General features: G+C 51.2%; 8 protein-coding genes, 2 long non-coding RNA genes and 1 other non-coding gene across 25 annotated transcripts; 5 read left to right on the top strand and 6 right to left on the bottom strand.

The window, feature by feature from the left end:
• Positions 1-8,103: 8,103 nt before the first annotated feature.
• Positions 8,104-8,184, bottom strand: LOC115804195 (small nucleolar RNA SNORA40). Its single transcript, XR_004025056.1, has one exon. It is a non-coding gene; the product is annotated as a small nucleolar RNA SNORA40 (small nucleolar RNA).
• A 19,410-nt stretch (positions 8,185-27,594) lies between these two features.
• On the top strand, positions 27,595-32,995 carry ANGPTL4 (angiopoietin like 4). Its single transcript, XM_022557574.3, has 7 exons — positions 27,595-27,930; positions 28,106-28,216; positions 28,344-28,461; positions 30,703-30,816; positions 31,144-31,239; positions 31,328-31,609; positions 32,331-32,995. Exons 1-7 carry the CDS (start codon positions 27,595-27,597, stop codon positions 32,510-32,512), a joined length of 1,239 nt encoding a protein of 412 aa, XP_022413282.1. The 3' UTR covers positions 32,513-32,995.
• Positions 32,977-42,090, bottom strand: LOC111166088 (uncharacterized). The gene is made up of 4 exons (XR_002642544.2): positions 41,131-42,090; positions 40,572-40,717; positions 35,692-35,844; positions 32,977-33,653 (listed from the first exon to the last, which is right to left on the bottom strand). It is a non-coding gene; the product is annotated as an uncharacterized LOC111166088 (long non-coding RNA).
• RAB11B (RAB11B, member RAS oncogene family) lies at positions 41,953-52,600 on the top strand. Its single transcript, XM_022557371.2, has 5 exons — positions 41,953-42,204; positions 49,255-49,450; positions 50,294-50,487; positions 50,839-50,919; positions 51,578-52,600. The coding sequence occupies exons 1-5, from the start codon at positions 42,165-42,167 to the stop codon at positions 51,721-51,723; spliced, it is 657 nt and encodes a 218-aa protein (XP_022413079.1). The 5' UTR covers positions 41,953-42,164; the 3' UTR covers positions 51,724-52,600.
• A 6,751-nt stretch (positions 52,601-59,351) lies between these two features.
• MARCHF2 (membrane associated ring-CH-type finger 2) lies at positions 59,352-74,021 on the top strand. Of its 2 annotated transcripts, XM_022557465.3 has the most exons (5): positions 59,352-59,466; positions 63,273-63,500; positions 69,143-69,338; positions 70,799-71,008; positions 73,284-74,020. In XM_022557465.3, the coding sequence occupies exons 2-5, from the start codon at positions 63,325-63,327 to the stop codon at positions 73,440-73,442; spliced, it is 741 nt and encodes a 246-aa protein (XP_022413173.1). In that variant the 5' UTR covers positions 59,352-59,466; positions 63,273-63,324; the 3' UTR covers positions 73,443-74,020. The 2 variants fall into 2 exon arrangements, with proteins under 2 accessions (XP_022413173.1, XP_089761641.1); XM_089905515.1 differs by lacking the exon at positions 59,352-59,466 and having other exon boundaries at positions 63,276-63,500; positions 73,284-74,021.
• Positions 74,022-76,371: 2,350 nt separating this feature from the next.
• On the top strand, positions 76,372-115,449 carry HNRNPM (heterogeneous nuclear ribonucleoprotein M). 11 transcript variants are annotated; one of them, XM_022557650.3, is made up of 17 exons: positions 76,372-76,533; positions 85,083-85,252; positions 92,668-92,720; positions 93,620-93,627; positions 93,713-93,806; positions 94,921-94,959; positions 95,077-95,112; positions 95,778-95,931; positions 96,799-96,848; positions 97,731-97,791; positions 100,364-100,465; positions 101,744-101,788; positions 102,248-102,325; positions 109,815-109,868; positions 111,923-112,725; positions 113,382-113,433; positions 115,027-115,449. In XM_022557650.3, exons 1-17 carry the CDS (start codon positions 76,421-76,423, stop codon positions 115,188-115,190), a joined length of 2,076 nt encoding a protein of 691 aa, XP_022413358.1. In that variant the 5' UTR covers positions 76,372-76,420; the 3' UTR covers positions 115,191-115,449. The 11 variants fall into 11 exon arrangements, with proteins under 11 accessions (XP_022413358.1, XP_022413353.1, XP_089761634.1 ...); XM_022557645.3 differs by having other exon boundaries at positions 76,378-76,533; positions 94,921-95,112; XM_089905509.1 differs by lacking the exons at positions 76,372-76,533; positions 85,083-85,252; positions 92,668-92,720 and adding an exon at positions 106,320-106,418 and having other exon boundaries at positions 92,733-93,806.
• Positions 115,450-115,956: 507 nt separating this feature from the next.
• PRAM1 (PML-RARA regulated adaptor molecule 1) lies at positions 115,957-124,443 on the bottom strand. Its single transcript, XM_022557655.3, has 11 exons — positions 124,420-124,443; positions 124,112-124,276; positions 120,658-121,708; positions 120,511-120,568; positions 120,359-120,435; positions 117,789-117,846; positions 117,565-117,673; positions 117,253-117,415; positions 117,131-117,164; positions 117,012-117,046; positions 115,957-116,871 (listed from the first exon to the last, which is right to left on the bottom strand). The coding sequence occupies exons 1-11, from the start codon at positions 124,441-124,443 to the stop codon at positions 116,834-116,836; spliced, it is 1,812 nt and encodes a 603-aa protein (XP_022413363.2). The 3' UTR covers positions 115,957-116,833.
• Positions 124,444-128,374: 3,931 nt separating this feature from the next.
• On the bottom strand, positions 128,375-133,776 carry ZNF414 (zinc finger protein 414). Its single transcript, XM_089905896.1, has 10 exons — positions 133,761-133,776; positions 132,415-132,448; positions 131,633-131,966; positions 130,882-131,191; positions 130,463-130,570; positions 130,253-130,358; positions 129,372-129,715; positions 129,241-129,291; positions 128,635-128,808; positions 128,375-128,541 (listed from the first exon to the last, which is right to left on the bottom strand). The coding sequence occupies exons 1-10, from the start codon at positions 133,774-133,776 to the stop codon at positions 128,468-128,470; spliced, it is 1,551 nt and encodes a 516-aa protein (XP_089762022.1). The 3' UTR covers positions 128,375-128,467.
• Positions 132,828-159,426, bottom strand: MYO1F (myosin IF). 2 transcript variants are annotated; one of them, XM_089905504.1, is made up of 28 exons: positions 159,185-159,426; positions 158,962-159,099; positions 158,472-158,561; positions 158,294-158,388; positions 157,819-157,906; positions 157,603-157,692; positions 155,618-155,749; positions 155,318-155,452; positions 154,946-155,078; positions 154,544-154,740; positions 153,688-153,768; positions 153,493-153,579; positions 152,593-152,679; positions 151,920-152,087; positions 150,667-150,752; positions 147,247-147,328; positions 145,657-145,763; positions 145,097-145,234; positions 144,869-145,013; positions 140,596-140,710; positions 140,333-140,502; positions 139,534-139,679; positions 139,027-139,173; positions 138,721-138,869; positions 138,114-138,197; positions 137,325-137,520; positions 137,078-137,247; positions 132,828-136,349 (listed from the first exon to the last, which is right to left on the bottom strand). In XM_089905504.1, the coding sequence occupies exons 1-28, from the start codon at positions 159,242-159,244 to the stop codon at positions 136,273-136,275; spliced, it is 3,393 nt and encodes a 1,130-aa protein (XP_089761630.1). In that variant the 5' UTR covers positions 159,245-159,426; the 3' UTR covers positions 132,828-136,272. The 2 variants fall into 2 exon arrangements, with proteins under 2 accessions (XP_089761630.1, XP_022413153.2); XM_022557445.2 differs by having other exon boundaries at positions 145,102-145,200; positions 159,185-159,205.
• Positions 159,427-168,063: 8,637 nt separating this feature from the next.
• LOC111166118 (uncharacterized) lies at positions 168,064-210,549 on the top strand. Of its 3 annotated transcripts, none has more exons than XR_016391512.1 (4): positions 168,064-168,900; positions 208,491-208,637; positions 209,546-209,636; positions 210,023-210,549. It is a non-coding gene; the product is annotated as an uncharacterized LOC111166118 (long non-coding RNA). The 3 variants fall into 3 exon arrangements; XR_002642556.3 differs by lacking the exon at positions 208,491-208,637 and having other exon boundaries at positions 168,069-168,330; positions 168,477-168,900; XR_002642555.3 differs by lacking the exon at positions 208,491-208,637 and having other exon boundaries at positions 168,071-168,900.
• On the bottom strand, positions 168,080-184,916 carry ADAMTS10 (ADAM metallopeptidase with thrombospondin type 1 motif 10). Its single transcript, XM_022557442.3, has 24 exons — positions 184,730-184,916; positions 184,145-184,491; positions 183,638-183,794; positions 182,423-182,640; positions 180,875-180,958; positions 180,630-180,775; positions 180,169-180,212; positions 179,915-180,020; positions 179,683-179,829; positions 179,344-179,485; positions 176,375-176,482; positions 175,819-175,964; positions 175,658-175,721; positions 174,825-174,927; positions 174,460-174,593; positions 174,238-174,361; positions 173,149-173,229; positions 172,897-173,060; positions 172,675-172,801; positions 172,450-172,579; positions 171,900-172,104; positions 171,484-171,660; positions 171,231-171,390; positions 168,080-170,065 (listed from the first exon to the last, which is right to left on the bottom strand). The coding sequence occupies exons 1-24, from the start codon at positions 184,815-184,817 to the stop codon at positions 169,956-169,958; spliced, it is 3,312 nt and encodes a 1,103-aa protein (XP_022413150.1). The 5' UTR covers positions 184,818-184,916; the 3' UTR covers positions 168,080-169,955.
• Positions 210,550-212,475: the final 1,926 nt, after the last annotated feature.

Below are 212,475 nucleotides of genomic sequence, written 5' to 3'. Positions count from 1 at the left end.
ATTTGTCCCAGTGCCACTCTGTTTTAAATACAGTAGCTTTAGAATATATTTTAATATCTGATACTCCACTTTTTGCAAAATTCCTGGGCTATTTTCACTGTCTTTTTTTTTTTTTCCCAATAAGCTGTAGAATCCTGTCAAGTTTCCCCCATAAAAACTATAGTGGAATTTAAAAAATTTTTTTAATAAAATAAAATGCATTACAATACAGAAACAGGGACTTCCCTGTTGGTCCAGCAGTCAAGACTCCACGCTCCCAATGCAGGGGGCCTGGGTTTGATCCCTGGTCAGGGAACTAGATCCCACACGTCACAACTAAAAGTTCCCACATGCCGCAATTAAAAAAAAGAAAAAAATCCCACAGTCCTCAATGAAGATCCTGCAGGCGGCAATGAAGATTCTGTGTGCCACAACTAAAGACCAGGCTCAGCCAAATAAATATTAAAACAACAACAACAAAAACAGAAACAGACTCACAGTCTTCAAAAACAAACTTATGGTTACCAAATGGGAAAGGTGGGGGGGAAGGGATAAATTAGGAGTTTGGGATTAACATATACACACTACTTTGTATAAAATAGATAATCAACAAGGACCTACCCTGTATAGCACAGGGAATGCTACTCAATATTCTGTAATAAACTATATGGGAAAAGAATCTGAAAAAGAATGGATACGTGTATATGTATAACTGAATCACTTTGCTGTATACCTGAAACTAACACAACATTGTAAATCGACTATACTCTAATATGAAATAAAAATTAAATTAAAAAAATTTAAAAATGCACACACACACAGAGCTAGATCCAAGAAACCACATAAAAATAAATGTATAACTTAAGGAGTTCCTAAGGGGCAGTTCTCAACCAGGGGCGATTTTGTCCCTTGGGAGATATTCAGCAATAACTGGAGACATGTTGATTGTCAGGATGGAGTGGGGGGAAGGGCTGTCCTTGGTCTCTAGTGGGTGGAGGCCAGGGATGTTGCTAAACATCCCGCAATGTACGGGGTATTCTCCCACAACCAAGAATCATCTGGCCTGAATGTTGATAGCGCTGAGTGTGAGAAACTCAGCTGGAAGGCAAACATCATTTTAACCCCCACCCAGGTCAACAAAGAGCATGTCACCAGCGACCCCAGAAGCCCCTCCAACAGGCTGCATCCCAATCACAGTGCCTCCTCGGTCCGCAAAGGAACCACTGTTGTGACTTGTGTGATAGTCACTGCCTGGCATTTCTGAATAGTTTATCATGGAAGTTTGAATCTCTAGACACTGTGGTTTAGTCTTGCACATGCAAAAAATATATATATATTTATCTTTTAAGTCTCTTAATTCATGGGTTCCCCTCTATCCCTTCCCTGCCTTGCAATAAATCGATTGCACAACTCAGGCTGTTTCCCACGGTCTGGGTGGTTCTGATCCCATCCTCGTGGTGCACTCTGGCATGGTTCTCTGTCCTTCATCTTCCAGGCAAATTTGCAGTTGTTTCCAGAACTGGGATGAGACTAGGGTTTGATGCCTTTGGCCCGATTGTGGGTGCTGTTCGTCCCATCAACATCAGGCTCACACTCTTTGTCTCTCCTTGCATGAGGCCAGCAGCCATTGAGAACTAACTTGGTGGTGAATGCAAAATAGCGATGTCCTCCTCGAATTTCGTCCTTGTTTATTAGCTAAAATTCTTCCCTTGCAGATGTTTCCCTTAGGTTCCATTTGGTTACCTAGTGGCACGTTCATGTAGGAGTGCTTGATTCTTTCCATTTAGAGACCACTTACCTAAATAGTGAATTAATTCCCCATAATCCTCTGAAAGTGATAAATTAGGCTGGTTTTTTTTTCTTTTTTTGATTGAAGCATAGTTGATTTACAATATTGTGTTAGCTTCTGGTGGACAGCAAACCCACACGCACCACAATGAAGAGTATATATATATTCTTTCTCAGTCGTTTTTGTTTTTTTTTTTGTGGGACCTTAGTTCCCGGACCAGGGATTGAACCCACACCTTCGGCAATGAAAGTGCGGAGTCCTAACAACTGGACCAGCAGAGAATTCCCCAGATTCTTTTTCATTACAGGTTTTTACAAGACATTGAATATAGTTCCCTGTGCTATACAGTATGTCCTTGTTGTTTATCTATCTTATGTATAGCAGTGTGTATCTGTTAACCTCAAACTCCTAATTCACTCCTCCCTTTCCATAGAAAAGTTTGTTTTCTATGTCTGTGAGTCTGTTTCTGTTTTGTAAATAAGTTCATTTGTATTATTTTTTAGATCCCACATATGTGATATCATATAATATTTGTATTTGTCTAATTTATTTCAATTAGTATGATAATCACTAGGTCCATCCGTGTTGCTGCAAATGGCAACATATCATTCTTTTTTATGTACCACATCTTTATCCATTCATCTGTTGATGGACACTTAGTATGCTTCCATGTCTTGGCTACTGTAAATAGTACTGCTATGAACATTGAGGTGCATGTATCTTTTGGGTTTTTTTCCTTTTAATATTTATTTATTTTTTATTTTTTGGCTTCATTGGGTCTTAGTTGTGGCATGTGGGATCTTTCCTTGTGGTGCGCAGGCTCAGTAGTTGCGGTGTGCAGGCTCTGTTGTTGTGGCGTGCAGGCTTAGTTGCCTCATGGCAGGTGGGATCTTAGTTCCACACCAGGGATCGAATGGGTGTCCCCTGCATTGCAAGACGGATTCTTAACAACTGGACCACCAGGGAAGTCCCCCATGTATCTTTTTTGAATTAGAGTTTTCGTCTTTTCCAGATATATTCCCAGGACTGCTGGATCACATGATAAACCTATTTTTAGTTTTTTTAGGAACCTCCATACTGTTCTCCATAGTGGCTGCACCAATTTACATTCCCACCGGCAGTGTAGGAGGGTTCCCTTTTCTCCACGCCCTCTCCAGAGTTTATTATTTGTAGACTTTTTTTTTTTTGTCTGCCTTTTGTCTTCATTGCTGCACACAGGCTTTCTCTAGTTGCGGTGAGCGGGGGACTACTCTTCGTTGCGGTGGGCGGTGGCCTCTCTTATTGCCGAGCACGGGCTCTAGGCGCACGGGCTTCAGTAGTTGTGACTCTCAGGCTCTAGAGCCCAGGCTCAGTAACTGTGGCGCAGGGTTGCTCCGCAGCATGTGGGATCTTCCTGGACCAGGGCTCAAAGTCGTGTCCCCTGCATTGGCAGACGGATTCTTAACCACTGAGCCACCAGGGAAACCCTATTTGTAGACTTTTTGATGATGGTCATTCTGACCAGTGTGAGGTGACACCTCATTGTAGTTTTGATTTACATTTCTCTAATAATTATAGGCTGGCTCTTTCGTTAAGTAGCTATGAGCTTATGGATTTAAATATGTTGTGCTCCAATCCTTTATCCTCACTGGTGGGCCCACCTGGCCAGTGGGAGCCTCTACTGGTTGGAACTTTTTGGAGCAACTCTGATAGTTTTCTTGCTGTCTTCTATGACCAGATGTTCCAGGCACATCTTGGACATTTCCTGTCCCAGACCTGGCATCAGCCAGAAACTCTGGGGGCTTTTTTTGGTGGGAAATTATATTCGTTTGGGTGTTAGAAATGCTCATTTGCTATTGGGTTGGCCATGTGTCTAGACTTTCATGGTCAAAAGAGCTAAAAGGGGGCTTCCCTGGTGGTGCAGTTGTTGGGAGTCCGCCTGCCGATGCAGGGGACACGGGTTCGTGACCTGGTCCAGGAGGATCCCGCGTGCCACGGAGCGGCTGGGCCCGTGAGCTATGGCTGCTGGGCCTGGGCGTCCGGAGCCTGTGCTCCGCAACGGGAGAGACCACAGCGGTGAGAGGCCCGCGTAACGCAAAAAAAAAAAAAAAAAAAAAAGAGCTAAAAGGAGGGGAATATATATATTATATAATATCTATATATATAATATAGAGAGAACATATAATATATTGTCCTATAATATAACACATAATTATATATCATGATATAATCTCTATATAATATATTATAATATGTATGTAATATATTATCGTGTACATTTATGCATATACATATGATATATATGTCCATATTCTATTAGGTACAATACTTTATGAATTCATTCTCATATTTCCAGTTCAATTTCAGGACTGCATGATTTTTACTCAACCTCTTTCTGGTTGGTAGAATAATGTCCCCCCAAAGATGTCCATATACTAACCTCTACCACCTGTGAACATGGTACCTTACATGGCAAAAGGGACTTGCAGATGTGATTATGTTAAGAATCTTGAGATGGGGAGATCGTCCTGGATTCTCCAGTGGGCCCAATGTCATCGTAAAAGTCCTTATAATTGTTGGCAGGAGGGTCAGAGTCAGAGAAAGAGATGTGAAGACAGAAGCAGAGGTGGGAGTGATTGTGATTGCTGGAAGGGGGGCCACCCGCTAAGGATTGCAGGTGGCCTCTAGAAGCTAGAAAAGTCAGGGATATGGACTCTCCCCAAGAGACTCCAGAAGGAATGCAACCCTGAGGACACCTGGATTTTTAGCCTGGTGAGACCCATGTTGGACTTTTGAACTCCAGGACTGTAAGATAATCAATTAACGTTTTGAGCCACTAAATTTGTGGTAATTTGTTACAGCAGCAATAGGATACTAATACTACCTGTTTCTTCTTTCTTTCATAAAAATCCTGGTTCTTAAGAACACTGATGAAAACAGAATTAGAATGTCTCAGAATCATTCATTTGCTTTAATAAACACTGCTCACACAGTGGTCTCAAAAAACAATGCGAATACTACCATCAATATGTTACTAAAAGTGTTTTAAAGTATCTCTTGCATATACTCTCCCCTTTTGCCATCATATAGATATATTTGTACTGCATCTACACTGAGAGAACATTTATCCATTACATACATCACCCTTCTTTGTTTAGTACCCTTCGGTCTTAGGTTTACAAGTAATGTTATGTTTCACACTCTTTGCAGTCATAAACACATGTCTTTCTAGACATTTGTTTATCTGAAATGGAATCCTCAAGACCTCATGGAAACCATCTTCCCTTAGCTCTCACATGTTGATAACAGTCTATATCCTTTATATGTGAAAGTCAATTTTGCTGGATATAAAATCCTTGGCTCCCATTTTCTTTGCTAGAATATCTTTAAACATGTCACTCCATTTTCTTCTTGCATTAAAGCATTGCTCTCAAAATTCTGATGAGAGGGACTTCCCTGGTGGTCCAGTGGTTAAGAATCCGCCTTCCAATACAGGGGATGCGGGTTCGATCCCTTGTTGGGGAACTAAGATCCCACAGCAGAGGGGCAAGCCCGCGTGCCTCATCTACTGAGCTCCTGCACCTCAATGAGAGAGCCCGCCTGCCGCAAAATACAGAGCCCACGTGCTCTGGAGCCTGCGCACCACAACTAGAGAGACAAAGCTCGCACGCCACAACTAGAGAGAAGCCCACATGCCTCAACACGTGCTGCAACTAAAACCCAATGCAACCAAAAAACAAAACAAAACCTGTATATTAATTTAGATATAACTGACATAATAAAATTCAGTCATTTCATCCATAAACATGACATATCAATTAATTAATCCAAGTCTTATTTTAACCTTCTAGTAAAGTTTTAGAGTTTTCTTGAAACAGACCACACCCTCCTCCTTAAGGTTATTCTCTTTGGGGGAGAAAGATGGCTGCTTTTTTTCTTTTTAATATTTATTTATTTAGGCTGCGCTGAGTCTTAGTCACTGCACATGGAATCTTTAGTTGCGGCATGCGGAATCTGAGTTGCGGCATGCATGTGGGACCTAGTTCCCCAACCAGGGATCGAACCCAGGCCCCCTGCATTGGGAGTGTGGAGTCTTACCCACTGGACCACCAGGGAAGTCCCAAAGATGGCTGCTTTTGTAGATAGAAGCTCTGTTTTTTATCTTTTCCTAATTGGCTGCTTTCACCATATTGGAATGCTATTGGTATTGTGTATTTGTGTTCATTTGTTGTGTCCTACCTTTCCTAGAAACACTGAACGAGATAAAAATGGGGATGTGAGAGAGAGATGGAGCTGGAGGTGGAAGGGGAGCCAGATGGAGGTGAGACTTGGGAGGTGAGAAAGACAGGGCTTCAGCCTGGGTGGAACTATAACCAGGTCGAAAGATGGAGGGACCAGTTTGGGGGCAAAGGCATTATCCCTCCTCTGTACAAACCCTCTCATGGCTCCCATCTCACAGAATGTAAGAACTAAAATCCTTAGAGTGGCCCACAATGCCCTGCATGACCCGTTTCTGTCACCTCTTGACTTCCTCTCTCCTCCCACTCACTCTCCTGCTCACTCCTTCTGCTCCACTAGGCACAGTTCTGCCTCAGGGCCTTTGCACCTGCTGCTCCATCTTCCTGGAATGCTCTTCCCATAGATGTCCACACAGCTTCTGCCTCACCTCTTTTGATCTCTGTTCAAATGTCACAATGAGGCTCCCCTGGCCGCCTTCCCATGCTTTCTCCACTCAAGACACCTCTTTGGCCTGCACTAATTTTTTTCCCTAGCACTTATCACCTTCTTATACATGTCTATCTGTTCCTCACTGGAATGTCAGTCCCATATGAGCAAGAACTTTTCTGTCTGTCTTCTACACTGCCTGGTCCCCAGAGCCTCAAACAATGCTTGGCACACAGAAGGTGCTCTATAAATACTTGTTTGCTGAATGAAAGGAACAAAAGGTGAATTTGGACTCCATGTGGACCAAGGATATCCGAGCAGGATTGGAAGAATGTCCCAGCCTCTCCAGCTAGTGTGGAAGTATGTAACAGGGAGAAGGCACTTTGATTGGGTGGATGAAGGGGAAAGATGCAATTATCTTTGATCTCTTTCTCTCTCTCTTTTTTTTTTTTTTGCACAAAGTGTAAAGGTTTTTTTTTTAATGTGTAACATAGGCAAAATTATTTGTCAATAATTTTTTAAGGAATTTCACATGTTCTGATTCTTTCCCCTGCCAATCACCTTAGTGCCTCCAAAGTCATAATCTTCAAGATAAGACAGCCCTTTCAAAAAGAAGTTTTGCTCAGTCCACAGTTGTCATGTCAGTTGGTCCACAATTCTTTTAGTTGGGCTTCTTTGATCTCCAATGGAATATGGACACACTTCAAAATTCCCCACCTGTAATCTTTGGGATCCAATTTCCTCAAGTAAGTTACTTTAGGACCACAGTTAGGGTCAGGAGATGGATCTGCCTGGTTCTGAATTTGACACTCTAAAAAGGCATTATGTTCAAATTATACTCATTTCTAAGCTATCACACCCTAGAACAGTACAGATCTTTGGGATGTGCCAATAACTTTTTAAAGTCCAGACACTGTGTTCTGAAGGTAAAAGCCTTAATGAAAAAGCCATTTCAGGGACTTCCCTGGTGGTCCAGTGGTAAAGAATCCACCTTACAATGCAGGGACTCCAGCTTCGATCCCTGGTCAGGGAACTAAGATCCCACATGCCGCAGGGCAACTAAGCCTCCAGGCCACAACTACCGAGCTCGCGCACCTCAACGAGAGAGCCCGTGTGCAGCAAATTACAGAGCCCTGGGGCCGGCTCACCACAACTAGAGAAGAAGCCCGTGCACCACAACCAGAGAGAAGCCCACGTGCCACAACAAAAAGAGCCCTTTGCTGCAAAGAAAGTTCCCACACACCTCAATGAAGACCCCGCGAGCCACAACTAAGACATGACGCAGCCAAAAAAATAAACAAAATAAATAAAATTTTTAAAAAGCCATCTTTGTTTCATGTCAACATCAAAAATAGAGCACTAGGTGCTTCCCTGGTGGCACAATGGTTGGGAGTCCGCCTGCCAATGCAGGGGACGCGGGTTCGTGCCCCGGTCCGGGAGGATCCCACATGCCGCGGAGCGGCTGGGCCCGTGAGCCATGGCCGCTGAGCCTGCGCGTCCGGAGCCTGGGCTCCGCAACGGGAGAGGCCACAGCAGTGAGAGGCCCGCATACCGCAAAAAATAAAAAATAAAGCATTAAATTATCTGATAATTTCCCTCATATCTTAAGCTTTCAAATTATCAAGTCTATAGTGCCAGAAGCAATCTTTGTTTACCAATATACCCCCATCACTTGAATCTGTTTTAAGTATCATGTTCCTTCTTATCTGTATCAAAACTCATACTGAACAATGTGTTCTGGGTCTCAAAAGAGGATTAGATCTCTTAAATAACGTTTTGTTTTCCTCCAGATTCCTAAGACCATTGATGGTAGAACACATGACCCTTCTCTGTTCCACCCTATCCCAGGCTGAGGCTTGAGCCAGAGGAGAGGAGAGCTAGTCTCCTGGCCACTCCATGACGCACGTGAGCCTCTTGGGAGCCACCTTCAGCTCCTTTGCCAGTTCAAGGGCCTATTGGAAACTCCGGAGCAGCCCTGCCCTGGTCTGGAATGTCCAGCTGTCCCAGAGAGTCTGTGTCTGCCCCTCAACACTCACATCCCCAGCCCTGAGGGCTCATCAACCCCAGTTGAGGGTCTCAAAGGGCAGCATCTCCTTCTGCCCAGTCCCCCGCTTCGCCCTCCACCCTCCTCCCCAGGCTCAAAATCTAACTGGTCCGTCCACATCCTATTAGTTTCACCACCTGAGTAGTTCTGGAATTTATCCGTCTCCCCATCTAGTTACTCAAAGACCCCACCATCCCGGGCCTCCCTGCTGCCCTCCTGCCCCCCACGCCCGTCCCCAGCTTTAAACAATCCATGTTTACCCCCAGGCAGGAACGTGCTGGGGTTTCACATATGCCGATGTATCTCTTTCTGAGCCTGGTTGAAATTTACATGGACGTGCATTTCATTGTTACTCTTCCCACTTCACATGTATGTTAGAAGCAACCTTTTCAGCCTGTTCAGTATTTATTTAAAGCAGTTATTAAGGGACTTCCCCGGTGGCACAGAGGTTAAGACTCCGTGCTCCCAATGCAGGGGACCTGGGTTCGATCCCTGGTCAGGGAACTACATGCCATGTGCATGCTACAACAGAGTTCGCATGCCACAACTAAGACCCGGCACAACCAAATAAATTAATTAATTAAACAGATATGAAAAAAAATTATTAAAATCAGGACAGTTGATTCAGGTCAGAATCCTCAATGGATGAGATAGTCAGTGAAAGTTTCATGAGAAAACAGGATATTTGTGTAGTTTCAGTGTAACCACCCATAAAATACACATTCATGACAGAGGAAAAAGTTGTCACTTCACAGAGGAGAAACAGAGAGATAATGCTTCATCAAGTGATCATAGTTAAAATGACCAGGAATGGGGCAAATGGACAAATCAAATCCTAATATACTGCATAGAGAAGGACACACCATCACTTCTGTGGTATTTCTTCCAAAGATGCTTAACCTGAATCTATTCATGAGGAAAATCAGACAAATACAATGTCCCCAATGTCCCAGACAGGGACGTTCTACAAAACGACTGGCCTATGACCTTCAAAAATGTCAATGTCAAAAAGTCTACAAATAACAAATGCTGGAGAGGGTGTGGAGAAAAGGGAACCCTCCTACACTGTTGGTGGGAATGTAAATTGATGCAGCCACTACGGAGAACGGTACAGAGGTTCCTCAGAAAACTAAAAATAGAGCTACCATATGATCCAGCAATCCCACTCCTGGGCATATATCCAGACAAAACTCTAATTCAAAAAAATACATTCACCCCAATGTTCATAGCAGCACTATTTACAATAGCCAAGACATGGAAACAACGTAAGTGCCCATCAACAGATGAATGGATAAAGGAGATGTGGTATATATAAATACAATGGAATATTACTCAGCCATAAAAAATAATTAAATAATGCCATTTGCAACAACATGGATGGACCTAGAGTTTATCATACTAAGTGAAGTAAGTCACAAAGCGAAAGACAAGTACCATATGGTATCACTTGTATGTGGAATCTAAAATACCACACAAATGAACCTATCTACGAAACAGAAACAGCCTCACAGACATAGAGAACAAACTTGTGGTTGCCAAGGGGGAGGGAGGTGGGGGAAGGAAGGATTGGGAGTTTGGGATTAGCAGATGCAAACTATTTTATACAGGATGGATAACAACAAGATCCTACTGTATAGCACAGGGAACTATATTCAATATTCTGTGATAAACCACAATGGAAAAGAATATGAAAGAGAATATATATATATATATATAAAACACTGAGTCACTTTGCCGTGCAGCAGAAATTAACACAACATTGTAAATCAACTATGCTTCAATAAAATTTTTTTTAAAAAGTCAATGTCATGAAAGATAAGGAAAGGAGAAAGGACATTCCAGGCATGACATCTGTCTGCAATGTGTGATCCTGGATTGGACCAGAGACCAGAAAATAAAAATTACTAAGATAGACATTATTGAACCTTTGATAACATTTGATTATCTGTAGTTCAGGTAGCAAGATTAGATCAGTATTAAATTTCCTGATTGTGATCATTATACTATAGTTATATAAGCAATGGTTCTCCACTGGTTGGGGGAGGGGCACTGTCTGTCATCCAGGGGACATTTATGTAATGTCTGAAGACATTTTTGGCCGGCACAGCCAGGGTGTGTGTGCTACTGACACCTAGTGGGTGGAGGCCAGGGAGGCTAAAAATCCTACAGTGTAGGACAGCCCTCTACAGCAGAGAATTATCCAGCCTCGGTGTCAATAAGGTAGAGAAACCCTCCGTAGGAGAAGGCCCTTTTTCTCAGGAAATATAAATTGAAGTATTTAGGAATAAGAAAGAGTCATGTCTGTAACCGGCTCAAAAAAGGTTCAGAAAGAAAATGTGTATCTATATCTATACCTCTCTCTCTATATATACACACCTAGATGTGTGTGTGTCTTCCTTACAGCAAATGCTAACCTGTTGCCACATTTGTGTATTTTTTTCTCTGTCTGATTCTGCCCCCAGCCCCCCGCCGCCAACCCAAACTTCTTAGTGTTCCTCGAACTCATCAGGAACATTCCTGCCTCAGGAACCTCAGGGCCTTTGCACTGGCTATTCCCTCCTCTAGAATGCCCTTCCCCCTGACATCTGCCTGACTGACCTCTTCACATCCTTCACTTCACTACTCACACACCCAGTGAGACGGTTCCTGACCACTCTAGTTTAAATTGCCAACATCCCCCCATTCTGTATCTCCCTTCTTCGATTTATTTTTCTTTTTAGTACTTATCACCACGTAACATGCTATATATTTTCTTTATTTGTTTACTGTGTCTCTCTCACACAGCCATTGTGCCAGCTCCATTAGGGCAAGGCCTTTGTCCCCGGTGCTTAAAAAGGGGCCTGGGGCTTCCCTGGTGGCGCAGTGGTTGAGGGTCCACCTGCCGATGCAGGGGACACGGGTTCGTGCCCCAGTCCAGGAAGATCCCACATGCCGTGGAGCAGCTGGGCCCATGAGCCATGGCCGCTGAGCCTGCGCGTCCGGAACCTGTGCTCCGCAACGGGAGAGGCCACAACAGTGAGGGGCCCGCGTACCGCAAAAAAAAAAAAAATAAATAAAGGGCCTGGCACACAGTAGGCGCTCAGTTCATTGATGAACGGATGAATTGCTGGTAAGTAAAAGAGATGGCCTGAAAGGAGGAGGAAGTTGGGGGCGGGGAGGAGGGGGTAAGAGGAAAGTTGCTACTCATCACCTCCACATCTCCCTTTGCCTCCTCCTTTGAATCCTTCATCTTCTAGGACAAGACCTCGAGGCCACTTCTGGCGGGCCCCTCGGCCCTCAGGAATCGCGCACAGGGGGCGCTCAGCAGCCACGGGCACTTTCCTTCCCTCCCGGGAGCCCGTGACAGCGGAAAGGAACGCGCGTGAGCTGCTCCCTGATTCGCCACCAGGAGGCCACTTCGGGTAAGAATTATTCTTCAGAAAATTTTTAAAAGAAAGAAAGGAAGGAAGGAAGGAAGGAAGGAAGGAAGGAAGGAAGGAAGGAAGGAAGGAAGGAAGGAAGGAAGGAAGAAAACAGAGAGAGAAGGAGAAAAGAGAGAAAGAGAGAGAAAGAAAGAAAGTAAAGAGAGAAAGAAAGGAGGGAGGGAGGGAGGAAAGAAGGAAGGAAAGAGGCAATCTCTAGCTTTTTCTTATTGTTACAAAAATACTTTCTTAAAATTAGCACATTCATGAGATTTCCCTGGTGGTCCAGTGGGTGAGACTCTACGCTCCCAATGCGGAGGGCCGGGGTTGGATCCCTTGGTCAGGGAAGTTGATCCCACATGCATGCCGCAACGAAAGATCCCTCATGCCACAACTAAGACTTGGCACAGCCTAAATAAATAAATATTTTTTTAAATTAGCATATTCATCATAGAAAATTAAGAAACTAAAGAGAGAAATAAAAATTGCTGCACTAGCCCATCAAAATTGGATCTACCAGGGACTTCCCTGGTGGTCCAGTGGTTAAGACCCTGCGCTCCCAGTGCAGGGGGCCCGGGTTGGATCCCTGGTCAGGGAACTAGATCCCTGATGCCACAACTAAAACCCGGCACAGCCAAATAAATAAATAGTGGGAAAAAAAATTGGGGGACTTCCATAGTGGTCCAGTGGTAAAGAGTCCGCCTTACAATGCAGGGGATGAGGGTTTGATCCCTGGTCAGGGAACTAAGATCCCACTAAGATCCCAATTGAGCCCCCGGGCTACAACTACTGATTTTGGAGACTTTTAAACCAAAAATAGTAGCAAAATGTACTTCATGCCACTAAACTGTACACTTCAGAATACTTCAAATGGTAAATTTTATATGAGGTATATTTTTCCACAATGAAAAAAAAAAGTAGATTGTATAACATAAACACCAGTTATCAACTCAGTCTTGTTTCATCTCCTCCCAGGTTCCCACTTCCTCCCATCTGGATTACTTTGTTTTTGTTTTTTTTTTAAGTGTTATTTTGGTGAAATCACATACAACTTAAAAAAAATAAACTTATTAATTTATTTTTGGTTGCATTGGGCCTTCATTGCTGCACGCAGACAGGGCTTAGTTGCTCCACAGCATGTGGCATCTTCCCGGACCAGGGCTCAAACCTGTGTCCCCTGCATTGGCAGATGGATTCTTAACCACTGTGCCACCAGGGAAGTCCCTGGATTATTTTGAAGCAAATCCCAGATGGTCCCTCACCTGTAAATATTTGAGTGTGCATTCTAGGAGATATGGACTTTTTTGTTTTTGGAATCATTTCTTTTTAAAATACCCATAATAGCATTATTATACTTTAAAAACTTATTATCGTCAAATGTCCAGTAAGTGTTCAAATTTCTAGTTGTCTCATAAATGTTATAATTTGTTTTGTTATCTTTTGTTTTATTATTTTAGAAATGTTTTGAATAAAGATACTTAAATATCCATACATTGCATTTGGTCAAAATGTTTTAAAATCTCTTTTGATCTAAAAATTTTCTCACCATCTTTTTATTTTTTATTTCTTATTTATTTATTTGCAATTTACTTGTTAAAAAGAAAAAGATTTATCCTCTCACAGTTTGGATTTAGCTGACTGCACACCTGTGGTGTCATTTAAGATGTTCCCCTGTCTTCCATATTTTGTAAAATTTGTTATCTAGATCTAGACCAATGCTGTCTAATAAAAATATAATGTGGGGCTTCCCTGGTGGTGCAGTGGTTGAGAGTCCGCCTGCCGATGCAGGGGACGCGGGTTCGAGCCCCGGTCCGGGAAGATCCCACACGCCGCGGAGCGGCTGGGCCCGTGAGCCATGGCCGCTGAGCCTGCGCGTCCGGAGCGTGTGCTCCGCAACGGGAGAGGCCACAACAGTGAGAGGCCCGCGTATCGCAAAAACAAAAAAACAAACAAAAAACCAAAAATATAATGTGAGCCACAAATATGAATGACGTGCAATTTAAATTTTTCTAGTAGCCACTTTAAACACAAAAACAAAGAAGATGAAATTTATTTTAATCATTTTTTATAATTACTTGTATTGAAGTATAGTTGATTTATTTATTTGTTTCTTTATCTATTTTTAAATTTTTTTAGCTGCACCACTTGCCCCCAAGGGATGGAACTCTTGCCCCCTGCAGTGGAAGCACAGAGTCCTAACCACTGGACCGCCAGGGAATTCCCAAATATAGTTGATTTATAATGTTGTGTTAATTACTGCTGTACAGCAAAGTGATTCCTTATACATATATATACATTCTTTTTCATATTCTTTTCCATTATGGTTTATCACAGGATATTGAATATAGTTCCCCGTACTATACAGTAGGACCTTGTTGTTTAGCCATCCTGTATATAATAGTTTGCATCTGCTAATCCCAAACTCCCAATCCTTCCCTCCCCCAGCCCCTCTCCCTTGGTAACCACAAGTCTGTTCTCTCTGTCCGTGCGTCTGTTTCTGTTTCGTAGATAGGTTCATTTGTGTCATATTTTAGATTCCACATACAAGTGATGTCATATGGTATTTGTCTTTCTCTTTATTTTGACCAGTTAATTTTAACCTAACATATCCAAAATTTGATGATTTCAACATGCAATGAATATTTAAAACTTAGATATTTTAACACTTTTTTTTTTTTAACCAACTCTTCCAAATCTGGTGTGTTGTTTACATTTAGAGCACATCACATGTCAACTTGGAATGGCCACGTTTCAAGTGCTTGAGGGCCACAGGTACCTCATTGCTGCAATTTTGGATTTTGGACATTCTAGAAATTTTTTTAGGTTCAAGTTCGATTTTTCAGCACAGTGACTTCATTGGTGGTGATGGGCACTGCCAGTAAGAGATGCAGAGCTGCCTCCCTTTTGTGATCTGGGCATCAACAATTATCTTAATGAATAAATGAATGTTCTCACAGAAACCCTGCCTGAGACTATTAGTCCATTTCTCTGTTCCTCGCCAGCCTCTTTTCTCATAAACACGTTTAAAAAGAAACATTGGAACTGAAACACTTTGCTGTACACTTGAAACTAACACAACATTGTAGATTAACTGCACTTCAACTAAAAAACAGGAACGGAAGAAATATTGGAATGCTACTGGATACACAGTTTGGATTTCTTGTTTAACACACCCTATATTTTTCCTAGGTCACTAAGTACTTCCTTGAAATAGTTTGCAATTTGAAATCTTGTTGCACTTGATGGCTGTTCCTTAACGTTGGAACACTTAGGTTGTTTCCAGACTGTCAGCCAATCACTGTTACAATAAGTCATTGGTTAGGGAAGTGGTGTAACTGACTCATTAAGATGTTGTAATTTCAATCAAATAACTAAGCATGAAAATAAAACCATAAATGTTCTGCAAGGGAAAAAAAGGGAGAATTTTATCTTGCAATAAGGATTTTCTGTGACAAAACCTAGAAGACCTTTTTTTTTTGGTCTTTATTTTTTATTTTATTATTATTTTTTATTTTTCTGGCGGTATGCGGGCCCCTCACTGTTGTGGCCTCTCCCGTTGCGGAGCACAGGCTCCGGACGCGCAGGCTCAGCGGCCAAGGCTCACGGGCCCAGCCGCTCCGCGGCATGTGGGATCTTCCCGGACCGGGGCACGAACCCGCATTCCCTGCATCGGCAGGCGGACTCTCAACCACTGCGCCACCGGGGAAGCCCTGGTCTTTATTTTTTTAATTGAATTATAGTTGATTTACAATGTAGTGTTAGTTTCAGGTTACAGAAAAGTAACTCAGTGATACATATATATGTATACATATACATTTGTATATATAAATGTATACATATACATTTATATATATATTATTTTTCAGATTCTTTTCCACTATAAATTATTACAAGATATTGTATATAGTTCCCTGTGCTATACAGCAGGTCCTTGTTGGTTATCTATTTTATATATAGCAGTGTGTATCTGTTAATCCCAAACTCGTATTCTATCCCTTCTCCTGCAATCTAGAAGACATTTTAAAAAATTGATTAGTTTGCTCTCTCTCATACACACATAAAATTTCTGTATGGCAAAAAATATTTAAAGCAAAGTCAGAGACAAATGAAAAGCTGAGAAAAAAAGTTTGCAATTCATATCACAAAGACTTAATCTGCCTAGTAGAAATCAATAACAGAAAGAACAACACAAGAATTTTTTAATAGGGCAAAGGAAATACAAATGGCTATTAAGCATCTGAAAAGTCATCTCATACTAAGACAGATGAAAATTTAAACTATGTGAGGTGCTGTTTTCCACGTATCAGAGTGGCAAAACTCCAAAGTTTAATAAGGTAATTTATTGACAATGCTGAGAGAAAATAAGTGCTCTCATAAGTGGTCTCTCATTGTTGGTGCCAGTGTATACTGGCCCAACTCCATGGAGGGCAATTTGGTAAAATTCATCAAAATTACGAATATATATCCCTTTTGACCTAGTAATTCCACTTTGGGAAACTCTTTCTCCAGGTATAATTGCACAGGTACAAAATGACAGTCTGCAAGGTTATTCATTAGTGTATGGTTTGTAATAGCAAAGCATTAGGGACAACGCAGGTCCTTAATAGGGACCTGGTTAAATATAGTACAAGCATAAATGGAATACTATTCAGCTACTATATAAAAAATGAGGAACCTTCTATGGGCTGATAAGAGCTCTGAGATTTATGTCAAGTGAAAAAAGATACAAAACAGTGCATGTGACATGCTATCTTCTGTGTAAAGATAGTGGGGAAAATTGCTTATATCTGTATAAATAAATGCAAGAATGACAGAGGAGAAACTATTGACAGTGATTTTGGGTATGAGTGAGGGGAACTGGACAGATAGGGGACAAGAGTGTTAGGGAGATTGAAATTAAAATTTTTAATTAAAAAAGTTTTCCAGACTTCCCTGGTGGAGCAGTGGTTAAGAATCCGCCTGCTAATGTAGGGGACATGGGTTTGAGCCCTGGTCGGGGACAATCCCACGTACCACGGAGCATCTAATCCTGTGTGCCACAACTACTGAGCCTGCATGCCACAACTACTGAAGCCTGCGCACCTAGAACCCATGCTCTGCAACAAGAGAAGCCACCGCAATGAGAAGCCTGCGCACTGCAATGAAGAGTAACCCCTGCTCACCGCAACTAGAGAAAGTTGCGCACAACAACGAAGGCCCAACGCAGGCAAAAATAAATAAATAAATTTATTTAAAAAAATTTTCTCCAAGAGAAATGAAAGCACTCTCCTATCAAAAACTTGTATGTGACATTGGATGCAACTAGAGATTATCATACAAAGTGAAGTAAGTCAGAAAGAGAAAGACAAATACCATATGATATCACTTACATGTGAAATCTAAAATATGGCACAAATAAACTTATCTATGAAACAGAAACAGACTCAGACACAGAGAACAGACTTGTGGTTGCCAAGAGGGAGGGGGGATGGGGGAGAGAGGGATTGGGAGTTTGGGATGAACAGATGCAAACTATTATATATAGGATGGATAAGCAACAAGGTCCTATTGCATAGCACAGGGAACTATATTCAATATTCTATGATAAACCACAATGGAAAAGAACATAAAAAAGAATGTATATATATGTATAGCAGAATCACTTTGCGGCACAGCAGAAATTAACACAACATTGTGAATCAACTATACTTCAATTTTAAAAAATTGAAAAAAAAAGTGTATGTGAATGTCCATAACAGCTTTATTTTTATTTTTATTTTTTAACAGCTTTATTTTTAATAAACAAAGACTGGAACAACCCCAATGTCCTTCAACAGATGAATGTATACAGAAACTGTGGTTTATCCATATCAACGTTAAAAATAAATATACTATTGATACACATTCCAACAGAGATGAATCTCAAAATAATTGTCTTAAGTAAAAAAAAAAGCAGGCAAGAAAGGAGTACATTCTATGTACTCTATGTGATTCCATTTATATAAAATTCTAGGAAATGCAAACTTACCTGTAGTGACGGAAAGCAGGTCATGGTTACCTGGGGAAGGTGGGAGGAGCCAGTGGGAGAGGTTCTTAAGAGGCACAAGGAAGCTTCTGGGTGTGATAGAGATTTCCATTACCTTGATTATGGTGACAGATTCACAGGTGTTTACATAGGTCAGAGTTGATTAGATTGTGCACCTGAAATAGGTGCAGATTATGGTATGTCAATTACACTACAATATACTGCCAAGATGCTTTCCCCACCATTTTTGTCTTAGTCCTCTTGGGCTGCTATAACAAAATGCCACAGGCTGGGTGGCTTAAACACAGAAATTTATTTCTCACAGTTCCGGAGGCTGGGAAGTCCAAAATCAAGGTGCTGGTATATTCGGTTCCTGGGGAGAACTCTCTTCCTGGCTTGCAGATGGCCACCTTCTCTCTGTATTCTCATATGGTGGAGAGAGAGAGAAAGCTCTCTTCTGTCTCTTTTTCTAAGGGCACCAATCCCATCATGGGAGTCCCATCCTCATGACCTAATCATCTCCCAAAGGCTCCACCTCCAAAGACCATCACACCCGGGGATTAGGGTTTCCACATAATGAATTTTAGGGGAACACAGACATTCAGTCCATAACAATTTTGAAAAGGAAAATGTTTAGACATACAAAAAAACTTCAAAAGTGATTATGAATAAACCTGGATAAACATTCTCAAACAAAGTTTTAGGTGGACACACAATTAGGAAAAGGGAGACTTCTCCAGCTATGGTTTTTATTTTTTTATTTTATTTATTTTTAAAATTAATATTCTCTTTTTTAAAAAAATATTTATTTGTTTGTTTGGCTGAGCCAGGTCTTCGTTGCCGCATGCGGGATCTTTAGTTACAGCATACGAACTCTTAGTTGCGGCATGTGGGATCTAGTTCCCTGACCAGGGAGTGAGCCCAGGCCCCTGCATTGGGAGTCTTAGCCACTGGACCACCAGGGAAGTCCTCCAGCTATGATTTTTAGAGTTTTGGGGTTTGGCACAATGCAAATGCCTTCCCCATTCAAAATTGTAACTTACAAAAGCAGACAGGATTAAAAAAAAAAAAAAAAGATTCATTAGTTTGGAACTAGAGAGAACTAGGTTGAAATCTTGGCCTTTCTAAGCTGTCTGTCTTTGGCCAAGTATGTGAACATCTCAGAACATCACAGTTTTCCCGTCAGTCCAAAAGGGAAAGGAATGCTTTCGTTTTCAGGGCTGATTAAAGGGTGACAAAACATAGATTATGCACGTGCCTAATGGGATAAAGGTGAGTGCTAAATTAATGTGCACTGTTATAATTATTATTCTTACCTTAGTGAGTTCAGGGCTGTTTGCCCTGGTGTCCAAAGGTGGCAGGTTCACACACACGCAAGCTCCCAGGCTGGGAGGACTCTGGGAGACGGGTGGCGATGGGGAGAGTGTCTTGGGCAGAGGCCACTCCATTCCTTTCTGGAGCCCCAGCCCAGAATCTGAGTCATTCTTTCTGCTCTGAGATTCTGAGGCTCCTGCCCTAAAACTGACCTCTCCTGATGACCTGGTGTGACTAAAGGCTGACAGGAAAGGGCATGGGCAGTTGCCAGGGGTGGCGGGGGCCACTCCTGGGGGGCCAGCAGCCTTGTTTTGGGATGTCCACATACAATGTCCCTCTGGGCTCGTCTGGGAAGAATCAGTCACATATCCCACGCTACAATGCATTATTCATGCTCTTCCCCAATCTGGGTCACCCATTCCATATCCTTTTCATCTGGATAATCTTACTGTTCCTCAGCCCCAGGGCCCCTGCCCAAAAAGCCTTACCTGCTGGGATAGGTCCCTTCTCTGACCTCTTCTAGGCCCCTGTGCTTCCCCATTACAGCACTGATCATCCAATATTAAAGTTAAGTGGTTAAACAGACATAGAGAACGGACTTGTGGTTGCCAAGGGGGAGGAGGGGTGGGACAGGGAAGGACTGGGAGTTTGGGATTAGCAGATGCAAACTATTATATATAGGAAGGATAAAAAACAAGGTCCTGGGCTTCTCTGGTAGCGCAGTGGTTGAGAGTCCGCCTGCCGATGCAGGGGACACGGGTTCGTGCCCCGGTCCGGGAGGATCCCACCTGCCGCGGAGCGGCTGTGCCCGTGAGCCATGGCTGCTGAGCCTGCGCGTCCAGAGCCTGTGCTCCCCAACGGGAGAGGCCACAACAGTGAGAGGCCCGCGTACCGCAAAACAAACAAACAAACAGAAAAAACCACAAGGTCCTACTGTATAGCACAAGGAACTATGTTCAATATCCTGTGATAAACCATAATGGAAAAGAATATGAAAAAGAATGTATATATACATATAACTGAATCACTTTGCTGTACAGCAGAAATTAACATTGTAAGTTAACTATACTTCAACAAAATAAATGTAAAAAATAAAAATGCTTAAAATAATCAAAATTAGGTCAAAAGATACAAACTTCCAGTTATAAAATAAGGAAGTCCTGCGGTTGTAACATACAGCATGGCAACTATAATTAATAACACTATTATATATTCAAAAGTGGCGAAAGGTAAATCTTAAAAGCTCTCATCACAAGAAAATAATTTTTATTTTTTGGCCGCTCCGTGTAGCTTGCAGGGTCTTAATTCTGTGACCAGGGATTAAGCCCAGGCCCTCAGCAGTGAAACCACAGAATCCTAACCACTGGACCACCAGGGAATTCCCAAGGAAAGAAATTTTGTAACTCTGTATGATGATGGATGTTAACTAGACTTATTGTGGTGATCATTTGGCAATGTATATAATATCGAATCATTATGTTGTACATCTGAAACTAATATAATATTATATGTCAATGATGTCTCAATGAAAGAATTTTTTTTTTTCCTGCGTTGGGTGTTCGTTGCTGAGTGCGGGCTTCCTCTAGTTGTGGCAAGTGGGGGCTACTCTTCATTGTGGTGCGAGGGCTTCTCACTGCAGTGGCTTCTCTTGTTGCAGAACACGGGCTCTAGGCCCGCGGGCTTCAGTAGTTGCAGCACGTGGGCTCAGTTGTTGTGGCACTCGGGCTTAGTTGCTCTGTGGCATGTGGGATCTTCTCGGACCAGGGATCGAACCCGTGTCCCCTGCATTCGCAGGAGGATTCTTAACCACTGAACCACCAGGGAAGTCCCAAGAATAAATTTTTAAAAATCACAATTAACGGTGCTAATATGGGCAAACAGATTTGCCCCCTGGTACTATGCCCGGAGGTCACAATATCACTGCCGAAAAATGCATAGTAATCAGGAGGAAGCATCAGACAAATGCAAAGTGAGGAACATTCCACCAATAACTAGTGTGTGCATTTCAAAAAAGTCAAGGTCAAAAAAAATGGTACAGGGCTTTCCTAGTGGTTCTGTGTTAAGACCCCACATTCCACTGCAAGGGCCATGGGTTCGATCCCTGGTCGGGGAAGTAACGCATGTCGCAAGGTGTGGCCAAAAAAAAGAAAAAAAGGTACAAATGAACTTATTTACAAAACAGAAATAGAGTCACAGATGTGGAAAACAAACTTATGGTTACCAAGGGGGAATGGAAGAGGGATAAATTGGGAGATTGGGATTGACATATACACACTACTATATATAAAATAGATAACTAGTAAGAACCTACTGTATAGCACAGGGAACTCTACTCAATACTCTGTAATGACCTATATGGGAAAAGAATCTAAAAATGAGTGGATATACGTATATGTATAACTGATTCACTTTGCTGTACACCTGAAACTAACACAACATTGTAAATCAACAATTTTTAAAAAGTCAATGTCGTGAAGGACAAAGAAGGATTGAGGAACTGGTCCAGATTATGGAGGACTAAGGAGACACAACAAGTAAATGCACCACGTGATCCTGGATGGGACCCCAGAGGGGGGGAAAAACAGCTGTAAAGGACATGATGAAACTGGAATCTGGACTGAAGATTAGATAACAGCAATATGTCAGGCTCAAACTTCCTCAAGTTGCTATCTGTGCTGCAGTTACGTAAGTGAAAGGCCTTGTTCTTAGCAAAAGCACTAATCATGTCTGCAGCACACCCTCAAATCATTCACACACACAAAAGTGTGTGTGATTATCTTTTTACCTATGTGTATTTTATATATACATGTATATGTGTGCATTATATATGTGCATGTGTATAATAGGTGTGTGTGTGCATATTATATGTATATACATGTGTCTCTCTGTATATAAATGTTTCTCTCTCTCTCTCTCCTCCTCTCTTTTTTTTTTTTCAGTACGCGGGCCTCTCACTGTTGTGGGCTCTCCCGTTGCGGAGCACAGGCTCCGGACGCGCAGGCCCAGCGGCCATGGCTCACGGCCCCAGCCGCTCCGCGGCAGGTGGGATCCTCCCGGACCGGGGCACGACCCCGTGTCCCCTGCATCGGCAGGCGGACTCTCAACCACTGCGCCACCAGGGAAGCCCTAGTCCTCTCTCTTTTGTACAAGAATCATCTCTGTTTTATTTATTTCACAGAGTAATGATTTTAATTGAATACATTTGGGCACAGTAAATATTTGACATGAAAAGTAGTTGTATCAGAATAGGCATCAGAAAAATAGCAACTCATCTTTACACATAATAAGTAGAAAATATTTTTTCTGTCTGTTCGTGTAAGTGTTACAAATCCTGAGAATGTTATACACTGAACTAGGTACTACCTTATAATTAAATCTTGCATACATATATATATAGAGAGAGAGACAGAGAGACAGAGAGAGACAGAGAAGAGAAATATATATGGAATATATATATATAAATATATATATATATAGTTGTGTGTAATATATATGCCTCTCTTCCTTTATGTGAGGGAGGATCACCAGGGAAAAGAACTGCTCAGCTGAGTCCACTGGATGTGGTTTTGAGCCACTAAGTTTGGGGAATGTTTGTTACACAGCAAAAGAAAACTGATTGGGCTTCCCTGGTGGTGCAGTGGTTGAGAATCTGCCTGCTAATGCAGGGGACACAGGTTCGAGCCCTGGTCTAGGAGGATCCCACATGCCGCGGAGCAACTAGGCCCGTGAGCCACAACTACTGAGCCTGCACGTCTGGAGCCTGTGCTCCGCAACAAGAGAGGCCGCGATAGTGAGAGGCCCGCGCACCGCGATGAAGAGTGGCCCCCTCTTGCCGCAACTAGAGAAAGCTTTCGCACAGAAACGAAAACCCAACACAGCAAAAATAAATTAATTAATTAATAAACTCCTACCCCCAACATCTTCAAAAAAAAAAAAAAAGAAAAACCACAGCTTTAAAAAAAAAATGCTCCTGATTTCTAAAAAAAAAAGAAAACTGATACACTAATGCTGTTAAATAATAAAATATGTTCTATCCTCCCAGTTTTTAAAACATACCTTCAAAACAATATGAAAGGCCAGATTCAAATTTATTATTTCTTTTAATAAGATTTGTTTTTTTTTTTAGATTAGAGTTTTTAAATTGTGGTAAAACATACATAATAGAAAAAGTTTAACCATTTTAATGTATACAATTCAGTGGCATTAAGTACACATACAATGTTGTACAACTTCTACCTAGTTCTAGAACTTTTCCACCAGCCCAAATGGAAACTCAATGGTCTAAAAGGAAGTCTATGGGCTCCAGTAAATATACCCATTGCTCCCACAACTCCTTGCCTGGTGGAGGCATTCACCCTCCAAAGTGCAGTGCCATAATAGAGGTCCCTCTTGCCCTGGTCTGAGGCTGGCACTGGCAACAGAAAAACACCAGCCCAAAGGCAATGATCAGAGGCTTAAAGAATCTGCAAAAAAACAGAACATGGAATGGCCTGTGTCGCACAGCAGTGATGGGGCGGGAGGGCTTCCCTTGGCCAAAGACGGCAGCTCTCCTTCAGCTTTGGACCGTTGCAAAAAAGCAGGACTGCAGACCACTCCTGTTGGACCTTCCAATTTTGCAAGAGAAGCAGAAATTCTGGATTTTCATTAGAACTCTCCTGATACTCAAAATTCTGGGCAGAACAAACCAAGCATATCTTCAGGTGGAGTTTGGCCTGTGGGGTCCAGCATAGGATCATGCAGGATCTGTGCCTAAAACATGGGTGAGGGGGACTTCCCTGGTGGTCCAGTGGGTAAGACTCCATGCTCCCAATGCAGAGGGCCTGGGTTCAATCCCTGGTCGGGGAACTAGAGCCTGCACGCATGCCGCAACTAAGAAGTCTGCATGCTGCAACTAAAAAGATCCCATGTGCAGCAACGAAGACCCGGCTGAGCCAAAAAAAAAAGGGTGAGGGATGGGGTGGGTGGGAGAGCAGAGCTGGCAGAGGGGGCTTGGCTTCTGTGCAAATTTGAGCAGGAGACAGGATTGCAACCCATGGGAGCAGCGTTAGTTGCACTCCATGTCCGCTACTGGCAGAACTCAAAATAAACACGGTTGGAGCAGGTTTAAGCTCAATAATAATCCTAGTCTTCCTGGGAAACTTTATTCCCCCCACACCTCCTCTCTCAGACTATGTGATCTCTCTGATCCCCTTCTTTAAAATAGAGACCTTACAGGATATATTAAGTGAATGAATATATGTAAAATACATAAAATAATGCCAAGTGCAGGGTGGGCACTACTTAAATGTTGGCTACTGTATTAGCTGCATAATGAGTGGCTTAAAACAACAAGACACATTTATTATTTCATAGTTTTCTGTGGGTCAGGAGTTTGGGAGCAGCTTAGCTGGGTGGTTCTGGCTTGGAGTCTCATGAGGTTGCTAACAGATGCCAAGTGAGGCTACATCATCTGAAAGCTTGACTGGGGCTGGAGGATCTGCTTCCAAGATAGCTCCCTTGCGTGGCAGACAAGCTGATGCTGGTTGTTGGGTGGAGGCCTCAGTTCCTCACCTTGCAGATCTCTCCAAAGGGCTGCTTGAGTGTCCTCACAGTATGGTGGCTGGCTTCTCCCAGAGCAAGTGAGCTAATCAAGAACAAGAAGGAAGTCACATGTTTTTTATGACCGAACCTCAGAAGTCACACACATTGTCATTTCAACAATATCCTCCTGGTTATATGATGGAGAGGAACTACACAAGCGTGTAAATATCAAGAAGCAAGGATCACTGCGCTATTATGAATAAAGGTAGCATGGCTGCTAAGAGCAGAGCTGTGAGTCAGGCAGCCTGGTTTCAAATCCTAGCTCTTTCTAGATAACTGTGAGAACTTGGACAAGTACTTAACCTGTCTTTCACTGCATCCTCATTTATAAGATAGAATAACAGTATCTGCTCCATTTGCAGTTGTTATTGGGATTAAGGGAATATACAATCACTTTAGAACAATTCCTGGCATATAACAAGTGCACGATAGCGCACAACTTTTTTTTTTTACTTGAGTTGTACACTTCATTATTTATTTATTTATTTATTTGGTTGTGTCAGATCTTAGTTGTGGCACGTGGCTCCTTAGTTATGGCACGCAAACTCCTAGTTGCGGCATGCATGTGGGATCTAGTTCCCGGACCAGGGATCAAACCCGGGCCCCCTGCATTGGGAGCATGGAGTCTTAACCACTGCACCACCAGGGAAGTCTCTGCTGCTACTTTTTTATACACAGCCCCTCCAATGACAGATCAGCTCCCCCCATACAACCCACCAGAAGCCCCAATGATTGAAGACTAGTAGAGAGGGACTGAGGGGTCCCCCGTAATCTAGGTCCTAGAGATACAGATGGAAAGACACTGTTCATGAGACTGTGTCCTGCTCCAGACTGAAATTTCCCAAAGGCAGGGATTTCCTTTCAGCTGCCCACAGACAGGCAAAAAAAAAAAGTCAATTTTACTGCTTCTCTTTCTGATGAGAGACTCCAGCCCGCATGTCACCTTTCTAATGCCATTTACTTCACCCAGAGTAGCCTACATTGGGTGGAGGGGGCATCTTGCCCACCATTATGGACCCAGCATAGTAACCAGCACACAGCAGGTACCAAAGAAACAATTGATCACGGTGATATGTTATTGCTGGGTCAGAAGTATATTCCACAGAGAAGTTTTTAAAGATATAATTCAGGGCCAGCTCTGGGTCCCTGGACAAATTCTTTTGTAGCCTGCTCACTGCAGGTGCCTCTAAGAGGCTTGGGTGTACTTTGTGCCCTCTGAAACACAGCACAGAGGTAGAAGCCCCTTCAAAGTGGATCAGAAAGAGGCCTTCAGGTTGGGAAGGTAATTGATCATTTTTCTCAGTGCAAGAAGCCAGGGAGGAGGAGAGCTCACTCTTGGATAGCTATGTCCCCCTCTCAGAAGGAGGCCAGGGGCTGGGGGCTGGACAGGCCGGCTGCCAGGGCAGATGGTGGCTATCTGGATCTATTCCTTGCCAAGGTTTTCCTCTGTGCCCTTCCCACCTGCCTGTCACTGCTGCCGGGATCTGCTATCCTGGCATCTGGCCCAGCCAAGTGTATGGGGCGCACAGTTTTGGATTCCAGAGGCTGAGCTGGCTCGGAGCCCTGCTGAGTCAACTCTGTTTTTCTTGCCTGTTCTCTGAGCCATCGTGCCCTGGGTTTTTCCTGGCAGGCAGGTTTTCTATGCCAGCCTCAATTTTCAGGCAAGGTATAGGGAAGTTGGTGGGAATGGAGGGGGAGAACTTTGGTAAAAGTTTGTTGAATAAATGCTTAGCCTTGTGAAATGAAAGTGGTCCACCTCACAGCCTCACTCAGTTCTTCCTCTGTCCCAACTCTGTCCCTACCCAAGGCTCAGAGTGTTGGGGTCTCTCCACAAGCCTGGGAACTCCATGTAGGAGAGCAGAGGACTGTTTATTGAACGAATGAATGAATGAGGGAGAATGGGGAGACCTTCCTTCCATGTATCCCCTCTTTCTGTTCCAAGGTTCCTGCTTTGATTCAGGCAAACACTCTGAAGACCCTGAGGGTAGAGTGTGGGCAGTGGGGAGAGAGGCACCCGCTGGAGACTGAACAAGACAAATCTGGTCCCTGCCACCTGGGCACTAAGTTGTGCGGAGTGGGATGAGGGACGTTAAAGAATCCCACAAACACATCTGCAACGACCAAGCCTTGAGTGGGAAGGAGCGCGAAAGCCCGAGATTGTCTCCCCGGGAGACCAGTCTGGTCTTGGGATGCTCTCCGGGAGGCGTTCCGGAGGCGGGGATGTTTGAGGGGTCCCGGGTTTCCGCCTAGCCCTGCTGGACTCAGCGTACCAGGACCCTCTTCCCCAGCTTTTGACTTGGGGAGGGGGTCAGGAATGCAGCCCGCACGCCCCGTCCCCGCTGACACCAGCACCTTTTCCCCACTGGGCGCGGCGGGGGCTGGGGAGGGGCTCGAAATTCCAGCGCTTGGAAAGGGACCGCGGGGAGAGGAAGTCACGTCTCCCACGGTCAGCAGAGAAGGCACGGCTGACCACGCACGTCCGGGCCTGTTGGGAGGAGCCAGAGTTTTGCACCTCCCAGGGCACCCGTCACCCCCAAAACTACCCGGCCTCCAGCACACTGAACCCCACCCACGGCCCCACGCCCCGTCCCCGGAACTCCACGCGCCCCGCCTCCCAGGCTCCGCCTTCTACTCCCGCACTGTGCTTATAATAGAGGGCGTAGCGGGCACAAGCCAAGCTGTGATTCGAGTCTTTGCTCTCTGGCTTCTGCACCCAAGCGAGTCTCCACCAGGGCCCCCGCGTCTCCACCCCTCTCATCTCGACCTCCGAGTCCCCCTTGCGCCCCCTCACCCCTGCCTCTCCGATCCCCGCGTCCCGGCGTCCACACCACCCGGAAGGATGCGCTGTGCGCCAACAGCCGGAGCAGCCCTGGTGCTGTGCGCTGCCACCGCCGGGCTGCTGAGCGCGCAGGGCCGCCCGGAGCCTCCCGAGAAGCCGCGCTTCGCCTCCTGGGACGAGGTGAATGTGCTGGCGCACGGGCTCCTGCAGCTCGGCAACGGGCTACGCGAGCACGTGGAGCGCACCCGTGGGCAGCTGGGCGAGCTGGAGCGGCGCCTGGGCTCGTGCGGGGCCGCCTGCAAGGATCCTGAGGGGTCAGCCGCACCTCCGTTCGCCCCGGAGAATCTGGTCCCTCCCGGCGGCGATGCAGTCCCGGAGACCCTCCGCAGCTTTCAGGTACGTACGCTCCTACTGCCCTGGAAGGGTGTGGACGGGAGGGGGCGCATCCCGGACTCCCTGGGCTCTCCTGCCCGGGCCTCAAAGGATGGAGAGTTGGGAGTAGGACCGGGGATGAATGGAGAAGTTGGCGGCGGAAGGCCAGATCCTCACCAGGGTTTTATACTCTCCCCAGACTCAGCTCAAGGCTCAGAACAGCAGGATCCAGCAACTCTTCCAGAAGGTGGCCCAGCAGCAGCGGCACCTGGAGAAGCAGCACCTGAGAATCCAGAATCTGCAAAGCCAGGTGCCCGATGCTTGCCCCAGGTGGGGAGGGAGGTTGAAGTTTGGACCTATGGGTCTGGACGTGGAGCTAAGCAGGTCGAGCAGCCTGAGCCAGCCAGACCTGACCCCCTCCTCCTGTCCTGTCCCAGATGGGCCACTTGGCCCCCATGCACCTGGGCCACGGGGTGGCCAAGCGTGCCAGGAGGAAGAGGCTACCCAAGATGGCCCAGCTTGCTGGCCCAGCTCAAAATATCAACCGCCTGCACAGTGAGTGTCCAGACCTTGGCTGTTCTCTGGAAACCACCCCCCCACTATTCTCGCCCCCCACCCTTGTCAGGTCCACCTTACTGAGAAGGAGAGAGGCCCCGGCCCTGCGTCCCTGTGGGCTGACGGGCCTCTGGTGAAGGGGTGACTGGGACACCCCCTCCTCAGCCCTCTCCCTGCCCCACGGGGCCACCCCACCCTTCTTCCCAGCAAGCCACTGGGATTTCCCACGGGCCACTAACTGGAGCAGCAGGCGGCTGGGAAACAGGGTCCGAGGGGGACTTGAGCTGCAGGGATGTGGGAAAAGGGGTGGTACAGCTCAGGGACACCTTCCTGGAGGTTGGAACCTTCTAGGAGGGACAGGATGGGGGACGAAAGGGTGCCAGCTAGGGAGGCTGGAGGCTGCAGCCCTCGTTGGGTGAAGAGAGAATGGCGGCCTGGGAGGGGAGGTTCTGATGTTTGGCCACCACCCACCCACCATGGGCTTTTAGAGTGTGGATCTAGGAGGGGAGGCTAGGGCAGGGAACCCCCATCTCCTTGGCCAGATGCACCACTCTTGCATCTCTTACAAATCCAGGGCTCCTGACTCACACACCTCTTCCGTCCCACAACCTTCTATTGGCCCGGAAGTCCCTGATCAGCCCTTCCCACGCCCCCCCCCAAGTTCTGGTTCCTTTATTGTGTATGCCCCATAGCACCCCAGATCTCCTAACATGTCTGTAGGTATCTGACACAGATTCCCAGCTCCCGGTGTCTCTGTCCTACTGCTCCAGAGCTGGCTGGCTTCCTTGTGGTCCTCCTACCCCATCTCCTACCTTGGCATCTGCAGCAGTCTGCAGCCAACTGGGTGAAAGTTCAGATCTCCCTCTTCACACCCTCGGGCTGGTTGCTGGCTTCCCGCCCTTTAGTCTTGAGGGCTCCGGCACCTCCCCGTCCCACCACTTTCCCTCCCCTCCCCAACCAGGAAGGGTCCATTACACCCTCCCAAACCGTAGCCCTGGTATGAGTGGCTTCTGGGTGGGGCCCGCAGGCATAGATCCAGGCTGGGGAATGTGATGGGGAAGGGGGGTTCATGTGTAGGTTTGGGGACTCCAGGCTCGCCCCTGCCAAGTATGGGAAAGTTCAGAGCTGAGGAGACAAACAGCTGGTGTTAATGGAAGCCACATTGGTGGTTTGGCGGGCTGCCTGTTGTGATTGGAAGAGAGGAAAGTAGGGGAAAGGGGAGCTGCTTCAGGGACCAGAAAATGCCTCCAGTCATCCGGGCCCGCCCCCACTCCCACAGTGTAGACACATTCACCCCGCGACCTGAGCCTTCCCCTCCCCCTGCGACCTTTCCCCTACTTTCCGGGCTGGGCTGGGGCTGGGCTGGGGCTGGGCTGGGCTGGGCATGGGACGGGCTGGGGGCGGGGACTTCCCCGGTCTGCCGATGTGCCCTGGCCATCCTTCCGATTTTTCCTCCCTCCTCCCTCCTTCCCTCCTCAATCCTTCCCCCTTCCTCTCTGATACCTGGGACCCCAGGCAGGGCCTCTGTGGTGTCCCCAAGCCCCATCCAGGCCTGATTCCCCTCCCGCCACTGGACAAAGCAGAGACCCCTCCTGTTTATCGCAGTTCTTGCCCCATCCCCACTCTGGTCCAGCTCCTTCAGTCATTCCTTCATGGCATCTTTAGTAAACACCTGCTGTGGGCTGGGATCAGCCTGGGCACCGGTGCCAGATGGTGGGCAAAGAGCCATTCATTGTCTCTAGCCTCATGGACCTCCTTCAGTGTGGGGAGTTGGAGAGAGACCATCAGATGACCCCAGTGTTGGGGAGTAGGAAGTCCTCAGTGCCCCTAACCTGGTCTGGGTGGGATAGTCAGGGACATGATCCCTTTCAGAAGCTGGGACCTTTAATATGAGGCAAGGAAAGGCATGAGGGAAGTGGGTCTCAGAACAGTAGCACGTGCAAAGTCCCTGTGGCAGGAGGGGGGTGTGGTACCAGGAAGGCTATGTGGCCAGAGGGTGGGTGTGCAGTGCAGGAGGAGGGAGGATGGGTATAGCAGCCAGTCCTGGGGTGCCTTGTAGACTGTGTCGAGGAAAGGCATGGGGTGCTATGGAAGAGTTTAGGCAAGTGGGGGGGGTGTCGTGAGCTCTAGATTGCCCCCTCCCATCCCTGTCGCCTGCTGCCCAGCCCCCAGACATGCCTGTTTCCTGGAACCCCCAAGGCTGCTCTCTGCTTCAATGCCCCACCCTTGTCTGCCCTGCAGGACTGCCCAGGGACTGCCAAGAGCTGTTTGAAGAGGGAGAGAGGCAAAGTGGATTGTTCCAGATCCAGCCCCAGGGGTCCTCCTCATTCCTGGTTAACTGCAAGATGACCTCAGGTAGGGACGCTCTGGCCCCCCAGGTACCCCAAATATCATGGGCCCGGTTGTCTTTCTGTCAAATGCAGCTCACCCCCCCTCCCTCCCTTGCTCCCTGCTTTCTCCTTCCCTGCTGGATCCTTGGGACAAAGATCCAGGCAGAGCCCTCCGCCTGCTGACCAGCCCATCTTCCTCCTTTAACCATCTTCCTCCAGTCCTGCTGGGATGGATTAGAGGAACATTGCTCTCCCTTGGTTTAGAGGTGGTTTGGGGTTTGGGAGCCAGATGGGGGAGTCAGGGTCTCTTGTAAAAAGAATCCTTCTGGTGACTTTGCACCTTTCTGGGCAGATGGAGGCTGGACTGTAATTCAGAGGCGCCAGGATGGCTCAGTCGACTTTAACCAGCCCTGGGACGCCTACAAGGATGGCTTCGGAGACCCCCAAGGTGGGTGTTTCCTGCAGGCCAGAGGCACAGGGGGAGGAGGGGGCCACGGAGGTGGGTCGTTCTCACAGATGGGCCTTTCCCACTGTAGGTGAGTTCTGGCTGGGCCTGGAGAAGGTGCACCGCATCATGGGGGAGCGTGGCAGCCACCTGGCTGTGCAGCTGCGGGATTGGGAGGGCAATGCCGAGTCATTGCAGTTCCCTGTCCACCTGGGTGGCGAAGACACAGCCTACAGCCTGCAGCTCACGGCGCCCGTGGCCAGCAAACTGGGTGCCACCACCTTCTCACCCAGCGGCCTCTCCCTGCCTTTCTCCACTTGGGACCAAGACCACGACCTCCGCGGAGACAAGAACTGTGCGAAGAGCCTCTCTGGTGAGCAAGCAAGCTCTGTCCCTCCTTGTCTTGCCCTTTGCCACACAGCTGGGACCTCCCCTCCCTATCTTTCTGCATCCGTCCCCTGCCTTCAACTCCATCTATTCCCTCCCCACTTTTCTCCTTACGTGCAGCATACCCTTGGGCAACTGACTTAACACTCACTTACTCCATCTTCAAAATGGGTATAACCATACCGTCCACACCATAGGATTATTATGAACATATGATGAGATGACGTTTGTGGGATGGTGGCTGGTGTGTGGCAAAGCCATCGAGACAGACCCCATCTTGTTCTAATGAAATCGGAGGCAGAGCCCGGGCCCTGTGAAGCGAAATATATGAAACTGCCTTTTGGTGGGTCAAAGAAGGATGGAATAGTGGTTAATTTCATATGGTTCAATCTAATATAAACTAGTGAGATGCATGACAGTCATAGAGAGGCTTTAATAAATGTTTGCCATGTGCCAGGTGCGGAGAAGTCACTCGCCAGGGTCACAGACATAAAAGCTGCAGTTACCGGGAAGTGGGGTACCCAGAGCTCCTGAGGTGCCTTTGTCACAACCTGGGGTTTCTCAGAACACAGTTTGACAACCACTGCCAAAGACATCTCATCTAAAGTGTGTGACATCCAACACGCAGCCTCATCCCCATCCCGGGCCCAGTGGAGGCCCAAGGACCCATGGGCCTAACCAAGTCCCGTTTTTTCTGACCCCGGCAGGTGGCTGGTGGTTCGGTACCTGCGGCCACTCCAATCTTAATGGCCAGTATTTCCATTCCATCCCGCGGCAGCGGCAGCAGCTTAAGAAGGGCATCTTCTGGAAGACCTGGCGGGGCCGCTACTACCCGCTGCAGGCCACCACCATGCTGATCCAGCCCACAGCGGCCGAAGCAGCTTCCTAGCCTCCTCGCTGGGGCCTGGTCCCAGGCTCCTGGAGGACAGGGACTCTGATTCTGGCCCAGCATGTGGCCACTCCCTGCCTGGGCAGGGGCTCCGAGCAGGGGCCACCTGAAACCTCATGGACAGAGAAGATGTCCACGACTGGAGATGCCCCCACGATGAGTGGGGGGCTGCAGGAAATGCCCTCTGAGAAGAACAGAGCTGCAGGGCTGCAGGGCACAGACCCCGAAAGCGTGGGACACGGGGGCATTGAAGCCCACTCCTCGCCCGCCCGAGGAGTATGGGATGCAGAGGGACCACTCGGGGGCAGCCAGGCCGGCCCTTGATGGCGGATTCAGTCACGTTGACTGGCTGGGGGACCAGGACTCCCATAGGCCCCGGGCGCCCTTGTGGTGCTGTAGCGTGTGGGTGCTATAGGCGAGCCTGCGCCGACGGCATCTGGGCTGAGCCCACGGAATTCTTGGAATAAAAACAACCTCAGAACATTTCGTTCCTTTTCGTCCTTTGTTTTTGTTTTAAAAAGTGGACAGTTTTCAAAGTCCACATAAACATGTTCCCAGGGTGGAGGGTGAATGCTTCCGGGGCTCTTGAGGGCAACGCTGGTTATCCCTACCACCTCTGACAGCTGATTTCAATTTCCTTCACTTATGATTTCATGATGTGTATCTCATTTTTTACTTTCAAAGTTACAAAATAAAACCCTCATTCAGTCCTTCTGGAAGCAGGTAATAGAGAAAATAAGAAGCTCTTCCTGACCATACTTAGGCATATGAATCACTATTAACTTTTTAGTGTCCTGCCATCTGATAGAAATATGATGTGAGTTGTGTGTTTAATTTTTTTTGTAGCCACATTTTTAAAAATATTTATTTATTTATTTTTGGCTGTGTTGGGTCTTCATTTCTGTGTGAGGGCTTTCTCTAGTTGCGGCGAGCCGGGGCCGCTCTTCATCGCAGTGCGTGGGCCTCTTACTGTTGCAGCCTCCCTTGTTGCGGAGCACAGGCTCCAGACGTGCAGGCTCAGTAGTTGTGGCTCATGGGCCTAGTTACTCCGTGGCATGTGGGATCTTCCCAGACCAGGGCTCGAACCCATGTCCCCTGCATTGGCAGGCAGACCCTCCACCACTGCGTCACCAGGGAAGCCCTGTAGCCACATTTTTAAAAAAGAAAAGAAAAAACAAAAGTTTTACAAGAAAGTAAAAAAAAAATTTAGGAATATACTTCATTGAATCCAATATTTCCAAAATATTACTGTTTCAACATGTGGTCAATATAAGTTATTGATAAAAAAAAAGTTACTGATGAGATATTTGACATGGCTTTTTGTACTGAGTCTTCCAAATTCAGTATGGATTTCACACTTATGGCGCATCTCAGTTTGGACTGGCCGTATTTAAGGGCTTAGTAGCCACAGTGGCCAATGGCCACCATCTTGGACAACCCAGCTCTACTGTGTGACATTAATGCAGTGTTTTGGGTAAATTCTTCCCATTTTTGGCCATGTCTGCAGAAGTTTTCCTTTAAATTGGCTTTAAAATATATATATATATATATATATATATATATATATATGTATCTTGGGACTTCCCTGGTGGTCCAGTGGTTAAGAATCCACCTTCCAATGCAGGGAACGCAGGTTCCATCCCTGGTCAGGGAGCTAAGATTGCACATGCCACAGGGCAACTAAGCCCAAGCGCCACAACTAGAGAGCCTGTGTGCTGCAACTACTGAGCCCGCGCGCTCTGGAGCCTGCGTGATACAACTACAGAGAAGCCTGCTGGCTGCAACGAAAGGTCCCACATGACTCAACTAAGACCTGATGCAGCCAAAAATAAATAGATATTAAAATATATATATATGTATCTAAAATTCAGCTAATATTTCTTGAGCACCTACTACAGGTCAGGCCCTGTCCCAAGTGCTTGGGATACTCTAGTGAACAGAATAGATCCCTGCCTGCACCAAGCTTGCCTTCAAAGCCTCTCCCATTACAGAGAAGGTGACCTATAATTGATGGTCTAAACTGGAGACACTGTTGAGAGTGAAAGGGGGGGTGTTGTTAATATTTAAGCCAGATGACAGATGTAAAGCAGCTCACCCTCAGGCATATAGGGACTTACTGACCCAGTTTCTAAAAATGTAGTCATATATCTTACAGTGTGTGGAAAACCCTGCCACAAATAGGTTAGTAAAACTAAACTCGGTGAAAACAAAACAATGCAAATGCTTTCAAATTCCAGCTAGAGGGAATTCCCTGGCCGTCCAGTGGTTAGGACTCCATGGCTTTCACTGCTGTCAGTGTGGGTTCAATCTCTGGTGGGGCAACTAAGATCCCACAAGCCCCGCCGCCAGGCCAAAAAAAAAAAAAAAAATCCAGCTAGAAAACTGACCTATGGTGAAAAATCCCCCCACAATAAACGAATAGTGGTTGCCTCTGGAAGGGTGGGAGGTGGGATAGGGATTGACTCGGAAGGGATATAAGGGAACTTTCCCAGGTGACGGTGATGTTCTGAACCTCAGTAGAGGTGGGTTACTCCCATATTCACCTTTGCCTTGGTGAGTATACACTTAAGATTTGTGCATTTCATTGTATGTAAATTTCACCTTAAAAAAAAAGCTACAACAGTCATAAAAAGACATGGAACTCTAGTTAATGGTATGCATGCTGAAGTGTTTTAGAGGTGCAGTGAACTGATGTCTTCAATTTTGTTTTTTTAAATTTTTTCCAGCTTTATTGAGATGTAATTAACACACAATAGGACTTCTCTGATGGCGCAGTGGTTAAGAATCCACCTGCCAATGCAGAGGACACGGGTTGGATCATTGGTCCGGGAAGATCCCACATGCCGCGGAGCAACTAAGCCCGTACTGAGCCTGTGTTCTAGAGCCCACGAGCCACAGCTACTGAAGCCCACGCACCTAGAGCCCGTGCTCCACAACTAGAGAAGCCACTGCAGTGAGAAGCCTGCACACTGCAACGAAGAGTAGCCCCTGCTCACCGCAACTAGAGAACGCCCGCATGCAGCAACAAAGACCCAATGCAGCCAAAAATAAATTAATTTTAAAAAACATAAAACATTGTGTAAGTTTAAGGTGTATGACATGTTGACTTGATACACATATACTGTGAAATGATAAGCACCCTAGCATTAGCCAACGCCTCCATCACATCACACAATCACCTTTTCTGTTTTGGTGGTGAGAACATTGAAGATCTGCTCTCTTAGCAGCTTTCAGGTACAATACAGTGTTACTTGTAATCACCATGCTGTCCATTAGATCCCCTAAATCTTCAACTTCCTTTGAAATGCATCAAAAAATTAGATGACGGGTGGCTAGAGAAATGGATATGCAATAAAGCAAAATGTTAATAGTGCGATCTGGGTCTGGGTATTCTCTGTACAATTCTTTCCATTTTTCTAAATGTTTAAAAAATTTCACAATGAAATGTATGTAGGGAAGAAAATCCTGACAAGATCCTGTTGCCTTCTAAAGGCTCTCATCCTTCATCTGAGCTCAAAAAGGGAGATGAGGATTAGATAATTGTTGAAGAGATATGAGCAAGAGAGAGTGAGCCTCTCTCCTTAATGGGTAATAAAGGTCTTCAAGAATTGAAAAAAAAGGGAGAGGGATAAATTAGGAGTTTGGGATTAGCATATACACACAACTATATATAAAATAGATAAACTACAAGGACCTACTGTGTAGCACAGGGAACTCTACTCAATATTTTGTAATAACCTATAAAGGAAAAGAATCTGAAAAAGAATATATATGTGTGTGTGTGTGTGCGTGTATACTGAATTACTTTGCTGTACTCCTGGAACTAACACAAAATTGTAAATCAACTATACTTCAATAAAAAATTTAATTCATTAAAAAAAAGGAATTGAGGGCTTCCCTGGTGGCACAGTGGTTAAGAATCCGCCTGGTAATGCAGGAGACACAGGTTCGAGCCCTGGTCGGGGAAGATCCCACATGCCACACAGCAACTAAGTCCCTGCGCCACATCTACTGAACCTGCACTCTAGAGCCCGCGAGCCACAACTACTGAGCCCGTGTGCCACAGCTACTGAAGCCCGCGTGCCTAGAGCCTGTGCTCCACAACAAGAGAAGCCACCGCAATGAGAAGCCTGCACACTGCAACGAAGAGTAGCCCCCTCTCGCCACAACTAGAGAAAGCCCATGCACAGCAACAAAGACCCAATGCAGCCAAAAATAAATAAATAATTAAAAAAAAATTTTAAAAAGGAATTGAAAAAAGGTAGGACTTTCACAGTATGTGGTTCAATGGTATTTAATGCACTGCTTACGATTATCACCCGTATCATATGGCACATTATCATAGGGCACGTTTGGGAGAAACAGCATTTGCCTGTGCCCTGAGCCCCAGCTGCTGTTTTAATAGAGAACCTATTTTTCCAATATTCCTAGGGGTTCCTTGGGAAGGTAGTGGGGGCCTCTTTCACTAGAGGAGAGCCTCTGTGTTGAGGACACACTAGCTTCCCTGGAGCCCTGGCTGAGCATGGGTGACGATCTCCTCAACACTTGGAGGCCAGACCCTCTTCAGGATCCTTGTTCGGGGGTGCTCTGTATCGGGCAGGCTTGGAGGGTCTCCCTTGAGACCACTGTGGCTGAACTGGTGGGGAGTCCAGTCTGTTGAGGTGGGGGCAGAGCCCTCCCAGTTATGCACTCTTTATTCTCAGGTCCTGCCAAACAGGGCTGATTGCTCCAATGCTGCTGCTGCTTCTGCTATCACCTCCTCCTCCAACACAGCATTTCCTGCCCCTCCATCACTGGGAATGACAGAAAGAGTAACCACCATGGCTGGGAACCAAACAAGAGCCAGGAAGTGAATCCTGACCCAGCCAACTTCAGAGCTGGCGCTCTTAACCATATCACTCCCCTGGGGAGGGGCCAGGACAGGACACTCAAGCTCTGTGGCCTCAGCTCCTGCATCCGGAAAATAGGGATGGTCTGGTACCCCACCCTCCCATCCACACCACCCCTTCCTGTTCTCCAGGTGCTGTGAGGATTTCATGTAGCATTACATGAAAAGCAGTCTGAGTAGCGTTTGACTCAAGGTGAGCACACAACATAAACGGGAGCCATCATTACTAACACTATCGTTACTAGGAGCCATGCTGGATGGGCGCGGGAACAACATGACCCAGACAGGAGAAATGCCTTCATGGTGGAGGTCACTTTTGAGTCAGTTTTTTTTTTTTCTTCTTATTTAAAATCATGTTTATTAAGAAGGTTTACTTTTTTAAAAAGCATTTATTTTATTGAAGTATAGTTGATTTACAACGTTGTGGGGTTTTTTGTTTTGTTTTTTTTGGCCATATGGCTTGTGGGATCCTAGTTACCCGACCAGCGATTGGACCCAGGCCCTCGGCAATGAAAACACGAAGTTCTAACCACTAGACCGCCAGGGAATTCCCTACAATGTTGTGTTAATTTCTACTGTACAGCACAGAGATTCAGTTATACATATACATATGTGCTATATAGTAGGACCTTCTTGTTTTTTTGTTGTTTTTTTTTAAGGCCTTTATTGAATTTGTTACAATATTACTTGTTTTATGTCTTGTTTTTTTGGCCCCAAGGCATGTGGGATCTTAGCTCCCTGACCAGGGATGGAACCCGCACCCACTGCATTGGAAGGCGAAGTCTTAACCACTGGACCACCAGGGAAGCCCCGACCTTCTTGTTTATCCATTCTATGTATGATAGTTTGCATCTACTAATCCCAAACTCCCGATCCATCCCTCCCCCATGAGTCAGTTTTCAAAGGATAAAAATTCTACAAAGATGGGGGAGGGGTGTGGCACCGCAGGAGGAGAGCACTGTTTGAGAGCAAAAGCCTGGCTGCCTTGGAAGGAAGCACAGCTCCTGTCTGGAGAACCAGTGCATTGCCCCACCTGGCTGCAGCGAGAGGCAAGAAGCTTGGGTGGTGAATGCCGGTGGGGTGGGGAGGGGGTTTGGGTGGGAATGTGCTGGGCTTCAAGCCAACAGCCCAGGAGTATGCAAAGGCCACTAGGGTCCTCCCTGGACTGGCTTCCAGCCTGCCTCACCTTTTCCCCTAATCTCATCTCTGGGCCCTTGGACTCAACTCTCCAGCCACTGTGGCCTCCTGGCTGTTCAGAGCCATTGGGCTGTCTCTCACTTCTTTGTTTTGTCTGTCTAAAATGCTGTTCCCACCACCTCCTCCCCCTCCCTCGGACTCAGTGTAAATGCCACCTCCTCCGGGATGCCTTCCCTGCCTCCCTAACTAAGTAGATCCGCTGTCACATAGCCCAGTTTATTCCTGGGCTCACTGCACTCTGAAATTTCTTGTGCGTGCTGTTGTTTACTTGCTTCTTGTCTGCCTGTTCCACTAGACTGTCAGCTCCCCAAGGGCTGGGACTTGGTCTCCTTCAACTCTGCATCTCCAGCCCATAGAGCATTGCCTGGCCTGACTTATGTTTTAAAAGACCCTCGGGGGTGGGGGGGATAAATTAGGAGTTTGGTATTAACATATACACACTACTATATATAAAATAGATAACCAGGGACTTCCCTGGTGGTCCAGTCGTTAAGACTCTGCGCTCCCAATGCAGGGGGCCCAGGTTCGAGCCCTGGTCAGGAAACTAGATCCCGCACGCCGCAACTAAAAGCCCACATGCCTCAAAGAAGATCCTGCCTGCCGCAACTAAGACCCGGTGTAGTCAAATAAATAAATAAATAATTTTAAAAGTATATAAATAAATAAAATAGATAGCCAACAAGGGCCCACTGTATAGCACAGGGAACTATATTTAATATCTTGTAACAACCTATAATGGAAAAGAATCTGAAAAAGAATATATATGCCACTGAATCACTTTGCTGTACACCTGAAACTAACACATTGTATATCAACTATACTTCAATTTAAAAAAAATAAATTTATTTATTTATTTTTGGCTGTGTTGGGTCTTCGTTGCTGCGCACGGGCTTTCTTTAGTTGCAGTGAGAGGGGGCTACTCTTCGTTGTGCTGCACGGGCTTCTCATTGTGTGGCTTCTCTTGTTGCACAGCACAGGATCTAGGTGCGTGGGCTTCAGTAGCTGTGGCACGCAGGCTCAGTAGTTGTGGCGCACGGGCTTAGTTGCTCCGCAGCATGTGGGATCTTCCCAGACCAGGGCTTGAACCTGCGTCCCCTGCATTGGCAGATGGATTCTTAACCACTGTGCCACCAGGGAAGCACCCCCAATTTAAAAATATATTTATTTATTTATTTATTTGGTTATGCCGGGTCTTAGTTGCAGCAGGCAGGCAGGCTCCTTAGTCGTGGCATGTGGGCTCCTTAGTTGCAGCATGCAGGCTCCTCAGTTGTGGCACACAAACTCTTGGTTGTGACATGCATGTGGGATCTAGCTCCCTGACCAGGGATCAAACTTGGGCCCCCTGCATTGGGAGAGCAGAGTCTTAACCACTGCGCCACCAGGGAAGTTCCTATACTTCAATTTAAAAATACATAAATAGGAATTGCCTGGGGTCCAGTGGTTAGGATGCAGCTTTCATTGCTGAGGGCCCAGGTTCAGTCCCTCGCTGGGGAGCTAAAATCCCACAAGCCATGCGGCGTGGCCAAAAAAATTTTAATTTAATTTAAAAAATAAATAAATAAAAGACTCCATGTGGCTGCTATGGGAAGAACAGACTGTGTGAGGTGAGCTCAGATCAGGGAGCTTTGGGAGCAGGAAACTACACAGGTCCGTGAAGTGATGACAGGGCCAGTATAGGGGTGGTGGCAGTGGTGAGGGTGAGAAGTGGTCAGAAATATAAGAGGGAGGAGGGACAGAGTAAGGCAACTGAGGGAGGGGTTGGGAGAGAGGGGCAGGGGAGTAAAGGATGAGGAGAGGGGAGTCCACCACCTCTGGCTTTGATGATGTGGGTGAATGGATGGAGTCACAGGAGGAGGAGAGGATATGGGAAAAAGAGGCCAAATTTGTGTTTGGGATGCCTGATGGACATCCCAAGGATGAGGTCCAGGAGGCAATAATAATTATTATTATTATTAGCACATGAGCTATACTTACATGATCACTAATCAAACATTTCTGTGACTTTCCTGGTGGTCCAGTGGTCAAGACTCCGCACTCCCAATGCAGGGGGCCTGGGTCTGATCCCTGTTCAGGAAACTAGATCCCTCATGCCGCAACGAAGATCCCACGTGCCATAAGACCTGCGCAGCCAAATAAATAAATAACTATTTTAAAACAAAACACAACGTTTATTGCCCACTGGGGACACAGCAGTGACTGCCACAGACACAGCCCCTGCCCTCACACGGCTGATGTTCTGTTGGTGGGGGACAGAAACTAAATAGGATTGTGAAAATTTAAAAGAGGAAACCTTAACTAAAACTGGAGTCAGGAAGTCTTGCAGAGGGAGCTCTTATGCTCTGCCACTCCTCAGTTACCCCAAACAGGAAGACATCAATTACAGACCCCAATCAGAAGAGATGTACGTACCTTGCACTCCCAAACAGTAACTGCAATTACTTTACTAAAACTGGAGAAGAGATTTTCTTCCCTCCCAGCAACAAGCCCAGCCAATGGAAACACCACAACTTAGCCAATGAGAAGCTGCCCTCACCTGAACGCTTACTTTCCTCCGAATTAACTTTCATTTCACTATTGTCCATGACTTCTTGTCTCACCGTCTTTTCTATAAAAGGCTTCCATTTTGTACAACCTCTGGGAGTATCTCTGCTTGACAGATGAGATGCTGCTTGATTCATGAATCTTTTAATAAAGGCAATTAGACCTTCACACTTAGTAGAAGTTTGTTTTTTAACAGGATCGAGAAAGAAATGCATACTTTAATGTCAAGTAGGGATAAATCCTTGGGGTGGGGGATGGAATAAAACAGGATAAGGGGACAGAGAAGGGCAGACAGTCTGACACCGAGTAAGGATTTACAAATATTTGTTAAAGACTTAATGACAGACAGTGGGTGGTTGATTTAGTATGTGTTTAGGTCAACGATCTAGTCATACTCCAAAGATTCCATAAGGTGAGTTTCTCCCGTTTTACAGAGGGAGAAAACTGCAACCCAGAGAGGAGAGGAAACCTCTAAGCTAAAAAAGTCCCCACTCCGATGTCCCCCCAGAAACTGCCATTTCTGGGGGCAGCGGGCGTGGGGGGTGGGGGTGGGCGGCCCGCAGAGCAGCGCGCATTGACCTATGACGTCATCGGGACGGTAAATAGCGTAACACTACCTGGACGTAGCCCCATTTCCCCTCCCGGACAGGTCCTCTGCTGGTCCGGTACTGTCTGAATCAAACCCCTCATTGGCTACTCTCTCCGTCAATCCGTTTCATTCTTCCAGTTTTCCTCCCCGCCTTCCAGATCTCGCCTGTGATAGGCTGGCGGGGCCGTCACTTCATAAAGGTCCGCATTCCTTCCGCCTTTCTCCAGGAGACCGAGGGAGAAGAAGGTGGATCTCCGGCGGCGCCCACCCCGGGGGCTCTGCTTCCGCCTCTTATTGGCTTCTCTGGGTGCCGGTCGCTACGCCATCCATCGCTGATTGGCCATCCGGCCGCCACTCTGCGCGGCGCCGGCTCCGCCCCCGTCGGGTGTTTGTGGTGGGGCTGCGAAGTCGCCAATCCCGCCGGAAGCGCCAGGACAATGGGGACTCGGGACGACGAGTACGACTACCTATTCAAAGGTGCGGTTGGTGGGGCACAGACGGGCGAGCGGGCGGCGGCGAGGCGCCGGGCAAGCACCCAGGCTGCGCTCCAAGCCTCTGGGCCCAGGCCGGAGCCCGAGGCTTGGGGCCTGGCAGGCCAGGCAGCCGGGATGGCCAGTGCAGGCCGGGCTTGGTCAAGTTCGGGCCGGGATGCGCAGCCATGCGGGTCAGGCTGTCCAGAGAGGTTTGGGGGCCCGGGATGCTCCGAGGCGGGGCCAGGGCCCAGGGGGGTGGGGCCCGGGGCAGTGGGAGAAGCCGTTAGGGGCGGGGCATTCAGAGGGGGCGGGGTCGCCCCAGCATTTGGCGGGCCGGGCTGGGTGGAAAGCTCCCTTCGTGATGGGGGCGTGTCCGTTAGAGGCGGGGCTATGATGTGGTGGGCGTGTCCAATAAGTGGGCTAGGGTGGGCGGGTGGGGGTGGTGCTCTCATGGAGTAGGAGGGGCCAGTCTTGATTGGTGGCAGTGCATCTGGGGGCGGAGCCCGGGAAGGGAGGGGCGGACAATGGGGGTTGAGGTGCGTGTGTGGCAGGGGTGGGGGTGTTTACCCTGGATTGGGGAGCAGAGTCGGAATTGCGTGTAGGGGCACCTGGGGTGGTGGCGGGGGACTGTGTGTGCTGAACCCAGGCCTGGTGGTTAACAGCAATAATTATGTCTTAACTCTTAGAGCTCTTGAGAGCGCTGTCCAAGCACCTGCACTTCTCTAAGCACTTTACACACATGAATTCATTGAAATCCTCACCACAACCCTGTGAGATCCATATTATCCAGCATCGCTCTTTATGGACCTGGAAACTGGAGGGACAGTTTAAGTATTAAAGCAAGATTTGAACCCAGACCACTTAAGGAGTGTATCTGGGGGGACTTGTGGCCAAGATCTGGGACTGGGGTTGTCAGACGGTCTCCTCCAACCTGCTGGAGGATCTTCCCTGCCAAGGCAACAGAGGACTCTAGGAGCCTCAAGTAAGGCCTAGGAAGGTCAGGCAGCTTAGGGGTCACTGACTTTCCAGTACCTTCTCTGCGAACCTAGGCTTTGGCCAGGTCCTGTGCTGCTGTGCTGGGCTCCCTGGCTGGCATTGGTCACCCTTGAGAGCTAACCCCTGGATGCACACAGGACACCTTTGCCATGCTGCCTGCTGCGTGAGGGTGTGCTTCCCATGCCAGCCATTGACATCTTTCCCTCGTTGGGGGAGCTTGGCCATCCCTGGGAGTGTGGCCTGTGTGACACTGTGTGTCTATGGTATTATCCCTGGTTGGGTCTGGGGTTCTGGGGACCTTGGGAATGTAGAAAATGGGATGGAGCACTTCCTACCTGGGATATCCACGTGGTAAAAGGTTTCTGGGCAGAGCGAGTCCCCATGCAAAGGTCCGGAGTTGTCACACAGCACCATGGGCTCGAGGAGCTGCCTGCAGGCTGATACGTTGCTGCGAAGTGAGGCTGTGTGGTCGGCAGGCATTGGGCCCAGGCCCTTGTGCCGACTGAACCTTGGGGTCTCACTTTAGAGGCAGAGGAAGCTCTGTCAGGGCCTTGGGGACGGGTGATAGGTGGACTGGACGCCAGTCCTGCTGCAGCTGGTGCTTGTCTCTACCCAGCCCACCCTGAGGCAGCTGCTCCCCAGGTCCTGGCTGGCACCCACCTGGATGTGTTACTACAAGGGCAGGGGGCGTTCCTCCCAGTGTTTCCGTGGTCATTCCCCACTTGTTATTTTCAGCCGTTTGCTGTTGTAAATAACCCAGCTCCAAGTGTTTGCAAGAGTCATCCTTTGCCCTTTGGGTTATTTCCTTGAAGTATGTTCCCAGAAGTCCAGTTATTGGGTCAGGGGCAAGGGAGCAGGCTGTGCGCTTCTCAGGATTCATCTCCGGAGTCCTCTTCCTGGAAACACTAGTGCCACAGCGGTGTGGGGAGGGCGGGGGCGGTGCCTGCCTGCCCCGTTGCCCTCTCCCACTGGGCTCCTTTTCTGAGTAGAGCAGGTGCCCTGCTGACTGTCTCAAGCCAGGTCAGAAGCGAAAGTGTAACTCACAAGGTCAGCGTTTACCAAACTGGTCCTCTGAGACCTCACCTTCACACGTAACGCCTTGTTGGAGGACCCTCTATTATCTTTTAATATTTGTTTGTTTGTTTTTATAAATTTATTTTTAATTTTTGTCTGTGTTGTGTCTGTTGCTGTGCACATGCAGGCTTTCTTTAGTTGCGGCGAGCGGGGGCTACTCTTCGATACAGTGCGCGTGCTTCTCATTGCAGTGGCTTCTCTTGTTGTGGAGCACAGGCTCTAGGCGCATGGGCTTCAGTAGTTGTGGCACACAGGCTCAGGAGTTGTGGTGCATGGGCTTAGTTGCTCTGTGGCATGTAGGATCTTCCCAGACCAGGGCTTGAACCTGTGTCCCCTGCATTGGCAGGTGGATTCTTAACCACTGCGCCACCAGGGAAGTCCCCTAATATTTGTTTTTAAATCCACTCAGTTTTTGTCTCACTTAAATAGGAAAAGGAAATTCTTTCTGACTCATAGAAGGAAGGAAGGAAGCCAGCAGGTAGGCAGGCCGCCATCATGGCATCACTGGCCATAAATATGGCAGGTAGACTGAAACGTGAATACACTGCACCCCACAGACCCTCCTGAGACCCCGTGGCCTGCAGAGGGTCAGGCCTAGGCAGTACAGAAGTGTCCAGGACACAGCTGTGCCAGAAGGGTTGACAAGGACCAGAAGGGTTGACAAGGACCGGTACTCTCACCGTACATCTCCCCAGCCCTGCTGCCTGGTGCGGGGAGTCCTTCAGGAGTGGAGGGGGGATGTGATCCTCTCATCCCCCATCCCGTGCCCAGCCTCCCCCAGGCTTCAGTCACCTTCCCCTGGCCCTGCCCTGGGCACAGAGGGGCCACACCTCTCACGTGGGACACTGGCTGCCCCCCCCTCCAGCCTTCCCACCACTGACTTGCTTTTTTTGGCAGCCACGTCACAGGTTGGCTCCCCTGACCCCCCAGCAGAGGCCAGCAGATCCCTCTGGGTGTTCCACCCCACCCCCCACAGTCCCCGTGTGGCTTGTTTTCCTCCCTGCTCATCCCCCCACCCCCCGCCAGGAGTGAGGTTGTTTATTTGTACCTAATTATAGATCCTCACATTTATCCTGCTAACATTTTATCCTTTTCAGCGAAGGGCCATTTTCCCAGCCTGCCGATCAATCCCCGGGGGCGCCCAAACTCTCCTCTGATGGACTGGGCGGCAGGGGCCACGGTGCGAGCAGCTAGGTCCCGAAGGGCCACCAAGGCCTTCCCAGAGCTCCCACCACTCACTCATTCCCAGGGAACAGGCCGGCCCCAGTGCTCACCAGGTGCTCCCGAGGCAGCCTCCTGGCTCTCCAGCCTGAGCAGACCTCACACCTGGCCAGCTGGTCTGGGACCCGAGCACACCAGCTCCCCCCATTATGAATGGTGGCCCTGCCTGTGCCCTGGTTTGGGGCACCTGTCCTCTGCTCTCTGATTCCCCCGGGGAATAGCTCTGGCTCTTCCTCCCCTGCCAGTCCCTGGGGCCTGGGATCTGCAGCGCCTGCTTCCTGGGGGAGGGGTGGAGCCCTGCTCTGCCTGGAGTCGGGGAGCCGAGCGCCCCCAATGGCCACTCGGTGACCTGAGTGTCAGAATGGGGGCCCCAGATGTGCCACGCTGTCGTGGGGCGGGCCAGAGGACCAAGGGCTTCCAGGAGGTGCCAGCTCTTTGTTTTTGCCAACTGGGCTTGCCTGCTCTGCCAGCCAACTGGTGTGCCCAGGGGGACCGTGTCCCGGCCAGTGATGCCACCAACTCCTGTGGAAATGCTGGGGGCTGCGTCCTCAAGGGCCCTTTCTTTCCTGGAGACAACAGATGACTTGTATCTTCGACAATGCCATTTTCATTCCCAGCCTGCACACGGGACCAGCCCGGCCGCTGCCCTGCTGGCCACTTCTGCATTGGGCACCGCGTGCCAGGGACTGCGGGGCAGCCCCGCCTCCCCGCCATTTGTCCGGGCAGCGGCTGGTGGCCGTTGTTCTGCTCTGGCCGGCCTTGGGCCAGGGAACTTGGTCACTCTGTATTGAGCGTCTCCAACTGCACACGATAACATGAACATCTGTCGCTGGGGTGGCCCTGAGAGCTCCGTAACAAAGCCTTTAGGGCTGGGCCCGGCCTGAGGGGCTGAGGAGATGGTTGGCTGGGCCGGGGCAGAACCCCGATGTGGCAAAGGGGACCCCGAGGCTGGACAGCTGGACAGGGCTGGGAAGGGAGTGAGAGGGTGGGGAGGATACAGGCAAGGGCCCAAAAGGACCCTCCTCCTCATTTCCTGTTCTGTTCCTGAGGATATGAGAAGTATGTACAGACCTCCCTGGCTTTGGCCAGCTTCCTGCAGCTGCCGTGGGCACGAGGTGACGGGGTGAGAGTGTGGACGGTCAGTCCAGTCATGGCCCCACTGGCACGGCTGGGCGCCCTTGACCCTCAGCCCCAGGCCCATGTCCATTCACCTCCTTCCACCTTTCTCTGAAGTCAACTTGGCATTCTTATGCTGGGTGCCCCCAGTGTCAGGGGAGGACGCTGACACTGTCATCACAGGTGTTGTGGGCTAGGCCACGTGGTGGTTTGGGAGAAGAGAAGAAGCCTGCACCCAGGGATTTTGAAGGACAAATAGGAGTTTGCTAGCTACTCTAGGGGTTCAGGATACCCCAGATGGTAGGAGAGGAGGAAGCTGAACCCAGACCCCTGAGCTCAGCCCTGGATCCAGAAAACCTGCATTCACATCCTGCTGGACCACTCTCCAGCTGGGTGGCCCTGGGCAAGTTGCTGCGCTTGGTTGGGGGGTGGGAGTGAGCCTGCAGTCATGCACGGACTCAGACCCCAGCTCTGCCTTTGGTGACCACGTGCCTTAAGCTGGTCATTCCCTCGTCTGCACCTCAGTTTCTCATCTGTAAAATGGGTCATGTAATGCATATGTGAGATGATGGCACATCCAGAGCTTTCTCAGCACGGGACGTTCTTCCTGTTCTTGTTGTTCTTGGCTCTAAAGCAGCCTGTCCAGAGAGGGTGCTGGGTCCTGGGGGCTGCCTGGCCCGCCCCCTCCTTACTTGTGGCCCAAGGATGGTGACCTGGCCATCTTCCAGTGTCGGGGGAGGTGGGCCTGGGAAGCTCCGCCAGCCACTTTGGCGTTTGTTCATTCGACAGGCATTGCTCAGGTGCGTCCCGTGCGCCGGGCAGTGCACCAGGTCCTGGGGATACAGCAGGGAGCCAGACTGTCTGAGATGGCTGCCCTCGAGGCAGAATGACAAGAAAAAATCTATAAGGGAAACCTGGTGAGTGTGAGAGGGTAGGGAGAGCTATGGGGGAAAGGTAGGGGAGGGGAATGGGGAGTGTTGGGGGGAGTGGGTTTTGGGGTTTTTAAAAATATATATATTTATTTATTTATTTGGCTGTGCCGGGTTTTAGTTGCGGCGTGCGGGATTTTTAGTTGCGGCATGCCGGCTCGTAGTTGCAGCGCGAGGGATCTAGTTCCCCGACCAGGGATCGAACCTGGGCCCCCTGCGGTGGAAGTGTGGAGTCTTAACCACTGGACCGTCAGCGAAGTCCTGGGAGGGAGGTTTTAAGAGGATGGCTTCAGGGAGCCTCCTCGATCAAGTGCCATCCGAGGGGCCACACAGAGGAGATGAGGGCAGGAACCTGGTGGGTACCCAGGGAAGAACACTCCAGGCAAAGGGTAGCGTTGCAGGGAGGCCTGTGTGTCTGGAGCAGAGTGAGCGAGGGAGAGAGAGGCAGGAGGTGAGGGCAGGGGGGGACGGGGCAGGTCATGCACGGCCCTGAGGGCTGCCAGGAGGACTTTGGAGGTGGGAGCCCTGGAAGGCTGTAGGCAGAGGAGGGATGGGACCCACGCAGGGTGCTCACAGGCACCCTCTGGCGGCCAAGAGGAAAACAGCCTGTTGGCTGAAGCTGAGAGTAAATTTAAGGGCGGGCACCAGGGAGGAGGCTGTCACAGCAACAGGGAGTGACGGGAGTGATGATGGCCTGGGGTCGGGGAGCAGTGAAAGTGGTAAGAAGCAGCAGGAATCTGAACATATACACGTAGAAGTTCTCATCAAGGAAAAACTTTTCATCGGGGCCTTGGGTGACCAAGTCTGCAGCCCCCGTGGCTCCCCACAAGCCAGAGCCACCCTGGGGTACCAGAGCCTAAGGCCCACACTTGGGGGTCCCTGTGGTTTCCAGCTGGGACGTCCGGAAAGAAAGGCTGTTTCTTCTGCGCCGCACACACACCTATGCACACACTGACACGAGTCCCCATTTTGTCCTGGGTCTGAGCACAGCCCTCCAGGCCCGAGCCCCTCCAGGACCCTCCAGCCTAGAGCTTGGAGTGGCTGGGCCCCTAGAGGCAGGGCTTCTACAGGTGGGGGCAGGAAGCTCAATAAAGGGAGGGATGGAGGGAAAGACCCGCCTATGCCTGCCCTGCTCTGTCCTGTGCTGCTCAGGAGGGCCCTTGTTCCCACCTCCCTGCAGGACGATCTGACCCCCCCACCCCCGCCCCGTCTTAGCGTACGAGATGCTGGCTGAGTTCTGATCCCAGGCATTCCCGTGTCCCCCTCCCGTGGCTCTCGTTACTGTCTCCCTTTTCACACCTGTGGAAAAGGCAGCCCAGAGACGTTAAGTGATTTGCCCAAGGTCACCCAGCCCTGGGGCTTTCTCAGGCATGCCTGGCTGCCCAGGTCACCAGGGCACTGTGGAGGTTTGGGAGTTGATGGATCCCCAAGCTGCCTTCTGCCGGGATGACTGGATCCCTGTGTCCCATCAGAGCAGGGGCAACCCTGCTCTGAAGGACCCTATTTGCTTCTGTACCAGGAAGCGTGGTGCCTCGGGCCAGTGGCCCCAAGACAGCTCCAACTCTGCCCCGTCACTGGCTGTCGCGTGTCTGCAGCACCCGGGGCGCCACTGTGAAGGTTCTGTGGGTGGACGTGGGCAGCGTGTGGGGTCTTGGCTCGGGGGCGCTGCCCCCCTCTGACCCAGGGAGGCTCACTCGTATCCCTCCCCGCCCCCACAGTGGTGCTCATCGGGGACTCGGGCGTGGGGAAGAGCAACCTGCTGTCGCGCTTCACCCGCAACGAGTTCAACCTGGAGAGCAAGAGCACGATCGGCGTGGAGTTCGCCACCCGCAGCATCCAGGTGGACGGCAAGACCATCAAGGCACAGATCTGGGACACCGCCGGCCAGGAGCGCTACCGCGCCATCACCTCGGCGTGAGTGGAGGGGCCGGGGAGGCCGAGGGCCCCAAGAGATGGGTAGGAGTTGGGCTGGGGGGGGCGGGGGAAGGGGAGAGCACAGACCCGAGAGCAGGGGCACACGGTGGAGGGACAAGACCCCCTGAAAGGCCAGTGCCCAGGCTTGGTCAGGCTGTGACCCCAGGTGGGCATGTCCCACAGCCCCTCTGACCCCTGGCGTCCCACTGAGGCACTGCAGTGTCGCTGGGTGCTGGCTACACGGTGAGGGCTGTTATCAGGCTCTGCCCGCTCCCCAGCCTGCCTGCTCGACCCGCCCTGCCCAGCCGTGTTCCCAGCCTTCCTTTTCCAGGTGCAGCCCTGGCACCCCTGGCCCTCCTGTGGCCACACCACCATCAGGACCCCCTCGACTGCCTCTTCCCTGACCCTCCCAACTCCTGGCCATTCCCTGTCAGTCACTTGCTGTCTTCTGGAATCCCTCCACCGAGGCCTGGTCACCTTCTCGGCTCCTTGATCCCTTGGAGTGGATGTGCGTCCATCCATTTCCTTGGTGCTCTGGGCGGGCAGGGCCACGGCAGGCGTTAGAGCTTCTGCCCTTTCCCTGCATAGTTACTGTTTTCCTCCTCCCCTTTTGATGGCTGACCCCGTGGGTGTCTTCTGATCCCAGATCCCAAACCTCCCTTCTTAGGCCTCCCCATTCCTGAGCTGAATCTGGGGAGTGGAGCCGGGGCCTCAGGACACGCACCCCTCCCTCAAGGCCCTGATGGCCACCCCTCGGGCCAAGGAGCCACTGCCCACAGAGCCTGGGGGGCCCCCAGGGACGCGGGCTCGGCTCACGCCTGGGCCCTGCCCCCATCCCTGCAGGTACTACCGTGGTGCCGTGGGTGCGCTGCTGGTGTACGACATCGCCAAGCACCTGACTTACGAGAACGTGGAGCGCTGGCTGAAGGAGCTGCGGGACCACGCCGACAGCAACATCGTCATCATGCTGGTGGGCAACAAGAGCGACCTGCGCCACCTGCGGGCCGTGCCCACGGATGAGGCCCGCGCCTTCGCAGGTGAGCGCACGCCGGGCCAGAGGGCATGGCCAGAGGGCTGCTAGGTGTCAGTCCGGGCCATCTGCTCTGGCCAGGGCCTCTAGGTGCCACACTCCTGAGAGCAAGACTCTGACTGAAGCATCCGAGAAGCATCTGGAATGCAGGCAGCTCCCCTGCACCAGGTGCATCTTCCCTGGCCGTGTCCATGGCTGCAGGGGTGGGCATCTCCATCCTACCCCTTCGGCCCCAGCCCTTCATTTCCTGGGCCAGGTGAGCAGACAGGCAGCCACGGTCCCCAAGAGGAGGGTATAGGGGACTACCCTCCCCCCCCTCCACCAGCTGACTCACCTGGGCAAATATTCTCTCTTTCAGAAAAGAACAACTTGTCCTTCATTGAGACCTCAGCCTTGGATTCCACCAACGTAGAGGAAGCTTTCAAGAACATTCTCACAGGTGGTCACAGGGCCCAGCTGGGATCACAGAGGGTGGGCGTGGGAAGGGCACCAGCCACACGGGTCACGTGCTCCAGAACGCAGCCCCTGAACCTTCCTTCCTTAAAACTGCTGTTCAGTCTGGACACGAGGACAGACAGGGCACCTTCCACAGCGTGAGGCCAGATCCCACCCCTGCTGGCACTCAGGGCACAGAGACCCTCTCAGCCCAGCTCCCGTAGATGGGCCCTGCCATGGCTTCACTAGAGAGCAGCCCACAGGGTCAGCTGGGGAGGCAGGTGGCCTCAGGGTCCCAGAGCCGCTGGGCTTCTGGGAGTTTCTCCTGAGGGAGGAGGGCCTCTGATCTTAAAGAATGAGATACCTGTGCTGGGAGTTACATCTGCAAACAGATACGGGTCCTTCCCTTGCTGAGTACACAGCCAGCATTGGGGATGGGCAGGGAGCCTCCAGGAGCCCAGCCCATGGCACGGCTCCCCCTGACGTGATGGGGGCGCACAGGGCACAGTGGGAGCCTTTGGAAAGGGTTCCAACTCAGCATCCAGGGCGCTACCGTGAGGAGGTGACATCCAGATGAGTCCTGTGGGAGGGGGAGGTAACCGAGATTGGGGGCACACAGTGCATTCACCCTGTGTCGTTCTCCCCGCCCCCGCCCACCGCAGAGATCTACCGCATCGTGTCACAGAAGCAGATCGCGGACCGCGCAGCGCACGACGAGTCCCCAGGAAACAACGTGGTGGACATCAGCGTGCCACCCACCACCGACGGACAGAAACCCAACAAGCTGCAGTGCTGCCAGAACCTGTGACCGCCCCGCGCCTGGTCTCAGCGTGCGTGCACGTCCTCGTCCTCCGCCCACCCCTCACTGCCCTGTCCTCCCTGCCCACCCCCTCCGCCCCTCTGTGACTGGCTCCTGCCCTCCCATCGAGCTCCACACGAAGAACAGGAGTTGAGCGGCATCTCCTGTCCCGCCCAAGGAAAGCTAGAAGCCCCGGCTGCTGCACCTGCTGTCCTTGGGTCCCAGTGGGCATCTCAGCGGGGCAGGGAGGGGAGGGTGGCAGGATGGACCGGGCCGGCCAGAGGCCAAGAGGATGGGCACACCGAGCAGGCTTCTCCAGTTTTCCACGGTAGCCTCCGGGGAGCAATCGCCGCCCTCCCTCTCTGGCCCAGCTGGCCCCCGGTCCCCACCCAGAGCCCCATTCCAGGCTGAAGCCCGAAGAGCAAGGCGCCAGGGGCCAGGCAGACGGACACTCTTGGCTCTCGGCATCCCGCTCCCCCGCGCACAGCCAGCAGCGCACATGCCTTCGACCTCTCCCGTGCGTGCGCAACTCCAGTTCCTGCCTGTAGATTTATGCTGGGAGAAGACCCTCTCCCCACCTTACCCTCCTTTTTGCACGCGGCGCGCTCTCCACCCACCACCCCCTCCCTGTGCCCTTCTCTCTGTCTTGTCTCCCTGTCTGGTCAGGAACCTGTTTGCAAGTGAAGCAATATCTCCGTGTTTTGTATATACAACCGCTCTTGTAGCCTTTGGTTTTTTTGTTATTGTAGAGAAACACAGATTCTTTATACACTTTGTAAGATTTATGCCAAACCCTAGCTCTCGATCTCTTATTCTTCCTGTGGCCCCTGCACTGTTGCCCCGATGCCTCGTTTCTCTCGCCCGGTTACTAAAATGTATAATCCGACTTCCTGTACAGAAACCTGCCGCTGCGCCTTTGTCTTCTTTCTCTCCACCAGGCGGCGCTCCCGAGCCAGGGTCCCTCGCTGCAAGCTCCAGCAGCCCTGGCTCAGCCCCAACCCCCGCCCCCCGGACAACGCGGAGCACCCTGAGCTGACCACGGGGTTCCTGGGGTGGGTGAGGGTGTGGTTGGGTGGACCTCCTTCTTGCTGCCCGTGTGGCAGGGAGGAAGGGAAGGCGAGGGCTTGGGCAGGTAAACTCCCTGGCCCTAGACAGCCAGCCCTAAGACTAGAGGGTGCCCCTTGGGAAGGGGTGGGCTGTGCCCGCTGCTCCCTGTTCTCAGCCCCCCCGGTTGGGGTTCACTGCTTTCATCCACTGCCCACCCACCTAGCCACCACCTCACCTGTCACCTTGCCCAGGGAGGTTGGCGATGCCAGTCCCACCCCAGCTCCCTCCATCCCAGACTGACCTATGAGGAGGGCCCACGGTGGGGGGTGAGGGGGACACACTGGTGATAGAGGAGAAGTGCACAGGCCGGGGGGCAACTGTTGCTCTGCCTCTCCTCAGGACCCAGCTTCTCCCGCTGGTCCGGGTGGCAGGGCTGGCTTGAGGGCCACTTGCCACTGCAGAGGAGGCTTATAGCCATCCCCCCAGGCCTATATGGGCCCTCCACCCTACCCTGCACTGATCACATGACCCAATGTGTGTTTCCTCTCACCTGAGTGCCGGCAGCTGTTCTCGAAGCTCCAGCCTCTGGCTAAAGCCACTTGTGACCTTGACCCCTAGGAGAGCCACCAGAGAGGGGGATGCACGCCCTCCAGGCACTGGCTGCCCTGCCTGGAGGGATGGGTGAGCCCAGACACATCTCTCCCGAGGAGCTCAGAGCCACAGGGAATGTTCCGAAAGGGGTGGTGAACTAAGGGTGTGCGGTCCAGGCCAAAGGGGTATCCTGGGCCAAGGCCGTTGGTGGGAGAGCTGCGGGTCTGGTGGGGGCCGTTCATAACAGCCCTTGGGGGCGCTGACTCCCCTGGGTTTGGACGGGGCAGGGCGTGGAGAGGGCGGATGGTGGAAGGAGAGGTCGGGAGGGCCAGGAAAAGTGGTGAGGCACCCTGAAGGGTTTCAAGCAGTCAGAAGATGAAATCTGGGACTTTCCCCGGTAGTCCGGTGGTTAGGACTCTGCGCTTCCACTGCAGGAGGCACCGGTTCATCCCTGATTACAGGAACTAAGATCCCGGATGTCCCGCAGCGTAGCCAAAAAAAAAAAAAATCAAACCTTTCTGGAGGCTCTGTGATTGGCCAGCCCTGGGGCACATACCTGAGAACAAGAATGATGTGACCCTGTGCCCTTGGGGGTCACAGTACAGCGATGTTGTTTCAATTACTCTACATTCAGTGATTTACTAAGCACAGCGTGTTCTCTCTGTGCCAGACACTGTTTTTTTTTTTATATAAATTTATTTATTTTATTTATTTTTGGCTGCGTTGGGTCTTCATTGCTGCACGCGGGCTTTCTCTTGTTGCGGTGAGTGGGGGCTTCTCATCGCAGTGGCTTCTCTTGTTGCGGAGCACAGGCTCTAGGCGCGCGGGCTTCAGTAGAATTAGAGATATTGGTGTGCACTCATGGGTTTAAAGACATAAGATAATATAGGGACATATTGTAACATATTACAATGAGAGAAGCAAGAAATAATGACACTGGCCTTCCCTGGTGGCGCAGAGATTAGGAATCCGCCTGCCAATGCAGGGGACACGGGTTCGAGCCCTGGTCCGGGAAGATCCCACATGACACGGAGCAACTAAGCCCATACGCCACAACTACTGAGCCTGCGCTCTAGAGCCCCGTGAGGCACAACTACTGAAGCCCGCGTACCTAGAGCCTGTGCTCCGCAACAAGAGAAGCCACCGCAATGAGAAGCCCGCGCACGACAAAGAAGAGTAGTCCCCGCTAGCCGCAACTAGAGAAAGCCTGCGCGCAGCAGCGAAGACCCAGCAGCCAAAAATAAATAAATAAATTTGTTTTTTTAAAAAAAAAAAACTTAAAAAAAATAATGATACTGTGGTAGCAATGAGCCCACCTGGCACCCAGATCTTGGTTTCTAAATATCATTCCCCACTTAACAGAAGGAAAGCTCCTTGGAGAAAGGGTGGAGTCCAGAGCTGGGGCCGGTAAAATTTCAAGAAAAAAACCACTCTGGAACATCTTGTTGAGCCGATAAGGAAGGAAGTGCCAAAGATGGAATTAGAAAACAATCATCATTTAGCAACCATTATCTGATAGAAGAGACATGGTGGACACCTCTGTGCCACTCCCTTTTTCCTGCCTTCATTGAGGATGTGCTGCCTGGAGCCACAGCAGCCATCTAGCTACATGAGAAAAAGGCCAAGAGAATCTAGGTCATTAACCCTAATATCACTTGACCAAATCAATGCCAGCAGCCATCCTCCTCCAGAATTCTTGTAACTAAAAATAAAACCCTCTTTGCTAACAACAGCAACAAAATTTAATTCAGGCAAGAATCATCAATGAATATTAAATCTGGTGGGTGAATGTCTGTTGAGGAGCAGATGTTAAATCAGTTTCACGGTATTTTCCAATAAGGCACTTACTGATAAGTGCAACGTTAACTCATGGTGGAGAAACCTGGAAGACCCCATTTAATTAATTAATTAATTAATTTTTAAAAAAATATATATTTTTGATGTGGACCATTTTTATTTTTATTTTATTTATTCATTTTTGGCTGCGCTGGGTCTTCCTTGTTGCGTGCGCACTTTCTCTAGCTGCGGCAAGCGGGGTCTACTCTTCGTTGCAGTGCGTGGGCTTCTCAGTGCGTTGGCTGAACACGGGCTCTAGGCACGCGGGCTTCAGTAGTTGTGGCTCGTGGGCTCTAGAGCGCAGACTCAGTAGCTGTGGCGCACGGGCTTTGTTGCTCCGCGGCATGTGAGAACTTCCCGGACCAGGGCTTGAACCCTTGTCCCCTGCCTTGGCAGGCGGATTCTTAACCACTGAGTATGTGGACCATTTTTAAAACCTTTATTGAATTTGTTACAATATTGCTTCGTTTTATGTTTTGGTTTTTTGGCCGCCAGGCATGTGAGATCTTAGCTCCCTGACCAGGGATGGAACCCACACCCCCTGCATTGGAAGGGAAAGTCTTAACAACTGGACCTCAGGGGAAGTCCCTGGAAGACACCGTTTTAACATAATCAGGTTAATATAATTAGGGTAGGTTATAAGTAGTGGAAGAAATCAACATTCTTTGCCTCCTGATACATGCAATGAGAATACAACATCACTTCTGTGGTTTCTGTCCTAAATGCATGTCATGAGGAAATATTAAAGAAAAGCAAATTGAGAGGCTTTCTACAAAATAACTAGCCAGTAATCTCCAAAAATATCAAGGTCATAAAAGACAAGGAAAGAATGAGGAATTGTTCCAGACTGCAGGAGACTGAATTAGACAGCAAAATACAACATGTGATCCTGGGACGGATGCTGGAGATTTAAAGAACTTTACTGAAACTCTGAATGGGATTTGGGAATTACCTGGTGATATTGGATCCATATTAATTTCCTGATTTTGAAGATCATACTGTGATTATGTGGAAGAATGTGCTTTACTTAAGAAATAAACTGGGGGGCTTCCCTGGTGGCGCAGTTGTTGACAGTCCGCCTGCCGATGCAGGGGACATGGGTTCGTGCCCCGGTCCGGGAAGATCCCACATGCCGCGGAGCAGCTGGGCCCGTGAGCCATGGCCGTTGAGCCTGCGCGTCCGGAGCCTGTGCTCTGCAACGGGAGAGGCCACAACAGTGAGAGGCCCGAGTACCGCAAAAAAAAGAAAGAAACAGGGACTTCTCCGGTGGTGCAGTGGTTAAGAATACGCCTGCCAATGCAGGGGAAACAAGTTCAAGCCCTGGTCCGGGAAGATTCCCCCATGCTGTGGAGCAACTAAGCCTGTGCGCCACAGCTACTGAGCCTGCGTTCTAGAGCCTGCGAGCTACAACTACTGAGCCCACGTGCCACAACTACTGAAGCCTGCGTGCCTAGCGCCCGTGCTCTGCAACAAGAGAAGCCACTGCAATGAGAAGCCCGTGCACCGCAACGAAGAGTAGCCCCTGCTCGCCACAACTAGAGAAAGCCCAAGGGGAGCAATGAAGACACAACGCAGCCAAAAATAAAAATTAATTAATTAATAAATTTTAAAAAGTTAAGAAAACCAATCGGTTAAAAAAAAAGAAAGAAAGAAAGAAACACTAGGGACTTCACTGGTGGTCCAGTGATTAAAAATCTGTCTTCCAATGCAGGGGATGCGGGTTTGATCACTGGTCAGGGAACTAAGATCCCACATGCGTCGGGGCAACTAAGCCCGTGCACCTCAACTACTGAGCCCACTTGCCACAACTAGAGAGAAGCCCGCCTGCCTCAAAGAAAGAAAGAAACACTGAAGAATTAAGGGTTAATGAGACACCATGTGTGTATCTTATACTCAAAGGATTCAAAAATGTTAACAATTGGGGAATCTGGGCAAAGTGTTTATGGGAGCTCTTGCATTCTTTCTGCAACTTTTATGTAAATTTGACATTATTTTAAGATAAAAAATTAAAAACCCAAATGCACAAAGTTGAACATTTGATGCATTTTGATCTGCAATCACTATCCTTATTGAGGATCAAATTGTCCAGTTTGTGGCCAATGGAAGCTTCTTATTGGCTCCCATTGACATTATCTTACCAGGTAATGTCTTTGATAACTCCCTTTCTGGTATATCAAGATGTACCATTTTTGTCTGTACATTTCCTGCCCCTGACTCAGAATCAGATTTTTCCTCAGTGTTCCTGGCTTCTTTCAATTGGAAATGGTATTTAGAGACCACGATCTGGGCTTATGGGGTGCTTATTAAGAAGGTTGGTCTTTGTTTCAGACTTTTTTTTCAGTGGACAGAGATAGGAAATGTTTGCTTTTTATAAAGATAAAATATATCATGATACTCCCAATTCAAATTCAAGACCACAGGGTTTTTCTTTAATGTGATCAATCTTACATCTGTACCTCCTTCACTCCCTCTGAAAAGCTCAGTTCTTGACACCAACATAATCACTCCTTTTCTTTATCCCAGACTAAATGTGCAACAAGCTCAGAATAACAATTTTAACACCACCACCACCAATATAGTGGTATGTACAATCAAACTGTGGAGTTTTAAAGTCACTAGTTCATCTCTGCGTTGTTTTGTCACCAACTGGATACACAGGTTAATTCGTTTTATCTTATTTTTGTTTTTAGGGATATCTTATATTTAAAATTTTGTTTTAAAGTTATATAAAATATTTACATGGTTGTAAAGTCAGATATCCAAAACAAGGTACAGTTTTAAAAGTCTAGCTTCTATCTTTGTCCCTTCTATTTTACCCCTTCCCTCTATAGGTAACCTTTTAAAAACTGTTATGATTTATTGTTCCTTTTTTTTTTTTTTTTGCGGTACACGGGCCTCTCACCGTTGTGGCCTCTCCCGTTGCTGAGCATAGGCTCCGGACGCGCAGGCGCAGCGGCCATGGCTCACGGGCCCAGCCGCTCTGCGGCATGTGGGATCTTCCCGGACCGGGGCACGAACCCGTGTCCCCTGCATCGGCAGGCGGACTCTCAACCACTGTGCCACCAGGGAAGCCCTTATTGTTCCATTTTTGAAAAATGTAAGCTAGTACAGCACAGAAGAATTTGATTAAGGTAATTGAGCTGATCTACATATTCAATAAAGGCAGGGGAAGGGGAAGAAAGGAGTATTGAGGCCATTCTCCATCCCACCTCAAGCTCTTTGCATCCCACCTCAAGCTCTTCACCATTGTCAGTTCCATTGCTTCTTTAGGAAAATACTTTTGGACTTTCCAAATATTCCATGATATGCCTCCCTCACTCGCTATAATTTATCACCTTTGTAATTAAGAATTACATAATTGACTGCTTAATGTCTATGTCATTCCCTAGACTGAGGTTCATGAGGGCAGCAATATTTACTCAACATTGTGTCCACAGCGCCTAGCACAGTGCCTGACTCATAATAGGCCCTCTTATTGATGCTTATTACATCTAATGAATGAATTTGTTGTATGTATGAATGAATGTGAATGATAAATAAATGATGTTGGCTTTAGGCTCTTGCACGGCCCCTTAACCTCTCTAGACTTCTGTAGTTCCTCTCTGTAAAATGTAATCGGACGGTTCATCCCTCCCCCAGGATTGGCGAGAAGCCTAAGAGAGGTGAGGAACACTTACAAATCCCTTCGCTAGTGTCGCGTTGAATTCTTTTTGTTTTTTTTAACATCTTTATTGGGGTATAATTGCTTTACAATGGTGTGTTAGTTTCTGCTTTATAACAAAGTGAATCAGTTATACATATACATACGTTCCCATATCTCTTCCCTCTTGCGTCTCACTCCCTCCCGCCCTCCCTCGCGTTGAATTCTGTAATGGTTTTATTTATTAACTGGTCTTCTGCAGGTGGCGCCACGTGCCCCGCTCGTGCCCAGAGTCGGCATGGGGCGGGGCCAGGGATGGGGGCGGGGCATAGACTGGGGTGGAGCCAGGACGCAGCAGGGGCGGGGCCAGCAGCTGCGGCGCCGCCGGGCCTGTGCGGCCGAGGACGTCCCCGTCGCCTCTGGCCCCGCCTCCCAGGGCGGGACTTCTACGGCGATTGGCCAGTGTAGGCGAGAGGCGGTCGCCATTGGTTCGTGGCGCCGTCTGCTTGGCGGGCGGTGTCCCGACGCAGGTGCCGGCCGGAGCGGAGCTAGCGGCGCTGAGGAGACCGGCCGGGCCGGGACCAGGGCCCGGGCAAGCGGAGGGGCCTGCGCGGCCGCCCGGCCCGGCCGCGGATCAGGTAGGCACGGGCGGGAGGATGGGGCCGGAGGGTGCCGATCCGCGGGCTGGCCCCGAGTTTGAGGCCCGAGCCCGGCCCCCAGGCGGGACGGCCGGGCTCGGACAGTCGGCCTCAGCCTTCCCAGGGACTAGGTGATCGCAATTTACGTCTTTGCAGAAGGCAGGAGGTCCTCTGGGGGCCGGCACACAGTAGGTGCCTCTCTGAGCCTCGGTCTCCTCATCTGTGAAACCGGGTCATCCTAGTACCAACCTAATTGGGCTGTTGGGAGGAATCAGGAGGTGGCAAATGAGGAAAGCGCTCTGCACACAGTAGGCGGTCAGTAAATGACCAGTCACCTTCCCCAACCTCCTCCTCAGAGGGGCTCTGCCAGGAAAATAGTAAATATAATGACCCAGGCACTTGGTTAGCAGAGTGCCTTGCTGTTCATGGGTGCTCAAAACGGGGTAGCCAGAATTTATAGGATTAGGTCATTTAGTCCTCTAGCGACAATATTAAGTGGAAGTACTAGAAACGTTCCCTGCTATACAGATGAGGAATCAAGGCTCAGAGAGGTCAAGCCTTTTGCTCAGGGCTACACAGCGAGTAATGATCAGAGCTGCGATTAGAGCCTGGCCTTCAGTGCAGGGCCATTCAAGTACTGAAGGGCATACAGGAGCCTCTCTGTGGTAAGTGAGGAGGAATGAATGCATTTCACAGGCTCCATGTTTATCCTAAAAAATAATAGCAGTGAGCATTTGTTGAGCGCTTACTGTGTGCCAGGCACTGGCTGTGCCTTGTTTCATCAAACCCTACCAACAGCTCTGTAAGCTGATGATGGTAATTATCATAAGAGCTAATATTTATCGACTTTCTCATATTTATGCATGTATGAGCTGGGTTTCACTGGGACCCCCATTATACAGAAGAGAAAACTGAGGCCCAGAGAGCAAGGCAGCTGGACTGAGATGACACTGTGGGGAGCTAGGGCCCTCTGACTCTTCTTCCCTTGGTTTCCTACCCTCAGAAAAAAGGAGTCTGGGTAGGTGTGGAAAGGTTGTGGTTCCCCAGCGCCACCCCAGACAAGCCTAGCCAAGGGCGAGCTTCGCTGGAGGAATTGAGCCTGGCTGCTCCTTCCCAGGAAGCCCTCAGCAGACACAGTCCACTAGCTTCATCAACTTATTTGACAAAGGAGAAAAATGAGGCCCAGAGAAGCCAAGTGTCTTGTTCCAGGACAGACAGCATTAGTAACAGAGTCAGGACTTAAAAGAACCCAGATTTCTTGAGTCCCAGACCCACTCACTGGACTAAGTTCAAATCCTGGCACTGTCCTGACTTAGCTGTGTGATCTTGGGCAAGAAGCTGCCCCTCTCTGAGCCTCAGTCTCCTCACCTGTCAGGTGGGGGTAATTATTGGACTTACGTCATAGTTTTGTTGTGAAGGCTCAGTGAAATCCATCTCTCAAGCACTGGGCCAAGTTTGCTTGAGGCATTGGCTCGCTCTGCCATCCCAGCAGCCCCAGAGCTGCAGCCACCCTATCCTTGCATCCAGCCTCGAGTTTGGCCTCTTGCAAGCCCAAGCCTCTGTGCTTTGCACAGATCTCTAGCCTCTAAATATTTCTGCTTCCCATCATGGGTGCTGGCCGACCAGGGTCTGGGGGGCGGGGTCAAGAGACCTGGCTCTCCCAACCCTGCACTTACACAGAGGAGGAGCTGAAAAATTAATGCAGGAACTCTGTACTAGACATAGGGCCAGGTGCTGGAGACACTGATGAGTGGAAGACAGACGTGGTTAAACCAGTAGATGAAGAAATAAGAGCATTTCATGGGAATCCCCTGGCGGTCCAGTGGTTAGGACTCTGCTCTTTCACTGCTGAGGGTCCAGGTTCAATCCCTAGTCGGTGAGCTAAGATCCCACAAGCCGTGCGGCGCGACCAAAAAAGAAAAAAAGGGAAAGAAATAAGAGCATTTCAGGCCCGTAGGCAGAGAGTCTTCTGCGCTGTTCCTAAGGCCGCTGAGTCACTGGACCCCCTGGGTCTGGCCGTTGCCCGGTTCTTGAATGGATCGAGAGGGAGCCCACTGTGGCCGTATGCCTGAGCACTCTCTCCAGTAGCTGCTGACTCAGGAATAAAGGCGGCATTGGCCTCTCAAAAAAAAAAAGGAAAGAGCATTTCAGAGAGGGGTACATTCTGTAAGGGCAATAATGTGGACACCAATGGCACTTTGACCAGAGTGGTCAGGGAAGGCCTCTCTGGGGAGGTGACCTTTGAAGGGGACACTTATAACAACTGTTTGAGTTCAGTAAGCTTAGCACAGTACCCGGCTTGCAGTAGGTACTTAATAAACAGTAGCTGCTATTATTATTTTGGTGATTTGCAGGCCTTGCATTAGCAGATTTTACCAGTGTTTTTGTTTTTCCCCTGACAGTAAAAGAAATGATAGAATTTAATATACAGTAGCTGTGATGTTTCTTGTGATGCCCAATCACTTGCAGAAATGTGAAGGCCAATCCTTGGAGGGGCAAGAGGAGTGGATTCCCCTCTGCCTGCATTCCCTTGGGTAACCCAGCGACTTCCCTGCTGGCCTCTGAGCTGGAAATTCTGGTTGCAGGCACTCGGAAGGGACAGCAGTGTACACAACATGGCAGGCCTGGCCACTGCCCTGAGGATGTTATCTCAGTCATGCGGCCTTCCTCCCAGCCTCCTCCTGCCTCTGGGCTGACACTTGCTTGTGTGGCCAACAGCAGCCCAACTATAGAGGCTCAGAAGGGCCTGCTGAGCCTGGAGGTCTTCTGGCTGAGCTGTTCAGAGACTGTTGATCTGGCAGCAGACTGTCCTGGTGCAAAAAGTTAGCCGGTGACTTACACTGCTTCCCTCCCACCCCTCTTTGGGTCTCAGAGTTTGGCTGGCAAGGGTTGGTAAAAAACAATTGTGGGGGGACTTCAGCGAGTGTTTCAGGGGGTCTCTGGATCATAGTTCCTAGGGACAAACGGTGGAGTATAAGACAAGTTTGGGACAGAGATCCTTAGCTCCAGAGCACCTGTATTGGCTTCAAGAGGCCTCTGTTACTTTCATGAAATTCTCGAAACACACAAGACTCGCTGGCTGGTTCTGTGACGGAAGAAGAGCTTGCCAAGGGTTCCTTTTGTCAGGTCAGACCCTGGGGTGGGGGACAGAATCCTGCTGAAGTCTCCCACCCAGAGCAGACTCCAGATTGCTCCGGTGGCCTCTCCTTGGGGACAGAGGCATGGGTTAGAGCAGCTGCTCTGGTGGGTGGGGACAGAGACTGCCTGGGCCACTTCCTTGATAGCCTGAGTTATCAAGGAGTTCAGAGCCCCACAAGAGGCCGTCAACCAGGAGGGTCAAAGTGACTCACCATCCTGGTCTGCTGGGCCAAGTTTCTAGCTCAGTTCTGGCCCACTCGAAGGTGGGCATGAGCCCAGGCCCAGCAATCCAATCCATGGAGAACAGTCTCTACATGGTTGGCGGGCATGGTTCTGTTCCTGGAAAGCGCCAAACACAGGGCCTGCTACACAGAAGGTGTTCAATCACTGTTAGGTGCTGTTATTATGTCTGGAAAGGTGATATTGGGGGTGACCTGCATGCTTTGCAGGCTGGGCCGGGCTGGCCTTTCTTAGGAGGGTCAGAGGTAATATAATCAAGCCCCTGAGATGTGCCAGGCCTGGGCTGAGCTGCATGTGTGACCTTATTGAATCCTCACAGCCCCCTCCAAAGCCCCATTGTACAGATTGGGCAACCGAGGCTCAGAGAGCTGGATTCAGTGTGTGGCTTGTTAACCTTGCCCTTAATCTTCCTGCCGGCCTCTCCCCAGGCTCCTGGGACCATGGGCCTCGGGCCCTGAGGACGAGGGGCTCCCTGTGGCCATGACGACGGGTGACTGCTGTCACCTCCCTGGCTCCCTGTGCGACTGCTCCGACAGCCCCGCCTTCTCCAAGGTCGTGGAGGCCACGGGCCTCGGGCCACCCCAGTATGTGGCACAGGTGACTTCAAGGGACGGCCGGCTCCTCTCAACTGTCATCCGGGCCTTGGACACACCGAGGTTAGTGGTGGCCAAGCAGGGATCTTTGCCTTCACTCACTTCGCTCTCGGGCCCAAGGGGTTTCCTCCCAGCCCTGCCTGGGGTCAGAAATCCAACTGCGGGAATTCCCTGGTGGTCCAGTGGTTAGGGCTTGGTGCTTTCACTGCCGGGACCTGGGTTCGATCTCTGGTCGGGGAACTAAGATCCCACTAGCCGCGGGCCAGAAAAAAAACAAAAAAGAAATCCAGCCACCTAGAGGGGCCAGGTGGGCAAATAAACCAGTAACCACCACGTGGAAACTGGCTAGCCAGGTCTGATTCTTCACGAAAAGCAGAAACTCCAGATTACTGGGTAAAATCTGAAGGTCCGATGTTGGTGAGTAGCTCACGTCTTGGGGAGGCTGCTTGAGGAAATGGCTGGCTGTGGACTCAGGGTGCCTGGGCTCAGGTCCTGAGTAGAAGCCTCTCTCCCTGTACAACCTGGGAAAAGTTGCTTCACCCCCGTATCTTTAAACTGGGGACACCTTCCTCACTGGGTTGTTTTGAGAGTACGTGGCCGTGGTCCACATAAAGTGCCCGCAAGGGGCTTTGCCACCTCATAAGCATTTGATAAATGTATTTAAACCTCAGTGCCAGCCTTCCAGACCCACGTGTGAGCTGAGTCTGCCTGGTTCATCAACTTGTCACCAGTTCCAAGGAAAAGAGATTTAAGGAAACCCCACACAAATTTAAATCCACTTTAACTCATTAAGATGTAATCTGGCCACCAGTTTTTCAAGTTTAATGTATTTTCATGATGTTTACTTGAGACAATTTAATTCATAAGCTTTTCTTTCCAATTTTTTTTTATTGTTACGATATAACACAATTTAGCTTCTTGGCCATTTTATTTTTATTTTTTTTTAATTTATTTATTTTATTTATTTATCTTTGGCTGTGTTGGGTCTTCGTTGCTGCACGCGGGCTTTCTCTAGTTGTGGCGAGCAGGGGCTACTCTTCGTTGCGGTGTGTGGGCTTCTCATTGTGGTGGCTTCTCTTGTTGCAGAGCATGGACTCTAGGTGCGCAGCTTCAGTGGCTGTGGCATGCAGACTCAGTAGTCGTGGCTCATGGGCTCTAGAGCGCAGGCTCAGTAGTTGTGGCGCACGGGCTTAGTTGCTCCGTGGCATGTGGGATCTTCCCGGACCAGGGCTCGAACCCGTGTGCCCTGCGTTGGCAGGCGGATTCTTAACCACTGCGCCACCAGGGAAGCCCTCTTGGCCACTTTAAAGTGTACAGTTCAGTGGCTTTAAGTACATTCACAGTGTTGTGCAACCATCACCACCATTCAACCCCATAAATGTTTTGATCTTGCAAAACTGAAACTCTGTCCTCATTAGACACTCATTTCCCAGCCCCTGGCCCCCACCGTCTACTTTCTGTCTCTGTGGATTTGACTCCTGTAGGGACCCCCTGTGAGTGGAATCAGACAGCATTTGTCCTTTTGTGATGGCTTCTTTCACTGAGCATCATGTCTTCAGGGTTCATCTGTGTTGTAGCAGGTGTCAGAGTCAATTCATAAGCTTTTCATTCAAAACATAAAAAGAAGCAGATGGAAGCCTTGCAGTGCTTTGGAGGGAGCCCACTGCCAGTCACCCTGTAAGTCTTTGCCTGGCATCACTTCTTTCTGGAAGCCTTGCCTAAGCCCAGATGAGATTGGAGTTCTCCTTCTGGGCTTCCTCCAGGGTCTTGGTTTTTATGTCTGCATCTCCATCAGACCCCCTGAAGTCAGGACAGGGTCTGTGCTTCTTGAGCCAGGCTGGGAGCAAGGGGACCCTTGGTGGGCCCAGGGGCCTCCTAGCCAGAGCTGCCGGGGTGGGGGGCAGGGAGGAAGTCTCCCTCCATGGGGTTCCTGGGGGCCAGTGAGTGAGTTGACGTCACCTTGCCCCACCCTCCCTTTTTACACCTGGGGAAACCGAGTCCCAGAGGGAGCTGGACCCCTGCCAGTGTCACTGAGCAGAGCTGAGGCTTGAACCTAGGGCTCCCCCTTGGGTGTGGGGGGAAGGAGGAGAAGCCTGTTCGGTCCCATCAGCCTCCCCTGCAGCCCTCAGAGACCCAGGCAAGCAGCGGTACCAGAGTGGCCCCTCCGCGGGCAGCTGGTGGTCAGGACAGCTCTGCCCACTGAGACCAACCGCAGGGCCCTCCCGATCTACCCCTCTGCCATTTTTTATTTTTTTGGCTGGATTGTATGGTAGTGCTATTTTTTTTTTAATTTTTAAATTTTTTATATAATTTTTAAAGGCTACAGTCCATTTACAGTTATTACAAAATATTGGCTCTATTCCCGGTGCTGTACAAGACATCCCTGTAACCTATCTTACACCCAATAGTTCGTACCTCCCGCTTCCCGACCCTCACGTTGCCCTTCTCCTCCCTCTCCCCTCTGGTAACCACTAGTTTGTTCTCTATATCTCTGAGTCTGCTTTGTGTGTTGTTATACTCACTAGTTTCTTGTATTTTTTAGATTCCACACATAAGCATATAGTAATTGTCTTTCTCTGTCTGACTCATTTCACTCAGCATAACACCCTCCAAGTCCATCCATGTTGCTGCAAATGGCAAAATTTCGTTCTTTTTGACGGCTGTCTCTTCTGCCTTTTTGTTTTGTTTTGTTTTGGGGTTGCACCGTGAGGCATGTGGGATCTTAGTTCCCCGGCCAGGGATCGAACCCGTACTCCCTGCAGTGGAAGCACGGAGTCTTAACCACTGGACCGCCAGGGAAGTCCCCCTCTGCCTTTTTTTTTTTTTTCTTGCGATACGGGAGCCTCTCACTGTTGTGGCTTCTCCCGTTGCAGAGCACAGGCTCCGGATGCGCAGGCTCAGTGGCCATGGCTCACGGGCCCAGCTGCTCCGCGGCATGTGGGATCTTCCCAGACCGGGACACGAGCCCGTGTCCCCTGCATCGGCAGGCGGACTCTCAACCACTGTGCCACCAGGGAAGCCCCCCAACTCAATCCCAACTTGCCCAGACTGAAGGCCAGGGCAGAACAACCCTTCCCAGAGAGAGGGCTGCTGTTTTCCCAAAGGGTTGTCATCATCCAGGGATGGGGCCCTCTTTACAGCCTCCTGGCCGATCTCCCCAGGAGGAAATGAGGATCCTCCACTGCCACTGCTGGGAGGTGCTGGGATCGGCAGAGGCCACACAAGCAGGTCACTGTCCCCCTCCTTCTCTTCACTCACCCTGTAACTTCTCCTCCCAGCCATGTGCCATCTGGGAGCAGCAAGGGTGGAGCTGAAAGATACTGTCCCCAGCACCTGGCTGGTTCCATGACCATAAAATCAAGCCTTCCATTTAACTTCAGAGGAGACCCTGATTCCTGGGGGCGCATGGCACCCCAAGTGGGGCAGAAAGTTCTGGACCCTGAAACCTTCAGAGGACAAAGAGGAAGGCCCAGGAGGTATCTCCAGGGCCCAGGACATCCACAAAGGCTCAGGCTTGAGGGCCAGCATCTGGGGCCCCTCTGGCCTCTGTGAGGCCTCCGTTCTCTCCGCCCCCTGGTCTGTGAGCCAGGCTGTCCTGGAAGCTGCCCTGAGCATTTCCACACCCCCCAGCCCTTCCACCTGGCCTCCTCCCGCTGCCCGATTCCCCATGGCTTCCGTTTCCATCTCCCTTCTGCCCACGGAGCACGCTCTGGGCAGCCCCACTGGGATCTGTGGATGTCTCACCCGCTCCCCCGTCCCATTTCCTCCTCAGCTGTATCATTTGCATGATTTTCCTGCCAGAATTTCGGGAGTAAAGCCCATTTCTCTTGCCCTACTATCGGTGGCAGACAGCCTAGTGGCTCAGAGTATACAGGCCCTGGAGTGACTTCCTGGGTTCCAATCCCAGCTGTGCCCAACGACTGGCTGTGTTACTTCTGCACAAACAGGTTAACCCCAGGGCTTCCCTGGTGGCGCAGTGGTTGAGAGTCCGCCTGCCGATGCAGGGGACACGGGTTCGTGCCCTGGTCTGGGAAGATCCCACATGCCATGGAGCGGCTGGGCCTGTGAGCCATGGCCGCTGAGCCTGCATGTCCGGAGCCTGTGCTCCGCAATGGGAGAGGCCACGACAGTGAGAGGCCCACATACCGGAAAAAAAAAAAAACACCAAAAAAACCCAAAAAAAACAAAAACAAAAAACAGGTTAACCCCTCGATGCCTCAGTTTCCCTGTCTGTAAAAAGGGGCAAAAAGAGCACCTTCCTCCCAGGCTCCCTGTGAGAATGAGAAAAATTAACCCAGATGTTGCCCTCCAAATTGTGCATGGGACCTCATCAGTGCTCAATCATAAATCAGTGTGTGCTTTGTTTTCTTGTGTTTTGTTTTCTCTGAACTTGCACCTCTGAAGTAGGGTTCTTCAGGGACAAACCCCAAAACCGACGTGGCTCTCCCTCAAGGTCCTCGTCACTTCCACTTCCCGGCTTGGTTTCCGGAGCAAGGATCCCTCTCCTGTTCACTTGATGTGTGTGGGGAGTGTGGGAGCAGAGGGGAACCGGGCATGCCCTTTTGACCTTGGAGGAAAAAGTAGCAGCCCAGGCACAGGATTGAGGACCAGAAAGCAGACCTGAGGGGTCAGCTCAGCTCTTGGGTTTCAAAGCAGCCAGGCCCCGTCCCACAGCAGGAGACACTGAGAAAAGGATAGAAAGTTTCTGAGGGGAAACTGGCGTTATCTGGAAAACAGCTCTCCTGCTCCGCCTCCTCCGCGTGTTCCCGCAGTCCTCTCTCTGGGCAGAAATGTCTGGAAAACAATGACTCATGTGCTGGACAGCCGCTGGGGCCACCAAGGCCACGCCCCTGGCCTCCTGAGCTGCCCCAGGAAGGACCCAGCATCCCCAGAGACCCAGCTGGGGCCGAGACTTCCCTGAAGCAGCTTCCTGCAGACGCTTTTTATGTCTATTTTCCGAGCCTCACTAGAGCAGAAGAGCCAGGGAGCTCTTCTCCCTGGACGCACAGGTTTCTTAGGTAGCATGGCCTTCAGGTGCGGCTGGATCCAGAGCTTCTGATGGTGTCCTTGAGACTCTGCTTCTCCTTATCTCTTGGCTCCACCTTCCTCTGTTTCCCTCTGTTTTGGCATCATTTACAGACTCCATGTGGGGACCAGGCTGCTGCCAGCAGCTCCAGACTTACATCAGCCATGCTGCCTGTAGTTCTGGAGTTTAGGGAAAAAAAAAAAAAAAAAAAGAATTTCAGGAATCAGTTCCCAGTGGCTCTGATTGCATCACACATGCTGTTCCCTGAATCGGCCCCTGTGACCAGGGACGTGTGGTGTTTTGATTGGTCAGGCCTGAGGTCATTAGGGGTGTCGTCTTGAGGACCAAGAGTTGAGAGTGGATTGGTTGCCCAGCACAATCAGGGTGGCATTGTAGGAGAAGGAGGAGTGGACGCTGGGCAGGCAGGTACAAGTGATGCTCACCCTGGGCCGAAAAAGGTGCCATGGGAATCTTGGGGAGGGAGCACATCACTCCATCTGTGGGAGTCTGTGAAGGCTTCCCAAGGGAAAGGATATTTGGAGCCGGGCATTGAAGGATGAGTAGGAGTTTGCCAAGTAGCAGCATATAGGGGCGATGCTGAGCTTGTGATCCAGTGCATGTGAAGTAGGCATAGGCAGGAAACTTGATCGTTACTCATGTGTCCCATCTCTGTGTCTAGCGATGGTCCATTCTGCAGGATCTGCCATGAGGGAGCGAATGGGGAGAGCTTGCTGTCTCCATGTGGTTGCACCGGCACGCTGGGCGCCGTGCACAAGAGCTGTCTGGAGAGATGGCTTTCCTCATCCAATACCAGCTACTGTGAGCTGTGCCACACGGAGTTTGCAGTGGAGAAGAGGCCCCGGCCCCTCACAGAGGTATGCTTGGGAGCCTGAGATTGGAGTGGGCAGAGGGGAAGAAGGTAGGCGTGGGGGAGGAGGGAATTGCCCTGGAGGATCCTGGGGGGCTGGGGAAGCAGCTTCTCTATAGGGAGGAACCTCTCTCCTGTCCCCAGGGTCAGTTCTGCTGATGGGGAACCGGGGCTGAGGTTCCAGACCTGACGGACCCTGTGCCTCCTCCCTGTTTTGGTCACTTCAGGTGACCCTAAGGCTTAGACCTGAGGAATGAGAAGGGAGTGCCTAACCTGAGGAAGGGCCGTCCTGGCGGAGGGCACAGCAAGTGCAAAGGCTCTGAGGCCAGGAGAAGCTTGGTGTTTTTGACAATGCCCACGTGGCTGGAGTGGAGCTAGTTAAAGGAGGAGGAGAGTGGCCCAGAAGGAGGGGTAGTGGCCTCGCCGGGGGGCTTTGTGGGCCAAGCCTGGGAGCTTAGACTGTAGCCTGAGTGTGATGGGTGGGGGTTGAGATGGGATATTCCCAGGCATGACGGGAGCCACATGGCTTTCCAGAGCATTGCTGGTTGCCCGGGTGCCCTCCAGGCTCCTCTCTGCCCAGCTTGGCTTGGTGTGGGGCAGCTGAGAGCTGCAGGGGGATGTCACTGTGCCGAGGTGTGGGCTCCTGGAAATGCCCCTGGCCCACCCGGGACATTGGGCTCTTAGGAGAACAGTTGGAGGGAGAGCCAGCCTGCCTGCACTGCTCCCCCCCCCACGCTCCCACCCCAGTGCCTTTGCACATGCTCTTTCTGCAGCCTCGAGCGCTGTCCCCCCCATTCTTCACCAGGCCCCTTCTGCTCATTTGGTCCTCTGTGGTGTCACCTCCTCGGCATAGCCTTCCCCATCTGGATCATTCACCCTGTTTCATGCCTCCCCCGACTAGCATGGGAGCTATGGGCAGGGACTTTTTCCTGCCATCAACTGTGGCAGGCAGTGTAGCATAGAGGCCAAGATGCACAGGTCCTGGGACAAGACTTCCTGGGCTCCAGTCCTGGCTTTGTGGATGACTAGCCATATGAGTTTGCACAAATGGGTCAGCCTCTCTGTGCCCTCGGTTTCCCCCATCTATAAAACAAGGTCATGGGACTTCCCTGGCGGTCCAGTGGTTAAGACTCTGTGCTTCCACTGCAGGGGGCATGCGTCTGATCCCCTGCACGGCCAAAAAAACCAAAGAACCAAAAAACAAAAAACAGGGGCAGAAGTGCCCCGCACCTATCCGGGCCTGGCCTGTCATCGTCATCATCGTCTCCATAAATATTTGAAAGAAGGAACGAACACAGGGAGGTGCCAGGCAGGAGGCTGGTCCTGCAGGGCCCAGTGATGAAGATGGACGTCAGCAGAGGGGGCGGAGGGCCTGGCGGTCCCGCACCCCATCCCCCCGCAGAGGCTCTAGGGAGGGCGGTGCATGACGGTCTCTCTCAGCGGCTCCCCCTCCCTTCTTCCCCGCAGTGGCTGAAGGACCCAGGGCCTCGGACAGAGAAGAGGACACTGTGCTGCGACATGGTGTGCTTCCTGTTCATCACGCCTCTGGCCGCGATCTCAGGCTGGCTGTGCCTGCGTGGGGCCCAGGACCACCTCAGGCTCCATAGCCGGCTGGAGGCGGTGGGGCTCATCGCCCTCACCATCGCCCTCTTTACCATCTACGTCCTCTGGACGCTGGTGAGTGGCTGCCCGCCAGAGAGCAGGCATCTGCGAGCAGTCAGGCCCGGGGTTTGGTCAGTGGCTTGGAGGGGGTGGGGGGCGCCCTGCCTGCCTCGGTTTGCGGCTGGCCCTCGGGTGGAAGCAATTCCCAGCATCTCATGGAGCTCCAGATTCCAAGTTGGTCCAAGGTCCAGGGAGCCAGGCGTGAACCTTCTGCCCCAAGGATACAAGGGCACGTGATCACCTCTGCTGAGTGCAGGCCCCGCCAGCCACGAGCTCCACCAAGACTGTACTGGCAGTGGAGGGGGGGTGAGGGGGTGGTGGGGGGAGAGGCAGAGGGACACCAAAAGGCTGCGGAAGAAAGAGCAGGAGAAAGAGAGACAGAGAGAGAGGACCATCAAGAGACAGAGAAGGGACTTCCCTGGCGGTCCAGTGGTTAAGACTCCACGCTTGCACTGCAGGGGGCGTGGGTTGATCCATAGTCCGGGAACTAAGATCGATCGCCCCACACGGGGGTGGGGTGGGTGCTGAGAGAGAAAATGACTGGGGTTGAGAGAGAGGGAGTGTAGTGGGGTGTTGTCCCCGGCTTCTGGCAGGCATGAGAACCCTCACTCAGAGAGGAAAGGTCCCCAGAGTCTGGCCCCTCAGACAGAACCACTGGCCTCCAGCTGTGGGGCACTCCCTCCTCAAGAATTGTTTCCCAGCACATCCACCAAGCAGGTTTTTTTTTTTTTTTTTTTTTTTTGTGGTAGCAGGCCTCTCACTGTTGTGGCCTCTCCCGTTGCGGAGCACAGGCTCCGGACGTGCAGGCTCAGCAGCCATGGCTCATGGGCCCAGCCGCTCCGCGGCATGCGGGATCCTCCCGGACCGGGGCACGAACCCGTGTCCCCTGCATCGGCAGGCGGACTCTCAACCACTGCGCCACCAGGGAAGCCCCAAGCAGGTTTTTTAATACAAGTAGGATGAAATCATAGGTCCTGCTTTGCAGTCTGCTTGTTTTCACTTTGCTAATGTCCTTTAAAAAAAAAAAAGGCAGCCACCCAACAATCCTTGATTGTATGGGCATGCTGTATTTTTTTAACTAATCCCTTTTGATGGATGCTGGGATCATTTCCAATGTTTTTTTTTTTGTTGGTTTGTTTTTTTGTTTCCCTTTTTTTTTGCCGTTATAAACTGTGCTATGGGTGCCACCTGTGCAAATGTTTCTTGGAACTGGATTGGTTAAAGAGTATGAACCATTGACATTTATTGGAAAAAAATGTTTTTTTTTTTAATAGATTTGACTCATTAGAGCAGTTTGAGGTTAAACAGCAAAATGGAGCAGAAAGTAGAGTTCTCCAAAATCCTCCCCCACACCTACAGAGCCTCCTCCACGATCAGCAGGGCACCAGAGCAGTGCATTTATCGCAGTCGATGAACCAACACTGACACATCATCACCCCCAGCCCATAGTTTACATTAGGGGTTCACTCTTGGTGTTGAACAATTTGTGGGTTTAGACAAATGTATAATAACATGTATCCACCATTAGAGTGTCATACAGAGTATTTTCACTGCCCTAAAACCCCTCTGTGATCCTCCGGTTCATCTCTGCCTCCCCCAAGCCCTGCTAACCACTGCTTCTCTTACTGTCTCCATAGTTTTGCCTTTTCCAGAATGTCCTATAGTTGGAATCATGCATTCTATAGCCTTTTCAGTGAAAGCACCGAGTCCTAACCACTGGACCGCCAGGGAATTCCCTGTAGCCTTTTCAGATCTGCTTCTTTCCCTTAGTCATATGCATTTAAGGTTCCTCCATGTCTTTTCATGACTTGATAGCTCATTTCTTTTTGGTGCCAAATAACATTCCATCGTCTGGATGTCCCACAGTTTATTTATCCACTTACCCACTGAAGGACATCTTAGTTGCTTCCACATTTTGGCAGTTATGATCCATTGACGTTTGGCCCCTTCCAAGAGGCTTTATCATTTCACTGCCACCCTCTGAGAGACAGAAGGGGATGCCCCCCTTCCACACACACACACACACACACACACACACACACACACACACAGACCCTCTCACCTTTGCAGGGCCCTCAGTGCTGGTGGGGAGGTTCCCCAGGTGAGGGAATGGGTGTGTGTGCACTGTCTGTGTGAGAAATGCCCAGATGCTGCCCCTGCTTCTGCAAGCAGGAGCCTGGTCCTGGTTAGGTCGCGGCAGATGCCTCAGGGGCCCGCTTTTCCTCTCTCGGGGGTAGAGACTGTATGGCCAGAGGCTGGCCCTCCCAGTGATCTCCACCCTGCCCTGCAGGTCTCATTCCGCTACCATTGCCAGCTGTACTCCGAGTGGAGAAGGACCAACCAGAAAGTACGCCTGAAGATCCGGGCCACCGATGGCCCCGAAGGCACTCAGCACTCCCCTCTGGCAGCTGGGCTCCTGAAGAAGGTGGCAGAGGAGACGCCTGTGTGAAGGCCGGGCTGGCAGGGCCAGAGGCAGCTGGCGATGCCCTGGTGTTTGGAAGGACAGAAATTGCCCGACGCTTCCGCACGGCTGGAATGCTTCTTAGGCCAAGAGATGCCAAAGTGGAGCTGATTCCGTGATTCCTGTGTGAAGCTATTCTCAGATCGTTTTGCACACTCTTACACACGAGGAGAACAGACGGACGTGGTCCCGAGCTTCGGATGGAGCAGGCACCCTGATCTCATTCTGAGGTCTACCTGGCCCCTCCTGGGCCAGCAGCCATGGCCAGAGGCGAGTCGCGGGCACCCATCGAGCTGGGAGGTTCCGCAAGCTTCTTGCACTTTTCTGCACCTGGCAGGCTCACATTCCCGGCACCCTCAACTTTATAAAGTTGCACCGTGTTTCAAAACCCACCCCCCTACCCCACCCCACCCCCAATGAATAAAAGGAGCCCTTGCTGGTCAAAACGGACCTGTCAGTCACGTTTCTGAGGCCTCAAAGTGAGGGCATGGGGACCAAGGGGAGTCAGGACCACACAGAGCTAACAGCAGCAACAACCAATGCTCTCGGCTGGTTTGAGGGATCACAGGGCTAGAAGCAAAGTGCGAGTTTTCAAGTGAAGAGCAGGTAGCAGGGCTATGTATTAAATGATTTAAAATAAATATACATAAGAATAGTGTCTACTTCCTGTGTGTCTCCCGTGGGTCAGATACCCCGCTGGGCCCTTACTCACTAACAAGTAATGTCCACACTTACCGAGGGTCACCCTGAACAGGGCCCAGTACTTTTTTTTTTTTTTGGCCACATCATGCAGCATGTGAGGTCTTAACTCCTCAACCAGGGATCGAACTCTCGCCCTCTGCATTGGAAGCACAGAGTCTTAACCACTGGACCGCCAGGGAAGTCCTGAGTTGTAGTTTGGTGCTAGGCTGACTTTCATGACCCTTAACCCTAGCAGAGAGAGAGCAAGTCTTAGACTCAGATCCTTTGGCAGAGCGTATGACTGAATTTACACTTTAATAGCATCATTCTCTTATTTATTTTTTACAATAAGCTATTTATAGTAGGGTTTCAATGTGGGCTGTGAGGTAAAGCAACATTTTAACATCCTTTTTTTCTTTGACTGCACTGGGGGGCTTGCAGGATCTTAGTTCCCCAACTAGGGATCGAACCCAGGCCTTGGCAGTGAGAGGGCAGAGTCCTAACCACCAGACCGTCAGCGAATTCCCAAAACATCCTTCTTTTAAAGAAAATAAAGTGTCAGTTACAGGAAAGAGTGAAGGAATTAATAGTGCAGGCAATGGCTAAACCCAGGAATCTGGGCAGTGTTGGATTAAATCAACCAGCCTATAGAGGAGCACAGCCTAGTAGAAAGTTTGTCTCCTCAGCCTGGGCTTGGCTTGTGGCTCATCTCCAGTCACACCCACTGCCGGAGAAGGGATCAGAGAAAAGGTGGCTTCTTGTTCCCGCTGCTTTGTATTCGGCCTCCTCTCCATGATTCTGACAGACTGCTGTGGCCTCTTCTGCTATTTCTGAGCCCTGTTGGGCGAGGGAATTCAGAGATTCATGAGGCTTCTTCTGGTCCAGGGGCCCCTCTGGTCTAGAGAGATCTAAGGGGGAGGGGGGAACTTCCCTGGCTGTCCAGGCCAAAAAAAAAAAAAAAGAGAGAGAGAGAGAGAGAGAGAGGTCTAACAGGGAGGAAAGGAAACAGATTCCAGTGGGACCATGTGAAGAGGGTTGGTGTGCACAGGGGATTTTAGTAGATCAGAGATTTCCGGGGGGAGGGGGCGGGGTGGGGGGGTGGAGATGAGAGGAGGGGCTTGCAGATGGGCAAGAGAAAGGAGTTCTGAGACAGGTGAGTCCGGGAAGTTCTTGGGAATGGGAGCTGGAAAGAGAGGGTGGGGCCTATCCTCTGCCTTAGCCTGGGCTATTGGACTTATTCTCTGGGCCTGGAGTTCTCAACCTGGCTGGATTAAGTATTTAATTTGGAGGAAGGTGTGGCAGGTGAGATAGTTCCTCAGAGCTAGATGAAATGTAGTTATTTTGTGAGATAGGGGGAAAAAACCCCATTTTTCCCATTGTGAGCTTAGAGTTTGGTGGTTAGATGGGAACTTCTTCAAGATCCAGTGAAGCATTTATTTCAAAGTACCAGAGACAACAGAGACCAGGGGTGGCTGCTGGGTAAGGGAGCCTGAGACCTCTGAATGCTGGGGGCTCTGGCCTCTTCCCAGGCCACTGTGGCTGTCCCAGGACATGGTCCTGTAACAGCCCTGAAAACCCATTTGGGGACAGGGCCAAGCTCTCAGGGCAGAGGGAACCCACGGTCAGGCAGGAAGGAGCCTCCACCATGTTTGGCTTCTTGCTTGTTCATTCACTCAAGAAACATTCATAAGCACATTCAAAGTCTCCAGCTAGGCGGCTGGTTGTGGACGGCTGTTAGTGAGAGAGACCTAGGCCATGGGCTCTGCACCCAGGACTTCTCAGAGTGGTGGGGAGACAGGTCGGATAGAGCCCAGATATTCTTGGTGCAGGACGATACTTGCTTAGAGAGAGAGCATTTTACACATTTGTCCTACGGCCTGGTCCTTCAGTGTCCTACCCTTGCCTGCCTAACTCCTTTCTAGCCTAGTAAACAGAACTTTCGCTGCCCTTCTGCCCTAGCTCTGATTACAGAAAGCTGGGAGTGACGAGGTCCACGTGTGGGGGGTGGAGAGATGGTGCCTCTACCAGACCTGGAAAGCGGATGGAGTATCCAGTAGGCGCCAAACGCAAGTTAGTTGCGAGAATGAATTAGTAACAGCTGACGGTGCGCGCCTGCGCGCGGCGGGGGCGTGGCCCGGAACAGGGGCGTGGCCCGGGGCTGGAGGGAAGGAGGCGGGAGGCCGCCGCGGCGCGGGCAGACGTTACTGGTCGCGCTGGATCACGTGAGCACGCAGGCGCAGCGCCGCGCATCCCGCTCGCTCACACAAAGCCCAGACGCGGAGAAAATGGCGGCAGGGGTCGAAGCGGCAGCCGAGGTGGCGGCGACGGAGCCCAAAATGGAGGAGGAGAGCGGCGCGCCCGGCGTGCCGAGTGGCAACGGAGCTCCGGGCCCGAAAGGGTGAGTACTCCACGGCTCCTTGTCCCTGGCCGGGCACTTTTGCGGCGGCCGGCGGCGGCTCTGGTAGGTCTTGGCGGCTTCCCACCGGCGCGGCCTCGGCCGGGCTTTCCCCTCAGGGTCTGCCGAGGGTGGGGGCCGCCCAGGTCGTGAGGGATGAAGCCGGGCGGCCCCGGGAGCGCCTCTAGGACAGCTCCTTCTTCCCAGGCCTCGGGCCTCAACTCCCCCGGTCCCTCCAGGCCCGGTCCGACCCCGACCCCGACGCAAAGGCCTCAGGCCGGGCCTCTGCGCGCGGGGATGATGGCGCGCGGGCCGCGGAGCCGATGAGCCCCGGAGTCCGCGACCAGCTCGCCTGCCGAGTGACCTTGGTTGGGCGCGTGGTTTCACGTCTCTCCGCAATGGCCCGGGGCCTCAGTTTCCCGATCGGTAAAGTGGGGGGAGGGGAGGGATTGCGCACGCAGGATCTCGCCCGTTGTCGGTCCGGGTAAACGGTAGCAGAGGCGGGTGGGTATCGGGAAGGACCGCGAGGCCGGCTCCGGGAGCCTCCTCCCCCCCCTCCCGCCCCCCGGCGCGCGCCGTTCCCCTCCTCTCCAGCCCCCCCTCCCCCGTCCCCGCGATAAGTGCCTCTGTCGGAACCGCCCCTCGTTCCACACTCTGCCCACGGCTCAAGTCCCTTACCTCCTCCCCAGGTGCGCAGTAGGTATTTGTGGAGAGATCGGACCTGCTGCTCAATGTTTAGCCGTAGAAACAAACTATAGGGAGAAAAGAAAAAAAGGAAACATTCTCTTCCGTGTTCCAGGGGAGGATTTTTCCATCATCAGGCGGGTTCACCCATTTCCAAGCTCCGTCACCCTTTCAGTCCTGTTTAGAGGTCTGTCTCGGGTCCTCGGTTTTTAAAGTTTCCATAAAGCTTTAAAGCATCACCTTATGTCCCCTTGAACCCCATTCATTCTGATTACAGGCGCCTGAAAGATGGAGAGACGTTTTGCCTCCTCCTGGCAGCTGTTGGGGGGAGGACAGGGGGAGGCTGGGCACACATTTGATTTACCACGTACGTTTTTTAAAAATTGTGGTAACATACGTAAGGTGAAATTTACAGTTTTAGTCATTTTTAAGTGTACGATTCTGTGGCATCAACTGCATTTGCGGTGTTGTGCAGCCATCACCAGTATCCACATCCAGAACTTTTTCATCATGCCAATTAAACAGTAACTTCCTCTTCTCCCCCTCTCCTGGTTACCTGTGTTATATGTTCTGTCTCCTATGAATTTGCCTTCCCACACATTTTTAATTGGAGTTCGTGGGGATTAAAAATGAATGTAGTTAAAACGCTTTGTTAATGAACACTCACTAAATACTAGCTATGTTGTTGAACTTTCTCTCCTTAGGTGGGGAGGAACAAAATACCGTGGTTACTGGTCCTTGGAAATCAAGAGAAAGGCATCTTAGAAGTATTCCCAACCCTTTATTATTGAAAACTCTGGAAAGGGATGTGTTCATTTAAACTTTTTTCATTACCTATTTCCTTTATTTCTTTATCACAGGATGGAGTGCTGCTAGAATCGTGCTAGGTGAGAAGTTATTAGTTATAGATTATAGCATCTGGGGTACATTTTTCAACTTTCCCATTTTCCACTGTCCATTTCCAAATAGTCATTTTGTGACGAACGTTAACACATGGGCTATTAGAAAGAATCTGAAGGTTTCAGAGCTAAAAGAGCCCTTGTTGGAAAGAACCTCAAAGCCTAGGACTGCTTAGTAGAGACTGTTTTAGAAAGTTACGAACACTTAGATCTGTTTGGGAGGGCCATTGGAAAAGTTTGTGTTCGTGGTGTTTTTTTTGCATCACAGAGTTTTTAAAGCAGAGTTCTTTAGAAAACAAAGCCCCTCCCCCCACACAGGGAAGGCCAAGGAATATTTTTGTAGTAAAGTAATTGTTCTGTGGTATTAGTAAAAGGAGTTACTAGGTAGGGAGCATGGAGGGGCTCCCCTCCCCCCAACCTAACCTGCTGGGGACAGTTAAGAGGTGTTCCTCTAGGGGGAGGAGGATGAAAGATGATGGAGAGAGGCACAGGAGAGAGTCCAAAGACTAGGGATTTTTATGTATTTATATATTTGATAACGTATTTATAAAGAACCCAAACTGCTGGAGCACTGGGGGCCAGCTGGTGGGCAATGAATTCCAGACTAAGGAATTTAGATTTTTATCTTGAAAGCCTTTGAGGAATGGGAAATGAGTGAGACTGGATTCTTCTTACCTTTGTCTCCACCAGGAGTGGAGTGTGCTGTAAACCAAAAAGGCAGTGAGATAGCAAGCTTGATGAGGACCCCAGATAGGACAGCTTGTTTTGCAGTTCCTTTTCTTCTGGGTATAAGAGGAGGATTTGTTTTATTTTGATGAGAAATCTGTTCCATCTAAAGACAGTCAAGGGACTTCCCTGGTGGTGCAGTGGTTAAGAAGCCGCCTGCCAGTGCAGAGGACACGGGTTCAATCCCTGGTCTGGGAAGATCCCACATGCCGCGGAGCAACTAAGCCTGTGCGCCACAACTACTGAGCCTGCGCTCTAGAGCCTGCAAGCTGCCACTGCTACTGAAGCCCGCGTGCCTAGAACCCGTGCTCTGCAACAAGAGAAGCCTCCACAGTGAGAAGCGCACTCACCACAACTAGAAAAGCTTGCATGCAGCAGCAAGACCTAATGCAGCCAAAAATAAATGAATAAAAAAAAAATTAAAAAAAATAAATTCTGAAGTTAAAAAAAATAGTCAAGATTCAGAGTTAGAGTATATTAGTCAGGAGGTAAAAGCGTTTATTTTAGAGGACTATGTAGGCTTAGGTTTGATTTTTTTTTTTTTTTTAATTTAAAATTTTATTTTTTAAAAATAAAGCTTGCACTGTCCATTTATAATCAGTGACTTAACCTCCACTTTCAGAGTAACCTTGTGGCTGAATCAGAAAACTGAGAGAGAGGCTATTTTAAAAATGAAACTTTGTATTTAGTATAAATTCCTGGGGATGTAATGTTAGTGTTGACACTTTTACAGTGAAGAAAAACTTTTTTTTTTTTTTTTTTAAACAATTGAGAAGACCCAGGTTAAGGAAATTGACCCAAAGAATCTGGGGGAGGCCATCTTGACTCCAGGTCCTTTGCTGCTTCCACACACCACCCTGGTAACCTCTCACTGAACACAGTTATTTAAAATGTTTTTTTTTTAACCAGATTGCTTTGCAATGACTTGAGTGTTTGCTGTACTTTAAAAAGTGATGGTATACTTGATAATAATTTTGAGGCACATTTGATTGTGAGCTCAAGATTAGAATAGGGGCTGTAGGTTGTTTGAATGCATGCTGCCAGCTCTTTGCTTTCACTTTGCTCTTTGATTTTATTCTTGGCTAGGCAGGGAGTTGCTAGTCTGCAAAGATTAGGTTGCTTGTTTCGTTTAGGAGTTCGCAGATGGTCTCTCCCATTACCATGTTTTGCAGTCATAGAGGTGAAAGCTGAATTGCTCCTTTGGTAGTCTGTAATGAGTACAGTGCCTAGGTTTCCTCAGCCACGGCCCCAGTGGGCTTATTTTAAAGCCTAATCAGTATGTGCAATGGTAGAAGGCAAGGAGTGAATCATTCTCCAGAAAATTTTTGGTACAAAAATATATCATTGCCACAGTTAGTGTGCCAAGTCTCTCCTTTAAACTTGTTGGTGTGGATAAGTAACCTCCTTGCACAGATGAAGGAACTGAGGCCTGACAAAGAGTTGGTGACATTGGGGTTCAGACCTAGATAACCCTACCTCTTAGTCACCCGTAGTACTGCTCCCTTAGGTATTGTGCTTAACATTTACCAACCTGCTTTTTGTTAGGCTGATTGTTGATTCTCACGACATCCCTGTGAGCTACATGGATACAGGTTATGCTGGTTTTGCTGGTAAAGAACCAGAGATGGAAAGAGCTTAAGTCACGTGGGTAGTGAAGAGGTGGACCTGGAGCTAGAATAGTGCTGTGAATAGTGCTCTCCACATCTTAAATGCATTAGGGGAAACTCAGGATTGAAAGGATTTCTGTGAAGAGTCATTTTACATAAGGGATGGTTCTCAAGGGAATATGGGGGGTGGGGGAGTCTTTTCCCTCAGGAGATGTGGTCAGGATTTCAAGGTATCGGGGTTGCCGTTTCAAACTACACTTGATTGAAAAACTGTGAGAATAATGAGAGTATTTTACGTGAGAGGGAATGCCATGGAGGCGTAAGGGAGGGTAGGGATTCACTGTTTTACATGGTGAATGTGGCAGCCCTTGGTGAAGTAGGCAGGCACTCAGTCTTTTTACTTGTGATCTTTATGTACAGTATAATTCTAGTATGGTGGAGCAGTGACATGTTAAATTATCAATTTTCAAAGAATGCAGTCAGTGAAACAATTCCAAAGCCATATTAAACATACTTAATCTTATTTTAATGACTTGAGAGGTTCTTGCAGATACTTTGGCCTTATCTTTATTGATGTATCATGAATTAGGTTGATAGAATGTCAGAAAAAGTTTTTTAACATATTGGGTCTATTTAGAACTTCAGGTAGATGATTGGGTGCTAGAATCAGATGGGGTGTTCATTGGGAATCGGGAGCCACTTAGCAAGGAGAATATTGGTAAGGCATTTAGCTTGCTTAGGTAGCTTCAGTTTCTTTGAAAGATGACAAATTTGTTAGTTTATATGGGAGTTACAAGTCAAGTTATATTGGGGTTAGTTACAAGTCAAGTTATATTGGGGTTAGGTTTGAAATTTAAGAAACTAGTGGAAACTTAAAAAGTGTATAATTGGGGCTTCCCTGGTGGCGCAAAGGTTGAGAGTACGCCTGCCGATGCAGGGGACACGGGTTCGTGCCCCGGTATGGGAAGATTCCACGTGCCGCGGAGCGGCTGGGCCCGTGAGCCATGGCCGCTGAGCCTGCGCGTCCGGAGCCTGTGCTCCGCAACGGGAGAGGCCCGCGTACTGCAAAAAAAAAAAAAAAGTATAATTGGCACAATAAACTGCATAAGTTGGAAGTGTACGATTTGATACCTTCACTTAATCAAGATAATAAATACAACCTTAACCCCCTTTGCTCGCCCTTTGTAATCCTCTGAGTCCTTTTCTTCCCCACCCCCAGGCCATCAGTATGCATCAGTGGTTCTCAGTGGGGTGATTTCTTCTTTGCCTTCAGGGGACGTTTGGAAGTGTCTTGGAGATATTTTTGGTCTTCATTTTCAAGTCTGAGGAATGGGGCTGCTACTGGCCTCTCTTGGGTAGAGGTCAGGGATGCTGCTGAACATCCTACAGTGCACAGGGCAGCCTCCCACAACAAAAGGATTATCTGGCCCCCAAATATCAGTAGTGTTTGAGGTTGAGAAAACCCACTATAGATTAGTTTGCCAGATTAGATTTTCTCAAATATAGTTGTATATGATGAAATATTACCATATGTACTCCTCTTTTGTCTGATTTTGAGTGTAAGTATTTTGAGATTCATCCACTTTGTGTGTAGTTCATTACTTTTTGCTGAGTAGTATTTCAGTGTATGGATATACTATAGTTTATTCATTTACCTGTTAGTAGACATTTAGATTTCCAGTTTTGGGATATTACAAATAATGTTGCTATGAGCATTCGGGTCTAAATTTTTGTATGGATATATTTTCTTCTGGGTAAGTATCTAGTTGTGGATAATGTATGGTAGGTGTGTTTTAACATTTAAGATTCTGCAATCTAAATTTGGGGTATTTAGGATAAAGCAGTTTATTTCATCAGTGTAGCTAAATTATAATCTACCTATAAAAATGTGCTTCTAAAAGATTTTCACAGTTAAGTGTTATATGTATTTTAGGGCTAGAAGCATATTCCCCTAATTTTATCCCGAAGGTAAGTGAGAAAACTGAAATAAACATTTAATAAATGGGCTTTTCTTAAACTGTCACATCATCTATACTTGAACATGTGTCACGTGAGGTTTCTTTGAGGGTGGTTTTCTACAATTCTGTCAAGAATAGAGTTGATGGTGATTATTAGAGTTACAAAAAGGTCAATTTTTTAAGAAACTGGAAATGATGAGATAGGAGGAAACTTCTCAGAGAGAGGAAATGATTAACCAGAGAAAGACTTGGGTGCAGTAGTGCTTTGCTCACACCTTGGCCATAACCCATTTGAGCTGCTTTCTTGATGATGAGCCGTGTGATGTGGATTAACTCCAAACCAAATCCCCAGCTTCTGGGGTTAGATTGGGTAGTTTATTCTTAGCAGTAATGATGCATGGCAGAATATGGCCTAGACACTTTGTTACCGACTATGTCTTGTAATTCGTTATTTACACATTTTGTAACTAATAAGGTGAGCTGGGCAGTCTTTGAAAACCCAGGCTGGAAGCATTACTGTGTCATGAACCCTGTGTCAGAATAATGTTTTTTAAGGTAGATTGTAGAATATTTGGGTTTCAAAAGAAACCAGTTCTAAAATATATTCCTACCCACAGACCCTCTATGAAATGTAGGTTGATCTACATTTTATGAATTGTTGTAACACACTTCCTCCTTATGTAGGGAGGGTGAGATGCATGTTCTGTCTGGCAGACGGGTGCAGGGCTTTCATATGGAGTGGATGGGTGGACTGTGCTTGCGGTGTGCAGTCAGCCTGAGGAGGGTCTGTTGTGAGCCTGGGTAGACAGAGTGAAGAATTCTAGGAATCTGGGGATTGGTGTGGCCCTACTCCCCCTCCCCCATCTGCCAGCCCATGTGAAGGAGGTCTGTTTATTGCATGTTGGTATAGTTCAGATCATAGAGGAAGTTGCTTTCCTTAGTTTTACCTAGGGTGATAACTTCACTGGGTTACCACTTGGCACGGCTGTGTTTGGATATGAGGGACCAGTAGAAAAAAATACTTTGGGGACTACAAAAGGTTGCTGACTTAAATTTTTCCAAGTACACTGAAAATCCTCCAGCTACCATTGATGTTTGAACAGTACCCCTCCCCCACACAGGGAAGACATATCCTAGAATAAAGATCAACCCTTTACGTTAAAGAAGGTGGTCTTATAAATCATCAATACTGTAATCTTGACTTTTTGTTTTCTTTCCGTTTTTGTTGTGGATCACAAAGTCTCTGCTAGAATCTGTAGTTTGGGAGTCCCTTGATTCTCACTGGTGGAAAGCATAGGGCTTGGGAAGCAGAAAGTGCTGGACTTAGTGCCCTGAGAGGACTTCTGTGGCTGCTGCCTCCCCAGTTGTTCCTGGTCAGCTCTCACAGGTGTCTGCCTATGGTCAAAGGGGGCTCGGAACAGCCACACGCAGCCAGCACAGGGCCTTGCCCTGCTGTGCACACCCTGTCTGGTTCCTGGGCTATGGATTGGGCTTCCAGCCTGTCTGGTTCTGTGCTTTGGGAGCCTGCATTTCTTGTGAAACTTTTCCTGCCCACTCTTAAGCCAGATTCGTACCTGTAGAGCTTAGAAATGTTACTCCATGGAAGCACCTAACACACAAAGGTAAAGAGTATTACAGGAAAGGCCATGTCAGAAAAACAAATCCACCCTTCTTTGCCAAAGGTGGAATTGTTTGCGTGCTGTCTTTTACCTACCAGCGTTGTTCAGACTTCAGTTTCCCTAGCCTCAAAGTAATAGGGTTGAGTAGAGAATGGTTTCTTTCCCTTAAAAATTTTGTTTTTAAAAATTGTGGTAAAATATATGTAAATTTTGCCATTCTAAAATGATTACGTGTACAGTTTAGTGGCATTAGGTACAGTGTTGTACACTATGCCAATAGCCACTCGCCATTTCCAGAACTTTTTTCTTTTATCATCCCGAACAGAAACTCTGTAGCCATTAAACAGTAACTCGCCATTCCTACCTCTCCCCAGTCCTTGGTAACCTCTATTCCTTTTGTCTCTATGTCTGGCTTATTTCACTTAGCATAATGTTTTCAAAGTTCATCTGTGTTGAAGCATGTATCAGCACTTCATTCTTTTTTTATGGCTGAATAAGTAATATTCCATTGTATGGATCTACCACATTTAGTTTATTTCATTCATCTGTTGGTGGACACTTGGGTTGTTTTCACCTTTTGCTATTGTGAATAATGCTGCTAATGGTGTACAAGTACCTGAGTCCAATTTTTTTCCGCCCACAATGAAAGACACTTTTATTTGTAAAGCTAAGATTGGTTGGACCTATGTGTACCACCTCATTTCTGTTCCATGAAATCTTATAAATCTTCCTCCTCTTTTCCTGTTTCTGTCTTGGCGTTAAAGCACCTTGGGCGGGGAGTTGGCCTGTCTCCCCCACCTCTGTTAGAGCCCCACAGGAGTGTGTGAAGGCCTAGGAAAGCACACTTGTCTTGGGAATGATTTTTTTTGATAGGTGGGTTTTAAGGAGCGTACTACTGCAATATTCTGCTGTATGGACCACTTTAGTTTGTCTCAAATCAGAATCAATATTAGTCTTGTGTTACATGTAACTTTGGGATTGTAAACCTGGAAAATCAAATATTGTCTTTAGTATTGTGCTAACATATGGACTTTTTTTCCCCCTCTCTTTTGAATTCAGTGAAGGAGAACGACCAGCTCAGAATGAGAAGAGGAAGGAGAAAAACATAAAAAGAGGAGGCAATCGCTTTGAGCCGTATGCCAATCCAACTAAAAGATACAGAGCCTTCATTACAAACATACCTTTTGATGTGAAATGGCAGTCACTTAAAGACCTGGTTAAAGAAAAAGGTAATGGTACTGGTGGTTGAGTAGGGTCAGAAGGTTGGTGTGTCATCTTCTCTGTGGATAATTCCTTGGTTATTTTTTTGTCAGTGAAGCTGTTCTGGGTAGAGCATGTGTTCTCTCCAGGCTTGAGAGTGAAGCCCCCCCATCCTACTTTTTTATTTTTACTTTTTGTGGTCATGCACTTGTGTGTCAAACAGGTTGTTTGTTTGATCCCTTGGCCTACGAATGATTTTACTGGCTTAATATGGTTAATAGGGCTTTGATTAAGCTTGAGGGGAGCCTCTTTGTGTTAAGGAAATTTTTTGAATTCTTCATATGAGGTGGGAGAAATTTTTTCTTTTTCCTTTTTGTTTTAAAGTTCTGGCGGGAAGGTAGTTTGTTTAAATTTTGTGGCTGTCTTCCTGGGATCAAAAGTTGGTAGCTGGAACTTGTGCTGCTCGGATCCTAAATTATAAAACCGTAGCTTGTATTTAAACTGTTAGGCTTCCCCACCCTGGGGAGGAAAACACAGAGTAGATTGGCAATTGGATAGCTCAAAATAAAGCATCTGCTGTGTAATTTGGTGCCTTTAGGCACACATCGGTCACAGCCCTGGTGTTAAAGTCTGGCCTAGGGCAGAGGAAGCAACTGAATGAAGCTCTGCTGCCACCAGGAGGTCCTAGGGGGTTGGTTGCCCCCATGGTCCTCTGCTTTACCCACCCCCCAACCCCCATTCCCACCCCCACCCCTGTGCACACCACGTGTGTCTTTCTTTTCATACTCTTGTTCTGCTTCTTTTGTCGTCTTTTCCTGATTCTGGGCCCTGCTGGTGGCACACAGGGCTAAAGAGATTGCTCAGCCCAGGTTTAAACAAAATTATTGATAGAGAACCATTTGTGTAATGCGTTGAGGTCTCCCCTCACCCCTACCCCAAGGGAAACCTAGAATCAAATTATTCTTAAATGGAGTCTTTTTGAAGGACTGAAAGGTACTGGTTTTTCTGGAGCATTCATAATGAAAAGAGATTTGAGCTTGATTTGTCAAATGATTAACATTTCAGTGACAGATGCCACTTGGATAGGCCATTTTGGTATGTGTACTGGTGCTCCCAGCATTGGGTTTTGAAATTATGAATGGCCCACTGCCATCATTGTCCCATCACTTAATTCAACCATGACATGCCAGAAGCACTAGGCACCATGAACCTCTGTACAGTCATGTAGGCTGCTCCCCTGTAGTATTTCTCCAGGTAACATGGATGGAAAAACGTTTTGGTGTGAGATTTGTTTTCCTGCCTTGATCAGCCAAATCATTCCTGCCAATGCTCCTAGGGCAAGAGTGAAGTTTCTTCTTTTTGTCTGAAGGGCGTGTCATGTGGCATCCCAGATGCAGTGTTCTTGGTTTTTGGGACTGCTGCTTCAATAAAGCTTAGAATTTCTGTACAGTACAGTTGGGTCTCATTCGAATTAGTTTCTGGAATAACCCCAAATTTGTGTTCTCGTGATTTGGTTGAACCGCTGAATTGATACTTCCATTGATAATAAGGTATAGTAGTTCCAAGAACCAGGAATGTGGCTTTGAAAATGCAATTGTTAGAATTTTGTAAGAGATTGCAGGCCAAATTATTTTTCCATTTTTAGGAGTGTGTGAACCAGTTTTGGGACATGATGGATAAAGTAGGTGACATTTTTACTGCTTTACCATTCAGTAATTCAGTTTTGGAAGCCTTAAAGCTGGTAGCAGCAGCAGCCATGACGTTTCTGGATGTAGAAGCAGTTCACCTCAATTTCCTATTTTGCACTGTATTAAGTGTGGAGCCAGCCTGGTGGTTTATTCGGATACTTCCAAACTGGTTCTCATATTCCCTTGGCATACTGCTATTAATGCCCTGGCTCAGCCCTTTCAGTGTATTTTTGGTGGTGTAATTTAGAATTACAGGTGTGCAGTAAATCAGTTATTCTTAACAAACCTTAAAATGTTCTTGTTTAGAGCTCCCCTGTACAGGTTAATTACTTTCCTGTTTAATTAAATTATTAGAAGTATTGGATTGTGGTTAAAGGGATGCATAAGAGAAAGGTAATCTTTTTGTGGTAAATCTTATACTCAGTATGTGAAGTCTAAAGAAATTTACTGTTTACATACGTACGGTTTCTTAAAAATGTCCTTATTTTCATTATGTGGTTTTAAAAAATATTTTAATTCATGTCTTGGTATACCAAAAATATGTTTCAATTATTATTTGAAATCTGAAATATTTACTTGAAATGGCGTTGCACATGTTTTAAGGTTTTTGAAGACTGTTGTTGCATAGGAAAAAAAAGTTGCGGATAGAGGCACTCACACTCTAAAAGTATAAGTCTCAAGATAGTCTCTGAAGTGGGCAAACCACAGAGATTTGGGCTGTTATAATCCAACCACTCTTTATCAGTCTGCATTTCAAGAGTCTATTCCGGATGAAATCATAGTCCTGTTGTTTCAGGAAACTAGTGGAATAGCTAGAATTAGTTGTCCTCGGCTTAAAGATCTGAAAAATGCTCTGTCATTGCAGCACTGCCTGTAATTGCTGCCTGTCAGAACTCAAGTAGTAGCTTTGAGATGGCAAGACGAGTTTTTTTCCTAAGGATAATCATGCCTGAGAGTGCCTCATGTACCCCTCCCTAGTTCCCGATCTTTTCCCCCTCCTTGGACACCAAGTGTATATTCTCCATGTTTGTTAGCATTTAACAGCCTTCTAGGAGATCCTATTAATAACGCATGTATTCTGTGAACAGGCCACTTATGCCTTTTCCCCTGGATGGGATCACAAAGCTTGTTTGGTGGCACTATCATGAAATCAGCATTGCTGACTTTAAAGAGAAAAGGTACTGAGAGCTTTGTTTAGTTCTGTGCCAGGGTGCTTCCCCCGCCCCCTCCCCCATCATATCATTCAGGGACAAGGATTAAACAGCCTGCAGAATTGAGCTTGAGCTTTCCCTGAGCTTTCCCCTTCCTGCTCTAAGTGTCTGATGGAGCAAAGGAAAGGTTTCTATTGTCCGTCCTTTTGATCATGCTTATTTTTAACGGAGATACTACATGGAACGATGACTGCTGTGAACACTGAAGAGTGGATTTGAAACAAAAATTGAGAGCCAGTGTAATAGGAAATTTGAATTGGAGATTGCCAAACCAGGTTTGAAAGTAAACAGTCTCAACAGCTACCTCATTTTCATCACTGGATCGATATTGGGATACACATCTCAAAAATGTTTGACCATAAGGTCTGGGCGAAAAATTAAGACTTCCGTGAACAAAAGGTGATTGATCTTGGGAATTCTAAACTTAAATAGTGTTGTGCTGCATTACTGAGAAGTCCTGTGTGGATGAAGAAAGCTCGTCGTCGGGCTGTTGTTCTCCTGGCCTAACCAGGGAGCCAGCAGCATTGAGGTGGGGCAGCTGCAACCTAGGCAGGACTGAGCTGCACGAGCAGTGAGTAAACATGGAGAACAGTTTGAGGAGGAAAGAAAGGAGGGTCAGTGATACAGCTTACTCTCAATCAGTCTCAAGTTCAGCAGCAGTCAGTTTAACTTGTGTAAGCAAAGATTTCTTAAGAACTTAATCCTTCTGTTTTTATTGAGTACATCACTTTAAGTTAGTTTCAAATTCCAGCTGACAGAAAACTGAGGCCCAGAGGGCAAGTATAGTCCAATAGTAAGTCTCTGTTGGCTCTCGAAGATCATCTACATTGTGGGTCTGTGGAGCAGAACTTTATTTTCAATTTAAGTAAAAATCCCTACCCAGTCTGTTTGGCTCCTTCATATTTTCCTTTGTTGGAAATTCAGCCTGCGTTTTGGAAAGGCCTGTTGATGCTAAAGCATTCACATCTGTGGGTACTTGGGTTGAACCTTAATAGTGCAGCCTGCCTGGCTTATTTGTTGGTTTTTGGTCGAGTTAGAGAGGCAGAATTCTGTTCTCGTCCATGGAATTAGGAGCAAGAAGGTGCTTAATCATTTTCTAATTTTTCCATAAGTTGAGTAATCATTGTATAGTATAATTATTTTGCCGTGTTTCAAGTTGTCTGTATATTAAAGAAACAGGCTTTCCAAGTTAAAATATGCATTTATTCCATGCACCCCTCCATTAGAGCATGCCCTGCTTTGGAGCTACTCCCCCACCCCCCTTTGAATTCTTTTCAGTGAAGCTCTAGCCCCTGTACTAGTGTGTGTGTGTGTGTGTGTGTGTGTGTGCGTGCGCGCGTGCGCACGCGTGTGTGCATGAGCGTGTTTGTTTCAGCCTTGAGCAGTAAATGAAATGAGAATACAGAAACAAATACTCTTTGTGATATAGGTATGTGCAGGAGTGTTAAAGTAGCTCCAAGGGACTATGTGAATTCTTTTGGGGTTGCTCATTATCTTACCCTCATGATATGTTTTATTCTTGGGGTAGTATTTTTAATAATCCACCTAAATGTCGGTTAATTTTCTTTGAGCATTTTAAAGTAAAGGTAGGGACTTCTTGGTGGTCCAGTGGTTAAGACTCTGTGCTCCCAATTCAGGGCGCCCGGGTTCGATCCCTGGTCAGGGAACTAGATCTAGATCCTACATGCCGCAGCTAAGACCCGGAACAGTCAAATAAATAAATAAATAAATATTAAAATATCTTACCTTAAAAAAAAATAAAATAAAGGTAGGTGATGACATTTGGCATTAGATTTTTCAGAGTCTTAGTTTTTTCATTTAGATATTTTGATGTTTAAAGCTGCAATAGAATTTGTCTTAGTAGCCTGCTCTTGGGATTCCATCCATGTTCAGGAATGAGAGGAGCAGCAGTATTATTCATTAATACCTGTGAATTCCATGTCTATGAGACTTGCTCCTGCCAATTTGTTAACTCTGCCTCAGTCCTAACTGATCTGCTCTGGTTGATTTGCTCTTTTAAACTTCATTTCATTGAATGTGACCAGACTATGAATAGTTGGTAAATTTTGCCTTCAAAGTTTTGTTGATAGTTGTACTGACTATACTAAACAGGTCTTTGCTTTAATAATGTAGAACTAAAAGAGAGGTGGTGTTTTAAAGGTTTTATTATTCTCTTCCTGTACGGAAGTATGAATTGGCAACTGTTGCAGATCCTGTAACAGTGATTTGCTTACATCTCTGTGATTGATGTGGTCTCTCAGGGTAGAGATCAGAAAATTATGAATTCATGAGGAGCATGGTCATTATTGATGATACTCGGGAGCAACACTACTCGTGGTAGAGCCGCAGGGCTTGCCTAACCTATGGCTAAACTGATAGGTTGGAGGCTTTTTTAAATGTAATTTTTTGTTTTTAATAAACTATACCATTTGGGGAAAAAGAGGGAACATTTTAAGCAGAGTATTGGTGCAGAGGATTGAAGTTGGATTTGTGCTGTCTCTAGAATGTTAAGTAGAAAAAGTCCTAATTTCTAAACCTGGCTTTTTGTAAAAATGGTTATGACCATGGAAAAAAGTTTGGTTTGGACTTGCTTGGTTTCTGGGTTGCAATGACAGCTTTTTGATATAAATCAGTGTCTTTACGGGCACAAACTAGAAACTTTGAAAATGCAACAATATTTGAATTCTGCCAACATAGTTACAGCTGTCAGTTAGATACTGTGATTGTTTTAGTTATTTTTAAGGTTATTAGGCGGTAGTCATAGCTCTAGGAAGTAAACTTGGGGTTGGGTCTCTTTACTGTCTTGACACTACTTGGCATTTTCATCAACGTGGAGACAGGGGCTGTTGGTCCTCAAATGGCTGCTGCTGTTGAAACAAATGGCTTTTAACATGGCCTCAGGAATGACCACAACATTTTGGGAATTGCTTTATTTTTGTAAGGATAACAGAAAGCCAATTTGTATGACTGTCCCTTGGTTGTGATCATTTTTCAGTTGTACATAGTCCAAAAGTTAAACTATACCAGTCCCTCCTAATTCGTTTCTTTGCACTGATTCTCCTTCCTGTTTTGTGCAAAGTGCTGGTTTGGTTTGTAATATTTTAGGAAAGGACAAGGGAGGTGAGGCTGTACAGTTAAACTTTGAACACTTGGCCTTCTTGCTGTCAACTGCCATGCAAATATACTACTAATAAATATGCCCTTCAAGTTTTTAAAAATACTTTTATTTTACATTTCAGTCTTTCCTTGGTGTATTAATTTTAAAATCTTCATAATAATTTTAATATCCTTTGAACAAAGGAATTAGACTAGGAAGGACTTGGGCCCATTAAGAGGGTTATTTTTACCCTTGGCTGCTAAACCAAATTGAAAACTGAATGAGAGAAGGCTTTACCATCATAAAAATAATCGTTAAAAAAGAAAAAGTATTTCTTAGAACAAAAGCCCTTTCTTGACTTTGGAGAGCCTGCTTAGATATTGTTTCCACAAAGTTAACACTTAAATTTCTGGGGGTTTTTTGGTGCCTGTGTGCCATCTTCAAGTTCAGCAGCCATTTTGGTGGTTGTCTAGGTGGGTTCTAACATCTGGTTGTGGTGGTCATGAATTGGCAATCCAAACCTTGAGGAAAATCTGCAGAATCTTTTGAAATGCTTTGTTTTTCCCCTTTTGTATAGATTAGCATCCTAAGTGAGTCTGTGTAGCTGTTTAGATGCAAACTGAGCTCTAAGTTTGCATTTATCTGTGTCCTTAAATGAGAAGGTTGAGAGAGCAGCAAGAATACAGCCTGGCTTAATTTTAATTCACTGAAGAGAATCCAGATGCTGCTCTGGTTTTGTGATAGAGTATTTACACATCCTTCTTGTGACGGTTGTGGAGCCTAGTGCTGTGTGCAGGACCAGCCACAGAATCTGTGGGGCCCAGTGCAGAATGAAAACACAGGTCGTCCCCTTATTTAAAAATTACTGAGAATTTCAAGACAGCAACAGAGCATTAAACCCAAGTGCATGGCCCTCAGTGCAAAGTCCCATGCGATTGGACAGGTTGCACACCCATGTAGCCGGCCATGCCGTGTGTGCGCCTTTGAGGATATATATTATACATATACGCATCTTTGTAGTTAGCATTTGAGCTCAGTTCAGTGGCATTGCAATTTGTGTGCTGTTCACCTTCTTGCGATATTAAGAGTGTATTTGTAAAATTGTTTTCCTCTTTCCCCAAAAAAGTGAATCACGCAGACTTCTTTCCTGTAGATTTGGATTGCCTCTAGTCATGAATGAGTATTTCAGACAGGGAAATTGATATGGAAATCTGTGGAAATAGCTTGTTTGAGGTGGGAGGAAAATCAAGGACATTGTTAACAAGTTTCACCTACTTTTACTGCACACCTGTAATGCCTAGTGTGGTGGTTTAGAGAATATGGAGTGTTTCTGGGCTTTCTTATAAGGCAGAGGCTCCATACAAGGTTGCTGATGATTGTTCTAAATTCCCATTGTTTTCTTGGCTTTTCTCCCTTGGTTTATGTGTCGTCTGGAAACTGATTTGTAGTTGGTGAGGTAACATACGTGGAGCTCTTAATGGACGCTGAAGGAAAGTCAAGGGTAAGTGTCTGAGAGAATTTCTTCTGTGGATTTACTACATGAAAAATGTAACTGTATGGTGGCGTGGAATCGAATGAAATCAGGAAGGCAGTGAGTGCTCATGTTATAGTAGCTATGTTTGATTTTGCCAAACATTCGAGTGGGGTGGGAGGGGATTTGCAAACGGGAGTCCCGCTTTTCCAAATGGCTGGGCAAAGAGCTTTTTGGTATTCTGTTTGGATGCCCAATTTGGATAACTGGGGACCAATAGCAGCATTGTCTCTTTGTTAACAGAGGAATTGGCTGTGTGTGAATTATGCATGGAATTTTAGCGGTGGTATATTAATGTAAAACGTGTGTTCTTGTCTAGAAAATGTTACTTTTGGTTGTTTGCTGTATTTGAAAGTTGTGTGAACCAAAGATTCTGAAAAGTTGCCTTTGTGCCAGTAAATTGTAAAACAAATACTAAAACTTGAACGTTTAAAATTGGCCTAGTTTAAAGAGAAAATTAACTATTTTCTGTCGTGCAATAGAATGGCTTAGAATAATCAAAAGGATGAGCTTAATTTATGGAAGGGATGGATTTAGGAGGAGTATGATAAGGAATTGATTGAGTACAGAGAGAAGCAGATCTAAAGTTTGTGTGATTTCTCGGAGAACCTGAATTTAGGTCTGCTCATCATAACTTCAGCAGCTATAGTGCAATGGAAATGTGAAGGAAGAGGAGATACCAAGGAGCTGAGCTCTTAATAAGGAAGGCTAGGCAAGACACTTCTGTCAGCTTCCCCTTAGAAGGGTTAATTTAAAAACTGTTACATAAATCATATTTTAAATTTATAACTGTCATTGAAATTTACTATTTTTTTTTCTTTTCTTTTTTTTCCCTTTGCTCTTCTGACTGTCTGTGGCTTCTTCCAAAGGGATGTGCGTAAGTATTGTCTAGTTACTTATTGGCACTTGAGCCTTCTAAGTTGTAGGACTGGTTTCACTTATTTCCTTTTGACTCTTCATAGCGTTGTTGAATTCAAGATGGAAGAGAGCATGAAAAAAGCTGCTGAAGTTCTAAACAAGCATAGTCTGAGTGGAAGACCACTGAAAGTCAAAGAAGTAAGCTCATGAAACACCGTGGATACCATTTGTAGTTGTCGAGTGTCCCTGTTTCGAGTTAGGAAAAGACAGAATAGTCCTTGATGACATTTTACGGAGCAGAACAACCTGTTGTCGTTAACGAGGAGGGTCAGTCACAGGCTTCAGCAGTCATTCCTGTAAGCACTTTGGGATAGTGGCTGAGCACATCTTGAGCCACTGCTGACTGCCTTCCTAACATCTCTGATTTGTATTAGGCCAGCCTGCCTTGGTTTTCTCAGGGGCAGTCAAACTGAGTCCATGGTTTTTTTTTTTACTGTGTGTGTGTTTGTTTTTTTGTTTGTTTGTTTTAAGGTATTCTACATCTACAGTTTTACTCAGTCTGAACCCTGTTCTTGGCCCATCTTTTTTCTTTTTTAAAATGAGTTTAAATCCTTTTTCATAGCTAATCCAAATCAGGTATCTTCTCTCCCTGGAGGGAAGTGGGAGACTTTCTGTTAATTCAATCCTTCCTTGACTTATTTTTACCTCTTATTCTTGGAGGAAGATCAGTATATGCGAGCTCAGAGAGGAAAGCATGGTAGCGCTTAAGTTCTCTTGTGTCAAGGTAGCACGCAGAAGGGCAAAGAGTTTAAGAATATTGTCAACACCAGAGATGCAGAAACCTTTCCAGACTTTACACATGAGTCAAATGCCTGAATACTTGAAGGATGGAGTACCTTGGTGGTCTAGAGCTGTGTTTTCAAACTTTTGGGAAAATCACCAGTTGGGTTTGCAGAAATTATAAAACCCTCTTGAGTTAGTGAGATTCAACTGTACCAAGCCCTTGAAGATCTTATTTCAACCTGGAAGTTTTAATCATGTCATCCCCCTGCCCTCCCTTTTTTTGTTTTTTTACTTAGTTAATTGAGAGCTAAATTCTACACCCTTCCTTTCTTCCTCATTCTTTTGGCTAGAATTGTTTGTGGCCTGGTGGTTTAGTTTTACTTCATTTGAATTTTTTGTTACAGATTTTGAGAAATGGTTTCCAAACAGCCTCTCAATCTCTGAAGTTTTGGGGGTATCACTTACTGTGGGAGCATGGTTTTAATTGTCACTGGGTCAGTTAAATGTAACCCTTTTGTGCTTGTTTTAGGATCCTGATGGTGAACATGCCAGGAGAGCAATGCAAAAGGTGATGGCTACGACTGGTGGGATGGGTATGGGACCAGGTGGCCCAGGAATGATTAATATCCCACCCAGTATCCTAAATAATCCTAACATCCCAAATGAGATTATCCATGCATTACAGGCTGGAAGACTTGGAAGCACAGTATTTGTAGCAAATGTAAGTAAATGGAAACATTGTTTCATAAAGTTTGATTTTCTACTTTAGACAATCTTGTCAATGTGTTATAAAAGTAGTTCTGACATTTGAGAAGAAAAACTTAAAAGAGGGTTATGTTATCTTCTTGATTTATTTAAAAAATCATCCTTGGGCTTGGCTTTGTCCCCTAATGACCACTGCAGTCATAAGTCACACAGGCTTGACCATGGTCCTCTTGGGGCCATGTTTATGGAGTTTTGCTGGTGTGTATAAAAGTAGGTGCAGGGTAAAGTGTATGAGCAGAGATTGTGTATTGACATTTCCCTCTTCCTGTTAATGTCTGGGTGAATGGTAATACTTTGCCATTTGCACAAGGAAGTATTTTTAAAAGAAGTGGATTGGGGAGGATGATGGTAAACCTTATCTGGGGAACAGCATTTTTTAGTATTCACAAAATAAGCATTAACTTGAAAGGTATGAGGTGACTTAAATTGTTATTTCAGAGAAAAGAGACAGTAAGTAGTAGAAGGCAAACCTTCGTAATCCTATTTGAAAACTTATACTGACATATTTTTGTGACATTATTTTTGTGACATTTTCTAATGCTTGTTTTCCAACCAGAGCATGTCACATTCATGTAGTAAAAATGTTTACAATGAGATTTTCCTCTCCTTTCTCTTGATTAGCTGGATTATAAAGTTGGCTGGAAGAAACTGAAGGAAGTTTTTAGTATGGCTGGTGTGGTGGTCCGAGCAGACATTCTTGAGGATAAAGATGGAAAAAGTCGTGGAATAGGCACTGTTACTTTTGAACAGTCCATTGAAGCTGTGCAAGCTATATGTATCCTTTGATCGGAATTCAACTCCTGGTGAATTTAGTTTAGCCTAAATGTTGTATTAGTAAGACAGGTTTGTGTGGGGAAGTGGTAATTTTGTGTATTAGTATTTCCTATGTGACTAGAGAGAATACATTACTATGGATATTACTAAGGGAATACAAAGTATCTACATAGTATTGTACTTATGTAGATAGAAGAGATGGTTAGAAAACAGGCACATATCCATGAGTGGTCTTTTCCATTGTCTCTTTTTAGAGGAGATTGGTTTGAAGGGAGAAGTCCAAAGAATGTGCCACTGGAGAGAAATTCAGTGTTATTTCATATGTAAGCCCTTATTGGGCCCTATCTCTTCAGTGGATTGACATTCTGGAAGAAACACTTCTCTCTGACCCTAGGCTGCTCACCCTACTCACCCCAGAGTTACATCTTTGTAGTCACAGGGAGAATACCACACATGAACACTGTCACTAAACTCAGGCAAGATTGTCACTGAGTGTATTACCCGGAAAACATGGTACTCCAAAAAATGGTAGAACACCTGGCTTATTGGACACATACAGAAAACTGATGTCAGTGCTTAATTTAAGAGGCGGATGGTTTGGTGAGAAGTGTAAGGTTTTATGAATGGCGCGCCACACCTAAGGAGTAAGCTGAGGTTTCCTTTTTTTCCCCTTGAGTGTTATTTATTGTCCCTTTAATGCTTACTGTAGGAATAAATACTTGAAAGTATAAACAGGAATCAAAATTGCTCATAAATTCACCACTTAGAGGGACTGGTAGCAGCAGTTGGAGTATTTTTCTCTTAGGTATTTCTGTTCTGCTGTGCATGTTTCTAGAATTGCAGGAAATAGCCTTAATTGTAATATCAGCTATGTTTAATGGCCAACTGCTATTTGACAGACCAATGCACGTGAAAATGGTAAGTTAATAGGATCTTTCCTTTAATATACTCAGATAAGTTTAGCAAAAACATGGGTTTATTAAGAGTATACATACACATAGCCACTGTACTTTCTTTATGGATCAGTCCAAGTTAAAGGGTACAGCACATTGAGCAAATTTATGACAGAAATAACTTTTTGCTCATGCACCTCTTCAGATAGTTTTTCCTTTGCACAGTTACTGGCATGGTCAGGAGGTCACTTGCATATCCTGCTTGAGCAAGTGATCAGTTTCACAGAATGGTTTTATATATATAGGTTGCCAGTTTTCAGAGTATTGCAGTACGTTTAATTAGCATCATATCTATTGTGAACATAATTAAGTCTGATTCAGAAAGCCTTTAAAGTTCTGTTGAAGCGTTTCAGTATAAACATTAGCCCAGCTGTGGCTGTGCCCAAGATGCCAAAGATAACAGTATTAATACAAGCATGACCGGAACGTGCTGAGGGCAGTCTAGTTAGTTAGGGTTCCAAATCAGGAAGGACATAAAAGGAGCTCTAAAGGAATTTTTTAGTTCCTTTAAACTTTCAGTTTAGTTTTTTGAATAGATAATTGCTTCACATGATTCAAAAGTCAAAAAGCATGAAAAATTCAGTGTGGGAGTCTTGCTCTTACTTTATGCCCAGGTTCCATCCATCCCCCACAGTGATATGAATGTATATCTTTTAAATCTTTCCCCCTGTACATAAAAGGTAGCAACTAACTCTCACATATTCTTTTTATACTTGCATGTTATTCTATGGCATGGGTGTATCGTAATGCATCTAACCCGTCCTCTGTTGATAGAAATGGTTTCCATCTTTTGCTCTTGCTAACAGTACTGCAGGGAATACTGAGATTTATTCATTTTCTCTTTCAGGATGAGAGGGCCTTACCAAAGGGAGATTTTTTCCCTCCTGAGCGTCCACAACAACTTCCCCGTAAGTGTCTCAATTATCATGGCTAAAATTTTGAATTTGATTTATTCTAACCAGAAAACTGCAATTACCTTTGAACTTGTGCCATGTCATTCTTGTGCAGTGTCAGTTACCTTGACCATTCTTGAGTAAAACATTCAAAAAGGTTGTTTGTTTGTTTGCCCTGTAGATTTTTCTGGGTGAAAAAATGAGTAGAGAGATTCACAATTTAGGAAGGATTGTTAGGATTACACTGTGGTGTGAGGCAGGCTACTCAGGATGTAGAGGCTGTAGTTGGGAAGAAACAAACTGCAAAGGGAATTAAAGCCAGGTTGCACTTTGGTTCAAAAGAGATTGGTTATTACCATGTGGCCTAGCAATTCCACTCCTAGGTATACTACAAGAGAGCTAAAAACTTAACATCCACACAGGAATTTGTGCACAGATGTTCATGGCAGCATGATTCCAGCTGATGAATGGGTAAATAAAATGTGATAAATCCACACAGTGGAATAGTACTCAGCCGTAAAAAGGAGTGAAGTACTGATACATGCTACAGAATGGATGAACCTTGATTCCATCTCTGAGAAATGTCTAGAATAGGCGAGTCCACAACAGGTGGATTGTGGTTGCCAGGGGCTGGGGAAAGGGGTGAGTGGAGAGTGACTGCTTATGGGGATGGGATTTCTTTTGGGGGTGATGAAAATGTTCTGGAATTGGATAGTGGTAATGGTTGTATAACTCTGAATATACTAAAAATCACTGAACTGCACACTTTAAATGGGCGAATTTTATGGTGTGTGAAGTACAGCAATCAGAAGTTTCACATAGTGTTATTTGCAACATGCAGGTGAAAATCTATCCTGGGACAGGGAAGGCTTGTTGGTTGGTTGGTCACCGCGTGGGTGGAAACAGCGCACAGTAGTGAAGTCCTAGGCACTCCCTCTGGCAGGCCCACAGAGAGGAGCAGAGCCTGAGCACAGACGGCCCAGGGAGTGGGGGTGAGGGCCTGCTGTAGCATGAGGGTTGGGGAATCTGCAGTGCGGGCAGGGCTAATCTGTAGAAGGAAGACTGGGTGGTGGGTAAGGGCAAGATCTGCTTGTGCTGTGCTAGGGAGGACTTCCCCCACTGAGGCTGCTGGGGTGGAGCTGTTTGGAGGGCTGGCCAGTCCCTCCTGTCTGGAGCCGTGGCTCAGCTGTGGGAGATTGAACTGAACGGGAGCCTAGACTAGAACACTAACTCTTCTTCACACTTTAGGATTGTAGAAGCATCATAGAGGCAGATTTTGAGCGGAGGTCTGTGGTTTCAAGAATAGGAGATGGCTTATCTGTTGAAAGTTAAGGACCCCATTTCCTTGTCATAGTCAGTGTGATCACTTGCAGTAATTACCCAGGAACAGGGCGATGGCTCTTGTTGACTTTGGGCCTGGAGGAGGGGGGTGAGGGCTGCTTGGCAGCCTCGGCTGGCACACTGGGCTCCAGGGAGCCCATTATCTGTGGCTTTTGGTCTCCCCAGCACATTTCAGAGGGTTGACTTCAAAGTCTTCAGTGCTTTGGGGGGGAGTAAGTAACCTTGGTGAGCTCTTGCTGCTGTTTCTATGCAATTTAAGAACAGGGATTTTAATCAGATTAAATATTTGGGAACCGGTGTCAGGTTGTTTTAGTGAACTTTGTTCCCGTTTCAAAAATCTCACCTGGTCTTGGTTTAAGCCTCCGACCCATGGTGACCCAGAGCACTGTAAGTGTCTTAGGCTGTCAGGCCTTGTTGGCTGCTCCCTGTTTGTGGAACAGGGAGTTGAAGGTGGCTTGGGTACAATGCATGCCTTAGGAAGCTTTCTGGGTAGAAGATATGTTCTTTGAATACACTAGCTTCATTGTTGTTAAAACCGCCTGCAGCGGAGTCAGAATAGTGTAAGCCCAGTGTGTTAATTGGCTGGTTTATGACATTGTTTATCGTGAGAAAAGTCCTTTGGGTCTGCAGGTTGAGAGGTGTGGGTTGGGCATATGTGTACCGCTTGCCACCTGATGTCTCCAGTTGCCTGTTTTGATTTTAAACATTTCTCAGTTCACGATTTAGGGAAACAAATCGGTGCTCACAATTCTCGTTGAGTGGGCTGTTCATGGTTCTTCTCTGTAGTTTTCACGTGAACTGATTTTTAGTTGCCCTTGTTTTATTTTTTAAATTTAATTTAATTTTTTAAAATTTATTTTTCCTTTATTTTTGGCTACGTTGGGTCATTGTTGCTGTGCATGGGCTTTCTCTAGTTGCGGTGAGTGGGTTTCTCATGCGGTGGCTTCTCGTTGCAGAGCACAGGCTTTCGGCGCATGGGTTTCAGTAGTTGTGGCACGTGGTGCCCTTGTTTTATACATACCTCACACTCTAATCCGTAAAGTTGTATAAGAGCTTATGCCTTAAAAGGGAGAGCTCCTAAATGTGCCCTTTTTGACTCATGGATTAGACCCTGGATTTGCTGGTGGAGGTGGGCGGTGGGATAAGCGTGACAGCTACACAGTAAACCAAGGCTCTTTTTGGCTTTGAGAGTCATGGTTTCCTGAGTAAGTGGAATCAATACTCTGACTTTCTCTTCTCCTTTCAGATGGACTTGGTGGTATTGGCATGGGGTTAGGACCAGGAGGGCAGCCTATTGACGCCAATCATTTGAATAAAGGCATTGGAATGGGCAACATAGGACCCGCAGGTGAGAAATACGGTGTACCTCGACTGGGGATTTCTGGGGAAGTTAAAGTTATTAAAGTTAACTATTGGGATAATTGCACATTGAGTAGTTCAAATGGAATGAGGCTTTAATTGGGACAGAATTAATTCCCTCCTTATTTATCTTCGATGCATTTTGATAAAAACAGTATTTTGTATTTTTACCAAGTTGAGTGTTCTTTTCTAAAGCTATTATGCTTTGCATTTTATCCTCACGAGACCTTCTGAGCTGAGGTACTCAGTTAAGCATTTTGGTAAAAGGAGGCAAGCCAGAGGGTTGGTCTTGCTCAAGGTCACACTATCAGTTAGTGACAGAAACTGTAGGTCTCCTGATCCTGGGACCACAGCACTGCCACAGTCTATTACCCAGACCCCCTTGGGTTCTCACATGGTGTTGACATGGCTTCTAGAGGTAGGGGCGTTGGTGAATGCAGAAAGGTATGGAGGGCCTCGTTGCATGACCGCGTAGCTGTCATAGGCCACAAGGACGAATGATGCACAGTGTTGTCTTTGTTTAAGAAGAAAAGAAATAGCTAATGAATAAAAGCTTTGGCGTGTAGAATAAACTTTGAACTTCACTTTTTAGCATTTTCGTTTTCATGCAACGAAGCATTCGTATATCATTTTAAAATATTTCATTTTTATAACCTCAGGCCTATGTCTTTCTTGAAATTCTTTGAATTGCAAGATGGATGCCCTGTACCGTACTACTGTCAGTTCTGCATATCCTTTGACTCCCTCCCAGATTAAACTCTGGGGCTGACCAAAACGTCTTGGCCCATCACCTTGGGTGGCTATACCAGTCTGAACACCACATCCCCTGACTGATACCTCAGAGGAAAGGCTGCGGGTGGCGGGGAGGGAAGCCTCAGCGTTTTGAGGAACTGCTTTTTATTTAGAGCGTTTTACCTTTAAAAGGGAGTTTTAAATCTACTTCTGTTCCCTAGTCTGTACCTGGTATTTATATTTCATGTTTAAAACTGTCTACCTTGGGCATTTAATGAAACTATGTGGACACTATAAAATTTTGAGTCACATGGTGATTATTTTGTTAAAGGCTTAAATAGTTTTCCTGGAATGTACTAGTTTGACAGTTGAAATGAAAGAGCCCCCACCCCATTTTTTGCACTTGACAATTAAAATATATTTGTAGTCAGGGATATTTTTGCTCATTTGCTGGTGTGGAATTTCTTGTGCTTTTTAAGTTCAAACTTTACTGCTTTGACATAATTTTAGTTTGCATTGACTTTTTCTTTTTAAGGAATGGGAATGGAAGGCATAGGATTTGGAATAAATAAAATGGGAGGTAAGAAATTTAAAATGAAGTACAAATGTAATTACTTTTAGGTATGGTTTTCCCTCTTTTTTTCCCCCCCTTCCTTTTCTCTTAAGCCCTGCATGAAATTCTCACTTAGGTTTCCAAAAAGTTTGAGTCTAGAAATAACTTTTACCTGTTGATCCTTCTAGTGGGTGTCTTGGCCTTTGGTTCTGGCTTTCTCACTAACTAGCTCTGTGACCTTGGGCAAATCACTCCATCTCTCTGGGCCTTCTTTGCTTGTCTCTTCATTGAGGGGGTTGGATCAGATCAGCCTTTTGAAGATAGTGATTTTTAAGTAAAGGCACTAGCCTTTTTTCTCCCAAAGCCCTTAAACTTGGTGAGTTTCTGGCAGACAGTGCCGTAGGTGAAACTTGTAAAAACATTTTTCTTTGCTTGTTCAGTCTGAGTCTTGTTAGGCTGGTGCTAAAATGCGAATGTCTCTTTCAGGCATGGAGGGACCCTTTGGTGGTGGTATGGAAAACATGGGTCGATTTGGATCTGGGATGAACATGGGCAGAATAAACGGTAAGATTTGTGTTTCCTTCCTGCTTATACCTACCTTTGTTGGCTGTTGGCTCTCAGGTGACCTTTAGGCAGCAGACCCATTTTTAATAAGTGATTTCTCGCTTCCACTTCTGTACTGAATCTGATATCTTTGAATTGCCTTAAATAGTTTGTATTCCAGAAGCTAGACTTAGTGGCAGGGAAGTGTTAATTCTCTTAGTTACTTAATTCTTGAGGTTTTCTGTGTTTCAGATCTTCCCAATAATTGTCCAATAAAACTTTAAAGCTTTCCTGTTGCCTCCAGCACTTGTCTCCCCTGGAGTGCTGGACTGGGTGAGTTCTTGACCATCTGCTCTGATGTCTCCAAATTGTGAGCAGGGGCATTTGTTTAATTTAGCATTTATATAATGCAAAATTTGGCATACTATTATTTAAATCTTCCAGCCCTCCCAACTTAATAACCGAAATATAATTATATCACTTGTAGTAGTAACACTGTGTTATTTCATTTAGTCCTCGCAAGAACCGCATGACGTGTAGGTACTGTTATCCCCATTTCATTGGAAACTGAGGCCCACAGTGACTTGCCTAAGGTCCGATGGCTAGTAATGGTGGGATATGGACCCCGGCTGTCTGGCTCCAGAGCTTGGCTCTTAATCACACTGAGATCCTGCCTTTTAGAATTGCCTTCAGGCGTCACCCCCCGCCCCCGCCCACCAGCAGGGCTGTAAAATGCCAGGAGAAACTTGCTGTTATGAAAGCCTGTCTTTCTAAATCCTCTGGGTGTGGGTGGACTCTGACCCACACCTGTGGGAATGCTGCTGCTTTTATACACAGACTTTTCTGGAATGGGAAGTTACTAAGGACTTGGGGTTTCTTTTGTTTTTTGTTTCTACCTTTTTAAATTGAAGTATAGTTGATTTACAATGCTGCATTAATTTCTCCTGTACAGCAAAGTGACTCAGTTATACACATAAGGACTTGGGTTTAAATGTTTCTTTGCTGGTCTGTAGTAACATATCATGTGAAGATGGTACAGAGCAAGCAAGAACCTTACTAGGATAGATATTAACTGCCAAACTGCAAAGAGTGACATTCCTGATGAATAAGCTGCCCTTCTTCATGGAGTGCCTTGTTCTAGATGATGATGAAAAGATTCAGGAAGGTTCTTACCATTAATGAGGAATGAAGGGACAAAGGTCTGTGTTTCCAGTGTGCTTTCAGGCTTGCCTTTAGCTCATGTGTGCATGGAGTTTTTAATAAAAAGTGAGAGTTGGAGAGGTCTGGCTTAATAAAGTGTTTGCTCAGAACAGATGAGCCATTAGAAAGGAGATTTGGGTTGCTGCTCTGAGGAATTTAGTGATGCGACTTAGAAGTAGATGGAAACGAGGGTGGGAGCTGTGCTGAGCCACGGGGACAAAGTCTTTGGTAATCTGGCAGATGGAATGCAGCAGTCACGCTTCTGAGCCTGGTGATTCAAGGTTCAGAGTGCTGATTGTCCTGAAGAGCCACAGTGGAAGATGTGTTCTTACGCTGTGTGCTTATTAGTTGCTCTCTGATACAGATAGATACTCAGAGTCCTCCTTCTCCATCCTCTACAGCAGAGAACAGGGCCTTCCTTGCCCTGGAGCTGTTTTGAGATTTGGGTGGAATTGGCTCTAGAGCCCTTGGGTGCTGCGTCCAAGGAAGGTTTTGATCACTGGGAAAAAGTTGATAGGGATGTTTCAGATTTAACTTAATGTTTAGTTGATTATCATGATGCATCGCATTATAGTCACAGGTGCTGACAACATTAGACTGATTAGAAATCAGATTCTCAGGGCTAGTCACCCAACCAGTAGAGGTCAAATCTTTATAGAACGGGTACAAAAATTTTAAATTGAAAGATCATCAAATATTAAATGATGACTGGTTTGATGCAATATTTGACAATGAAAATTCTTTCTCTGTCTCTCTTGCTTTCTTTTTTTGTGTCGGTGGGGAGTACATTGGAGTTCGTACAGGGTTGGTTCCCTGTACTCTACACTCTGTTGACAGTTGGGAAGATAAATTCTGAGGCCTTTGCCAACACATTACTGCCTGCATGTGACTTCCTAATGTGTGGGGGGGGTGTCTTCTTCACGGGCTTACGGTAAGGATTAAAGGAGTGCAGCAGAGCCCCCATCCATTATGGTGCCACAATGGGATTTCTGTTCTGCATATACAGGCTCGCACAAGTTAGATATATTTCCAGCAGATAGCATGCCACCAACCTATGGGATTCAGTTGGGTGGATTCAAGCTATGAATGTAAAGTCCACCATTGTCATCTGCTGCATCTTCTTATTAATTCATAATGCTAGTCCGCTTCCACGTTTGTAATAGACTCATTTACTTCTTTCGAAGTATAGGGGCTCCAGCTGCATATTTTGTAGTTGTGCAGTAAAAGATGTCCATTATGTAGCACATGTATACCTGGTATTTCTAAGGAGCAAGATTAATTAACTGGGTTTTCCAGGGACCTCTCGGTATGGAAAGGAGACAAAGTGTGATGCACATTTTAAGTCTTGCTTTAGATGAATATACAAGGAAAGAAGTAGCCAGTGACAGGAGTCATGAAAGGGTTTCTCAAACAGGTGACAGCTGTGGCGGGGCTTTTCCCTCACAGAAGCTAAGACCTTGTTGTTGTTGTTTTTAAATAAATTTATTTATTTAATTTTGGCTGTGTTGGATCTTCGTTGCTGCGCACGGGCTTTCTCTAGTTGCGGCGGGCGGGGGCTGCTCTTCGTTGCGGTGTGCAGGCTTCTCATTGCAGAGCATGGGCTCTAGGTGCGCAGGCTTCAGTAGTTGTGGCTCGCGGGCTCAGTAGTGGTGGTTTGCGGGCTCTAGAGCGCAGGCTCAGTAGTTGTGGCGCACGGGCTTAGTTGCTCCGCGGCATGTGAGATCTTCCCGGACCAGGGCTCGAACCCGTGTCCCCTGCACTGGCAGGCGGATTCTTAACTGCTGCGCCACCAGGGAAGTCCAAAGACCTTTGTTTTTAAAAGACATTGTGGGACTTCCCTGGTGGCGCAGCAGTTAAGAATCCGCCTGCCAGTGCAGGGGACACGGGTTCGAGCCCTGGTCCGGGAAGATCTCACATGCCGCGGAGCAACTAAGCCCGTGCGCCACAACTACTGAGCCCGCGCACCGCAACAGAGTAGCCCCCGCTCGCCGCAACTAGAGAAAGCCCATGCGCAGCAACGAAGACCCAACACAGCCAAAAATAAATAAGTAAATTAATAAATTTGTTTTAAAAAAAGACACTGAAAAACAACAAATACTGCTGCAATCAGCATAGAAAAAAATAATGAAGTTACCAAACCCCATTATGTAGATGAAACCACTCCAGTTGTCAGTAGAGAAGTCATGTTGTTTGCACACAGGTGTCTTTCTCTGTTCTCATGGTTGTGCTTGTGATTGGAACATGGGTTTTTGCATTGGAGTTAGGTTCCAGCCTTTGCCTCACTCCTTACCAGGCATGTGACCTTGGTCAAGATGCTGTCATTTGAGCCTCAGTTTCTTTGTAAAGGGGCAGTGGTGATGGAGGGTAATGTAGGTGTGCAGTCTGGTTGTGAGGATTCCATGAAATAATAGCACATATAAAGCCCTGGGCAGGGCAGGGCATGTGGGAAGTGCCCCAGAGGTGGTACCTGCTGCTGCTGTAACATAGGCAGGCTCTCCTGCAGCCTACCTTTGACGCCTCATGCACTGCAGCCTCCCCACACCAGTTACTGCAGTACTGGGTGCTTGGTGTATCCATTGTGTGACTGTGTGTAAGCTGGAAATTAGTCCTAATGGACTAAAGGTGGGTTGTTTTCAGGGATTCATTTGAGGTGACTTCCTTTTTTAAGGAATAAAGGATGAACGATGGTTTCCTATAGAAAAACTAAAACATGCTGACTTGCTGGTAGCTGTTGTGTGTTTATAGTTTTTTGTTTTTAATGTCTAAAACATAATGGTATTCTTGGAAAGGCCTAGGGTAATATTTTTTTCCACAGAGATGGAGCGTGGCATGGGTGGAGGATTTGAGAGAGACTTTGCCAGAAATGAAATGGGAATGTCTCGAAGCTTTGGAGAGCCCCTTGGCAGAGGAATGGGTAAGAAGGCCCCATGGGCCCCTATGTGGGCGGGGTCAACCCCCCGGGGGTGCAGGCTCACCCTGATGTCGGGAGGTTCTTAGGCAAAGTCAGCTATTTTTCCTTAGGCTTTAAAAAAAATTGTATGTTTTCTAGGTCTAGATACGAACTTTTGGTCCTTGAATTTTTTTATTGGTATCAACAGCACCATTTTTCTTTAGTCTTTTCAGATGGCTTCTTTTTTCACACTGGTATAAGGTGTTTTCTTGCTGTGGAGTTAAAAACTGCTGTGTTTACATGACGTTGTGGCTCTGTAGTCACCGTAGAGATCTTCAAGGCCCTGCTCAGTGGGGGTGTGAGTCTCCTTAGTCCAGGGGCCTCTGGTGTTCCAGTTAACAAAGGATGACGGTGTGCTTGCTGATGCAATTGAAAGAGATCTTGAAGTTTCCTAATGTTGGAAGGCCTGGAGTATTGGGTCTGTCTAAATGTAGTTTTGGTTAGTTTGCAAAGCAGTTTCTTCTTTACTTTTCCATGGATGTCTTCCCCTGTTTGGAGTTTAGACGTTTCTGAGAATCTGTCAGCCTGATTCTTAATTAGTTTGGAACAAGGAGATTGTCTATTCCTGGGCTCTGAAGTTTGTTTCTCTCAAAGGAGATTTAGAGCATGGATAACTCTCTCCCCAGCACCCCCTCCCCCGTCTTCATCAGCTTCTCACCCTGTGCAGATAGGCGGCTACTAGGTGATAACCTCAAAGAGTGTTCAGCCTGTCTTTATGGGACACCTTGGGCTAGCTGTGAGGATTTTAAGCTTTTTTACGTCTAGTTTGTATGAGCTGAGCTGTATTTATCTCCAGGAATCCTATCTTCTTTGTTTCCTTCATGGAAACCAGGAATTATTAGGAACTGTTTCTCTCAGAGTAGACTTGGCTTTTGTGTCATTTGTCCCCCTGACCATGGTTAGGATAATTAAGTGATTTTTGTTGCATCAAAACTAGCTTTGCTTTCTTCTTTAAAAAAAAAGGACAAAAAAAGAGGGAAAAAAAAAGTAGCTGGTACTGAAGATTTACTTTTTCTGTACTTACTTGATATGACTGTAGCTTTATTCTAGATTGTTCCAGAGCTTTAGAATTTGGGGGTGAGTTCATAATCTGTATGTGACTAGGTCAGTTAAAAGTTTCTTGTTGCCATGACTGGCTTTGTTTTTTGTGTCTTGAAATGGTAGGGTATTAAAAATTTATTGTCATTTGGCTGCAAATACTAATTTGTGGATGGGTACCTGTGGTGAGAAGAACAAAATGGCACGTGACTTTCCTCCCACAGGCACTTTGTGCTGCTCTTGAGCCTTCAGTCCTTTGCTGCTCTGGGTCCTCTCACCTCACCTCTGTGATGAGGCTTGTCAGCCTTGTCCCAGATCCTGTGGAGGCACAAGAGGTGGACTGGTGAGGTTATTTCATGTGGCAACAGGAAACACGTCCTGTCCTGACCTGAATATAGGAAGGTCATCTGCAGGCCTATCTCCTGCTACTTTGGCACCTTCTTTCTGATTGAGACCATGGTCTGTTTGTCCTGAGGCTTCCCAGAGTGACCATGGGCAAGAGCAAGGAGCTTTTGTTCTCCTGCTACTTATGATCAGACTCAAGTTAGTGAAATGGTCTTTGTACCAAGTAAAATCTTTAAGTCAGGTTTTCAGAGTAGTTGCCTGGATTGTTTTTTTTTCAGATTCAGTTCTTGATCTTTTTTTTCTGTATTATTTACTTGACAGTTGGATCATTTTGGTGTGCTACTTTTGTAGTGCTCTCCCTATTCAGTATCCCTTCTTTCCTATCAAGGCAATAGTTCTTTGTGCAAACAACTGTACTTGGTGCTCCAGGGCTATAGATAGATATGTGATCCTTAACTTTGAAGGATGTGGTGTAGCTGAGGAGATGGTGCTCAGAGTGGCTTGGGGCAGCACCAGAGATCAGCACGTAGAAGTGGCCTAGTTGAGGGAGCCAGTGGAGATGTTGATTCCCGGGCTCTCGGCAGCTATGTGAGCACCACACAAAGGCGATCATTTTCTGTGTTAAGATTTGAAAAAGCACTGCTCTAGATGCTTGATAGAAGTGTTTTGCTCAGAGAACACAGGATCCAGGCAGGGGTGTAAGAAGACCATGCAGGAGATGCAGTTCACGCTGGAGGGGCTGGACTTCAGCATAGGTAGAAGTGGGGTACTGGCCCACAGAGAGGGCGGACAGCATCAGGTGCAGAGGCTTGGAGATGTCAGTCTATTTGGGGTGGGAAGAACAGAACAGATTATAAAGTTTTAAGTCAGAGCAGGGGGCCCTGTGAACACCCATGAAAATAATTTGGCCTTTCTCTTCAAATCGGTGGTTGGCTGATTGTGAAGTCTTTTGCCAGGGAATGGTTTGATCCAAGTGCTGTTTTAGGAACTAGAACCTAGGCCTGGGCATGCTGAGTGGGCTCCCAGGCATCATGGAAGAATAAGCCCCGGTCTTGCTTCCTGGCTGGAGGTCTGTTTTCTTGGTGTACTTTCCCACCCCCTTCCTTTAGCGGGTAGTTGTAATACTTGAAACAGCTGCAGGGCTAGGGTTTAATCTCTCACGGTCATGGTCAAAATATGATATGTGCTCTGTGGCTGTTGTCCATGTTGCTCAGCACACTTCAGGACCAGAGAGGGGGTGGGTACAAGTTTTATATAATGAAAGACCCAGAAGAAACTTAAAAGCTAACACTAATGATAGCATTAGACAAACTTAATAGAGGTTTGAATGAACGGCCAGCAAGCAAGCAGCAGTATTGCTGTTTTGGAAAGCTGAGTGTGTTGGGGTTTTGTTTACCTGAGGCTTTGTCTGTCACTTGGTTACCATCACATTTAGCTCCTTCCAGGCAGGGCTTGTAGGCTCAGTTTGCTGCAGTCTTCCCTTGCCTGGCTCGTTGATTAGGTCATATTTCCAGCACTGCATGCGGTTGCTGCTGGTTTTCTGGGGTTGGGCTCTAAGTGTAGCTACAGCGGTAGTTTGTTGAAGGGTAACTGTGAGGTGCTGATTGGATCTGGGTGGGTGAGTGCACGCTTCAGTCTGTGAGTACTGAGTGTCTGGACCAGCTTTAGAAAACTGTGCTACTGGCCCCATTCTTGCTCTAACCTTCCAAGTTCAGCTCGTGGGTGCAGTACCAGAGGCCCTGCCAACTGGGCCTCAGACTCTGGAGCTACATGGGACTCTAGCATCATGACCCATCATCAAGGACCCTTACAGTTTTCCAGTAAAATGACCTTGTCTGTGTGTATATTTCTCAACCCCTTCCTTCCCCTTTCCTTTTTTATTTTTTAATTAGTAGTAGTCCTGCTCTGGAATCTGTAATAAATTTCTATTACCATAGAGGAATTTGGCTAATTTTTTTTTCTTCCTGATTTCCTTAGAAATCCTAAGTAATGCACTGAAGAGAGGAGAGATCATTGCAAAGCAGGGAGGAGGTAGGAAACGCTTAGTTTTGATGTTTTGATTTTTAGAATAGGCCTGTGTTACCGGGGATAGTAGTGTAGTGGTGAAAGCATGGGCTCTAAAATAGACTGCCTGGGGTGGGGAACCAGCTCTGGCTCCTCCTAGCTGTGTGACATTTGGCAAGTTACTGAACTTCTCTGTTTTTCGTACTGTAAAATGGGGATATAATGGTACCTACCTCATAGGGTTGTTCTGTAGAGTAAATGAGTTAATGCATAAAAGAGGACCTGCGTATGTGCTACGTACACGTTAGCCATTGTCAAAATGTCCGTGTAATCTGGGGGCTTTCTTGTTTCTAGTACTGTAAAATTGTAAATTGCCAAAAGTAAATATTTCACCTGATTATAAAAGTGTACACCACCTAATCATAGCATATGTTTCCTATGTACACGTGTACTCACAAAAATTCAGAACATTATGAAGAAAGTAAATACCTGAAATCTCACTGCCCTGCGATGAATGCTGTAAATATTTTGGAATATATTCTCCCATTAATACACTTTTTTTTAAGGGGTACCTAAAACTAAATGTACTTTAATTCAGTCTGATTTTTTTTTTTTTTTTTTTTTTCTCATGGCTCTGAGCATCTTGGCATTTCCTTGGTAACTCCACTTGCTGGATTTATTTCTGTGGTGGGCTGATTCTAGAACTCCATGTGGGTACCGTTTCTTCCTAGTTCTCTGCTGCTATTGGCATCTGGAGTGTCACCCTCATTTTTGGTACTTTTGGGTATGCTACCCACCCTCTCTAGGTCTCTTAACATTTTTTATAGTTGCTGAGATATTTCTGCTGTGAAAGCTTAATATTCTTAAAATTGTGTTTATGTTTTGCCACTTGGTGCACTGTTATTCAGCCAAGGAAACAGTCACCGAGAAGTGGCATGACTCGTGCAAGGTCACAGCTTTGGTCAGTTAGAGAATCAAAGAAACGGCTGAATTTCCTCTTCTGGAATTTGCATCTTGGCCTGGGCTGCTTGATTCAGGAATGGGCTGGCTGAGGGCTCAGCTGCCCATTTTTCAGAGGCAGGTGGTGATGGTTGTGAAGCTTGAGTGAGGGGGACTCTCGGGCTCTGCTTGTGGAAAAACTTGGTGGCCAGTGGCCTTGGTGGTGGAGCCAGACCCTCCTTCTCCAGAATTGTAAGCATCACAGGGTCGGCTGTGCACTGCTGACCTGCCAGCATGTGTCCAGCTGAACCATGACAGTGAGGGACTGATCCCAGGCCTGTTACTAAATCTACTCTGCAGTGCCATCAGATTTTTTTCCTCCAAAGCTAGCAAAGTTATACACGGCAAAGTCGGTTGGCGGTTTCCGTGACAGAGTAAGGTTCCCTAGAAGTGGCTGGCTGTGTTCATTTGTACATGAGGATCTGTATTGGTGTTGGTGTTTGTTTTCTTTATCTCTGCCTGATTACATGGCTGTGTAATAACTTACTTATGCCGTGGAGGTGCTAAGGAAATGCAGCCAGACTGGTTACCAGCAGGGCATTGTAGAGGGACAAGTTGGGAGAGGATAGAGGTTGTGAGCAATTTTAATTGTCCCCATTATAATCCATGTAATCCATTATGTCGGGTGACCATCTGAGTGTGGGGTTTCTGTCCCTCCCGGCCCCCCGCCGCCCCCCAGAGCCTTTATCAATGTCTGGTGGTGGGGAAACTGCAGAGTTCTCAAGGAGTTGATGCCCGTTGCTCACAAAGCTTGTCACAAGTATTAGCACTTTCAAAGTAATGTGGAGAACATTGTTGATCAAAGTTCTCAGGGTGGGTTTTTTCCCTCTTTAAATTTTATTATGGAAATTAACTGTGGCACAGAAGTAGGAAGAATGATGTACTCACTACCCAGCTTTAACAGTTGTCAACATTTGCAGGATATCTAATGATAACTTATTGTGGGACTTAAAATTTCTGAACCGTGGTTGAGCTTGTGAAGTGCCCAGGCCTCTGCACCCAGGGAACCCTCCTGGCATGGTGTGCACACAGATCCTCAAGTACCTGACATATGCCTGACACATTTCATGTCTCTGTTTTAGGTGGAGGTGGAGGCAGTGTCCCTGGAATTGAGAGGATGGGCCCCGGCATTGACCGCATTGGGGGTGCCGGCATGGAGCGCATGGGTGCAGGCCTGGGCCACGGCATGGATCGTGTGGGCTCTGAGATTGAGCGCATGGGCCTGGTCATGGACCGCATGGGCTCAGTCGAGCGCATGGGCTCTGGCATCGAGCGCATGGGCCCACTGGGCCTCGACCACATGGCCTCCAGCATCGAGCGCATGGGCCAGACCATGGAGCGCATCGGCTCTGGTGTGGAGCGCATGGGTGCCGGCATGGGCTTTGGCCTGGAGCGTATGGCCGCACCCATTGACCGTGTGGGCCAGACCATCGAGCGCATGGGCTCTGGCGTGGAGCGAATGGGCCCTGCCATCGAGCGCATGGGCCTGAGCATGGAGCGCATGGTGCCCGCAGGCATGGGGGCAGGCCTGGAGCGCATGGGCCCTGTGATGGATCGCATGGCCACCGGCCTGGAGCGCATGGGCGCCAACAACCTGGAGCGCATGGGCCTGGAGCGTATGGGCGCCAACAGTCTCGAGCGCATGGGCCTGGAGCGCATGGGCGCCAACAGCCTGGAGCGCATGGGTCCCGCCATGGGCCCGGCCCTGGGCGCTGGCATTGAGCGCATGGGCCTGGCCATGGGTGGTGGTGGCGGTGCCAGCTTTGACCGTGCCATCGAGATGGAGCGTGGCAACTTTGGAGGAAGCTTCGCAGGTTCCTTTGGTGGAGCCGGAGGCCATGCTCCTGGGGTGGCCAGGAAGGCCTGCCAGATATTTGTGAGAAATGTAAGTGGCTCTTCAGGAACTTCTCAGGGGTTGTATGCACAAGGGAGGAGGGGGCAGGAAGCCAGCAGGACTGAGTGGTAACAGGTCGAAGTCAGAGGGAGAGCTGAGTAGCGTGCAAGGGCCCTTTGCCACTTTCCCCGAAGTTTGGTGTTGGGAGAATGAGGAGGGAATGTGAGAGCTCGTGAATACTCGTGCAGCAGAAATAGTGGGTTTTGTGAAATCCTAAGCTTCTCTACTGGATGGAAAAGCCAGTGATCTGAAGAACTTGAGTTTCTTGAACTCTCAGCTTGATGAGCTGCTAAATGACATGGCACGACAGTTCGGGGGTGGGGGGGAAAGGCTGTATCTGAATTATCTTTACCAGATTGACCACCTTTAGCTACTATTCAGTGGTTCTGTGGGCTGCTCACCACAGGCAGCTGTGTGTTCTGCTCTGTGCATGGTGCTCCCACAGACAGATGCAGACAGGAGGGAATGAACTTGCTGTGCTAGTTTAGAACCTCACGCAGACAGACTCTTTGTTCTCTGCTGATCATCTCAGTGTGAAGGTCAGCCAGTTTCTCTGTGTGATAAGTTTTAAAGGCACTCTGAGACAATTGATGTTTGTGCATTAGGATTTGGTTGAATCACTCACCAGTCTCCTTTTTCTCCCTCAGCTCCCATTTGATTTTACATGGAAGATGCTAAAAGACAAGTTCAACGAATGTGGTAAGTATTTGAGAGGCTTTCTAGGTGCTTCCTTGTGTTGTGGCTTGTTGGTGCTGCATTGGAGTCATGCAGCGAGGCTTCCATCCTCGTCTTCACAGACACCTTCCGTGACTCTGGAGGATGGATGGGACTTGCCATTTTTCTGCCTGTGCAAATATTCAAGCAGGTTGTTGAGTTTCCTTTTATGTGTCAGATACTTTTTCACCTGTGTTCTCATTTCATCTTTGTTTTTCTCTTTTTTTCCCCCTTCCGGTTTTTGAAAGGAGGTAGTGTTGACCCCATTTTACAGAGTCAGGCCAAATCATGTTCCCAAGGTCACATGGCTTCTAAGTGACAAAGCTAAATAAAATAAATACATCTGAGACAAGGTTGTTTTCCACAATAGCACTATTGGTTTGCGCCTCAGAGAGCACTCGCCCAGCAGGTCCCTTGGGTGAGGTTTCACAGGCTCTGGGCACACAGTAGCTTGTGTGCGATGAAGCTAAGGGTCTCTGATAGAGGTTTCCTGGCACACCAGGCAGCCATTCTGGAAGGGTCACTTTGTGGCCAAAAAGAAGTTGTCTCCGGTTGAGGCCCTGCCCCTCACGCCTACCACCTCTTTTCTTTTAACTATGTCAAGTTGGGAGCCCCAGCCCTAAGCCAGAGGTCTGGGTAGCTCCCTGGATCAAGGCTTCCTCAGTGTTTTCTCATTTCCTTTTGCTGCAGTGATTCAGATTTCACCACTATTGCTGCTTCTCCTGGTTCTTCTCTCGGGTCAACTGTTGAGCCATAGCCTGCCTTCTTGCCCTGTTCTTGTCCTCTTTCCACTCCTTAGTTCCCAAGTTGTAGTGGATATTCTGAAAAGTCAAATTGGATCACTTCCCCCTGCCACAGATGCCCAGAGGTGTCCCTCTGCTGTAAAGAGAAAGCCCAAACTACGATCCCCTGTACGACTTAATGTCACCCTAAGCTGTTTTAGACCTTTCCCGTGAGAAGCCCTCCAGGATGTTGACCTCTTAAGCAGAGTTGATGGCCCTAGAATCGTGAGTGCCAGCACCGGTTACACTGTGTGTTCTTGGCCCTGTGTTTCTGTGGCTCTTCCCTTGTAGATTGTTTCCATGGTGCTTGACACATACCTGGATGCTTAACCGGAGCTTGAATGAATATTTGTAACCTGTTTGCCAGTTATTACAAAGCTTGTATTTGGACAATACAGAAGTGTCCATGGTATTGGCATTGGCCTTGTAAATGCGGTGGAGCAGTGTATTAAATAAGTGAAGCCTCTGTAAAATTTGCCTATAAAGCTGGCTTCACACAGCGTCTTTTTATAACTCTTGAGAGTAAAAGTGTGCATTTGAAGCCGCCAGGAATGCTCATGGTGGGTCAGATTGTTGTCCCGTTGGCAGAAGAATGGCAATGTGGCTGAGGGCCATAGTAGCTGGGTTCCAGCCGCTGGGTTCTGAGCATTCATGCGCCAGGCGCGAGGGCCACCCTCCCTTTTGACTCTGTCAACCGAAATCCAACAGGTGATCTGGACTGAGTGGAGCCCAGACTGAGGCTGAGCTCTGGGTTTGCCTGATGAGTTGTGGTCTCTTCTTCCCTCCCTGTGCCCAGGCCACGTGCTGTATGCTGACATCAAGATGGAGAATGGGAAGTCCAAGGGGTGCGGTGTGGTTAAGTTTGAGTCGCCAGAGGTGGCTGAGAGAGCCTGCCGGATGATGAATGGGATGAAGCTGAGTGGCCGAGAGATTGATGTTCGAATCGATAGAAATGCTTAAGCAGTTGCCTTTTTTAAACATCGATACCAGACCTCTGAATTTGTATTTTTTCTTGTTAACCATTTTAATTTGTTGGCTGGATGTATAAAGATGTTTAAAAAATTCAGTTGCTTTTTGGGGTAATTTGAATTACTTTTTTAATGACTGGGATTCCATTTGACTGTTTGCATTGAGATTGCAATGTGCGCAATTTTTTTTGTAGTTGTGGCATCTTGTTGACATCGAATATGACTTTGATAATAAATACCAGTTCCTGAAAGCTGCTTGCTTTTGTGTGTGTGTTGTGGGGTAACTGCCCGAGTTTGGGGGAGCTGGAGCTGCTCAGTCTCCTTTCTACCCTTGGAGCTGTGGACCCTTGAGGTGGGAGGCCACTGGCCCCAGCCACTTCAGAAAAATTTCGTGGAAACGGAATCCTGAGTGGACCTCAATCCCCCAGGGCTGGTTAATGGTGCATTTGGCTGTCGGAGCCATCCTGTCTCCCCTGGTGCAGTTCTGTAGGGCACAGATGCTGCATCAGGCTCGTTTCCAGTTAGACTTTTGTCTCAGTCTGCTCTGGCTGCTGTAACAAACATTTGTTTCTCACAGTTCTGGAGGCTGGGAAGTCCAAGATCAAAGCGCTGGGAGATTCAGTGCCTGGTGAGGGCCCGGTCCTAGTTCGTGGATGACACCTTCTAGCTGTAACCTCACATGGCAGAAGGGGCCAGGGAACTTTCTCAGACCTCTTTTATTATTTTTTTTTAAAAAGTAATTTTTTAGCTTTAGTTTGGCTGCGCCGCACGGCTTGTGGGACCTTAGTTCTTCCCCCACCAGGGATTGAACCTGGGCCCTCAGCAGTGAAAGTGCGTGCAGAGTCCTAACCACTGGCCTGCCAGGGAACACTCTCAGACCTCTTTTGTAGGGGCACAAATCCCATTCATGAGGGCTCTGCTGCCATGACCTAATCCCCTCCCCAAAGGCCCCACCTCCTAGTACCATCACGTTGAGGGTTAGGTTTTCAACGCAGGAATTGTTTTTGGCAGCAAGGACACAAATGTTCAGTCCATAGCAGCTTTTCTTTGCTAAAACAGACCAAGTAGGGTGAGAGTTTCTGAGCATATTTTGTCCTGTCAGAGGTTTAGGCTGAACTTGATACCTGGACTCTTATCAGAACTGGGTCACATTCCCCCCAAGATGTGATCTCATACGTAAGTCCACTTGGGCTGTGTAGCCTGTGAGAAGCTGCCGCTGCTGCTTGTCACGTTGGATGTGGAGGGTCTTCACTCTGGCTGGTGGCTGACACGGGGTACCATCACGGGGACTCCCACCTCTAAGTCTAGCAAGGTGCCAGCTCCCTTGCTACCTTCTCCTGCCCTACTTTTCTCCTTTCTGGCCTATATCCTTGAGGGGTGCGACCTTGGAGAAGGGGGGTGACCCCACAGATTCTCCCAGGTGTCTGATCATGGCTCCACTGTGTGGTGCCCATCAGGAGGGAAAGACAAGACAAGAAGCAGGAATTGCTTTAAAAGAGGGGCTTTATGTGGTCTGTGTCCGTGGTCAGACAGGAGCCTGGGCAGCTCTGTGACGGCCAAACTGGGATCCAGGGCTCCTTCGGTTAAGAGGTGGCTGGATTGGTGGGTTGTCCTGGGTCCCCACCCCTGTAGGCCTTATCGTCCCCCGGGGAATGGTTGGTTATCCAGAGGATCTGCCGAGGAGGGGTGACTTCCAGTGACCCTTGCCCCATAAGCAGGTAGCCAGCAGCCCCTGGTGGAGTGGGATGGGACCTTACCCCCTCCCAAGACACTGTAGTCCCTTCCAGTCCACCCGGAGCATCCACATACATACCCCAGGAACCGACGTCGTCATACACCTCTGTTTCCCTGGTTGAGAGCACAGTTAAGGTCAGTAAGGGTCACCCCACCCCTCCCCCCTAAATCCCCCACCCCATCAGGGCCAGCACTCACAGGGGCAGTAGAGCTGTTCTGGGTACGTAGCCATCTGCGAGGAGAGAGCGGGGGTGGGTGAGTTCTCCACCCTCCCTGGTGGTTGGCGTCTTCCCAGGGCTGCCCCTGCTGGGCTCACTCACACTTGCCCTTGGTGTCCCGGCACAGCATCTCCTCCTTGCTGGTGAACTCGATCACCTCCAGGATCTCCCCACGCCGAACCGCCAGGTGCTTGCCACCCCCGCGACGGGTCTTGGCGTTGGGGTCAATCATCATCCTTGTCTGAATCACAATCTCCCCCTCAAACTGGGGAGGAAGACATCAGAGCTTTTGGTCATGCTGCCACCCGGAGGACCCCTGCCTGGCTTCTTTCTGAGGATGGAATTTGTGGGGCTTTGGTCAACTGGGGCTGAGCGCAGCCCTCCCAGGACTCTTGCTTTGCTTGGGGTTCACACCTTGAACTTCTTCCGGAACTCCCGCTCAGCTTTCTCTGCCTTCCGGATCTGCTTCAGAGACTTCAGGTCCGTGGGCGGCAACTGCTGTGGCTGGGGGCCCTTCTCCTTCCTGAGCCCCCGGGGAGTTGGGTGCTCATGAGCAAGACGTGCTTCTCAGGGACCCCCTTTTACCGTCCTCCCAGAGCTCAGCCCCACCCTGTCCCACTCCCTTTGCCCTCTGGTACCTGGGCTCTTGGTCTTGTGGTGGCCTCCTGGGGGGTTGCTGGGTAGACAGCACTTCATCTGGGACAGTCAGAATGCTGAGTTAGGGCAGGGACCATTGGTTCGGCCTCTGAATCTGGCGGCCTGCTCTTTCCCTTGTCAGTTCTCAGGACCTTGGTCCCCTCCGCACCCCGCTGCCCAGGCCTTTCTCATGAGTTGTGAGTTCTAGTGGATTGCCTTTCATTTTCTTAACTCCTGTCGCAGGACAGGCGTGGCAGAAACCGTTACCACTCATTTCAGCTGTCTTGACTGTCATCCCAAGTTGCTTGCCGAGGAGGACCTAAGGGTTCAGAGAGGTAACGCAGCCTGCCCCAGGTCACCCAGCTGTTAAATGGTAGAGGCAGGATTTCTCTGTAGGCTTTTGAGGCCATTTCACGCCTGCCTTGTAGAGCAGGTGGGGTTCTGGGAATTGTGATGAGGTTTGGGTCAAAAAGTAAGGCGAAGAAAAATATTTCCTGGAAGCAAAGAAGTCTGCCTCTGAGAAGGGGCTGTTGGGCTGGGGCTCTTGCCTGGTTGATGATGAGACTGGACTGTGAGGGGTCTCCCAGGTGAGGACTGACTACCCCGCAAATAACCAGCTTTCCAGGTATGAGCCCTGCTGGCCTAGGGTGTGGCTTACAGTGAGAGCCTTGTGAACACAAGGGGAGTGAAGGATTCAGAACCTGAAGCCCCTAGCTTTTTGCAGTCCTCTCTGAATGACTTGAAGTGCTGCTCTGGACATTTCTAGGCCAGCAGACCCTTCCATCAAGCTGCCCGAGGGGCATCTGCATGGTGCCCTTCCACCCCTTCAGACACTGAGTTTGCCTCCAGCCTCAGCTGGGTCGTGCTCGGGTAACGGTGCCACCCAGAGGCTGCCCAGGCCGGAGATGGTCACCCGGCTGGGAGCAGTCTTGACTTCACCCCAGGGCCCCTACAGACCTGCCGCAGCCAGAGAGTGCAGCCCTGGGCACGGCAGTGCGGGGCAGACCCTGGTGCCCTGTGTCCCCAGCTTTCTGGCAGTGTGATCCTGAGTACGCTACCCTCAGCTCCTGAGAAAGAGCTGGGCCCGGCCCCTCCAGAGGAGCCCCCAGCTGTGCAGGGAGCCTCTAGTGGAGCCGCCACTGCTCTGAGTGAGGCAGAGAGTGGGAGGGGGGAGCCCAGAGTCCTTCCAACTGGGGACAGACTTGAGAAGGGCAGAGCTGCCTTTGGGACAATCACTGAGCCCCACTCAGTGTCTCGAGAACGGGGGAGATCTGGGGAAGCATGTGGTATATCGGCTCAGAACCTTGAAGAATGACTGGCGGTTGTCCAGTGCCTGGGACGGTGAGCAGAGGGAGGGAAGTGCCTGGTCTACTTGGGGTTGGGGAAGGGGAAGCGGTGGGCCACGCCTGCGGAGCTGCTGGAAGTGGATGGCCAGAGGTGCTCCCTCCCCACGTCCACATCCCCAAGAGAGGCCCCCCCAGACCCAAGCCACAGAGCTTAACTGGAGCGGAAGCAGGAGGGGCCCTGTCAGGAAGCTCTGTGCTAACAGGGGTGTTGCAAGCAGCCCCTGGGGAAAGCCCAGGAGAAGCAGAAGGGGCTGGGGAAGGAGTAACAGCTGTATAGGCAGCAGACTTTGGAGGGTGGGCTGGTGAGGAGGGAGCGGTAGCTGGGGATCCCAAAGGCACCTCTGATGAAACGTTCCCCTGCAGGAGACCCTTCCAAAGACAGGACAGGGAAGCAGCCTGGGAGCCTAGGGTCTGGGCTCCTGTGTATCGGCTGTGCGGCCTGGGGCAGGTCACTTCTTGCTGCAAGCTTGTCCTCAAGCTTGCACTCCTGTAAGATGGGCAGGACACTGCCTCGGGGGTGGTGGGCTGCGCACATTCGGTGAAGTGCTGGCGCGGGAGCCTTGGTGTTTTCACGTGGGGTTGGTGAATGCATCATCCCCGAGCTGGGCCTGCTTGGCCCTCATCCTGCTCTCCAGGAGCAGAGGTGTGGAAGGGAGAGAAGCGTCCTTGGAAACCCAGAGCACAGAGAGAGAGTTGCCTGGGACTGCAGACCTGGAGGGTCGGCCACACCCTGTCTCCAGCCCCTGCCTCTGAGTTCAGGCCCAAGTCCTGCCTGGACATCCCTCAGGCACCTCCAACACCATGGGTCCCTTACTCAGGTGCAGGCTCAACATTTGGGCCTCAACCCTGTCATGAGCTCGCTCTCGTCCCTGGTGATGCACCACCAAGTCCTCTTGCTGCTTTGTACCTGATCCTTCCACTGCTCTCCATGTCTTCTGCCACCACCCTGGCCCACACCCCTGCCCTGGCCACACCCTGGTCAGGCTGCTGGCCTCTGGGCCGCCCTTACTCACATTGTTCCACCCACCAGGAGCTGGCGTGACCTTTCTGAAAGGCCCCTCCTCCTCTCTGCTTCCTCCCCTGGCGCTGCTTTCAATCCATCAGGGATATGGATTGCCACTTGGCGTCACGCTAGCAACATGGCAGAACACACCCTTGTGACAAATGTTCCCCAGGTGCCTTGGCAGACTGGTCTGGCTGAGGGCCTGGCCCCGTCACCAACAAACCTCTGCCCTTGGGGCTGGGTCTGGAGTCGTCTGTGGGCTCCATGTCCTCGTACAGCTCGTAGGCCTCATCTGGGTCCCTGTGGGGATACCTGAGATGAGGGCCTCTTTCGGTCCCGTGACTCAGCCTGTACCCCCTGACTCCCTACACTCACTGTGGGGTGTCTTCAGGCTGTCGAGCCAGGAAGCCGGCAGAAGAGCTCCTCGGCAGAGCTGTGGAGAGATGAGAACAGGAGGGAGGGAGGCGGGCACTGCCAGGGAGCCTCCACACCCTCCTTTCTGCCTGGGCCGCCCTCACCCACCTGTGCTTGCTGCCAAGGTCCTTCGAAATCTCTGGACGTCCCTGGGGCCTGGGGGCAGTGGGGGCTTGGCTGGAGGGGCACCCAGGCTGCTGACTGGGGGGAGAGGCCTCCGCCGGGGTGGGCGGCCAGGTTTGAGGCCCAACCTCGAGCCTCCACCGCGAGCGAGGGCTCCAGATCTCTGCTGCCTGGCTCCAAACCCTGGGCTGAGTGGGAACCTAGGGCTGGAGGCTGCAACGGCAGTGGGCAGTGAGCTCTCTGAACGGGAGCCAGGGAGTGGAGGCTTTCTAGGGAGGTCACCGAGGAACTCAGCCTGCGGGCGCTTCCTGGGCAGAGATCTGGGCTCGGGCTGCGAGGACTTGCAGGGCGGCCCCCGCCACTCGGGCTGCAGAAACTCCTTGGGGAGCAGGCTGCACTCGGGCCCCGAGGACGTCCTGGGGAGGTCACCACACTCGGGCCGTGGGGGCTTCTCGGGGAGGTCACTCAGCGGAGGCTGTGGCATCTTTCCGGGGACTGTACTGAAGTTGGGCTGTGAGGAGTGAGGCTGGGGCTCACTGGACTCGGGCTTTGAAGGGGGCATTGGGGGGACCTCAGTGGACTCGGGCTGCGGCAGGGACTTCTCAGGGAGACCACTGACCCCAAGCTGCAGGGGCTTCTCGGGAACGGTACTGAACTTGGGCTGGGGGGGCTTCAGGGTGGCCTCATTGGACTCAGGCTGCTGGGACTTCCTGGGGAATGCACCGAACTTGGGCCCTGTGGGGGGCCTTGGGGCGTGGCTGAGCTCGGGCTGCAGGGGCTTCCTGGGGAATGGGGTGGCCTTGAGCTGTGGGACCTTCTTGGAGAGTTCACTGAACTCAAGTTTGCAGGGCTTCTTGGGCAGATCAGTGAACTCGGGCTGGGGGTGCTTCTTGGGATGCTCGCCTAGCTCAGGCTGTGGAAACTTTTTGAGGAGTTTGTTGAACTCGGGCTTTGGGGATATTTGGGGGAGTTTGCCGGTCTCGGGCTGAGAGGCCTGGAACTTTGCTTGAAGGCTCCGAAAGTCCTGATGACTCCCCTAGGGGACACGGAGTCAGGCAGGGACTCAGACACATGCGGGTGGTGGAGAGACGGACGTGGGACAAGCGGACATGGTCACGGACACGCACCCCCTTCCCCTGGCTCCTGTTCAGTTAGCTCCTCTCCCCCACCTTCTGCCCTTGGCTGCCATCTCTGTTGGCCATAGGCTCCCACGTTTTTCTGTCTCCAGCCTCCCGGCGGGTTGCAGGCTCTCCTAAACTACCACACCCTCTGACCTCGCCACTCAGGACCAGGAATGCACACCCAGCCTCACCCCACTCTGGACCCGAGCTCCTGGGGCCCCTGGGGCCTGCTGCTCCCATAGCCCGCCCCGCCCCCTCAGTCAGGGGAGCATCCTCGAGCTCCTCCCCCCCCCACGCCCCCAGGCCCTTCTTTTCTCATTTCAAAATACATCCGGAATCCAGCCACTTCTCACCGCGTGCACCACTGTCCTGGCCCGGAGGAGCCTAACCGGGGAAGGCAGTATCCCCTGTTGCCTGGATCATTTAATAGGCTCCTCCTTGGTCTCCTGCCCGCCCCCGACCCCCGACCCCGCGTCCCCATCCCTGGTCAGTCCCCTCACAACAGCCGGAGGAGGCCAGTTAACCCAGAGTCGGTTTGTGCACCTCTGCTCAAAATCTGGCCGTGTTCCTTCATTTCCCCACAGTAGAAGCTAAAGATCTCACGAGGGACTTCCCTGGCGGTCCAGTGGCCAAGACTCCGCACTCCCAACGCAGGGGGCCCGGGTTCGATCCCTGGTCAGGGAACTAGATCCCGCGTGCCACAACTAACGATTCCGCATGCTGCAACCAAGACCCAGTGCAGCCAAATAAATTAAAAAAAAAAAAAAATCTCACAAAGGCCCTGAACGGTAGATTCGACCTCTCCTACCCAGTCACCTCCTTGGCCTCCCCTTCTCCCATCTCCTGCCCTCTGCCTGGGACACTCTCCCCACTGCATGGCTCTCCTTCTCCTCTTCCAGGTCTCTGCTCCCATATTCCTTATTAGAGAGGACTTCCTCCCAGACCACCCTAATTAAAAAAAGAAGATTGGATTCCCCCTTCCCAGGATTCTCTATCCTCCCCAACCTGCCTGATGTTTCTCTTAGTTAGTACCTGACACCTTGTATCATTCTATTTATTTTACTTAATACTTTTTTTGTGGGGGGGCGGCGGTGGCCATGCCTCGCGGCATGTGGGATATTAGTTCTCCAACCAGGGATTGAACCCACGCCCCCTGCATTGGAAGTGCAGAGTCTTAACCACTGGACCGCAGGGGAGGTTCCAATACTTGTTTTTTAAATGTGTTTTGACTATTTGTGGGATTTTTTTGTTTTGTTTTGGTCTCTCTCCTCCTCCTTTCCCCAGCCCCTGTGGACTGTCAGCGCCCCAAGGTCAGCAGCTTGTCTTGTGCATTGCTGTCCTCCCAGTGCCTGGCCTGTGCTAAGATGCTCAGTAATTCTTCGTTGAAATAAAGAACGTACAGGACACAGAGACAGGCATATGGGCGGCCTGACCATCACATTCTCACACAGACTCACGTGGAGAGACACTAAGAGACCTAGAGGCAAACCTGAGGGCAGGGCCCCACAGTCCCAGACACCCCGACTGATGGTCAGGGATGCCCACCAGGCCCGGCAGGCAGGCTCCCGAGCGTGGGCACGCGCACCAGCCCTGGCACAGGAAGTCCGTCCCAGGTATGGTCTTGACCAGCCCCACATCCTTGGTCACGGACACAGGAGATGCACAAGTAGGCCAGGCCTGCTCTGACCGACAAGTCACCCCAGAGGTGGCCCTGCCACACCTCCCAGACCTGGCTTCACCTGGGGTCGAGGAGACCGGGGAGGGGAAGGGTACGACCTCGGGGACTTTGCCCCTGCCTGTGCCTCACTCTGCCCTGATCCAGAGAACAAGGAAAGGTGCCGGGGCCTGAGACGCCTCTGTGGAAGCCCCCCTAACTGGTGGGTTGGGGCAAGGCTCCCACGTGACCCAGGGGGCCAGAGAAGCCGGGGTCAACAGGTCAGGCCTTGGGGCGCTGCTGGGGTGGGGGGTGGGCAGCGTGTGCATGACCCGCTTTGTCGCCCCCAGGAAGGCCCTGCCCCTCACCCTGGCTGCCTGTTACCGGGTTGCTATTCATGGCGGGGGGGTCGTCTGGGCAGTGCCACCCGTCCCCCTTCTAGTCGCAGCCTCAGCCTCTGCTACAGGCCCCTCGGGAGCCTGAGCTGTCCCAGAGGTGGGTCCTGGCTGCCTCCTACCTCTGGGCGTTTGTGTCGGTCACAACCCTGAAAACCTGCCTGCCCCTCTGCCGCCCCGCTCTTGGAATGTGCCTTCCAGTTTCCACCCGTGGCATCCCTTGCCTCCGGCCAGTGGGGGGCTCTCCCAGGGCTTGGGGGCTCACTCACCATGGCTGCAGGCGGGTGACGGGCCACAGGGCAAGTGGGACCTGAGCCAGGGCTGCTGCCTTCAGGAAGTGACTGTAGCTTCTGCTCCACGGGCCCCACGGGGTGGGGTCTACTGGCCAGGCGGGAGGGCAGAGGAGGAAGGGGAGGAGGGGGGACAGCCCCAGCCTGTCTTCAGGTCCTGCTGGGAGCTTCTTGAATTCCTGTCCTGCGCTGCGCTTTGTGCATTTCTCAGCAGACACCCAACGGTCACTCGTTTCTCGACTCTGCTGGCCTCCTCTCTCCCACCCCATGCCCTGCTGTGTGCTAACCTCCGGACTCCAGGAAGGACTCATGCCAGGCCCTGAGGACCTCCTGCCGACAGAGGCAGGCCAAGGCCAACTCCTCCCAGGGCCTCTGCGGGAGGGGAGTGGTAGTTCTCAGCGGGAAAGGGGCACGGCCAGTTCCAGGCCGTGAGACCCCAGGAGTCGAGCGAGCCTGAAGGGTGAGGCCCTCCTGCTGGCTCTTGTTGCCTCAGTCCGCCTTCCTCATTTCAACACTTCCCTGTAGCCTGATTTCCAGCTCTGAGCAGGACTTAGGACTTCCCTGTTACAGGGGCAACTGTAACAAGGGCCGAGGGCCCAGGTGGGATGGCACGTTTGGTGGTGGTGGGTGGGTGGGGAATGTCCAAGGCTCCCAGAGGACAAGAGAAGGAGGAAAACGGGGACAGCTGGGAGGCCAGCAGAGAGGGGGTGAAGGTGGTAGGCAAGATTAGAGCTGTGAGGGTGCAGGGTGCGAGGCCAGACAAGGGAGACCCTGATGGCAGGGCTCGGTCCCCAGGAAGTCAGTGACCTCGGGCTCATAGAGAAAGAGAGAAAACACCCAGTGGGAAAGTGCAGAGCCCTGATTCTCAGTTCAGCTATGCCACCGGCATCCTTTGAGTTCACAGAAAGACAGAAGCTCCTGGAGATTTTGACTTAATTGGTCTGGGGTGTGGCCTGAGCCTGGGGATTTCTTACACACCCTCAGGGGGATTCTAGTGTGCAGCTGAGGAGTACTGGTGCCCACAAGTCACCCTGAGACCCCGAGAAAGTGTGGGTTGTGCCTCGGGTCTGAGGTGGGGCCTCAGATTCTGAAACATCCCAGGTGATGCCCATACTGCTGGTCCAAGGATCACAGCAAGAGTAACAGAGATGTACTGAAGTCTCCAGAAAGATCCACATGAGACAGGGACGGAGGCTGGGCATTGCATTCCCAGCAGGAGCCCTTCACTTGCCTCTGCCATGAAGGCCACAGACTGCAGTCGGCAATGACTCCGCCTGTGTCTGCTCTTAAGAGCACAGCTTGGGGATTCTGGAGCCTGTGCCCGTGCATCCCTGTCCTTGAACGGACAGACATGCACGCTGGGTCACATTTCCGGATGTTGGTCCGCCTCCGAGTAGGAGGCTGGGGATGATGAAGAGGTCTGGGTCCTGGAGCGGCTCAGCCTGTTCAACGTGAGCCTGCAGTCTCAGGCCAACCTGCCCCCTCTGGGGCGGCTGTGTAAGGTGGGTGCCTGCTTGGACGCGCCGGCCCCTCATTCATTCTCCCTTCAGACCGACACTCTGGGGCGCCCTCTGCTGGGCGGAGCCAGGGCCCTAAGAGGACTCAGCTTTCAGGCATCCTGGAGTTGGGGTGCGGTGGAGGGACCCTCTGTGGGGCTCCCAGCTTGGTTGGCCAGAGGGAGGTCAGGGGCTGCAGGAGCCCAGAAGGGACAGTGGGAACAGTAAGACTTCCCAGGCGAGCAGACAAAGGTTGGATGGGAGTTGGGAGGGGGTGAAGGTAGGGGTCAGTTTTCAGAGTGACCCAACTCCCTAGGCCTCAGGGCAATTTCAGCTTGCTCCAGAGGGCAGCGAGGGGCCCAGGGGGGACTCTGGACCCACTGTACCCATGGGAGGGGCTGTTGCATCTTTGTGGGTGACGCGGTTGGGGGGGGGCGGCACCTACCTGGACCAAGATACCTGGGTCTCTCTGGGAAGGTCCTGACAGACTGCGAAGTGGCACTGCCTAGATTCGGGGGTGCCTGAATGAGGAGCTTGATGGGGAAAACTCCAGGGGCTGGGGGACCCTGGTACGCTGGAGATGGGACACCAAGCCCTGAAGATGCAGGAAGGGATGGGCCTAGAGCCATATTCCCAAGGGTGTCTAGGGGCCTTGTGAGTGCAGGAAAAGGAGTGTGCCCTTTGGGCCTTGCTGCCTGGGTTTTCTCATCAGTGGTAACTGCCCCGCTTCTGGGGTGGTGCAGAATCGGTGACTTGGAACCGGGCCCGGCTAGAGTCAGGGCTCAGTCAGCTTACCCTCCTAGCCTCACCTCTATCTGTAAAGTGGGCCCCTGGACCCACCTCCTCCCCAGGTTCCTGAGAGGGTCCCAGGCAGCCGGCCACAGGCTTGGTGGTTGGAGTGATGTCAACCACCTGCGAACATTTCCCAAGCCCCCTCCCTCGCTCCCCATCCCTCTTTTGAATCCTCACAAGAACTCCAAAGGATGAGCATTCATGACACTCATTTAAGGAGTAAAAAACTGAGATGCAGAGAGATTGTCTTTCCCAGGATCACCCAGCTGTGGTTCCAAGGCTTCTGGCTGAGAAGGGGGAGGGGAGCTCACAGGGGGCCTGAGCCCCAGGGTTCCCTGACGGCCCATCTGGCCCTACAGCAGGTGCTCAGTGACAGCCACTTCTGTGGGGGCCTGGAGGTGCTAGCAGAGTGGGCGCCTGGCCTGAGCCACCTGCGACTCAGCTGCAACCCCATCAAGGACACTGGAGCCCTAAAGCCCCTTGTGAGGCTGAGGGCAATGGGGCAGGCAGGCGGGCAGGCCGGCTCCTGGGTCCAGGTGGAACAGGTCCAAAGGGTGCCCAGATCTCCCTGTTGCCCTTCCCAGGAGAAGCTGAAGGGCCTTCAGAACTTGGAGCTGTTCAGCTTCGAGGAGTCACAGCAGCTGCGCTAACGGAGCAGGATTTTGAGTCGTTACCCGAGCTTGGCTACCTGGATGGCTTCGATGCTGGGGACCCTGCTCAACTCTGAGGCTGAGGCCAACATGCTGGGGGACGAAGATTCTGAGGAGGACTAGGGGAAGGATGGTAAGGCGGGCGAGGGGAAGATGGGAGGCTGGTGAGTGAGGGGTGTGAGGCCTGGGGACTCCACCCAGGGGGTGACTAATGTCTTGCTGGCCGCAGATAAAGGACAACTCTGATGACTTGGAAGATGGAGGAGATATGGAATGAAACAGGGTGGGGTGGGGCTGGGGACCTGGTCCTTGGGTTCTTGCTCACAGGATGTCTATGTTCCCCAGGAGGAAGAGGAGAGAGATGCTGAGTGTGGTCCTGAGAAGAGGAGGTGGAGAGGTTCAAGATGGGGCCTTGTGGGCTACTAGGAGAACAGGATCTTCATCCAGAGAGCTGAAGGGAGCTGTGGGGAGCGGTGGGGGTACTAGGCAGGGGAGGAGCACGATCGGAAGAGTTCCCTGTTTCCAGAGGTGTTCAGACTGGGGGGAGGGGCGGGGGGGTGGTTGCCTCCGGTGCTCCAGACGGGGTGGGGGGGTGGCGGGCAGGTGGGATTGAAGCTTGGGCTGGAAGGGAGCAAGATGCAGGAAGTAAAGCCAGCCCGAGGGGTGGCTGCCAGCAATGCGTGGGACTTCCATACCCTGGAGGCTTGACCCTCAGGGTTCTGGTGACAGCAGTGTGGGACCAGATTTTGAACTCTGCCCCCAGCCTGACTTCCCAGGAAAGAAAGGAAGAAGAGGACCTATATGGGGGAGAGGTGAGAAGGGAGGAAGCCCAGGCTCTCCAGGGCTGGCCTTGACCCACCCTCCTCCTCAGAGCTGGGGCAGGGGGAGGAGGGGAAGTGGGCAGCCGAAGACAGTGAGGAGGATGAGCATGAGGCCTGAGCTCCCGCCTGCCAGAGTGCCCAGCCCTGGGGGCCCTGGCACCTCCCTTCTACTGCTGGGACTGCCCCACCACCCTGTCACCTCCCTGAGAGTCAGTGCTGGCCTCAGGACCTGGGGGGCTCCAGCTGGGCGGGCGCTCCTGACTCCCGGAAGTTTTTAAATAAAACTGGAAAACTTCCGTCTCGTACGGTTTCTGGAAGTGGTGGGACAGGAAAGAGGACCACCTACAGCTGTCCCACTGCTGAGGTTGACAGGGGAGGTGGGACACAGGTGGGCTGTGAGGGGGAGGCCTGCCCCCTTCCGAGGTGGGAGCGCCCCAGGACTGCACTGGAGGGGCATGGGACCCAGACACAGCACAGGCTGGCTCATCTGCCTCCTTTATTGTCCCGCCACCCCGCCCATCGAGGCCCCCCTAAAATTACAAAACTACCCACAGCCCACCCACAACGCGGCGTGGTTCAGAGCGGCGAGAAAACCGGACACTCCCCCTCTGACAGCAGCGGCGACACCTTGGGTGCCAGCGGGGCCGGGTCTGGGTGGAGCAGAGGAGGGGGCGCCTGAGCCTCAGCCCCGCCCCTCGCCTCAGGGCCCCCGCCCTCCCCACCCGCGCGCTCCCGGGCCTTACCCGCCGGCGCGTCGGGGCGCGGCTGCCCGGGCGCCGGGGCCGCAGGGGCGATGGGGCGGTGGTCCTCCAGGTGTAGGGTCATGGCGGGCCGCGAGGCCGTGGAGAAGGCGCACTGCATGCACGAGTAGCGGCCGCGCGTGTGCTCCCACACGATGCGGCTCGGGGCCGCGTGCCCTGCAGGCAGGCGGGACCCCGTCAGCCCCGGGCCCTGGGCGAGGGCGAGGACCGGGGCGAGGGCGGGTCGTACCTTTCTCCCCGCCTCCCCCTCAGCTCCCAGGCGCCGGGGCTCTGGAACGGCTGATCCGTTTCTCCCGGGCGTTTCCCCATGTATTTGGGGGGCACCAAACTTGACTTATCTGCGTTCCCCTCTCCCATCCTCTGAACCAACGTAGGGGGAAGGACTCGGGAACCGGGTGAGAGTTTTACACGGAAACGCCGGCGCAGATAAAGAGCAGGGGCCGTAATTTTTTAAGGCAAAATCCTGTATTTCGGGGATGACATTTCTGGCCACCTGGGAAGGGGGTGGGCACCGCTGCCTCCCAGTATCCCCTACGCCCCGCAGGGGAGAAATCCCCTCCACCCTCCCCGGTGATCACCTGCACGCACCTGAGGGCGTATCGGAGCCGCCCTGGGGTCTTCGCGGGCTGCCGCCGGCACCTGCGGTAAATGGGCGGGTCAAGGTCAGAAGTTAGAGGGAGCCCAGCCCACCCTTCAGGCGTCCCTGCCCCCACACTCACCTTGGCTCTTTTTCCACACTGCGGCGCTGGAGGCGGGCGGCCCGGGAGCGGCGGCCAGAAAGGGGCGCGGGCGTGGGGGGCTTAGGCCAAAAGGCGCGGGGTTCAAGTACGGCAGGAAGGGCCCGGTGGGGGCAGGGGCAGGGGTCGTAAACGGCTCGAGCAGCGGGAACTGTAGCCCAGGCGCCAACGCAGGGTCGGACTCCGGGGGGCGCTCGGGCGCTGGTGGCTCCTTGTCGAGGGCGGGGGGTGGCGGCGGGGCTGGGCTCTGCGCATGCTCGGCGCAAACATGCAGGTGCTTGAAGAGGGAGCGGTGCGTGCGGAAGCGCAGGAGGCAGTTCTCACACCTGGGGGCGGCACAGGGCTGGGCTGGGTCTCCTGCGGGACAAGGGAGGGGCCTATCCGTAGTAACCTGCGGAGCCGCCGCTCGAGGGTGGTAAGGGAGCCCGGGCCCAAACAACAGATCCCCCATCTGCGGGGGAGGAGTCTGCCCTAAGCGTCCCCCTACTGTGGTCGCGACCCTTCCGGACCCCTCCAGGTCGGAGCCCTGGGAAGATGAGGAAGGAAGTCTCAATTGTGACTTAGGTGATCCCTTTTCCTCTTGGGAGGTAGAGGGCTGGGCGGAGCCGCGCCAAGAATGCCGCCCCCAAAACCCCTTCCGAGCCCCGCCCTCGGGGTCCCTGGAACTTGCTCTAGCGACCAGTGTCTCTTCTGGGCAGGTTAAGGGCAAGGCTTGCCCTAGTTCATGCCCACTTCCCCGACCCAACCCCATGGACTAGGAAGGGAGAAAAGCCCGGACCCCCAGTAGTGGCTGTCAAATCAGTGGTGGGGGGTGCTGCCTGGTCACCGAGCGCCAGCAGACGTGGGGGTGGACGGGGTCTCACTTGAAGTAGCGATTGGGTTTGTAGTGCAGCTTGCCGTGTGCCACCAGTTCCTGCATGTTAGGGAAAGTCTCGGTGCAGCTCAGGGCGGAACAGCGGAAGAGCTTGCCTGGCAGGGCAGGGATGAAGGACAGAGGAGTGGAGAGGGGTGGCCAGTCGGCTCTGCCTGCCTCCCGCCCTAACCTGCCTCCCCACCACCTACCCTGGCCCTACCTTCCAGGGACTGTGTGGGTGGGCAGTGGGTACGCAGATGCTGTGCCAGGTCTCGAACGCTGGGGAAACTGAGGCAGCAGCCAGGGCTGGAGCAGGGTATCTGCTTCCCTGCAGGACGCACAGAAGCGAGGGGAGGGGTGTGTCACCATCTCTTCTCCATCCACGCTGTCCAGGGCCCTACCCCAGAGAGGCATGTATGGGGTTGCAATTACCCTATGGTCTCTTACTGGGGCCTTCACCCTCTGCCTCCCCCAACAGAGGGTTGGGGCTGAGTTGGCCTGGCTCACAGCCTGGCATACACCTGGGGCTCAGTAAGTGGTGATTCCCTCTAGATGGGCCCCAAGTCTGGAGATACTCTGTATTCTTCACTTCTATCGTTCCAGGCCTGTGATCCCCCAGAAGGCCCCATCACGGGTCACCTGGTGGTGGGCGTCGTCTGGGAGGCCGCAGGTCCTCACTGGTTCCGGAGACAGTGCTGGTCAGGCCAAGGCCGGGTCCAGGGCCAGCATGGCCACTGTCTGGGGCTGGGGAGGCACCCTGCTGGGTCCCTCCAAGCCCTCCACGTTCCCACACTGGGGGTGTGGCTGCCTGGTCAGAGCCTGGCTCCTCCCCCATGGAAGAGGAAGTGGCTACAGCAGCCACAACTGGGGACACCTCCTTGTCGGTCTCACTGGAGCTGGGCTCTGCAGTGCCCGGCATGTCCGGGCTGGGACCCGAGGTTTCCTCCTCCTGGTGGAAGGAAGAGGTGGGGAGAACCCCTCTGGGCCCAGGGTCTGCCTGGGCCAGCCAGGGGAACTCCACCCCGCCAAGACCACTGGGCATTCCTGAAGCAGCAAATGCCCCGGAGACGTCACCCAGTCAGCCCCCATCCTAAGGAGTGGCAGGGGGTGAGGGTGGATTGAGCTCCTGCCTCCTGTGTCCCCATCCTCTGGGAGGGAGCTTGGAGGTGTTCCAAATGTAGAAGGGGGTACCTTTTTAAGAATCATCTATATGAAAGAAGCATGCCTTTGACCCTAACTCGGAAAGGTGGGAGGCCCCCTACAAGGCAGGGGCGTGGCCCACAGGGAGTGGGCGGGGCAAAGGCGGGGATCTGAACCGGGCGCGGATAGGAAGATGCTGGAGGGGCCAAAAGTGGCCGAGGGGGTTGTTCAAGGACGGAGATATATCTACCAGCTGGGCTCGAGCTGTGCAGGCGAACTGGAAGTGCTGGGGCCCCGGCCGTATGAAGATCTGGGGCGGTGCCCGAGCCCTGTGGGCGTGGCCCAGTCGAAACCAGGCCCAGAAGTAGGGGGTAGGGTGCTCCCCGAGTGACAGCCAGCGGCGGGCGAGTGCCCGGATGTGGGGGCGGGGTCGGCCGGAGGCTATGTGCGCTACAGGGCCGCTCCCCGCCAGTCCCCGCTGGTTCGCCGCGTCCGCGTCCCCGGCGCCGCGCTCACCATCCTCGACCTGGTTCGGCTTCTTGTTCCCGCGGCTCCGGCGGCTCCAGCTAAGGCTGCGGTGACTCCTTGCGTGGCCGCAGTATCTCGCTCACGCCGGCGCCATTTTTCGCCTCCCAGGTCTCGCGAGAACGGAGGAGGGAACCTGTGCACAGTGCTCCGCGAGGAGGCGGGGCCTGAGATCCGGGATTGTCCTGGACGGCGGAGCGTGCGCCGTGGTGGATTTGCAAGCCGAGGGCAGTCGTAGGGTGCAAAGAATCTGCAGGCAGAGATCTAGGATTAAAATCTCCCCGGGCCTCTGTGTTCTCCTCTGCAAAATGAGCATCTTCATCCTCTGCAGTCCCGTCACCATACCTCGAAAGGGGATAAACAGCGGTTCTCTTTTTTGAAGAGGTCGTGTTTAGAGGGCCTCCTCTTTGGAGGGAAATCGGCAGTGGCCGTCAAAATTTTCAATGCAGTTAGTTCTGACGTTGGAACAGGTCTGCTGAGATAGCCAAGGGCGGGAAGCAAGCCAACTGTCCGTCCTCGGGACACCCGGAACGGGTGTAGCCTAAGGATGGAGAGGTGCGTGTTTTCAGGAGGATGGATGGAGAGCCTTGGGTATACCGGCGTGGAATGAATCACCTATCCAACCTACGTTTCTTTTCTTTTTTTTTTTTTTTTTAATACAGCCTCACTAAGTGTCACTACATCTCAGAAAGTCACTCTAGAATTTAACACTACTGTTTTTTGTTGTTTGTTTTTATTTATTTATTTATTTTTGGCTGTGTTGGGTCTTCATTGCTGCGCGTCAACCTACTCCTACGTTTCTTGAGTGCCTACTCTGTGCTAGGCGCTGGGGACCCAGAGATGAACAGGACAGACCAACATCCCCACTCCCAGAGTCCGCTCACGGTTTAAAATAGGGAAACAGACAATGAATCAACACATGCAGCAAACGATCTTACGTTATATTAAGTGCTACAAAGGAAAAACAAAACAAAACCCCAGAAGGGTGTGATGGTGATGGGTCAGGAAAGTTGCTCTGTGAGGTGACTTCTTTTTTTTTTGCCATACGCGGGCCTCTCACCGTTGTGGCCTCTCCCGTTGCAGAGCACAGGCTCCGGACGCGCAGGCTCAGCAGCCATGGCTCACGGGCCCAACCGCTCCAAAGCATGTGGGATCCTCCCGGACCGGGGCACGAACCCGTGTCCCCTGCATCGGCAGGCGGACTCCCAACCACTGCGCCACCAGGGAAGCCCTGTGAGGTGACTTCTGAGCTGTCACCTGATGGTCAGGAAGGAGTGAGCCAATGGAAGGTCAGGAGGCCACAGCACTCTGGGAAGAATGGATAGCTGGTGCAAGTGGCCTGAGTTGGGGAGGGACAATCTTGTCTTTTTCAAGAAACAATGAGGTGATCAGCTCACTGCTGGAGCAGAGTGGAGGCAGGGAGTGGAGGTCAGAAAGTGGACATGGTGCAAGAAAGGTCATGCAGGGACCTTGTGAACCATGGAAAGAGAAGTATGTGATCTCTATTCTAACCTTGAATCTTTAGCAGGGGGAGGTACACCATCTGATCGCCAGTTGTCGTTTGGAGGATGGGTCATTGTGGGGACGGTAAAGTGGGTCTTTGATCTCAGATCTCTATAATACATTATTTAACCGTTCAGGAAGTATTTCTTGAGTTCTAGGCAAGTTTAGGCTTTACATACGGTGTATTTCCATCTATATATACATAAGATGTACCTATCTGCTTTTATACGCTAAGAATACCACTGGAAGGAGATGGACATTAACAAATTGGGGGGGACAGGAATTTTCGAGTGAGGGGAAGACAGATTTTTCACACTCTTGGGCTGTTTGAATTTTTTTTTTGGCCGCACCGTGCAGCTTGTGCATTGCGGCCAAAAAAATCCCTTGTGTCTTCGTTCCCCGACCAGGGATCGAACCCGGGCCCACCACAGTGAAAGCGCGGAGTCCTAACCACTGGACAGCCAGGGAATTCCCATGGGCTGTTTGAATTTTAAAACACTGTTTTCTTTTGATTATCATTAATACAGTTAAAACTCATTAACTGTATTAAAAACTCCTTAATTAAAAAAACATCATTTTGATACAGGGTGGAGTTGTGTGTGTGTGTGTGTGTGTGTGTGTGTGCAGGGGAGGTTGGTGCAATCTGGGGAAGGGTGGGGCGAGGTCCCAGAAAGGACAGGGAACCAAGAAAGAGAGAGGAGGGGCCCAACTTAAGAAATTTTGTAAAAGAGTCAACAGGATGTTGCTGAGTGGGGGGGACCAAGCTGACTGAGGTTTGCAGTCCGAAGATGCTATAACCTAGATGTGAGATGCTGTCTGTTAGAAGATGTCAAACCCACTCCCTTCTTCATCCCCAGTGCCTCACCCAAACCTCACCCATCAGTCTTGCCCGGAAGGCCCCACTTCCTGCAAACAGGGTGCCTGCTGTGGCAGTGGGGCCACAGGGCTGTACCCCAAAGTGCCAGAAAGGGGGGCAGCCTGCATGATGAATTCTAGGGCAGAGAAGGGAGACAGAGGCCCTCATTCCCCTTCAGCGCCAGGAAATGCCCAGCTGATGAGCTTGTGGCTCACACAGTCCTCCCCGACTCTGTCCCCCAATCTAAGTCTTGCAGAGAGACACTCACAGTGGTGACTGGGCAGTGGAGGGGCAAAAATCAGAGATGCAGAGAACCAGGGACATTCAAGGGACTGGTTAAATGCTTTTGTATAGTGATTGGCTAATAAAAGGCTGTTGAGACCCAGTTGCAAAATTGGGATTTTTTTTTCCCAGCCACGCTCAGCTTCCCAGGTAGGTGTAGATTCTACAGAAGGCTCTGCTGACCAGTCTTTCTTTGATACCTCATCTCCCATCCCCCAGGTGGGTAGGTGTCCTCTGCCTGGAGTCCTCCCATCACAGCATAGATCACTCTGTGTGGTATTTGCCATCAAGATCTGCTGACCCAGGGCTTCCCTGGTGGCGCAGTGGTTAAGAATCCGCCTGTCAATGCAGGGGACATGGGTTCCCAGCCCTGGTCGGGGAAGGTCCCACATGCCGCGGAGCAACTAAGCCCGTGCGCCACAAATACTGCAGCTCGCGTGCCTAGAGCCCGTGCTCTGCAACAAGAGAAGCCACCGCAACGAGAAGCCCGCGCACCGCAACAAATAGTAGCCCCTGCTCACCACAGCTAGAGAAAGCCCGCGCACGGCAACAAAGACCCAACGCAGCCAAAAAAATATATGTAAATAAATAAATTAAAAAAAAAAAAGGTCTGCTGACCCTTTCCATCCTTCTTGGCTCCTCCAGCAATGTCCACACTCTCTCTGCATCTCCCTCCCCTGCTCCAAGCCCTGTCCCTTCTCTGGCACAGTCCTGACCCCACCCATCTGGCTCCATCTCTCCCAGACTGACTGCTCTTTGTGGGGCTGAGCACAGAGCGGTTGTTCATTTGGAAAGGTCTGAAAGGCTCAGACTCCAGCACTGGTTTGGAGACAGCTGCGGGAACCAAGAGTCAGCTGGAGGGGACTGGTAGCTAGGCTGACCCCCTCTTCACCATGACAATAAGTGCAGAAGGCCAGGGCCCTCGCATGTCAGAGCTGGTCCTGACGCCAGGTGAGTGAGGGCTAAGAAAACACAGACATGGGGTGGGGGTCAGGGTTCAGGGGTGATTCAGGGTGAATTATGGGGGGCCATGTGGGACCTGCCTCCCTTGTCAGGGTCCAGTAGGGTCCCAGTTTGTTTGGCAGGGGGTGCAGAGTCAAAGCTGACAGGACCCACTGGAACATTTGCTGCAGGAAAGCTAGCATGCAGCTTCTGGAAGCTAGCAGGTGAGACAAACTCAAGCTTTGTGAGGGGCAGAAGCATATCTGAGTTCACGACTTGGCTCTGTGCAATCTTGGGTGAGCCTCCATTTTTCCATCTGTAAAATGGGATATTCACTGCTACCACCCCACAGGGTTGTGAGAAGGTAGTCCTTGTTGGGGCTCAGTAAGTTAACTCATGTTTTCACTCGGCAAACATTTATTGCCTCAGTGGTGAGAAAAGGAGGGAAGTCAAGCTTGTCAAGGTCCCCCTGACTGTGCCCGGCACTTTGCCTGCAGGACACAACTCATTTCCTACTCACAAGGCAGCTGGGAGGTAGGTTCTGCTGTTAGCCCTGTTTGACACAGGAGGAAACAGGTGTGCCTTGGGGGAAGCCAGGGCCTGGGGGTGGCTTAAGTGGTGATCCCTAGACCCAGGACCTGTGCTAGGCTGGGCTGGAGGCCACAGGACTGGACCTTCTGGCCAATGCAGCCAAGGGAAATGAGACCCGCATTGCAGAGCCTGGCTCCTGGCAGGATCCAGGCAGGCAGGTGGGATGGCAGGATCCCAGGCCCCTGTCCTGCTCAGATCTTCTCCACGTAGTTTCCTGGGAAAAGGCCCTCCTGGCCATGCAGCCGGCCTTTCCACCAGCCTGAGGAATCTGTGGGAGAGAAGAGAGAGTGAGGCTGAACCCAGCCCGCTGTGGAGAAAGCCTTTCATGCTGGCTCTGTGTCTGTCTTTCTGTCATTCGTCTGCACTGGCCTGGCATAAGGCAGAAGCTGAAAAGAGAAGACAGAAGGGCAATTCCCCAGCGGTCCAGTGGTTAGGACTCTGCGGTCTAACTGCCGAGGGCCCGGTTTTGATCCCTGGTCCGGGAACTGACATCCCATGAGCTGAGCGGTGCGGCAAAGAAAAGAAAAAACATGTCTTTTAGGGGACTTCCAAAAAAAAAAGAGAAGACAGAAGGAAGGGAGGGAGCAACGCGTGGGTTTTCCTTGCCACTGGCTCACACTCTGACATTTTCTAGACCATTCACTTGTACTCGTCCCTCATCCATCTCCTCCTATAGGTCCCTCCCCATAATCCCCTTGGTGGAACCAGGAATGACCCCTAAGGGTTCCCCTACCCACCTGCAGAGGGTGCTGTTGAGTCCCAGGCTCCTCTAGGGGCAACCCGGGGGCAAGGTAGGAGGTCTGGAGGCCTGGGCCATCCAGACATGGCCCATTTCCTACTCACAAAGTAGGTTCTGCTATTAGTCCTAGTGCTTGACAGGTGAGAAGAATGAGGCTGGGGTACAGGGTGCGATACAAGTGAGGCCAGGCTCCCAGGGTGGCTTAGGAGGTGACCTCCAGGCCCTGGCTCCTCCCATTTCTGCCCTGGCACACACACCTTCCATGAGGATCTCGATGACCTCGTTCACGTTGAAGCTCAGCTCGTCCACATCTTGGCCCACGTACTGGTACAGTGCCCGGCACCTTGGGCCATGTGTCCGTGGCTGGGGCTTAGGTCGGCCCACACCGGGCACAGGTCTCTGCCCTATGCTGCGCTTCCTCTGCATGCTGTGGGCACATGGAGGCACTCGTCATAGCCCCAGACACTCCCCCACCTCCTGGGGCTGCCCTCCCACACCACCTACCCAGCCATGCCCTGGTCAGGAACATTGAGGAATTCTGTGTTGTGCTCCGAGGGGGGCTGTGCTCGTTGGCGTCTGCTGGCCCCCAAGGCTGAGGATGGAGGGCCCTGTGGTGGCTTCTGGGAGCCCCGTCTGGATGTGAACTCCAGGGGTAGGGGGCCCCCTCTGGCAGAGGGAGGCACCCCATTGCGATCCAGGCCTGCAATGAGATGGGGGCATTTGTCAGGGTGATGCTAGGAGGATTTGGGGGGACTTGGCTCCAAGTTCCCTGTCTGAGGGAAGAGGCAGCTACTCTTAACCCAGTATGGTAAGGAATGGCCTGGAGAGAGAGACCCTGGGGCTAGGAGGCCCTAGAGGGAGACTCTGAAGGGGTAAGATTTTCCCCTACTCTCTTCTGTAGGAGGGCTTTTGTGGGTGGGTCTTGGAGGATGAATAAGAGCTCAAGTGGAGCAGGAATTTGGGAGACAGGCAGAGCAAACAACCCAAGCAAAGGCCTGGAGGTAAGAACAAATTTGGTAAGTTGGCAAAATAAGATGTAGCTTGCATGACAGGAGTGTAAGGTGGGAGGAGAGAAGAGGTCAGTGGTTAGCTGGGTTAGGATTCTGAAGGGCTCTGAATACCAAACTAAGCTTTGGCTTTATTCTTTGGGAGATGGGGAGCTATGGAAAGTTCTGGACAGAAAAGAAGAGCATGGTCATCTCTGCTTGTTAGATCCTGTCGACAAGAGGTCTGGCTTAGGCCTTGGAGCCCACAAGAGGCAAGGAAGACACTTAGTGGGGGGTGTCTCTTCACCTCTAGGGGGCCCGGGAGCTGCCCGGGTAGGGGCCTGGGCCGACCTTCTGGGTTTTCCCTGGGCCATTCCCTTCCGTGTAGGCTCTGAAAGGGAAAGGGGAAAAGATGTAGGGATTTGAGTGATGACCAGACAAGGTTCTTGGCCCCGCCCACAAGTCCAATCCACTCTGTGGCTCCGCCCCGGTCCCCGCTCCCCCGGCTCACCGGCTCTCCCATCAGGAGGGAGCCCCTTAGTTACTGGAACACTGGTTCCGCCCAATAATTGGCTCCGCCCCTCCGGGAACCTATCCCTCATTGGCTCCTGGGTCCACCCACTCCAAGGCTCTCCCCATTCATAGCCGGCTCAAGGGTGGACTCCCTGGCCTCGCCCCTTCCATGTTTCTCGCCCACTCATTGGTCACCTCGCGAGCCCTGCCCTCTTCACGGCCGCGTTCTCTCTTTAGGTCTCTCAAGTCCCGCCCCTCCATGGCCTTCACCCACCCTTGGCCCGCGCCACTGGCTCCGCCCCCACAGCCTTGATTGGTTCCTATGGATGGTCCCGCCCCTAGGGGCCCGCGTCTTCCTGAGCGCCTCTTAGTCTCCGTCTCCCGGTTCGGCGTAGACTCACTGGAGCTTTTGGGCAGTCCATCACCCACGCTGACCGAGAGGGTCCGACTGCTAGCCTTGAGCATCGCCACGTCGCCGGAGCCACGGGAGAAAGTGACGCTGCGGGTGCCACCTCCGCCCCAGCCCTCCTTCTTCACCCGGAACTGTAGTCTGTGAGGAGAGGAGGAAGCTGTGGGGGTCCCCACCTCCCCCCGGACCCGGGGTGGGAGGGGGCGAGGCACGGGCGCATTTCGGCCGGTCCGCGAGGCGGAGGAGGAAGCACTGTGCCCAGCCCGAGGATGGTGCAGGAGGTGAGTGAGGGTCGTACGTGTCGCTGAAGGTGAGGGGCAGGGGCCTCCGCACCGCCTCCTCGAAGCGCTTGCACAGGAGGCTGACGAACTCGGTCTTGAAGACGCTCTCCAGAAAGCTGTCGGCCGCGTCTTCTTGGAGGATGAAGAAGTCGTCCTGCCTCGTGCTGGGGGAGGGGCGGGAGGAAGGGCAGGTGAGAGTGACAGGTGAGGCTGGCAGAAGGACTGACATTTGAGATGCGACAGGGTAGGGTCAGGGGTCAGGTAAGGGGCAAGTGAGGGGTTACACAGGTTGGGGGAAACGGGAGAGGTGGCAAGGAGCTGGAAAAGGTGGTAAGGGTCAGGTGAGGGGACAGGTGCCGTTGGCAAATAAGGATCATGAATGCGAGGGCAGGTGAAGGTGACAGGTAGGACCAAGTGAAGGTTGCAGGTACAGCAGCAGGTAAGACGTTCAGGGTGACAGATGGGGTAACAAGAGGGCAGCTGAGAATGAAGGGGGCTGGCAGGGGTGCCTGTGGGAGCCCCACCTGAGGGAAACTCCCCGTAAGGCCTGGATCTCCAGCTTCTTCTTCAGGACCTCACGCACCTGGCCCTTCTCAGGTCCCTTCTTCACCTTCTCCCGCCCGATCACATACACACACTTGGGCGTCAGGATCAAGTCCCTCTTGATGGCCTATGAGGATGCAAAACCAGAGAGACTGGTGACAGGAGCCCCGGGCATCGGCAGCCTGGCCCCAGGGGATCAACCCCAGGCAGAGAGGTAGCGCTGGCAGGTCAGGTGAAGGACAGGTCAGGTGAGGGTTCCTCCATGTGAAGCTACATGAGTGGTTACTTTATATAAGAAACAGGAGGTTAAGTAAGGGTATATTGGCTAGAAAGGGGTTTCTGGGCAGTGAACAGGTACAGGGTAGGTGAAGGTATGCCTGCTGGACATGGGCGCCCAGGACCGATGAGAGTTTACCTGTGCACAGGTGTATTTGAGCCAAGTGAAGGTGTGTCTAACTGAGAGGTCTGTCTAGACTGGGTGAGAATGTACCACCTAATGGATAGGTATGTCCAGGATAAGTGAAGGTGAATCTGTGGTCAGGGCTTCTGAACAAGGTGAGTGTGTAATTATGGACAGATGTGTCTGGCCAGGTGAAGATGTATCTGATGGACAGGTGTGTCTGGGCTACACGAGGGCGTATTTGATGGACAGCTGTATCCACATTAGTTGAGCCTACATCTGTGGGCAGGTGTGTCTGGGCCAGGGGAGGGTGTACCTCTGGTGGGGGGTGGCCAGGCTGGGGTCAGGGTCCCAGATGTGGCCGCCTGCTAGTGCCTCACCTTGAAGCGGCGGTCGTACTTGTTGACCGAGTCAGCAAAGTCCACTCGCTCCCTCTTGCCCAGGAACTGACGCAGCTCCGGCCGCTCCTCCAGCCCCAGGTAGTCCCCAACGAAGTTCCTATTGATGCTGTTCCGTCTCCGCTCCTTCTTGTTCAGCAGGATGTTGGAAGCTGTGGCGACACAGGGTGAGGGGCAGAGATCACAGCCTGGCTCCTCCAGGCCCCTCTGTCCTCAGCCCCAGCCTCCCACCCGCAGCCTCTCACCTTCCTCCCGCATCTCCTCGTACTTCCGGACTGCCACGTGGCGCCGCCAGGCCTTCTGGATGGTGCGGGCAAAGCCATCGAACTTGCGCTCTCGCATCTCCTCCAGAAGGAAGAGCTGGGCAAGAAGGAGGGCCGGTGGGTCCTGGCATCTCCCCGGGGAACACAGTCTCCAGTTTCCCCTGAGCCCACCCCACCCACGTGCTCTTGCTGACAGGCACCCGCACACATGCTCTTACACTGTGGGCAAAAAATTTTGTCTTTCTCCAAATGACCGGCCCCAGGGTCCCAATATGGGGCACAATCTTCTGCATTAAATTATAACTGCAGGTTTGTCTTGCTGGGTTCACATCCCAGCTCTGCCACTTACTAGCTGTGTGGTCTTACCGGAAATGGTATAACATCATGGTTTCTCGTGCTAATTAAGCTATGGCATGTCATCCATGTGAGGTACACTTCAGTTTCAGAGATGTTAGAAATGCAAACCAGTGTGCATCTTGGAAAACCAACAAAGTACTGCAGATGTGAAAATCTGATGGATAGGACTGGGATGTGACCGGCTACCACATGGTTGTGCAGTATACAACCTGCACACCCATCCATGGCAGGCCTGGAAAGGAAGCTTTCATAGAAAGCAGAGAAAAGGCTTTTGAATTTTTTTTTTCTTTTTTGCGGTACGCGGGCCTCTCACTGTTGTGGCCTCTCCCGTTGCGGAGCACAGGCTCCGGACGCGCAGGCTCAGCGGCCATGGCTCACGGGCCCAGCCACTCCGCGGCATGTAGGATCTTTCCGGACCGGGGCACGAACCCGTGTCCCCTGCATCGGCAGGCAGACTCTCAACCACTGCGCCACCAGGGAAGCCCAAGGCTTTTGAATTTTAAGAGTCTCCACCCACAGGGGACTTAGAGAATAAACTATATTAGAGTAAGTCATCTGGAATAATAACTGGTGACTATATCAGGGAAAGAAACCTACTGGATATGAAAATATTACAAATCTACAGTAATAAAAACAATGGGGTGCTGGTCAAAGAATAGAACAACTAGTTGGACCAGGATGGATGACGGGGAAATGTCATAATTCAAATGGAAATTTAGTGACAGAAGGGACAGCATTGTCAATCAGTGAAAGTGGGAAAAGTATTGAAAATGAAGTCGGGCTTTATTTAGAAAAATAATTGACATTTCACCCAGAGGGTTTTCTCAAATACACAAATATCACATCACTGCTGAAAGCATGGCTGCCACTTTGCTGACCAAGGTGGCTGATGTCTCCCAGAAACCCCAGGCTTCCCTGCCAGGACTAAAAGAATTCTCACTTTAAAAATATATACCTTGAAGGACTTTTAAAGCTGTGGGTGTTTAATAACTGTTCATAAAAAGTGGAGAGTTCTCACCAGGAAAAAAAAAAAACATCTCAGATTCACAGGTTGCCGGGAGTTGACTAGCATTTACATCTTCTTTTGATTCTCAGACCAATACTCTGTGGGTCCATGGGTATGTGTGCAAAGCACGTTCAAGTAATGCCTTGTATAGGGTGTCTGGAGGGCAGGTAAATGCATTCTGGGGTTTGCCGAGGGAAGGACAGTTACGAGTAAAGGGAGACCAGCCATGCAGAACTGGGGGTGGGCCAGTCAACCAGGACAAGTGTCCTCCAACCTTGTGATTTCTGCCCAGTGAAGAGGATGTGTTTTCAGTTTGGGAAATGAATCTTCCTGTCTCCAGAGTTTTAACGGCATCTCCTTTACACTGGGACAGGCAGGGATGGGCGTGCCCCAAATCTGAGCTTGGCCCTGGTGTACCGGGTTGAATAGCGTTCTCCCAAAACTCCTATCCACTCAGTGGGAACTTATGATTGTGACCTCATCTGGAAAGAGGGTCTTTGCAGATGTAATCAAGATAACATGAGGTTATACTGGAGTAGGGTGAGCCCTAAAACCAGTCTGATTGGTGTCCTTATAAGAAGAGGGAAATTTGGACCCAGACACACAGAGGAGAAGGCCATGTGATGCCAGAGGCAGAGACTATACACTAAGGATGTAGAGGTGATACGTCTACACACCAAGGAATGCCAAGGATTGCTGGCAATCACCAGAAGTTAGGGAAAGGCGAAGAAGGATCCTTTCCTGGAAACTTCAGAGGGAGCATGGCCCTGCTCTTGGTTTTGGATTTCTAGCCTCCAGAAATGTGAGAAATTAAATTTCTGTTGGGTTAAGCCATCCAGGTCCTTTGTTATAGTAGCCCTGGGAAACTAATACACCTGGGATGATGGGCCATGAAGGCCGATAGGTGTGTAAAACATTCAAGGTATTTTGAGTCCACGTTTAGAAGAAACAAAACCCAAATCTAACATAAGTGCATTTTTAGTTGAGAAAGGCTCCAACTGCATTAAGTAATTTAATTCTTTGATCAATTTTTGATCTAGCACAGTTAAATTGTTTCTGTTTTACTAAAATTATTCTCATCAGGATCAGGTTTTTTTTCCTGTGCAAAATTTCAGTCTTTTTCCTTATAAAACTTGCCCAGCAAGCTTTTCCCTTTGTGAATTTCATTATTTCCAGCTGGTTCACCTTCTCCACCTCAAAATGTGCAGACTGCAATTTTGGTCAAAATTTGATTTTACCTTCTATCGTCTTAGGCAGTGCTAGCTTTATTTTGTCTGGTTTTTTTCAGTGTCAATTTTTATCTTTTCCTTTCAGAGTCAGATATTGCAATCCGCCAGTAACCAGCAAGATGGATTCTCTTTCTCTCTCTTTCGCTCCCATTTTCCTTTTTTTTTTTTTTCCCTTCTGCTCCCTCTTTCCTTTCTTTCTTATCTATTACCACTTAAATTCTTCCAGGTGCAGTTTTAGCCTTGGACAATTTTGGTTTGTGCTGAGTTTCTACTGCTAACAATATCTACATTGTATGCTTTGATTCCAGACTTTTTATTTCTCGGAGCAAAGTGCCTCCATAGGGAAAAGCTCTAGGAGGTAGATGCAGACACGTTTGGGGGATGAAGAATCTGGACCTCCCAAGATAGATTATTTTTGTAGCTATGAAATCTCTAGAGGCTCCACCCCACTGTGTTATGTTTTTGCTTTGATGAGAGAATAGTTACTTGTAAGTTACAGTAACATCAAGGGAATCATGCAGACAATCTCCTGGTTGTCTTCATAAAGTCCCTGAGATGCTATAGAGCAGGTGCCATGATTATGCAGGTGATGGGCACCCAGCTGGGCCTGGCCCACGTCCCCAGCATACCTTTCCCTGGTGCTACAGCTTGTCCTGGGCTGGGGAACCTAAGATTCCCTTGGGAGTCTGGTGAACCAGTACAGCTCATTGAGATGACCATTTCCCTGTGTGCTTTCCAATCCGTGCACTAAAGCAGGGGGCCAGATGGGCCCTTAGGGGATTCCTAGCCTTGTTTTTTCGTTATTCTTGTCATTGTTGCTTTTTAAAAAACTTCCCCCACCAGCTTTATTGAGATATAACTGACATATAACACCGTGTAAGTTTAAAGTGTACATGAGTTAATTTGATGCACATATATGTTGCAAAATGATTACCACCTAGGTTAGCTAACCCCTCTGTCCTGTCACATAATTACCATGTCTTTCTTGTGGTGAGAACATTGAAGATCTACTCTCTTAGCAAATTTCAGGTATATAATACAGTACTGTCAACCGTAATCACTGCGCTGTACATTAGCTCCCCAGAACTTCTTTGTCATTGCTGCTTTGTTTGTTTCCTTTTGCCCCTGGAAGCAGAGGTGGCATAATGTCAGTGGTGCTTCTAGCCTTTTCATAAAAGGCTAAGAGCTGGGAATTCCCTGACGGTCCAGTAGTTAGGACTCCATGCTTCCACTGCAGGGGGCACGGGTTCAATCCCTGGCGGGGGGGGGGAACTGAGATCCTGCAAGCTGTATGGAACGGCCAAAACATATATATAGAAAAAGACATATTCTGGATAAGCTGTGAGTTCTTGTCTCCTCCAAGGGGATGTCAGCACAGGCGGCCATGTGTTTCTTCACCTGCTTCCTGGCCACCATGGACCGTTCAGCTAATTTAGTTCTTTTTGAGCACCTACTACATGCCAGGCACCATGCCTCGGACTTTCTGTTTTGTCTAATCCTCGCCCTGATCCTGCGGTGTGGCTATGACTCTTCCCACTTTCCAAATGGAGAAACTGAGGCTTGGAGGGGAGAGGAAGCATGCCCACAGTCGCACAGTGGCCTGAAGAGCAGGACCATGCAGGTGATGCTGGTGTCTGTCTGTCTGTCTCTCACACACACTTACGGACTCAGGGTTCTTGACGAAGACCTTGGTGCTCCCCATCTGGTACTGGTCTGGCTCCATGTTGACCGCCCGCAGCAAGTGCTGGACCCCCTGACGCTCGTCCCCACGCCAGTGCGGCCACGTCTCCGGGGTCAGAATAGCATATCTGGAGGGGGAGAGCAGGGGAGGGTTTGAGCAGCTAGCAGGGCGGCTGGGTGTTGGGGCCAGGGTGTGTGTGGTGGAGGGCGCCTCACCTCTGCAGGAACTTGGCAAACTGGCGGCGGTAGGCGAAGCCTGCCCGGCGCACCCTGATGTTCTCCTTTAGGCCCAGATACTCCACCTGGTGCTTGACCCTGGAGGGAGGGCAGCCTGAGTCCCCTGGTGGTCCTGGGAGTTGGGGGGGGTGTCTGGATTCGTGCTGGAGGCAGTTTAGGGGGTGAGTTCTGAGGTCTAGGGAGGGAGTTTCACTGCTGGACACAGGGGCCTGCTTGAGAGTTAGTTTTGTGCATTGGGGGAGTCTCGGTTCTGGGGGATCTGTGTTCGGGGGTCAGTTTCAGTTTCAGGGGGTGGCACCTGGGGTTTGGGGAATGAGGAGGACTGTGTTAGTCCCTGGGGCATCCTACAGACAGTCTGGGGTCCTCCCTTGGGGTCTTGATCAGTGTTAGGTATAACCCTGGGGCCCTGAGGGGTTTTGCACTGGTCCTAGGGGTCGGCTTGGGTGAGCCCTTTGATGGGTCCCACGACCCTGGGGGGGTTGTGGAGGGAGGGTCAGCTGGTGTGGACTGGCCCAGGTGGGGTGGGGGTGTCACCTGTTCTCCTCCCAATCACGGGGCCTCTTGGTCTCGTTGGGCTTGATGCAGCGGATGTAGTGGGGGGTGCACCTCTTCAGCGTGGATACCAGGTCGTTGGCTTGTTTCTAAGGGAGCGGGGAGAAAGTGGGGGTGGGGAGCACAGATGGGACCCTCTGGCCCCTCTGTCTTCCCACCCTGAATACAAGAGACAGGACACACTGGCTGGGTGTGTGGCACCTCACGGACCACGGGCTCAGGTGTCCCTGGTCCATTCCATATGTGACTCTGTTAGCACATATCACATGGGGTTGATATCGTGCGTCTACCTGGCCCTCAAACCGAAAACCAGGAGCTCACATGTCTGCCATATTCACCACTTAGCCTGGCACATAATAAGTGCTCAGTGAACTTTTTTTAAAAATTAATTAATTATTTTTGGCTGCGTTGGGTCTTCGTTGCTGCATGCGGGCTTGCTCTAGTTGTGGCGAGCGGGGGCTACTCTTCGTTGCGGTGCACGGGCTTCTCCTTGCGGTGGCTTCTCTTGTTGAATGTTTGTTGATGGAGTAACTGAGCACACGGGAGCATGTTGCCCAGAAATTTCTGCTCGTCCTTTGGGGTACAGTACTTTGGAAGCAGAGAATCACGTGTGTGTGTCTGAGAGGCTAGGGTTGTGCATTTTAGTCCCTCAGGGGAGACTAGAAAGGAAATCATTCCAGGTGGGAGGATCGGGGGAGCGGCAGGAGAGACCCCGGTGTGTGATCACAGCTCTGGGCCAGTGACTGCGCCTCTCTGAGCCTTGGCCTGCCATCTGCCAGATGGGACTAAGTCCCACGTCTGTAAAATGTCTTGTGTTTGCTGCCAGCACTGATAAGTGCCCCATATATGGTTATTGAAATATTATTAGGATGGGACACCCATGTTCATAGCAGCACTATTCACAATAGCCAAAAGGTGAAAACAGCCCAAGTGTCCATCAGTGGAGGAATGGGTAAGAAAAAACAGTATATCCGTAAATGGAGTATTATTCAGCCTTAAACAGGAAGGAAATTCTGACACATGCTTGAACCTTGAAGATATGCTCAGTGAAATAAACCAGTCGCAAAAGGATCAATGCTGTCTGATTCTATTTATAGCAGGTCCCTAGAAGGGTCAAATCCACAGAGACAGGAACTAGATGGTGGGGGCCAGGGGCTGGGGGAGGGGATGGGGAGTGAGTGTTTCATGGGGACGGAGTTTCAGTTTGGGAAGATGAGAAAGTTCTGGAGATGGATGGTGAGGATGGTGGCACGAATGCAAACGTACTTAATGCTGCTGAGACGTATACTTAAAAATGGTTAAAATGGTAAATTTTATGTATATTTTACCACAATGAAGAAAAAAGTGACATGACCAAAATACCAAAAAAACAAAAAACATTAGGATGATGGTTCACTTCTGGATTTAGGGAGTTAGGAGGACATTAAGGAAGCTGGTCCAAGCTCCTTAACCCCAGAGCTGGAAGAAGGCCCTGGTGAACAGAGGGTGCCGGAGGGAGGGGCAGAGGCCCTGGGATGGGGGAGGGATTGACATCAGAATGAGGGAAATGGACCCATCCCTCCCCATGCCCACCTTGATCTTGGAGCCGGCTGTACTGGGGCGGCCCTTCTTTTCTACATCCAGCTTCTCGGGAAAGAGCATCCGGAGGAAGGCCCTGGGCAGGGATAGAGGGTAGGTCGGAGGTGCAGCTGGAATTTGGGTGCTCTCCCAGAGGTGGGCTGTCTAGGTGCCTGGGACCCAGAGGACATGCTGTACAGTATGGTTCTTCCTTAATGCTAGGGGGTGTGATGGTGAGAATCAGAAAGTTGGTTTTGTCCTTCTGGTTCCTTGATTTATTTGTACTGTTACTTTTTCCTCCATGACCATGTATGACTTGGGTAGCAAGTAAAATAGAACAAAGTTAAGCTAAGTGATGCAGCATCTCGGGCAACAGGGGCAGGTCCCCTGGGAGGAACCGTCTTACAGGCACAGGCTTGCACGTGTGTGCCAAGAAATATGGACAAGGATCTTGTTGCTGTAGCTGTTTGTGATAGCCATAGATGGGCACAACCTAAGTGTCCATCAACGAGATCAGTTAAATTCACTCTGGTGAAACCGAGCAGGACCCTGTGGGGCCTTCCTGGAGACAGAATCCCCCACCTTGTCCCCTGCCTCTTGTTTGTAGAAAAGCTTTAGCCTCCCAGGCCTTCTCTGAGTTCCAAAGAGCAAATTTAATCAGGAAAGTGAGAAAATGCAGAAACAAAGGAAAGCAGCCAAGCAAGACAAAACAATAATAGTTCAGCCATAAAACAAAGTTAAGGACTTTTAGTTCCTCCTCGAGGGCCATAGATAATATCCTGAGCCATATCCTTCAGTTGTTTTGCAGATATTAAAACCCCCATCAGGTAGAAGAAGCTAACTGTATGCTGACCACCAGTGCATAGACCCCAGATTGGCTGGAACCAGAAGGTTGATGATGGAGATTCCAGAAACATCACTCTGTTACCTCACCATCAGCCAATCAGAAAATTGTGCACGACCTGATCACACACCCTGTGACCCTCTCCCTCATGCTGTCTTTAAAGACCCTTCCCTGAAAGCTATCAGGGAGTTTGGGTCTCTTGAGTATGAGCTGCCTATTCTCCTTGCTTGGCCCTGCAATAAACGCTGTACTTTCCTTCACCACCACGCAGTGTCAGGGGGTTGGCTTTGCTGTGCATTGAGCGAGGGGCCCGAGTTCAGTTTGGTAACATTGTTACATTCATAGCTTCTTCCTCCTTCTCAGTGAGATCTTCCCTAACCACCATAACCCAGAAGAAGTGGACTGCTTAATAGATGCAGAGTATGTGTTTAGGGTGATGAAATGTTTCTGAACCTAATAGTGGTGATTGTTATACAGCATTGTGAATGTACTTAATACTTAATGCCACTGAGCTGTATACTTTAAAACGGGTAGAAAGGTAAATTTTATATTTTGTGTATTTTATCACAATTAAAAGAAAGCAAAAAATAAGAAAAGAATGAAGGATGCCCTCCTCACTGTCTACCCCTTACCAACTTAGTTTTTCTTCACACTCGTCCCAGTGGTTCTCACACCTCAGTGGGCACCAGAATCACCAGGAAAGCTTGTTGAAACACAGATAGCTGGGCCTCGCCCCTGGGGGTTCTCATTCACAGGTCTGGGCTGGGGGCCAGTAATTTCTAACAATAATTTCTGGTGATGCTGAGGGTGCTGGTCCGGGGACCCCACTTTGTGAACCACAGCTCTAACTCTGGGCTTTACAATGTGGCAGCCATGGGCCACACGTGGTTCCTGAAGCCCTTACAACGTGGCCTGTCCAAATTGAGACATGCTGTGAGTGTTGAAACACACACTGGATTTCAAAGAGTATGCAGTATGGAAAAAGAGAATGTAAGTATTTCATCAATAATTTTTTAGTACTGATTGCATATTAAAATGCTACTTTGGGTATACTGAGCTAAAGAAAACATTAAAAAAATTTCATCTGTTTTACTTGTTCACCTTTTTACTTTCTTAAAAAAATTCTTTCACCGTTTAATATTCCACAGTTAGCTCTATGGTAAATCTCTTACTACAATTCTGTTTTTTAAAAAGAACAAACCCTAGACGAAATCTGACCAGCAGATGTGTTTTGTTAGGTACACATAGCTTTCTTTTTTTCTTTCTTTTTTTTGTAAGATACACAAAACAACATACAATTTACTATTTAAATCATTTAAAAATGTACTATTCACTGGTATTAGGTACATTTACATTGTTGTGCAACACCTTTTTACTTTTTAAGTGTGCTTACCAGAAAGTTTAAAACTACACGGGTGGCAGGAATGGGGATTGACTGCAATTTGGCATGAAGGATCTTTTGGGGGTGATGCACGGTGTCCCAAACTGGATTGTGGTGATGGTTGTACAGCTCTGAACATTTATTAAAAACCATTTCTTAAAATGGATGCATTTAATGGTATGTAACTTATACCTGAATCAGGCCATTTAAAAATAACTACGTGTGTGGCTTCAGTTCTATTGGATGTGGAATAATATTGGACAGCATTGCTCTAAATCAATGGTTCCCAAACTCTAATGTACACGTGACTCCTGGGGTCTTGCCAAAATGCAGGCTTTGATTCAGTCTGTCTGAGGTGGAACCTGAGACTCTATGTTTGTAATCAGCTCAGAGGATGCTGACGTTATTGGTCTAGTAACCACACTTTCAGCACTATACGAACCACTGTCTTAGAACTTTCACTCATGCTATATTCTATTTGCCGTTTTTTTTTTTTTTTTTTTTTTTGGTGGTACGCGGGCCTCTCACTGTTGTGGCCTCTCCCGTTGCGGAGCACAGGCTCCGGACGCGCAGGCTCAGTGGCCATGGCTCACGGGCCCAGCTGCTCCGCGGCATGTGGGATCTTCCCGGACCAGGGCACGAACCCGTGTCCCCTGCATCGGCAGGCGGACTCTCAACCACTGCGCCACCAGGGAAGCCCTCTATTTGCCTTTCTTTTCCTCTAGTTCAATGTCTGTCTCGCCACTTGGCTGTCAGCTTGATGAGAGCAGCTGTGTTCTCTGACCTGTTCAGTCCTCTACCCCCAAAAGTTCAAATGATGCCTGGTACACAGCAGCACTTGAATAAAATTTTGAGGTATAAAAAGATGGAACCCGGTATGCTGCTGTGATCAGGGAGATGGATCCATACATATTAATACAGAAAAGTGCATAGCGAGATGTGTTTTCACTGCGTAAAAAGGGAAGCTGTCCACACCAGCACAGATGCTTGGGTTTGCAGAGGGCAGCGTTGGAAGGGCCATAAGGAACTGCTGCTAGGGCTCCCCCTGTGGACCTCGGGCTACTGTTTAATCAGAACCAGTCATTAGAAACACAGCCACCCCCTGCAAAGTTTATGGCGTGATGGGAGCTCTGGGGAAGACGGGGTGGTCTCTGGGCCTCCCTCATCCCCACAAGATGTTGCCCAGAGGCTCCCGCCTGGGACCACTCACTGCTCACTGGTCTGCATCAGCTCTATGAGGTCGGAGAAGAGGACATCACGGTTCCTCTCACAGAAGCCGTTGACATCATAGGATACCTGGAGGAAGGCGGCGTGGCGGGAGTGAGGGACTTAGGCAGAGGGTCGGGGGGGCGTCCTGTGGGGGCCTGCTCTGGGGTGAGAGGACTGGGTGGTGTCTACAGTTCAAAATAGGGGGTCGGGGGCAGCATGGACCTGGGGGCCCTGGAGGTCTGATGTTCAAGGTGGGGTTGGAGGGTTAGGGCTACAGTCTCGGTCAGAGGTGAGGGAAGATGGGGGTTACAGTCCAGATTAGGGGGCGGGGGCTGCAGGCTGGATCCGAGGGATGGGGAGGTGACAGTTAGAGCTCAGACTGGGGGGTGAGGGGCTGCAATCTTGGCAGGGGTGGGCCCCGGGGTTCCACGACTGAATTTGGTGTCAAAAGGTCAGATTGAGCATCTGTATTGGGGTTGGTTGGGGGGCAGGGGGCTGGGGGACTGTGTCAGGAGGGTTACAGCACTGGCTGGGGGTTGGTGGTGGTGGGGGCTTTGGCCAGGCTTGTGGGCTGGGTCTGCCATCCCCAAGGGTGGGGGGCCCTGCATAGTTCCTGTCTGGGCTACTTCCTGCTGAGGGAAAATGGGAGCTCCAGCCCATTTTAGGGATTGGTGGGCTGCAGTATGGCCAGGGGACCCCTGAGGTTCTTTGCTGCCCATGTTAAGGTCAATGGGAGAGTCTTCAGTCTTGTAAGCTGGGGAGGGGGACCATGGCCAGGGTCGGAGGCCAGTGGATTTCTAAAGCCTTGGCTAGGGGTCTGTGTGTAGGGGGCTCTAGCCTATCGTGCAGGCGGTGGTTGGCAACGTGGCCCTGGGGACTCCAAGTTGAGATCAGAAGGAGGGGGGCTGTGTCCTGGGTCAGGGGGATAATGGGGCTTACAGCTCAGATTGGGGCTTGGGGGTCTGCTGCTTAATTTGGGGTCGATGTGGGGGGAGTTTGTGTCCTGTAAGGGGGGGGGCTGTCCTGTTAGCTGCGAGAGCTGTGGGCTTGATCAGGGGCCAGTGGGTTCCACAGCCCCGGCTGAAGGGCCATGGGTTGGGGTGACAGGCCAGTTCTTGGGGGTCAGTGGGAGGGGGTCTGTGTTTCTGGCCAGTCGGGGGAGGGCTGGAGAAGGGGGTTGGTGGAGCTCTTCAGCCCTGGCTGGGGGTCTGGGCGGAATGCCCCTGGGGTCCATGGGGCGGAGGTGGGGCGCACCTTGCCCGCGTAGTGGTGGATGACGAAGCCGGCACTCCAGCTGTTGAAGTGCTCGTGGGTGCCCACGGCCGCCTGCAGCTTCTGGAGCAGCGTCTGGTCGGCGCCGCCGCCCGTGGCGTGCATGGTGGCGCACACGTCATCCAGGACGCTCATGATGCCCGGTGGGTTCTGCGGGAGCGGGGCGTCGGGTCGGGTGGGCGGGGTGGGCGGGGCAGGGATCAGCCTGGCCCGGCCCTGCCCCATCTCGCTCATTGGGGAGGGAGAGGAGAGGCTTCCAAATACAAGAGCAAAAAGGTGCTGGTGGGGGGCCCAGATGTATGGGGGCTGCTGTGGAAGCTCGCTGGTGCAGGATAGGGTGGGGGACCCCATAAGGGATCCATGCCTATATCCCTTCCCCAGACTGAGATGGTGGGGGGACCCATCAGCTTTGACCCCTCTATCCCCAGCAGCCTGCCTGGGGGGATGTTTGTTGAGTGAATAAGTGAAAGGTGAGCAGGTAAGCAGAGTGAATGGGCAAGGTGGCCGACAGGTATCGTCAGTGGGGCTCCATCTGCCCAAGGGGGAGCATGGGTGAGAAGGGCCTACGGGGGCTGGAACTGCCCCGGCTCTCCCAGCTCTCCCAAGCCCAGCTCCGGGGCCCAGTGAGAACCCCCAGATCTGCCCTGGCCCTCACCAGCTTGTTTTCGATGAGGTCACAGACGATTTTGTTATTGAAGTACTGGATGGGGGTCCAGCGGATGCCCTCCTGTACGTACTCCTCCTGGTGGCGGCAAAGGGGGAAGGGATGGGACCAGGTGTCTGCGCAAAGGTGCTTGTGTTTCTAGAATTTGAGCTTCATGAGGATGGGTGAAGGAGGTGTGACAGATGTTCCCCCCACCCCCCATATAACTCCTCTTCCCATCTCATCACTTAGGACTGTCTCTGATAACAAAGCCCATTCCCCTGTGTGGGGCAGGTCGGAAGTTTCCCCAGGGGTCCAAGAATTGAGCCCCAGTTGCCTGAAGTGTGACCTTCTCATGAATACATCCTATTTAGCTCTTTAAAAAAAAGTCCCTTTCTGGGGACTTCCTTGGCGGTCCAGTGGTTAAGACTCTGCGCTTCCACTTCGGGGGGCATGGGTTTCATCCCTGGTCTGGGAACTAAAATCCCACATGGAGTGGCCAAAAAAAAAAAAAAAAAAAAATCCCTTTCTCACTTCCTCAGTCACGTCCTGGTATTTGCCCTGAAACCTAGTCTCAGGCTCTGCTTCTATGGGACGTGTTGAATGAAAACAGCAGGGATTTTTGTCTGTCCTGTTCATGGAGGTCTCCCTAGCACTGCAGACAGTGCCTGGTACACAGCAGGTGCTCAATAAATAATTGAGGTGTGAAGGTGTGAACAAAGAAGCTATTCCCTAGCCCTTGTCAAACCTTCAGAGGCAGAAAACCTCTCCTGAAGGAAGGAGCTTGGACAGGTCAGCAGAGACAGATGCCAGTGTGGGGCTGGGGTGTCCCCTGGTTGCTTGGCAACCTTCATGGTCCTGCCCCCACCCCCAGTGTCCCCTGCTTCTGGCCACTTGGATGCCCTTGCCCACCTGTTCAGCCTTCAGGGTGAGTTCGATAAAGATCTGCTGTAGCTTCTCGTTGACGAAGTTGATGCAGAACTGCTCAAAGCCGTTTTTCTGCCAAGACAGGGAAAGAATGCTTCCCTAAGTGGGCTGATACTGGAGGCTCCGGGGCCACTGGGCCACCCTAGAGTGGCCGTGGGCCGGTGGCAGTGTCATACGTACCTGGAAGATCTCAAAGCCATAGATGTCAAGCACACCGATACTGTACTCCTCCTGGGGCTTCTGCATGGCACGGTTAATGGCCTGTGATGCGGTGGGGACACTAGGTGAGTGGCCTGCCACTCTCTTGAAATGCTCTTAGCCGTGTTCACAGGCTGGGTACCCTCCCACCAGTTTCTCTCCTGCCTTCCCCACCTCTGTGCATACCCATACCCCCATCGGTCATTCCTATGAGAAATCCAGGTGTTAGAACAACCGGGTTCCTGCCTTGGGAGCTGCCTCTGCCCCTTAACCACTCTGCACCTCTACTTTCTCATCTTTAAAATGGGTAATAGTAGCAACTCTCTTAGAGGTCTATTTTCTAAGAATTAAATAAACTGATGCATGGAAAACAGAACCATAGCGGACACGCATTAGGTGATATGGAATATTGGCTACTGCGGTCACTATTCTTGACCTTGACACGTCCCGTTCTCATCCACCCCCGTCTAGTCCATCACTTTGTCCTCCTGACAGCCCCCCCCCCACCTCGTGGCTCTCAAATGCACCCACCCCTGTCCATCCCAACAGCCCCCATCTCGAGAGTCCAGGCCTGGACGTTTCCAATAGACCCCTCCTTCCTGGGCTCCATGCCACAGCCAGGAAGCCCCTAAATCTCCCATCAGATCACCTCCTGCCCTGTTTGATGCCTCCTACGGCTGGGCATTGGTGAGGTCATGCCCACCAACTGGTCATGACAGTCCAGACGCCGCCCCCGCCCCCCCGCCCCCCCCCCCCCCGCCCCGCCGCCGCTGGGCTGGTCCAAGCCCAGGGCCTGGTGCTGTCCCCGAGCTCCTCTCCCACCCCCAGCCCCACGTGCCTCTACGAGGAAGTCGAAGAGACGGGAGTAGAGCCCCTTGGCCAGAGCGTCCCGAGTGTAGGCCGCCTGCTCCACGTTCAAGGTCACGTCAATGGACTCGCTGCGCCCGCCCCAGCGGCTGTCCATCTTGCGGCTGGTCAGCTTCTCCTGCAGCCGCCCGCTGTCAATGCCCAGGAGGTAGGCGGGGAAGGCCAAGACTGCCAGGTGATGGGGCGGGTGGGGGGAAGGGAGCAGTCAGTTGGGCTCTTGGGTTTCGTGTGAGCGCCCCCATCTCTCCCCATTTTGCCCAGGGACACCAATCTTGTCCTCATGGGATCTTACCCCCAGGGGGCCACGCAGGGAGGAAGCAGGTCACACATGCATACACGCCTCCACCCCGCCCTCCACAGCACCCACACTCACGGTCTGCGCTCTCCACCCGGGCATAATTCCCATCTTCGCAGAAGCTGATGTTTCCCAAGTGCAAGATTCCCGCCACAAGCTGCAGGACCAGCTGCTGGACGTTGGGCGGGATCCCGATGACCTGCATGGCGCTCTGGGGGCACAACAGGGGCAGAGCCTGTGCCACAAATCCCGACCTCCAGCCTGCCCCCTGGCTTAGGTTTTGGGGGCCATGGCACAGACTTGGGGAGTCAGGACACCTGGGCCTCTGTCCTGGCTCTTTCACTCATTGGCTCTGTAACCTTGGGCAAGTTCCTTCCCCTCTCTGGGCCTTGGTTTCCCAATTTGTAACACGGGAAGTTTCCCGGGGCTGGAGGGGCAGCTGGCGCTCACCAGAGTCTCACTGAAGTCGCTCTGGTCATCGGTGCCGTCGACCTTGTAGGTGTCTGCTTGGTTGAGGTAGTAATAGTAGTCGGGGGTCATGAGTCCCAGGTTCTGCCGCTGCTCCTGAGAAGCCCCTTCCAGCAACTGGAGGGCAAACGATCCTCATGCATGTGGTGATGGACCGGCACAGCCCTTGTAATCCCCGAGGCTCACTGTCATGGGCTTCCAAATGCTGACCCTCCCACTGTCTCCCCCCGGGCTCCAGGTGGGGCTCCCTCTGCCCCAGCCCCATGGCCCCCTTCCGTGCACCTGGTAGTAGATGTGGAAGTTCCTCTCGTTTTCATTCTGCATGACCACTCGGGATTTCTCCAGCAAGAAGTTGGAGATCTTGCCCCCATCTGGCTCCCCACCGCGGCTGAACTGGATCTCAAAGTACTTGCCCTGAACCCGAGAGAGCCAGATCAGCCCTCCCAGGGTCCCAGGGCTGCAGGTGAGGAAGGATTGGGGATCGGTCTTATGAGCCTGGCCTCTTTGTAGCTCTTCGCCACGTGACCTCAAGTTGCTTTCCTCTCCTCACCTCCCACTTATTGTTCTTTTCACCAGCTCTTCCCTCCAGCCTTTGCTTAAGCTGTGTCCTGGGCCAGGAATGCCTTTTCCTCCCTCTCTGATGATTCAAGCCCTCACTTGGGGCATTTAGCCCTGTGCCTGGCACAGAGAAGTATCACAGTTTATTGACAGCTCCCCAGTCCCTTCACCATAACACAGAGGCCTCCATGTCTCTGTGGAATGCTACTGGTTCCAGTGATCCTGGGTGTATCCCATATGTTGTCCCTGAGCCCAGAGCAAGGGACCCACACCATCTTTGGTCTCTGACACCATCTGGGTTCCACTCTGGCTGGAGGTTGGAAGGCAGACAAGCCCCTTATTTCTCCTTTCTGCCACCTACATCCAATTACAATACAAATGACATCATCATATTACACAAACACCTATAATGTATGACAAATACTTATTCTATTGTATAATAAAACTATATAAAATAAAATAGAATTACATATTTTTGAGATTCATTCATGTTTTGGTGTGCATTAGTAGTTTGAAAACACAGACTGTGTGATTCCATTTATACGGAGTTCTAGAACTGCTGAAACTAATCCACGGTGAAAAAAGAAAATATCAGAGTGGTTGCTTCTGGGGTAAAGTAGGAGTAGAGATCAACTAGAAAGAGACAAGAGGGAATTTTCTGGAGAGATGGTGATGTTCTGTATATCAGTAGGGGTGTGGGTTGCACAGGTGTATGCATTTGTCCAAACTCAGTGAATGGTCCCCTTTAGATTTATATATTTTGCTGTTACTTTAAAAGAAATAAAAGAGAACTGCGAAATTATATTGGACTATAATTAATGATCTACATGCTGAAGTGTTTGGGGGGAAAAGTATGATGTCTACAGCTTAGTTTGCAGTGCATCAAAAAAAAAAGGATGAATGGAGATACGATTAAGCAAGTATAGTAAACTATTAGTGGTAGAATCTAGGAGATGGGCATACAGGCGTCCACTGTAGTATTCATTCAACTTTTCCATGTATATGAAAAATTTTACAATAAAATGTTGGGGAAGATACTTCAAATATAATTATATTATAAAATATATTAGAAAATAAAAATAGAGCTAATAACTATACCTAATAATATTTAGGGAAATTAAAAAATATCATTAGTGTCATAATTCATTAATCCAGTTCCGTGTTCAGGCATTTACTGAAATTACTGAGGTCTATGAGATGGATATTAACATCATCCCCATCCCAGCAGAGGAGTCCCACAAGGTTACATTGTTTTTCTTTGTCCAAGCCACTCTTCTAAGCCGTGACAGAAACTGATGACAAATCCAAATCCGTTTACCTACTCTGTCCTCCATTAGGCTCAGCATGGACCTGACACAAAGAAGGACTCCAAGAGCCATATGATGAAAGAAAGAATGAATGAGGGAATAAATGGGACCTGAAATGTGAATAGGAACAGACGTAGCCTGGTTGCAGCCGGGGGAGGAGTGTTCTTGAACACTACACAGACATGTCATGGCCTCCACAGATATGCTGATGGGGGACTCTTTTTCAGATGAACCATGAACAGGAAATGAGTCTCCCAGTAAGGAGCAGTATTTCCTGTATTCTTGAGAGTACAGGTGGGAGAGAGAGAGAGAGAGAGAGAGAGAGAGAGAGAGAGAGAGAGAGGGAGGTCAGTGAGTCAGTGTGGAGGGAGCATCTGCTCCAAGCAGGCTGCAGAGACTCACAAAGCGACTGGAATTATTGTTGCGCACAGTCTTGGCATTGCCAAAGGCTTCCAGCAGTGGGTTTGATTGCAGGATGATGTCCTTCACATGCTGGGGAAAGAAGCAGGTGGGGTGGGAAGAGGTCAGACTGACAGGGGGTGTGGGAGCTCAGGGTGGGGGGGATGAAATACCGTGCAGAGTGGGGAAGACTCAGCCCTTCTTTCTGTTTCGCCTTACCTGGACCTTCTCGCCTCCGCCCGACACCTTGGAGATGTAGCCCATGATGTATTTAGCTGCCACCGTCTTCCCAGCTCCACTCTCTCCACTGGGGATGGGTGAGGGAAGGAGTTATGAGTGGCCAGGGGTGGGGGAATCGCTCTTTCAACTGTCTGATCAATCATTCATTCATTCACTGAATGAATGGCACCTACTGTTACCAGGCAATAGTCCAGGCACTGGGGATACAATAGTGAACAAGGCAGATCCAAGTGTCTGTCTTCCTGACATTTAGATGGGACACATGGGCGATAACAGAATGAATACATAAAATATATCATGGGTCAGATGGTGACAAGAAAAGTAAAGCAGGGCCAGAGGTGGAGAGGGGCAACAAGGCTCTGTTTGGATCAGGAGTTCCAAGTACCCCTCCCTGGGGTGATGATGCTGTTTTAGCGGGACCCGGGCACGAGGGTCTGGGACCCCCACTCCGTACCTGATGATGACACACTGGTTCTCACAGTCAATGAGCATGTTCCGGTACATGTTGTCTGTGAGGGCATAGATGTGCGGGGGATTCTCGTACTGGGCCTGGCGGGGGAGGTCTGGGCTCAGCCTAGGGCTAGGGCCCCGGGGGTCCTGGGGCTGTGCCTCCCACCCAGCCCCAGCCTCACCGCGCCCTGGTAGAGGTCGATCTCACGGTCAGTGAAGTAGGGCATCTGCTTGAAGGGGTTTACGGAGATGAGCACGGAGCCGATGTAGGTCTGGTTGGGGGAGGGTTAAGGGCCATGCAGTGTCCCGGCAGGCTTTGTCCTTCAAATGCACCCTGGGTCTCTTAGGAAAAAACTGATCTGGATCCAGAATGGGGAGAATAGAATATGCTGTGGCTGAGCTACCCCTGGGGCAGAGGGAGCAGTGAGGGCCAGGGCCACCCCCAACTGGGGCCCTGCTGTCACTCCGCTGTCCCCTGTCCTAACACCCAGCGCTCTTACTGCCCATCCCCCCACCCCATTCCTGTGCTCAGTTATGTGTGTCCCTTCCATGCTTCAGTCCCTCTGCCATCCTTCTCTGCTCTCATCCGCACACCATCTCTCCATCCACTGGTCAGTCATCCTCCTGTCCCTCTGTCTTTCGTCTGCCCACCCCGCCCGCGGCCCAGGGTACAAAGATGTAGTCGTCCATGAAGCGCTTGCGGAGGTTGCCCACGATGGCGTCCTCGGTGATCTGGGGCAGCAACACCATGTCGTCCACACCACTCTGCTTCACGTTGTGGCTCTGCCAGTGGAAACGCTCCTTGCTGCCCTGGGGGTGGGGGCCGCGGGGTGGCGGTGAGCCGCTGCAGGGGGCGTGGCGGGGGATGGTGCCTCAGCACCCGCTCCTGGCTCACCTCCATCAGCAGCTTCTGACGCTGTCCCCTTCCCCACCGCCTCCCTTCCTTCTTCTGCATCTCCGGGACACCAGGAGAGGGAGGCAAGGTCTAGTCCCAAAGGAGGAGGCCAGACAGAATGACAGCTCGGATACATCCCTCAACCCTCTCTTTTGGTCCCGCCATGCCTCCACTTAGTATCCCGTTGCCATAGAGGAGACAGTGATGCCTGGCCCAGCAGGGCAGAGTGTGCTTGGGACTCTGGTGGCTGTGGGAGGAGAGGAGGGTATCAGAGAAGGCTTGATGGCGGAGTCCCCACCCTGCTTCTCACGTCCCCAGCCCCGCTCTCCCTGCCTTGGCCCAGGCTGAGTCCCTGACTTCTCCGTGGCATTTGACCCGCTGCCACCCCTTCCACCTGGAGATGGACTCCTTCCTCCCATTCCCATCCTCCTCCCTCGGGGTCATCCTAGCCCATCCCTCTGAGATTCTCTCAGCCGCCATGTGTCTGTGATCTCTGCCTCTGTGCCTGGCTGGGACTCTGGTCCTCAGCTCGCACAGCCTTCCCACCACCCCTGCCGTGGGCTTCTCCATCCTCAGAGAGTCAGCTCCTGCACCTTCCCAGGCTCCCACTTTGCCTTCTCATTTCCTCCCTCAGCTTTTCATCAGATGACACCTTCCTTAGGCCCCAACGAGGAGACTCAGACACAGGCGCTCCTCAAAACCCTTCCTCCAGGAAGCCTGCCAGGAATGCTCTCTCCTTTCAGCCCAAATGAACTCATCCAGTGCCTAAAACACTCAAGCACACTGGCTCTCTCAGGCCCCCTCTGCCTCCGTTCAATACACCCCTGTCATGGAGGAGTCCAGCACACAGAGTGATGGTGGCTTGGAGCTTTCCTGTCTGGTGAACTCAGGCTCAGACAAGATGTCCCTCCTCTGGGAAGCCCCTTACCCGCCCCAGACCTGGAGCTCCTGGAGGGCAGGGATTGGGACTGAGTCCTTGCTAGTCCCAGCAGGGAGGACCTATCGAACAAACAAGGGACAAGGGCAAAGAAAGAAACCCAGCTTCAGAGGAAAAACCCCCAAGAGCAAAGATGCTGGGAACCAAAGTCAAGTCTTCAAAGATGACCAGGGTTTGCCAGGCAGATTCTGGGGAATGGAGATGGTGCGCTGGGCCCATCTGGGAAGGAATTCAGGCAGGGATCGAGCAGGAGGGTCAGCATGGGCAACTGTAGGGCAGAGGTGGATGAGAAGCCAGTCTCGCCTGGGGGCACTGGGGAGCCACAGAAAGTTCCTGAGCAGGGGAGGTGCTTGCTCAAATTCTGGACATGCTAACAACCCTGGGGGCATTCGTGGAAGAATACCCACAGACACTAAATGAGCCCAGTCTTTGGTGTGGAGTAGATCTGGGTTCTAATCCTGGCTGTGTGACCTAACAGTGCTCAGAGCTTCAGTAGCCTCATCTGGAAAATGTGAGCAGCAGCCTCACCTCCCAGGGTTAATGTGAGGGATTAACTGCTTTGGGGAAAAAAGTGGGGTAGGAGGATGATCCCCGGGCAGAGGGACACTTGACAGAATTAACATTCACCAAGCATCTACAACATGCCTGTTGCTGGAGGCAGATGTCACCAGTATTACTGGCAATCCTCACAGCAGTTCAGTGTGGTGTAGGCTAGGAGGGAGACTGGGACTTGAGAAGTATTTGACCCTTGACCAAGGATGCAGCTAAACTGTTTCCAAGGATGTGGGATTCGAATCTGGGTCCATCTGACAGCAAAGGCCAGGTTCTTGCACCCACGCTCATGAGTGGCTGCAACCCAAGGGGTGTTTGGGGTGGGATGTGAAAGCCGAGAAAGGTTTTTTTTTTTTTTTTTTTTGCGGTACACGGGCCTCTCACTGTTGTGGCCTCTCCCGTTGCGGAGCACAGGCTCCGGACGCGCAGGCTCAGCGGCCATGGCTCACGGGCCCAGCCGCTCTGCGGCATGTGGGATCTTCCCGGACCGGGGCACGAGCCCGTGTCCCCTGCATCGGCAGGTGGACTCTCAACCACTGCGCCACCAGGGAAGCCCCGAGAAAGGTTTTGATCAAGAGCAGGGAGAAAGGGTTCACCAGGCAGAGTGAACTGCCCGGGCAAATGTGCAGAGGTGTGACCGAAGCAGGAAGAGAATTCAGAGGAGGGGGGTGGGCAGGGCTCAAACCCCTGAGACTGCTTCCAGCCTGAATATTGACAGTGAGGTTTTCATATGACAAATACCATCTCATTTCTCTGTCTATGGCTTCCCATCATTGCCACCTCCATGCATCCACTCTACAAAGAATTCCTGAGCACCTACTTTGTGCCAGTAACTTAGGACTTTGGGAGGAACTCTTTCAGTTCCTCACCGTGTTGCCTCTAAGCCTTTGCACAGGCTGAGCCCTCTGCCCAGAACACCCTTCCTGCCTGGCTAATGCCAACCCATGCCTTAAGCCTTGGCTCAGGTGACGCCTCCTCCGAGAAGACCTCCCTGACTCCAGTACAGGTCAGGTGCTCCCTCGGAACCCCCCAGCCCCCAGGCATCCCTCACCATAGCCCCATCCACGTTCTGGACGTCATGCAGAGTAGCTGGGCTGTACTGCTCCTGGGGGCACTTTAAGAATTGTAGGGGACTTCCCTGGTGGTCCAGCGGTTAGGACTCCACGCTCCCACTGCATGGGGCACGGGTTCAATCCCTGGTTGGGGAACTAAGATCCCTCATGCTGCAAGGCGCGGACGAAGCAAAAAGAATCGTGGGAGCATATTTGGTTGTTCCAGGGATGGGGACATGGCTGGGGACATGGCTGGCATTTAAGGGGGCCATAGGTCCCCTTAAATTTGCACATGTACCTAATTACACTATTTTACAAATACATAATCGTCCTGCCCTCAGCTCCCCACCCCAACCCAGCAGAAGTTCATGTAAGTGACAAACCCGTTTATAATCATTGGAACCGAGAACCAAAACCTATTTTATGTATGAACAGAAAACCTATGTATTTTTTGCATGGTTGATACCCACTGCATTTTACAGGAAAGTGGCTGTTGCGTAGCAAGGGAGGATTTAGTTCTGTTCAGATTTCACTAAGAAATGTCCAGCGTTCGGAAGCTCATGCTGCTAGTGAGGTTAACGTGTCCTGCTTGTGGCGGGGGGGGCTGTCTCGCTCACTGAGACGCACCTGTGTCCAGGTGTGAGCACCTGGCCACTCCAGTGGACGTTCTTGGGCCACTGGCCTGAGCACTCTCATCTTTCCATGCACATTTTATTCTAAATAACTTTCTCCTCGCCTTGCAGGGGGCCACATTAAATGTTTTCGGAAGATGGAAGTCTGTGTGTTTCACTATTCCATTTCAGCATTTCAAGGGCACCTGCCAGGATGCTTGTTATAAGAAGGGGATGCTGGATGTGATGCTCTGAGAACCCCAGGATGCAGTGGGAAGGGTGGGGTGGTGGGAAGACAAGGTTGTGAGAGCAGGAGGACGGAGGTGTTGGCAAGTGTGCCCAGGGCAGAGGCTGAGGTTGGAGGAAGCCAGGACCTGGGGAGGCCTGGAGGTGACAGGGGCTGGTTGGGAGAAGCAGGGAACTGTTGACCGGACCCCCAGCTGCTGAAGAACGTCCACGCTCACTGGAGACTCAGAGGGACCCCATGGAGAGCGTTGTTGACCTCAGGGTCAGAAGTTGGATCTAGAGGTCAGGGAGAGAGGACTGCTTTTGGGGAAGAGGGAAAGAGACTTCGGGGAGAGGAGGGGTCAGGGGAGTGTATTTCCTGTTTTCAAGATGGGGAGGCTCTCCAGTGTGTTGGTGAGAAGAACCCATGAAATTCGAAATTCAGGGGTGAAGTGATGTCATTCACGGACCTGGTGGGGTTGCTCTTTCCCTGAGTTGGTGTGGGGAGGTTGGGTAGGGGTGTGTAGGGGGAACTGGAAGTGGATTCTCTCTCTGGACACCTCAAGGGGTGGGGCTTGGGTGGTAACCATGGTAAGCGAGAACAATACATAACAATAGTTCACACCCCACTGGCACTTATTCTGTGCCAGACTCTGGTTTAAGCTTTTTTCAGTGAATTACCTCACTGCATCCTCTGGGCACATGCCAAGGTCAGTACTCTGATTAGGTCCATTTTGTGGAAGAGAAAACTATGGCCCAGAGAGGTTAGGTGTCCTCTGCAAGGTCACACAGCAGGAAGGGAAGCCGGGTCTATGTCGGGGCTGGGGGGCGGCCGGGGTTGGTTCTTCAGGTCATATGAGGACAAGGAGAAGACAAGATTGGTCCTGTCCACGGTTTCCCCTTCGGGGTCACCCCAGTCCCCATGCTCTTGGGACCCTCAGGCTCACCTGAGACTCAAGACCACTTCCTTTCTCTGAGGTCAGAAGCCCCGAGGCTGGCTGTGTCTGGCTGGCTCTCCTGACCCCGAGGACTTGGTTCCTCTTCCTGTCCCTTCCTCCTTCCCCCACCCAGCTGAGTGGGCCTCTGCCTCTAGTGGTCCCTGTTATCTGTCCCTCTGTGTCCCGCCCCAGGCACCCGGGACCCCCAGATCCATCCTAGCTCTATGTGATCACAAAAACCACGGGGTTGTTTGTGGCAGAGGGAGAGGTTTTCCTCAAGAGGGTACAGTGTGAGGGAGGAGAGTCAACAATTTTGGCAAGGGATGGATTGGGTGTGAGGCCTGGCTTAACAGTCGGCTCTGTTGACCCCAGGGAGGCCACTTCATTTCTCCAAGCCTCAGTTGCTCCATCTGTAAAATGGATTCCATAATAAATCTCCTCTGTGGGTTTGCTAGGGGAAGTAAATGAGCCAGTGCTGAGAAAAGATGCACTGGGGTGCCTCAGGAAATGGCAGCCGGTGGCCCCAAGAGCATTTAATAGAAGTGATCAGTGGCTTGACAGGATAGAGGAGCTGGTCGATGTAGACTCGTTGAATGAAGTATCATTGGGATGAGACTGCCCCCTGCCCTGTGTCATGGGTGTCCATCTCTCTGTGACCCCCAGGTCTCCAACCGTCAAGTTGAAGCTGTTTGTTCCTTCCTTGGAGGGTGAGGGTACCACAAAGAGGTTGTGGTCATAGTTGACCACAAGCCAAGGATGACTCAACTGGCTGGGGTTCTTGTGAAAGATAGTCAGGGGTCAGAGGTGGCTGGGATGGGACTGGGGATGTAGATTCTAACTTCAGCTCTTCAGAGAGGCTCCCCGCAACCCACGGCAGAGGGTAGGGAGGGGTGGAGCTTCCCTGGTGCCAAAGGAGGGAGGGCCAAGGTGATGGCTCCTGTAGGGCTGGGGCATTGGGGCCCTCTAGTGAACACACTTCCTGAGCCCCTACTGTGCACGGAAGTGGGTGGGGACCAGGCCTAGACTCTGCCCTTGAGTAGTTCAGAAGCGAGTTGCCCAGAGGAGACAGTGATCCTAATCAGACGGTGCTAAGGAGAGCTGAGGCAATCAGAGAAGGCTTCCTGCAGGAGGCGGGCTTTGCAACATGAATGTCCCAGACCATGTCAGTGGTGGCAGCAGGAGCCATGGGCCAGGAAGGCCTTGGGTGTGTGTGGGACACCAGGATCCTAGTTTCTTTGGAATAGAGAGTCCAGGTCCAAATGAGGCAGGGGTGGGCAGCCTGGAGAGTATGGGGGTCAGCCCACACCCCCAGGTGGCCTCTTACCTGGCAGGAGGAGGAGGAGGAGGAGGAGGAGGTTGTAGTTCAAGGTGGCTGTTAAAAGTGTGACCCCTGGGGATCACTCAGTTGAAATCCTCTGCTATTTTGGGTTGTACGGCAGCTCGCCTAACCTCTCTGCCTCTGTTTTCTCATCGGGAAAATGGGAATATTGAGGGCCATGGACCTCACGGGGCAGTTGTGCAGATTCAACAAGGCCAAGCTTGTCAAGAAGAAACACTAGCTTCCCTCCATCGCTAGCAGCAGCAGCAGCGGTAGCCTTAAGCTGGCCGATCCCACAGGCACGGGGCACGGGGTCAGGAGGAAGGGCTGGATGAGGGTTTTGCAATTTGCCCTAACTGCTCTGGCCTCCCTGCTCCTGGGTGGTGATGAGCAAAGCCCCAGACTGGAGAAAACAACGAAACAGCCACTTCCTTCCTCGCCGGGGTCCTGTGCACTGTGGCTGCCAGCCAGCAGAGAGGCAGAGGCGAAGCTGCTCTCCACCCCTGGCCACGCCCTGGCCCCCCGGTGTGCCCCTGGAGCCTCGGTCCTACTCAGTGGCGTTCTGGGGCTACACCCTGTGTCTCCATACCATGCAAACAACATTCTCATCTCTAAAGGTTCTCAGGTCTCCCCCTCCCTTGGGAGGGGTGTCTCAGTTTTCTTTTGGCCTAAACAGAGGCCGTTCTCCAACATGTGGGGACCCTTGTCCTTCTAGAGTCTTTCTTCCTAACTCTCTCTTGACCTCCCAGCCTTTTTCGTCCATCCCCATGGCCGCCGCCCCTCGGTCAAGCAGCGCATCACTGGTCTCCCTGCTTTATTTCTGTACTTTCAGAACAACCACGATTACCCTCAGGTCACCACCATTATCAACCGAGGGCAACAGATTGCTGCCTTTACCTGCCCCCCAACCAAAGCCAAACAGAAACTGCTGACAACCTCGATGCCCGCACCACCAGCTAACATCAGACAGAGAAACACTGACGGATTCCACCACCTGTTTCCCTGTCATCACTCACCACCATTACCACTTATTATCACCAGCACCAACAACCCACAATAACCAACCACCATTGACAATAACAACCGCGATCGCAATACTAGCCATCAACAACCACACATGACCCATCAAAGCAGCAGTCAACCATACCCCTTTCCAAAACCAGTGATGCACCACCACTAGTCCCAAGACCGTCACCCAAAATCAGCAATGAACAACCAACAGCAAACAAACATTATCGTGACCAGCTAACTTCAAATGATGACCAACTGCCATCGTTCCACAGATCAACCCTCCAGCTGAAAACAACCAACCACCAACCACCAACATTCAACACTCGCTGGCACCAAAAACAACCATTACTATCACCAGCCCACCCACAAGAACCGTGGTCACCACCAACTTGGGACAACTGACAGCGACGACCACCATCACAACCAATGGCACCAACAACCCAACTCCTCTACAGTAACCAAGAATGAGGCACATCCATCCACCACCACCGCTAACCCCCACCATGAATGAGCGTCACCCACAGCGGCAGTTACCGTGTATTGAGCACATATTATGTGCTCTTTAAAGCACTTTACGAACATTGTTTCACTGAATCTTTCGACACTCTTCCTGGCACCCATTACACCTCCAGGAAGATGTCAGCACCCCTAGACAGAGATATTGGCCTCATGGATGGATTCCACTTTTTTTTTTTTTCCCTCTGTGGTCCTCTTGCATGAGTTTCTCCCTTCCCAGACACGGTTGGCCAAGCAAATCATTGACTAAGCATTTCACACAGCTTCCTCAAGAGGGGCTGCTTTTCTCTCAAGTAGCAAATCATTTCCTGTGTTCTTTTGATCAAGGAGTCTACCTGGGTTGGCTCTGTCTGGGAAGAGTTTCCACCCCAAGCCCAGAGCTCTAGCTGGTGGTTTGCTTGTGAATTAATCAAAGGGGTCCTTGGACAGTGACGCCCAATTTATCACTGACTTTCTGAAATAAGACGTTATCTCTCAGGCTAAGGCAATCCTTGCCTCCACCTTGTTTAGCTTCTGCCGCAACTGCCAGAAACACTACAGTTGTCACCACCAGCTCTGTGACTGTCCCAGCCACCCACCCTCATTAACAGAATGACAAAAAATGAAAGCTGAAGTGGTTTGCAGAGGCACGGAGTCATGGAGTGACATAGCCAGCCCAGGCTCCCTCTTGATGTGTGTGACATGATGCTACTGCATCTAGACCCAGGACCATGACAGTCTCCCCAACCCTGTCACCACAGTCATCATCAGACCTCAGTCTCCCCAGGTGGCAATGCTTCTGGCTGCAGTGTTTTTCCCTGCCACCCTCCTGGAGAAGGGTACCGGTGGTGGTACGGACATGCTGCATCTCACCAACTCCTGCTTCTGTGATTGCTACAGCCAGACCACCCCGTCGCCCACAGCAGCATGCTGTCACGCCACCATCACTGCAACCCACCGCCCATTTGACCCATCTGACACAGCTTCCCCTCCCAGCTGTGGACGCAGAGGGGCTGAACCCCAAACCCTCTGAACGTTCCAGTGGAGAGATTCCCCCAGACACCTTCCACATCTTGACAAACTTCCAAATATGACATATGTGGGAACTGAGACTCACAGAGGGGAAGTGACTTGCCCAAGGCCACACAGGAAGGTGAGGCACCAAACCCGGCTGGGAACTGGGTTCCCTAAGCCCCAGGAAAGGGATCTGTCCCTGTCCCTGCAGGCACTGTGTGATCCCTTAGGACCACCTTCTGTCCTCCGGTTACTGCTCCGTCCTTTGGTGCCCCATCCTCATTCTGGCATCCTGTCCACCAGCCGATGGGAGTTTGGTCCCCTGTGAGGGATGCTGGCAGCACCTGAGCTGCACAGAGGGACCCCAAAGGGTCTGCTGTGCCCATTCTCATCATCCCACTTTCTGATGGTGGCCTCTAGGTGCCTCCACCTGGCTGGTGCCGCCACCCCTGCACTTGAGGGCCCACCCTGAAGGACTTACCATGGTGGGGGCTGGTGTCTGGGTCCCTGGGGGATGTCTGAATGGGTCGTGGCAGGGATGCAGGCTCAGGGGGCTCCAGGGGGCGGCTTGGGCATGGCCCTGTTCCTGCTGCTTCGGCAGACTCCCAGACCTAGTTCCTCTTATGACAGCCACCTTCTCACTTCCTTTGGCGGGAGGGGCCGCGACTAGAGGGGAGGGAAGCTGGGCCTGGGGGGCGGGGAGAGAGCCCAGGCAGGGCCGAGGGAGCTGGTTGTTTGGGGCTCTGAGCCTGAAGGGAGAGGTTAAGGATGGATGACAGCCGCTGTCAGACCCCAGAAAGCCGCTTCTCCAACTCCTCTGGGACGCGGCTGCAGCAAACTGCACTGCGGGTCAGCTGGCTGCAGGACTGACTGCTCCTTCCTGGGCTTCGAAACCACTTCAGATGTATGTCTCCTCTGGGCATCCCCGAGCAAACTCCCACCTCCAGAGCCGCTTCGGCTGGTCCTTCCTCCAGAAGGGACCTCGGGAGCCAGGTGTGTCTGTGTCAAGGGGAGGGCAGCGGGAGTGGGGGGTACCAAGAACTGAGAGCACCTGGAAGGTCCCAGACTTCGGATGTCACACCTGGAATTAATGACCCCCAGCTCTGTTACTTCCGGATCTCCCCATTTTGTCATCGTAGAACGGCGGCACCTGGCACACGTGGGATCCAAGTGTCGGCCCATCTCCGGATCTTTGGGAGACCAGCAGGAAATGGCAGTTCCTAGAGGCTGTCATCTGATACACATCGAGGAGATGGCGGGGGCAGAAGCCGACCCTGGGTGAGCCTGGCAGGGAGGGCTGTGACCAGGCGTATCCCTGGGCTCCCGGCAGCACACCACACCCTGCCTAGAGGCTGGCACGCCTCGGCGCCCCCCAGTGGCCACATTTGGGGAGAAGCCCGTTTCTCCCTGGACCTCCTGCGCAAGTTTGCTCAACCGACTGGCTTGGCTTCCGCAAACCTCAGCAATGCTTCCAGCCACTAGGAGTGAAGAGTCTGGAGGACCCCCACCTCGTTGAGGGCGTCAGGGGAGGCTTCTGGGAGGAGGCGATGTTTGTGCTGAGAGGTGAGTTGGAGTTAACTAGGTGAACAGGGAAGGGGAGGGTACACCTGGCAGAGGAAACAGCTCTAGCAAAGGTCCCAAGATGGGAAGATGGTAGGGAGATTGAGGGACTTCCGGGAGTCCAGCGTGACTGGAGCCTGCAGAGTGACAGGGAGAGCGGTGGCTGCAAAAGCAGGCGCCACGTTGTGTTGCTTTGAGCGCCTCCGTGAGAAGCTGTATTTTTGACCTAAAATCACTGGTTTCTAGTCTGTGTTGGAACAAGTCCCCTTTGGCCTGTTGGGGCCGACCTGCGGGGGGCTGTGGTCGTTTGCAGGGTGGGGGTAGGGGACAGCTGAATGTGACCCAGTCTCACTGACACACACCCCCACCCACGCACGGAAATCTACACAAGACAGAACTTTATTGATGTAGGGCTTCCTGGCGAGGGGTGTGTGGGCCCCAGGGCAGGGCCTGTAGCACCATGATGGGGGTGGCCTGGATGACATGGTCCCCCTGGGGCAGGCAGGGCACAGGATAGGGTGGATCTTCCCAGCTCTGCCTCCCCCTGTAGCTGGTCTGGTTAGGTGGAGGGTGTCAGGGAGGTCGTGCTAATCCCCTCCCCCGTGGCGGACATAGATTCCCGCCCCCCAGCTCAGAGTGGAGGGTTAGGGCAGTGCTGGGGCGGGGGGCAGGGCACCGGCTGACCCCCTCCCCACCCCCACTCTTCACAGTACATATTCCGATCAAAGGCGGGGGTTGTGCTGGGGGTCTCCCTAAGGGTGGGTGGCAAGAGCATTAGGGCGAACAGTTGTTCCCACCTCAAACCCACCCTGGAGGGGGTCTCATTCTGAACTGGGAGATGGGAAAAGGAGGGGCCGTGGGCGTGGCCAGCCCCTCTCCATCCCCCTCAGCCAGGAGCCCCGCAAGAGTTCCCAATAAATAACTTCCGGCTCCGTCTCACCCTTCACTCCCAGCTCCTGCCCCCCTCGGGCTCCTTCAGGCTGGCCAGCTGCAGGCCTGGTCGCCCCATCCCCATCCCCAGCCGGCCCCCAGCCTTGGCTCCGAGGACCGTGCGCCCTCTAGCGGCCTTGACAGGTTTTGCAGCACATTTGGCGGAAGTAGGCTCGGCTGCAGAACTGAAATTTCAGCACCAGGGGGCAGTAGGCGACCTTGTTCACATCCTTGCACTCTGGAGGGGGCGGGAGAAGAGTAGGTGAGGGGAATCAGGTCTCAGCACCCCTTCTGGCAGCGGCGCGACCGCAGGCTGCACAGCGCTTCCTAGCTCCTCTGTGCCTCGGTTTCCTCACCTCTCAAAGGGGGCTTATACCAGTAACTATGTCATTAGGTTGTTTTGAGGATGTTGGGAGGGAAGTGCAGGTCTGGGGCTTGGACACCGTGCTACACCACGAGAAAAGTGTTCCTTTTCCAGTGATCTGTTTGGAGCTGTAATCCTTGCTCGTTTCCCTTTGTAACAGACTGAGGACCTTGAGCTCCAGAGCAGTCACTCCTCTCAGGGTATTTGTGTAGTTTGTGTTCAGGGTAATTGACAGTCTCTGTTCATGACAATGGACCCGGGTTCCCAGTTAGCAGTTAATGATGTATGACAGGGCCCGGTGCTAATAAAGGGCTTCACGTGGATTATTTTAGTCCCTCTCCCTAACACGGCACTCCCTCAAGTCGGTATAGTAAACGCCTCTTGATAGATGAGAATACGAAGGCACAGAGGTGGAAGGTGAATCCAGGCAGTTTGGTTCCGGTGCCCTCAGTAAGTAACCTATTGCTCTCTATGAAACATAAATTTACTTAGGTAGAAAAAAATGGGTATATTTAAAGCAGTGGTTCTCAAAGAGATGCGATTTTGCCTCCCAGGGGACATTTGGTGATGTCTGGAGACATTTTTCAGTTTTCACCACGGGGAGGAGGGGTACTATTGGCATGCAGCAGGTAGCGGTCGGGGATGCTGAACCCCCGACAATGCATAGGGCAGCCCCTGTGACAAGGAATCATCTGGCCCCAAACATGAATAGTGCCTGAGGTTGAGAAACTGATTTAAAGAAAAATATCGGGCAGATAATGTTATACATGGAGATGATCAAGGTGAAGGTCATGCAGGTGGCTGGAGGAATGACCTGAGTTTGGGCCCCCAGAAAAATCAGGTGCCTACAACGCCTGGCACACAGTGGCACCTAAGACATGTTGGCAGGCAGGGAATGGTGAAAGATGGTCTGGAGAAGACAGAGAAAGGCATTTCCGTGGTTGCAGAAGCTCTAGGGCCAATGGTCTGGAGCCCCAGCTCTCCTATCTATGGCTTCCTCTGGACAGGACCCTCCTGGTTCCCTCCCCGCCTCACATACCTTCCAGGCCGTCGCCGGGGGGCGCGCTGTCACACTTGGCCTCGCACTGCTGCGTGGCGGGGGGCCGCAGGGCGTCCGCGCACTCGCGTGAGGGCTGCCCTGTGTGGCTGGAGCAGCGCACCGGGCGCTGTTGCTGCCCGAAGCCGCACTGCGCGGAGCACTGTGGGGAGTCGCGGATGAGCCGCAGCCCAGCGCGACCACCCACCCTGCCACCCGTGCCCTGGTTCCCGCCCTGCAGGGCGCGCCGGCCTACCTCACCCCACTCTCCCGCCACCCAGCGGGCCGGCGGGCAGCGGCGCAGGTTGCAGCGCATGGTCGCCGGCGGCTTGGCCGCGGGCGGGCAGTGCGTGGGGGGCAGTGTGGCGCGGTGATCTGCGCTCTTACAAAGGACGACACGGTGGCGGAGGCCCGGCCCGCAGCTGGGGGTGCACTGCAGTTGGAGGGGGCGTTTCATGCTCAGTGGGCGCCTCCCTCCCCGCTCACACAAGGAGTAGGAAGGATGCTGGTCCGCTGGGAGGTGAGGACGGTACAGCTAACTTTGGACCAGTCACGGTGTGGGGGGGGGGGCTCACTAGGGCTCGCGGGAGTGGGGAGGCGCCTCAGTGTGCACCCGACATGGGCAACCCAGGCCCCTCCCCGCTCTGCACAGGGCGGGAAGGGGCGGCTGACCTCCGACCAGTCGAGGGCGGCCCACTCTGGAGGGCAGGCCGGACCGTGGCAGGCCTCCAGCACCGGTGGGCGCGGCTGCGGGCAAGCGCTGTCGTCCAGCGCCTTTTCCTCTGCGGCCGAAACGCGGCGCTGGCACACGACGGAGCGGCTGCGCACGCCCGCATCACAGCTGCGGCTGCAGCGCGACCAGTTCCCTACGACCCAGCTGTGGGGGGAGGGTTAGTCTGAGACAGGACGCCGGGCAGGCCACCCTGAGCTTGGGGCACGAGCAGATCCTCCTCCTTGCCAACAATTAACATCGTTGTGGAAGCTGGCACCGGGATGCCTGTTGCTCCCGTGCCCCACACCTCGAACTCAGAGCAACTTTATTCTGCACCCACATTGGGGGCTGGGAGGCACATCATCCCAAGGGGAGTTCACCTGGACCTGGCCAGGGAGCACCATTGCTCTGACTTTGACCTCACCTTAGGGAGCACCCACTCCTCTGATCCCAGTAGCACCGTCACTCCAGTGCTTGCCATCCCGACCCTGCACCATGGCAGGCACTCACTCGGGTGGGCAGGGCTCTGTGTTGCAGGCGCGCTGCCTCTTGGGTAGCTTGCTGTGGGCGCTGCAGTGGTGCGGAGCCACGGCTGAGCTGTCCAGCTGATTGCGGCACTCCACAGCCTGCACCTGGCTGCCTGGGGGCGGGCGAGAGGTCTGCTCAGCCCTGCCCGACCCAGAAGGTCGGTCTGGTGACCAGGACCTGCCCCACCCCGTCCCACCCCGGCCTCACCGCCTGCACACTGGGCCGAGCACTTGGTCCAGGGCGCGTAGTGCCAGGAGTACGGAGGCAGTGCATCTCGGGTGATGGGTGCATTGAAGCGGTAGCGGAGGACCGGCAGCTCAGTCCGGGCCAGCACCTGGGGTTGTAGGTGGGGATCAAATGGAAATCAAGTTCGAGGCCCCACAAGGATGCTAATGCCCTCCTGCACCTTGCTCCCAGCCCTGCTGTTACCATGATGATGAGAGATGCGTTAATGGGTCCCAGGGCTTCTAGGCTCTGGGTCTGATCCGGCCCTTGTCGCAGCTGAAAGGTGGTCCCGGCCAGGGGCAGGCGGTGGGGCTGGGGGGTCCCAGGCAGCCCCTCCAGCAGCAGGGACTCCTGGTCCCCCTTCAGGGCTGGGGGACAGCATAGGGGTCAGAACCCCAGCCACACTGACGCCGCCCCTGCTGACCCCCCGTCCTCATCCTCCCACCTCTGGCTCACCCAGGTGACTGAGGGAGAGGTTCAGGTCCTGGATGAAAATGTGGACGGAGCCTTTGGGGATCCAGACGACTTCCTCGTACCCTGGACAGTGGAGCTCAGATGTCACCCACTTGGCCCTTCCCTGCACCTGCCTGTCTCCCCCATTCCTGGTCCCTGATGATAACAACTAACCATTACCATGCTAAGCACGCACAGAGACATGCCACCTCATCCGTAGCTCTGACCCTGTGAAGTTAGATGTGTCATCACACCCACTTTACAGATGACAAAACTGAGGCTCAGAGAGACAAAACAAATTGCTCAGGTTCCACAGCTAGGAAGTGGCTGGCCTGGGATTTGAACCCACACTTTCTCACCTCTCAAACCATCAAAGTGGTCCGACCCGCCCCCCACCCCCCAACAAGCAGCAGGGCTGGGCTTGGGCAGAGGGAAGGGGGCACCGCGGGGCCCCGACCCACACAGGGTGACTTGGCGGTTTTAGCAGTCAGAGTCAGGTTTGCAGTGAGCTCCATCACTTACGACCTGGATGATCTTGGGCCCCTGTGAACCCTCTGTCCCTGCCCACCTGTGTCCCCCCTAGTTTATCTGTACCCCAAGACTGTCTCCTGAACTCCACACTTGGCCCTCAGTGTGTGTTTGGTCCCTTAAGCCCACCTCCCCTCTCCCACCTCACAGGGGTCTCTTCCCTTCAGCCCAAGGTTGGGAGGCATTCAAGTTCACCACACCCTGCAGCTATCCCCACCCCTAGCAAGCTCTGTGCTTTAGCACAGAGGGTCCCTCAGCCTCCTTGGAGGGTCAGGCGCCTGCCCCCTCAAGACCCGGTTTGAGGCCCTCAGGATGGGGCAGGGGAGATTTAGGCCTCCACCCCCTTGGACACTTTAATTGCCGAGCTTTAGGCACCAAGAACCCAAGCCAGTCCCTGACCCTGACCTGGGGCATCACGTCTGGGACCTTTTGGGGTCCCTTACACCCCAGTGGGCCCTCGGCTCTGAGGAGTTGCTGATCTTGGCTACTGTGGTGGGGCGAGCCCCGCCCCCAGCCACCAAGTGGGGAGTGTGAAAGGGAAGCTGGGGAGGGGGGGTCTCTCACCGGCTCCAGGCCAGGCTGGGCTGAAGACCCCCTCGATGGTTTCGCAGGCGCTGCCATCACCCCCACACACTCTGCACTTGTCTTCCCGCAGGTCAGAGCCCAGGACCCGGTCACAGCCCACGTGCTGGGGAGGGCAGTGGTGTGCGTGGGGGAATTCAGGGAGCCGCCCCCCTCCACCTCCGGCCCCCTCTCCCCTCCCCTCTCGCAGGGAGTCCCCTCCACCTTGCACTCGCCGCTGACACAAATGTCCACTGTGTCTGGGCGGCAGGGCGTCCCGTCCACCACAGCCGCCGCCCTCTCCGTGTAGAAGTTGAAGCCTTCTGCTAGGCACGTGAGCGAGCAGGCCTTCACGCCCCCTGGGGGGCACGGCCCCATCAGACTGAGGGCCAGACCCCAGACCCAACAAGGACAGGCAGGTTGGGCAGAGGGAGCGGGGCCTCCCGGTGTTCAGTCTAGGCGCTGCTGAGCCACATCCCAGGCGCTCTGGCTCCTTGGGTGAGGGGAGGGCTCAGGGCAGACCCCATGATATGGTCTCCACCTGCGGCTGTCCTGTTACTGCCCCAAGGCCTTCTGAGTCCCCTGCTCACCTCCTCGGTACGTTTTCCACGTGTAGAATTTTCCACGGAAGGGGACACTGTCAAATTCAGAGCACTGCATTTCCCTGAAGTCCTGGGAGCCTGGGGGACAGTCCTGGGGCACAAAAAGGGAAAAGTAGGGAGGCCAGGTGTTGGGGGGGGATGCAGTTAGGGCAGAGGCCTGGGGACGGAGAACTAATGCTCTGAGCAGGGGTGGGTTGGAGGAGTGAGGCCGGAGGCAAGGAGGCCAGGGAGGAGGCCGGGGAGGGGGGGGCGGTGTCTGAGATGGGAGGAGGTGACTCATTAGAGTTTGTGGGCAAGCTGAGGATAACACCTGGGTTTCTGCTCTCAGACTATGGGGCCTTGAGAGAGCTGGCTTAGAAAGGAGCAAAGCCCACTCTTCGCGAGTGTGGGGGATGTGTGGACGGAAGTGTTGGACAGGAGACTGTGGTCTTTGGTCAGAAGGCAGTGCAAAAAGGGGACGAAAACTTGGCCACTGGATTTTGGGGCAGGGAGCTCGGGTCAGCTTTGGGGCAGGAGCAGGGCTTTTGGGGGGAAACTGGGCAGTAAAGGGAGGAACGCGTGTAGTTGGAGAGGGTTGTCAGGGGCCAAGCAGTTATTTCCAGGTGGGAGACGCATCTACTGCAAAAGTGTGAAGAGTTGGAAGGAGACAGGGCCCAGGGCTGGTGTAGGGAGGTCCGGGAAAGGAGGGGGTGGCCGCTGCAGGTTTCCAGAGGAGACGGTGGCCAGCTGGCCCAGGCTCGTTGGAAGCTGATGCATGCCTTTCTTTTCCCGCGTGTAAGAGGGGCCAACGGTACCCGGCTTGGGATCCTGGGGGGACTCACATCGGTGTTGCAGGAACGGTGCCTCCGTCTCTCGCCCAGGCAGTACTTGCCCCCGATCGTCGGCCTGGAAATGGGGGTGGACGGCAAAGAAATGCGGCAGGGGGAGTAGGGGGCGAGGACCGCCCGCCCCGCTCCCCCGGCATTGGGGCCTGGGGGCTGACCTGGGGCTGTCGCAGTGACGGCTGGAGGAGGACACGCCGCCGCCGCACGTCCGGCTGCAGTCGCCCCACGGGGTCCACGGGCCCCAGGCGCCGTCCACGCCCTCCGGCCGCGACCCGAAGGGGACGCAGACCCGCTTGTAGCACCACTGCGGGTGGGATGATGGGGAGGGGTGAGTCGGGCTTTGCGGACTCCCTGGGGCTTGGCGCTCAGTCCTACCCCCACCCCAGCCCCCCAGCCGGAAGTCTGAGCCTTCCTGAGGTGGAGCGAAAGCGGGAGGGGGTGGGGGACGGAGGTGGGGTCTGAAGACCGGGATTCTGTCCGGTAATATGGGGGCGCGGCTAGGGAGAGACACTGTTCAAAGAAGGGGCGTGGCCTAAACTTAGGGTCCGGAACGGGTGGTGAAGCTAGTGTTGGGACGAGCGCGCAGGGCACGGCTTGAAAGCGAGTGTGGCCTCAGGCCAGGGGTGGGGCTTACAAGCAGTAGGCGTGGCCAAAGCCGATGGAGGGGTCTGGGGGTGGTGGGGGGGTGTGTGGAGGCTCTTGGCCTGCGCTCACCCCCTTGTCGATGGTGTGCGTCTGGCACAGCGTGCCCTCGGCGGCCGGGATGCTGTTGGTGATGCACCGGTTGCTCTTGCTCAGACACCACAACTCGCTGCAGACCTCCTGCGGGCCAAGGCGCCCGCTCAGCCTCGCCCCCCTCCCACCTGCCTTGGGAGGACCGAGGCGACCCGCTCACTGCCGGCGGACAGTGGGGCCCCAGCGTTCCTTTCCTGGGTCTCTTTTTGTAACCCCTTGTGGGGGCATGGGCTGGGACCTCTCCTCTGCCTGTAAGCAGCACTTATAAAACATCTAGGAGTGCTGCAAACTCCCTTAGGCACCACAATCCCCATTTTACTATGAGAAAACCAAGGCTCAGCCAGGTAAGGTCACTCGCTAGAAGTCACACAGCTCCTAAGGGTTAGTCTGGATCCTAACCTAAAACTTAGATCGCAGCGTCTATGATCTAATCCCTCTACAGTTCAACCCGTGGCACCTCCCAAGTTTCTAGGAGAAACCTTGGGACCTGCTGAGAAATGAAGAGGAAGGGTTTTTAGAATGGGCAAAGCAGCCCACCCAAGAGCAGTGGTTGAAAAATCAGGCCTGATGACGGCTCAGGTCAAGGGCCCTGTCTCTAATTCTTTTTCCAGCTGGTAGTTCTCATTGTTTCCCCCACCTAAACTGGGGAGGCTCCCAAAGCTTTTAATCTATGGAGGGTTGAGAGGGGATAAGGGCAGGCTGGGTTTATGTGGAAAGTTCCTCTAGTTCTCCCAGTGAAAAATCAGCCCATCTTCCTCCTGAGTCTTACATGGGCTGGCCCAGACCCTGGCATCAGGTCCTGTCCCTGGCAGGAGGCTGGACCAGTCCCAGGGAGTCACTCAGAGCCTTTAGGTTCAGGTTAGTTAATACCCCTGGACAAGCCCCACTGGGTTCAGGTGTGGCCAAATTTGACCCTCTAGCCTACATCCCGCTCCATATCCCAGGGTCTTTCCTCTGAGAAGTGAAGATCCTTCTGTCCCCTTTTTACAATCACATGTAATCTTCTCTTAGAACCTGATCCTTCCAAAACTTTGAAGATTTGGGATTGGACTGAGCAATGGCTGTAAGAAGGAACTTTCCTGTGTTAGCCTCTGAGAGACACCTGCACACACATGAGAAGTTTGGAGGGTTGTTCTCAAACCTGCTCCCTCAGAAGATACTTCTCATCTAAAAACTCAGCCTGGTTTGCTGGCTTCACTTGGCTTATGTTCTCCTGCCCATGTGTAAAAATATCACAGGTCCTGATCCCACTTCTGACACCTCTTAAAGAGAACTGCCTAATCCAGTCCTGCTCTTGCTCCTCTCCACAAGGAGGTGCCATGGTATATATGAATGAGTCCTGGGCCACTCATGGAGACTTCAACTCCACCACTGACTTGCAACACATTTCCCCTCTCTGGGCCTCATCTGTTAAGATGGGCCTTGTCTACATATGGCTGAGGGGCATGTAACAGAGTAGATATGAAAGGGCTTGCATAAACACCCTGTTATTGAGTAATAAGACCACAACTATCTCTGGACCAGGCACCAGGCCCAGCTCTTTACACATATTAACTGGTTTACATGTAGTCAATAATTTACCCCTTTGCCAGGAGGGCCAGGAAGATGTTCCTCGGAAAAATAAAAGGAAGAATCAATTCAACATACAGCCAGTAGTGGTCCATGCTTGGTAATCTGGCACTTTCTCCACTTACCCACCCCTTTATAACATTTAGATTCACAGAGAAACCTAGATTCCAATCCCAGCTCTGTCATGTTCTCAAATGGTGACTTTGGGCAAGGCATCCTCCTTATGCCTCAGTCCCTTCTTCTGCAATGTGGGGGCAATGGGGTTGTCAGGAGTTTAACTGAGATGATACATATCACATGCTTGGCATACAGTGAGCATTCAATAAATGTCAGCCATCGTTGTCATCGTTAGGATACCTGGGACACAGCAGATGCTCAAGAGTACCTTCTGAATTCTTTAGGAATTCATTAGAGGGAGCTGTAGTTAGTTACCAGCCAAGTTGGGTGGGGTGGGGTGCTGAGAGTGGATTAAACATGAATTGATCCAGGGTTTGTCTCCTTGTCTTGCACTGGAATAAAGTGAGGGCATTTTAACAGCTGCCTGCTCCCTGTTTTGAGTTAACATGGCCTTAGCTTGGACAAGTCATTCAAGCTGATCTTTTTGAGTCTTGAGGGTGTGGAGAACTGGGACTGCGTCTGGGCTACCAAGGCTGAGGCTGTGAGGAGTTAGGGGGTGTGTTCAGGGAATTGGGGGAGGTAGGCAACGGAGGGGCAGACCCCAGATGAGCCGGTGGTCCCTGGTGGCTGAAGAGGGTCACCAGCTTCCTCGGGGGAGCTGGGAGTGGCATCCCCAGCTCACTTCTCTACGGGTGGATGGGGCTTTGGGAGCTGAGTATAATCCTCAAGCAAGAGTGGGGAGTGATCAGGAGGCTCAGAGCTTGTCCAGCTAAGGATTGGGGTCAAGAGATCTTGTGAACCAGTCAGTGGGGGAAGGAGGGAATGGAGACAGGGTATCCCTAGAAGGATCTCTCCAGTTTTTTGCCAAGTGGGGAAGATGGTTCATCCCCAGGGAAGCTATTTCCACCAAATCTGGATGTTTCGTTAAAAATGGCCCAGTTAGGGATCTTGACTTCAGTCCTGCTGCAGCAGCAGGTGGACCCCCAGGCTCTCCCCAGCTCAGTCCCCAAAACAGGGGTCTGGAGAACCAGGAGAGCCCATTCTTGTTCCCGAGCATTGTGACTGTGTGTGACACTCGTATAACCCCATGCACCTCTGTCCTCCCGTCCCCCACTGAGGCCCACTTCCCTTCCCAGCTCTCCCACCCCCACTGCCTGTGTGTGGGGTGCCCACATGGAGTTTCCCACCCCCGGTGGCCCCCCCACCCTGGTGGTGGTGGCCGCCTCCCCTCCCAGGAAGGAAAGCAGGAAGGCTCTCTCTACCCCGTATTTACACTGACGCGATTTGACTCCATGCTGGAAGCGGCATTGCTCATCTGCATCATAGGCCTGGCCGGGCGCCACTGTTGGGTACACGAAGTCCTGTCTAGGCGGCCGGTTGTTCAGGCAGAGCCCCAGGCCCAAGCTGTGGCGAGAAGAAAGCAGCTGTCACGCTGGAGGGCTGCAGGCCAAGAGCTCAGAGGCCCCAGCCAGGTGGGGGGTCCCGGGGAGCAGCCCTGTGAGCACACGACCCTTCTCAGAAGCAGCCCTGATTTCCAGAGGTCCTCCCCTCCCCCAACGAGAGTGTGTGTCCCTGGGTGGGACAGGCAGGTAGGTCCTCACTCCAGAAAGCTGGTGATGTAGTCACGGCTGCAGGAGGACCACACAAACGGGTTGGTCTTCATGGTGATGTGTGCGGCCATGAGTTTGGCCGGGTCCTGGCCACGGGCCCCACAGCTGTTCCCCACGCCGTCGTGGTTCATGCCAAACCTGGGGAGAGGAGCGGCGGCTCTTCCAGGTGTCGAGGGACCTGCCAGGCTCCTCCCGCCCGTCCCCTCCCGTGTCCCCGCCTCACGTGTGTCCGATCTCGTGGGCAATGGTGAATGCTGTGGCCAGGCCGATGTCTTCGTTGATGCTACAACTTCTCTCTCGCTCACACATCCCGCCCACGGGGGCCAGGCCTGGGAAATGGGCGTGTGGGGCTGCAGCTGGGGGCTCGGGGCTGCGTCTTCGACCCTGTCCACTCTGCCAGGTCCCCACCCCCACCAGGGCCAGTGTCACCCAGCCCACTGCCTTCAGATGTGCCTGAAACCTAGGGGACCCGGGTACCTAGTGTGCCGCAGGGTTTGTTCTTGTAGATGCAGATGTCATAGCTGTGAAAGGAGAGGGGGGCCGTGAGGGAGCTGGGCTGACTCCCTAAGCCCCGCTGCTACCATCCTGCCTGTCTCTGGTGGCTGAGTCCTGCCTGGGAAGCGTTCCCTGCCTTGGAACTGAAGCCTCATGCTCTTGCCCCAGCTGGCCTTGGAGATGCTGGGGTGCATGAATGACCGACTGAATGAATGACAGAGTGAGTGAAGGATGCGTCAGTGTCCGAACAGCCCCACACCCGCCTCCCCACATTCTCAGGCTCCCCAGCAGCCCCTCCCCGTCCCTGGCTCCCCAAGGGGGTGGCTGCACAGTCTCGGCCTCTTCCATCTCTCAGCAGAAGTGATCCCTGCTTAGACCTGGACAGTCCCCTGGGCAACTCGTCCCCCGGCTCAAGTCCTAGTGGAGCCGTCCCTGCCCCTCACCGCGTGATGAGCACCGCTGTGTCATGGTTGGCCACGCCGTTCTCTGGAATGGCATTGCCATGGCCGCTACGGTTCACGATGGATTTCTGCCACTTACAGAAGCTGTCCAGGGACTTCCCAGCATGGTGGGTGATCTCCAGGGTGGGCTGAGGGTGGACAGAGAGAGGTACATGGGTACTAGCCACCCAGGGGAAGGTGGGCAGCGCTGGCGTGCAGGGGAAAGTGGGCCCCCCCCCACCCCGCACCTGGTCCTCCGTGAGCAGGATAAGGCGTGTTACCAGGATATTAACGATGTTTCCCAGACTCGAGTCCTGGAAAAGTTTGGCAACCTGACCTCCAAGAAACAAGAGAGACCGAGTCTTAAGAGGGGCCCAGAGTAGAAAACAAAAAGTGAGACGATGACAACAGCGTGCTTCAATCTAGTACCTACTGTGTGCTGGGGCTCAGGCTAAGCCTGCTGCGTAGATCTTCACAGGAGTACATATTATCATTCCCATTTTACAGATAAGCAAACTGATGCTCAGCTGGTTAGGATGCGCAGCTGGCAGGCGCTGGAAGTGGGATTCAAGTCTGGCTAAGCCTGCCTGCCAGTGCGTTTCTTTCCAACTCACCCCTACCCTGCTCAGCTTGTCTGTCTACTTGTCCTCCTTCCTCCCTGCCCACCTGCCGGCTGCCTCTGCCCAGAGATGGCCTAAAGGATGTGCACATCTGGCCTCATTCCATACTGTCTGAAGGTACCAATTTGAGCATCACCACCGGAAGGTGGAAGTGTGGGGGCAGGAAGCTCTGGAGACAGTGGTCAGAGGCGAGGAGGAAGTGCCCAGGGGTGAGTGGGCACAGATGATGGAGGCCACTCTGTGCAATGACCTTGGAGCCCTGAGCCATCACGGTCCCATGTGGAAACCCCCAGAAACCCTGGCAGGTTTTAGGGAACTTTGGAAGCCCAAGGGAGGAAGGCGGGTCCTGGGCAGAAAGCAGGGGTATCAGATATGAAGTTATGTCAACATAACGGGCCAACTGTCTGCGCTAAACTTCTTGTCTTCCCTTTTTGCTTTAGTGGAACAACATCATCACTCGTCAAGCCCCCACTATGTGCCAAGTGCTCTAGCTGGCTTCCCTCTCACTATCTCTTACCCTTTTGTGATAGATACTAGTATAGCCCCATTTTACAGAGGCAGAAACTGAGGCTCAGAGAGGTCCACCGTCTTGATCAAGATCTAGGATGGGTGCTGACTCTGAGCGTGGGTCAGCCAGGTCAGCCTGTATGAATTTATAGGTAGGCGCTTGGGCGAGCCCTGCATGAAGACAGATGCGCACCAATGTGTGTACTGCTAACCTGGGCAAGTACCTGCAAGTCACCCATTTATTTTTTTATACAGCAAATAATTGCAGGGCACCTTACTGTGTGCTAGGTGCTGTGTTAAGCTTTAGCAATTCACTGCATCCACCTTAGCCTTATGAAGTCAGTACTATTATTATACCCATTTTACAGATGGATAAACCAAGGCAGAGAGGTAAAGTAACTTGCCCAAGGGCACACAGTTCAAAAGCGGCATAGCTTTCAGGCCAGGCTGGTTTGCTCCCGAGTCCATGCTTCTAGCCACTGTACTAGGCTGCTTCTCCTCCTTCCTGGCCACAAAAAGCCCTCCTTTCTCACTTACCCTGTCCCCTCTCCATTCTCTTTCACTGGCCTCAGGACAGGGATGGGGGGGATGGTGACACCCCTTTTCCTAACCTCTGGAGCGAGCTCTATGTTCTTGGGGCTCCATGCCCAGGGAGGGGGAGGCACTTACAATGTTCATGATGGCCAGCACATACTGTTCCACGTCTCGGCGCCCGTGGTAGGCCACCATCATCTTGTCAGCCACCACCAGGGTCTCCACATAGCGCTCTCGGCTGACCGAGCGCTTCAGGCCTGGCTGGCCGCGCTCTGTTTCATTCCCGAGGGGCCAGGCAGGTGGCGGTTTCAGGGTGCGCAGCCACCAAGGCCGCCCCTTCCACGGTTTCTCATCTGGATGGACAATTTCTGGTCATTCTGCTGCTTGCTCTGATGGTCCAACTCCCTGTCTCATGATTCATCTGGCTGTCAAATAGCTCATTCTTTTGCTGCTGGTTCTACAATGATGTGGCTGTCTCACTGCCAAACTGGTTGGTTGAACAGCCGCCCAGCATCCCATGACAATCAACATGACCGTGCAACTTCCCGACAATTCCACTGCTCAAATGGATGTGTGTAGCAGCCTGCCTCACTGCCAGAACTGTGTGCTTGTACGGCTCCCTGGCCTTCTGACTGTGCAACTTTTTACTCACCCTGCTGCCAACTGACTGGCTGTAAGACAATCCACCTGCCTGACGGTCTTATTGCTTGGCTGTCCCAGTGACTGTCCAATTGTGACACCATCCACTTTTCTGTTTCGACAACCCACTGCGGTTGTGTGTCTGCCACGGTGTGCTACTCTGGGACTCTCGGATTATGCAACTAATTCAATGTTCCAGTGGCTCTGCCTTTCCACTGGACAGAGATCATTTTTTTTAGCTGTACGATTGTCCTGGGGAATCTTCTGTTGTCTAGCTAGTTTCCTTACTTTCCCATTCCCTAAATGTCTGATGTTACAACTGTCCTCCTGCAAGTCGGGTTGTAAATCTGATACTCCGAATGGTGGCTAAGGTCTCCTGGTGTTTTCCTTGTGCAACTGCCCCAATATTGGTTACCACCGTCCCGCTGCTTAACTGTCTGATCAGACAATAATCCTAGAGGTGGATGGTTTTACACCTGAGCACCTGCCTGGCTGTCCAGCTGCCCGTCTCACTCACTGTTGGGCCATCGGACTACGGCAGTGATGGATGCGCTGTTCCATTGTCTACTGCCCTGCCGACTGTCTGCACTGCTCCCTGAGGTAGCTGCCTGCTGACCTTCTGGATGGAGGGACACTGCCACCTACCCCTGCCTCAAGGCAAAGATGTTGTGCACCCCCTTTGCCCAGCCCCAGAGAGAAAGATGTATGTACCTCTCACTCCACAGGCTGTGTCCAGGTGGGGGTGACGCAGGGAGGAACGCTTGTACACCACGTGGGGACCACTCTCCTCTGCGCCCCGGTGCCCCTTGGGCCCTCCTTGCAGGGGCTCGATTAAGTATTCTTCTTCATCTGCCACAATCAGGCCATGCTGGGGGTTGGGAAGTGGGACAGAGGGCTCGGGTCAGGTTCTGGTTCCCAGGACCCCTGGGACCCTATCTCTGTCTTTATGATTTAATGCCTTCCATTTTACTGGGTTTATGTTACTGTTCCTTTTCCAGTTTCTTCGACGTTCAGCTCATTAATTTTTAGCCTGACCTAAGGCTACACATTTTCTTCTACGTACTGCTTTAGCTGCATCTTAAAATAGCTAATCCTTTCGATTAGCTCGAAATGTTTAAAAAACTTCCACTGTGATTCCTTCTCTGACCTATATAAGTGTTTTTCTTAACTCCCAAACTCGTGGGCATTTCCCCCTACTGCCCAGAACCCTCCACTCACCAGGCCCCCACAGGTGCTGATGGCCACATGGGAGCTGCTGGCCTGGCCCTGCAGGTGGCCGGCGTAGAGGCAGTGGGGCCGGGCGGCCCTCTGCCAGGCCAGGCCCTCTCGAGTCCAGTACTCCACGGAGACATGCCCCGCCAGGAGGCGAGGGCTGCGGGTCAGGTTCAGCAGGAAGTGGGTGCTCGGTGCAGCCACCTTGTAGAAAAGGCGGGACTCTGCTTGGGGCCCTGTGCCCCGACGCTGCCTCCTGGGGGTTGGGGGTGAGAAGGCCAGCAGTGCCCCGTTGTGGTCCACTCGGGTGGGGAAGGCGATCTCATAGCTCTCCAGACTGGACAGGAACTCATCTGTGGGTGAGGGTCAAAGGCTTGGGGATGGGCCCTGGGAAGGACCCCTGTGTCCTGCCTGCTTGGCTGCAGGGTAAACGATGCTGGCTTCAGTGAATCCTGAATCCAGGTCACCTGCTCCAAGACTCTGGTCTCATTGACCCCAGGGCCTACCCCACCACGACCACCGTCCCAGCTGCACTGACCCCTCCTCAGTTCCTTGCTCGGTCCCCCACCACTACCCCCGAGTCACCCCTACCTTGAGACCGGAAGGCGTGCGTGACCTCGAACGTGAGGCCCAGCCCCAGGGCGAGGGCCCAGCGGAGGATCTGGCAGGCAGGAGCCATAGAGGCCACGTGTCCACATGTCTCTCCCCAGCCCCGGCTGCCAGCAGCCCCCACAGCGCTGCCTTCCCTGTTCACAGCCTGGGCAGCATCACCGGGATCCTGGGATGGGAGAGCCGGGTCAGTGGGGCCTGGTCCTGCTGCCGGGCAGAGCCAGTGCCAAGGTCCCCCACCAGGCAGACAAAGACACCTGCAGCCAGCCCTTCATTCCCAGCCTCAGGGATGCCCATGGCATTCCCCCCTCCACGCTCCTGGTTTGAAGACTCTGAATGCATTTCCTTACTCAGTAGCCTCTCTGTCCCCCCCTCCCCCTGCTTCCCCGCTATCCTCCGTGTGCTCTTAGGACAGGCAGGGACCTTGACTCCGTGAGCACTTACTATGTGCCAGCTGCTGGCCAAGCATGTTCATGCCATCTCATTTCATTTCTGCAATAACCCAGGGGATTCGTTCATCGGGCGGCGACTGTGTGTAATATGGATACAGTCCCTCTCCTCCCACTCCCCCGCCCCCACCCCGTGGGGCTCAGTCTCACAGGAATGACAGATGACAGACAAGTAAACGAAAAGACGTGTAATTCAGATCAGGACACGTTCTTCATGAGAAATAAACAGGAGGCTTGGAAGCAGAGGTGGGAAGGATGAGAAGTGAAGAGACAGGAGACAGTGCAGTGGTCCAGGCAGAGGAACAGCAGGGGCAAAGGCCCAGGGGCAGGCAGGAGCTTGGTGTGGACCCAGGACCACACTTGAAGGCTGGTCAGCGTGAATTTTCAACCCATATTAAACCCGAGGCCAGTGCTTGGAGCACCCCTTCCCCCGGGGGCCCTGCCTTCAGATTCTGTGTCACGGGTAGCACCACTCACCCCACCAGCGGGGCTGCAAACCCCTGCATCGTGGTCTCTGTTCCTGTGACCTCGCCTCCACCCAACATTTCCAGCCCGGCCCCTAGTCCTGCTTCCTCTCATTTCTCCTCGAAGCTCCAGGCCTGCCGGGCAGGTCTGTTTCTCCAGCATCTGCCCCAGGCCAGCCTGCCACAGACACCACTCTGGGCCACCACCCTGTGCCAAACCCTCCACCCCCCTCCTGTCTCCGCCCTCCTTCTCCTACTCTGTGCAGTTTCCCCCTTAATCACATACTGTCTTGTTTTCTTTGCAGCCTGGCCAAGTCTGAGAGTCGATCCCCAAACAGGGCAGTTCAGCTCCTGAGAGATGGAGCCAGGTTTCCTCCAAGATGCTGACTTAGAAGCTGACACCCCCCCCCTCCCCGGCCACTTCTGATTGGACCCCTCCAGCTATGGGGAGCTCATTCCCACTCTATGACTGTGGTGCTCATTTCAGATGGGCTGATGCTTGGGTTTCTCTCTCTCTTTTTTTTTTTTTTTTTTTACCTTTTGGGGTCTTCAGTTGGTGGCGCGGTGTCGAACCTGTGTGTGAGTCTCTCTGGGCCTCAGTGCCTCTTCTGGGAGCCTGGACAGGGTGGGAGGGGGCAGTGAGGAGAGCAGAGCTGGGTCTGGAGTTCAGGGGTCACTGAGGACACCCTGCCCTTCTCCCCAGCCCTGGTGATCCTCCTTTTCGCTTTCATCCTCCCTCTGTTCCTAGTTCCCCACCCCCACCTCCCTCCTCCCAACTTCTGTCCCCTCCCATCCCCATCCCCTCCCCTATTCCATCCTTGACTAGCTCTGGGATCAAAGCCCCTTCTGTGTGTGTGGGGGGGGTCCCTCGAGCCCCCTCCTGCCGTAACACCCCTCCCCATGCCGAGGAGGCAGCATTCTCATTGCAAGTGAGCCTGGAGCCCCCCAGCCCCCCAATCCTGCCCCTTTCCTCCTTCCCATGCTGCCAGGCCTGGTGCAGAAGCTCAGTGGCTCTGTGGCTCTCTGAGTCCTCACCTCGGTCCTCTGAAGCTGGGCCCCTCCCCCCTACAACCTCTCCCATGCCTCTGGTGCTTCTAGCTCAAGTGGGGTGTGGAGAGGGCAGAAGGACCCAGCACAGGTGGTGGGTGAGGTGCAGGATAGGAGGAGTCTGGGGGGGGATGTACAGGTACAGGTGTCTGCCAGGGTGAGGCCAGGGGGAGAGAATCTGGAACAGTGGTACAGCCCACAGTGGTGCTGGGAGGTATGACCTGCTCTGGGCATTGGGGGGACCACGAACAGATTGGTGGCTCTGGCGGGGGGGGGAAGAGAAGGCTTGGGGGTGGGTAGAGGATTACTGGGCCTGAGCCTGGGGGTGGGGGGCCACAGGATGTCAGCTGGGGGTCTCCCCTGGGATGTGTGCGGGTGACTACACATCCATGACTGTGCATGGCTGTAACTGTGTATATGTGACTTTGTGTGTGGTGTGTGCCCACGTGACTGTGTGTGTCTGCCCATGTGACCCTGTGTGTGACCGTAAGAGTGTGTTTGTGTGTGTGTACCCAGGCCTGGCCATCCCCTCCAGCCCCTCCCTCCTACAAGGCAGGAGGGAGATGGCCAACGTGGGGGAGGGTGCCAGCCCGCTGGAGGTGGGGGAGGAAATACTGGCGGAAACAGCCTCTGGAAACAGAGGCTCCATCCCATCTCCGGGATCCTGCAGGGATCTGCCACTCTACACCCAGATGTCCAGGGCCGGGCTGGGGGACAGGGCCGCGGAGCCTCCCTGCGGAGGCCAAGGCCGAGACTGCCCAGACAGAGGCCCGGCCAGTCCAGGCTCTGCACATCTGGCTGGGCAGGCAGGAGAGGCGGCAGCCCCTGCCCGGAGAGCAGACAAAGGCCCGGCCTGCAGGAGGAGGGGGCCCGGCACCCGGCGGGTCTGCAACCAGCCGCTAATTAAAGGCCCTGAGCTGATGGCTGGAGACACTCGGAGACAGATGGTTGTGGCCCCGATGACCAACTCAGGGGAAATGGGCGGCGCCACTCCCACACCCAGACACACAAACACACACTGGCAACGACGTGCACGCACACACACTTGAGGGTGACCACACCTGTGAGGCTGGGGACCAACTACCAGACACCGCAGACCCACAAAGGACCCCCCAACACTCAGTACACACTCACACCCTGAGACAACATCCGAGACACACAACTACACATTCCCCAGACCTATGTGCATACATACACACACAACCCAGAGTTACACACCCAGGCTTACGTGCACAGACACGCACACACTCATTTCCACACTCACAGCAGACCAGGAACAAATTCACGAAGTCCTCCAAACCTTGAGACCCACCAGATGCACGTTCACACAGGCATTTACACACTCATGAAACTCAGACACACACGGAGACACACCGGCAGATGTTTGGAGAGACACACTCATCCAGACATTTACACCCAGGAGATGCTGACCTACGTGCACACACTGGCTTACACTCACACTTCCGCAGACACATAACACCCAAATCACACATCACACACAAATTCAAACATAGCCAGGCACTTATATTTTCATACAGCCACACACGCGCAGACACACGGCATTTATACAGACGTGGATGTCCACACACACACACACACACACACACACGGAGCAAACAAACGCAGACAGGCGCTCCCAGGAACTCAGGGGCGCGTTGTGTGTCGCACACGCTTAGGGACATCGCACACCGCCACAACCCCCATGGCCCGACGTTCATCGTCCGGCGGCCCACGGCCATCCCCGGGCGACGACGCGGACACACAAAGTCCCCCTTAGTCCCGCACCCCCGCCCCGCCCCGCGCCGTTACCCGCGGCCGGCCGCCCGCCCGGGCCTCCGCCTGCAGTCCCCGCCGCCGTCTCGCCGGCCCACGCGCAGGAAGGGAGGGAGCGAGCGCGGCGGCGTGGCCGGGGGAGGGGGCGCGGGGACGGCACTTCCTGAGCAGCCTGCCAGGGTTATAAAAAACCCCCAAACCGCGCGCCGCCAAGACCCCGCCCGCCGCCGCCGCCGCCGGTGCAGGGCCGCGGGCTGGACCCGAGCCAGGGACCCGGGAGCTCGGGCGGCCCCGCCCGGACAGGCGCCCAGTCGTGGGGGCGGGGGAGGGATGGAAGATGGGGGTGAAATACGGTGGGGGCGGGGATAATGGGCGGTGGCGGGGGGGGCGGGGAGAAAGAGGTGGAAGGGTGGGGGGAGGGGAGAAAGACTAGGGTAGGGGGCTAGAGAGGGAGGAGAATTGGGTAAGGGTAAGGGAAATGGAGGAAGAGGAGAAGGGGGTGGTTGGGGGAGGGGGAAGTTGGAAGGGAAAGAGGCGGGGCAAGGAGGAGGAGGCAAAGTGAGGGGGGGCGGTAAGGGGCAGGAATGGGGCCAGAGGGGGATGGGGGAAGAGGGTGGGGGAGGGGAGGGCCCACTCCCTCGCCGGCATCCACAGCGTCCACAACAGCTGTTATTTATTGAAGGCGAGTCCTCGCTCAAACAAGCATTTATTGGGCGCCTCCCGTGTGCCAGGCACAGTGCCCGGGGAGGCTGAATACATCTCAACTCGCCCCCGCCCTCCCAGCGCTCCCCTCTGGGAGTTTGACCAGGACGGAGCCAGGGCTTGGCCTGGCTGGTCCCATTTCACAGAAGAGGAAACTGAGGCCAGAGAGGGGGCGAGTGAACGCTCCGTGAGAGGGGGTGGCCCTGTGGGTTTTGGTTACCCCTGGAGCAATGCTCATTAGATGTGGAGCTAAGGCATGAGTAGGGGTGACCTGCACAGTCAGGGCCGGGATGGGATTTGAACCCCACGTGGCCGGCTGCCCCCCAGGCCTCTGGGTGCCTGTCTAGGGCCTGGTGCTCCGGGAGGGGCAGGGCGGTGACCCGCAGACCGCAGGATTCCAGGCATTTTCCAGGCCTGGCCCCCAGGGAGCTAGGCAGAGGCTGGCCTGGCCTTGCCCTTGGCCTTCTCATCTTCCTCATCCCTTGGTGGGGTGGGGGGGTGGGGGGCGTAGTAGCCTTTACAGGGCCAAGCGGGGAGGGGTTCAGCCAACAGCAAACATTTGTTTTCTTTGCCTTGAACTTGGAATGACATGTCAGGGCTCCTGCATACAGAGTCCTCCTGGAGCTCCCACCAGGTTACAGCTCCACCTCCACCCCATCCTCTCCCCAGGCCAGGCCAGAGGGGCAGCCCATTCTCATTTGCTACCCACTTTCCACCCCCCCAGGGCGAAGCAAGTCTAAGTAAGCCCTCTCTGCCTCTGCCAGCCTGTCCCTCTGTTCCTGGCATGGGCCTGTTGGGAGCCCACCCTGAGCTGCCTTCTGTTTACTTCTTTCTCCATCGGAGGGGTGGCTGCCTTTGCATTCTCAGTTTGCCCTGATGCTAAAACCTCCTCCTTTCAGCCCAGTGTCTGCTCCAGCCACAGGTCCTTAGTCTGGTGATGGGTGGCCACCAGACAGCACTGAGAATTTCAGGGCTGCTTTGAACAAGGAGCTCCCAGCTTCTGCCACTTACTAGCTGTAAAACCTCCTATAATCGTCTGGGAAACTGGCTCTTTGCATCCATTCCCCCTCCCTGACGTGCCACAACCCCAGATGTCCCTTGGGTGCTCCCTTTCCCCGCTAGGTGTGGTCTGGGTGTAGGGCATGTAACTTGGCCCTAAGCCACACCCACATCCCATCTCCTGGCCTCCTGGACTGATTGGAGGATGGGCACATAACCAACCCGCAATGAGCTGTGTCAGGGCTTTTGCAAGGAATCCTGGGAAACAGACTTTAGCATCTTGAGTAGCATTTGAAGCTGAGTCCCCATCTTAGACAACAGGGAGAGACCTCTAATAAGACTGAAGCCAACAGACTTGTGGTTGCCAATGGGGAGGGAAGGATTGGGAGTTTGGGATTAGCAGAGGCAAACTATTATATATAGGATGGATAAACAACAAGGTCCTACTGTATAGCACAGAGAACTATATTCAATATCCTGTGATAAACCATAATGAAAAAGAATATGAAAAAGAATGTATTAGAATATATATTTGTAACTGAATCACTTTGCTGTACAGCAGAAATTAACACAACATCGTAAATCAAGTATACTTCAATTAAAAAAAAAAAAGATGAAGCCACCCAGGTGGAGGAGGGCAATGACCCCAAGGCCATCATTTCAGCCCTGAGCCAGCTGTTCCTGAAGCCCATAGCTGGGCTTTCATTCATGCAATCTTTATTAAACACTGTTTTGTGCCAGGTGCTGGTGCAGGTACTGGAGACACAGCCAGGAACAATGACAATCTCCATTCCCCAGAGGTAATTGACCTGCCTCAGGGCCTTTGCACTTGCTGTTTGCTGTGCCTGGAATGCCAACTGCATCTCATTCTTCAAGTCTAGTCTCAAACATAGCCCCCTCAGTGAGGCCTGCCCAGCCACCACCCCCCACAGTTCAAGATTACCCGCCCCCAACACACATACCTCCTCTCCCATTTCCTGACTTATTTTACTCTCAGCGTGAGTCACCACCTGACTTACTCTGTGGAATACTTGTGTTTGTTGATTCTGTCTTTCTGACGGGAACGTCAGCTTTGAGGATGGAGTCTTCATCTGTGAGGTCCACAGCAGTATCCTTAGTGCCTAGAACAGGGTCTGGCACAGAGCTGGTGTCAGTATTGAATAAACAGGGAGCTGTCAAGAGGCTCCCTGTGGAGGTGGCATCGACATCCTGGTTTGAATGTTAAAGAAGGAGGAAGTGAGGGGGGGCGTAGTGAGGGCATTCTAGGAGAAGGGCACAGCAAGTGCAAAGGCTGTTATGGCCAATACATTATCTTTTGACTTAAACCAGCTTGGACTGATTTAAAAGTTTTTTTTTTTTTTTTGTAATTTGCAACCTTTAGAACCCAGAGTGATGTAATGAGTTGTGCCTGGAGGGATGCAGTACTCCAGGGCTGCCACAGGAGGGTGCAGCAGAATCTCATTCTTGCCCTTGGACTGTAGGAACTGGGAAAAGAAGAGAGACATAATAATAATAATAATGACCACGATGCTGAAGCACTTGCTTTCAGGCCCGTTTTAACTTCACATCAGTCCTATGAAGTGGGCACCATTATCATAGCCATTTCCCAAATGGGAAAACTGAGGCACAGAGAGGCTCAGTAACTTGATCAAGATTGCCCAGCAAGGAGTAGCAGAACCAGAATAGAACAACCAAGATAAAAGTCACAGGTTATCTGACCACCTGGGGGGAGGCAGCTGAGCTTCGAGGTGGAAGATCTCCCAGAGTGGGAGAGAATCCCTGAGGTGCCCTGGGATCATTGTGTTGGGTGGTGATCCCTTTCTCAGGTCCTGGAGCCCCCATCTGTAGCCCACCTGCCAGATATTTTTCCCAGCCAGGGAGTTGGTATCCTCTTAAATGCTGAGACAAATCGCACCTGCTCAAGGTCAGGTGAAACTGACAGAAAGGCCATCCTCTTCTAGTTGGGGGTCAGGAAAAGCTTTCTGTAGGAAGGTTAGGAGAAGCAAGGAAGAGAGTTTCAGGCTGAGGACACATCAGGGGCAGAGACCTGGAGTGGGAGAGGGAAGGGCGTGTGGTCAGTTTCCTTTCAGAGAAAGACAAATACTCTATGACCTCACTTTTTTTTTTTTTTTTTTTTTTTTTGTGGTACGCGGGCCTCTCACTGCTGTGGCCTCTCCTGTTGCGGAGCACAGGCTCCGGACGCGCAGGCTCAGCGGCCATGGCTCACGGTCCAGCCGCTCCGCGGCATGTGGGATCCTCCCGGACCGGGGCACGAACCCGTGTCCCCAGCATCGGCAGGCGGACTCTCAACCACTGCGCCACCATGGAAGCCCCATCTATGACCTCACTTTAACGTGGATTCGAAGTGGAATGGTGGTTGCCAGGGCCTGGGGGGTAGGGGAAAGGGGGGATGTTGGTCAAAGGGGGCAAACTTCCAGTTAGAAGATGAATGAGTCCTGGGGATGTAATGGACAGCATCGTGATTACAGTACTGTATTGTATAGTTGAAAGTTGCTAAGATTGTCAATGTTCTCACCACAGGAAAGAAACGGTAATTATGTGTCATGATGGAGGTGTTAGCTGATGATATGTAATTGTGTCACGTTATCACAGTTGTACACCTTAAACTTACACAATGTTATACGTCAGTTATATATCTCAACAAAGCAGGGGAACAAAAAGCAACTCAAAACCCCCAAAGTCTGCCTAGCAAAGGTGACATAAACCTCCTGCCTTCCCCCTCGTTTCCAATGAGACCTGGAGGTTCCCCGCTCCCACTGCCTCCCCAACTGCCCCTCCCCCTCATCACAGCACACACAGATCCCCTGCCCCTCCTCCCCGGTTTGGGGCCAGCTGTTGGAGACATCACCCCTGATCTCAGAGTGATGATCTGAGCGCTGGCCTCAGTTTCCCCTCTGCTGCTGGGACAGACAAGGCTCAGCTGTCCCCCTCTGCCACCCCGAGAACCCGTGGCAGGCGATTTTCTTCAAGCCCAGCACTTTGTGACTTTGACGTAAACTTCGAATGCGGTTGCCTTTCTTGTCCTGCCCTGCCTGGGTCTCGGTGCTGCTCCTGGCTTATCCACATGAGTGGGCGTCGTGGGGCTACTTAGAACAGGACCTGGCACCCGGTAAGCACATAATAAACAGGATGGTGATGATGTTGGTGATGCCTCTGATTGCCCACATCATTTTCAGCCTGATGGGTGATTGGTCCAGGGATTCTCACCCTTAGCACTACTGACATTTTGGGCTGGAGAGTTCTTGCTGGTGGGGGATAGGGGGATATCCTATGCATTATAGGATGTTTGGCAGCATCTCTGGCCTCCACCCGGCGGGTACCAGTAACACCCTCCAATTCTGAGGACCAAAGTCATCTCCAGACCCTGGCCAGTGTCCCCTGGGTTGGGAGGCAGAATCGGTTGGGTGAGAACCACTGATCTGAGCCTATGTTTTTTTCTGTCTATACCAGATCCACTAGGATGAGCCGTGTCCCTCCCAGCCCCGGGTTGTTAATTCTTTTCAGTATCCTGACTTTAGACACATGAAAGCCTTTTTCTTTTTCTTTTTCTTTTTTATGCTGAGACAGCCTCTCTCTAAGAGACAGTGGAAGCTGACATACTGGCTGTTACTTAAATGAAGGAAGATCCTTGGTAACTGGAAAACCCCCATCATCAGACAAGCATCAGTGAGCACTTAAAATCCTGCCCCACTGGCTTTCCCAGTGACAGCCATTAGCAGACAGGGACCCGGAGTCTCAGAAAGGCTAGTACATAGTGCGTGACAGTGTGAGTGTCTGAGTGGCTGCGCTGGCCTTCCTGCTCGAGCTGGACAGACACCCCCAGAACCATGTGTTTGACCATCCCCTGGCCTGTGTGTCCACCATCCAGCCAGGCTGGACACCTACAGCCTCTGTCTCGCGGTGAAACCCCCTGGCTTGGCCATCGGTGGGAGTCTGGCCTCTTCCAGGCCTGAGTTGGAGGCCACACATTTTCATCCACCGATTGGTACATAACCTTGTGTGGTGTGTGTTGCTGTTGAAAGATCCCTTACTTAATATATACTGTTGATTCGTTTCCACTGAATTCATGGCCAGCAGCTTTATAACTCCTGTCTGAATCGACCCCATCTGGGACTGTGCACCCCGGGCGCCCTGCGTGGCCACGAGAGTCCCACCAGCATTGATTCCGCGGTTACCCATACACGTCAGTGAGGCAGCAAATTTGCGGTTGTGGGATCTGCGAATCCTGAGGACAGACTGTGTACTGTTTCAGGTGGTAACGAGTGCTGAGAAGAGACTCCTGGATTGGGGGGATGAAGAGGGAAGATAGGGGTATGTTAGTTTCCTAGGGCTGCCCTAACTAAACGGAAGTTTATTCTCTCACAGCTCGGGAGGCTGGACGTCCAAAGTCGAGGTGTCAGCAGGGCTGTGCTCCTCCTGAAGCGTCCAGGGAAAAATCCTTCCTTGCGCCTCCCTAGCTTCTGCTGGTTGCCTGTGACCCTGCGAGTTCCTTGGTTTGCAGATGCATCTGCCTCCCTTGTCACATGGCTTTCTTCCCTGTGTACATGTACCCAATTCCCCCTCCCCCCTTTTATGATGGATTTAGGGCCCAGTATGGCCTCATGTTAACTTGATGACATCAAGACCCTGTTTCCAAAGAAGATCACATTCACAGGTTCTGGGTGGATGTGAATTTGGTGGGGGGAACCCTATCCAACCTAGTCCATGGGGCTGTTTTAGCGTGGAGACATCACGGGTGACCTCCTGGAGGAGGTGACATTTGAACGCGACCCGATGGAAGTGCGGGAGATCTGGGGGGAAGAGGCAGAGGGAAGAGCCGGTACAAAGGCCCCGAGGTTGGGCTGTGCTTGACTTGTCCTGGTATCATTCAGAGGCCCACGTGGCTGGAGCAGAGTGAGCGAGGGGGACAGAGGAACGGGGGTGAGGGCAGGGAGGGGATGGGGGCAGGTCGTGCAGGGCCTTGTGGGCCTTGGGGAGGACTTGGGCTTTTACCCCAAGGGAGATGGGAGCCCTGGAGGGCTGTGGGCAGAGGAGGGGCAGGAGACTCCAGAAAAGGACAAAATAGCACAAGAGCAGGCCAGGTCTTGGGTTCCATATCTTACAGAATCCCTGCCATCATCCAGTGATGGACTCATTTGCTGGCCCCATTTTCCAGATGAGATCTGGTGAGTTTGATTCACTGCCCCAGGATCGCGCAGCTGCTAACTGTTCCCTGATCGATCATGTTTGATCCATGGTTCGAATTCTCACCCGTCTGTCCTCCTGGTGTCAGGAATAATAGATGAAGGTGTTCATTAAAGTCTAACTCCTGTCACGAAATTGGGTCATTTGTAGACACGTGGATGGACCTAGAGATTGTCATACAGAGCGAAGTAAGTCAGAAAGAGAAAAACAAATGCTGTATATTAACGCATATATGTGGAATCTAGAAAAATGGTACACATGAACCGGTTTACAAGGCAGAAATAGAGACACAGATGTAGAGAACAAACGTATGGACACCAATGGGGGAAGGGGGGTGGTGGATGAATTGGGAGATGGGGATTGACACGTATACACTAATATGTATAAAGTAGATAACCTATGAGAACCTGCGGTATAGCACAGGGAACTCCACTTCGCTACACAGTAGAAACTAACACAACATTGAAGAAAAACTATACCCCAATTAAAAAAAAAGTCACTGCTAATCTGATAAACAAACAACAAACAAACAAAGTCTAACTCCCGTCATTGGTCTTTATAATGTGGCCGCGTGGCATTCAGTCGGCTGACAATACCTGTGATGCCTCTGTTAGAGCCCTGTGGATGGGTACGGTGGCCCGCGCCATGGCCACATGGTGGTAGCAAGAGCGGGAGACATGGCTCTGGGGGAATCTGAGGTCTTGGGTGCAGGAATGGGGGTTTGATCAGACAGCCAGGAGCTTGAGCAAGGAGCAAGGTGGTGGCAGTGAGGGCTGAGCCCCCTTCCCGTGCTTTGGGGATGTTTCTGGTCTCTAACCGAGGGTGGCATGCAGGGCTTTTGTCCTCCACATCCCTTCCGTCCAGGTTCAGTCGAAATGACTTACTCCCTCTGTAGCTTGATGGCCCCCCTTACCCCTCTGGGCTGTCACAGTGGGCATTTAATTGGGGCCTTGGATGCCCAGAGCATGTTCCGTGGAACCAGAGCCAAGTGTGGGGATTAAGTAGAGCTAAATGGGGCCGTTCCGTGCGGGTCTTCTCAGAGCCTTTCATGTGCTCAGAGCTTTCCAGAACTTATGTGCCCCCCTTGACATTTTTTCCCCTCCGAAGCATTTTTTAGGGGTCTAGGGGGGTCCTGGAATACATAAAGGAAACAGTGCCTTAAACCAAAGGGGAAACTTGGATGGTGGAATTTCAGGCAGAGACTTCTGGCCGAGCATCAAAGATTTCCTGCTTTTCCCCTTCCTCTTCTTCCCAGAACCTGGGCACTGAGAACAAGGCTGGCGTCCCATGGCCCTCTCTGGGGTGGCCCAGTGGGGTTGCAAACTCTGGGCAACGCAGCCAAATTAGGGAGCTCAGGATGAGGCTGGATGGGGTCAGTCCAGGCGGGACTGAGGGGCTGGGCTTGTGGGGCTGACCGGGCTCCTGGGGGCGTGGAGACACAGGATTCCTGAACCTGGATAATGTCTCTTGATGTCTGAGGGTTCTCGAGGTGGGCGTGTCTTCTGGGAAGGCCAGAGAATCCCCTGGGATGAAGCCCAGAGATTAGCTCAGGAGAGAAACATCTGATTCCCCGCGGACCCCTGAGTCCAGGGTCACAGTGGGAGGCTGCAGATTGGCCCCTCTCTTCCTAAAGTAAACACGTACTGCTGGCCAGGCCCCCTCGGTCCAGCTGCCAGACCTCTGCCCAGCCTCCTTCGGCGGCCCCTCCAGCATGTCAGCCCCTGGCCTTTCACCCTCTACCTCCTTCTGCCCACCCGCTCTGGCCTCTCCCAGCATCTCTGGCTGTGGGGACCCCAGGGACTCGGTCACTCCAGGCCTTGCCCCTGTGTGTCCCTGATGGGCATGGTCTAGAATGGCACAGGGAAGTGGAGGCAGATGCAAAGCTGGCTGCCCCCGGGCTGTTATTATTACTGTTGTTGTTGTTACTGCCAATGAGACAGGGATGCCGGGACATAGTTGAGAACGCAGAGAGAATGCATCATCTCTGGGACATCTTGACCTTGGGGCCCTTGACAGGGGTCCGAGGGTCCGCCCCCTACCTCTGTCTCTGCCTCCCCTACCTCTGGCTTCTCAAGCTGTGCCTGCAGTTGCTGTGGGGAGGAGCTTCTCTAGCTCTACTAAGGATGGTTTCCTGCCTCAGCTTCCTGAACCGAGACTAGCTTAGCTATTCCCACCTGGTCTCGGGTCCCAGGACAAGCCCCCTACCTTGCTACCTTGCACTGATTCTCCACGGGGGAGCGTGTCTGCGAGTCTGCAAGGCAGGGCTGGTGGATTAGGGGAGACAGAGAGGGGTGGAGACAGTGCCCCCAGTGGAGGGCATCCCATGTATAAAAGTGTGTGAGGGTGGGTTAGAGGGAAGGCCAGGGACCCAGGCCGGCTGGAGCAGAGGGCTGAGATGTTTAGGTTCAATGAAGTAGTAAGAGGGAGCTATGCAGGCTCTTTTAAAATGTTTAAACTTATGGTAAAATAACATAACATAAAATTTACCACTATTTTTAAGTGTGCAATTCAGTGGTGTTAATGTACATTCTCAGTGTTGAGCAACCATCACCTCCATCCATCTCTGGAACTTTCTCATCTTCCCAAACTGAAACTCTGTCCCCATGAAACACTCACTCCCCATCCCCTCCCCCAGCCCCTGGCGCCCACCATCCCACTTTCTATCTTTGTGAATTGGACTCCTCTAGGGATCTCATGTAAATGGGGCCATACGATATTTGTCCTTTCATGTCTGGGTTCTTCCACTTTACATGTTTTTCAAGGTTCATCCATGATGGAGTATGTGTCAGAATTTCATTCTCTTTGGAGGCTGAATAATATTCCATTATATGGATGGACCACATTTTATTTATTGGGTCATCTGTTGATGGACACTTGGGTTGTTTCCAACTTGTGGCTACTGTGAATAAAGCTGCTATGAACACTCATGTCCAGATACTTGTTTGAGTTCCTGCCTTACATTCCTTTGGGTATATACCTGGGAGTAGAATTGCTGGGTCCTATGGTAACTCTCAGTTTAATTTTTTGAAGAAACACCAAACTGTTTTCCACTTTACATTCCCACCAGTAACACAAGAGGGTTTCAATTTCTCCACATTCTCACCAATACTTGTTATTTTCTGTTTTGTTTTGTTTTTGTTTTTAATTGCTATCCTAGGGCTTCCCTGGTGGCGCAGTGGTTAAGAATCCGCCTGCCAATGCAGGGGACGCGGGTTTATGCCCTGGTCAGGGAAGATCCCACATGCCACGGAGCAACTAAGTCCGTGCGCCACAACTACTGAGCCCGTGCTCTAGAGCCCGCGAGCCACAACTACTGAGCCCGCGAGCTGCAACTACTGAAGCCTGCACGCCTAGAGCCCATGCTCCGCAGCAAGAGAAGCCACTGCAACAAGAAGCCTGCGCACCACAACGAAGAGTAGCCCCTGCTCGCCGCAACTAGAGAAAGCCCGCACAGCAACGAAGACCCAATGCAGCCAAAAATAAAAATAAATAAAATAAATAAATTTATTAAAAAAATAAATTGCCGTCCTAGTAGATGTGAAGTAGTATCCCACTGTGGTTTTGATTTGCATTTCCCTAATGACTAATGCTATTATACATCTTTTCATGCACTTATTGGCCATTTGTATACCTTCTTTGGAGAAATGTTTGTTCAAGTTCTTTGACCAGTTTTGAACTTTTATTGTTCTTGCCAAGTTGTAAGAGTTCGTTATATATTCTGGATATTAATCCCTTTTCAGGTATATGATTTGCAAATATTTTCTCACATTCTGTAGGTTGTCTTTTTGCTTTATTAATAGTGTTTTTAAAAAATTTATTTATTTTATTTTTGGCTGCGTTGGGTCTTCGTTGCTGTGCGCGGGCTTTCTCTAGTTGTGGCACGCGGGGGCTACTCTTCGTTGAGGTGCGAGGACTCCTCGTTGCGGTGGCTTCTCTTGTTGCGGAGCACAGGCTTCAGTAGTTGTGGCTCGCGGCCTCTAGAGCGCAGGCTCAGTAGTTGTGGCACACGGGCTTAGTTGCTCCGTGGCGTGTTGGATCTTCCCGGACCAGGGCTCGAACCCGTATTCCCTGCATTGGCAGGCGGATTCTTAACCACTGCGCCACCAGGGAAGCCCTAATAGTGTTTTGTGATGCAAAAAAGTTCTCAATTTTGATGAAGTTCAATGAATCTATTTTGCCTTTTGTTGCCTGCGCTTTTAATGTCATATACATGAAATTGTTGCCAAATTCAACATCATGAAGATTTCTCAAACTTTTATGAAGATTTCCCCTAATGTTTTCTTCTAAAAGTTTTATAGTTTTAACTTTTTTTTTTTTTTTTTTTTTGCGGTACACGGGCCTCACACTGTTGTGGCCTCTCCCGTTGCGGAGCACAGGCTCCGGACGCGCAGGCTCAGCGGCCACGGCTCACAGGCCCAGCCGCTCCGCGGCATGTGGGATTCTCCCGGACCGGGGCACGAACCCGTGTCCCCTTCATCGGCAGGCGGACTCTCAACCACTGCGCCACCAGGGAAGCCCCTAACTCTTAAATTTAGGTCTTTAAATCCCACGGAAGGTTCTTGAACAGGGAAAGTTCAGGGAAGTCCTGCCAAACAGTATCTTGAGACTTCAGAGCACAGGTCACGTGGGAACCAGACTGGGGGTTCGGCCAACCACAAGGCACAGTGTGAGTCAGATATGGATCCCAGGTCGTATTAATAGAAATATGTCATGGAGAACTTAGGAGGTGATGTTACTGCAGATCAAAGTCAAGAGATGCCTGGGTGGGTGGGGGGAACTGGGTGTGGTTGACATGTTGGCAGCCTGTGAAACCACAAGCAGGATGGCCCAGCTAGCGGGGGGTGAGGAGTTAAGGGCGGAGACAGAGCAGGAGCCATCAGAGCTGGAGATAGGGGAGGCAGGCTGGAGAGGTTGCGTAAGAGAGAGCTGTGATTCTCAAGCAGGAGAGAGTGCTCCCCAGCATCCAAGGGACTCAGCAACAAGAAGCGCAAGGAGAATGAACAGGGCGTCGTTGGGGAGCTAGCCATTTGCCTGATACTCAACCAGCCAAAGGAGCAGTGTCCCATCAGGGAGAGAGTTCGAGGCTGGATGAGAGGATGGGAAGGAGGAAGTGGATCTGCAGAGTATAGACAGCCTTTCCTTTCCTATTCAGCTATTATTTTTACCGCATAGTGTGTCTTTTCTACTGGCTCCTTCCCCGCTCTCATGAAAAAAATAAGGTATAATTTACATACGGTAAAATCCAATTTTAGCATACAATTCAGATTCTTGGCAAATGCATACAGCTATGCACCCGCCACGCCAATCAAGATACGGAATATGCCCCCATCCCCAGCCTCTGGCAAGCACTGATCTGTTCTCCGTTGCTACAGTTTGCCTTTTCCAGAATATTGTACACGTGGCATCATATAATATGTAGCCTTTTGTGACTGGCTTCTTTCACTAAGCATAATGTTTTCGATGTTCATGTGTAGTATGTATCAGTATTTTAATTATTTGTACGGTTGAATAATATTCCATTGTATGTATATATGTATATATATATGTATGTATTTTTTTTAAAATCTATTCATCCACTGATGGGGATTGCGATGTTTCTGCCTTCGGCTATTGTGAATAATGCTGCAATGAACATTCCTGGGCAAATATTTGTTTTAATACCTGTGTTCAATTCTTTTTGGTATAATTTCCGGGTCATATGGAAACTCTATGTTTAACATTTTGAGGAACCGCCAAACTGTTTTCCAAGCGGCTGAACCATTTTACATTCCCCATGGCATTGTATGAGGGTTACGATATCTCCACAGTCTTGCCAACGCTTGTATTTATTCGACTTTTTGATTCTAGCCATCCTGCTGGGTGTGAAGTGATATATCACTGTGGTTTTGATTTGCAATTCCTTAATGACTAGCGACATTGAGCATCTATTCATGTTGGCTGTTTGTTTATTTTCTTTGGAGAAATGTCTGTTCAGGTCATTTGCCCATTTTCAAGCTGAGGGACGTGCTTAAAACAAATATGCTGGCTCTTCCTTTGGCCACTCCGAACCAGCCCTCACCAAATTCCCACTCCTGTGTCTTCCCCATGGCCCCATCTCCATCCCTGACTCTCCTCCAGCACCCAGGGGACCAACAGCCCATCTCGACCTATGAAAGCTTCCTCATATCCCCCTTACACTTGCAGGACTAAGAAAGACCCTCAGGGACCCTTCCTCAGCACAGGTCTGCACCAGGGGTGCCTTGCTGGGCCCACTTTAATAGAAAAATGACCTGTAGCTTCTGTGGGAAGACAAATTTTCTCAACATTATAAAAATTTTCATACATACAGAAAAACGGAAAGAATTGTACACTGGCCTGCCCACCCTTAGATTTGACAATTAACATCATGCTATATTTGCTTTATCAGATATGCCTCCCTCCCTTCCCCTCTCTCTCCATCCATCAATCCACATTATTTTTAGGATGCGGCCATCAGCACCCGTTACCCCGAAACACTTCAGCATGGACATCACTACCTAAGAGTTCAATATCTTATGTTTCTTTGCTATTGGGGAAGTGGGTGAAACAGGCAAGAAACAGACAAGTCTTTTGTGTACATCCCCTGACTTTGGAGCGGTGCAGACACCCGTGTAATCCAACCTTGATCAAGATATAGAACATTAACGTCATCCCCAGAAAGTGGAAGGTAGGCAGTTTTAAGTTATCTGCCTTGCTAGATATTAAAATACCTTTCATCACCAGCCCCCCAAACAGGGTCATACAATCTTCCTATTTCCCTCCTACAGATAGATGTTTCGATCGCAACCCTGAATCATATATCTCATTCCAATCCCCTGTTGATAGACATTCAGGTTAGCTCATGCTTTCTAGAAACTTGTCCATGATGGGGGGATGGGGCGGGAAGAGGCACAGCAAGAAAGGGATTCTCAGGACGATGGAGAATCTCTGGGGCTAAGGGGGAAGAGTCAGTGGAGAGGAAGAAGGGAAGGCTGAGGAGCAAGGTCCTTGATGGCAAAACTTGTTCCAGCCTCAGGGCCTTTGCACCTGCAGGATCCCTTGCCTGGTGTGCTTTTCCCTGGCTTTTTGAACTGTGAACTCCACCGTCCTTCAGATCTGAGCTCAAATGCCACCTCCTCAGAGAAGACGACATCCCAGCTACAATCACTTGTCTTTTCTCGCGCTGTTCCCTGTTTATTTCTTTGGTGGCCCTTACCTCAATCTGTCATTATGATTTTTGTCTCTTCCTTGCCCATCGAGCTCCCCTCTCTCCCCTAGAGTATTAGCTTCAATAGGGCAGAGACTATGGTTGCTTCTTCGTCCCCGTATCCCCAACACTGGGTCTAAACACAATAAGAATTCAACACGTGTTCATTCAAGGAATGAATGGCTCCAGGGGTTGGGGCGTGGGGACCAGTGGAGGCATCTAGGCGCTCCGTACAAGGTCTCTAAAAAGTCAGAGGTAGGTTTAGGGGTCCCTGATCTGAGCCCAGCAGGCTGGCGCTCCTCTGGTTTAGACCAGGTTCTCTAGATGGATCTGCAAGCTCAGCTCTGCACCACGCCCGCTACTTCTGCCCAGATGGATGGTCAGGAAGGGCAGTCGAGGGCTTGACTTGCTTCAAAGCCCCCTCTGACCCCGCAGGATCCAGTGAGGCTCAGGGGTGCGTATTGTGCGTGGGGAGGCGGCGGCGACTCGGGGTCCACACCTCCCCTTCTTCCTGGGCAGCATCTTGCAGGCCGAGGCCCAAGGGAACCTGAGCTGGTGGGCAAGGCCCGCGCGCCCTTCCGGCTGCGCCAGGTCCTGCACTCGGGGTGGCTAGGTGCTCTCAGACTGCACCGGAACGCGGACGGATGCCTGCACTCTGCGCAGGCCGTGGGGCGCGATGCGTGCAGGGCAGGACGCGGGGCAGGTGCGGGCGTGGCCTGGGAGGGTCCGGGAGCGGCTGAAGGGACCATGATAGCTAGGTCGAGCCGGGCGTCTTCGCCAGCCGGTGCGTGGCCAAGAGCATCGCACCCTGAAGCTGTAGGTGACTGGGCGGGGCCAGAGGGCGGGGCCTAGGCTGGAGTGGGGAGGGGCCATTGGGGGTGAGGGGGCCACAGTTCGCTCTTCTTGGAGGCTGGAGGGGTGGGGGTGGGACTGGCTGGGGTGGGGACCTGGAAGGAGCCCTAGGAGGCGAGGTCTTCAAGGTGGAAGGTCTTCTTGCAAAGCCTCAGTGATGCCTTGGTGCTGACTGTGCACCTGTCCTGGAAGGCGACGCTGTACTTGAGGCCGGGAGGGGGCAGGGCTTGGGCTGAGGGAGGAGCCTGAGGGGACCCCGGGGTCCAAGGAGGATGGGAGGCAAAGAGGGGGCGGGCGATAGGGAAGGCTGTGCTCTTCTGCAGCCTGCCCTGTGCCACGGTGGGCGGCTACCTGCCTCAGACCTGGAAGCTGGAGAAGCACGGGGAGCCGGGCTCAGATGAGGGCCTGGGTTGATGGGAGAAGGGACATAAAGACAGTAGGGTCTCAGCAGCCTGCACTACGTGCCCTAGGGGCGCCAGGGTGAGGGTGCTATGGGGACACGGCTATTGAGAAGGCACAGAAGATGGGAAGGGGGGTTGTGTGGCCGCGCCCTTGGCCACACCAGCAACTCTCCTGGGTCTTCCCTCCCCAGGGCGAGGCGCTGGACCTGGCCACCATCAGCCCGGATCCCAGGTGGGTGGCCCGGAGCCGCTCACGCACGGTTGCCCTGGTAAACAGCAGCCTGATGCCCTAGGAGGCTGAGCTCAAGTTCTCCAGGGTGCAGACCGAGGGCTCTTCCCTGCCTGGGGTGTTGGGGCGAGGGGCTTGAGGAGGTGAGCGCTGGGGGCCAGGAGTCTGGGGGCTGAGGGTGGGCCTGAGTGAGGGGGTGTGCTTGTGGGAAAGCCAGCTGTGGATGCACCTGGCGGTAAGCAGCATGCATTTACGAATGTGTTAGCCATTGTGTGCGTTTGCGGCTGTGCACAGGAATGTGTTTAGGGAAAAGAAGCGCAGTGACTAGGAAGCCTGGGAATTCAACTGTCTGGGTTCGAGTCCAGCTTCTAAGGACTGTGGGCCTTGGGTACGTGGCCCAATTTCTCCCTGTCTCCATGTCCTCTTTCATCGGGGATTATTCACTCTGCAAATACTTGCCGAACACCCACTGTGCGCTGGGCACTGTTCTAGGCACTTCAGGCACAGCAGTGAACAACACAGACACAAATCCCTGCTCTGGTGGGTCGTGCTGACAATAGAGATGAGGAAATAAAAGTATACAACATGCTAGATGAGGAAATAAAAGTATGCAATATGCTCGATGGTGTTAAGTGCTGTGTATGTGCATGTGGGGAGGGGGGTGACATTTGTGGGTAAAGAATGGAAGGGGGAGAGGCGAGAGCTGTGCAGTGCTTCAGTGGGGAGAGCCTCTTTGGCAAAGGGAGGAGCACATGCAAAGGCCCTGGGGCAGGAATTTACTTGGGGAGTTCATGTGACCGGAACAGAATGAGCGAGGGGAAGAGAGAGAAGAGGTCAGGGCAGGGAGGGGATGGGCCAGGTCTTGCAAGGCTCTATGGGCAAGGATGGGGGTGGCTTGCGCTTTCACCCTGGGAGGGTGTTGAAGCAATTCCCCTGCCTGCTATGGGAATGGGGATAGCATCGACCCCAAGGAGTTGTTATAAGAATTACATGAATTACTATGTGTAAAGTGATAGTACCCTGTCTGATGCATACTGCCCATGCGTGAAATATTGGGCTATTATTATATGTGGCGGACATGTGTGTCTCGGGGTGTGTCCATGCTGCAGCTGAGCAGTGGCTCTTAGTGAGTTTGTTGTTGTGAAAGAATCTCTCTAAAGCTATTAAAAAAACCCTGCTGGGTGTTTGAAAGCCCTGCTGGGGTTACTGCTCCCTGGCTGGGACAGGCTCTTTTGTATAACAGCTGTTCTCCAGATGTCAGCTGGGGTTACTCAGGCCTCGGAGCTTTGGCGCCTGCCTCACTCCCACGACCTGCGGGAAGCCCAGCGCCCTCCCCGAGATGTCTGTAAATTCCCAGGGCCTGTGTTCTCATGCTTGCTTCTTGGCCTGAGTTCCTGCCCGCTGAACCCTCGCTCTTACCCACCTTCCCGGGGCCAACGCTTTGGGGAAACCAGTTCTGTCTCCTCGATTTCCCCCAGGCCACCCACGCATGAACTCTTGCATACTTACCTGATTGCCTGCGGGTGCCCCCTCCCTCTGCCCCCCCACCAAGATGCGGTGCTCTCTCTAAGGTCCTGCCATCCCAAAGGCTTTCGCGTTGTTTGAGTTTCCGTAAGATGTTGCTTGACAAAAATTCCACCACCCAAAGGAAAAGTTTGCATACTTGCACCACATAGCAAACTTTATGACCAGCTTAGAGTGAACTGGGCTGTCATGGGAAGGGAGATCTCGCTCGGGACACCTGAGGCCAGCGGCTGTGAACAGCTGTAGGTGCTTCTGACGTCAGGCTGGCGTGCAGATTTGGAGGTAAGTAGGAGGACCTGTTGGCTGTGGGAACTCAAGACAGGGGCAGATAGGAGCTGGTACAGAATGGAGAGGAGGCTGTGGGGTGAGCAGCTGTGAGAGACAGCAGCTCGTTCTGGGGAAACATCAAGCCACCAGAAACAGTTACAATGAGTCAGACTCCCGGAAAATTAGGCAAGGGCTGCTTCAGACAGAATTCGCTGTCGCCTATCTTGGTAGTTCCTGTAATCATCACTAAGTGCTTTCTCAGGTTGTGGATAGGTAGGGCTCAGAGGTTAAAGCTATAGCAACAGAACCTTGCCTGGGGCAGGGTGAAAGCACGCCCCCCACCCCGGGCAGGTCGTGACTCAGTGGGACAAGCCCATAACTGGTCTAGTTCCAAGATAAGGGCACAGGGTGTGTTAGAAAGAGGCATTCCATTCAAGCTTGGAATTAAGACCAGGGTCATGCTTCACCCTGACCACAGTTCAGTACCGCTGCATTATGGGCCACATTGTCCCCGAGACTGTTCTCTGTAAGGCTTGCACGGTTTCTGCACAATTGTGATTATAGCATTTGGTATCAACTTGAATGGGAACTTGATTCCTGGAATAGGTCTTCTGGAGGATATTATACAATGTTTCTTAACCTTTTCTGGATCATAGACTCATTTGGGAATTAACTGAATTTAAAGACCACCTCCAATCCATCGCCCTCAACTCCCCCCCCCAAATATATTTACGCCCAAGATTTTTTTGGACAGTTATATAGTATCATAGCTGTTCAGTCCAGGTTAGGAACCTTTGGTTTTAGTTCAGCTCTCTCATTTTACATGAGATGAAACTGAGGTATAAGAGTGTAGCGCCTTGCTCAGGGTTACACAGATAATCCATGATAGAGCAGGGTGTCAGTCCAATGTAGTAATTAATTGTAGAGTCAGCCTAGATGCAAACCCTGGCTTCATCCCTCACAAGCAAGAGATGTAAATCTCCTCATGCCTAGGTTTCCTCATCTGTAAAATCAAGATAATGATTGCAAGGTAAAAGTATTTTTTTTTTTAAGTGGAAACACAAATTGATTCCTTAGCCTGTACTTCTAGCTTAAGTGGAAGTTTGAGCCAGATGAAGAATTCCTGCCACCTAGTGGATGGCAGGATGAATAAATTAGAATTTCTGGCACTGAAACTTACACGTTGACCACACCAATGTCTTTGTGTGGTTATTGTTAAGAGAGTTAGTGGCTGCACGTTAGAGAGCTTGTGTGTCTCCTTTCAAAGAGACTGTGTTTCAACATTGTAGCAGTTAGCCTTTGCTGTGTAACAAACTACGCTAACATGTAATGGCTTAAAAGATGGTCATTTATTAACACTTGATTCTGTGGGTTGGAGATTTGGGCTGAGTTAAGCTGAGTGATACATCTGTTGGTCTTTCTTGGGGTCACTCATGGGACTGCAATTAGCTGGTGGGTGGGCTGGGGCCAAATGCCAGATGATCATGGAGGGCTCCCTGCGTGTGTCTGGTAGTCACAGGCTGTTGGCTAGGGTGCCTTGGCTCTCCTCCATGTGGTCTCTCCAGCAGGTTAGCTTGAACTCATTTCCACCGTAGCTGCAGATTTACCAGAAAAAGCAGAGAGCCTGCTAGCATTTTTGCTCCCCATTGTGTCATGTTTGCTAAAGTTTCATGGGCCAAACAAATCACATGGTCAAATACAGATTCAGGAGGAAGAGAAACAGAATCCATATCTTCTTGATGGGGGAGATACCAAATACTGTGGCAATTTTCCCCCTTCAATACCCCACACACGTTTGCTGGTGAGTGACTGGGCATTGAGTTGTCAGTTTAAAACTTAAAGGGTTTGATGCTAAGAAATGTTTTCACTTCTCAAAAGAAGCGAACTTATGGTTAGAGACCATAACCTCCAGGCTAGCCCATCAGTCTAGTTATGGAAATTGACCTCTTCCTTATGGGACATTTCTCTTCCTTACCTGTCTGTACTCCCCCCGTCACTTCCTATCTATCCCATCACTTTCACCTGCCTTATGGGCTAAGTCGACTACTGTGGGCTAGCTTGGGAACTATATAGCTTTTCCCTGCATTGTTTTCAGTAGAATGTGCTGTTCAGGAACGGAGGGATGGTCATGGCCACCCTCTTGTCCCCTGCCATGGTGATCTAGGGACTGTTTCTCTCTTCCTTGGCTTAAGAAAGGGCCCACTGGCAAGGTGGGCTCACATCTGTCTTATCCACCACTTGCCTTAAAACAGTGCCCGGCACATGGCTGACACTTGATAAATGAATGTCTGCAGGCAGGACCCAAGCCTCATCTGAGAGTTTTCACTTCTGAGGGTGTCCACTCTCGCATCATCCCAGTGGCTATTTCCTGTTGCCCGCCATCCTCCAGCCCTTCTATAACTCTCTGTGTGACCCCTTAGCAACTGTTGGTCAGCTGTCCACGATGTCCACAGGCTCCCACAGGACAAGCTGTCCACCCCCCTCCATTGGACATCTTCACTTAATGCTAGACTCCACACTTGCACCAATGGCTCAAAACCAAACTATTTAAAAAAATATATATTTATTCATCTGGCTGTGCCGGGTCTTAGTTACAGCATGCGGGATTTTTTTTTTTTTTTTTTTAGTTGTGGCATGCAGGATCTAGTTCCCTGATCGGGGATGGAATTTGGGCCCCCTGCATTGGGAGAGCGGAGTTTTAACCACTGGACCACCAGGGAAGTCCCCATACCAAACTCTTTTGTGAGCTATGTCAACTAGTTTCACTGTGGGCTGTAAGTATGCAAGTGTTTGACTAAGTTGGTTTGTATGTGTTTTCTCCGCACTAGGGTGCCACCTTTGAGGGGTTTCATTCACAGCAGAAACACGGTCGATTTGTCTATTTATTTTGACTCCTTTCCAGCAGAGGGCAGTCAAGGGTCTCATTCTGTCAAAGTCAGTCCATTGTGATGACTTTGAAGTCTACTGTGATGACAAGGTGACTTGTTCTAATTTGCATACAGGTACAATTTGCTAGCCACAGACCTGTACTTACCTGTGTGGTGTCCATGTGCATATAATGCCTGCCTAACGCAAAGTTGTGCACGTCCTAATCCCAAGAACCTTGAGTATGTTCCCTACATATTCATGGCAAAAGAGATTCTGCAGATGTGATGAAGGTTACTGATTTTGAGAAGCGGAGGTGGTCCTGGATTATCCGGGTGGGCTCAGGCTAATCACATGGACCCTTAAAATCAGAGAACCCTTTCTAGCTGGGTCAGAAGTGAGATGGGAGAAGAGGAGGGGAGATATGAAGGGTGCGAGGGACTTGATCTGCTGCTTCAGGCTTTGAAGACGGGAGGGGGGCATGAGCCAAGGAATGCAGGTGCCTCTAGAAGCTGGGAGTGGCTCTCAGCTCACAGTCAGCAAGGAAATGGAGAACTCAGTCCTACAACCGCAAGGAAGTAAAATCTGCCAATAACCCAAATAAACAAGGAAACAGATCCTCCCCAGGAACCTCCAGAAAGGAATACAGCCTGTGCACACCTTTTTATCCTGGTGAGCCCTGGGTGGGGTTTCTTACCTCTGGAACTGTAAGATAATAAATCTGTGTTGTTTAAGCTGCAAAGTTTGTAGTAATTTGTTATGGCAGTTAGAGGAAAAGAATACAGTGTGGAAATGACTCTCTCCCTTTCCCCAACAGAATGGTTTCAAGCCCACCTGTTGAAGGCAGTGTGTCCCTCTGTGAGTGGCTGAGGGTCCACCATGGATGGCCGGGCATCTGGCTGTGGATGGTGAGTGATCACCATGGACAACTGAGTGTTTGCCTGTGAACACTGTCATTCCCCTGTCCCCTGCTTCCTCCCACCTGTTACCTGGGGTTGTGGAGGCTAGGTGGGATCTGCCTTGCCTCCCCCATCCCTGCTGCTTCTCCATGAAGCTTTGGTGTGTGGATCCCAAGTATGTTTGGGAAACTGAGGCCCAGAAGGGGGGGGACACGACGGGAGGGGGTACGGGTGGCTGCAGTGGTGACACCCGTCCCTTGCTCCTCCACTCCTAGACTCAGGCCCCAGAAAGAGCAGGGCATATATAAGTGGTCCCTGATCTGTGGGAAAACCTCATCAGCCAGGTGGGTTCATGCTGCTTTTCTGAGGGGCTGAGCTTGATGCTCTCCCATCAGCCCTGTGCTTGGAGGGTCGGGCAGATGCTGTGCTGCAGGACTCAGCGTCCCGGGGAGGAAGGGTGACCCTGCTCTGATTCCACTGCCCCCAGAATGGTAGAAGCTTGCCCATCGTTGGTGCCTTGGTAACTTGAGGTGAGTTGGGGGTGGGTGTAGAGGGCAGGGGGTAGGAGAACTTGTCCCTCACAACTCTCCCTGTCCCTCTTGCTTGCCCTGGGTCTGCTCCTCTCACACCCCCAGGCCATCTGTCCGCATGGGTCAGGTGGACACCTCAGAGGTGGGGGAGCTTGGGGATGGAGCCACATGGGTGGGGGAAGAATCCTGACCCCAGGGGGGACTGGGATGGAGGGGAGGAGTCTTCTGTGGAGCTGAAGAAGGTCCCTTCCCAGTACCGTTCCTGTGGAATCCTCAAAAGAATGTGGGTCTCCTTCTCTATATATGTATAATGGAATCACTTCGCTGTACACCTGAAACTAACACAACATTGTATATCAGCTATATTTCAATAAAAATTTTTAAAAAAAGAACGTGGGTCTCATGGGAACAGCAGGGGACCCCAAGCTGAGACCCTGCTGACCTCATCACCTTTAACCTCAGAGATGGATGGATGCCCTCAGCTCAGATAGAGACCCCATTCCTGAGCCAGGTGAACTGGTGGGGAGGGGTGGAGCTTGTCCCAGGCTGGGAGCAGGGTCTCTGGGCATCAGGCCTGAAGGGAGGAGATTGGGGCCAGGCCAGGCCCAGAGTGGTTGACATGTTTTGCCTCTGTGTGTGTGCCATGCCTGCAGATGGACACACAGGTGGGTGGACACACAGGTGCACGCCTGCCTGTGTACACACACATCTGGATAAATGGCACCTGGCCGAGGACCCCTGGCCATCCATGGTGGACCCTCAGCCATGCACTTATTGAGCATCTACTGTGTGCCAGTCACTTTCCAAGCCCACCATGTGGGTAAGCTCATTGATTGCGATGATTATCTCCACTTTCCAGATGGAAAAGGTGAGGCCCCAGGAGGACAAGAAACTTGCTTTAGATCCCAGCTGCTGGGCAGAGGTGGAGTTGGGATTTGATCCCAGGCACCTGGGTCTGCTCTAGACATTGGGGACACAGAGGGGACCCACCTTTGCCCTCCAGGGGATGTCATTGTAATGTCATTGTAATGGCAAAGACAGACACTACACAAGTCAATCAGTCAGTAACAAGATGGGAGGTAGTGATAAGTGCCCTGAAAGCAAGAAACAGAGAGTGAATTGAGGAGGGGGTGTGGTCATTCAGCCTTGGGGTCAGAGGAGGCCTTTCTGAGGAGGTGACTTTGAGGAGAGACCTGAGGAGGTGATGGAGGGAAGTGTGTGACATCTGGGGGAAGAGTGTTCTAGGCAGAGGGAACAGCCTGTGCAAAGGCCCTGGGGCAGGACTGTGCCTGGTGTGTTGGAGGAACAGTGAGGAGGCCCGTGTGGCTGGATCATAGAGAGTGAGGTGGAGAGAGGGAGGAGGGGAGGGCAGGGAGGGGATGGGGCAGGTGGTACAGGGCCTCCTGGGCCTTGGGGGAGACTTGGGCTTTTAATCTTGAGGGAGGTGGGAGGTAGGGGAGGGGGCGGGGCCTGACTCATGTGCTCACAGGCACCCTCTGGTGGCTGCTGCAGGGAGGACAGACTGTGGGGGAGAGGGCCAGAGCCGAGGGTTGGACCTGCCTCAGGTGCTCACAGGTGCCCTCTGGTGGTTCTTTTGGGGAGGACAGACTGGGGAACGAGGGAGGACTAGGGTGGAGGTGACTGTGCCCGTCTAGGTGAGCGATGATGGGACTGGACCAGGTGGAGGCAGCACGGGTGGGAACAAGTGGGTTGATTCTGGCTAGATTTTGAAGCAGAGCTGCCAGGACTGGGTGTGGGGTGTAGAAAGAGGAGCTGAGGGCCACTCCAGAGCTTCTGGTGAGTAAATGTAAGAACAGATTTGTCTTGGACTGAGCTGGCTAAGACAACCGGGGTCATATTACCTTTGAGATGTTCGTGAAACCTGCACAGAGGCCAGCGAGGATGCAACCAGAGGTATCGACGTGGGAATTGTGGCACAAGGGTGATTTTTTTTTTTAAGTTTCAGCTTGGCTTGAATAATTCCTTGGCCAAATTTCTCTCATTCCTTTAAATGTGCAAATGTTTCAAACCTGTGAAAAGTGTCTAGATAGCCAATGCATTTAGCTTTTTTTAAGCACTGAAGATAACTTCTGCCAATAATTGTTAACAGTGAAATAGTCATAACAGTTAAGTGTTTCTTGAGCAGTCCAATTTTAGTTGGTGACAAAACAAAAGGGAAGGACTTCCCTGGTGGCGCAGTGGTTAAGAATCCACCTGCCAAGACAGGGGACACCGGTTCGAGCCCTGGTCCGGGAAGATTCCACATGCCCTGGAGCAACTAAGCCCGTGTGCCACAACTACTGAAGCCCACGCGCCTA

Source organism: Delphinapterus leucas, unplaced genomic scaffold, assembly GCF_059928025.1.
Source record: "Delphinapterus leucas isolate spDelLeu-1000000601 "Yukka" unplaced genomic scaffold, BTC_Dleu_Yukka2 spDelLeu_asBTCV2_sq25, whole genome shotgun sequence".
Classification (NCBI taxonomy): domain Eukaryota; kingdom Metazoa; phylum Chordata; class Mammalia; order Artiodactyla; family Monodontidae; genus Delphinapterus; species Delphinapterus leucas.
Note: the sequence above shows the minus strand (reverse complement) of the source record. Positions and strands in the feature narration are given on the sequence as shown.

What these genes read in the sequence shown, in the direction of transcription:
- ANGPTL4 (XM_022557574.3), top strand. Translation starts at nt 27,595, where the DNA reads ATGCGCTGTGCGCCAACAGCCGGAGCAGCCCTGGTGCTGTGCGCTGCC. An exon ending in AGACCCTCCGCAGCTTTCAG is followed by an intron (nt 27,931 to 28,105) that starts GTACGTACGCTC and finishes TACTCTCCCCAG; the next exon opens with ACTCAGCTCAAGGCTCAGAA. An exon ending in AAATATCAACCGCCTGCACA is followed by an intron (nt 28,462 to 30,702) that starts GTGAGTGTCCAG and finishes TCTGCCCTGCAG; the next exon opens with GACTGCCCAGGGACTGCCAA.
- RAB11B (XM_022557371.2), top strand. Translation starts at nt 42,165, where the DNA reads ATGGGGACTCGGGACGACGAGTACGACTACCTATTCAAAG. An exon ending in GTACGACTACCTATTCAAAG is followed by an intron (nt 42,205 to 49,254) that starts GTGCGGTTGGTG and finishes CCGCCCCCACAG; the next exon opens with TGGTGCTCATCGGGGACTCG. An exon ending in TACCGCGCCATCACCTCGGC is followed by an intron (nt 49,451 to 50,293) that starts GTGAGTGGAGGG and finishes CCATCCCTGCAG; the next exon opens with GTACTACCGTGGTGCCGTGG.
- MARCHF2 (XM_089905515.1), top strand. Translation starts at nt 63,325, where the DNA reads ATGACGACGGGTGACTGCTGTCACCTCCCTGGCTCCCTGTGCGACTGC. An exon ending in CGGGCCTTGGACACACCGAG is followed by an intron (nt 63,501 to 69,142) that starts GTTAGTGGTGGC and finishes CTCTGTGTCTAG; the next exon opens with CGATGGTCCATTCTGCAGGA. An exon ending in TCTACGTCCTCTGGACGCTG is followed by an intron (nt 71,009 to 73,283) that starts GTGAGTGGCTGC and finishes CCTGCCCTGCAG; the next exon opens with GTCTCATTCCGCTACCATTG.
- HNRNPM (XM_022557645.3), top strand. Translation starts at nt 76,421, where the DNA reads ATGGCGGCAGGGGTCGAAGCGGCAGCCGAGGTGGCGGCGACGGAGCCC. An exon ending in GCGTCCACAACAACTTCCCC is followed by an intron (nt 97,792 to 100,363) that starts GTAAGTGTCTCA and finishes TTCTCCTTTCAG; the next exon opens with ATGGACTTGGTGGTATTGGC. An exon ending in GGGCAACATAGGACCCGCAG is followed by an intron (nt 100,466 to 101,743) that starts GTGAGAAATACG and finishes TTTCTTTTTAAG; the next exon opens with GAATGGGAATGGAAGGCATA.
- PRAM1 (XM_022557655.3), bottom strand. Translation starts at nt 124,443, where the DNA reads ATGAGTCCTTCCTGGAGTCCGGAG. An exon ending in ACCCAGCCCCAAGGGCAGAG is followed by an intron (nt 117,847 to 120,358) that starts GTTTGTTGGTGA and finishes TGACTGTCCCAG; the next exon opens with ATGAAGTGCTGTCTACCCAG. An exon ending in AGAACAGCTCTACTGCCCCT is followed by an intron (nt 117,047 to 117,130) that starts GTGAGTGCTGGC and finishes GCTCTCAACCAG; the next exon opens with GGAAACAGAGGTGTATGACG.
- ZNF414 (XM_089905896.1), bottom strand. An exon ending in CAGACGACGCCCACCACCAG is followed by an intron (nt 130,571 to 130,881) that starts GTGACCCGTGAT and finishes TGCGTCCTGCAG; the next exon opens with GGAAGCAGATACCCTGCTCC. An exon ending in AAACCCAATCGCTACTTCAA is followed by an intron (nt 129,716 to 130,252) that starts GTGAGACCCCGT and finishes TGCCGCCCCCAG; the next exon opens with GTGTGAGAACTGCCTCCTGC.
- MYO1F (XM_089905504.1), bottom strand. Translation starts at nt 159,244, where the DNA reads ATGCAGAAGAAGGAAGGGAGGCGGTGGGGAAGGGGACAGCGTCAGAAG. An exon ending in ACAATAATTCCAGTCGCTTT is followed by an intron (nt 155,750 to 157,602) that starts GTGAGTCTCTGC and finishes TCTCGGGTTCAG; the next exon opens with GGCAAGTACTTTGAGATCCA. An exon ending in CCGGGTGGAGAGCGCAGACC is followed by an intron (nt 154,741 to 154,945) that starts GTGAGTGTGGGT and finishes ATCACCTGGCAG; the next exon opens with TCTTGGCCTTCCCCGCCTAC.
- ADAMTS10 (XM_022557442.3), bottom strand. Translation starts at nt 184,817, where the DNA reads ATGGCTCCTGCCTGCCAGATCCTCCGCTGGGCCCTCGCCCTGGGGCTG. An exon ending in TCAGCACCTGTGGGGGCCTG is followed by an intron (nt 183,795 to 184,144) that starts GTGAGTGGAGGG and finishes CCCAACCCCCAG; the next exon opens with CATGGCCTGATTGTGGCAGA. An exon ending in CGCACACCATCGACAAGGGG is followed by an intron (nt 175,965 to 176,374) that starts GTGAGCGCAGGC and finishes TCCCACCCGCAG; the next exon opens with TGGTGCTACAAGCGGGTCTG.